General features: G+C 41.1%; 5 protein-coding genes and 2 long non-coding RNA genes across 8 annotated transcripts; 3 read left to right on the top strand and 4 right to left on the bottom strand.

Moving 5' to 3' along the window:
• Nucleotides 1-212: 212 nt before the first annotated feature.
• On the bottom strand, nt 213-143,853 carry LOC144462748 (uncharacterized). Its single transcript, XR_013490970.1, has 3 exons — nt 143,641-143,853; nt 851-1,014; nt 213-696 (listed from the first exon to the last, which is right to left on the bottom strand). It is a non-coding gene; the product is annotated as an uncharacterized LOC144462748 (long non-coding RNA).
• LOC117259943 (uncharacterized) lies at nt 115,510-118,634 on the top strand. The gene is made up of 2 exons (XM_033631758.2): nt 115,510-115,661; nt 116,289-118,634. The coding sequence occupies exons 1-2, from the start codon at nt 115,629-115,631 to the stop codon at nt 117,525-117,527; spliced, it is 1,272 nt and encodes a 423-aa protein (XP_033487649.2). The 5' UTR covers nt 115,510-115,628; the 3' UTR covers nt 117,528-118,634.
• A 9,765-nt stretch (nt 143,854-153,618) lies between the features above and the next one.
• On the top strand, nt 153,619-160,837 carry LOC117259294 (mRNA decay activator protein ZFP36). 2 transcript variants are annotated; one of them, XM_033630549.2, is made up of 2 exons: nt 153,619-153,804; nt 157,759-160,837. In XM_033630549.2, the coding sequence occupies exons 1-2, from the start codon at nt 153,751-153,753 to the stop codon at nt 158,992-158,994; spliced, it is 1,290 nt and encodes a 429-aa protein (XP_033486440.2). In that variant the 5' UTR covers nt 153,619-153,750; the 3' UTR covers nt 158,995-160,837. The 2 variants fall into 2 exon arrangements, with proteins under 2 accessions (XP_033486440.2, XP_033486439.2); XM_033630548.2 differs by having other exon boundaries at nt 153,620-153,804; nt 157,756-160,837.
• Nucleotides 160,838-169,361: 8,524 nt separating this feature from the next.
• On the bottom strand, nt 169,362-175,491 carry trappc6bl (trafficking protein particle complex subunit 6B, like). Its single transcript, XM_033630525.2, has 7 exons — nt 175,360-175,491; nt 174,982-175,079; nt 174,608-174,675; nt 174,391-174,508; nt 172,756-172,839; nt 172,579-172,672; nt 169,362-171,382 (listed from the first exon to the last, which is right to left on the bottom strand). Exons 2-7 carry the CDS (start codon nt 175,075-175,077, stop codon nt 171,351-171,353), a joined length of 492 nt encoding a protein of 163 aa, XP_033486416.1. The 5' UTR covers nt 175,078-175,079; nt 175,360-175,491; the 3' UTR covers nt 169,362-171,350.
• Nucleotides 175,492-175,760: 269 nt separating this feature from the next.
• On the top strand, nt 175,761-178,161 carry bloc1s3 (biogenesis of lysosomal organelles complex-1, subunit 3). The gene is made up of 5 exons (XM_033631944.2): nt 175,761-175,900; nt 176,011-176,126; nt 176,250-176,439; nt 177,164-177,264; nt 177,728-178,161. The coding sequence occupies exons 2-5, from the start codon at nt 176,013-176,015 to the stop codon at nt 177,911-177,913; spliced, it is 591 nt and encodes a 196-aa protein (XP_033487835.1). The 5' UTR covers nt 175,761-175,900; nt 176,011-176,012; the 3' UTR covers nt 177,914-178,161.
• An 8,507-nt stretch (nt 178,162-186,668) lies between these two features.
• On the bottom strand, nt 186,669-211,746 carry LOC117259415 (uncharacterized). Its single transcript, XR_013490971.1, has 3 exons — nt 211,534-211,746; nt 208,565-211,005; nt 186,669-193,671 (listed from the first exon to the last, which is right to left on the bottom strand). It is a non-coding gene; the product is annotated as an uncharacterized LOC117259415 (long non-coding RNA).
• A 16,263-nt stretch (nt 211,747-228,009) lies between these two features.
• Nucleotides 228,010-254,698, bottom strand: LOC117259074 (HHIP-like protein 2). Its single transcript, XM_033630279.2, has 14 exons — nt 253,434-254,698; nt 243,975-244,239; nt 241,670-241,949; nt 241,425-241,550; nt 241,168-241,311; nt 238,285-238,397; nt 237,639-237,779; nt 237,155-237,229; nt 236,370-236,496; nt 235,877-236,022; nt 235,153-235,234; nt 234,776-234,858; nt 233,473-233,859; nt 228,010-230,600 (listed from the first exon to the last, which is right to left on the bottom strand). The coding sequence occupies exons 1-14, from the start codon at nt 253,722-253,724 to the stop codon at nt 229,858-229,860; spliced, it is 3,003 nt and encodes a 1,000-aa protein (XP_033486170.2). The 5' UTR covers nt 253,725-254,698; the 3' UTR covers nt 228,010-229,857.
• Between the last annotated feature and the right edge of the window lie 7,807 nt (nt 254,699-262,505).

Consider the following 262,505-nt stretch of genomic DNA (forward strand, 5'->3'; position numbering starts at 1 on the left):
TCCGCAATATTCATTGCCTTATAGAAGCTCAGTTTTAGTAAGTTTTCCAACTTTTGCCAAGAGGGAACTTTAGATATTGGTCCCTAGATTATGTTCACCCAGTTTCATGCAGATCAGTCAAACTTTCTAGGAAGAGAGCGATTTGAAGTGTTTTTCAAAAAATTCAAAATCTTGGTTTTGAGAGATTTGTATTGCACTGGCAACACCTGGTGGCAGTGTAGGGCATGACACACAAGGGTGCAACTCTAGCATCAAAACCTATGCATAAAGAAAATGGCTTTTAAATAAACAAAGTCAAGTGTATTAGGACAATCATGGATGCATGGGTTATGATGGAACATTTCAAACCAGGATTTTGAGCCTCGCTGGAGCCATAGAAGCCTGAGTGCAACTATCATGATTGAATAAAAGTGTGACACACAAACACACTCCCAAACATACCTGTCAGCTCAAATCATTCCAATGAAACTGACAAAGACACACAGTTGATGAGGAGTTGAACTACCTATTGGGACCATGAGCAACTTTGATTCTCAGGAGAAAAGTTATTGAATTCTGATGGAGCCAGCCTCCAGTGGCCATGACAGGAATGGCAGATTAAAACTTTTCACATTTCACAAGCCTTTTCTCTTTTTCCAATTTGTGCACATCAACTCCTTTCCTCGTCTCCTCTTCTCGCGTCTTAGTCCCTCCCACCTGAGATGTGAGTGAAAGAGACAAAGAGCAGACAGAAGGAGAAAGGAGTTGAGTCGTCAGTTAAATAAGACATTAGGCACAGCTGCATCTTTGATCCCGCATTTGATCATCTTAAATAACTAACTCAAGTTATGAGTACAAAAGGAACACTTACATTTGTAGAGTCCTGTTATATGTCATGCCTCTGTCATGTATCAGCTACACCTGTGCATCCTGGCTCATAGCTCTTCTGGCAGGCCTTCCCCCTCCTCAAGATGCATTTTGGGAATTGGGACATCCTTCAAAAAGGTGCACTGAAATCACTCTCCAGGTCACAGGCTAGAGGACGAAGAAGGTACAAAATAATAAACAAGAAAAGCCTTCAGGACATTTTGACTTGTCATACTTGGAACAGCACAGGTGTTTCTAATAACATTAAAGATGTCTCCGTTCTATTCCAGTGTCCTTGTGAGATTATAGTGAGCCAGGACCCTGAAACCACAGCAGCTGAATGGAACTCAGCCATCATTATTTACATAACTTCATTATTTACACCTGTGCTTTCCCCACTGTGACATGTCAAAGTGCTTTCCGTGGAAAAAGGGCCTACTGGGGCAAACAGTGGGACATTTGGCCTTTCCTGCACTGTATGCAAGGAGAAAATCCACCGTAAAGAGTGGAGCTGCTGAATCACACAGCAGGTCACTATCTCTTACTTTCATACTGTACAGGTGGATCTAATTGTTCCCCAGTTACTGTTTGCATCATGGTGTGTACGTGTATCAGTGTGAGCGTGGTGTGTGTTGACTAAACAATGTCTGACTGGTGACCTGCTCTTCTCCCAAACCTGCTAAAGTGAATAGACTGCTCCTGCAGGTGCCCTGTTGGCTTCTGCACACACGCACGCACACACACACACACACACACACACACACACACACACACACACACACACAAGAGCATGCGCACACAAGCATACAGATGTACATGTACACACACACCTGTGAAAAATTATGACAAGTGCTGATATGCATGAATGAACAAGGACAAAGGACACACACATGTGTGCCCACCAAAGAGACACACACACACACACACACACACACACACACTCTCTCTCTCTCTCATACACTATACACCTGTGGGAAAATAAAGAGAAGCTCTGAAACGGTTGGTTGCACAAGGTCAAACTCCGCATGTGAGTATGCAAACCACACACGTACACACTCAAACACACAGATACACACGCAAATTAGGCCATACAAATGCATACTGGCACTTGGATTTAGCCACAGGGGGTGGAGAGAGGGGGAGAGAGAGAGAGGGAGAAAACAGGAGCAGACAATAATGAGAGAGAGAAGGGAGTGAGATGAAGAGAAGAAACAAAGGGATAAGAGCGAGAGGGACGTAATTGGATGAACAACAGAACAGGAAAGACAAAAAAGGAGAAAGGTGTGCTACAGTACGAGTCGTGGGGCTGAAAAAAGGATAGACAAAGAGTCTTATCCTCAGTTTGCACAGTCATTAACTTTGTTTATTTACTGCTGACTTTCTACCAGTTACTGTGGTTTCTCCATGCTTCTTCTTTCTTATTACAACACATTGTAATACTTTTTATCCAAGTCATAGGTGAGTTCCGAATCGCATACTTTTTCTTTTTACTTTTCGTAGGTACTGCAGCTGCCCTTAAAAAGCATACTGTTGCATGCACTATGCACACAATTAGGATATACAACTGTGTCATAACATTACGCACTGAACTTTGACCGTCTTGCTTTTATATCCGTTACCATGGAGATAAACAAACGCCGCTTAACGAGTTCGCCAGAGATGGAGATCAACCCATAGAGCTCTATTGTTGTTTTTTTTTACAATGTATTTAGTATAACTTTATACATAACATATTATATCTGTGACAGTGAAATTACATCTGCAGTCCTCTGTTGTTGTTATTTTCTACAGTTATGTCCCATGTAATATTTTTGATTATTTTGTTCACTTAAACAATTCATATTCCTATTATTACTATTCGACTGGTCACCAGTCACTTCAATGCTGTCATCCATCATTGGGACTTCTGACAGCTGTCAATCAGCTATCAAACAGCCGTCATCTGTTTGCAGCTCAGTTGATGTGATGTATCATCCACTGTGCAGAGTGGACGAAAAAGGTGTAGTCGAACATCCTGGTGTTTTTGGCATACTGCATTCGACATTCCATGCCTTGGGACATGTTTGTTTGGGTTTATGTTTCCTCATACAACAGTTCATATGGTATCCAGTGAATTAGCACCCCACAAGTAGCGTCATCATCCTCATCGTTGCGTATTTAATGTAAATGTATGTATATAACACAGAGTTGTGTATAGTTATGTAGGTTAGAGTGATTCCAGAGAGAAGGAGACAGAGGGGTCTACAGTCTGTGTTTGAAGGATATATCCAGGATGTCAAACTGACTCAGCAGCAACAACAGGTTAAAAAGACAAAGATAGTTAGAAGCTAAAGCCGAACTATAGGCTACAGATCACAGTGTAAAAGTGAACCACCACATCACTGCTGATCGCCACAGAAGACAATGAATATAAAGGGAAACTTTGCTGATAGTGATCACAGTGTGTGCAGATATGTGCTGCTCCTCCAGACCGTCGTCGCAGGACGTGTAGGGATCTCTGGGGAAAGTCAAACAACGTTCATCTGCGCACACTGCGATGACACAGAGCTGGTTGAATATGAGCAAAGTTTCCCTGCTTCCCTTCACTGGTTCCTGTACAGCAGGGTCGGTCTTTGTTTCACTGTTATAATCATTAAAAAGCAAAAGCAGCATGTGTATACATTCAGTAGGCTATATCTTCAGTAGCTAACTAGCTAACCCTACACTTTTCAGGGTTTGATTTTGGTTTTGGAACAGGGAAGAAACGTATATCTTTTTCCAACCTCTCCAGGTAACGAGTATCATTAATACACGACGTGCCCCAGACACAACATTTAGCTCCAAATCCACAAAACCAGCCTGAAAATAAAGAAAATCTGAAATGATTGCATTAGAGTCAATGGAGCTGTGTTGTTGTCGGACCCTGGTCTGAGCCGGCCCGATTCTACGTCATGATTGGCCAGTCTGTGTCTGGGGACAGAGTGAAAGGTCAATTGTGGTGCATTCCTTTTTGTAGGTTTACATACGAACAGTCCATGACAAAAGCCTGAATAGATGTGTTTAACTTAACTCACAGACAGAAATAAAAGTTGTTATACAAGAATGTTATCATGTTTTTGCTTTGTTTTGTTTCGACTCATGCCTAATTGTTCAAACTTTTACTTTGGTCATTTGGGAAAAAGCTAAAAAAGAAAGTGAAGAGGAGAAAAGTGAGAAAGAGTCATTATGATGGAGTGGCAGGAGTTCAGGGAACACTGGTTTTATGGGTTTCTTTTATGCCCGACTCATTTAGCAGAGCCAAATTACAGCAGGAGATGCCAAACAGAAAGAGTAATGCACACATACAGTATATGCACATGCAATACATAGATACACATATGCAGACTGTTTGATCTCCACACACACTTTCCCATTTCTCTCCTTATGTGCCTTGCAGATATTTGTATTTCCCACTGTGGTTCATTCAAACAAAGAATCTGGGTGAGCCACTTTCCTCCGTCAGTGTGTGCAGTATGTGTTTGAAGGCTGCAGTGGTTTGTTAGTTAGGTTGCTCAACAGAGAATAATGGTTGGCAAGAACAAGAGGCAGAGGAGAGGAGGGGATAGGAAGTGGAAAGGCGATGAGAGACCTTAATAATTCAGCCTCTGGCATAAATTGCTGAAACTGAAAGTATTGCTAATTACTTTTGAGATAAACTTGCAGTGAACTTTCTAGTGTTATCAAATGTTTGCTGTGGAAGAGGAGGTGTAGTATGTCAAATGCAAATATTTGCAAACTTTATTTATGGGAGGAAAGGTTTTTGATGATCGAGGTGAATAAATATCTGTAAGTATAAAACAATCTTGATTTCCAAAAAAAACTGTTCATTTATATGAGCCAAACATCATAATTGGGATCAGTATGAGTTCAATTTCGTGGTCTTTTTTTTCCCCGTGGTTCGTGAGTTTGAAATTTAATGAATCATAGCAGATTTTTTTTTTTTATTGTCCTTGGAGCTAATACTCATTTAATATCACATTAGAGTTGAACTGCAAAAATGGTTTTAAACAGCCTGAGTCAGTTCAGGTTTTCTTGATTTGAAAGTTCTTTCATACTAAACTAAATATCAAATGTCACGTCCTCTCTGAAATGTTTCTGATGAAATTATAAGGCTGATAATCAACACATGCTCACTCCGACCTCGTCACATATCGACGTTTGGTCAGGGACTTTCCACGTCCACATACAACGTGCATGGTACTCTGGGTGCACTCCTGACGTTCTAGGATGCCATGTCAAGGTCTGCCTGTTACATGCATTGTCTTCCATTAAAATACACTTCAGTTTTTACAGGAAATTTACCGTTTACATAAAGTCTATTTCAAAATAAACACACTACATCAGTCCAACACCGTGATTTGACATGTTTGTCTTTCAACAACTAATGCATGTGCTTGGGTTTAGGCAACAAAAGCACATGGTTAGGTTTAGGAAAAAAGAACAGGGTTTGGCTTTAGAATCTTACAGCTGGCGAATACTGAATGTTTGTTGGATCCATCCACCACCCCTATCGCATACCCTACTTGGACTTTGACTGCCTTATCTTTCGTTCTTGTACCGCCATGTTTCCCCCTGACACTGCCATGCGCTGTTAAACTATAACGGCAACCTGCTGCATATCATGCCAACATTACAGGATGGCTTTTTTGTCAGTGTCTGATGCCGCAAGTCACTGCCCAAGCATTGGATTTCGACGACTTTGGACTGAGACCGGATTTGAACAACTAATGCACATGTTTACGTTTAGCCGACACACACACGTGGTTAGGTTTAGGAAAAAAGAACAGGGTTTGGTTTCTTAATCCTACTGGATGCGAATGCTGCTCTGCTGGGTGAAAATCAGTCTTTGTTGGACCCATTCACCACTCTTACCTTGCGCCCTACTTGGACTTTCACTGCCTTATCTTTCGTTCTTTTCCTGCTGTGTTTCCCCCTGATGCCACTGGCTACCATTAAACTATATTGGCGACAGCAGCCTATCATGCTGAGGAGATTGTTTTTGTCAGCGTCTGACGCTGGAAGTCACTACACATGCACTTGATTTCGGAGTGAGACTGGGTTACAATAATGACATACGGTTGTAATGTTACAAATCCACAAAGATCAAAATTTTAAGTGCATTGCTTGCTGCTTGCAACAGACCAGCTGCATCAAAAGTTTTTTTTAAAGATATGCTATGCAGGTTTTTCTTAAAAAACAATATAGACCCATATCACTGTAAAATATTTGACTGTACATTCACAGTAAATTACTTGCTAGTAGTTGTCATTTTTACAGTAAATTTGTTGTGAAATGACAGCTGTATACTGTAATCTCACAGTAGGTATGTCTCATATACTGTGATTTAGCAGTATGCTCTTGTAAAATTAATATATTTAACTGTATCCTCACTGTTAAAGCCCATTACATTACTGTGATATGACAGTACGTTCCTGTAAATTACAGAATTTAACTGTAACTTCACAGTTTATGTACATTTGATTACTGTGATTTAGCAATATGCTCCTGCAGAATTACTGTATTTCACTGTAATCTCACGGTTAAACTTCATATATTACTGTGATTAAGCAGTATGCTTCTGTAAAATCATCATATTTACCTGCGTGATTTTCACAATAAATTTCTGAGTTTGGTGAGATATCACAGTAAAAGCCTGTAAGGTAATAATCAGGCAAATTTATTGTGAAATATTACAGTCCCATATCCCTGAAAATATGGGATGGGAATTTTTGCCCTCTGCCTGCATTTTCTTATTTTCTTCTCATTTTCTGTGCTTGGGATGTTTATGGGTGTGTACCCCCACACTGCTCAGGTGAGGTCGGAGCTTTATAAAAAAGCTATCAGGTGCTAAACCATAAGCAGACCCTGTCATGGACTCTGCTGGAGCTTCCTGTTCCTTGTAACACCCTCCTCCTGGTGCACCTCATTTACACACCCCTCTGCTTATTCTCCAGTCAGCACCTGCCAGCTTTTCCCAACAGTACACCATCCACACCTATTGGCACTCCCCCTGTATTGACCGTCAGCCTATCAGTGACATGCCTGCCCAGTCTGCCACACACCTTGCCAGTCTGCTTGTTTACCTTTCAGTACATATACCAGTCTCCCTGTTGTTTGTATTGCCTTTCTGGATTTTTTTACCTGATTTCAACCTTCGTCTGATGCCTCTGTACCTCTGCTTGATAATCCTGATTTTTTGTTTTGACTCTCGGAACGGTCTTGGAAAGCCTCAGTTTTTGTCTTACTCATGCCTCTGCCCTGTGATTCTCTGTGTGGGTCTTCTCTGGTTTATGAAAGACCCAGCACTGAAAAAAGTGCAATATAGCGAGGGGGAAACGCCAAATAGGAGTGAATCTGGGGCTGGCTTTTACTTTCACGTTCGCAAGTGAGCGTGTTTACACAGAGACTAACAATCCTGCATGATGTAAGCTGTCAAAGATGCATTCACTTTATGAATTCATAACATAAAGTTAAGGGTGAGGGTTTTTTTCCATCATTTAGCTGTTCAGTAAAGTGCAGTACTTCAGTGATAATGCTGCAGTAGTGGCAGAGTAAATACTCTATGTTTAGCAAACTTAAACCTTCCAATAAGGTTTGACTGAAAGCAAGCGTTACCCTGGAAACATGGGTGTTCATCTCGCCTTCCCTCATCAGTCTGACATTAGAGGAATTTATCGTCATACATCTATCTGTGTGAAGTGTTCCTTATTAGAGTGGAGTATCACACTGTGATATGTAGGTACAACATATCAAAGACAGCAGCAGTATCTTTTATACATTTGGTGTTCATGCTTTAGGTTTTAGTTTAGAGATGCTGTAAATTGTGAGACATAATCCTGTCTGTGGCTGTGACTAAATTACATAAAATGGACCTGAACAGGCAAGATGAGTGTAAATTATTCATAAACTGAATAATTATTTCATAACAGCTAGATGTATTTTAATTACAGTGTAATATAAAAAATATAGTCATACAGTATTGTAGGAATTTATACATAGAAAATATGAATACTTTATGGTTTCATTTTTGTCCGATTCAAATGGAAGCATAGAGTCCATCTTTTCACACTGTACTAACATTAACAACACTCCTACCAAATCTCTTACCATTAGTCATGATTTTCAAGGTGTCTCACGTCGACCCTGACTTGACTGTATGAGTCAGTATGTGTAAATGTGTAAGAGCCTTTCTCATTGTCCAATCACTCCAAGGGCTTAACGTTCCAGTGTGTAGGATTTAGGGGCATCTAATGGTGGAAATAATGTTCAGAACTATGTTTTCATGAATGTATAATCACCTGAAATTAAGAATGGTGTTTCCGTTACCTTAGAATGAGCAATATATAGCTACATATAGAGCGGTTCCTCATCCACAGTGTCTGCCATTTTGTTGTACAATAGCCCAGACTGGTTTCATGTCTACCGCTCAGAATACTGCAACCTCACTGCTAGATGCCACTTAATCCTACACACTAGACACATTCATACATTCATACACTGCTAGTCAAGGCTAAAACTTGCTACTCAGCCAAAACTCACACTTTTGGGTTCACTATTTTGCCCAAGAGTACTTCCACATGTGGGCCGGAAGAGCCAGGGATCGAAATTCCGATCCTCTGATCAGTGGATGACCCGCTCTCCTGAGCCACAGCCGCCCCACACACTACCCTCGGACTGACGTAAGACTCTGCACTGCTGCAACACTCACTTGAATTCCCTCCCTCAGGGATCAATACAAGTGTTATTTTATATGACAAAGGCTTCTGATTCAAGTACAGTAGGCCCTACAGCTAAAATGGAGTCTTAACGGTGCAGTGGGGTGCAGCGGAGTGAGGGTGATACAATCAGTCCCACTGGCCGAAACAGTCGGTGCAAACAGTGGAGAGCGCCGCAGAGAGGCAGGAATTCTGAATCAGTGGAGGTTGTCACCTAAAATTACAGTTATTTTAGAGTTTAGGGTTCATGTCAGCTCACTGAATCGTTGATTTCCGCTGAATTGACTCAGACTTTCACAACTAAAGGACTGTGAAGGAAGAAAGGAGGGGATTATTGACTAACAGGCGGAGGATACAAGTGTGATGACAGTAATACTGTGCAAAGAATGACACAGCAAAGAATGGAGCAAAAATGAGTTTTGAGGTTCTATATGACAACCGCTTGTCAGTGTTGTTTGTTCATGTTTTTGTACGCTGTGAATTATTTTCGTTATTGATCCATTCATTTCACAAAAATCAATGAAATATACATTTTTTTGTGTGTGTGCACCAAACAAATTTACTGTGGGGAGTCATGTGGAAAACTAAAAGCCCACACGTGCCTATTATATTTGACATGTTTTTACGGTTGCGGTGTATGATCTTTTTCTTAGCAGCTTTCAGATCACTGGATTGATAAGCGTGACAATATGCATCAACATTTCTGACATTTCTGAAGTTTTCCACGTACACTGACCTTTCCTCACCGCCATAACAACCAACACAGCTTGACAATTTTCTTCAAATCTGCCATCTTTAAGACAGAGATAGATGTACTCGGCTGAAATTCTGACACGATATCTTACGTGCATTAGTGACGTCAGTTACAAAGGTTTAATACGCTGAGGCAATGAGGAGCACTCAGATTTCAAGTGGGAGAAACACCCACATCAATCCTTAAATGAAGACGGTACTGAGCGATGTCACTGCGACGCAGCAGCAACACAACTGATTAAATCATCTTGCTTTTATACCTCCTTAAATGTCTATTTATGTCACATTAAATGCCTCTCTTATGGTGATGTGCTGTGATCTTTACATCTGTCAAGTGTTATTTACAGACTTGTTTACCACAAATAAAAACAATAAATAACTTAAAATACTAACCAACTTACACCCACACCTCATACCCACACCTCATTTTATATTACAATGCATTTGTGTTCGAGCTATAGATCTCTTTTTTCAGTCCTGTGAGGCAGACAAAGGAAAAGAAGGCAGACAGGAGGTAAGAGGAGAGGATGGGAGGAATGAATGAAGGACAAAACAGTACTAGAAAAAGCCAAGTACAGTGGAGGACAGACAGTGAGATGACAGACGTAGAGAGAGAAAGGGAAAAATAAAGGAAAAGTGAGGAAGACAGAAAGGATCAAAAGACAAAGAGAAAGACAACAAGAGCAAGAGGGACACTGGGGGTGGGCATGGGGAATAGATAGCCAGGGGCCTGGAGAGAGAGAGAGAGAGAGAGAGAGAGAGAGAGAGAGAGAGAGAGAGAGAGAGATAGATAGATAGAGAGAGAGAGAGAGAGAGAGAGAGAGAGAGGAGAGACAGTTGGCAACATTTTGACACAACAAAGGCCAGAAGCGCACTACTGCTGAACAAAAACGAGCTGCCGCCAAAGGGGTGGCTGGGTGAGAGGGAGAGGGAGAGAACAGAGAGAGAGCGAGGAGATGGAGGCATATTGATGTGTATGTGTGAGACACCAGAGAGACTGTGTTTTGGGAATGTGTTGGCAGGGCGGCACACTTTCCAGAGGACAGGCAGAACATAACTGTAAGCAAAACTAAGATCCAAGTTCACCGAAAGGGCAAGAAGAGAGGAGGAAACAACACGGACACAATGTGACAGTATTTTCAGACATCTTAATAAAATGTATACTGTATGTACAAGATGTGTTTTGCTTACAGCATTATTCTGTCAAAATGCTGAAAAGACATGCTTTTAAAATATTAGCTCACTAAATTTTTACACGGATATAATTAAAATGCTAAACCTACATTATTTGTTTTGAGGGCAGAGCAACTTGTTAACAACACAACATCAAGATAATATCACCTTATAAATTATGTGGTGAATGTGATAGTGTAGAATTTCTGGGACACATTTAGCAGAAAAAGAGCAACATCAGCATTTACTTGGAGCCATTTTTTTTCTATATGACAAAATAAGTGAAATATTTCACCCTCATTTTAGCTCTGTTCTGGTCACTTTCTATGAAGACCACATCTATAATGCATTATAAGGGCATTCATAGTGATTTATAATGCATTTATAATGCTCTATGAGTACACTTGTACACACACAATGCTTAGTGATGCACTATATGACAGGTCGTAAATCATTATGATGAATTTTAAGTGTCAAGTGTCTTATGGATGCTCTGGACTAGTTATAACCCAGAGGTTGACTGACTAGGGGCTCGGGGGAGGAGACTTTCGTGAGACTTTCAATCCTGCAAAACCTAATCCTTGCCCTCATGACAGATTGTCTTTGGATGTGGGAGGGTTTCAGACTTGAGTCTGGGGCCTTAAAACCAGAACAAAGAGCTGAAATATGCTAAAATGCTGCGGAGTAGAATTCTCTGTATGTGCATTTGTCTGTTTGTCAGCAGGGATACTGAAAATATTTTTTTTACTTTAGTTAAACTCATAATATACACAACAATTGAATTTGCCCTCGGGGATTAATAAAGTACATAAAATTTTAAAAAAACCCAAAACATATTCACACTCCCAACTCGTCACATGTTCAATGGACTTCTGACATCCACATATGATGCGCTAGGTATCCTGGGTGCGTCTGTTGTTGATGTTCTGGTGTAACTGGTGGACTTTAGTGATGTCTGCGTTGTGTAGATATAAAGAGGCCCAGACCGTGGATATCTTTGGAGGCGATCTCCGTTTATTCCTGAGAACAGGTGATAAAAGCAAAATCCTCCATCACACACAACCATACAAACTCCAGCCCCTACACGAATCAAGCGACACAACAGTATGTTAGCATAAAATGAACTTATAATCATAGTTTAACAGCGCTAACACATGGAAATCACCACAAGAGCAATGCCGCTTACCTCTCCCAGGGAGCACAACAGCAAAAGAGGAGCGGTAAGGCTGGAGACACCCCTTTATAGGTGGGGTACCCCCAAAGGTGAACGCAGGGGTACAGAAACTGGTTATCAAATATTACACAAATTGTGTAGGGGGGCATGTCAGGTAACATCTGCAACAAATTTTGTGGAATTATAATACTTATTACAAATGTTGTTACACACATTACTGCTGTATAAATGACCCTGTTACACTGGGACACCGTGTCAGTTTACACCTGTTACATGCAAAAACTATAAACTTACAAGGTCAACAACTCCTACGTTTATTTCCTTGTGCAACAAACACATATTTGCATGCAGCGGCCCTGGCTACCAAAATTCAGAACTGAAAAGTTCATTCTCTTCTCAGGATGCCAACACTCCACTACATCTTCACACAGCAAATGTGCTGCTATATTAATGTTCTGACAGTCTGTTGCACCTGTGACATTTTGAGATAGAGCACTTGGCCTTGAGTGCCCCTCCAGTTCTCTGTGGGATCTTCACTATAAGTGACCCTATTCATATTATACAGTCATTTATTTTCATCGCTAGTACAGAAAGTTTGATCAGTGCAGCTTTGATGAGGCTGCCTTTAAAACACCTGCATTATGCTCCACCAGCTGTTTCAGATACTTTCCCTGAGAATTTCCCTTTCATTTTCCCAACACTAAGAAAATAAAAACAGTCTTCATCCTATTTATGCTGAGAGGGAAGGCATTTTTAATATAAAGATAGGGTGACCATATTTTGATTTCCAAAAAAGAGGACACTCGGCGCGGCCACGACATAGCCTACTTAAATGATACTCGCAGTTTACTCAAAGATGCCTTATAATTTTAATGTATTTAAAGTTTATATGTATAGATAGAAAATTCAGTTATATTACAAAATAATATCTCTCAAAGACAGAAATTCAGATAGGCCCCAATAGATAGGGGACACATACACACACTAGAGTGTGGCTACCCGATCCGAGCCCGACGGTTCCCGATGGTAGGCCGGGTTCGGTCAAAAATGTAAAAATTGTATTCGGCCTCAGGTCGGATTCGGTCAGCTTTCAGTGAAAATGTAGTGTAAAAATAAATAAAATCCTATTGTCTGTCCTGTTTATTGCTTGGGCACTGTTATTTACATGACAACACCTGAACATAACACACACACACACATTGGCTGTTTGTTTCTACCTCTCCCCTCTCTGGAAGTCTCGGACCTCCCGCCGCCCGCCTCCGCCTTGATTAAACGCTGAAAATAAAATAAAAGAGTGAGACAGGTGTCTCCTATTTTATCTTATTTTGTTTTATTTCTCCCTCTCCTCTCGCTGGAAGCATCGGACCTCCCACCTCCCGCTCCCGTCTCAAACACAGAGGTCTCCCTCTCCACAGCTGAGCACCCACGGCGCACGCCCAGCCTACATACCCTGCAACCACTGTGTGACACAAACTCAGTGCTTTAGTCATTAAATAATGTCGGGCTCGGTTCAGGTTCAGACAGAGATATGCAGCCCGTGCCGCACTCTAACACATTATCATTAATTTATAAAAAAAAAAACCAGACACCCCGGACAGGACGTGAAAAGTGGACATGTCTGGGCAAAAGAGGACGTTTGGTCAGCCTAATAAAGACAAATATCACATGCTAACACTGCTAGCACACTATGGATAAATATTCTAAATACCTACTATAGTGTATGAAAGCAAAGAGTTGTCAACCAAGTCAACATTTCCTGGCAGCCTTATGCTCCTGTTGTTAATGTACACAATTTTTCAGCTGCATTTTTGGTTACTCAGTTAACAACAGTCAGTTTGCGGCAACAAACTCTACTTTAGCTGGTTTATGTGAGCAACAAATTTGATATCCAAAAGATTTAACAGCCAAGTATGACAATAGGAATTGGAAATACTGTGGTGAATTTGATCCCATCACATACACCCTTTGCCGCAAGAAAAGTAAAGCATTTGGAGATTCATTGAGAGCAAAGCACTTTGGAGAATACATATATCAATATTTTCATTGGCTCGGGGTGTGCTGCTCTTTGTAAGTTATTATTTGGTACTAATATAGTTAATGTTTTAGCAGTAAAGGAGTGAATGCTGCCCTAGAATTGTGACAGTGGTGTGACTGTGACTAAGCCGTAGAGACAGTCACTAATCAATTCACTAACTGATAAATGTTTGTGCTGCATAAATTAAATCATGATGACTGTCAATTAGTGTGGAGATATGGACTGGTCCGTGGTTAGGGTTAATTTAGTGGAGGGAGAGCTCAGGGGGATTTTTTTCCCCAGGCACAGCAATTACACATGGCAGCCCTGCAGGGTAATGTCATAAATTGATGATCTTACTACTCCATCATTTATCAAGATCGATTTCGTATCCAGCTTGTTGCACAGATGCAAAACTAATGGCGCAAACTGCTCATCCAAAGACCGTATATGAGGACGTCCCTGTAGGATGAATGACAATACACAGTGTGTGTGTATACATGCAACTTGTTCCAGAGAGCCGTGGCTTGGTGGAAATACATAAAAGTCTCTTTTAGTGAGCGTGGCTACTGATGGGCCTGGCAGAAAACACTGCATCAAAGCTGCATGACTGTCTGTTTTGTTTAGGCCTATATGGTTGTCTTCTTTTGTCTGTTTGTCTGCTTAGACAACTGACTGCGTGGGGAAAAGAGTTTAAATATTGATGCATCAGGAGATTTAAAATATAATGAAGAACCCATGCCAGAGCCTCCAGTTTAATCGCAGCACACTGAAATTGAGCGAAATACCTTGTGTAAGCAGTACATGCCTACACTGTGGTTAAATAAAGAGTCCCTTTTTAAGGTAGTCAGGCCCTGGCAATAATAAGATGTTTATCTGAAGCACTGACATGCTTTCTTTATAATTGATAGATCATGGCATGATGCAGGGAACGCGCAACTCTAACATTTCAGAATTCAATGTGGCTGTTTCTCCAGGACTTTTCCCTGAAATCTCCTAACTGCCGACATCGCTATCTCTGACATTTTATTGACAGTATAATATGTCTTACTGCTCTTACAGAGTTGGAAAATCGCTTCTTTTAAAGATCAAATGACTTGTTTTTGAAAAATAGTCACATTACACCAACAAAATATCATTTTTTTACTTCCTCTGTAGCACCGTTATCTCCTCTGCCCTCTTGCTCTCCTCTCTTTCCATATACCTTCTCCCCTCTCCGGTTTGTCTATAATCTTTGTTGATATTCATCAGATGAAATGAGGTGGAAAGACAACACTCCATTAATATCCTGTGCTCTTCTGAACATCTGCAGTGACATGTCGAAACATTAGCAGTGACGGATGAGCACGCTGATTTGCAGCAAGGCTGACGAACATCTTAACTTCCTCCTCAGTATTCTCCACTAAACACCAACCACTTTGCAGACAAACAGAAAAACAGCCGGCAAACACCCAAACAAGAAATATATACAAACAGATTGTTCATTACCAACACTGAGAGGATTGTGGAGAATATGTGTGTGCATCGCGTTCACTCTCAGGTGTGTGTGATCCCAATCACAACATAGGGACGAACCATAAAGAGACAAATACACGGAGTGAGAGAGCAGAGGAAAACTTACTGAGGTAAATTTGTTGTCAGCTCCATCAAATTAAAAATTTGATAGTTTGTCACTTGAGGGAACCTTGTTATCTTCCAAGCTGAGTGTAAAATAGGTGTTTGGTGTGATGAATCCCCAAGCAGGAACATCTAATTATCTGTCCAGTGACTTCATCAGCAAAACAAAAAATGTTTGACTGGGAGGTTGATTTTGATGGAGCATCCCTGTTGTCATCATCAGTGATGAGGAATAAAGAACTGCTGTCTCTGGTGAATACCGCAGCAGAAACACTGAGGCTCCAATCCAAGTGAAAACAGAGGCTTCTCTTTTTATTATTTATATTTAATAATTACATCTAAAAATGGAAAACCTTCTTAATGAGAGTGTGGCGTCTCGTGCAGAGTAATAAGAAAAAATGGTGATGAATGGGACAGCAAGCTCTTTCTACCAAGTTGTCAAACATGGCAGCTTGGTCAGTGGCTTGTAACTATGACGCTATAGGTACCCCATGGTGTCAGATTTGGATGTGTCAGGTAAAGGTCACCTACCTGGACTAGGACCCAAGTCCCGGCCAGTGAGCCGTACAGGTTCAGGTCCACGTTTTATTATGGTCAACAGTCCCAAGTCGTTCCCATGCTATTACTGCTGTTCCTGGGTCTGTTTATCAGTATGTGCAACACCCAAGTGAATCTGAGTATACCTGTTATCAGCTCTAATCAGGAGAGAAATGAATGAGCACTGTGTGTGTAACTCGTGTGATGAAGAGGCTGACATAGGATCAGATTACAAGGGTGAAAGTAAGGTGAAAAAATGTTGAGCAGCAGCATCCAAGATTGGAGGCAGAGTGGTGGAAAGATGGATAGTAAGCACGACAATATTCACGACTTGGAGTAACTTTTTTTTTTTTAAAAAAAAACACCTCTTCTTTTACAGACTAAAGGAATATGAATAAACGAGGACTGGATACATAGTCAGAACTTTATGACATCTTCAAAGGTAGGGAGTCACTGCTTCTCTTTCCGCTCTCCTCTGTTTGCCATGCAGCCAGTAAAGTTCGAACATAAAGTTTGAACATTTTTATTTTTATGTGCAATCTAAGCCACTTAGAACTATCGTAAACTGGTCGCACGAGGGCAGGTACAGCTCGAAACAACAACAAAAATAATGGCATTGTTTTAGTGCCAATTACAATAAGGTTTATTTGTAAAATAGACCGCAGAGTCTCTTCCAGCTTTCTCTGACCTCAGATATGCACCAGGGTGGGTCTGCTATATCTTAGGCACTAACAAATAAGGTTATATAAAAACGTGTGTATTTTTTAATTATCAGGTCCAGTCGGATCTCAAAATGAATTTCCAGGGCAATTTGGTTCAGGGTCCATAATTTCAGATCCATGAAGACGTCTAGTGTCAGTTTCTGCTTGTTACATGCTACAGTGTCTTTTCAAAATAAACTTATGTGTTTACAGTAAAACATTTCAGCAAATACTTAAGGTTTAGGCAACCAAACTACTAAGTTAGATTTACAAAAAACATAGTTTGGGTTAAAATAAGTAGTTAAATAGTAAAAACTAAATGCTAACTTTTGGTTTCACAGGGTAAATGAACAGCTGTATCCTGGGTAAAAGTGCTGTGTTCGTTTGATCCGTCCCCCACCTGACCACCTCCCTATGTGGACTTTCTTGCTATTTATACTGTCTCAGTTACTCTGAGCATCTAATATTGCAGCCGTTGTTAGTTTACATTGGAGTTAACTAAATGCTTGTTGTGTCTCATGCTGATGCTTAGGTATGCCTTGTGTGTCGGGATACGATGCCAAAGGCCACTGACCAAGCTGCCGTATTTGATGCCCTGGGAGTGAGAACAGAAGAAACACAAGTGGGGACTTTGAATTAGAGCTTAGATTGGGCCCAAAAAATCCAGCCCGACCCCACCTGAGCCCGTGCATGCTCTGTCCGAGCCCGGCCCGTCCCTTTAACCCATGGGTCGGGTCAGGTCCGGGTTCGGGCAGAGAATCTAAGCTCTACTTTGAATGTCATATTCATCTTATATTAATATCTATATCAATTTTCATATTAACTTTTGTTTTTTGGTCAAGCGAGCAGCGTAACTCTAAAAGGAGAGCAATGAGGTCAGTTGGTTGATTGACGGCCATGCCCCCTTTAGAGGATGAATCCTAATTTAATTTGGTGATCATCCGACTATTCTTTTAGCACCACCATGAGGTCACCATTGTAGGTAAATGATGGGTGATACCTGACTGTTACTCTAAATCTGAAAACACACCGGTGCCACTGTGGCACGGCATGTCATGTGACGCCCTTCAAGTGCCACCCCAAGCATACACTGGACGCATCGCACTGCAGCTCGTCAACAGACAACCACGCAAAGTTATTACTACTTTTACTGAAAGATCTGTACTTCCTCTACCTATGCATTAGCTTAAAATCATGTGTGAACATCTTTAGCCATTGTCTTTATAATGACGGGACTGTGGGTCATTTAGCTCAGGATATTTCTCAGCAATGAGTCTCTCCTCATCCATTCTTTGTCACACACGAGACTCAGCAACAGAGTTCTCCTTATACATCAATGGTGCGGAGAGGAGTCAAGTGGGGGGAAAATGCATTTAATTTTGGGGGTGATGAGACAGGAAATAGGACTGTGGTGTTAAGTGCCGCGAGGTGGCATGTCCAGGAGCGGCGACATATGTCTTGCCATCGCTGGTGTGGGGTTGTACATTGAAAAAAATAGGGCCATATTTTTTGATGTGCTGCATTTGCTGCCGGTGTGTTTTGGCCTTAATATCAATCAGTAATTCAAACTTTTAGTTTTTCAATCACATACTGTCTACCAGATGGATTGGCACAAATTTTCTCAGGAACACAGTGGTCCTCACAAGTTACTTCACACACCCTAAACATGTAGCTGTTGATGTCTTTCTGTTGATGTTGAGGTTTACATTGGACCATGTTGATTTTTTGCAAATCAAAGAGAAATTCCTCTCTAGAATAGCAGGGAGTATTCATCTAGGTTTCTTTTTTACAGTAGGACCTTAGAGGAAAAAAAACAACAAAAAAATAAAAACAACAATCATCAGGAGTCCCACGAAGCGGGATTAATGAGTTAGTGGGCAAACTTTGGGTTTAACCCCAGCATTGACAACCTCCTGATTCTATTTCTTTTTTAAGCAGATATGTTGCCATGGTAACTGCACTGATTATAATCATATTTAAATACATAAAAAGCCTTCCTTAATCTCACCAATCGTCAACTTGGGAAAAATGGCATCGCCCACCACTCCTTGATTCTAGTGCATAAATAGTAAGACAGGGGGATGTGTGTTTTTTTTTTTAAATCTTATATACTGTAGTTTCTATGAAAAGTATTCCTCTGTGAGTCTTAACATTGGAACAGCAGTGTTTATGCACCACCTTCAATTTTCCTCCAGGAATCCTCCGAGCCTTGGCAACAGAAGCACGGTTTCCTTTTGCATCTTTTTTTTTTGGCGCTATGCAGCATATTGATCATCAAAGATTGTTCCAGATTTTGTGTCTTAGTCATGTTGAACATCCCAGCAGCACATGTTTGCATAACCTCACAATTATTCATGGCCTAGTTTATTGAAATCGTTGTATATTACTTGCATATTTCACAGCATATTTTGTAACAATTTCTGTTCATATATTAGTTTTTCTGTTGCAGTGACATTATTTTTTCTTGTATCAAAACATGCACAGATATCCTCCAAATGACAACATCTTGTCATTGTGCGAGCAAATGTGACCTTCATATTAATCACCTCAGTAACAATTAGTGATAGAATATACTATGAATCTGTTGATGGAGGAACTGCATATCAAATGAACAGCAAGGGTTTTACTTAATTAAAAGAGTACTCCACCAATTTAATATGGAACTCATACAACATTGTGAGACTCATGATGGAAGGCAAAAAAAATATTGAAATCAATGCAGCAGAACCAGAGATATATCCTCATTTTTATTCCACACATTCTTCTTCCTTGTCAAAACCTGGCACCTACATTACCTACAATGCATCTCAGCTGCCGATTTGGTCAAAGAATCAGGGGTGTCACGGTAGTATCTGCACTAGTGGAGGTGAAGAAGTGAAGAGCAATCACTAAAAAGTGGGTCTGATGAAATTGTAGGTGAATGGGGTGGAGGTGGGAGGCAGCAATCTGACACTGAAATGACAGCGGACAGCAATTAGATGATTGGCTCACAGAGGTCGTTGCAAAGTCTGATTGGTTTAACTGAAAGAGTGAATGCCCTCAGTCAGCCGATTGAGGTCAAAACAGAAAAGAAAGAGAGACAGATGGAGAAACAGCGTTTCCCTTTAAAGGTGTAGTGAGGATTTAGCTGCATCCAGCTGTGAGCGATGAACTGAAATGTCTCCTGCGTGCCAAGCGTGTGGGAGAGCTACGGTGGCTGTCGCGAAACCATGAAAAACACAACTGGATCTATCTGGAGCCAGTGTTTGGCCTGTCCATCCTGGGCTACTGTAGAACAATATGGCGGACTCTGTAGAAGAGGCTCCTTCTAAAGCCCAGTTCAGACCAAATATTTGTGATGAGATGAGTTGAGCCATTCTGCAACGTTCTAAAAACCTGCGGGTTCACGCCAATGCAGCTAGATGTGATGGTGTATCATCTCTATGCAACAACTCTCAGCTCTTCCGTTTTGATTCCCAGCTTTTCAGGCTTATTTTGTCGCTGAATATAATTTGTAGCTTCTTAAAATATGAATGAGGATAGTGACAGTGAGAGTGACCCACTGTCTGACACTGGCACACCTTGAGGACGAAAATGTAGCACCTGTCGCAGCAAGCAAACACGCCGTCTGCTGTCATTTTGATTTGATCAGCGGACTTTACTAGAAGCCGACTGGATGTTGAAACAGGTGACAAGCTTTACACTCTAAAACCAAACGCCAGCACTTTGACCAGCTGAGTTGCAGGCGACACCATCAGCAGTCTTGAGTCGAGCTCAGACCAGCCGGTTCTTACCACTGCAACTTTGCAACAGTCTAAAACAGTTTCATTTTGTCACTAATCTTTGGTCTGAACTGGGCTTAAGGTGACGAAAACAACAATTCTCATTTTCAGGCCATTTAATCTAATGAAAGCTATGAATGTCATATACCATTTCTGCCAATAGATGCCCCTAATCCTACACACTAACACACTGGACCTTTAATATTTTGAAATAAGAACTACAGTGCTCTCCATTCATCACACTAAATGTCAGCACTAATTCGAATTCACCAGTGGGACTGAGTCAGTATCACAACATCATGCCGCCCTATTTCCCAAACCTCAAAACTTGGTTGGTTTAACCGCTGTGCACTTACAGAGCTCATAGCCCCCAGTGTGTATGTTAGCATGTCATTCTGTGGTTGCTCTGTCAACATGTATCTGAATGTACAACTGAGGAGGTGGGAGACAGAATCAGGGCAACAGGTTGCCTTCTGCAACTGCACATTAGTTTCCAGTGCCACCATTCCTACAAATAAATTACCTTGCTTCACCTAATTAAATGCACAAAAAATACCTTTGTGTGGCCAGAGCTTCACTCCCACACACAAAATAATAGCCTAATGAACACCTAATTAGCACCCAACCCAAACAACTGCCATCCATTGTTTCCCCTAACGAGATGTCAGACTTTACAGCGTTATGAAATGTAGCCAACTCATTCAAAATGTAATTATTCCACTTTTTTTTCTCTTTTCTTGCCAGACAGAAACCTTTCAAGTCAATTCAAAGCATCTTTCAGATTCTACTGTGTAGTGTGAAATACTGTTGCATTTGTTCCCCGGCTACAGAAACAAAAGTCTCATATGAAAACACAGGGTCGTCAAGTGCATGTCAACATTTGCATTATATTTCATCTCTGTAAATGGACTGTGTTTATTATATGCCAGTGTATGGTTTAGCTTGTGGAGAATTAAATTGTACCTTTGTCTTTGTTTTCCATACACTATAAGATTTCATGGTATAAAAGCTTTCTGCATCGCCTCTCTGTCTTGCCAATAACAGTTTTTCCAACAGTTCTGACTGAAGAATTCAATTGTTTTCACTCTGTAGTCAGGACAGCTGCTCTCGAGCTGTGGTTAGAGGTTGAAAACTCATCTCAGAGCTAAAGCACGTCCCGTCTCCCCACTGAATCATAACCCTGCTTCTACAATGATTTTATCTCAACAAAAAATATCCCCTCTACCTCACTTTTGAGCCAATTTTGTAGCGTAGGCTATTTCATAGTGCTTCACTTTTCACACTATCATTTGAGGGTCACAGGAGTAATATCTGGGCACTGTGACTCGTGTAATCTACTCTCTTTGTTTTATCTTATTTTTTATTTTGTGTGTGTGTGTGTGTGAGTGAGAGAAAGACATTTCAACTAATTACAAATTAAAATATATTTTTCTATTGCCCTCCCTGTAAGTTGTTGTAAACAGCAGCATCAGAAACCTTTCAAACTGTCCGATGTAAAAAAAAATGTTTTTCTTTATACTGTTACTGCATCTGTTAATACATCTTTTATTTATATATATAAAAAAAGAATATACAACTGAATCTTGGTTGCTCTTCTCAATTTTTTTAATACTAAGATTTTAATATTTGTTATTAGTAACTGCTTATCCTGGTACAGAGTTGTGGAGAGGTTGGATTCTATCCAAACTGACATTGGGCGAGAGGCAGGGCATCAGAAATCAGAAATACATTATCGATCCCTTAGGGGAAACTGTGATTCGTTACTGTTGCTCTGATGTAAAGAATAGAGAATTATGAGAAGTCAGAGTAAGAGTATGAAATAAAAGTATGTAAATATAAAGCAATAAATAAATAAAATAAAATGGAAATGAAAATGTACATTAAATTAAAAAAAAAAATAGAATGTGCAGTCTTCAAAACTGGTATTTAAGCTATGGAAATATTAAAAATAAATACATATTGTCACTGTGCTGAGGCTGTAAGTTAGATAGTAATAAATTTAACTACCACATATATATATATATATATATATACATATATATATATATATATATATATATATATATATATACATATATATATATACATATATATATATATATATATATATATATATATATATATATATATATATATATATATATATATATATATATATATATAGTACAGGCCAAAAGTTTGGACACACCTTCTCATTCAATGCGTTTTCTTTATTTTCATGACTATTTACATTGTAGATTCTCACTGAAGGCATCAAAACTATGAATGAACACATGTGGAGTTATGTACTTAACAAAAAAAGGTGAAATAACTGAAAACATGTTTTATATTCTAGTTTCTTCAAAATAGCCACCCTTTGCTCTGATTACTGCTTTGCACACTCTTGGCATTCTCTCCATGAGCTTCAAGAGGTAGTCACCTGAAATGGTTTTCCAACAGTCTTGAAGGAGTTCCCAGAGGTGTTTAGCACTTGTTGGCCCCTTTGCCTTCACTCTGCGGTCCAGCTCACCCCAAACCATCTCGATTGGGTTCAGGTCCGGTGACTGTGGAGGCCAGGTCATCTGCCGCAGCACTCCATCACTCTCCTTCTTGGTCAAATAGCCCTTACACAGCCTGGAGGTGTGTTTGGGGTCATTGTCCTGTGTAAATGATCGTCCAACTAAATGCAAACCGGATGGGATGGCATGTCGCTGCAGGATGCTGTGGTAGCCATGCTGGTTCAGTGTGCCTTCAATTTTGAATAAATCCCCAACAGTGTCACCAGCAAAACACCCCCACACCATCACACCTCCTCCTCCATGCTTCACAGTGGGAACCAGGCATGTGGAATCCATCCGTTCACCTTTTCTGCGTCTCACAAAGACACGACGGTTGGAACCAAAGATCTCAAATTTGGACTCATCAGACCAAAGCACAGATTTCCACTGGTCTAATGTCCATTCCTTGTGTTTCTTGGCCCAAACAAATCTCTTCTGCTTGTTGCCTCTCCTTAGCAGTGGTTTCCTAGCAGCTATTTGACCATGAAGGCCTGATTCGCGCAGTCTCCTCTTAACAGTTGTTCTAGAGATGGGTCTGCTGCTAGAACTCTGTGTGGCATTCATCTGGTCTCTGATCTGAGCTGCTGTTAACTTGCCATTTCTGAGGCTGGTGACTCGGATGAACTTATCCTCAGAAGCAGAGGTGACTCTTGGTCTTCCTTTCCTGGGTCGGTCCTCATGTGTGCCAGTTTTGTTGTAGCGCTTGATGGTTTTTGCGACTCCACTTGGGGACACATTTAAAGTTTTTGCAATTTTCTGGACTGACTGACCTTCATTTCTTAAAGTAATGATGGCCACTCGTTTTTCTTTAGTTAGCTGATTGGTTCTTGCCATAATATGAATTTTAACAGTTGTCCAATAGGGCTGTTGGCTGTGTATTAACCTGACTTCTGCACAACACAACTGATGGTCCCAACCCCATTGATAAAGCAAGAAATTCCACTAATTAACCCTGATAAGGCACACCTGTGAAGTGGAAACCATTTCAGGTGACTACCTCTTGAAGCTCATGGAGAGAATGCCAAGAGTGTGCAAAGCAGTAATCAGAGCAAAGGGTGGCTATTTTGAAGAAACTAGAATATAAAACATGTTTTCAGTTATTTCACCTTTTTTTGTTAAGTACATAACTCCACATGTGTTCATTCATAGTTTTGATGCCTTCAGTGAGAATCTACAATGTAAATAGTCATGAAAATAAAGAAAACGCATTGAATGAGAAGGTGTGTCCAAACTTTTGGCCTGTACTGTATATCAACAGAATAAACAAGAATAGAATAAAAGTAAACATAAGAAATATGTACAGTTATGTGCATGATAATGTCACCCTCGAGAGACTGGCACACAGACACAGACAACCATTCAAGCATTCATGCTCACATTCACCAGTTAACCTAACCTACATGTCTTTGGAGTGTGGGAGGAAGCCGGACAACCTGGGAAAAACACAGGCTGACACAAGGAGAACATGCAAACTCCACACAGAGCCCCAGCCAGCCTGCAGATTGAACTCCAAATGCTCTTACTGTGAGGCGACAGCGCTAACCACTGCACCACAAAAAAACCTTGTAGATGCTTCAAACAAGTCACATTTATTTGTCATACTGTGAAAATCTTTGGTGCTTAGCTCCAGAAAGCAACTAACTAATGAAAAGAAAAAACAGTATAATATTAAATACCACAGAATAAAATAGAATAAGCAAAAATATTTTACAAAGAAGTGGGTTTCAGAGAAGTTAAACTATGTAACCAACACACAGTTTCACACAGTTTCTTTCCCACAGCCATCAGCACGCTAAATGAAACAAAAATCAAATAATGTTTACTACTGCCATTCTGCCATCCACTAAACACTTTGCTGCACTTTAAATACTTTTATATTCATTTATTGCATTTTTATCCTCACTGAATGTCCTGCGTCTTGTATTTTCATGTTCTTTGTTGGAATGCATCACTTGAGTGTCACAGCTAATTTCATTGTATTCCTATGCAATGACAATAAAGATTTTCTAGATTTCTAGATTTCATATGCAATATATGGTGGGTGAATCAGAATTATGAGTATAATTACGAGTTCTAAATAAGTTATAAATGATTGTAGTGAATTATAAATGGTTAAAGTCAGTGGTTCAGGACCTGGATGGCCTGTGGCCATGGCTTATAATGTATGCATCTTATACATTCTGAGCAGAAGGAATTAACTAATGCATACAAACATGAGCAATGAGTATGAATAAATATTCATGAATATGAATCAGCATTTTTTTTTTTAAATTTATGGACCAATATCAGCTTTTATGGTCTTACTAGAAAAAAAAGTTCTCTTACTGCTGCAGAGAGTCACTTGGTGCCATGGCCACTTAAATCTAGTCTACATTTTGTCTTTAAAAAGGACACCATCAGTTGTTTCCATCTGCAGGCTATTGCAATCACAATATCCAGGAGCTGTAATGTGTTTCAGTGCTGTTTGTTGCACAAAACCATCACCCAGCGTTCAGATAAGAAGCAAAGCCAAACTTTTTTGCTTTCTCAGCACATACTGGTAAAGGCAGGCAGATTTACAAGCATAAAGGACACTAACACAGACACTTACCTCTATAGATTGACCAGTGGCCCTCTATAACAGAATATTCCTGAATATATTTTTTCATACCTATGTGCAGTCTTAATGGTGTAAAAATAAAAATGAGTTCATGAGATTTTACTGACTATTTTTAAGAAATGGATCCATTTGGCACTGATACTCTGCATCTCCCTACTGTATGTGCCAAATTATAGCCTGCAGTCCTTGGCAAAGTTTCTATTGTGTGTTCCCAACCTAAAATCTATAGACAATGGGTCTTTGCCGTCAGGGCTCCTGGCTTCAGAACAAACTTCCTGAAAGCTGACAAAGTCATTTTTATCTTATGAATTATTCTTTTAAAGTTATCTCATAGATATTCTTTGTTAGCCATGATCTTTGTCTCCTTGGTGACCTTCATGGACCCTCAGTAGCGACGTTTCATGTTTCTTACATAGTTTTCCACTGCTTGTATCACAAAGCAGTTACGTAGACTTTACAGGCCGACAGGATATCCCTCTCAAGCCAGCATCAAACCCAAAAAATTTAACTGGGAAAAGATGGAACAAGTAATAGGAAAGGTGGGAATTATCAACGATCAGTGAACAATCAGTTAGTACAGAACAACCAACACATTCTCACTCCGACCTCATCACATATCGATGATTGGTCGTGGACCTTCCACATCCAGACACAACATGAAAGGTACCCTGGGTGCATTGGTTGTTGACGTTGTGAGATGCCGTGTCAAGTTCTGCCTGTTACATGCATTGACTTTTAAAATACACTTCCATTTTCACAGGAAATTTAGCATTTACATACAGTCTCTTTCAAAATAAACGCACTATGTCAGTACAACAAATTGATTTTTTTTTTTTTCAACAACTAACACATGAGGTTGGGTTTAGGCACAAATGTACGTGGTTAGTTTTAGGGAAAAGAACAGGCTTTGGCTTTATAATCTTACGGGATGTGAACGCTGCTCTCCCGGGCTGTTAGACCCATCCACCACCCCTACCACCTAACCGAATTGGACTTTTACTGCCTTAAAACGTTTATATATATATAACAAACGTAAATGTACATGTACATAGCAAATTAGCTCCCTGACGTTACATACTGAACGTAAAGTTATATAGGTAAGTTCACTTGGTTTCACACAGGACATGAATACTGGTCTCCCGGGGAAAAGTCCTGTGTTGTTTGACCCATCCAGCACCAAATGTCCCTCCTTACATAGACTTTCAGTCATTATACTACTTCCTTATTTACTCCCATCATCGCATTGGTCACATGATCACAACCTTCCATTGTGGGATAAATTACTTTCTCGTGATTATGTGGGTTATATACAAATTGTGGCGCATCCCTTTTTTCCATTTCCCTTTTGTAGGTAAACATACAAACAGTGCATGAGAGCAGCCTGCAAGAGCAAAACAATGCCTGTATGAGAGATGATGCTACAGAACAGCAGTGTCAGTATCCAGGATGGCAACACAGCACAAGTGTAAAAGAGGATAAGACCTGGGTCAGCACCTATTGTGCTTTGCGCTGTAAGGGCATTGCTCTCATCGACTGCCAGGTGGAGGACTGTGTGATGATGAGATTCTTCCAGCAGCTTATGCAGAGACAGGCTGGGACTGTTGCTGCTGCATCTACTGCCAGGGAGAGGCCCTGCACCTTTGTGAAGCAGCGTTTTAAGATTTCAAACAATGAAATGCACTACTGGACCTGCTGTTTAAGCTTACACATGTGGAGGGGGTGCTGTATGTATGGTAAGGAAGTCCCACCAGTGCTGGCTGGCTGCCACACTGGTTAAATCAGTCTGTACTCATTTCCATAACCCTGCCACCTGTGCTTAGTTATGTTTGTGCTGCTGCATTAAAGATGATTTATACCATCCAAGCTCTGTGTCAAAGGTAATTTATTCGTATACGTTTTCTGTGGACCAAACTGGACTTCCCATCTGATCATAAATTTAACGCTGCCACAGAACTAATTTAGCATCACAACAGCTTGCTTTGGAGGACAGTCTGAAGACACGTCCTTGCCTGTGGGCAGCAGACCAGTAAAAACCAGAGAAAAAGAAACCAAACTGGTTTTACTGCATTATTATATTTTTGGGCTGGCTAGTCACCATATTTGCTCTGGCTTATCATATTCAATATTTGACAGGGCAGTGAATTGTGAGAAAACAGCTGCTCAATTAAGCACGCAGATTCTTTAATCAGTGGTTGCTATGGTTTCCCTAGCGGTCTGTAGTCCATAGTCCATATGTTCTGCATTAGCACCATGTGTTATCTGGATTATACGCCAATGTGTATTTGGGCGTTTGAGTGTACGGACATTCCTACGTCCCCCCCCGCGTCTGCACGTGCTCGTGTGTGCCAAGCTACATGTGTGGCTCTTTATGTTATTAATCCAGAGGTTGCGAGTTTGTCCCTCAAGGGAGGAACTTGAAATGCAGGATGCCTCCTCTTGCCCACATGTCTGTCTAAATAAGAATGCTGTGTGGATGACTGTTTATCAAATGCCAGTTGTACCATCCAGCACTGCACAACGCTTCGAAGGACAACCACATTCAAAAGCTGTACATATCAATAATATTAACACACACAGACAGAGTGGAATGTGCGGACATTTCGTTCTGTATGTTTTTTATAATCTTGACCTTGAAACCTGGGACACACAGTAACGGGCCTATAATGAAACAAACTGAAACAGTTTCCTGTACATTTATAGCTATTCCAGCTCAGGGAATGTATTCTTGAAAGAACACAGCCCACGTATCTTAGCTGCCTTCAAACTGTAGAAGAAGTTGAAAATATTAGTGTAAAACTTCAGAGAGAGTAAGATTACTGTGGTGTGCAGTAAGAGGTGTGACATTTTCCTTCAGACATGAAAGACAACTGGGGAAGTTAATAGACGATACTCCTATGTCACTTATTTTAATCTGTAATGTCCAGTGATCACAGTAATGCTGTATTTCAACCTAACCGCAAGAATGAATGCTGGCATTATACATTTCTGCAAACCCAGGGTATGTATTTGTTTATTATCATGTAACAGATATGTTGAAACTTTCAATAAAGCTGTCATTAACATGGTTTAGGTACAAATAACACTTTGTTCTGGTTTGGTTTTGGCTTAAAATACCTGGTTTTGGTGGCACAGTTGTGGCTGGAAATGCAATTACCCACTTAAAAAACATCTAGGTCCAGATGCATAAATTCTGTGTAGATTCCAGAGTAAAACTATGTGTACACACAAAGGCAGAAATATGTATATGCATCAGGGATGCATGATTATATCAGCATGTCATTGGTTTCAGCAAATATTAGCTTTAAAATGAAATATCGGAATTGGCTAACAAGTTGATAATATCGGTACGTCATCGATCGGCCAAGTACCACAATCGGTCAACATGCTTTTTCTTAATTTGCACAATGACTGAATATAACATACATTAAAAAGTATTGTATTTCATGTCTCCATCTGCTGGTGGGCCATCACAATAAGAGTATGCATGTATAATATGATATTAATTTGACTACAGAAGAGACTTGATGATCACTAAAATTATTTAGGGAAAAAGTGGATATATCGATATTGGTATTGATTACACAGCGGCATATCGGATATCGGCAACAAATCAAATGTCATGCATCTGTAATATCATTTTTTTCATCAGATTAATAAAGCCTTGTGTTCGTCTGATTCTGTTTTAAAACCTCATCTATTATTATGGTGCTAGGCGCACGGGCTCTAACACAAGCACAAGCACAAGCACAAGCACGAGCCTCATTTCCACTCCCAGAGTTTATCATGAATTGTTGTAGAAATGCCCTGAAACATCCATCTATTTTTATCTGCTTATCAGGAGCCAGGCCAAGCAAAGCGCCCCAGACATCCCTCTCCCCAGCGACGCTTTCCAGCTCCTCCTGGGGGACCCCAAGGCGTTCCCAGGCCAGATGAGGTATGTAATCCCTCCAGCGTGTTCTGGGTCAGCCCCGGGGCCTCCTACCAGTGGGACGTGCCCAGAACACCTCTAATGGGAGGCGCCCAGGTGGCATCCTGATCACATGCCTGAACCACCTCAACTGACCCCTTTGGACGTGAAGGAGCAGCGGCTCTACTCCAAGCTCGCTCTAGATGTCTGAGCTCCTCACCCTATCTCTAGGGCTGAGCCCAGCCACCCTTCTGAGGAAACTAATTTTGGCTGCTTGTATCCGGGATCTCATTCTTTCAGTCACTACCCAGAGCTCATGACCATAGGTGAGGGCTGGGATGTAGATGGACCAGTAAACTGAAAGCTTCGCCTTCCAGCTCACCTCCTTCACCACGATGGTCAGGTACAGTGCCTACATCACTGCAGAAGCTGCACCAAACCGCTGATCCATCTCACACTCCATTCTACCCTCACTTTTGAAGAAGACCTTGAGATACTTGAACTCCCTTGCTTGAGGCAGTAATTCTTTCCAACCTGGAGGGGCCAATCCACCGGTTCCTGGCAGAGAACCATTGCTTCAGATTTGAAGGTGCTGACTCTCATTCCAACCACTTCACACTTGGCTGCAAACCGCCCCAGAACCATCTGTTTGCATGTTGAAACTTGTGCTTCTCCAGCACTCATCAGGCCTGTCAATAGGAAATACATCAAAAAAGGTGCAATTGAATCAACAGTGTCACGTCAGCAAAGTTCTCCAACAGTGCCAGAGCAGCTGTCATTATCCACCAATTCATTACCTTACCACTGATCATAAGTCATTACCTTTCTGCAAGCCATTGCATTAAAATCTTAATCATCATTATTAATGAACGTCAGAAGGATGATCAATGATTCAGATAGAGCTCATGTTGAAACTGACTTTGTAAAGCGCTCCACGAGATAACATTAAACGATCATTAACAAGGAGATGAATGTAAAAATAATGATGCAATTAAACACCCATAAATAATTTAAAATTAACTTTACAAATTGATATTTGATGAATGCTGACATTTTATACAATGTGGTGCAGCCTGCAAAAAATGACACAATCAGTGAAACAACTCTAAAACCAATGTTATCTGTCTGTCAATTTATATTTAATGTCTTCTTTATCGTCTCACCTGCAGCTATCTCAGCTAAAACCGTGTGTACACCTGGTCTGAAGGATGCGTACATTCCTGCTATTTAAATACCTGTTGATGTGTGGGGAAAGGGTTTTTGTGTGTATGCATCTTTAATACATCTGGCCTCTAGTTTTGGTTTTGCAATAACTGTTGGAAACGTGGTGATGGCTCTCTCAAAACAATCAGTTTTGTTGTTTGCTGGTCTCATACATTGGTCTGCAGCTTGGCAAACATCTCACCTATGTATCACTGCATTCACCATCCCCTCCAGCTCCCAGTGAGAGAATCTGCTCATATGCATGAAATCAAAACTAGGTTTGCAGAGGCGCTCAATGCCAACATTTTCTTCTGGCAATTGAGCTGTGTGTTCAGACAGCTGACAACAATAAAGTTTATGGCACTGATCCAGTTCAGCTGAGGTATTTACAACTCGATGGTAAATACCTGGTAAATAGTGTTCGTCACGGTCACTGATATTCCCCAACAAAAACATAACAAGGATTGGCTGACTACATCATTTGTTGCACACTGAGAGGACACACTTGTTACATCCTCTGAATTTGGCCAAAAGGTTTTATTTTCCTGCTACAGCTGAAAGAGCACTTGGAGTGAGACAGCCTTGTCAAGCCTTTATGAGGCATTCATTCTTTAAATGTGGACTCCAAAGGATGAAGCCCCTTGAATTAGGATGCAGAAATGGACTCTGGGGTTGCCTGGCACAGTAATAGAATAACCTTGTGTGAACAATCATTCTATTATGATAATGCATGTCACAGAGCACATAACAAGGACTGGCATCACCATTAATGTCAACAGTTTAATGTGGCTGTTAAGTTGTGGCATGGGACGGGGCAGCAAAAGGCCAACGCCTTGTCACATAAGTGTTCATAACAGACACAGAAAAAGAAACACAATGGTGTATGTTTGAACTGCAGACTGGGGTTTCCTCCAGCTAGTGTGTAAGCCAAGGGCCAGACAAGAGAGAGGAAGAGAGGCACACAACATGTCACGCTTGGCATCTGCAGGGAAAGAAACAAAAAGGGTGAATAAATCCTCAGGGATGTGGCTCACTCTCCTCTGGTGCCTATGTTTCTTTGAACTGTGCTGCGCCGATGACTGTATCACTTTCCAGTGACAGGTGCAGGTTGGAGCTGTCCATGGTCCTGATGTCTGCACTGAGAATAGAAGCAGCCCTGTGCTCACATACAATACAGTAATCTGCGACTGCAGGATTATTTACATGGCCCAAGGACAAGAAAATGTGTGGTATGACACACTGAATCCAAAAAAAGATATTGTTATAACAATGTAAAACTTAATTGAGCAACCTGTTGGACTTCTTTTCATACTCACTTCAGCCACAAGGTGAGAGTGTTGGTTGACCCAAAGGAATGTGCCTCTAGAGCTGACCTAGTTCTTCTCCTCACTCCCAACTCATCAAATACTGATGCTTGGTCAGTGTCACATGTCAAACTATGATGTGCTAGGTACCCCTCTAGCATCAGTTTTGGATGCTCAGGGGCGGTGTATCAATTTATGTGTATTACATGCATAGTGTCTTTTCAAAATAAACCCTAGTTTTAACAGAAAGTATGCAGTTATGTATAGAGAAAAAACAACATGGTTTGGTTAAAATAAGTATGTTTGTTACAAACGTAATGTAATGTCACATGACATACTTTAGAAGTGTCCTATGTACGCAAAGTAGCACATTACATTGGTATTATGCTTTAATTTCCCCTGGGATTAATAAAGTATCCATCCATCCATCCATCCATCTATTAAAATAACTTGATTGACTTAAAGTTTCACATGGGACATAAACAGTTGTCCTCCAAGTGAAAGTCCAGAGTTTGTTTGACCCACAGTTGCAAAGTTTTTTCAAACTTGCCGATGTGTCTATCTATCCCTCCATCCATCCATCCATCTATCTGTCTCTCTATCCAACTGTCTGTCCATTCATCCAACTATCGATCGGTCTGTCCATCCATCCATCTGTCCGCCTATCTATCCATTCCTCCAACCATCAGTTGGTCCATCCATCCATCCATCCATCCATCCATCCATCCAACCTCTGTCTGTCTGTCTGTCTGTCTGTCTGTCCATTTGTCCATCTATCCATCTATCTATCTATCCAACCATCCATCTATCCATCTATCCAACTGTCTCTCCATTCAGCCAAACATCTATCGGTCTGTCCGTCCATCCATCCATTAAAATAACTTGACTGACTTAAAGTTTCACATGGGACATGAACAGTTGTCCTCCAAGTGAAAGTCCAGAGTTTGTTTGACCCATCCAGCTTCCTTCTTTCCTACCCTATCTCTCTCTTTTTACTACCACACACAATTGCTAAGTTTGTCAAACGTGCCGATGTGTCAGTACCTGATGTCGCGGGCCACTGAGCAGTGAGGTTAAACTCTTAAACATTTGCACTGTAATAGGTATGGCACATGTAATATCACTAAAATTACAAATTAAGAAGCCAAAATATTCATCTGCCTTCACGTACCTCCACAAAATCTGAGAGAATACTTCAAGTAAGAAAGGATAATAAAGCAAACTAGAGGGAGATTTTTAGACTGTTTTTTTTCTTTCCTACACTAGCTTAAACAAAGCACCGGGGAAGAGTTGTCAAAACATTTTGTGCTCTCAGTTTGATGACAACACAAATGTCACTTAAAAAAACACATGTAGAGCAGATATCAGGCTGCTGGAAGGAAAATAATTTTCCCGGTTTCAAAACTTTTTGTCAGCATTAGGTGTTCAGCTTGAGGTGAGGCTCAAAATGTGTTAAAACCATACACTTTTCAAATACGTTTTGCCTTTGGAAGACTAAAGTTGTACTTTGCAGCCTCAGTTTCTGCAGAGAGTGACATGGGGAGAAGGATGATTTAACTTAGAGGCAGCTGTAGGTCTATTATTTGTGGAGCAGGAAGAGGCAAAGCTTATTTTATGCTGGGTCTCTATATATTTTGAGTTTTATAAATATTAATGACTAGGGATTTGTCATAAAGTCGATGTGGACTGTGATGGATTTAATCCAACCATCAAAATGACTACAAACAATGCCAAAGCGTATAATTTACTGGATCTTTTTCTTGCTCTTTTTAATTCAGCTGACTATATCATTTCCAGATAGAAAGTATGAAAGCCCAGCCGCCAGAAGAAAATGTTGGCATTGCATGTTTCTGCAAACCATGACTATATTACATTTGCATGTTTCATATGTATATCACATATATATCATGGCTGCGAGCCATCTGGTCCCTGTATGACCAAAGTGATAGTTGCATCTGCATACTCGGCATAAAGTCAGGGTTGCCCCTTGTCAGTGATCCTGTTTGTGTTATTCATGGACAGGATCTTGAGGTGCAGCCAGGGGGGAGAAGGGGTCCGGTTTGGGGACCTCAGAATTGCATCTCTGCATTTTGCAGTTGATGTGGTTCTGTTGGCTTCATCACACTGTGACCACCAGCATGCACTGGAGCGGTTTGCAGCTGAGTGTGAAGCGGTCGGGATGAGTCAGCACCTCCAAATCTGAGGCCATGGTTCTCTGCTGCAGACCAGTGGATTGCCCCCTCCTGGTTGGGAGAGAGTTACTGTGTCAAGCGAGGGAGTTCAAGTATCTAGGGGTCTTGTTCACAAGTGAGGGTAGAATTGAGTGTGAGATGGATCAGTGTCTTAATGTGGTGTCTCAAATAATGCAGGCACTGCGCTGTGCCATTGTGGTGAAGAGGGAGCTGACTGAGAAGGTGAAGCATTCGATTTTCTGCTCCATCTACGTCCCAACCCTCACCTATTGTTATGAGCTTTGGGTAGTGACCGAAAGAATGAGATCGCGGATACAAGCAGCCGTAATGAGTTTCCCCCGTGGGGTGGCTGGGCTCAGCCTTAGAGATAGAGTAAGGAACTCGGACATCCGGGGGGAGCTCTGAGTAGAGCCGCTGCTCCTTCGCGTTGAAAGGGGTCAGTTGGGGTGGTTCGGGCATCTGACCAGGATGCCACCTGGGCGCCTCCCATTAGAGGTGTTCCGGGCACGTCCCACTGGTAGGAGGCCCAGAATACACTGGAGGGATTACATATCTCATCTGGCCTAGGAACGCCTTGGGGTCCCCCAGGAGGAGCTGGAAAGCGTCGCTGGGGAGAGGGACGTCTGGGGCGCTTTGCTTGGCCTGCTGCCCCTGTGACCCAGCCCCGGATAAGCAGATGAAAATGGATGGATGAATATATCATATCAGCGTTTCTAAAGTTACTTGATATATGAGCTGACGTTGCTGCATTAAGCTGAATTAGGAGGTGGAGGGGATGGTGGACAGTGTGTTACCTAGGCGAGATGCCTGCCAAGCTGCAGACCAATGTTTGAGACCAACAAAAAAAAGGTTGCAATTTAGCAAGCCATTGCTGTTTTCCCAGATGCTTTCTAGGCACCTGTCACTGTTTTTCCAGCTGCTTTTTTTTTAGCCCAACAAGTGGTTATCTTTTTATCAAGACATTCTTCCTTTTCTCCTAAGATAGTGAAATCGATGCTTTTCCAGTTGGGATGGTGGCCTGAAAAGTAGATGCTTTTTACCAAGACATGGCTGCTCTTCCAGCTGGGATAGAGCCACCCAAAAGGGTATTTTAAGCCAAAACATTATCTTTTCCTAATCACAACCAAGTGGTATTTGTGCCTGAAATGTAATATATCCATGATTTGCAGAAGCATTCAGTGCCATCATTTTTTTCCTGGCACTTGGGTTAAGTATGAAGATATGACTAAGTTTCACACAAAACTGTTGCTCAGTAAACATGGGGGTTATTTAAACCAGTATGAATATTACTTACATAAAAATGAGGCTTCCGATAACATATCAATGATGAATCATTCATTTGATCTAGCGCCAAGAGACAGCGCATCAGGGAGACAGAGAGTTATGACACTCCTTACAGCACCCTAAGATTATGGCACCCAACATACTGACACAATACCACTTTATCCTGTTAAAACAGTACTCACAATTTGGATAGATTTTTTATTAAAAACCCTTGTTTGGATCTGAGGACCCTTACAGACTAAAGGAACATGAATAATTTAAAGGGTAATCAAGAAATGGACACATATTCTGACTTGTTGACTGCTTCAGAGGAAAGGAGTCACTGCCTTTTTTGTTTTTTCATCTCTCTTGTTTACTTGGCAGAAAAATCTGAGTGCATTATTCTTCAGTGCTTATGGTTTTAGTTAAAAGAATAGAACGACTGAATTATAGAGAACCTTCAAACCTTCATATTTTTATGCATGAACTAAACAGCTACCTAACATAAGCTCAAGTGGTTCTATACATCCAAAGAACTTCTATAAAAATAAAATGCTTGGCAACCAGGCCAGGTGTCTAAATGAGACAGGTGTTAATTTGTGAATGGCCCCACTGGGCTAGTAAAAGGGACTGGGCATTAAATTGGGACTAGGCTTTTAATTGGCATTTTATAGTGTTTCAGTTCACATATACATCAGTTAAGGTTTGGGTCTTTACAAGCTTTAGAAACAAAGCATATAAATCACCATACAGTCTGTGGAAAGGGCAATGCTCAGCTGAAATGAGCTGATAATGCACTCTATTTCAGCTTGTTGATGCAACACACAACCAGCCTTGATGATGAATTTCTGCGCTCAGTTACACAGACATTTGGCTGGATCCAGTGGGGATTGCTTTTGTTGATTTTGCTGCTGTGCATAAGATCACTGTTGTTTAGACTGTTTGGAGTGTCAGAACAAAATGAGAAAAGCAGAATTGCCTTTAATAGTATTTGAAAGCTGTTGCTGTTTTATGGCCGCATTATGGTTCCATCACGCAGTGTTTTGGGGGAAGCTGATATGGATTCTAAAAAGACGGCAGTCTGCTTGTTTCACTCTGCCATTTGCTGCAGGGACCATTGCCAGGATTTAAAACCACAGTCACGACTTACTGTATAACCTGACAGCAGCCACAGAGCGCCCAGGGGAGAGGCTGAACGAGCCCAATGAAGATAAATAGCAAACCGAAGCTTAAGTAGCTTCAGTTAAAGGCAAATACTACAAATTTCTGTTCAAAAATTAATTCATCTGGCCCAAGGCAAAATAGTTTGTCATAATGAATAATACCACCTATAGCAAGAAATAAGAAAGAACATTATCCTGTCAGGCCACACTGATGCACTGTACAGCTCAACTGAGAAGTAATTTGAAAAAGTCTCATTTGAGTGTGAAAGCTCTTATCCAATTCTCAGTCTTGTAATAAGTTCGGTAATAGAGGAGACCCAGGTTGCACATTTTAATAGCATCAGAGAATAGAGTCCTGGTCCTGTGGTTTCTTTGAAAAGGAGTTGTCTATACTCATTTATACTGGGTCACAGGATGGATTTGAAGTGAAAAGCAACATGACTCAAAAGTTGCCACTTCACTTTTAAGAAAAATGTACCGACAACCAAATTTAATACAGGTCAAAATCAGCAATAATTCTTGACATACACTATAATGACTGAGCTGAATGATATTTCCCTGTGGCATGGCTCTGACACGAACCAACATGCTCTGAACACATTCAGAAAACTCACAAAATAATCCTTCCATGGACTTTATTCTTCGGTGGGGGGAACAAAAACCAAAAAAGTAAGTCTTCCTCTTTTTTATTATTCCACGAATAGCATTTAAACCGTCGAATTTAAAATCCCACAACAGGACAATAACACTCATTATCATCACCCTCAGGCACCACTCTCTTTGGGCACAAAGTTTATTTGCTTAAAGTGTATTTTGGGATGTAAAAGCAGTTCCTTACTATTTATATCTTCACTATGAAATATAATGATGTATTAAATAATAACAGAGTCGTACAACTCTGTCTCACGGCATTTTAATCTGCTGTGCAGTGTTTTTGCATCCAACAAGCCTCCTGGATCTGTTACTCCAACTGGACCATGGATCACATTTCAGTGTTCTCTTGTAGCTTAGTGATAGAATAGGTCGATTTCCACAGATTTCCAAAACAACTTATGTGACTGTTCTAACGGTCACAGTTTCAAACATGTCCTTAATGTCATGAAACGGACACAGTGCTGCTCCACAACTACCTGATGATGTTAAGGCAACAAAACTATGTGGTTAGGTTCAGGCAAATCCAACACATTCTCACTCCAACCTTGTCACATATCAACATTTGGTCATGGACTTTCCATATCCAGATATGACATGCAAGGTACCCAGAGCACGTTGGTTGTTGACGTTCTGGGACGCCACGTGAAGTTCTGCCTGTTACATGCATTGTCTTCTTTCGAAATAGACTTCTGTTTTCACAGGAAATTTACCCTTTACATACAGTGTCTTTCTTTCAAAATAAACGCACTACTGTACATCGACACAACACCTGTTTTTTTTTCTTCAGCAACTAACGCACGTTGTTTGGTTTAGGAAAAAAGAACAGGGTTTAGCTTTATAATGTTATGGGACACGAACACCACTCTCCCAGGTGAAAGTTGTGTTTGTTAGTCCTGCCCGCCCTAGTCAGACTTTCGGCGCCTTAACTTTCGTTCTTGTCCCTCCACGTTTCCCTCTGACGCTGCCTGCTACTGTTAAACCTTCATGGCGACAGGCCACGTATTAGCCTGACGTTAAGGGACAGCTTTTTGCATTGGTGTCTGACGCTTGAAGTCACTGCCCAAACACTGGATTTCAATGACTTCAGTGTGAGACCAGGTTGGAAAATCATCATGGTTTGATATTAAATAACTACTTTTGTCACAAACATAACATGACATATGTCCTGTGACATACATGACATATCACATATGTCAGTAGCATAGCATGCTACGCATACTAGCACACTAGACTATGTCAGCAGATGTCAGCACTGACTTCTGGGTGCCAACACCAGTCTCCTGGTTGAAAGTCCTTTGTTTGTTTGACTAGCCCTTTTGGGGCATCTTTGATATTTGCACAACATCACTTGGACTTTGTTGCTTGTTACACTACATTGGATCACTTCCTCCTCAGCTATTGTAATAATTACTATCTGCCACTATGGAGGGCTGCGGGGATGATGTATTTTTTGCAGCCAGACATAGAAGTTAGTGTCACTCTGATTCCCTCATCAAAAAGTCAATGGGATTTGTTTAAATTTTTATGATACTTATACTATACTACACATTAATACAACGCATTTTCTTCAACAAGATAATCACCACAAATAAATACCACATTCATGTTTCTTGAAGCATAAATGCAATCATCACAAATAAAAAGCTAATTTTAGGCTATAAACAAACTACGCTATGGCTGCATGACCCAACATTGCCACCACAAGACTGTAAAGCCGTGTCTGGGGTGATGACATCTTTTATCCTCTTGTTAGCAACTGCCTTTTAAAGACACCAAAAAACTCACAAGTTAAGTATTTCCTGTGTCGTAGATCAAAATATTATTTCAGGCATCTAACCAACAACCCATTAAAAAAACCCAATGACTTCAAGATGAGGGAACTGGGAGTGCTTAAATGCTCATTCATTTACAGGTTCTAGGACTCATTCCTGTCCCACTGTATAGGGCGCCATCTTACAATAAATGTTAGTACGGGTTGTAATAAGCTGTTTGCACAATCGACCCATGTGGTCCTTTTTTGGTGAGAGTGGCCTATCATATTTCATTGTCTCACCTGTACCTTAAACAACATACCCCCACCAATGCAGCCCCCTGTGTTAGTGGCTGTTTTCAGCCTAAGCATCCATCACCCAGAGGCTCTGACGGTAGGAACAGAACCTTTTGTTTATGTGTTTGTGAGTGAGAATTTTGGCCCAGACACCACCTGTGCACCCAATGTCATATTTTAAATATCTTGTCAAAACTGTAGTTGTTTATCACAGGCCACATCTTTTCTAGACTGGCACTATAATTTACATGTTTGGGCAGCAAGTTAACTTTATTAAAGTTATTCAAAGTTGTGATTAAATGTAGCTTAAATAGCCTTTAGCTTATTATTCAAAATTTCATAGAATTTGAAAACAAATAGTGATGTTTTTCCTGCTGTTCCAGCAAGGTAAGTGTTTTTGTTCAGCACAGAATTAAAAAAAACTTCAGACATGTAAATAGGTATATTTATTCAGGGATGGGCGATCAGTATACATAATATTATCACACTAGGCTGCTGTGGCTCCATTAAATAAGGATTTCACTGTTGGAAAGATTATCTTTTCATAAAAGGCTGTCTGTGCAGTAAAATACACAAATACTTTTGAAATTGGTGCTACACAACCAGAGAAAATAGCGTTTGCTCAAGAGGTAGAAAACCTACAACTGCAAGAATGTACAGTCTATGACTGCACCCCACTGGACAAATAAATGCCCCCGTTGGTGGGTGACGGAATGCAGTTTGGCTGCTTTCACACAGGTAAGAACAGAGGAAGATATACTTTATTAATCCTCGAGGGGAAATTAGATTTTTTTTCACTCGGTTGTAGGGCTGTCAACGAATATTCTAAATTCGAATTTAAATTCGAATTTGAAAAAAATGGACCTTTGAATGTGAAAATTGATATTCGATTGTGGAGAAAAAAAAAACACCACCGCAGCTGTCCTCTTTGCGAGTGGGAGGTGGGAGCGGCCACGGAGCTGCGCGGTGCGGCGTAGCTGGTGTGGATGACACAGTCGGTTAACATGGGCTCCGAAAGGAAACTGGCTTCCCTTCTCGGCGCTTCGAGGCTATTCACAGCGCTTTCACGGGTGGTGTGGCCTGACGGGTCAGAGAGGGGGGCGTGGTCGTTTATAACGTAATGTTATAGATAATTGTTTTATGTGTTTTAATGTGTAGGTATGTAAATGTTTTCAAAGACGTTTATGTGGAAATAAAAATACCTACAAGTAGTTATGTTTCCTTGTATTAATACATACAGAAGTATATTTCCTTGTATTAGTTTGCCCTCTTGTGGACATAATGCGAAAAAAAAAAAATTCGAATGGTTCGAACCTATGAGTTATTTTTAGAACAAATATTCGAATGTCATTTTTGAGCAATTTTGACAGCCCTACTCGGTTGTCATATGCACACAGACCCGAAATAAACACACATACACAAACAGGACCTATACAGTACATGCATTGCATAGAGGGATCTAAGAGTGAGGGGGCAGCCCATGGACAGGCGCCCCGAGTTTTGGGGGTTCAGTGCCTTGCTCAGGGGCACGTTGGTGGTGCCCAGGAGGTGAGCTGGCAGCTCTCCACCAGTCCATGCTCCATACTTGGTCCATACAGGGACTTGAATTGGCAACCCTCCAGTTCCCAAGACAAGTCCCTGTGGACTAAGCTACAGCTGCCCCCAATTTGGTGACCGGCTGGTAACACACAGATAGCTTCAATGGTAAGCTAAGTTTTTTTTTCCCGGAGACATTTGTAAAAATGTGTAAATAGGCAACACAGTAGCAGAATCTTGGTTTGTACTTGTTCAACACTTTACAGTTTCAGCTCAGTTTTTTTAGCCTCCATTTTTACAGCACAGGAAAAAGTATAGTGCCCACTTCCAAATTTTCAGATTACAACCAAACAGTTCACTAAAATACACTGCTCAAAAAAATAAAGTGAACACATAATCATCACAATGTAACTCAAAGTCAGTCAAACTCCTGGGATATCAACCTGTCCAGTTAGGAAGCAATACTGATGGTGAATCAGTTTCACCTGCTGTTGTGCAAATTGGACAGACAACAGGTGGAAAGGAGAGGCAATTACCAAGACAACCCCTATTTAGGGATGATTTTGCAGGTGGTGGGCCACAGACCATTTCCCTCTCTGGTTGTTTCTTGGCTAGTTTTGCATTTTTCCAGTGCCCTCACCACTAGTGGTATCATGAGGCGGTATCTGCAGCCCACAGAAGTTGCTCAGGTAGTGCAGCTACTCCAGGATGGCACATCCATACGTGCAGTGGCCAGAAGGTTTGCTGTGTCTCCCTGCACAGTGTCAAGAGCATGGAGGAGATACCAGGAGACAGGCCAGTACGCCAGGAAAGGTAAAGGGGGCTGTAGGAGGGCATCAACCCAGCAGCAGGACCGCTATCTGCTTCTCCAAAATGACCTCCAGCAGGCTACTGGTGTGCATGTTTCTGACCACACTGTCAGAAACAGACTCCATGAGAGTGGCATGCGGGCCCGACGTCCCCATTTTTTTGAGCAGTGTATTTTCTGAAGACATTCTAGTAACAGTGCCAGAATCTTGGTTCATATTTGTTCAGCACTGCCTAGTTTTACAGTTTGAGCTCAGTTTTTTAGTCTCCATTTTTACAGCACAGGAAACAGCATAGAGCTCACTTCCTGTTCTCAAATTCTCATATTACAACCAAACAGTGCACTAAAATATTATCTGAAGATATTTAACAGTGACAGTCACAAAATCTCTAAATCTTTATATTTTTCATGAGCACTGCCTATTTTTACCATTTGATCTGAGTTTGGTATGAGTTTGAGTGCAAGAGAGAGAAAGTAGTGACCTTCTCTCTTTCGTCTCGCTTCTATACTCCTTGTGTCCATGGTGGCAGTCACATAAAAATGCAGAACTACAATCTGTAGTTCAAACAACAGCCGTAGGGCCAGTGAAAAAGACCCGAATGACGTGGATTTGAGCTGGCATCACACAATCAGCTCATCACCGAGCTGTAGGAAGTGTTCTGTCTTTGTTGCAGCGTGTCTTTGTTTGCACATGGCAGTGTGACATGTGGTGCAGCGAAAGATGCTTTTCTCTGGTAAATCGGGTTGACAGGTGAAAACCTTCCGGGGGGGGGGGGGGGCTCATAAATTATAGAGTTGATGCAGTTTAATTGTATGTCTTTGGATTTATTGATGTAGACATCAATAATTCAAAGGTGTGTGCGTGTGTGATGAAGATTTGTGTTGTAGGGTGGAAATATGGACAAAGATGAGGATAGCATGAGGACTGGCTTGATTGAGATTTATTAATGCATGTGTTACTGTAGAGGGGATTCCGGAGAGCAGGGAAGATGCAGACTATGAGAGAAGAAGTGGGAGGGAGAGAGACAAACAATTAAAGAGTGAAAGTGCTTGTAATCACAGTGTCAGGGTCCAGTTAGACGACTTGGGTACACTCATAAAGAATTCATAGTTGCTGGTGATGCATGTAATTTCTAAATAATGACCTAAAAGACAAAAAAAGGGAGGAAAGAGAGAAGAGACTGCACGCTTAAAGGGAGAGGCCTCATTTAGAGAGAGACAAGAGGGAGTGTAGTGTGTCAGCGGACTGTGCAGCGTGTCCAAGGTCAGGGGGAGAATGAGCTGCCTGAAGGGAGCTTGCAGAAGGAGCACAGAGCAGGGCAAAGAGGGAGACAAGAACCAGAACAAGAAAGAGAGAAGGTGGCAGGAGGACTTCTGAGGGGGATACGGGATAGAAATGAGAAGGAGATGACAGAGAAAAGGGGGAGACAAAAAGAGGAAGAGGAGAGGAATAAAAAGGGAGGGAAGAAGAACGGACTGCGGGGAACTGTCAGGAGCACCGAGACAAGAGAGGGTGGGGATGATGAAGGAACGGAGCAGGAAAGGAAAAACAAGTAAAGACAAATATGAAATTAAACAGAGGAAAATAGCACAGGACGCTGGAGTGGAAAGGAAAAGAAAGGTTGAGAAAAGTGGAGGAAATGCATGAATTACAGCAGGCATAATGGAGAGAAGGAGGAGAGAAAGATGAGGAGAAATGCACGGTGAAATCTCAAATTGCTTCACGCTCCCATGTTCTTTTCCTACATTTGAAAGTCGGGGTGGAGAACCTGAGAGTGAAAGGAAAGAAATGCAGTGGAGGGTAAAAAGTCAGAGCGAACGCAGTGAAAGGAGTGGAGGAGTTCTTACGGCACATCCTGTATTACATAAACAAACGGACGCGTGTTGCTGGAGATGCTCCCACACAAACACATGTACTTTCTTTCTTTGTCATTCTTTTTCATTTTTTATTTTTTTGTCTTTTCCCCTGTGCTTTCATTAACTCAACCCTCTCCGTTTCTCTCTCAGATTGCCTGGCTCTCCCCTCTGCTTTATCTTCTCTTTTATTCTCTGTTGGATTTTCTCCCGAAACAAGCACTTTCTCTTCTAAATGGGGCTTCTCTTTGGCTCTCTCTGTCCCTCTATTCTCAACGTGGCTTTTGTCCTGATGCACAGATCCATTCATTTTATGTCTATGAAAAACCCACACCAGGACAGTCGTCAAAGCAGATTACTCATGTACAGCACATTCTGTGGATAGCTATTTTTTTTTTCTTCTGTGTCTTGTAGTGCCAACCACCCACAGATAGGGTGAGGTACAAGCATAACTACCACCAATGAAATTCATACAAGCATATAAATGGAGAGGAAACAATTCAAACACTTGGAGATTTGTTAATTATTTATTTCAGCTTTATTTAACCCAGCAAGTGAATAATTTCTACTTTCAAAGAAACCTTGGCAGTGACTGTCTTATCATGTTAAAGGGAAATGCCACAGATGTAACCACTGTGGCCATGTTGTTGCAGACGGAGATGTGTTGTTAATTAACAGGTTCAAACTGTTAAAACGTAACAAGACAAAGGGCTGTACCAGCAGCTCTGAGAGGCTGTTCTCAGGCACAGCAGTGCTTTATGCTAAACCTATTAAGCAATCAGTCAACCATTCATTTGTCACATACCTGGTACAACCCCAGTAAGATTCCTTTTTGGTCTCTCTTTACATTGTAGGATGCTGCTTCATAAATGCCCATATTTCTGGATGGTTCTGATGATCCAGGGGTCATTGTTGGCATCGACGGCGGTGTCCTGGAACGTGCACCAGACTCTGATTGGTTCCATCTCTTGCATCACTGGGGGATGCACTGTAGTCCATCCAGACATCTCGACCCCATCAAGACAGCTACATGGCTGCTCCTACAGAATACGGGCAGCACTGCCTCTGCAAGGCATATAGCCAAGGGTGCAGGAGGTGGGTGCTGAGGGTGCTGGAGCACCCCCTATTGACAAGGGATGGAACAACACAGACTGTAGACAGTTGAATATGTTATTATAACTCATTGTAACAGGTGACTGTCGGACCCAAAAGCAGCACAAATGACAGGCAGGACAGTTTATAATGAAATTAAAGCAACACCATGATTAATATAAAGTAAGCAGACTGGTGAAACATCTGAGAGAGTCACTGTCCGGGTTTAAAGCTTTCTGAGAAGCAGGTTCAGTCCAGGGCTCTTGGCGTGAAACACAAAGCCTAGAACAGGTGAGTAACTGGTGCCGGACGCACACACACAGCAAACAGTTTGATTGTGTGCAACAGTACCATGAGGGAGTAGGCTGAAGGCAATGTCAGATGAGCAGGGAATCCGAAACCAGGAGTACAAACAAGGCAAGCCAACACACCTGTGCGAAGCCAACCTTAGACAGGGTGGGTCTGGCAAATGTCGAGGAAGAGTTGATTCCACGATGCACACACAAAGGCAGAATAAGCAGCCATACGGCGAAACAACCCACAGCACAGGAAACCAGAGTCAGAAAAACAGATAATCTCACTACGGAGAGCTGAGTGACAGCAGGCTGAGTGGTTTACCGGGGAGCAGATGAAGCAGGAGAGGGGGGCGCAGGTGAGGTCGACAACAAGGAAGCAGTCCGGGGATAAGTGCTGGAAAGTCTAGCATATGGAATGGCAAAGAACAATCTGGCAACAAGAGTCAGTGAAGCAGGGGTCTGTATAGTAGCAGGGGGTAATGATTCACAGGTCAGCGGCATTAGCTTGATGGGGTGGGTGTGGTGGTTCGGCAGGAGAGGGACTGTTTGGACAGATGATAGACTGGCAGGTAGGTGTGGTAGAGAGGTGGGGTGAGTGGAAAACAATTAAGTGAGCTGAGAAGATGGCATCTATGGTAGGTCAAAAGTGCACACTGTGACACTCATGGGCTATCTGAGCATTTGTTTTACATTTATAGCAGTGTATTATAAGGTTACTGCTGGACAATAAATCAAGAAAAGACGTTTAAAATGAGCAAATGTAAGTAATTCCTCCAATCTGACATGACAGCGTCATCCCGCCAGGTCAAAGTGCGAGGGTTGGTGTCGGCTCATGGTGCAGCTAACATAAAATTGGGGGAGAGATTTGTGGTACTGGGATCTACTCAATAACACGGACAGGTTGAACAGGCTGAGAAAGACCAGACAATTTCCAGGACATCTTTGGAGCAGCTTTTAAGGTCCTTAAAATACCTTAGACATGAGGGACTTCCACTGCAGGGACACATCCATCGGGATGGAGTTTTATAGCAGCGAATGATGGAGAGGCAAACGAGCTGACCTAACATTATGAGCTACCCAGGGAATGTGAACAGACGTGAAGTGAACAAACATCTGGATGTTTGACACCATTCAAAGGGACAAATCTTTTCTGAGGCAAGTGAGCGCACATTCTATGGCAAACTGAACCACAGATGTGAGTTCATCTGAGCAGATGTCTTGTAGCTTCTGAACCACATCAGCAGAATAACTGTTCAAATTATGTGTTCATGTAATATTTTTACCTTAATATGTAGCAGATAAGTTGAAACTTTATGTTTCAACAATGCTGTGTTTAACGTGATTATATTAAGGCACAAAAACCACTTGGTTATTGCTAAGAAAAAAATCATATTTTGGCTTAAAATACCCACTTTGGGTGGCACAATTATGGCTGGAAATGCCATCAATGTCTTGTTAAAAAACATCCAGTTTTTGTGGCACGATCATTGCTGGAAATACTGACAATGTCTTGCTAAAAAAGAACCAGTTTTGGTGTTTGTTGGTCTCGAACAGTGATCTGTAGCTGGCAGCCATCTCACCAAAGTGCATGCACATACATGGTCATGCATACACATTTAGACTGCGCAGCACCCCTCAGTGATAATGAGTTTTACGGGCAGTGATTCACACCAAAAATGTCAGGATCTCATATAGATAAGAGTCACCTGGCTGAAAGGAACTGTCCAGGATCAAACCAAGTTTCAGTGAAACAAAGAATATTCCTGATGTCCTGTTGGAAACTGATGCAGCACGGAGGGCATCCAGTTTATCATCTTACGCCTGTACAATGGCCAGCAGGATGCTAGATTGGCTGCTATCTTCTCCATGTTTTCCTTGATGTTTACTGGTTTACATTTCAAAACTTCCATCGGGCTAGCTAGCAGAAGTCAGCAGGAGGAGAGTTTACACACTAGTGAGATGGTTTCCACATCATCATCATCAGTGACTTGCAGGCGCACGCTGCCACCATCCAACATCAACAACAAAAAGCAACACTTGTAAAATAGACATAACAGCATAAATTTAGTAGAGCTGACAAAGAGGTGACTGGAAACGTCCATACCTATGTTGAAGTTTCCCACAACGACATTGTTGCTGATTATAAGCTAGTAAAGTGTTTGTCCATCTTAGTTTAGCATGTTAGCATGTTAACATTTACTGATTCGCATTAAACACAGAGTACAGCTGAGGCTGACTGGAATTCATCCCATGTGAGCAGTACTTTGGTCATAACTAAGTATTAGCTCTTGACTGGATGATGGTGCAAGATGAAAATTATTAATTATTATAATTGTTGAAAATTTGACTGAGAACCATAAAGTCCAACCAAAGTGCTGTTTAATTTGGCATCAAAAACAACTTTTAATGTGGATAAAGCAGGAGAGTTTGTAAATCAGTCAGCAAATCTATAAATTAATGTACGTGATTATTTCAGTTTCCATTGTCCACAGCTTCTTTATACTAAGTGAAAAGCTTCTTCCTCAACTCATTAAATTCCTGCAGCAGGGTGGGTGGGTGGCGGGGATTTACCAGGGCTCATTAATCCTATACGTCACAGCTTCTTTTGCTATATCTTTTTTAAACTGGTATGGTTCATGATTTATTTTTAAATGCATTACAAGGCAAACACTGTTGCATTACATTTTGAAATATGATGCAACCATTTACAACATGAAATACTGTAGGACTATGACGGATTAATGCGATAATACAAACAGTGTCACCAAAAAAAAAAAAAAGAATGTTATTATTTATTTCCACACATTGTAGTAATTGATTGTTGAAAAAACACAGAGGCATCTCTTCATTTGTTGCGCTGTTGTCATCATGTGTAACCGTTATGAAATTAGCTGTTTCAGAGCGATGAGCCCAGCGATGTGACTGGCTGAGAGCACATTTATTAATCACCACACCCACTGATCTATACTCCTTTACAGCCACTGCTTCATCTGAAGACGCTCACACAGTCAAAGCATCAAGATCTACCACTTTGCATTTATAGTTACACTTGTGTGATTAAAACAGGGCCCGTAAACTCTGAGCACTGTGCCTGAAGGGCTGAGACTGCATGTCGTCCCCCCTTGGGCTCCATGGAAAAAGGGCAGCAGCACACACACTGGGACCGTGACACACATTGATCAGCATTGTCGACAAAAATACAATAGGCTGCTCCGATCTCCTGACAGCATTTTCTTTTTTATTTGTAGTGTGTGTATAATTACAAGCATATATCTGGGTGGTCGGTCAAACTTTGTGGATGAGTTTTGCAAGGGTGAAAGTTGCAAGAAAGAAATGGGAAACCATTAGCCAATGTTCACTGGTTACGTAAGAGCTGAGGCGAACTGAAACCACAGATATATCAAGGTAAGCAACTGTTTTAACCATCAACATCCCTGAGGGATATTCAGGATGATGCAGCAAGATGTTGTTGCTGGAAATGATAGAGAAAGTTTGCTTCCATGCAGCAGTATACATCTTCATTTTGGCCAGAAATGTGCATTTAAAAAGGAAGTTTTTTTGTGTGTGTGTGTGTGTGTGTGTGTGTGTGTAAGCTATTACTAGATGACTTGATAGGTGTAATGGCTCTGCCGGTGCATCAGAATGATTGAAATGGAAATAGATGGAAGCTGTCAGAGGGGTTGAAAGTCACAGATCTGGATAAATCATTGCTGTCGTGGGAAAACCATGCAACTTCATAATCTAACCTTTACTTTAACCCTTTTAAAAAGGAATTTATTTGATGAGCAAGTTCCATAATCAGGGCCTTAAAAGAAAGCCACCACAGGCTGCATAAATATCCATAAAAGCATTTCCAGATTTGTTAAATAAAACTTTTAAGACCTACTTTTACAGCTGTAATTTATGTAGAAGTGTGTAAGTTGTGTGTGTGTTGTTTGGATCAGCATGCTGCAACATAATTCATCATTTCCAGTCAGTCTCTTGTCCCTCTCTGTCTCCCTCAAACACACACACATTTAGAGTCATATGCCTGACATACTGTAGACAGACAGTTTATTAATGCACTCACACGCAGCTCCATGTCCTCGGCTGACTTCTGGTAATTCTGCAGCCAGCAGCACATCGCACAGCTGTATATAACCGGGTGGGATTAGGAGGAATACATTATCAAAAGTGATGAAAACTGGTTTCAGTCATGACCAATAAAATCATTTTTAAAAGCAGCACATTCTGCTGATGAAAAATAGGTGTATGGAGTGGATCTGCCACAAAGGTTTCTCCCGGGAGGAAACTGATGTTGTTTGCGTGGGAAGTGCAGACTCACCATGACTGAGCAGGCAGCACCTTAATTTATATTATAGTGTTGGAGGAGTTTTCACACTCGGTTGAGGTGTTGCTCCAGTCTGACATTCCGCATGTCATGATACACAAGTCTATATGGTTAAGGCCTAATGCTTTAAACAAAGTGCTTGTCAGATCATCTAGCAGAGACTACCAAACGATTCAGTCCAACATTCCCACTTCACATGGCAGTTAGCCAGGTAAGCTTATAGCTGAATTTAAGGCAGGGTTTAAACTTTCATTTTTCACACAGACACCCCGGCTACTTTTTGTGTGCACTCCACAACCTTGTGCAACAGCATGAATGCCCTGGAGGAGTGTCTGTCTGAAAGTGTGGGCTATTATCCCCATTTATTTGATTCGTTGTGTCAAGACAAAAGACACACAGACAGCACAGAGCATTTGGACGGAGATCAGGCAGGCACAGTAATGCAGCCAGGAGGAAGTTATGATACTGTAGCAGAACAAGTAGAAACACTTTTGCCTATAGAACTCATGGATGGATTATTGAATGGGCCTACCAGCCACAGGCCGAGGGGCCCCTTCACCTGCAAAATGTCACTCAAATTACCACATATTGACAGGAAAAGACATAAAAAGACAACTAAGAGATGCTAAGGAGCTGCAAAGAGGCGCAACATAACTACACAAATGGGCAAAACAACCAAAAAGAGACAAAATGACTACAAAGAGACACAAAATGACCCAAAAAGCCACAGAATGACTATGAAGAGACACAAAATGACTAGAAACACAAATGGACCAAAAAAGAAGCAAAATCACCACTGAGCCTGTGTGTGTGTGTGTGTGTGTGTGTGTGTGTGTGTTTCCAGTCCTATGTAGGAGAGGTGGTGGGGCCTTCTACATGTCTGTGCCCAGGGGCACAGTGTCTCATAATCCGCCCACAACAAACATGAGCGGATGGCTCATCGCATTCCTAGTTTGTTTGAAGCATACGAACCTTTTACACTGAGAAATCACTCCCTTTATAAATATCTGCTATACCAAAAATGTTATTCTCAATCAAGTGCCCACCTGTCATGATACCAGTATTTTCAATGTTGATACAATACTATTAAAGAAGATACCAAGCAATAAATAAATGAATAAAAATATATTAAAAGCACACAAACAGAAAGTCACTGAACACATGCCTTCAGTCACATGGTACCTCAATGTCGTTTCATCGGTGTTGGCTTGGATTGAAAATCTGATTGTAGATTTTATTTATTTATCTATTTATAGCTTCAGTACTTTCGATACTATCATCAACAAAACAACAGCAAAAAGTATTGAAATAGTAGTTGTTTCGACAACCTTAGGGCCTGTGTCCACGTGGTGCTTTTCTTTAGCAGAAAAGCGGTGGCAGGGCGCTGGGGAGCGCTTCATCCCAGTGCTTCCTAAAAAAGAGCTGGCAGTGCTTTTTTAAAATGATGTGCTGTGTGTGGGTTTTGTTTCCATGACAACAATATCTTAACACTAACATTAGCCAGGTAACTAACGTGACGCTACATTAATAGAGGGCTGACTACACAGTCAACTTCAAGCTTACAAAGCACCAGCTGATCTGCTGATAAAACATGAGCTTTACTGTCTTTGTTGTGACAGTAGACAGTAGCCTGGTCAAAGAAGCGGCAGTGACGTCACCAGCACCTTTCTGAAAAGTTCAGAGATTTTGAACATAAAGTGCTCAGAGTGGCCGCACAAGAAGGCAGAGCACCCTGGAGAAAAGATGGTGGGCACAGTGCTTTTTCTTTAGGCGCCTGCATGTGGCCGTAGAAGCTCTCTCCTCATTGGACACAATTGAAAGAAGACACTGTCGCTGAGAAAAAAAATGCTATGAGGACACTGACCCTTACGATAATGGAGGTAGTATGTTGATATCATTGATATCATTAACCATACCAATACTGATAGTAGTCCTACCTATCTGATACTGGCACTAAGCTAAATGTGTCCAGAAATGTTCGCAAGTCTTTATGTTACAATAAACAACTACATTAAACTACTTTTGGCAAAACGAAGATTGTGAGGAGGGGTTTAAGAAGCTGAAGGGACATTTTAATAACGTGTTTCTTTGCCAAATAGAATAGAATAGAATAAATTCTATTGATTGAAGCAAACCGAAACTACTTTTTTCTGTGAGGAGAAATCTACAGAAGATGAATATCTGATTTTGAATTATTTTGAGTGGCCCATTTTTGTGTGTGGAAATACTTTCAATTATTATAAGTAGTATAGGGCTTGGTTATGTCTTGGAAACAACTAGTATGAGGAGTACTAGAAGGGGAACAGTGAAACAGTTGATATCTCTGTATGAAGAAACAAAAGCAGCAACACTGTCAGCCACAAGATAACGCCTGAAGACGGATGTGTATGTGCATAATGTATTCCAGCATGTGGTTTTTTAGACATTTCTAGCATCTGAAATCATCTAAACCAGTGGTCAACTTGTGCTTCCCACATGAAGACCTGTATCCTCACGCACATGGGGCCTGTCCCAAATCACCCCCTACACCCTCTCCCTATCCACTTTCACTCCATTTCTGCGTTCGCACGGAGGGTCTGCCTCATTGGGTGCCCTCCCAAACCAACGAGCAAGGAGTGGAAGTGGCGAGTCTGCATCAATGCCAACTTACTGATCATGTGCAACACTATACTGGGTTTGTCATGAAGACGCTCAGCACAGTACAGATCCACGCGATGACCTTTACAATCCTAAACTGCTCCAGCTAAGATAGACCTTTAATATTGTCATACAAACATGCACATCTTAAAGGTTACGTTGTATATAGAATAAAATATACCCTACTTTAGTCGCATTCATGATTGTATAGTGTTGTATATTGTAGAGCTACAGGAACTGCAAGCAAGCAACTTATAAACATTAGAGTGAAAAATAACAAGATTTTTACAGAAAAAAAATAAATAAATAAATGCTAGGAGTAAGTTTTATTTCTATATATTTCTTAATTTGTATTTATCTATTTATTTATCTATCAATTAATGGATTTATCAAGTTGTTTGTTTCTTTAAATGAAAAATAGATGATATATAAACATGCAGGTAAACAACAATTAAAATGTAAGGGGTAAAAATACATATGGAGAACGTAAAATAGGGTGAATGTTTATTTTTCTCCATGGTTACGAAACGTTACAAGATAGGGACGTTTGTCCCACAGCTTGCTGCTGTATTTATACCCTACACCTGAATAATGGGCTTCAATCAGCTGTGTAGGTGACTACCTAACTACAAACAGAATTACTCTCCGTGACAGAGTGGGAGTGGGTAGGGTCTGGTTTGGGAAAGGCCCACGCTCTCACACTTTTTGACGGAAAGTCAGAATGTCAGACGGCTATCAGCACGGTCGATGGTGCCGTCAGCCTGTTACCGCTGAGATGAATGATCAGCCGGGTTTAAAATTACCTGTTGTGATGCTGGAGGTTAAACAGAAGAGCAGCGTAGCGTTAACTTAACACAGGTCTGATGAGCGCTGACAGCAGATGTGAGGGCCAGTAGATACCATGATGCTGGGATTTTATTTGAAGCTGTCTGCAGAAGCACATCAACATTATTTGACAAAACAGAAGTGATGGGTGATTCCACCTTTGTGACCCTGATAATGTACCTCCAGAAAAACCCTTCTCCTTCTCCCCAACATACACTGACACACAGATTGAAAAGGCTTCCATATCACTTATAATACCTGTTTTCAACAGCTATAAATTGAAAGCTCTTAAAGGCTTTGATCCTAAATGGCTACATCTTGAAATAAACACCCCCCTCACAGATTATTATCCATTTCAGACATGTAACATTACACAGACGGATGGTTAAATATCACGACAATAAGCAGCCCAGCCCTCGTGTGAGTTCCACACCACAACTGGCAATTTGTTCTGATTCCAGTGGTGATTTCCAGTCGAGCATTTTTGTTCTGTCACTTAACAGACTGTTTCATCCTGAGCCATGAGAGACTCGTGAGTCACATGTGGCATGAACAGGAGACCCCCCGCAGTATTTGAACCCCCCATGTAGTGAGGCATCCTGACAAGATCTGAAGCTAATCGCAAGCGAGATGGTTGCTTTTGTGTTTGAGCAAACACATCGCACAGCCCAGTGGTAGAAACCAAAATGTTATTCATGCAATGAATCCTGCCAGTGAAACTAGAGGGAGAACTACACACAGTAACACAGCTACCTGCAAATACTAAAATGATGCTGAGATTAGATTGGCTGCCATTTTATAAATGACTGTCTGTTCATGTGCATGGAGCAACAAGATTTTTAAGGGCTTGTGAAACACCACGTAAATGAAGTCATTCAAAAGTAATGCAAAGCAAAAAAAATTAACCCAAGGTGACCCAAGGGCATTTTTTGTATGTGTGCATACAAGATACAAAAATGAAGACCTTGTATATCTACAAGTACGTACCTGCATAAGGTTTGATTTTGTTAAAGCAATAGTTAGACATTTTGGGAATGAGCTTAATTTCTTTTCGAGAGTTAGATAACAAGATCACATCTGGTCACATCTGTCTGGCTTAGCTTCGCACAAAGACTAGAAACAAGAGGAAATATCTAGCATGCTCTGTCCAAAAGTAACAAAATTGATATAAAAAACTAAAGTTTACAGTGGTAAGGCGAGTTATGTTTCAGAATGTTTCTTGCCTGGGAGCAGTGACCTCCTCTACATCTCTACATTAGTTTTGATGAAAATAACAGGACTCTGGGAAGTGTATTTGCATTTCCTCTGATAGCAAGGGCTTGACCCACCCTACTCTCCTCCTGACTGGCTAGACTCATTGCCTTCGTTGGTTGGTTGGTTGGTTGGCATTCTTGGAACCCATCAGCTGTATTGGCGTCTGACTTCCGGCAGACGGCGATACAGCCTCTGGGGGCAGACCCCCGATTTTTTGGCATTCCGGTTTGATTTGGGCGGAGGAGGCGAATTTCCGTTTCCAACTTCCGTTTATATATAAGTAAATATGCTGAACCATTGCGATGGATTCAGAGTTTGCAGTGACGCCAATTATGTTCCGCCTTGTTAGTTCACCGCACGGACCGTTTAACCTGGCAACAACTGCAGCCGGCTCAAACATGATTGGTCAATATCACGCGGACTACAAACAGCTTACAACCGGAAACCAGGGCTCTTCTTCCGGAGGCAAGGTCTCCGGGGTTTGCCTACAGACTCTACATTCACTGAATGTAGTGTCTGTAGAGACTAGTTGGTTGGTTGGTTGGTTGGTTGGTTAGGGTTAGGCAAGTGGAGTGAAACTGGTTAGATTAGGTTAGAGTAAGCCAATCAGAGGCAGAGTAAGGCAGAGTTAGATGGGTTATGCCTTCACTATCCTAGAAAACACAAATTTGTCACAAGGAAACCAAGTGTAGAACCAGAAAGTGACATTACTGTTACTCTAAAAATGTAATTTATTGCTCATTACTTGTTACTCTTTTCAAAAGTAATAACATTACTTTACTTATCAGTCCCTGCCAACAGTAATTCATTACACAACTCGTTATATTACTTTTCTGTTACACACACACACACACACACACACACACAGTTTTAGGTGTATATATATTTTAGCAACAGTGTGTCTTACTGCCGCTTTTACGTTACATCCACTTGCAAATACTTGATATTGGACACATTAACATACATATTACACAGCAATCATCATTACATATCTGTATAAGACAAATCTACAAAAGGAAATAGGAAATTATTAGTTTAACTTGATAGTTTTTTAATGGTAAATTACAGTTTTTTAAATAGTTTATGTAGAATAAGTTTATAATTTGTTATAGACTGACACTATTTTACAAAACCAGAAAACCATGATGGAGATGGGTTTGCCTTATTTAGGGCATGTATGGAAAATAGCACCATTTTTCCACCCCATGGGCCCCAGTGCAACCGCACTGCCTGCACTGTCTATATTTACACCCCTGAGTGTAGCTAAGGCTAGATAGCTTTTTTTTTTTTTACCAGGGGGGTTTTTTGTTGCCTGTGACCGGTATTTTCCCAAATCTCTACCCGAAAGATGAAGAGTCACTCATGGAGCAACATTTCATCTACAACATATCCAACCAAAAGCTTCATCACTTCTTTGTAGCCTGCAGCTGTCCATGATTGAAATCCAGTTTTGGTTGTTTAGCCAGTGTAGTGCTACAGTCGACCTCTGCGGGCGAGGAGTGCTCACCTTTGGTGGGATGTATTTCCTGGAGCACGTTGTTGTGCTATCTGTCGTAGTAGCCTAGGTGTTTCAGACCGGATGTTTGAGGACGTGTTTTTTGCAGTTTAAGGAGTTTTAGTTCGACCAACTGCAGCAACAGTGTTCTTGTCATCTTTCCTCTCGAGTAAATCAAAGTGACGGGAATATTTCCAGCTGCTAAGGTAAGTGTTTTCAATTAGCTTGCTGCTTGACGTACCTACGCAGAACAATGATTACTGAAATGAGTCCACTGATGTGACTGTTGTCTTTCAAGTCAGTAGCAATGTGGTAACAAAAGTAATGCCGTAGCGAGTTGTTTGGTTTTGGAGTAACTGTAATATTACTGAAATTTTATTGGTGATTAGTTACACCACTTGTTACTGGTAAGAGGTATATTATTACTGTAACATGCATTTCTTGCCCAACACAGGTTTTTATAAATAAAACAAAGATGATACATGTTAACTACTGAGCTTTAGAAGCTGGTAAGTGGATTTTGTTTCCTCAGACATTGCCGGGCTTGTCGATTATTGTCCTGATACTATGCTAAGCTCACCTGCTGCCGGTTGCAGCTTCATATTGACATGAGAGTGCTCTTGATCTTCTCATCTAACACACAGCAAGAAAGCGAATAAGCATATTTCCCAAAATGTTAACCTATCCCTTCAATTGATTCAGTGCACAAAAACGTCTGCTTCTGTAAAATGTGATCAGCAGAGGGGAAAGTAATTGTTTGTCAGATTTGTTTAGCTGCTCCATTCCCCTTAATAAAGTTTAACAGACTGCATATTGCCAGCAGACTCTTCAAACAATACAAATTTGATTCATGTCATTGCATCCCGCACATCTTCTAGCCGTTGTCTGATTTTATTGCATCACGGCTCAACCAGCTGCAGCTGGACACAGCCCGCGGCGCAGCATTACATGTCACACTGTGTTAAAGAACTGACAAAGTGTCCAAGTGTCAGCTTCAGTTGTTGCCACTTGGGAGCTTTGGTGTTACAGCGTGGCATTATGGACTGGTAATGTCCTGCGGAGGCTTTATACTTTACAACATCCTGTGAAGACTTGTTTTATCATTTTAAAGTCTGTAAATGTAGCTTAGATTTATAAGCAACTTTTCAAAGTATGAGTGTGGATTCCTAAAAAACCTTGTTGTGGGAGGGAAAGATGAGAGATGGCAGAGGGGGAAAGAATTGGAGCGAGAAAGAGAGTGGGAGTGGCAGAGAGATGAGCAGGAAGAGACAGGGAGTAAGAGATCAGATAAAACAGACAGTGGAGAATTGAAGTTAATTTGTTTCTTTGATGACAGCAGGACACCCAGAATCTGACTTAAAACATTACTGAATCTGATATCTTTTCTATCTCTGCCCTCACAATACAGATCTGTTCTTGTCTCTGTCGGCATCCATTTATCTCCCAATCTGTCTCCTTGTCTGCTAAAGTCTTTTCCCCCCAAAATTCTTCATCCTCTTTCCCTCACGTCCCACGCAGATAGTTGTCTCATCCCCAACCCTTTTTCTATCTCTGACGTGCTTTTTCCTTCTTCCATTTCTTTGCTTTTAACACACTTCCCCGCCTCTCCTCGTCTCTGTATCCATCTCTTTTATGTCCCCTTTTATTTTCAGCTTCTCCAGTCCTTGCTCAGTCCTCTCATTCCTCTCATCCCCCTCCCATCCATCTTTTGTCCCCCTGTGTACCTTTTTCCCTTCTGCCTCTCTGTACTTCTCTCCCCTCCTTTCCTCCCATGCTCCCCCTTTCCTACCCTCTCCTTCCCCTCTTCCCTGCCTGCTGCCTCTCCTTCCTTTTTTTCCATCTCTGAAATGTCTTACTGTCATCTAGTGTTTAAAAAATGAACCACAGCAACGCTGTCTTTGATCAGTGACAAGCCTCTTCCTCCTCTTCTCACTTCTCCGTAACACAAAACAATTAACATCCACAACAACAGGAAATATTCCTTCGTTATGACAATGACAAGTTTTTTTATATGTTTTTATATGAAAATAATTTACATTCTGCACAGCATGTCCAAAAAGCTTGATGACTTATTTACTTGCTCAACACCTCCTAACCCCAATGGTACACAGGTTTTACTCTAGTTATCTCCAGTTTGAAAATAAATACTGATGACTCTCATTAAGCTCTGTCTGACTGTTACTCTGTAAAATAAAAGGATCTCCACAGGTCAGAGGCTGTTACGTTTAAATTCCTGGATCAAATTTAGGAAAATCAGCAATGACATATTGTTGTTACTGTATAACACTAGTTTGTCAACTATGTTGGCGCAGTCCCGTCTTGACGTGGGTTTTCGACACAGTAACACCCAGCAGAAAGCTTCCAGCAGATGTAAATGTGCGATTACTTCCTGGTAGAAAAACACTGTCATGCAGATGTGTTTCACATTTAGCAAACAGTCATGGATGCAAAGTTTGAGTTAGAGTTGAGTATGGATGTTTTAGTATAAACAGATAATTCTGGAGCCAGGTATCTACCATCTGATGAAAATAAGCCTCTGGGGGCAAGGGCCAATATTTTGGGAGTTCCAGGGTAGCCAGCAGATAAATAAAAGCAGTAAATTGAGCATAGCGTTAGTTCAGGCAGGACACAATAAGCTCAGCTCACATCCCAGCTACATCAGCTGATCTCATGCATCCAATTGGCAGATCTCATTCAGGGCGCCCTATTTAAACTGCTCTGGCCTGCCTACTGTTGCTGCTTCCTCTGCAAGCTGCTTTGCAACCCACCTCCACCCCAGCTCCTCCTTTTCATGCTGTATCTGACTTATCAGTGTCATTTCTGTTTGCCACTGATGCTGCTCTGTTCTGTTCCTAGGGGGGTCTTTGCTGCTGCTCTGCCTGCCTTAGGCTTTCCATGTATGCGCAAGGAAGGGCAGGGAGGTTTGCTCTCTCTGCCTCAGGCTGTCCTCGTATGCACATGGAAGGGCAGATAGGTTTGCTCTCTCTGCCTCGGGCTTTCCTTCATTTGCTCATGACCAGGCAGAGAGGTGCGTTCTCTCTGCCTTCAGCTTTCCATGTACGAGTGTGAAAGAAGCGCTCTGCGTAGGCCAGAGGAAAGGCAGAGAGGCCCCAGAGGAGAGCCATACTGCCAAATACAGTACTGCAAATGGAAATTAAGTTTTCTTTGACTTAAGTGTTTCTGACTGAAATAAAAGTTGTTGCCAGGTGATGGCCGATGGGTTCTGAGATCGCATTTCAGCCAATGCATTTCATCTCTTTTGCTCTCCACATGGACAGTTCATCTGCATGCAACCAAAGCACACACAAGCGTAATACGACTTGACGTCCAAACAGACTTCAACCATTCACCAGAACACTTCAGATACCAAAATCTTGTCCCCTTCCCCCAAATTCTGTATACATATGCAGATATCTGTTTATGGAAATTACTGTATGTAATGGAAACCTGTAGAATCAATTTTTAGAGCTATTTTTTTGTGATTGTCATTTTCCAAAACATTATCACACCACTTTTTGACAGACGGCTGTTGGCTCTATACTTCAGTAATGAAACAGATGAATTCATGTGAGTATCCCCAGCTACCAGCAGTGATAAACCTAACTCAGACTACACAAGGTTAACTCTTTGCAGTGAGAAATGACCTATGCGTGTCCCAGCAGGCATCGGATTATACCAGACAAGTATGGTAATCAGCAATGCCTGCAATTTAAACAAGCAAAACTTAATGTACAATCACCAGATAATCATCAGCTGCACAGGATCTGCACACCTGTTCTTTTTCTTTCTCTCTAAAGGGGTGAAATTGGGCGTAACTACGTGATGCATTCTCCAGCCATAGCTCACAACCATCCACTTTGTTATCTGCCTCGGGCATCCTATGATGACGGAGATGAGAATGGTATGTGTACACTGAGTGCTGGCCAATTCAAACTGCCAGCAACTGTACATTTTGTGATACACCGCCTCTGTTTTGGTTGGAGGGTGTTGCTCAATATTCTGAAAAAGTTTCCCAATATCTTAGTGATGGGGAAAAACACTTGTGGAAACAACATGGACATAAAGTTCTGGGTGAATGGTGTCAGATTTTGACAAAATGTTTTCGGAAATGTTTGGCTTGCCTGGTCTTGTCTGAATGTCACAACTATAACCAGAGATTTTCTTCAACTTAAAGTGATTTGGCATCTCTCATTGAAAACAGATTGTTATAAAGCAAAAATTATTGTAAAACTGTAGTGCTTTGATAGTTTGAAACAACCATGCCAGTGATTACAGTTATTATTTTAATGAATACAAATACAAATACAAGGCGTTTCGTCTTCATACGCCTACTCCACAGGCTGCCCTAGCAACAGTCTGCTGAAACGACGTTCTGTGAGTTATAAGACAGATCTCATTGTGTGAACAGCAGGCCCAGCTGTCTTACTGTCAGGTATGTGAAGGTTAATGCCACTTTTGTTGGTTGAACTATTCATTTAAGTGAGTGATTATTGCATACATTAGCCGAAGTTTTAGCTCACTAATTTTCTCCAGTGGCTGATGAGTGACTTGAAAACTAAGATTACAAATAAACAAATATGAGGAATGTCAGCGTTAAGGATCACGTAGGAGGAAAGTGTTAGGAAAAGAAATATAGTAATAGCTAATGAAGTAGAAGGACTTTTTGCTTGAGAAATCAGTGCACATTCAGTGGAGGATGACAGAATATATAGAGTAATCTGACTCGAGCAGGAAGATTATTCCACCACAGGATTTGGGACTGGGTGTGGTGATGACCAGCCTGGTGCAGCAAAATTGGAGCCAAGCAGCAAGTCGTGACGGAAAGCAGAGCATGGACTCGTGTGTCTAACCATGGCCCGGAGGTATGGAGCTGCAGATCCCTTCACAGCCATGTGTGCCAACACCAGGGATTTTGAAGACGTATGAGCAGCCACAGGGAGCCAGAGGAGGGAGTGTAGGGCAGAGCTAACATGAAGGAGGGGTTCGGGGACGAAACAGGCTGCGGTGTTTGGGATGAGTTGTGGGTGCTCAAGAAAGTGTTTCATGAGTCAGACTACAAGGAAATTGAAGTAAGGATACTGTGAGCCCTGCAGAGTGCCTGCAGAGGATTCATCTGGCTTGATAGATGTTGTAGAGTGCAACCTGCAGGATCAGGTGGTAGATGTAATAGAATGACTTTTAACCCTTATCCTACCAAGATATTTATCATACAAGAATTACCAACTGGGGTTTCTGTAGGCCCCAAGAATAAACAACTGTGACAAACAACCATGCTTCTCAAAATTATTTATGTAATCTAAAAAACAAAAATTTATATATAGACCTATGAATGTTGTTTTACCTTACGAATAGCAGTATTAAGGGTTGTCCCAGCTAACTCAATAAATAGTTGTATCTATTAAAACTGCACTGGTAGAATTGGGTGCTTCTGACTGGGGTACCTCAGGCCCCAATACATTGGTACTTTTAAAACGCAGAAATTAAAACCAGAATAGAAAACAAGACGTGTACTCTGCAGAGTGCAGGTCTTTGTCAGGGCTGATTGCGGCCACTGTAGGAAATTTTTGTAATTCCCGTAGACTCCCATGTGTTTCAACAGTGTGCCAGAAGCTAATAAAAATATGCGCATCCTCAATTTTTGATGGAGCCCTAGCACATTGCACAGAGCAGATTGAGTTCTCCTGCATATGTTGTAATTATGAGAATGGAGGTACTTTTAATAAGTAAAACAAGGCCACAAATATTTGATCCATGTCATTCAAAACAACATTCAGTATTAAATTTGTCTGTGGACTACAGCACAACAAAGTAGGAAATAATAAACACGATTAAAACAGACAAAAAAAACAAACAAAAAAAAAATGACTGAACTACACAGTCTACTTTCTTTTTTCTTACTTATGGTAGAAGCACAAATATCAAGAAAAATGACCAATTCAACAAAATCTGCAAGTCTACAAAATCAGGCAGGCTGAATAGTCAGTTTCCTAAACAATCTTGTTGCTGTCAACCCAGTCTCACTCCAAAGTCATTAAATTCCAGCGCTTGGGCAGTGACTTGCGGTGACAGACAGATAGCCTTTAATGTTGGCATGATACACAGTCGCTCGCCATTATATTTTAATGGCTCATGGCGGCATCGGGGGGCAATGTGGCAGAACAAGAATGAAAGATAAGGCGGCAAAACTCCGAGTGGGGCAGGCTGGAGGGGTGGTGGATGGGTCCAACAACCACCAACTTTCACCCAGGAGAGCATTGTTCGCATCCCCCGTACTGCGTTCATTTTGAAAGAGACTGTAAAAGGTAAATTTCCTGTGACAATGGAAGAGCATTTTGAAAGAAGACAATGCATGAAAATATGCAGAACTTGACACGGCGTCCCAGAACGTCAACAACCAACACACCCAGGGTACCTTGCACGTTGTATGTACATGTGGAAAGTCGATGACCAAATGTCGATATGTGATGAGGTTGGAGTGAGAATGTGTTGCTGGGGTATGACACCCTGCAGAGGATGGAACAAAAAGGAGTTGCAGCCATGGCAGCCAGGATGTGGTACAGCTGCAGCTGATGGTATTGTCCCTCTTGGCTCCCTTACAGTCAAGACAGCAGTGAAGGTGACAAAAACAGTTGACATGTTCATCTCATACTGAACCTAACTTTAGTGGATCATAACATATAGGGTATATGCAGATGCTCTGGTGCAAAATGACCAAACTTTTCTATGCATGTCAGTTTTTGAGCCACGACAAAGGCCAAAATGTGGCCTGCAAAAGATGGTGGGGCTTATTGTTTTTAGCCAAGGAGAAACTTGTGGCCCCTACCGCTCCATTAAGAAGAGTGATGAGTTAATTAAAAAAGGGTTTCTTGAGCGGACAGTCATAATGTGTAAACAAAATATTAGGCTGATTGGTCCAGTAGTTTGTGAGATAAGATGCGGACAGATAGATACACACACTCACATGACCAGTCACACAATTCCCTCCAGGTTTACAACTAGCAGAAATAATGATATAAAGTTATTAGGAACAAACTCACTGATGAAGTCATGAAAAATCAGACTCATATAATTAAGCACCTGTGATACATGACAACCTATACTATGGGGGTCTGTGGGTACTCCTGTCAGTAGGATGAGGAATGACACTAAAATTCTAGGCAGTCAGAGCAGAAATGTGGTTTGATCCATAAACATAATAATCTATCTTCTATATTATTTCCATACAGCTCAAAGTGAGGTGAAGACAAACATGCATATCAACATAAAACAAGCCTTTAAGCAGAGCAGCTGTTACCTTCCAAACTCAGTAATGACTTCAGTGCAGGTTAGTTACACCAGCCAACAAATGAGTTTCAAATTGTTCACTTTTACAACACAGCCAGACATTGTCTAAACCTCTTTGTTTGTTCTGTCTTTATTAAATAACAACAAATAAATGACATTTCAAAGCATTTCCACAGTTTCCTCTACGGGTTCACAGTTTAATGTAATTTGCTTCACCAAGTTTGTGTCTTTGGGCTGAAGCTGCAGTTTTGACTGTACAGTCATTGCCAGTTTTTGGTCAAAAGACACAGTATGAATTATTATTTAATTCAGTTTATTCGGTGCTCCATCTGCAAGTGCGCTGGCTCAGCCGTTGAATTGACCTCCTTCATTAGCATATAATAGGGGTGAGCCATGCAGTTGCTGCATTGTACCAGAGGGAGAAGCACTGTTGGCTCTAAAATTATATTTTATTATATATACAGTGAAACATCAAGAGGGATGGATGATTTTAGAGGGTTGGTTTTTTTTAACTGGTCATCATTATGCATAAAATCCAGAAAACTAAAAGCATTTGAGCACATGGTGCGTGCCACTGGATGTCTGGTTTGATGTTGGTGGGATCCAGCCATTTCAGAGAGCGATGCCTTTTCAGTTTGTGCAGGCTGATCGTGCATACAAATTTAGGCTTACAGTGCAGGAGCTCAGAAAGGTGTGAAAAACTATAGGCTATGTAGCCATTTTACACAATGCATTAGGTATCACAGGTTACATAAAGGCTGCCAATGTTTTGTATTGTTGGTACTGTCAACAAATTTCATAAAAAGGCCAATTATGTGTTAGCCCATTTGTTTCTACTGAAATATATATATATATATCATTACAAAATGTCATTGAAAATGGGTCAAGGAATACACACTTTCATTTAAAAAGCAGGCCTAATAATTTCAGAAAACTGTTGGGCGCTGCAGTTCACATTTATTTAGCTGACCCTTTTTCCCAAGTGTCACACAAGAAGTGTATTCAACCATGTAGGTACAACCCAAAACTGCAAGAATCATGCAAGTACATCAACTTCAAGTTTCTTTCTGGCAAATGTCTCTCAAACATGAGTAGACAGTGCATGTGTTGGGGACGATTCTTAGCTGCAGATTCAGAGCTGCTTCACAGCAGCAGGATGGTGTATATGGGATGACAAAAAAAAATAAACTATGGTGCCCATGTTTATTGAAGTTAAGGAACATTTCAGCCAGTTCATCAGTGTGGCTCACTGGGGTGTTTCAACTAGGGGTGTAACAGTACACATGAGTCATGGTTTAGTTCATACCAAACGAGTTTAGGAATCATGGTTCAGGGCGAGTTCAGTACAGAGGAAATGAATAAAACATAAACTATTCAAACACTTATGTATTACACTGAGCAAACACTTTCCCAAAAGGAAACACGTCACAGCAGAGTTTAAAACTGAAAAGCGTCCCTTATAGACCCTTTTACTGTTAGTAAACAGTATGACATTTTTGGGTGGGTGGGGCTTAGCTGGTGGCAAAACAGTTCTCCACAGACATTAGCCAGCGCTAGCTAGCAAGTTCTGTTGGCTTATTTTAGACAATGGAGGAAGATGATGTGAGTGGTGCATCCAGAAATATAGAGTAGGAGGACCTCCCCAATTTCTGATTAGGTGGACATGATAACCCTTAATACACATGTTATTCATCTACAACTGTAAATAAAACTTGTGCATTAGGAGGATTGTTATAATTAGTTCCTGGTTATAATTCAAGATTCAAAACACAACATTTATCACTCTGGTGATCGGCACATCTGGGTGGTGCTTTCAGATATGCATGTTGGATGGGTTTCAATTCACATCCCCAACAACAGCGGAGCAACACTGACACCATCCTTGTTTTACACACAACTCTCTCCATTGTTGTTGTAGATGACCGGGAACCTGCAAGCAGATCTTCTAGCTCCAGTATTTCATCTGGCTCACCATAATGTGATTAAATCGCACGCCATTTAGCCTGTTGTGCTAACCTCAGCATAGTTTGTCAATGGCTAAAATGCCATGAACGCTAAAATGCCATGCCCCCATGCCATGATGGTTTGGTATGAATACACAAACTGGTACAGTCCTCGTTTAAATTGGTTTTGAGCATCAGTGTAGCAGCATAAAGGCACAGAGGAGTAAGCTATGTCAGGATTATGGTACACAGGCAATGTCTTTTACGGGGATTACTTCACTGTCTTTGTCGTTGTCATGAGATTTGGTGACAATAAGTAAAGAATGATTTATACTTTAAAACTGAATCGCACTTTACCTTTCTTAGATGAGAAGTTTTATGGTTTCAAGGTGTCGTTATGTTCTTCACAACCTTGCAACAACACAGAGCTGACATTGTATAATAGCCTTTGAAATTCCTTCCTCCTATCACCAATGTCCTGCAATAATACAAATCTTGATCTCACAGTTGAAGTATGAGGTGCACTGCTGGGACAATCCGCGGCAATGATTGCCTTCCTGTCTGTAGATTGTTTGGTGGATTGAGGGAACAAGTGAGTATTTTACACCATGGTGTGCTATTGTCTACGCTAACACTTTTTATTCCTCTGCATTAGCATCGGATATTTGATCTAATGTCTGTTTTCATTCTATTTCATTCAGTGTTTCAACAAGTTCTGAACACACACACATAATCTTTATCAGTGTCTTTCCCCTAACACACACACAATCTTTCATACTCAAACATCTGCAGCCATGCACATACTACATAAACCAGCTCATTTGAGCTGGCAGCATACTATTCCAGCACCCTACTGTTTTGTCAACGTGAGAACCTGAAATAGAGATACCTTGCTTTCCATGGAGATACACCCATGGACACAGCAGCCCACACATGCACCGTCACTGACATGAGGATGCTCGCACAAACACACAGACAAAAACAAACTTAAAACATAAACCTCTCAGAGCGGTAGTGAGCAGACACACATTTGCGCACACATAAGGATGAATTGTGTGCTGTCGGATTTACTCACACGTGGGAGCAGAACTACGGATACTCAACACAAACACAAAGCTCTGAGCTTGGATGAGATAAACATACATTGATATTCAGGCTGGTAAAGCTGAAGATAACTGTGGAAAATGGATCAGTTCCCTACATAGAATTACACGTAAGCAGAGTGGATAATGACGTGGGGCACAGATTTTGCGTGAGAATCTTAAGTAAAACACTGTATTGAGCTGGCTTACAGAGCCTCTCCAGTGGTGGCTCTGTGTGGCCCCTGATACAATTGCTAGGCCCCCCGACATAAATAGTTGGAGGCCGACTGTACTGTCTTTAAGAGGCTGTAACGTGCCAGGCTAAGCTAGCCCAAGCTTGTGAAACCTGATAACCCAAGGCCTCCACTGGTACCAAACATGTTGGCATAGCTTCTCCACAAGGGGGCTGAATAACACTCCAAAGGTAGATTAAGGGGTTCACCCAATACCCAATCTCACATCCACGCTTCCCTCACTTGTGTCTCGTTCTTGCGTCTTCACTCCACCCTGGTAAGACACGGGGGAGAGATGCAAGGATGAGATGCAAGAAGAGAGGAGACAAGGAAATATGCCTTTAGAGAAGTTAGACCTCTTTTCCTTTGAAGCGCTATATGAAGCGACCTCTGTTCGTTCGTCCGTTCTGTCCTGATGACCGCAGCAGCTGATTACAGCTGGATCGGTTATCAGTAGGCTTTACAGGCTTTATTAACAGCTATAGAAGCTTTTAATGGAGTTTGTGTCTGCACACACAATGTTATATATAAGGATACAGATACAGTTATCAATGTCAGAGCAGCAGTGTTTTTTTCTCTGTTCAACAAACACCTGCACATGAATAGGCCTAACAACCTGCATTTTGTACTGTGCACTGAGTCCTGCTCAGAGGTACAGAATGCGTTTATATGATTTAGGTCTATTCATTATTTGCATCTGTATCTATTGATTTTCTGATTATGAGTTCATTACTAAATAACCCAGAGTATGATTATGGTGTCTCTTGAACACTGGAAATGGTTTACTAGGGCAAATGTTTCAGGGAAAATTGCAGTTCTGTAGCTCATCAACCCGGCGCTCAGGTATGATCAGCCTCACGTGTGACTGAATGGAAATGATGATGTGAAAGTGTATCTTGCTGACAGACAGATTCCCTCTGCATTTAACGGTATCAATAATAAAAGTTGATGAGGGATGTAACAGATTGTGAAGCAAAACTTCTTTCTCATAAATGAAGAAAGTAGTCTGTGCTCCTTTTCTTGTTCAGATTTTTAAGTAGAGGGTGAATTAGAAAACTTGGGAGTGATACACTTGAGTTTAATCTCTCTCTGGTATGAAACTCCAGTCATGTTGGGATGTATCAAATCGGTCATAGCAGCTGCAGCCCTGCGCTGTCCAATCAGTAACTAATATCCAATCGGGGGGGGGGGGGGGGGGGGGGCGTCAGTCGGGAAAAGACTCCCGCAGAGGCTACACTCATGTATCCTTGCTTCCCTCTCCTCTGAAAGCCTCCTCTCTCCTTGACTCCTCTGACTGCACGCAATGAATGAAGACGTCCGACAAGATGGTGAGTCACAATCAATTTACGGGTCAAGTTTTCGAGGATAGAAGAGTCGAGGAGGGATACTGAGATGAACCCTTAATTATGGTGAGGAAATGACTAACATGGCCATTTTCAAAGAGGTCTCTTAAACTCTCGCCTCAAGATACCTGAATGAAAATGGGTTCTATGGGTACCCACAAGCCTTCCCTAAACTTGAGAAGGCTTGTTTTGCTCCTTACAATCAGAATTCTTCAAAGCTTGGTATGCCATCTCAAGATTTTCAGTGGCCCCATGTAGGCACCCTATAAAAATTTCTGAGGGTGCCACCGATCAACTCCACTGACAGCTACACCATCATGCTCTGCATCTTATATTTGCTTGTTAGTGACCTCCCTTTGAGCTGTCCTCCCAGCCTTTGGACAATTTGAACCACTTTGATGTCATAACCCAGACTAATGAAGCCACTTTCAACCTGCATTTGACCCATTTATATGAGAAGACTGTGGGTACATGCTTAATTGTTGCCGCTCAAACAAGAGTGTGCAGCTACAGCTCTATACGCTTCATTTCCAAACAAAAGCCCTTTACAAGACCTAACATAATTATATTTGCTGATCAGAGGTGTCAACTTTCAGTTCATTAAAAGTAATTGCTGCAGTGTTTACCCTGAAGATAAAACATGACAAACAGTGCTGATGAACTGGTTTAATTTTATAGTTTCCTTTCTTTATTTGCTCTCTTTATGGAGAGTTAATGCTAAAACCAACAATTTACATAATCTCTAAATGTCTCTGAACCTGAGAATAAGAAGATAATTCATGTTTGGCAGGCCTAGAACTAGCTTTCCTTTAACTGTACATTAATCTCACAGTTATTATACGACACGTTCATACTAAAGTCAAGCGGTGTAAGCCCTAGGGGAAGGGTCGCAAAATAAATTCAGGTTGTGTGTTGAGCGGTTCAGATTGACCGCAAACATGGATTGAAGTTATCAGTCACACATCAAAGGTGACGCCCTGGGGGATCAGAATTCCATTTCTGGAAATGTTCTCAATCTGTGACAGCAAACAGCAAGCCGCAATGCAGCATCAAGTGTTGGAGCCAGAAAATAAACATGAAAAAAAAATGAAAGTAAAATGACACCTAGGAGTTAACGGCCACCTGTGTAGCTACAGATTCACAATTCTGAGTTTCCATACGGCTTTGAAGAACATTCTCGGAAGATATTATGTGATGATGGTGTTTTGTGCTTATGCTGGTGTATTGTGAGCCACCAGTTGCACTCTTTCAACGTGCAGGGGAAGTACATTTATGGCCCATTCTCCCTCAGGCCTCCCACACACCCAGCATAGATCAGTAAAAGGCCTGAAGGAATAATTTCAAGGGTTGATGCTGGCATCATTTCAGTAGGGAGAGAGGATAGAGATGTGAGGCTGGTGCTGGTACAAAGTGTTGAGGTTGAGGGTGGATAGCAGTAAACAACGCCCTAGACAGTTTCCTGGAGCAGCAGTTGGAATTGCTGCTGCGCAGACTGACACCCATGCAAAATGCAAATGATTGGCAAGGACTTGCCCTTACAGAAAATCCCTGCATGTTTTTCGGTATTGTGGGTTTTAGTTTGAAGGTGCCGTAGGATGCTTTTCCTGTAATGGCCACAAGGAGTTGGCTTGAAAAACATCTACTGTAAGTGCATCAGTCAAATGGGAAACCCCTGCTTCCCACTGAGAATAGCAAAACAAAATTCCTGACCAGGTTGAGGTCTTAATATCTAATCTCACCTCTTGTTTTGTGTAGCTCTGTAGTGATTATGTAAAGTCTTACTGCACAGGAGAAAATATTAATTTTGTGTAAGTGGTAGTCTTAATAGGTCTCTCAATTCTACCCCACTCCTCCTCATTGAAATAATTATGATTTTCTACCTCCAAACAATTGCTACAGTGGCAGCAAGCGACAAACTTCCCTTAAAACATACAAATTCAACCTTGATATCACACATGGTGCGTCTCTCTTTTCATAAAATGCCTTTGCTTAAATGATAATACATTTTATTTACAGAATGCTTTTCATGGTACTTAAAGACACTTTGTAATAGTTAAAAATACACACAACATCATTCACACATTAAAAGCCGTTTTGAGGAGCAATTTAAATCGGGAGAGGTCGGTGCCGTCTCGAATGTGTTTGGGGAGGGAGTTCTAGAGGGCGGGGGCGGCTATGGAGAAGGCTCTATTGCCCCAGTTCCGGTGCTTGGTGGGGTCGGGAGGTCAGCATCAGAGGAGCGGAGGCTGCGCAAAGGAGTGTGGCGGCGGAGCAGGTCAGTGAAGTAGGAGGGGGCCTGGTTATGAAGGGCTTTGTAAGTGAGGAGAAGGACTTTGAATTGGATACGTTGTGGGACAGGGAGCCATGGGTGATGTGATCGCAGGAGCGGGAATGGGTGAGCAGACGGGCAGCAGAGTCCTGGATGTGTTGGAGTTTATTTAGGAGTTTGGATGGTGTACCGTAAATAATGCTGTTGCAGTAGCTAATTCTGGATGTGATGAAGGTATAGATGAGTTTCAGTAGCAGAGGGGGAGAGCGATGGGCAGAGATGAGGTATGTCTTTTAGGTGGAAGACAGCAGTGCTGGTGATTTGATTGACATTAATGCACAGTATTCTAAGAGACATAGAAAACAGTTTGGCAATCTATTAGGATGCAAGCTTATCCTCAAATAGCATTATACCCCAGTATTATAATATCGTTTACTCTCCTTTGTCAGTGCAAACACACTCTTTTGTTGTACAGTAAACTGCCTCTTTTGTGAGCACCAACTGTAACACACAGATGTAGAGGCTGAGGCTAATTGGGTACAAGTGTGTCACGTTGATCAGTTGAACTACTCCAAGCTCCCGACCCTCAATCCCTGCCCTCTATTCCACAGTTCCCCGCTGTGCAGCCGAATCAGTAAAGCATCTGGCTTCTACTGATGAATTCATTTATTTATGACTGGGTGGACTACTACATAAGTCCAAATTCTCCTGCGATGTCTTTTGCTGAATGGACCGACTCATTTAGCCTGGGATGCATCTGGAACAAAGAGTCGGCTAAACAACGCGATAAACATGCCTCGACGAACAAAGTGATCGTTGGCAGAGCAAATGTGTTCTGTTATTGTCAAAAGTGCGTTGGGTAGTTAAAATCAGAGAGCTGAGATACTTTGAGCTAACTCACACTTTGATCACATCACATGGATGAGGCTTGTGATTATTTTCCAGTATTTTCCTTGGGACCAAATGTTAGATTTGGGTTGCAATGAAGTGGAACTCGTTGATGATGTTTATGTGTTTGTGTTACATCGAAGTCCGGGTTGGGAATTTCACAGCAGTCAGAGCTCCATAAAATCGTTACAGGAAGTTAATAATGATCATATTTAAACAAAACAGAAGAGAAGGTCCAAAGCGCTAGGATATTTCATGCTGTCATAGCTTTTTCCTCTAAATAATACATAATGTGCTTCAGGCTATCAGTGGTATAGCCTAAAACATGAGTATAAGGATCAATTCTGCTCAAGTTGAAATTTCCACGCTGCCTTTTATTGCAGTATTTTCTAAGTTCTTTCATATTTTATTGTGCAGGGAGTTATTACGGTAAATATGACTTTCAGAATCCACCCACCACTGAGTCCTGTGAGACTATCAGGAGCATCTTGTTCATTCATCAGGTTGACACCCATGCTGTGTAGTCATGTATGTGTATGCGTGTGTTGTGAAACCAGTTCACAACCTTTGACACCAGTCATTCTTTCCCATTTTCCCACCTACACGCGCACGTACTCGCCCTCTGCTGCCTGGCTGTCTGATAAAAAAACAGCTGGGATTTTTCCAGTGGGCTCCTGAGTGTTTACAGAGGACACTTGTGAAATTGCGTAATGGTTCAAATGTGAATGTGTGGTGAGAAGGTTATGTAAGTGCATCTCTCACATCTGATTCATGCGTTCTCAGATCTGCATGAGTGTGTTTGTGTGTTTGTTCGAGAAGGGGTGGTACTCTGAAAACGCTGGAGTCGAGACACCTTTCTCTGCCCCTCAGCGTATAAACACACACCACCAACATTCAAAGTCTTGGAGAGACACTAGCAAGGCCAAGCGAGTGGGTAGAATATAAGATTGAAAAGTGCACACTGCACACCCACAGAGACACATGCACATAAACACCTGCAGAACTGCCTGAACAATTTCAGTTTCACTAAGAAGGTCAGAAAGCAGACGTGCGTGTTGTGGCAATGATTCAGTTCCCCAGTGTGGGGAAACACATTTGCCTTTTTAAACCTGTATGTGGAGGGAGCTAATTGCAAATCCAAACATGAGCTCTAAGGCTGCCCTCATGTCCAGTCCTGTTAGTTCAGGCAGTTATTTGCTTTTCCACATTTTTCGCCATCTAAATTCTAAATCTAAATCTAAATTGCTACTTATCTCAATGGGGAAATAATAAAGAGGAGTCAGAATCACTACCCACACGTTAACCTTAATTGAGTACCAAATTGAAAGCTAAGGTAAAAGAGATGGTACTCTGGGTGGTGATTAGCTTGAATCGTGAATCCTGTGACCAGTGTGCCCTGCTGGATTTTTCCTTTTTTTTTTTTTTAGCTTTAAAGCTGCTAATTTCATTTTCTGGGAGCGCATCTATGTTCCCTCAGATCAGTGCCTCTGCCAGTGAGGTAATATTATTACCCCTGTAATAACTCGGGCACCCCTAACCCCTATCACAGTTATAGAAGAGCTGGCTCTGATGCTGAGAGAGCATGATGCTGAGGGACATAGGGCCTTATTTGGGATGAAAAAAGTTAATGTGGGAACATATGGCTAAGGGAACATATAGGGCCTGATTTGAAATGTAAAGAGTTCATGAGGGAACATAGGAGTAAGGGAACAAAAGGCCTAATTTGGGATGGAAAAGGTTTTTAAGTGAACATAGGGCTTAGAAAACATTGGGCCTTATTTGGGACTGGAAACCGGTTGATGAGGGAACATAGGGCCTAATTTAGGATGGAAAAAAGTTCATGAAAGGACATATGGTGCCTTATTTGGGATGGTAAAATGGTTCATGAGGGAACATAGGGCTGAGGGAACGTAGAGCCTAACTTGGGATGGAAACAATTCATGAGGAAACACAGGGCCTTATTTGGGATAGGAAAACGGTTCATGAGGGAACATGTGGGTGTGGAAACATAGGGCCTAATTTAGGGACTGAAGAAGTTTGAGGGAACACAGGGCTAAGGAAACATAGGGTCTTTTGGGGATGAAAAAAGGTCAAGAAGGTTCATATGGCAGAGGGAACATATAGGGCCTAATTTGGAAAGGAAAAGAGTTCACGGGGGAACATAGAAGTAAGGGAACATAGGGCATAATATGGGATGGGAAAACAGTTCATGAGGGAAGAAAGGGCTGAGGGAACATAGGACCTAATTTAGGGGGAAAAGGGTCACAAGGGAACATATGGCAGAGGGAACATAGGTCCTTATTTGGGATGGAAAAAGGGTCATGAGGGAACATAGGGCCTAAATTGAGATGGAGCAAATTCATGAGGGAACATAGGGCCTACTTTAGAATGGAAAATAGTTCCTAAGGGAACATAAGGCTGAGGGAACATACAGTCAGGTCCATAATTATTTGGACAATGATACAGTTGTCATCATTTTGGCTCTGTACACCACCACAATGGGTTTTAAATGAAACAATGAATACCTGCTTAAAGTGTAGACTCTCAGCTTTCATTTAAGGCTTTTTTCAAAAATGTAGTATGAACCGTGTAGGAATGACAACCATTTCTTCACACAGTCCCCCAACTTTAAGGACTCATAAGTATTTAGACAAACTAACATAATCATCAATTAAACAGTCAGTTTTAATACTTGGTTGCAAATCCTTTACAGTCAATGACTGCCTGAAGTGTTGGACACATAGACATCACCAGATGCTGGGTTTCTTCCCTGGTGATGCTCTGCCAGCCCTTTACTGCAGCCGTCTGCACTTCCTGCTTGTGTTTTGGGTGTTTTGCCCTCAGTTTTGGCTTCAGCAAGAGAAACGCATGTTCAATTGGATTCAGGTCAGATGATATGACTTGGCCATTGCAGAACATTCCACTTCTTTGCCTTAAAAATGTCTTTGGTTGCTTTTGCAGTATGCTTCAGGTCAATGTCCATCTGCACTGTGAAGCATCGTCCAATGAGTTTTGAAGCATTTAGTTGAACCTGAGCAGATAATGTAGCCCCAAACACTTCAGCTTTCATCCTGCTGCTCTTGTAAGCAAGACAAGACTTCACTAGAATAAATACAGAGGGTTTATCACAAGATGTAAACCATTGGTTAGCCTTGAAAATGGAAGGCCATATTAGAGTTTGTCAAAAACCATCTAAAAAGCCTGTACAGTTGTGGAACAGCATACTATGGACAGATAAAACAAAGATCAACTACCAGAATGATGGGAAGACAAGAGAAGGAAGAAGGGAAGGAACTGCTCATGATCCAAAGCACACCACCTCATCAGTGAAGCATGGTGGAGGTACTGTTATGTCATGGCCATGTATGGCTGCCAGTGGAACTGGTTCTCTTGTATTTATTGATGATGTGACTGCTGACAAGAGCAGCAGGATGAAAGCTGAAGTGTTTGGGGCTACATTATCTGCTCAGATTCAACCAAATGCTTCAAAACTCATTAGACGATGCTTCACAGTGCAGTTGGACAATGACCTGAAGCATACTGCAAAAGCAACCAAAGACATTTTTAAGGCAAAGAAGTGGAATGTTCTGCAATGGCCAAGTCATATCATCTGACCTGAATCCAACTGAGCATGCGTTTCTCTTGCTGAAGCCAAAACTGAGGGCAAAACACCCAAAACACAAGCAGGAAGTGCAGACGGCTACAGTAAAGGGCTGGCAGAACATCACCAGGGAAGAAGCCCAGCATCTGATGATGCCTATGTGTCCAACACTTCAGGCAGTCATTGACTGCAAAGGATTTGCAACCAAGTATTAAAACTGACTGTTTAATTGATGATTATGTTAGTTTGTCCAAATACTTATGAGCCCTTAAAGTCGGGGGACTGTGTGAAGAAATGGTTGTCATTCCTACACGGTTCATACTACATTTTTGAAAAAAGCCTTAAATGAAAGCTGAGAGTCTGCACTTTAAGCAGGTATTCATTGTTTCATTTAAAACCCATTGTGGTGGTGTACAGAGCCAAAATGACGACAACTGTATCATTGTCCAAATAATTATGGACCTGACTGTATGGCCTTATTTGTGATGGAAAAATAGATAATGAGGGAACACAAGGCTGAGTGAACATAAGGCCTACTTTAGGATTCAAAACAGTTCATAAGGGAACATAGGGCTGAGGGAACATAGGTCCTTATTTTTAATGGAAAAGAGTTCATTTGTAATTTAGGATTGGAAAGGGTCATGAGGGAACATATGGCAGAGGGAACATGGGTCCTTATTTGGGATGGAAAAAAGGGTCATGAGGGAACATATAGGTTAAGGGAACATAGGGCCTTATTTGGAATAGGAAAAAAACTCTGTCAGGGATCTAAGAATGAGAGAATATAGGGCCTTAATTGAAATGTAAAAAGCTCATGTGGGAACAAAGGCTGGACAGTGATTGATTTGCCCACTGAATTTAGAGAGGCATTGTTTCCTGATGCTGATTGATATTATATGGGAGTGAATGAGATTATGCCATACAGCCAGAGTGATTCTAAAATATCATACAGTAATCATACTCTTTGCTTAAATGTTTGGACGGACCAGCAGTTAAGGCAGTAGATTAACCTTTTTTTTTGAATGTTTACTTCATTATCATGCATTATCGTGTGTGTGTTTTTACTTCCACTGACCTGAACACCACAACCAGTTTACAGTAAACTGTTGTGGGTTCGCAATGTGTATGTATTCCTGGATACTGGCAAATATCAGGGGGTGTCAGCATTACTGTACAACATGTCCTGTAAAAGCCTTTGATCGGGTGTGTGTGTGAACCGATACCCTGCGGCTGAACAAGGCTCTGTCACAGAGGAAATAATGGGACTTGATTTCCCAAAATGGCCCTGAGTAATAATGATACCTTTGTCCACTGACTACCGTCTCAAGCAGACAATAGAGCAGGACATAATTACATGTATAAACCGTGTAATGAGGACATAGTTTGGTTCACTGAGTTAAGTACAAAGGACTAAAGCTCATTAACATGTATTAGATGTCTTAAAGAACTAGTTTATTCAGCTTCGTAGACAAAAACGAACGTTATAAAAGATGTGTGGTCCAGTCTTGTTGTCATGTGAATGTCCTCAAGATGTTACAAGTCATCTGGATCTATGCACTGACATCTGAAGGGCGAATATTTAAATAGTGAAAATCTTGGCACTTTTTTATTAGATATGTTTCATTTGCCTTTAAACGTGGGTCTGTTGCAAATTATTCTCAGAAACATGTTGACGCCGGTGGGATGCATGCCCAAAATCACACACATAACATTAAACAGAGTTAATTTCAGGACAAAAACAAAAACAGCCCTCTAAACAAGTATTTTATTTACTTATTCAAGTTTTTTTTCATATTCAGCAGCAGGGAACATGCAGTTCAGTCTGGTTGTACACGGTCCTCTTGACAGTTCAGGAAAATCAGAGCCTAAACAAACATCACTCCAGACAAAGTGACCCTCACCTGCAACTCAAACACACACCATGATCCAAAGTGCACGTTTACTCCAGCTAGTTTATAGTAAAACCTTCAGTTTCTTTTAATGTTATCAAGTTAGGGTGTTCACAGAGACAATAAGCATTATTTTAAAAAAGGAAATTTTCACTCACTTCATTTTTAAGTACTGTGTTTGTGTTTATGTGGTGTGACCTACATGAGCAATCTACAATCAAGTGTGACTCACTGTACAGAATGTACAATCCTCCAGTAAACCTGACTCCAAAACTGACTCTGAGTCTGTTCTACTGGCTTTAAACAGCAGGTGGCAGCACCACATTAGCAAAACAGACATTAATAGAAAGGATGAAAGCCACAGAGTGTAAAGCACAAACATGCCTTTCCAAAACTTGAAAGCTATTCATGTGGGTTAAGTGTGAAAGCTCTTAATGTCCCAAATTACTGGCAACAGCAAGACAAACACTTGAAACCAACTAGCATATGTCAGGAAATGTGTGGCTTTTGATTAATGGGTATTTTTTCCAGTATGTGCTTATATTTTCCAGACCGATCTCTGGTCTTTCCATGTTGTATAAAGCAGCAATATCTGTGATTATGATTAAAGGGAGCAGATTTGTCTTGTTGTACAGATACAGGTATTTCCAACATTATGAAAGAACAAACAAAGCTGATCTATATTTGTCATGTACAGGTGATATATGAAGTGTAAACACAAATGGAACAATATGATTAAACAGTTCAGCAGATTCAGCCATGACAGGGGTAAACTGTCCTTTCAAAATGGTTACAGATCTGGTGGAAAGCAGACAGACGAAATGAGCAGCAGACACATAGGAAAACATTCTTGTATGGCAAAAATGTCAGAAGTTTCTGTACTTCTGCTTTAGAGATCCACCCTCCCGGCAATGTGTTATTTCTCCATGCCATATTTACCGCATTTAGTGAGATTGTTTTTGTTCTTTATTTCTGCTTTGGTGCACATGACCAGGCCTTCCTCTTACACAGGTTTTGTACATTGCACAGTCAAATCTGTTGTGGCTGAGGGGTCATCATAGGTCAAGCAGTGACATAAAGTGAACTCTACTCACTCTAAACTTTTTAATAAATACATCAGTTAAAATTCAATGCACACCATCTTTTTAATTTTCCATTAATTCAGTTTGCGTGAAGCCTGGCAGCTCATTGTGTACGTTGGCCTTATTGAAAGTTCACAGTCCCGGTGACATTTTCAGTCTATTAATATCAAGGCGTGCCTGCCTCAAAAAGGTCAATACCCACTTCTGTTGACAGCTTTTGCCACACTGACATGTTTTTAAATATTTTGTCACATGCTGCTGTGACAGTAAGAAGAAGTCTGGCTGTTGTCTTCTCTGAACGCAGGCAGAAACAACTCCTCACAGTGTGCTGTGTGTTTTCAGCCGGTCACAATATGCTGTATAGAAAAGATGCCAGAAAAAGCTTATGGGTTTAGTTACAACTGACTGTCTGCTGGCTTCAAAACACCAGCAGAAATCTGTTTTCATTGCATAAAAAAATGTTCTGGGTAGAGCCGAGTCTCTAGTTTTGCTTTTAAGGCAGAGCGGCGCCTCAGACAGAGAGGAAATGGAAAGGCTTTAAGAAGAGGAAGTGAGGCCCCTTGGTACGTAGGAGAGGAAGGTTCCAGTGGGGGGAAAGAATGCTATTCAAATCATATCAAAAGCCTGCTTGGTACATTATGTACTGTACATAATCACACTTCGCCTCACACGCCCTCCCTTCTCATTCTCTCTGTACCAATGAGCAAAGATGTAGTTACTCCTGTTGAGCACCTTATTGCTGCACTTTTGGCCCTGGTAGTGCTGCTGCAGTGACTTTACAGGGGATCACTAACATCCAGGTGTTGGAGCTGACCATGCAGACATTTGTGCTTCACGCAGTTGATGGGTGGATGCTGCTTTCTAAGGTGTTTTAAAGACCATCAAAGACTATTAACTTATTTCACCTTACTTAAACCATTTCTGAATGATACTTAGACTATGAAGGAAAGTGTCTTTGCCTTAGGGGTTCACATTAGTCAAGGATGAATAAAACTGGCTGCCTGCTTTAATATTTAAGGAAAAGTTGAACATTTTTGGCAAATGTGCTTGTTTCCTTTCTTGCTGAGAGTGTGATGAAAAGACTGATGCCACTCTCATTTCCAAAAGTGGTATCAATCTTCTTATCTAACTCTGAGCAAGAAGCAAATAGACCATTTCAAACCTGACAATGTAAACACTCTAAATGGGTCCTTTTGTACTTCCTGTTGGAATGTTTTGCGGTGTATGTGAATGACATCAGCTAACAGGAAATAAAGAGGCACCAAAGCTTTTGCCCTAGCAAAAGCATAGCAATTAAACAGTCTATAATTTCCCAGAATGCCTAACCTTTCTTTAAAGGTCTGCTCTGGCAGTCAGGCATTAGTCTTTAGGTTTGACTACAGCCAGCAGCCGCAAATCCATTATTCTTCCACAGTTGTAACCATGCCTGAGGGGTCCACCACCTCATGCTGTTTACATCACACCATTAGACTGTCATCATGATGCAACCAGGATTCATCACACTAGACAAACCTTTTTTACAGTGCTGCTTTTTCACCCTCGTTTGTTTAACATGGACAGGGGAAATACTGTGTTGTGGTTTCCTGCTTTGGCTCGAGTGCAAATGTTTTGCTGCAATGTCTTGTGGTCCAACAGCTCTTCACACCTAGCAATGCTCAAACGTGCCCTCCCACGACAACCACCATCACACCTTTTTTCCATTCTGTCAGATCACACTTTGGCTTGCTTTGGCACACAGTTTACATCTAGAGTTTAAGTGGAGATGGTTAATGGAAAGTAAGAGCCCACTTCTTCCGAGGGGTCAAGGTCTTTTTTTTTTTCTTTCTTTTTTTTTTTTCCTGGTCCAGCGTGTATGAACGGTGGAAAACCACCTACAACTCCCTGACACGACTCTAGAGTCACACGTGGCTGCTCCAGTCAAACCACAGAATCAGTATGGCTGATATAATGTCTGAGTGAGGGTTGTTTGGGGGTTTACCCTGGGTACATGAGCATAAACCTAGACAACAATGACAACTGACCCTATGCAAAGCCCTAGTTTCTATTGTGAAGCAGAAAATTGCATTTTTTAACAATATCAGTGAGATATATTCCAAAAGAAAACCACCTCTGAAATATCAGAACGAAATAAGATATGCATCTAAGAGGTACACTCACAATTAAATTAGTTGGAGGAATATGTGAATAGAAGGCATTAAAACTAAGGGAAAAGCCCACCAGTTTCAATGCAAGCGTCAAAGACCCCCAACTTGACAACTGACATTAAGGACAAACACATACAGAAACTACAATGTTCTTAAAAATTATGACTTCCTGTAGCTTTCCTTATCTAATATATGTTTTAGCCCAGTGCTGGCAAAACTAAATTGTCCCACTTTTCTTTTTGTTTTAAGTGCAAACAACCTCAAAAAGTTATACAACTAAAGTTAAAACACAAGTAGGCTAACTTATAATTAAAATTCAACAGTCTTTGTATGCTAATGTGCTGAGCTAGCTGATGTTAGTGTCTTACCTTGGAGCAAACAAAGGAGGTTTTGTTGAAACAGAAAGTACACCGAGGTGTCTAATCAGATTTTGTTCAGTGTCGGGCAGCTTATAATTGAAATTTTTTTCTCCTGAATTTTATTCATAGCACTTCATCACTTATTATGTGTTTGCTGATGTTCTGCTGACCAGATTGAGAACCTGTCATCACCTCATCTATTCTCTCTGGAACAGTTTATCGCCATTATGTCATGTATCATCGGCTCTATTGCCATGGCGAAAATAATATTTGGTAGAAAAAAGACAGAAAGACAGAAAGAAAAAAACACCAGTTATTGATTATCCACAAAACACTGAAATATCCAAGATTTCTCAATATCGCATTCCTCTTTAAACAGCGGGAGATTTGTGGGAGGAAGCTCCACCGAAAGAATGAAAAACAGATGTGCCTGGGGTGTGTTTGCTGCAGGTTAAAAAACAATAAATCATGAGCTAAAACAAGGCAAAAAAAAAGTATTTCAGCAGTTAAGGATAGAAGACGTAACGAGTGCTGTCATTCACACAATGATTTCCTGTACAGGCACTGCTTCAGCCAGTCATTACGCATGCAACGAAACATGTGCAGCCAACAGATGGTTGTGAATATGAGACAGATTATTCAGAGTGAAACATTCGAGTCACACTGTGCCTGCACGCTTAAAATTCTCACTACATATATGACTGTAAGCTTTCAGTGTACCACGTGTAAGAAGAGCTAACAGACATCAAAGTCTTCAAAACACTTTACGCATGATTTTTTTAATGTCTAAAATAAGTTTTTCAGTCATTCTGTCCAATGGTCTCCTGATGTATGGTCTTAGAGAGGACTGCTTGAATTTTGGCAAACTGAAATTCATTCAGGCCTTTTAGTGTTTTATATGCAAATATGTTTACTTTCTCTTAATTATGTCTTTGCTTGTTTTTGCAGGGTGCAAAATTTGGGATCAGGGTCAAAAATCATCACATTTGTCATTTTGTGTTGCCATACCTATGTCAGATTTTGTGTCAAAGCAGCAATGGCCGACCAATAAATGGCTTACCAGCAAGCAAGCTTCATTTAGAGTCAGTAACTTTACACTTTAAGTTACTTTGATATATTTAAAATAAGCAGATATTATGTGCATTTTGTGCAGAATAAATATAACAAATAAAATGTGGCTACAGTATAACCTTACAGAAATGTATTCATGGGTACCTTTCTCTGCTGTGAACAAACACTAAGAGACTTTCATTTAAGGGACCCAGGCTTGTCGGAGTACACTTGACCTATAAGTCTAGTTTGTTTGTTTAATGTGAACACAGCGTACTGCACGTGAGCATGGATCATCGTACCAAAACGCGAAAGTGGACTGCCATCTAACACACGTAGTAGTCGACGAGTGGAGCTGTAAAGGTATCTTTAAATGCTATTGATCTTCTCTGGAATCTGCATATGCTAGAAACACACATTGATCTCATCCTCTAAACTGCACAGTCACTGATGATACAGTAGGAAGGCAGGCGAGAGGGTAGTCTCTTACACAGACGCCGTTGACGTCAGCACGCTGGCTGACTCTGTCATCTGCGGACATTCCCATAGGAAAGTTGAAACAGAACTAGCGCTGGCTCCCAGCGGCAGTGATGTGATTGGATCCAAATCCGTGTACTTCCGTACTTCCGCGACCAACGGCTGATTAGCTTTGCCTTACACCCGCCTAGACCGGAATTGCTGTTCCCCGAATATTTGTCCACAGTACCAACAGAAAAAGAAGTGTTCAGTGCATCGCAAGAAGAGATTAAAATGGATATGATTTCATTTGATTCAGCTATATTGCAGAGCTGCAACATCTCTGTTACATGTAACACACGTGCCGTACCTATGGCAACACTGTCACGTGGTCTGGATATCCACCGCCCATTTTTATTACAAAACAAAAGACGAATGTCCCCAGACTCCCATTCCGAAGTAAGGGAGGCTGGTCACGCGAGACTAGCGACAGGGTCGTTCTTGACATTGTCTTCAAAACCCTAACCCGCAATTTCACTGATTTGTAGCATCCTTTTGTTTGTGTGCAATGACAATAAAGGCTTTCTATTATATTCTGTCCTAAAATATTAACAATAGTAGGCATAATGCGAAGGTTGACTCCATTATATGGGCTTGGAATTTATTTATTTTTATTTATTTATTTACTTTATTTAACAGGGATAATGCACAGCTACTTAGCAGCCCCAAAGTTAGCTTTAAGTTAATTTTCATCTGTAGTCCCGAATCAGGACACAGTGAATAATTTCTCTGCTTAAAGACACCCTTTTATAAAAAAAAAAAAACACCACGGCTTCCGCAACAATAGCGAGACAACACAACATCAAGTCATTGCAACAATAACAACAGCAACGACAATACAACTATAACACTAAGATGTAACAAGATTTCATTACGTAAGATCATGTGTTTGAGTTCATGTGTGACGGGTACATGATTGAGTTGATTATAGCCACGATTTCATCTTAACTTTAAAACCAACAAACCTGTTGCACCATCTTATCTCACTTGGTGCAGAGTTCAAATAATTTGTAGCGCTAACTCGACTAGCATCAGCAAGGAATCTTACTGTTAGCGCTCTTATCTACACTAGCAACAACATCATTAAATGTTACATAGATGATGACTCAGGTATGGCACCAAGGTTACAATTCGCTGTGGAAGCAATTGGGCCAACAGGCCGTCGAGGAAGGGCACACTGGGTTAAATTCTTCTGTGTGACCCTGACTGGCCGATGCTGTAAATGCGTGCTCGTGTGTATAGGAGTATTACTCAAAGAGTCCAGTAGAGGGCGGAGCCTATGTGAGATAGAATAACTATACTAGTGTGAAAGCTGAGCTCCGGGGGTGGGCGGGGGGTCAATCATAGTCGGGCATGGCACTAATCAATCATATCTAAAGACACTAGCATAATTTTTCACTCTGTTTGTCAATTACACACAGGTCCGAACACACACAAGCACAAACTGGACCTATACATGCATTAAGTGGAGAGATGTCAGAGTGGGCTGCCCATGACAGGTGCTCCGAGCGGTTGGGGGGTTTGGTGCCTTGCTCAGGGACACCTCGGCAGTGCCCAGGAGGTGAACTGGCACCTCTCCAGCTACCAGTCCACGCTCCCCTGTGTTTAATGTGCCCCTAGATGAGTAGGGGAAAAAACTCGGTTGCACTTTGGCTACTTGAACACCAAGCCAGAAGCATTTACCCCACCATTATAAATTACCAACAGTGATCACAACAGCAACCACAGCTCTGAGGATGTAACTAAGTGCCAGAGAGTTTAACGGATTGATCATGACTTAAGAACTCACCTCAATCTCTTGGTGCTCAAAAAGTGCACCAGGAGCTTGATTTTTTAAAACCAATGTCATAAACTAAACCTCTGATTTTAGATTTTTGTTATATTTCTCTTGACACAGTAGTGTATATGATTATACGTGGGTTCCAAAGAGTTTGAACACCATCTTGGTCGACTCTCAGACTAATTGTCGTGAATTGAGGTGATTCAGACACCGTCAGACATCTGTCAGACTTTTGGGATCATAAAGCACTTCGACAAGGATGGAATAAAACAATAAACCTGTGAACTTCACCCGTTCATGAGTCTGTGCATGCACACAACACACACACACACACACACACACACACACACATACACACAGAACCAGGACAGACACTCTGACGTCAGCTTAAATTTACTGCACATACTCACCCGGTGTAATAAAACACATCTATACACTCACAACAGCAGATGTATTATACACATAAAACCAAGAGGTACTCTCTGGAGATAAACACACACATATACACAATCAAGTGCACTATAATTTAGTTAAGTGGCTAAATAAATTATACAAGCACGACAACTTATGCACACTCAGAGCAACATATATGATGAATCAGCTGACATAGTAAAACACACAACCACGTGAAACCACATGGCCACATACGCAGCCAGACTTAAAAAGTAAGTCTGACTGTGTCAGCTGGGGAAACATGTTAAAAGGCTAATTTCTCTTTCTATATTTAGTCCCCAGGGCCACGCAGCACCTTCTACTCTTAATCATGACATGCTTAAAATAGCAGCATCTAATTTAGGGCCTGAACTTTGTAGAAAAAGGGAAAGAAAAGGTGAGGTAAGTGTGTGTCCCTATTACCTTTTGGAAGCCGCCCCTTCCTTGAACAAAAGATTTTTGTATCTGTAACTGTAATTAGTTCAACTTTTTGTGAAGTCATTGTTGTTTTAATTTGATTGGGTCGGAAAATTGATCCCACTTGTCCAAATAAAAAAAAAAAAAAACGTCATTATCTTTAATCTTCTTTGTGTTCCCCACATATTGTTGACACGTCATGATTGATATCATTCCTGTCCCGCATTGGGACTATTGGTTATCTGTCACTGGGAAGTAGCCAGAAGTGCTACGTGCTTGATTGTTCTTCCACCCAAAGATAAGTGCAGCGCCAGTTTCCGGTGATTCACATTTTGGCCAGACTCCATTTTTTAAACAAATCATTAACCTCAATGTGTCAGAATGCTAACAGGGATATGACATAGCCTTTGATACTTTATTTGTCCTCTGGAGGATATTTTTCTTGGACTGTGGAAAAGATAGTTTTACTGGAAACACTTAACCACATAAAGATGTAAAATAAATGCAGCATCATGCAAAAAAGAGCTGACTTTTGCTTCATATATCAACATGTTAAGTAAAGCCCAGTCCTCAACGTAATGGAACCACAGAAAATCCACACCTGACAGATGATACTTTTGTTATTGCTATTAAATTTTTCAGTTTCACTGCCAGTAAATTCCTTCCACACTCAAAGGTTACTCAGGTTCTGATTGGCCGGGAGTCTCTCCCTTTGACAGAGCAGGCACACACCCTGTTTTACTATTGTTAAATCAACACACACACACACACACACACACACACAACTGCAATAGTAATGTCATTGTCCCTTTCTCCCAGTCAGCCCTGTAGATGAAATCCCATGTGAGTCTTTGTGTGCATTTTCCTTACAGTTTCCCCCAACACATAACACACTCACACACTCACACACACAGCGTGACCCTGACCAGCGGCTAAAAATGAACATAACCGAGAGGAAGTTAACCTTTAACAGAGCTTCCAATACAACAGTTCTGCAATTTGATTTTAAGACGGGGCTTTGTAGAAACAGTACAAACACACATCAACGGTCACACGCACTTTGATGAAGTTATTTATATAAACACTTAGAAAATAAATGACACGAGGAAGCTCCTACTTGACAAAATGCAGTTGTTGTTTCCTGGACGCAGCTCTGACAGGCCAAAGTCTGCTTGCTGTATGTGACGGCTGAGGAGCACGTGGCTCAACTTTTGGAGCAGTGAAAGAAATTTAATACGAAGGAGGTTTTCTATTATTGGCCAACACTCCCTGATACTTATGACATTCTGTCCTTTTTGTCACAAACATGACAACACACTGTTGGAACATCATCAAGCTTCATACAGTTATAAACAGCATTTGGTCTTATCATTGCATTACAACACAGATTATCACTGTTCCTTCATAAATATGTTTTAATATAGCCAGTACTGGTAGTTATGCCAATAATTAAGTAAAAGCAACAGTATATATTGATTTTATCTAGTCATAGCACAACACAATATGATATGAAACAAAGCTAAACCTGAATATATTAGAGGTGTTCAGTTGTTTTTCCTTTACCTCAATGTGATTTGGGTTCAAACAAGTACTTTAGGGTCAAAGGAGCTTCTTCGTCATACTGACAATTACAAAGCCCTGATTAAAAGGTTAGGTTACTATTGAACCAACACTGATGAAGGGATACTGTCTCCTGTGTTTTGCTGAGCCATCCATCCACCAGGAGCCTGGAGACTTTAATACTTTATCATAATGTCACCTGACTTTCTCCTTTACCTTCCAAGTACTTATTCCAGTCACTAGAGGGCTTTGTCACTTAAAAGTAAAAACTGTTTTTCTCTGTTCTACGAACGAATCTTAAAAGGATACTTCATTGGTTTTCAGCTGCTTTTGTTTCATAACAGTGCTAAAATTCTACGATGGCAAACTTCCCTCCATCTTACCAGCACCCAGAGCTCGTCATCCAGCGGATTTTCATTGGCTCTGGGGCTCTTGCTTGAGCTACAGGTTGTAGTTTTGCGTTTTCCTATGTCAGCCAACACCGACAGAAAAAAGGTGATAGAGGGGGCAACGGTGGCTTAGTGGATAGAGCAGGTGCTCCATGTATAAAGGCTCTGTCCTTGCTGCAGCAGCCCGGGTTCAATTTGCATCATTCCCTCTCTCTCGCCCTGTACCCTAACTGTCCTATCCAGTAAAGACAAAAAATAATCTTAGTCAGAGCAAACTCTGAACTTACAGTACTGTAAAATTAGGTAGTTCTGATCAAATATAAACCAAGATTCTGTTTCCCCATTGCCCTTTTCTCACCTAAAACGTCTTCAAAAAACATGTTTTGGTGCACTGTTTGGCTGTAATGCCAGAATCTAGGAAGTGGGCGCAATACGGTTTCCTTATTGTGATCATAGAGGCTGAAAAACTGAAATGAAATGGCAATATTAAAGCAGTACTTATCAATTCTCAAACAAAATTCCGTTACTGCTTATCTCTCACCTAAAATGTTTTCAGAAACATATTTTAACCTTCTGTTGAACTGCTCTGATGAAGGTCAAGTAGACCGAAAGCTTAACAAATAAAGTGAAACATTGCATAGATGCGGAGATCTTTTTTTTTTTTTTTTTACCATTTTCAACCTTCCGTTTAACTGTAATTCATTTGTTACCAGCTGGCCGCCATATTGTTTCCTTTGTCGAAATGGACGAACACACATTTTGTGTGTTATGTCCTGGTAGTTGTAGGTTTTCTACCTTCTGAGCAAAAGTGAAGGCCACAGCCCTTTTCCTCTGTTTCTTCTGGTCATGGAGCACCACTTTCACAGGTATTTTTATCTTCCTACTGTATACACAGCCCAGTTTTATTGAAAGACCATTGTTCCAGCAGTGAAATACTTCTTTAAACGCCATTTTTTTTATGGTGTACCAACTAACCTGAATCATCATTTTCCCTGACCAAATCAGTAGCTTTTAAAAGTGGTGCCCCCCAGTGGTGACTGTCAGTGTCAATGCTAGCTCAGCTGAGATACACAGAATGTTACTTCATTTAAAACTTATAAAAGAGCCTAAAAGCCACAAAAACATTTATAAATGTTGCAAACAGATGGTTGCTGAGGTATTAACCTTACAAACAATGCTTGTATAGTCTAGTTTTGTACTGAAATGAACAGTTTGGACTAGTAGCACACTGAATGTAGCTCTCAACTAAATCTAAATCAGAATCAGCGCTGACTGTCAGGCGGGGGAATAGTGTTGTGTCGGTCGCGAACGTGTCCTTCAAAAGAACAAATCTTTTAAGTGAACGTACTGAACTGCATCACTTCCAGAACTGATTCGTTCCTTTCTCAGTTCAGTTGAGCTCTCAGCAGCGAGCGTACAGGCCGGGACTGGAACTGCCGATTCAGTCCATGTGAATGATGAATCACTCGCGAGGCAGAGACAGCCAGGCTGCAGGGAGGGAGGGACTGCCTCTCAAGGATACACTTTCATGGGGACCGCTTCCTCCAAGCTAACAGCTAATGTAGCCAGGAGTCAAGTCACATAAACATATACACACACCTCCACGTTGTTTTAACAGATTTAGTTTCCAGATGTTCAAACTTAAAACGTTAGGCTGACAGCAGTAATGAGAAGAGTGAAAAAAAAAAACCTCATTCTAAACAGTGTTCATTTACAATAGCCTATTATATATAGGACAGGACACTTAAAATATCATGATTTATGAACAAGTTTATTTTTACAAACGTGTTTGTCAAAGCAACACAGTGCTCCTGTCCGTCTCCACTCCTGGAACTGAAACATGAATCGTTCAGCCGTGTATCAGTTCAGTGAGTCGGAGTCGCAAGGCTCCTCCCGCCAAGCATCGAACGATTCGGTGAACAAATCTTTTGAACGAATCTCTTTAGTGAACTGATTCTAGTGATTCAGTAACATCTAAAGAACTGCCTCGCCCAACACTACGGGGGAATCAGGAAAATGATTAATGATTACATTTACACTTCTTGAAAATAAATGACCGAATATTACCAAAGCCTATAGGAACATCAGATGACATCACTGGCTGACAGTAATAACGTCAATTACATGGTTTGATAAGTGTGTAAGAGTCAGGTGTGGAATGAGACCATTCACTGTTTCCGACATGGAAAAACTGTCTTCGTGCCCAGTTTACATCAGATCACACAGGATCATTGTGACTTAACATTACTGTTAATCTGTGGTGCTCCATTTAATAAAAGCTGCCCTGTCAGCTTTTCCATCTCTGTCCAGTCATGTGGGTCAGGTGATGTCACCAGTGTTGTTGAAATCTTAGCGCAGTGATTCATCACACATGCATGTACACAAACAACCCATCGACTACTTTGTTTCCGGCTGTGACCCATTAAGGTGTTTTGATTCTGAGCCAAGTGAGTGTGCCTCTTTTCTGCCCTTCTTCCAGATGGTCTCACCGACACACACCTTCAGTAAGGGTGTGTGTGTGTGTTAAAGAACGCCAGCCTGTCAGTTGAAGCATCAGCTCTGCTGCACTGGCTGTTGAGACGTGTGTATGACGTGCAGAGCAGCCCTCAGGGGTAAACCTACAGCTCTCAGAGGATCTTATCTTCTCCTTTTCTGTTTCAGGTGGATGTAGCTTTGCCTCTATGAAACTACGGAAAAGACTCAGTAGATTTTTTTCTGATCAAAAACTCTTGTCAAACATCCGTTTAGTTCTGTCTAAGCCAGCCTGTGAAATACAGTTTCTTTAAAGAGGGATGGGACAAATTTTGAACTACCTGAGTTACTGCTGTTTCTTCGCCACAGGCAAAACTGAATAACAGCCTTGGAAATGGCTTTTTAAAGGCAGCTAATCATACTTACAAAAACAAGTTTGAGGTGTATGGTATTCCCTTAAATCTGTTAGGTAGAGTGCTGCGTACACATGGGAGGATAAGTGTTCTTCTTTAGAGTTGAGTGTTTGGCTCAAGAGCTGAATATTTACTGTTTGGAGTGCTTCTCAACAAAGATCTCCTCTGATCCCAGCAATAAATACTATTATTATTCAACTTACTGTGAGTCATTTTTACAAACAAATCAGTGGAATTATTTCTAAGAAAAGATAGGAGTCTTACACCTTTTGTATTGAGGTAAAAAACATAATACGAGGTTGTATCTGCTGTCTCTGCTCAGTTGATATTTGTGCATTCACTCCATAAGAAAACAGCAGCTCTTTTCTCTCTCGTACACATTTTCCCTCATATTTCACATTAAGGTCAGTATTTCTTTGACCCCATGTTTCCATTGTGAGGTCAAGATCAAATAAAGGACAGGTAGCAACACTGTCCAAGGCACAGGATGCTACAAATGATTTACTATTGTCTCTATAATCTGTTATCTAAAACACGTTCAACCCATCCATGTCTGTGTATGACTGACTACTTATAGTTTAAAGCAAGACTATTTTACTAACAACAATCACTGTGGCCACAAGTGAGGTTAATGATCAATGGAAAAACGCAGTGTGACAGTAGCACACGTATACAAGAGTCATAAAGTCAAACTGGCTAGTGGCTACCGAAAGTTAGCTAACTGCACATAACAGGTGACGCAGGCTGTTGCAGCAGTTTTCAATTGTAAACACAGAAAAGGACTCGTTGCATTTGTGTTAATGAAAGACATCGTTATACTGAACATTTCATACATTACACGTTATTACTACACATATATACTGCCACTTCGCAGCCACTTATCTAGGTGGTGTTCCCTTGAAAGACTGGGACTTTCGATTCACAGACTGTACATGAGGTTAGATATCGATAGGCTGGATGGACGGCAAACACTGACTGTACTTGGTGTTTAACTAAAATGTGTTTTCACCTCAGAATGTTTTTGTTCCTCACCAAAGATTTTGCTGCAGGAGGGATGGTGACTGTAGAACTATGACACTGAGTGGTAATGACAAGCATACTGTAATTTCATGACAGGTATATACAGTAACTGGTGCACTATACGTGAGAAGCTGTGCATGCTCATGTGACGCCGACTCAAATCAAGAGATTGTGGTCGTGAGTCACTGTCGTTAGTCGTTTGATGTACCTATCCTCATCATGTGAGCCTGTGTCACTGCGGTTCGACACTGCAGAACAGGCACACCGGCTCTCAGCAGCATCACAAACAAGGGGGGTAAAATGAACTGTGAAGTGGTGGGAAACAAAGTGTATTATCAGGGCTGGAAACTTCTCTGTAATTTCCTGGTTTCTTGTACAGACTTCAAACTGAAATAAAGTGGCTAACAATATACATCTATTCTAAGATGGCACGCCGCTGTTTTGACATGAGAAAAGGAGCAGGAAATCTCAGCTCATGATGTCATAATCACGGTTGACGAGCAGCCGCTGCCTTGTCTGACCTGCATGACATTTACCAGTCATCACACAACAAGCAGGCCACACAGATTTCCGGTTTCGATTCAAACAGGTAACAGCAAAACGCATTTAGTTTTATAGTTTGAGATATGTTATTTCCATGACCTAGAAAGGTTAAATCAGTATTTGTTAACATGAGCTACTGTCTCTCAAACCTAAAACCAGCTGTCTCTCAAACTTGTGACGTCATCAAGTAATGAAGTGTGGCGCTGCTCCATAGACAATGAATGGGAGCGTGATTTTGTGGGCTCACAGAGTGTTTGTTTCCTTGTTTTTAATACCAAAATAAGCTTTATTCTATTGTAGTGTTCTCAGTCCTGAAATAGAACATGTTCCCATATACTCAGAACATGCTCCCCAAGTGGTCTCTTTGTCATCCAGAACATCTTTCCCAATGCATTGTCTATGGAGCAGCAGTTTTAGTACCCTAGTTTTTAAATTTGGGCAAGAGTTGTTCATGTTTACAGGTATAATTGGACTGTCTTAGGCCATAGGAATTACATGTATGAATTTTCAAATTTCCACTTCAAGCACATTTGTTTTAAAAGTAGATACTGAACTCAACACTTACTGCTTTAGTGTCTTCATTTTTTGCTCTTAGAGAATATTGTTCTGGCTTTGGAGGGGAAAATTAATCCACAAATACTGCAATTTGTTTGTCTTCACGTTGCAAATAAACCTACTTCATGGAAAACTTTGTTACCACTTATTACATCATCATACACAAAACTCAATTTATGTTTTCATTAGAAAATATGACTACAAAAAACCCCCCAAAAACCTAGAATAAATGTCTTGGGGTTGTAGATTCACCGAAACAGTCAAGTTGCAGTTACACTTTACAGTCATTTCTGTGAAAACGTGGATGTGTCACATACGTACATCTCCCCCCTCAGCAGCACAGAGGATCTTTACAATCAGCACAGTTTCAAGATTAGTGTCACCATTTCAGTATCTGATCACATGTCTACGCATCCGTTCTTGACGTTGAATAATGGCCAGGAAAGTGTTGTTTCAGAACATTATGATGTCACAGTGAGGTTGACCTTTGACTTTTTGGATATATAATATCATCACTCCATCATTTTATCCTATTATTTGTGTGAAGTTTTGTCACAATTAGTGTATGAATTCTTGAGTTATAGCCACAAACATGTTTTCTGAGCTCAGTGACCTTTGACCACCAACTTCTACTCAGCAGACTGGACGTTTGTGCCAAATTTAAAGAAATTCCCTCGCGTTTTTCAGATATCATCTTCAGGATACCACGATATGGTGCAGTGGTTAGTAGGGCTGAGCGGTATGACCTAAAATTCATATCACGGTATAAATCGAATCCCTTCACGGTAACGGTATATATCGTGGTATAAATTTAAGTGTAAAAGTTATAATAGAAGTGTTTCTGAATGGGTTTTGTAGTCCCTTAGCAAAGCTAAATTGATAAAAAAACAACAACAACAACAACAAAAGCAAAGATATAATGTATTTTTTAGAGCATTTATTGTGCAGAATGCAGATCTCAAAACTCAAAATTAAAACCCAGTACTCTATGGTGCAAAATGTCCCCTGGGATCTATATCAAAAGGTAATTTCCTTCTTTTAGCAAAATCCTAAATGACTGAGTTGTGTTTTTTCCACCTGGACCTTTATGCTCTGCCATTTCTCCTCTAATCATCACGCTGTAACCTGTGACAGGCTGTTATGATACCACAACTATCACACATTCACATATGGAGTTTTTTGTGGAGCCCCTAGCGTCACATAGGTTTACATTACCAAAGGTTTATGACAAACTCTCTTGCTGAAACCCAACTCCCATGTGCGCACGGCGAGAGAGGAGAGGGAGAGACGCTGTGCTGCTGCCAGAGGAGACACTGAATGGGTTCGCTCTAAACGCTAAGTCGCTAAAAGAGTCTGAGAAGTCCGGGGCTGTTCATAAGACATTAATTCACTCACTCACAAGTTCTCCAGCAACACATGTTGCACGTGCTACGCTAAATCACAGACGTGAACCAGCTCCTCTTGCTCCGCTGTCTCTGTGCTCGCAGCCATTTTCACACTGAGGCAGGTGCGATGATGTCATCGACGATAGGACGGTAGAGCGCAAATCTCTACCGTGGGCCAAATGTATATCATTTCTACCGTCTACCGCATATACCGTGCAGCCCTAGTGGCTAGCATTCTCGCCTCCCAGCAAAAGGGTTCCTGGTTCGAACCAAGGGTGGGGGGTTCAAACCCTGGGGTGTGGGAGCCACCAGGTACTCCAGCTTCCTCCCACAGTCCAAAGACATGCAGATTAAGTGGGGACTCTAAATTGCCTGTAGGTGTGAATGTGAGTGTGAATGGTTGTCTGTCTCTATGCGTCAGCCCTGTGATAGTCTGGTGATTTGTCAAGGGTGTACCCCGCCTCTCACCCAATGTCAGCTGGGATAGGCTCCAGCCCTCCCACGACCCCTAACAGGATAAGCGGTTACGGAGAAAATAAATGAATCACCTTCACAAGAATGAGACTGACGGAAGATCACAGTGACTTCGACCTCTGACCACCAAAATCTAATCAGTTCATTGATGAGTTCAAGTGTTCGTGTACATTTGTGCCAAATTTTAGGAAATTTTGTCAAGGTATTCTTGAGATATTGCGTTCATGAGAACGGGACGGACAACCTGAAAACCTATCAGAATCAGAATCAGCTTTATTGGCCAAGTACGTGTGTACATACAAGGAGTTTGACTTTGGTAGACCTGTCGCACCAGCGATAGGTTTCAGAATCAGATTCTGATTCTGAAACCTATCGCTGGGGCAGAAGCATAAAAAAAGCATAATACTTTATATTACTACATACTATACTACTATAATACAGTGTAGTACAGAACAGTATGGTTTAGTAGCTTAGTAAAGTACTCAATGGTACAGTACACTGCATTTTAGGCAAATAACCAGTTTAACCACTATGTTAAATCCTAAACACAGGAGTATCATGGTTAATTTAATGAAAATAGGAGGCCATGTTTATTAGTTAGAAATATGTCAGCAAACTGACTACTGTATCTACATGATCATCAATACCCTCTAGCATATTTGTAACAACTTAACATAAGGTAAGGTTAACTTTGCCGTCATATTATAGGCCTACATTATAACTGTGGTGCAGGCATGGCCATTCAAGCTTAGGGGGAAGTCAGGTCACATAAACCCTTTACTGTAAGGAAACAGTCTTGCATTCTACGTTTAATGTTTTCAACACAGTTAGAGATGGTTTCAGTTTCATACTGAAACATTTTCTCTGCTTTAGAAAGAACATGGGGTTATATTGGGTAAGCAAGCCAACTCAGTCACGCCGTCCCACTCGCCCACATCATCACTTTACTCCTGTGAATCATGCTGTTCTAGGATTTGTGTGCTCATGACATCATAAGAAAGCTTTGATTCCCATCATCGCAGTTTTGGGAGCGACCTTGTGATCACAATACTTCTTTATTTCCAGATCACAGATACGTGTAATACTGTGGGATGAGTAGTGAGCGTCCTGCCTAATCCTCATATTATGAAACTGTTTCCATTTGACAAAAGAATCTTTCCATTTGACTCTGATGTATTATTTACATTGCCAAACACACTGGCGTCCATCCAAGATGATGATATTTACAGTGAGTGGAAACAATGCCAGCTGCAATAAAGAAAATAACAACGTATATAGACTGATCTGCTTCCAGTTGGCAGCCTGATGAGCCAAAACACTGATGCGATGTATTGATGTTGTATGTTGTTGAGTGTAAATCAATCTATGATCTGGAGGCACACATAATGCACACTCTGTGGAAACTATTTTCCTCCTTGGGGACAATAAAATCTATCTATCCATCTGTTGACTGTTGGATGTCGCAGTGTTTTTCCCTTTGTAAGAGCTGACCAGCTGTAAAAGGAGAACAGAGTGGAAACAAACACTGAAACAAACTCTCAAGGACAAGAATTGGCGGTGATGATAAAAACTTGGGAGAGGGAATAAACTCTAACTTGTCCAACAGATTCCCTGTCTCTTTTTGTTAAAGTCTCTTTTACTTTTTAGTTGGACTCCACAACATTAATTTGAAAGCCATATAGTGACCTGTAATTTACAGATTGAGAATTTCCCATATACAATCTGCAATCAGCTCATAAGTATAATGTATTGTTTAAGATTAATTAATTGTTACTTTAGTTAGTTTACCTTTAAACTGTTTACTGCAGAACCAGTACTTTTACTCTGACACCGTACACATGCCACGTCTTCAACTGCCTGGCAAAGAGGTCGGGCGCTGGGTGGTACAGTTGTGCCTTTTTGTGTGCCAGCTTTCAAGAGCACGGTGGCAGGTTGCATCCGAGGTTGCTAGGCAACCTTAACAAGCACCGTATCATGGCCTATTAACCTGAAATACTGAGTGCAGAGCTGGTCTTCTTCCGGGTGCTGTTCATAAGTGTGGCGGCCTATCTTCCGTGGAACAAATGTAAAGCTCTGGCAGCCCATGATCAACTTTTCCATTTTAACCACAGACTGATTTTTACCGAGGAAGGAAAAGATAACGGTCAGCTGTGATTGGTTGTTCCTCGTCACTTGACATGCGGTGCGTGCTCCTGCGTTCCAAAAGTTGAACCTATCTCAGGGTGCAGCTGTCATGCCCTGAAAAAAGGCGCACTGCTATGGCATCGCTCTGCCATTTGAGCATGCCTGCTACGTGTCTACATTGCAAAAACACACAAAACACTGAATTTGAGGGTGCTAAAAACACGGCATGTGTAATCTGTACTTTTACTTTTGTAGGATTTTGAATGAAGAATTTTTACTTATAACATAGTGTTTTTACACTGATGTATTGGTACTTTTACTCTGAATAGCTCCACTGCTGCTGTGCATTTGATACTAAATATTGTTGGAGTGCCGAAATCAATTTCTGTAAGCTGACAAATGGCTGTTCCTCAACAGTAAAACAAACAGAACAATGACACTCATCAATAAGGAAGTAGTTCCTCATAAGCACTTATCTGCACAGCCACACCTGTACCTGGTGCATTTGAATGATCTTTTGACTCCGCAAAATCAGATAAGTTCAAGTTTGGCCTGACACTGACAGTTCTGTGAAATAGAGCATTCCTTTAAGCCTGTCAAGCACCGGCATGAAGGGTCCCAGCTGCTGTCCTCACACTGTGCACTCAGCTCTGAAACCAGCATAGCACACATTCCTCACTGACTCACCAAACTTGTGTGTGTGTGTGTGTGTGTGTGTGTGTGTGTGTGTGTGTTCATCTCTCTACCTCTTTTAGTCTAGACCTCTTCACTCACTCACTCACACAGCACAGGCCTGTGTGTGTGTGTGTGTTGTGTGCCATATAAACAAGTCAATGACTCAGTCCATTATATAATGCGGACTGCCCAACCACGACTTTGACTGCCAGTCAAAACACTCAGTCCACCCTGTTGCTGTCTGTTCACAACAAGAGCCAGCTTATCAAGAGCTGAAGTTCACACTGAGTCAGGAATCATGTCTTTTTTAAGTTTTGTATACATCTAAACGCAGCATATAATCATGGTTTGCTTCATTGTTATAACACACAAGCCACCATGGAGATAAAAGGATTATTTTCTCACTGTACCCACATACACAAACACGCATACACACACACACCAGTGCCAGGATCATTTCCTGCCACAAACTGAGAACAGGTTTCACCTGCTTATGTCATGAGACCTCGCCTTTCTCAAACTTAAGCAATGCCACGCCACACCCTAGAACATGTCCCCAGGCTTCTCTCACACTCACACAAACACGCGCGCGCTCACACACACACGTTAACACATTTGTGCATCATGTAATGTAGCAGGTTGGTTTTATTTGTCAGGTGATGCTTCACTCTCTGCCGTTTTCTGTACCACCCATAATTTCTTCAGCCAACAACTTATCATATTCTACTAATTTGTTTGAACTCTGTGTGTAGTTCATTCGTCGACCGCCCTGGGTAACTATCTTTCAACACTTCAGTGATCAGCAGTACCTTAGCTCTTTTCCTGTCACTGTAAAAATGATGAATTGCAGGTTGTCTTTTGTATTACCCTGCGTCTGTGTGAGTGAGAGAGATTAGCAGCTTTTTGTGTAAATGACGGCATGTGTGTAGGTGTTGAAGTCCCAGCATTTTGACCCAGTTAGCATCACAAAGAAGGTGTTGGCACTTTTAAGGCCTTGATGAAAGACTGAAGACAGCCCACAGAGCAGGAAGGTCCCAGGGTTATTAATAAAAACATGATTGCTGGGCCGGGTCGTTGCTGGGCTGCATTTTACCCATCTTTCCTCAACTAATGCATTTTGCTTGCACAGTTATGAGAGCTCCATAACTAAGCCACAAGACCAGACATAGAAGTCAGCACTTGTCATAAACAGTGAAGCTCTTCAGAAGGAAAAAGCTGATGCCTCAGCGTTTGTATTTACAGTGTGCACATTAGAAACACTGGATGTGAGAAATCTGTAACTTTCCACAGGACCAAACAGCAGTGATAAGATGACACAGCAGCTCGTACATTTGTAATGTTGAAACAATGATGTTAAACTTCACTGTCATTGTCACTGTCACCTGAGAGGTGTGGCCTGACAAACCTGATTAACATTTTTTGTTTTTGCAATATGCAAACTGTCTATTGATTGAAATAACTAGTGCATTCAATGACAAAGACATGGAGAAAGTCCGTTTGCTTTGAATCATATATTTTGATGACGGCTTACAAAAACCTTCTGCCCGACAGTTTCATCCTTCCTGATACTGGCGCTAAAAAAACAAACTAGCATTAGCTCAGCGCTGACAGTTAATGACTGGTATTGTTTTCATAAGAAGGCGCCACTTGAATAACACCAGCATGGACAATATGTTGGGCTCTAAAGAACAATAATGGGTTTTATAATTACTGTTCGGCTAGCCTGCAACAATTGTTAGTGTTAGTGAGCCACATTTAAGCCCTGTGAAGCCAAATAAATACCACAAGACATTACTTCATTTATCTGTGGGCTATATTTACTCATTATTTGCAGGCATTTCCATGTATTAAAGCAACGGCTGCTGATATATTATCCTGTGTGCGATATCTTTTCTGTAAGTGGACTGTGTTTGATGTAAATTTGAGTTTATAGAAATGTAGTCGACGTTGATGCACAGTGATGACTCCTAAATGTGTGTTTTCCTCCATTTTGTTTTGCAAAGAGGATATGGAATGTGACATATGAACATGATCTTGTGTTTTTACCATCTATGTGAGGAGACACGCACACACATACACACATACACCCTTTCCCATTACATCTTTACACCTTCCTACTGTTTCACACACTTTACAAGAGAGCCTTTCAAATGTGAGGCATGAGTAGCCACTATCTGTGTGTGGGAGAGATTGTGTGTGAGTTACAGCTCTGAGTCTGTGTGTGTGTGTGTGTGTGTGTGTGTCAATAGTAGTGTAGTGGGAAATACAAAGTGTATGTGAGAGAGAGGAAGAAAGCTGAAGGACTGGACAGAGGAGGTTCAGTGTCTCTCCGTATTCTCTTTTCAACGTAGCTCAATGTTAGTGAGTTATTTATTTAGACCTCTGAATCACATTTTATTTTGTCATAATACAAATATGTAAAAGTGTAAATGTGTATTAAAGTGAGCCAATTTAACCAAGTGGTTTTATTAAGCAGGCTGAACAGTGGCATCAAAGGAAGCCCAAAAAAGCAGCATGTAAAGAAATGACTGCTGCGGAACAGTGTTGCAGTGGACAGTCAAATTTGAGGTTGGAATATTTACATATCTATATTCTACATATATTAATAATATTAGCCCATATATCATAACACTGATATTGTTATAGTAGTCTATTCATATACAGGCTTGTAACTGAGGAGCGTGTGGCCATGCACACTGAGTCTGCTTCCATTTTGGGTATAACAGATTGCAGAGGAGACGCAGATGCCACTAAAAATTTAGTATAATAATTTTTTGAATGATTATTAATCTAAACATGCTTTGGTCTGTCAGCGTTCAAAGAAAATTTTTAAATAAATTAGAGCCTGAAACCAGTCCCATGGAGCCAGGCAGCTGCCAGCTGTGACAGAGAGTGTTCATGTGGTGGCAACACTTTTTTAAATGATTAATATGGAGCTGCAAAAACTTAAATGAAAGTCAGAATATGGTCTGATAAAAAATCTCCAACTCAGCCAGATTTACTATGCTGCACCGCAAGCCCACGCTGACTCAATCTCGTATACACAACCTGAGACATGATGTGAGATTCGATCGTGGCATCCACTCATGTCCACATTGATAAATGTCGAGCTTTGCATGTAAATGACCATACCCCTGTTTCCATGGTACAATTGTTTCATAAATGACAGCCACTGAGTCTAACATTTTTGCTTCATATTTTTGGCTGGTCAGTCCTTCAGCGATTCTCTCCTAAGTCGGCCCATTCTTCACCGCGCCCGTCATCTGACGGTTAATGGCCTCTTCGTTTGTGAGGACAAGGAGGGCACGCAATTCCTTGTCTCCCCAGTTGCTCATCTTTACAGGGTCTGTCAGATTTGCGTTTCCCTCTTGCTAGTAGCTGCTCGCTAATTCCTGCTATCAGCTGTTTCCTGTTTATCCACCACCAGTGGGACATCAACAGCTCCTCCCACAAGTCATCAACAGCCCCTCCCGTGGCGGAAGGGCGCCTCGGTCTGTTTAAACCAAAAAGGTTCTGCCAATATTACTACCGTACGAGGCGGAAAATCGGGCACCTCAGATCAACTCGCCAATCTGGCTCTGTGTGTCTAAACGCTCGTAGCTTTCCGGCAAATCGGCCCAACATTTGCCAAAAGTCTGGCAGTGTAAAAGGGGCTACAGTCAAGTCCATTCTCTCTCCATAAACTCAAGTGGATTTTCACTCATATAAAAATATAAACCATCTTTGGCACTAAATTTGTACTCTGATTACTGAGCTGACTCAGTGGGCTGGTTGAAGGTGGGGAATGATATGCTTGGTTTTGTTTTGTACTGATTGTACTGTACTGACTGTGGAATGACTCAGTAGAAATCAGGAATCAGTAAAATGAATTGGAATAATGATAATAAAAATATATAAACCAACCAAGTTATTCACCCTTAATATCTTCGACAAAGACTTTCGGGGCTTAGAAACTTTAAAATTTATCATAGATGACAGATGAGTTTAAAACTAAGCCACAGTACTGTTACCTGTTAACTATCAAGACTGCAAGACTGAGCTCAGTCAACACAGTTTAGAGAGAAGGAAAAAAAGAAGAAAATGACAAAAAGAAAATCAAAATGGGTGAACAACAGCTGTGCAGCATGTGTGAGCTCTGAAATAGAAACACAGAGGGGCCCCGAATGGACAAAAATGCAAACTCTCTGTGTCAGTTTGTGCGTATGATTACAATTGTTGCCAAGACACATCTGTGAAACTCCCTCATTCTGATCTCTCCCTCATTTTGTGTGCGTGTGTGTGCGTGTATGTGTGTGTGTGTGTGTGTGTGTGTGTTGTTCCTGCAGAGCAGCCAGGAACATACTTTTCCTTTTAAAGAAACAGTCAGAGTTTGAGAGGAAGTGCAGGGTAGAATACTTCCATGGCATACAGATATAAAGGTAAGGCCAATATGAGGGTATAAGGGTTACAGTGGTGTTATCAGCCGAGTCTGGCGTGCAGACAAGCGAGCAGGGGTGGGGGGGTGGAGGGGATAAGAGAAGATAATGGCAGGACATCAAAGGGGCAGACTGCAGGATGACGTAGAGTGTGATGATAGCTGGACTCCAAATATTCATACCGCTGCTAATAAAACAATACAACCGGAATCCTGAGGTCGCACTGAATCATTTTGCTTACATAACCTTACTCTAGGTATGTAGGTTACATTTATTATAGCCTCTGTGTCACCACTGAAACCTAGGAAAACAAACAATTTGTTGTGTCCTGGTTCCCTGTATCATGCTTAGTCTGCTGCTGGGTGAAATATTAAGAGTCCTGCTACACTTTTAAAGTGCGTGGAGAGGAACACAACCCTAGGAAAGTCCACCTTAACTCAGCTTTTTTTTTAGTGTACCTTTTAAATGAGCTCTGAAAGTCGTGAGTCTTCAACCTCAAGCCATCTGTAACACTGTATCTGTGCTATCTTAAAGTTCACCACTCTAAAACCAGAGCAACAGGGCAAACCTAAAACAAGGGCCATATTTTTCCTCAACCCCGCAGCAGCAAGCGTCCTCTTCTGACAGGGTTAAAGGATGATGAATGAAGGTCATATACCCTGAAACCAGTAAAGTGGAACACCCGGTTACTGATCATTCATCAGGTTGGATTCAGTGAGGCTTTTTTTTTTGCCATTACGTTTTGATCAAACCAACAATAACTGATCACAGTAAGGGCTGAAAAAAAGAGAAAAGATGAGGAAATTCAGTATGTAAAAATAAAGAAGAAACACACAGCAGAAAAACATTTTTTTTTTATGACAGTCATATATTCTCCTGGCAGCACTTAAAGAGCAATTTTATGAGCGCTTGAGTCGACTCGTCTCTTGGATGGGAAGGAAAGACAGGTATTTCTGTGGATTTTTTTATTTATTCATCTATTTTATTGGTTTTGGACTCATGTCTCCATCTCTTCTGCTAAATTCATCAATAATAATTACCAATAAATGCATTTTTTTTAAGTAAAGATCATTAAAATACGGATGATAATTGCTGTAGATGGTTTTCAATGATGAATTTCTAATTGAAGCTAATTGTATATATAAAGGAGGGGGGCAAAATGATTTGAATAAACTCATGTTTCTGGATTTTTTTGAAACTAAAGTTTTACTCGAAGTTGTCAGAAAGCATTTAAAAATACTCAGCTCTTTTTCCCCAGCTCTCTTTGTCTCCTTCATCTCACAGGCAACAAAAATCTTAATCCCATGGGGCTTTTTATGCTGCATAGAATATCAAATTTAAGCATTTATGAGGCAATTCCATAAAAATAGGTTTCTAAAACTTAACAAGCTCCCTCCATAATGTGACTATCATGACACTACTGATGTATAATTTTAATATTCTCTTGGTTTTTAAGGGATGTTTTTCACCTATCATCAAATTTAAAGGCAGTTTATAAAGTGTAGGGGCAGTTTTGCCCCCGAGCCCGCGCTCATTTTCTGGCAATTGCTTCAGTCTGCAGTTCAGAACATTTTGTTTCATTTGTTTCATTTTCCGACTGTGGCTTCCCGTCTATCCCTCCCCCCTCATTCTTCTGCCTCTCTTCAACCTGGCCCTGTTTCCGTGTGAGAAGGAAGAGCGCTGCCGCTCTGGAAAAGTGGGAAAGGAAATGGAGGAGGGGGAGAAGAGAGTTTTGAGAAATAGTAGAACTTCAGAGAAATTGTAAAAGAGTCTCAGCGGAAGGTGACACACATGCTGGAGTAAATAGTTGAAGAATAGAGAAAGTAAAAGAGTAAAAGGAACGTTAGGCGTCAACATGCACAGCTGTGTCCATTCTACTCTGGTCTATAACATTATTGCTCAATGCTGAAGATTTTGAGATAAGAAGGATGCAAGGTTGGGGTTTTGAAATCTCTCCCAATAGACACAAGGTCAATGATTTCCTGTTACTGGGAGAATGTCTTTCCTGGCACCGCACAGACAAAGACAGTGTCCAGCCGCATCTACTACCCTCTTCTGTCGCTGGACAGAGGCAATGTGAGAGAGAAAGCAATTTTCCATTCAGCCGCAATCAATGCTTCTTCCTGGTACTTTAGTTCCTCGTAGCTCTTCATAAAGTCAGTTCTGCTTACTCTGTCAACACGGCCTCGAGCAAAGTTTAATGTGTGACTTTTTATTGGACTGCAATCCGTATCGTTGTTATTACACTATATGTGAAACTCTCAGTGTCAGTGGCCTCTTTCTCTACATTTTTTTCCTCTCTCTGTCCCCGGTGGATACGATTTTCTCTGCCTCTCTCTTTCTCAGCACTGAAACCTGGCCGTGTCCTTCCAGCTTTGGCAAAAGAACACCGTGATTAAATAGTCCCAAAAATAAACCCCCAAAAACATCTGCTGAGTTCTTGTAGCTTTACGTGGTGCTCACTGGACACAGGATGAAACCTGGACGAACGCCACGCAGCCGGCCTGCTTTATTTGTGGTGCAATTTGCCACGGGGGCCAGCGCAGCAGGAAAACACCTCCCCACTTAGTGAGTCATAATGTAGCAACGGACGCAGATATCTTCTAACACACTGTGGTGACCTTGAACTAAACCTGCGGCACACACATGTCAGTCAAATACACACACAGGGGTGGGTCACCAGCTTGCTGATAAAGCGTTAACTATACCAACATCCTGAGGTTTTAAAGGAGAGCTCAGTATTTGAAACATACTCAGGCTCGATGATGGCTTTTATTACTATGTTTTATGAACGTATGCAGCAGAGATGGAAACAGCTCGATTAACTCTGTAGTATCCTCATGATTGAGAAGCAACTCCTTTTAAAAATCAGGAACAGACCTCAAAGCACAAGCAAATTTGGAAGACATATCCTCCTGAGACCTGAACCTCTGTTTGGTATGCATTTCCAATTTCTCCTAGCTCTTTGGGATCAGTAGGATCTACTAGGTAACGTGGAAATCCAGATGCCCCACCCCTAGCAAATTCGAATTTGCATTGCACTGGAATCTGGCCCCAACGAGCAGAGCCCACTGAATCGCCTATCGGACCAATCAGATCAGTCTATCTGACAGAGGCGGGCTCTGGGCGGGCGTAACATGATGACGACAGCGCTGCGCTGTGAGAGTCGAAAAGTAAACAGCCAAAATGGCAGCTGCCGAAGGACGCGTCCATTCAGTTTAGCTTTGGAAGAAACGCTAAGCCAACTACACTTATCTTTGTCCTTGAGAGAGGAACAGAAGACTGCCCTAGAAGCCTTCGCTTCCAGGAAGGACGTTTTTGCCGTTTTAGGGCCAGACTCAAAATCTTTCTAGATTAGTAAAAAAGATAGTAAAAATCTAAACATTGTCAATAATAATAAAGTCCCAGTGTCCTCAAATGAGATGAAAAAGTCCCAATTTCCTCAAACAAGACTAGGGATGGGTATCATTAAGATATCGATACTACTACTTTTATTGATACTCCTTATCAATTCAGTACTCTTATCAGTTCTTTCGGTTCCTTCTGCCCTCTGTCCACTGTCCTGCTTCCTCTCTGCTGATGTGATTCATTGTGTGCAGGCAACATTAGTGCTGGTAGAGAGAGGAGGAGCTGTTTGTCTCAGCCAGCAGCTAAGGTTAAAAGTATCTGCCCAATTTTAAGTGTCAAACTAAGTTAGTCTACATACAGACGTCACATCAGAGCTATGGTCTTTGATAATTTCGCCCTGGGGCTAATTTAGTACCTGGTTTCGGAACCCGTCCATAAACAAGACTACATCCCAATGTCCTCAAAGGATGACATGACAATAAAGTCGCAATATCTTCAAACACATACTTTCCAATTAACAGCATCTTAACTTGTTACTGTTGCTAAAATGTGTTCAAATTTGTTGGCGTATCTAACTGCAAACTTTATTAATCATAAATAAACAAGTTTCAACAATTAAATGTGATCACGTTTTCTACCTTGTCCACTTTTGTGTCGAGATCAGCTGCAGACTGATTTGGCAGAGACGGCTGCCCTCTTGTTTTTACATGGATTAGTGTATTGTGGCCTTACTACCACTACAAGGCACAAAAAAGTGTCCACGAATGAGGACAACAGGTCTAAAGCCCCTTTTACACTGCCAGATGTTCGGCGAATGTTGGGCCGTTTTGCTGGCAAGCGGCGAGTGTTTAGACACACAGAGCCGGATTGGCGAGTTGATCCGAGGTGCCCAATTTTCCACCTCGTAGTGTAGACATATTGGCGGAACCCTTTTAGTTTAAACAGACTGAGGTGGACTTCGCAACGGGAGGGGCTGTTGAAGACTTGTGGGAGGAGCTGTTGATGACGCCGCATGTGCGAGCCACTGGCGGTGGATAAACAGGAAACAGCTGATAGGAGGAATTAGCGAGCAGCTAGTAGCAAGAGGGAAATGCAAACCTGACAGACACTGTAGAGATGAGCAACTGGGGAGACAAGGAATCGCGCGCCCTCCTTGCCCTCGGAAATGAAGAGGCCATCAACCGTCAGATGACGGGGACGATGAAGGACGGGCCAACTTACAAGAGAATCGCCGAACGACCGACCAGCCGCGCTGAGCTACACGTTTTGTTACTTGCTCAGGCCCCCCATTGCCCCGAAAAAGGCGCGTTCTATATAAACAAAAGTAGGCAGGTGGCATTTTGCTGCACTCCCTGATTTTGTTTTTATACTGCCAATGCTGAAAAAAGACTGATTGGGCTTTCCTGCAAATTTGCACAATTGCTATCTAAAAAGGGCTGAAGTTAAGCAGAATGAAGTACCTAAAATGTGATGTCCTCATATGAGGACACAGGGTCTCAGGAGGACATACACGTATGCACCTTCTTTGTAAGGAGCATTTCTCCCTAAACAAATGTTTTACTACAATTTAATCACAGAGCTCACAGTAACAGCACACAATATAGTACATGTTGTGCAGACACAGAAAAACACCATTTTTACTGCTTCAATTACGACTTGCAGTGTGACAGTTGTTGCAAAACTAGTTGCATCTTGCAACATGAGACAGTTAATGTTCTCTTGCACAAGAAGTTGAATCTCATCTCCTTTTTTTTGTCTTTCTAACTTTCTGTTTTGCTCTCTCTCTCTGACTTGACAGATAAAGTAAGCAACTAAAGCCAGGACTTATTGCCACATGTCTGCTGCATCCACAAGACCGGACCTGTAAAGCCGAACTAAGACTGATTTTCGTTTACTTCCTGCAGCAGCTTTATGACTGACCACAAGGTGAAATGTCTGGATGTATTTGTCTTCAGATCAGAAGATCAAATCATTTGTTTTGTGCCAGAGTCCTTTGCAGTGAGTGTGAAGGATTGTGGCATAAAGCTGATGTGAGATTTTTTTTTTTCTCAATGTGCCTGTTTGTTCCTGAGGGAGGAAAAACTTCACACTGAGAAATTTGTTTGGGATGTGGATGAGAAATGTATAACTTGGTGGAGAAAACACCCTTTCGGAATAGAAACACACACACACTCTCACACACACACACACACACACACACACACACACACACAAATGCACACACCAGTCCAGATTTCACTCTGCTACAAGACTCCACCACTTCTGACTCCCCTGAGGCGAAAAAACAACTCGCTGGAAAACACAAGCATTAATTGTGACATTATCCTCTAAATTGCCGTTACAGCTGTCACGGTGAAAACTCAGCGCATCATTTGAATTATTGCTATTTCTATGTGAACATCTGTCTTTTGACAGCGTTTGGCCCACAGCAGAAATTCCTCCAAAACCACACCACACTTCTGTAATGATAGAGGAAGCAGGATGGATATTTCCTCATTACTGATGAGCTTTGCAAACAAAATACACACTGCATGCATAAACATTTAATACTCTGATACAGTCACAATGCATTTGTACATTCTGTACAATGTAGTTGTTCAAGCAAAGGAATTACAACACTGTCGAATGCTTTCTTCAAATTGAATTTCATTAAAAAATATAACATTTCACACCCAAATTGGCTTTTGGTCAGAGGTTTATCTGTACACGTTCAGCCCCGACTTTGTGGACAGTGTGTGGGTGTATGTGTGTGTTTGTCTTGCACTCTGGTCACTGTTGTTTTATGATTACTTTTGAGTGTTTAGCTGCATCACGCCTGTTCCCGCCTGTAGACGAAACCCCGCAGGAACAAGTCTAACCAGTCCAGTGTCACGCTGGTGTTTGTCACAGGCTACAACTTTGTGCCGTGAACATCTTTAACCCCCTCGGTTCACTCTGACATCCTCAGAGCGGATGTTCTCAGTGTGGAAAAATCTAAACCAAAACTAAAAGTGACCTCTGACAGAAGGTGAGCTGGAGTTCATGCTTTTGCTTTTGTCATTTTTAAAAATCCATCTGTGATGTGTTATTCATATGGAGGTCGTAACAGCCCTGGCTGACTACCTGACTGGGTTCTCTCAGTGAAACGAGGTAAAACTACCAGAACCGTCTGGAAGCTGGGAGAAAACAAACACAACCTGAGACAAAAATAAGAATCACATGCTGCTTTTCTTATCACACTCAGTGTTACTCTATTAATCATGCCACTGCTGGTTTCATGTTCCTTATATTGCAACTGATTTTCAAAATAACATCACAATTATATAATTAATAGGAGTCAACCCTGAGGAAACACAATAAGAGAAGAACAAAACAGAAACTCGTAAAACGTGCAAAGTAGGAGAGAAGATACCAGGAAATTGGTTTCGCCTAATGTTTGATTTGAGGAAATAAGGGTCAGTATGAAGCTCGAGAAAGGAAAATACCAGGCGAGCATTGTCAAATGACTGTATCGCGTTTTCTTTGTAGCCTCTAATTGCTGACACATACACAAAAAAAAAATTCTGAGTAGTCATCATCTATTTTGACCCACCAGATTACTGGTAATGGCGCTCGTGATTTACTCTGCGTATTGACTTATGTAAACACTGAGAATTGTTACAACATGTGGGGGTTTCACAGAGTCTCCGCCAGCCTGCTATAGCTCACTGCCACAGAGAGACGAGTGTGTGGCTTTAATAGTATATAGGTTTTGTCTTAAATCAGTTTGTAGTGAAGCTGCAGCACCTCCACAGGTTGTTTACTCTGTGACTTCAGCGACAAATCCTGTCTTTACAGGATGCTCCTTTGATTGAGGACTAATTCTGTTCAGTCAAATGACCCTCATAGTAACATATGTGTTTGCACATTGACTGCATTGTGGTGCAGTGTGTGCTCAGTGCATGATTTCCAAAGTCCAGTCCCCTTTCAAATGCTGCTCCACAGAAATGCCCTTATCTGTAACATGACATACAGTACAGGCCAAAAGTTTGGACACACCTTCTCATTCAATGCGTTTTCTTTATTTTCATGACTATTTACATTGTAGATTCTCACTGAAGGCATCAAAACTATCAATGAACACATGTGGAGTTATGTACTTAACAAAAAAAGGTGAAATAACTGAAAACATGTTTTATATTCTAGTTTCTTCAAAATAGCCACCCTTTGCTCTGATTACTGCTTTGCACACTCTTGGCATTCTCTCCATGAGCTTCAAGAGGTAGTCACCTGAAATGGTTTTCCAACAGTTTTGAAGGAGTTCCCAGAGGTGTTTAGCACTTGTTGGCCCCTTTGCCTTCACTCTGCGGTCCAGCTCACCCCAAACCATCTCGATTGGGTTCAGGTCCGGTGACTGTGGAGGCCAGGTCATCTGCCGCAGCACTCCATCACTCTCCTTCTTGGTCAAATAGCCCTTACACAGCCTGGAGGTGTGTTTGGGGTCATTGTCCTGTTGAAAAATAAATGATCGTCCAACTAAACGCAAACTGGATGGGATGGCATGTCGCTGCAGGATGCTGTGGTAGCCATGCTGGTTCAGTGTGCCTTCAATTTTGAATAAATCCCCAACAGTGTCACCAGCAAAACACCCCCACACCATCACACCTCCTCCTCCATGCTTCACAGTGGGAACCAGGCATGTGGAATCCATCCGTTCACCTTTTCTGCGTCTCACAAAGACACGGCGGTTGGAACCAAAGATCTCAAATTTGGACTCATCAGACCAAAGCACAGATTTCCACTGGTCTAATGTCCATTCCTTGTGTTTCTTGGCCCAAACAAATCTCTTCTGCTTGTTGCCTCTCCTTAGCAGTGGTTTCCTAGCAGCTATTTGACCATGAAGGCCTGATTAGCGCAGTCTCCTCTTAACAGTTGTTCTAGAGATGGGTCTGCTGCTAGAACTCTGTGTGGCATTCATCTGGTCTCTGATCTGAGCTGCTGTTAACTTGCGATTTCTGAGGCTGGTGACTCGGATGAACTTATCCTCAGAAGCAGAGGTGACTCTTGGTCTTCCTTTCCTGGGTCGGTCCTCATGTGTGCCAGTTTCGTTGTAGCGCTTGATGGTTTTTGCGACTCCACTTGGGGACACATTTAAAGTTTTTGCAATTTTCCGGACTGACTGACCTTCATTTCTTAAAGTAATGATGGCCACTCGTTTTTCTTTAGTTGGCTGATTGGTTCTTGCCATAATATGAATTTTAACAGTTGTCCAATAGGGCTGTCAGCTGTGTATTAACCTGACTTCTGCACAACACAACTGATGGTCCCAACCCCATTGATAAAGCAAGAAATTCCACTAATTAACCCTGATAAGGCACACCTGTGAAGTGGAAACCATTTCAGGTGACTACCTCTTGAAGCTCATGGAGAGAATGCCAAGAGTGTGCAAAGCAGTAATCAGAGCAAAGGGTGGCTATTTTGAAGAAACTAGAATATAAAACATGTTTTCAGTTATTTCACCTTTTTTTGTTAAGTACATAACTCCACATGTGTTCATTCATAGTTTTGATGCCTTCAGTGAGAATCTACAATGTAAATAGTCATGAAAATAAAGAAAACGCATTGAATGAGAAGGTGTGTCCAAACTTTTGGCCTGTACTGTATATACGATAAAGATGGAGACACTGCGTACCTGTCTCTCCAAATATGCTGAATGTATTTGGAAAAGCAGGTACTTTCCCGTGGCCATAATGTCAACACACGGCCTCCCCACCAACTTAAACCACTGACTCACTTTCTCTCCTCCCTCCTCGTGCTCCCATCCCTTCTTTTCCCTCCATCTGTACTCCCGATGAATCACCTGATAAATTCAGAGGCATGAGCAGCTCGGTCTCGTTGCATTTCTGTGGCAGTCGTGTTAGCTCCACAAACCTGCTCCTCAGCTGTTGCTAAGTAACTATTGAACCCGCGCCCGCTCATGTGTGCAATGTTTGGCATGTCACCATAGCAATGCTGCGGAGGGCAGGGTTAAATATTTGCAAAGTATCACCTATTAGAGGCGCAGGCTGGTCAAACCATATCTGTCAGGGGGCTTTGGGTAGGAGGGAGAAAGGAAATGAAAAAAAAAAAAAAAGTAAGGCTATAGAAACTAAAAAGAAAAGACTGGAGAGATTGAGGGCATGATGCTGTCATATATTCTGAAGCCAGCAAATAAAAAATAAAATAAATAATAAATAAAAGGTGGAAAAAATGATTTCAGATCATTATATCTTTATTACACTCTTCACCGCCATCATCACTGTGATCGGCATCAATTTTGTTTCAGCTAACACAAACCTCAGCAGCCGTCTGGGAATCTGCTTTGAATGCTGATCTCACCTGGCTGTCACCATGAGCCATATGATCATGACTGGGCACTTTAAAGCCATGGTGAGTCACACTTCGAAAAAGTCCCCTTCTGTTTCCCTCCTACTGGCACAGAATAGCACTGGCTGTCTCTTTAGAAAGGAATCCTTGAGGGATAAAAATATATCAGTGCAGTTAATACAGTTCCTCCTCAGCGGTATTATAAAAGTCGTATAATTATAATGGCAACTATTCAGCTATGGGAGGAGTTGTTTCGAATAGCAGCACCACAACACAGTTCAACCTGCCTTTTATTTATCCATTATATTGCATAATATGATGAATTCTAAATGCATATATTATGAAAACACAGCAGCCGGATTAGTGCTAACGTTTGTGATATCATCAGAACCAGTAGTGGAATGTAGCACACTTAGTTAGGTACTATACAATTTTGAGGAACTTGTACTTTGCTTGAGTATTTTCATTTCATGTAACTACAGACTCTGCTACAATAGAGGGAAATATTGTACTTTCTATTCCACTACATTTATTTGCCAGCTAGAGTTACAGGTGACTTTACTGGTTAGGATTTTATATACGAAACATCTCATCAGGCTACACACCAAATCACTGTGATGTCACACTACTATTTGCATTTTACACAACTGGCAATTGTTTTGTATCGCAGAGATGTGTGAAATCGGTAAACCTGCCTATTTCAATTGTCATTTTCAGCCGTAACTATAATGTTTAAAGATGTCTAGTTAAACACAGTGGTTCGACCTATCAGACCTTCCTGCTTTTCTTATTTAACATACTGTGCTGCTTTGCTAGCATCTTTGAAACCAAATTTACTGGCGCAGAAGCCCTGGAAAAAGTAGAGCGGGTTGTCCACTAATTGGAAGATCACCACTTCGATCCCCTGCTCCTCCGGTCTGGGATTCAGTATCTTGCTCAAGGATACTTTAACTCCCAATGGCTGTTCCATCAGCATGTGGTAGCAGGTGGCACCATTTATGGTAGCCTCAGCCACCAGTGTGTGAATGGGTGAATGTGACTGGTAGTGTAAAAAGTGCTTTGAGTGGTCGGATGACTAGAAAGGCGCTATATAAGTGCAGGTCCATTTATCATTTACTGCTGTAGATGGGGGCGGCAGCAAAACCAAAAAATATTAGCCACCGGAAAAACCCATCTAAAAAAAATCAATATCAGTTTAAGTGTACGCTTTACTGACAATATTTTCACCGTTTTATCTTATACACTATAACTGATAGAGGCTGCAGTACGAAGTAAAATTACTGCCTTTGTCAATGGAGTCTGGTGGCCTTGAGATAAAAGCTTAAGCTCCTAGTTGGAAATGGCTGCCCGAAATCAGGGTAAAGCAGTGAAAATATTCTACAAATTGTGTTACGCAAAAACTGATTTTTTTTAGGTGGCTAAAAACTAACCAGTTGAGGCATGGTTTGCTCAGCACCATTTCATTTTATGTTTGTGACACGGGGGTAATCTACCCAGAAGCTATTGTAAACGGGAACTGCCCATTGGTTCGACATCCCATTGTTCCGACCATATTAAACTCATTGTTCCGAAGTCCGAAATCATCATGATGCCCTGTGGTTAAGGTCTGGTTAGGTTTAGGCACAAAAACCACTTGGTTAGGGTTAGGAAAAGATCATGGTGTGGGTTAAAATGAAAAAGAAAGTGACAAACACATAAACCGTGAGCCTGCTCCGCCTCAAGCCGGTCGCGGCGCACCATACGCCCACTGCAAGCCGTTCAGCACCGCGGACAGTCGGACTAATGGGATGTCGAACCAATGGGCTGTCGAACCAATGACATGGACCCTTGTAAACAAACATCGTTATTTGGTCTAGTAAACATCTACAACCGTTGTAAAACATCTGTAACAATAAGGGGCCAGTCATCTGCATAACAAAATCTTTTACTATCGCTACTTTAAGTTCAAGTTGCTGATTATATTTCTACACTTCTACTTGATTGAGATTTGGACTGCAGTCTACTTGTAAAATTTACACTATTGTTAAACTACATTTACTCAAAAAGAGATTGTAATTTCAATTTGCTTTAAGCACTGGTGAGGCAATTTTATACTTAACACTTACCGGGCAAAGGAGAAGAAGTACTGCCTTTCTATATGTTTCAACCACTGATTTAGTCTCCTGATAGAGTTACATGTAAAAGCAGATTCTACACAGTAGATAAGGGTCAGCAGGCCTATGCTAGTTAATGATCCATCTGTGTACACAGCTTAGTAATGTTACACACTCACCATGACACCATGCAAGCACAATAAAGGGACAATGGGTATATTCTATGTACCTGTTCTGTCTGAGGCTTCTCCTATTCTTTGTTGTTTATGGTTTTACAGTTACTGTTAAGATAAGAGTAGAAAATTCCTTTATGCTAGTTTACAGCAGAACAAGGACTTTCATCGTTTCTTAGATAATAAAAGTGTTCTTCCTGTAAGGTGTCATACTGCAGACAATGAAGGAAGCATCCATGTCATATTTTCAGAGGGTGTCATAGCAAAACAAGTGTGTCAGTTTTATGTAATGGAACCACAAGATTGTCATATTAAGGTTCATGTGATGAAATTAAGCATAGTGTGTGCTTGCTCTTAAGGGTTCGATACTGTCCCTAAAATATTTACATGACAAAATACTTAAAATTCATATTGAAAAAATATATGTTTAAGATTTTTAACACCTGAGCTTGTTAACCATTACGCAGGTTCCAACTCGTGCGTTTTTTTACTTTTTTTTTAATTTGTTTGGTTTTTATGGATTAGTCACAGTTTTCCAACCTGCCCCCATTTCTCATATTACACATTTTCCCACAATCCACTCATACTTTACACTCTGTTCTGCAACATGTCTGACGCAGCGCTGCGCGATCAAGTCCTAACATGTTAGGGGCTGCATGTACGCTGGCATGTCACTTAAGAAAAACCCCAGTGGAAAACCTGGCATTGAGCACTTGCTCACTTAGTCACCAAGGGAAGAAAAAAAAAAAACAACAACCTAGAGGCCATCGTCAGCAGGAATGCTCCTTTAAGCTTGTGTTTGTGCGAGCATGTGAGTGTGTGAGTGCCCCTCCCTGCTGGAGTGACTTTCCATGCAGCTGAGGCAAGAGACAGAACAGAAACAAGCAGAGCGAGGTAACCACAACACACAAACACACACACCAATACAGAAACACACACTACAAACACGCGCGTCCCCAATTTACTGGCATTCTTGTGAGGAAAAAAAACATCTGAAAAAGTACAGGAACAATTAGAAAGATGGGAAGAATTTTTCCACACCCTTCACACAGCCTCATAATATACTTTCCAAAGTATGTAATGCTGTTGGATTTATAGTTAGGCAGGTTATTTATATGAAGCTGCGGTTATTAATAGCTGAACATGAGAGGCCTGCTTGGCCTCAGTCGGCTTGTCAGTCTGTCCATCTGTCTGCGTTAAAGGGCTGTGAATTGTGATGATGGTGGGTGTAATTCTTTCCGGAAGCTTCTTGGTTTCTATTAAGGAAATCGCCACAATCAAGCATCCCTACGGTGCCATTTAAAGACCAAATGCTACATTATATCACAGTAACTTTAAAAACCATTAAACTGAGAATCTGATGCATATACTGACATGTGGGGGAAGTAAAACACAGTGAGAACAGAGCAGGAACAACATAGACGAGATCTAGTGGTAAACTGTAGTGAAACTACAGTTGTGTCACACCTCACGGTTTCTTAAATTGGGAAGTTACTGAGTGTGTCGGCAATATTTAATTAGGTGCTTCACTTAAATTTAATGTTCTCATTTTTCACGTGTGTACTTCCATTTTGTCCAGAGGAGTCATTTGATATACATATCATATCTTTCAGAATATGTTACTCCTAATATTTATTTATTATTATGATTATTATTATTATTATTTCAAAGTGAAGGACTACTTATTGTGGTATTGTTGCTAGACTTGGGTGGTATTACGGTATTAAAATATACCAGGGTATTTAGAAAACCTGACAATTTGATTTTCAATACCATCGAAAAAAAATGCAGATGTTTATCCTTCTATCAAAATCATATCAAAGCAGGTGGTGGCACAGCACACAAATACTGTCACATACCATACACCCCGGTATCTGAATACTTTTAAAACTTCTGTCAGCTAAACATTTGCAATGAAGTCCCTCTGGTGTCATGGTTTCACCAATATAGCAATCTTGAATCGTCTTGAGTTGTTGACCTTAACGTCGCAATGTAGACATATAACATTTTGTTTAACTTGAAATCATTATCTAATATGACTCATGAGCTCTTTTGTGTGCACAATCCTTGTGTATTTTGTGTTTTGCCCTCAGGCTGAGTCTGGTGGATTTTCTGGTGGCACCCTTTTGTTTACCGCCACCACACAAAACCCCTTAGCAATTAATATTGCAGTGACTTTTCTACACTTGCACAACATTCTATTAGGACGTTTGCACCGTCATTGCCAGGAATATATGTGACTCATTATGAGGTGACACATGCAGCAGCAGCACAGAAAATGTGTACTCTCCCAATTAGCTGATATCAGCACATCAGTCGCATAGAAAGAAACGGAAGCTGATAGATACGCTGACAGACATCAGATCGTGTCAATATTTATTGGAGTTTCACCAGGTCAGAAGTCTTGTGTCTTTTAATTTCTCTGCTTTACTCTCGCCCACATATCTGGCTGCGAGAAATCAAGACAATAATATCAGTCTTGTGATTTCATTAATAGATTATCAATACACACAGCAATGCAGATTCGATCACAGTCAGCGACACAAGCTATTCTAAGTCAATCTCTAAACTACAAGACAAGAGCATGTGACACATTTCTAGACTTGAAAGTCAGGTGACACAGCGTGAATACAGCCCTTGTAGTGTGTGAGTCAAGGAAATAACCTGAAGCAAGTGTGTGTACAGTTGTAGTACCCTACAAAATAACACAGGATCACATAACACACGCTCACACACACACACACACTGTTACTGTAATACGTTCTTGTGGGGGGGAAACAGCTGCCACGCTCCTCTGAATTCCTATGAGAAGGAAAACAAAAAAGACTGCTGCAGCGCTCACTATAGAAACCAGAAAAAAAGCCACTAACAGTAATCTTCTGGTAAAAACATCCTCAGTTTTGTTTGTGAAGTTTATTTGACAAGATGAAGAAGAATTTCCACTGTGGGCCATGAAGTTAAGAGTGCGACGAGGGCGTGAATCTTCCATAAAAACAGCTCAAAAAATGTGCTTGGTTTGCTTAGATAAAAATCTAAATATTAAAATGATACTATAGAGTGCTTAAAAGAACAGTGTTGAGCATAGCACAAAATAAAAATGTCATTTCTGATGTACAAATCGCAAATACGAGTCCAGTGTTCAGTTTATTTTTGCCCGCTTCTATCTTGTTTACAGCCCAAAAGTTTCTGCCTTTTGCTAATCAATACTGCTACTGGCTGTGCTGTTGACTCTTTCAGTGCTTTGGTGGAATACTGGAGTCCTGTTGTAATCACAACAGAAACCGAAGGAAATGAGGGGAAATATAGCCGCACTTATTCTGGGAAATAATAAGGTTCAGTGATATATTCTCTCCTCTCTGTGGGTGAAAACGCTCAGAAACTTTATACGATTAGGGACAAGATGATTTATTACACTTCCTGAAAATCCACCATTAGTCACAGTGATGTATGTGCTGTAAATGTATGCCTGTGTGTATGTGCTTGTTTTGCATGCCGACGTGGGATGAAAATATGAAAATGATCAGTGTACAGGTCTGAACACACTTGTTTACCACTTCACATCTGGCATCTTCAGAGCCTGAAGACTTTCAGAGCTGGGATGATTTATCAGTCTGCAGGAACCTCTGAATGAACATGTACAGAATAGGAATAAACACAACAAGTGTGAGCTACAGGCCAACATGGAGGGCATGTTTGAGAGCTATGTCAATAAGCCACTTTGCTTTCACATGCCTACGAAACTGAAGCATTTCACACAGCTAGCTAAAAATACACAGTTTTTTTCTCTCTCTCTCTCTCTCTTTTTTTGTTGTTGTTTTACTCCCCTCCCTTCTCTGAGCTCACCATGAAACTTGAGGCGGAGGGAGGGTCATCCGGGAACATACCAAGTGGAAACCCCACCCAAAGCCTGAGGGAGGAGTCTCTAGGCAGATATAAGCCCAGCAAACAGAGCACAGATCTAACTTGACTTAAAGCTGGACACAGGTAACCAACAGTCAACCCTGGATCAGAGCTGAATCTTCTTCTTTTTTGGCCAAAGGGATACAGCATGTCCGAAATGCTTGACGACATCTTCGCAAAGGTGAGTCAAAGTTTTGGAATTTTGTTTTGGAAAAAAAAAAAAGGCTTCATGAAGTTGGAGTGGGTCAGCTCTGTAACTCCTCTCCACAAAGTGTTTGCTTATTTGTTTAATCCTGCTGGTTTTATTCCTCTGTGAATCAGTGATTTGACGGTGAATTCCTTCTGAAACGAGTTTAGTCACAGAGGATTTCTCCAGTTTAAAGAGATAATGAGATAAGGGAGACAGTCAGCGCTGGGTTGTTTGTTTCTTCACTTCCAATCTGCCACTGCGCGGAATATTCATGAGAAACAGAAAAGAGTCAAAAACTGCAACTATTTGCATTTAATTTGTATTTTGTGACTGCATGTAAATGGAAGATAAAGGTTTAGTACTGAACAGTTGGGGTGTTTTTGTTTGTTTATAATTGCCTTCTTAATGACTTTGTTTTGGCGTTTGTGTCTCATTTCTGTCTTTAAGAAATAAAAGATTGTAAATATGACACTGCTCCAGAATAACTTGTACTTTGCTGATTAAAAGACTAACTTGAAACAGATTTGTTGTAGAAAGTAGGTCTAAAGAGGAAATGGATGATGAATATATAACATACATCAAAGTCTGTATAGTAACTTTGTCAACTCTCTGTAACAGAACTTCATGAACCTGGCCCTGGATGAAGCTTTGCTCACGAAACAGTCTCAACTGAAAGGCCCAGGGCAGAGTCGGCTGAACCGGTCAACCTCCTTCTTCTCCCCCCCCTCCCCTCCTGCCTCCTCGAGCCACAGCTTGAGCACTGAGCATGTTAACATTAACGACAATGGCAGCCCTTTCTGGTCATCCAATATCTGGAGCCAGGCCCCTGTCTCCAAACCAAAACAGCCTCCCTTCAGGCCCGACCGCTCCATGAGCCTGACCGAGTCCAGCATCAGCCTGCTCTCCTCCTTCGGACAGCTGAAGAACCTGGATGCTTTCCCCCCTGCTACTACTGTGGCTCCACCGCCTGGCTTTCCTCCCTCATCCACCCTCCCAGCCCAGGTTCCACCAGTGGTGGCTCCTAATCGTTACAAGACGGAGCTGTGCCGTGGCTTCCAAGAGACTGGCAGCTGCAAATATGGCAGTAAGTGCCAGTTTGCCCATGGAGAGGCAGAGCTGCGTGGACTGTTCCGCCACCCTAAATACAAGACTGAGCCCTGCAGAACCTTCTACAACTTTGGCTACTGCCCCTACGGCTCACGCTGCCACTTCATCCATGAGGACAAAGTCAGCGGAGCTCCGTTACCACCTGCCAAATTCCAGAATCAGCAGCAACCAACCCCCGGTGGTCAGAATCCACGCCACCAGCTGCGCCAAAGTGTCAGCTTTGCTGGGTTCCTAGGCTCCTCACGCAGCTCACCCCCTCCTCCATCATTCTCTTCCTCCTTCAACGATCCCAACCTGGGGTTTAGCCGTGCTCCGTCCGTTTCCCCACCTCCCGCTGATCTCCTCTCCCCAGTGTTTGGGGACTCCCTACAGCGGGAGTCAGCAGCATTCCAGTTTGGCAACCTTCAGACCCGCGCCAGCACCGGAGACATCCACAACATTCCTCTCATCCTGGAGCCAAAAGCCTCACGCTGTGTGTGTGGCCATGGAAATAACTTTAACAGCAACAACAGCAGAGTCTTTGCCAGCATGGAGGACGGGCACCACCAAGACGACAGCATGCTGTTTCCTGGTCCTGGAGGCCATGGAGGATTCACGAAGCCTGCTGTGCTCCAGCGTTTTTCTTCCGAGGACTCCCTGGAGGACAGCTACAGCAGCAGCAGCGGAGGTTCCAGTGGAACCGAGTCTCCAACATTCGACTCGACCACCAAGAGGCTCACTGTGTTTGAACGCCTGTCTCTGTCCGACTAAACGGATTCAAAGGGAAGGAGCAGAAGAGAACTGACACTTTGTTAACTGCGTTTGTTTATCTGGACTTTCTTCAGAACCAGAACTGATCAGGACAAGTCAACTTTTGACACAATAACACTTAATGTTCTTAATTTATGTTTGTAAAGTGGAACTCATCTTGGAAAATCTACACATACTGAGATGATTTTAGTACCCAAATGTTATCAGACTCTATTTTTATACTTAAAAACATTGTGTAGCCTATTAGACTTTGTATGTGGTCTTCCATAAAAATTAACCCTGCAGGTCTTGATAGTACCAGTAAATAGTCTGGTTTGTACTTAACATAAATCTATAGTGATCAAAATGGCTTATCTTTAGTGATAATCATGAATTCCTGCGCCTTAAAGATTATCCCTGCCTTATAGGCTATTTACTCTCGGTGCCACAAACAGTATGTTTGATTCAGTAGCCTTAATCAGTGAGACCTGACATGTGTCATTGATGCCATTTTATCTGTGATATGCACTTTACAGCTAATCCAAATGGGAGAAACTCTCAAGTCTCCCAGTAGCATTCAACCAAAGCTTCATACTTCACTCTGCTCTGTGTGTGTGTAAGTGTGTATGTGTGTGCCTGTACTTGTGCGTGTGGGTGTACATGTGTAACCGTTATTTTCCTGAGACCTGGGGTGCAAGCATGTGTAAGTTGCAGAATGCTGAAAGATCAAAGTGTGATAATGTAAAAATGTATGTCAGTTCAGATGTGAGTATCTGTACGCCGACGCATATTTAATTATGTAAAACCGTCTGTTATCTCTGCTCGTGTGAAAACTGCACCCCATCTTTTTATTGTCCCGTTTGTTTGACAGCCTGGTTCAGGGACTTTAACACCACAGTATTCCTTTTGGTTATTGGTTGCCTTGTGTCGTTTAACTTAAACTAATATATTTATTATGATATTTATTTGTGTTTAAAGAAAAAAAATGTATTTTGTACTTTATTTATGGAGAAATATTTTAACGTCTGTGAAATACCAATGTGAGAAAAAGCAGTACAAAAGAGAATCTTATATTTTTAATTGCCTGAAAAGGGACAAAATAAATTGCTGAATAAAGAAATGAATGTATGCTGTTGTCTTTGACTTCTTTGTGTTATTCTTAGAAAGATACAGGCCACTTACATAACTTACTGATTACACATGAATTATAACTTGCATTCTCACATGCACAAATACTCACCCATTGTATCTATTAGAGATTTTAGGGAAATTTAAGGGTAATAATCAGGGTACAGTTTGAGGTATTCTTTACCTCGAATGTGGGATGTCATTAATTCTAACATAAAATTTAACTGATATGTCGATATAGTCAATAATATTGGCCCTATGTTGTAAACAGTAAATGGTTGCAAGCAAGGGAATCATTTTCACCCTCTCCTGTGGTGCCCCCAAGGTGGGGCCAGGGGGAGCCATGATCCCCCTTACACATTTCCTGCCCCCCACCCTCTGTGACATATAGACAGGGGCAGACATTACTGCCCTTAAAAGAAAGCTCATATTTTAAGCAAGTGCAAAGGTAGTAGTATTTTATGAAACTAGACAACCTAAGACATATATTGGCGCCAACCATGGCAGCATAGCTTTCTGAATAAGGGGCTAAATAATGCTCCAAAGTCAGGCTAAATGTTGGTGACAGAAAAACTGTCAGGTGTCTTGACCTCTGACCTCAAGATATCTGAATGAATATGGGTTCTGTGGTTACCTCCCTTAATTTGAGAAGGTTCATTTCCAGTAAATATTTTGTTCCTCAGTGAACTCCTTCAAATCAAAGCTGCATATTTGTCTTTTTAAGAAAAAGGACAATGAGTTCATTTGAAGAACAATGAACCACCTAACACATGTATAGATACATAACACAAAAAAACAGTATTGTTGTGGAATCCAAAATGTTAACAGTGCCGTTATGAGCGGATGATTAGTGATATTAACGGCAGCACAGTGTTGCAGTGGTTAGCATTGTCGCCTCACAGCAAAAGGGTTCCTAGAGCAAACCCAGGGTGGGGGAGCCCTTCTGTGCAGAGTTTGCATGTTCTCCCCGTGTCAGCGTGGGTTTTCTCCAGGTACTCCAGCTTCCTCCCACAGTCCAAAGACATGCAGGTTAACTGGTGACTCTAAATTGCCCGTAGGTGTGAATATGAGCGTGAATGGTTGTCTGTCTCTATGTGTCAGCCCTGGCAACCTGTCCAGGGTGTACCCCACGTCTCGCCCAATGTCAATGATATTAACTGTCAAATAAGTAATGACATAGTTCAACTTGCTTATATACTTTAACAGAATAACTGAATTACTGAAATTCAGTTATGACTGTTGGTGTTGGTTCACCACTTCAGGATCTTCAATGCCCCCATCTGGCCTCACCAATTAAAGATTTCTGGGGTCGCCACTGGACCTATCAAGGAACTTTTCTTCAGCCACTTTTTAATTAGTGGCTAAGGATCAGTTATTTTAAGCCTCATACTTAAAGTCCATAAGGCCCAGTTTCACTTTTGAGGGTTCAAAATATTTCTGCCATTTTATATACACACACACACACACACACACACACACACACAAGACTTGATTTTATTATACCTTTTCAGTTCTATACAGGTTCATACACAGAGAAAGAGAAACAATAGCTGATTGTGTGTGGAACGCTGAACCTTTTCTCTATCTGTTTTGTGGCATACAGTGTCTTTGTTGTGTATACAGTTCAGATGACAGCATTCAGATCACCTCACGGTGGCACGTACACATTATCACACAGCTTTTCAATCCAAGCTAAAAGCTGCGATGCTTTGAAAACAAGCCATTGTGCCCTTTGCAATGAGACTTGAAATTGGTACAACAAAATACCTTTAGATCTCTACAAATGGAGTCAGAAATACACAAATAGATGCTGTACAACATTCAAATAAGGTCCCACAGTACACATTGAAAATATCCGGTCCAAAACAACAACAGGTCAGGAGCAGTTACCAGAGCTGGGAGTTCACATGTAAGTCTATGGTTAAAAAAATCAAAAAACATTATGAGAATTCTTCCATCATGACCTTTCTGATCAAAATATGTGGGTTAGCAAGATGGAATAGGGTCACGGAGGAGATCAGTCCCCACAAGACAAAATTAAGAAACTTTTTGGCAGAATCAGGTCATGCATTACAAGTTTGGGCTAAATGTCAGAGACACCAAAAGCAAGCCAGTTCTGGATAAAATATACACCTGGAGCTCTGGTAGCAGGAGGAAAGAACTCTGGGCCCTCACTTAAAGAAGTACTTCACTGCTGGAAATATAGTCTTTTCATAAAACTAGGCTGTCCATGCAGAAGAGAGACATAAATACTTTTGAAATTGGTGCTATATGACTGGAGAAAACAGAAGAAAAGGGATGTGGCATTTGCTTTTGCTCAAGAGGTAGAAAACCTACAACTACCAAAATGCACAACACTGCACCAGACCAACAAACACTCTTTTTGGGGGGTGACGTAATGTGAGCTTGGATGCTTTTCAACAGGGAAATATATGACGGCCAGTTGGTAACAAACAATGTCGAATTGCAGTTAAATAGTAAGCTAAAATGTGCTTCTGGTTTTGGTGTTGATGCAGTAGCAAAACAAAATCTTGGTCCATATTGATCAGTGGTGCTTAGTTTACAATTTCATCCAAGTATTTTCAGCCTTTTTTTTACAATACAGGAAACAGTATCTTCTTATTCACAAATTCTCATATAACAGCAGAACAGTGCACTAAAATATGTTTCTGAAGACATTTTGGGAGAGAAATAGGCAATACACTGGAAGAATCTAGGTTTGTATTTGATCAGTGTTGCCTAGTTGTAGTGTTGGATCTAAGTTTGGTCTGAGTTTGAGAGAGAAAGAGGGGAAAGGGGGTGGGTGGGTGGGCTCTCTCTTGATCCGCTTCTATACACGTGGTGGTGGGCATACAAAAATGTGGAAGAATAATATGTAGTTTGAGCAACAACCCTAGAGCAAGATTTGAGCTGACACAGCGGGGAGATCTAGGCACTGGTGAAATGGAGGGAATTTACCAAAAATTCATTTACACATCACACCCACATTGTTATTATACAAAGCTGGTTAAAACTGGCACAGTATCCCTTCAATGTCATGACTTTTTTTCCCCTCAAACTCACAGTCTAGGGAAAAAAACAAAACAAAAAAAAAATGCATTTCACAGGTGCTTCCCAGCTGAAAATAGCCCACCTGGCCACAGACCCATGACTTGACTTTAGTTATAGACACACACTCCTCGTCCAACTCATCCGGCTGTGCCTGGGTAAAACAATGCGGAAGGCTGAGGGGAAAATCCCAAAATCTAAAGTTGACATATGAACAATGACTCACAGATAATCGGTGCTTAAAGAGCTTCCACAGAACATTGGCTACATTTGATTTTCAATATTTTAGAATTTACTTGAAACGTGTTTTCATTTAATTTCAATGTCATTTCTGACATTTTATGTAGAAATCCATTTAACCAGTTAAGACGCACATAAACGCTCTCTTCACTGGAAATTTCCAACTGCCATCATCTCCAGCTTTCTGCCAATTTGATTGATCACCTCTACTTCCTGAGCTGAATTACCCGTGTTCAGAGCCAAAAATTGACATGGGATTGTGTAAGGCATATTAACAAGTTAAGCAGACGTCCATGAAAAAAACCACTGTTGCAATTTCCACTTTACACTCCCAATGCGATCTTGTGTTAAGCAACCCGCCACCACTGACACCTCCCTGCACATACTGTCCAAGCACTGGATTCTGTGCAGCAAGAAAACACAATAATGGCTGACAGGCCCTTTAGAAAATTTGTCAAACTATGACTCATCTCTGCTGTACACAATCACTATTCTGCTGTTTTGTGGAGTGGAGAATCTTGATTGTGATTTTAAGCAAATTATAACTTGTCTGGATGTTGCAGTTTGTTGAGATAACTATGACCCTGAAAGTGTCTTTGCAAGTTCTTTTGAATCAGATCAAGAATTTTAGAGTCTAAGAAACAGACATGATGAGTTTTCATTGACTTCTGCAATTCTATTCTGTAACATTTGGTTTGGTGTTGTGTCTGGTTTTATACCTCTGCAGTTTGGTTTAATTCAAATAAACTCCAGCATTGTTCCCTGTCAGGTCTGTTTCATTTGGGCTGGTTTCAACACCATCATTGGCCTTCATCCACATCCACACAAACTCCGGTGCGGTTTGTTTGTGGTGAAACAATTTGGTGGCCCAACCACAGGATTGTGTGACAGTGGATGTGTGACACTTGCATGAATTGAAAAGATAAAACAAGCAAATTTCCACAATTTGTATGCTGTCAAATCTCCCAACATGATCCAAGATCATTTGGTAACCACGGTAATGTGTAAGCATATCAAGATGTGTGTGCAGGGATTTTCCACAACATTCAGGGAGTCACAAAAGGTTTAATTAAAGGTATGTTGTGCTGTTGTCTTACTTTATGAAAATAAATTATTTTAAAAGAAAAAGTGAATAAAACATAAGTAGTGATCTTTTTTTTTCAATTCACAGAAACCATTTCACCTTTCATAATTTTTGGATCAATTATTTTTAAAGCAAGTACACATACATTAATATCCCCACCCCATCTCTCTTTATACTGTGCCATGTGTCTCTGTCCTCTTTCTGTACATGTCCATTATTGTTTATGACAGATAGATGATATCCAGTTGTAGTCTCAATTCATGACATTATGTATTCATGCACTTTGTTTTGCTTCTGACCACCAGACAGCATTGAAAAAGCTAGGGGCACAGCGGAGGGTAACAGTCAGAAAAAGATGAGTTTCAGTAGTCGGTTTGTTTGTAATAACTCAGTATGGAAACAAATGTGAAAGTACTTTAACCCAAAGAGCCCAACCACAACCTTAAGGGTACTTTCGCCCACTTGTCTATCACATGTTGTTTGTCTATACTAAGTGGCCTACAATACAGTTGCACACATGTCCTGCAATCACAATTTCTATCTCAAAGTAGTCTTTTGGCATAAGTAAGATACGATACAGATGCCATTCCTGTGTCACATCTAGCCTTTAACAAGCTGTGTGTAGCCCAAACAGAAAAATAGCTGCTAAGCTAAATGCTAAACATAGCATTTCTTAGCACGTGTGCCACTCATATTTTGAGTCAGCGGTACATGACATACAGTAAATGGAAAGGCTATACAAGGGTGTCAACCTCATTTTAGTTCAGGGGCCACATGCGGCCCAATTTGATGTCACATGTGCCAGACCAGTAAAACCACAGCATAATAACTGTATAAATAACAACCCCTTCAAATTTTCCCCTTGATTTTAGTGTAAAGAGGTCAATTTTGAAATTGTTCATCCATTTACGAAACAAATGATGAACAGCCTGTGATACCCAAAGAGAAATTATGTGCAAATTCAACAGTATGTCTCAGTTTTTCCACATTCAGTCAGTCTACTTCTCACTTTCACTACATGTGACTTTTTTTTTTATAACTTTCCATTAAAGTGGAAGCTGTTGAAGAAGCAGGTTAAGTCATCTGCTGCCTTATAAACCATTTACAATTTGAAGTTTTGTCAGGACCTCTGCAGCAGGATCCCACCCATATTGTTGTAAGACAGTGGTCTGATACAGATTGTTTTGTACTGAAGCTGCTGGTTGACGATATTCTGCATAATGTTCAGTATCTTTAAATATGACACAGAATGTGTTCATTGTTATTTCAGAGAGCTGTACTCTGGTCGGGGTGGAAAACCCATAAGGAAGTATTTTATGCTAAGTATCTGCTCAATGTTTAAATTTCTCAATTTCAATTTCTCTTTCACAAATGCATCAACATTAGGTGATGCATTGTCATCTACTGGGCCAGATTGGACTCTTTGGCGGGCTGGTTCTGGGCCCCCCACTGTATGTTTGACACCTCTGGGCTATAGAGATACAGCTTGGATTTTAGACACTCACTGAAGCTCAGCTGTAGCCACTACTGTGTATTGTGACTTGTCCCCCTTTGGACCAACAACAGGATGTGTTGTTATGGTGATGGACAATGACCACTGAGTGTAAACAGCGAGAAACAAAGACGGCATCAGTGTGTGTTTGTGTGTTCACAAATATTAACTTAAAGTTCACCAAACTGCACAGCTGTTGCGTGACTAAACCACTTTGGCAAACTATGTGAAAATCCTCAACAGATTTTTTCCACAGCACCAAATGGAGCTGAAATAAAACTCTTGGCATTGCACTTCTTTTCTCAAAGTTTTTTTTATCTGTTGTTCATCTCTGTTTCATATCACCTCGGCTCCCTGCTCCAACCACTGCAACAGGTCATTCCCTTAACACAGGCCTAACATTACCACCACCTCCTGTGGAACTGTTAATAATCAACCACAAAGCTGCTGCTGTCAAAACTCTCTTTACCCAAGTCACCTGATCCTGTGCACTGTGCACACAACACACACACACACACACACACACACACACACACACACACACACACCTTAGAGATAAAGTTCAAACCTGGGTGGAGATCTATTAAAGCAATTACATATTATGTAGTCTAAAGGTGAGAAAGAGACTGAGAGATAATCTTATCCAAAAAAGGTTAAGCAACAGTTACACAAGGACAAAACAGGCATTTGTGCACGTCAGCTAACAAAGAACAGCAGAGGGTTTGTTCTGGAGGGATGGATGAAAGCAGTGTAGAGGTAGGACGGGGATGAGTTGACATTGTTAGACTTCAGTTGGCTGTGAACTGAGCTGGAAGGAAACAAGAATGGAATCATGAGGAAGGGACAAGAGAACAAGAGGGAGTGCAATAAATTAAGTAAAGGTAAACTTTACTATCCCAGCATTGTGGGAAAACAAATTTAAGGTGGTTAAGAGCGTGACTTTGCTCTTATCAACATGTAAAAAGACAAGTTTCTGTCTGCAGTCTGCTTCCAGCTTTGCTTCTGGTCAGGCCAGTTCTGTCGGAACTTTTCAACTTGAAGCAATCAGCAACCAAGATTGGATAAAACATGTAGGAACAACACGCACAGTCACATCCCTACCTGCAGTATGTGTGAAGGTGCATGCTGCCGTGTTTTCAAGCACGTCACGTTACAGTCTTGGATTTTTTTTTTTTTTTTTGCACCTCCTCAAAACCTCCCCCTCCCTCTCTTTCTGTCACAGCCTGCGGATTAAGCATTGTGGTTGAGTAATCTTCCAGCTGCAAAACTTCGTCAACCATTCAGAGTGTGACGGAGTGTGTTATGTAACTTCTCCTTTGCTAACTGGGTTATTGGCAAGCACTACCTTTTTTTTTTTCTTGGAAAAGATAAAAACCCTAAAGAGGTCAGTGTACCTTAAAATACTTAGAAACTTGAACTTTGTCCCAGTACTTCCCCCTAAACCCCCCTCTATATCTGGTAGTTTCCTGCCGTTTTGAATGGCCTCGAAAAAGACTGGTATGCAGCCGCTTACTGAACGAGACACAGGCCTCGATCAAACAGACGCTGGCAGAAATGTGGCAGCGCTGAATCTTGAGAGACAAGCAACAAGGTCTGAAAGGTCAGACACTCGTATTCTTTTACTTGTGTTGTTAAACAGCAGTTCACGTCCGCTTTAATGCTCCAGTACTGCCCTCCACTGTTCAAGGAGTTACTGGTTTCCCATGATGCTTAGCGCAGTGGTGATGACCAACAACCACAGAGTAAAGCTTTCTTGAGTCACCTGTGAGTCACATTCACGTGCAATCAGAAGGGGGAGGGTCAAGGCGTGAAAAGAGGAAGTGGGACACAGCGTTGATGTCTGTAGCTAAGGATGCAAATTACTTTTGAACAAGAGAAAAGTAAGGATTTGGGAAAGTCACTTTCAGAAGAATATTTTCCTCTATTTTCTAATTAACTGTGTAATTTTGGAAGCTATTATAATTTCTTCTGATTAGTCTTAAAGCAAAAACTAAATGAGACTTTAATTTCACTAACTGTCACAGGCTCTTACAGCTGTTGTTGGTAACTTTTATTTAAAATATAAATAGATATATATTTGCTGAAGCTATATTCACACAGCACTACATGAGACAGATAATCAGTGAAAAAAAAATTCATATTCCTCTGCCTACACTATTGCCTTATAGGGCTTCTAATGATCTCACCACAGATGAACGAAAGCACTAACGCAGCTGTCAATGATGTCAATCACTGCTCATGAACTTCGGTCAGACTGTCTGGCAGCACTGGTCAAATATGAATCAAGATTCTGTTGCTGCATTGCAGTAACAGAATCTCGCCTCTTTTCAGAAACATAATTTAGTGTACACGGAAAAGAGAGCTCTGTATATTCAAACGTAGATCAAAATCTTGTGTCGGATGCTCGTGGAGATCGGGAAACAACAGGACCGACTTGAAAGCAATCCAAGCACTCCGAAAAATAGAAAAACGTGCAAGAACTATTGAAAAGTCTTTATTGTAGAGGCTAGGTCCACCTTTATAGTGGCAGGAACCAATCAGAGACCATCACATGACCCATATGATGGCATGACAGGTAAAACAACTAGACAATAATGAAAAAATAACAAGTGACATGAGATAACATACCCAGAAGAAATAATTTAAATACATACACACAAGAGATGCAAATCTCTTGTGTGTATGATATATTGTCAATCCGTGGGTGGATTTGTCAGTTATATTTGTATTTAATAACCTTTATTTATATAACACTTTTCAAAAAACAAGGCAACAGAGCAGACAATATTAGGCTAGAGTAATTTTTACATTACAAATGTGACCACATTCTAAAGTAGCCTATAATCTTTTAATTGTTTAGTCTATATGAAAAGCGAAAAAGCACGAACGGCTGGACCTAATTTAAATCTAAATACAATAACTTAATGTTTGGCATGGGTTGGGTGTGGGTAGAAGATAATTACATTGGGTGGGTGGCGGGTGGATGATTGATGAGTGCACGAGGATTCAAGTGTGTTCAAACGCCATCCACGCATCTCTAATACACACCTATCTAAACCCACAGCCTGTGAGAAAAATGGCGTAGCTTGTGGAGAGTAACGACAAATAAAAAAAAAAAAACACGTGAAGTCTATATCTTCATTGAGACCAGGATACTTAAAAGCATCCAGCTGATGGATCCAAAAAGCTTACTGTTGATTAAGTGTCAGTATTCTGTCATCCCCCGACCAAAGGTTCAATGTGTTGAGTGCCCACTATGCATAATAGGGAATCATTATATATATTTTAGTGTACTGTTTAGCTGTAAAAGGAGAAAGTTGGTCACCAGTTGGTCACCATTTTACAGCTAAACAGTGCACTACAATAGGTTTCTGAAAACACTTGGGGCGAGAAATAGGCAATGCAGCAACAGAATCTTGATTCGTATTTGATCAACGCTGCCTAGTTTTACAGTTTGACCACAGCTCAGGAGCAGTGATTTACACGATTGACAGCTGAGTTAAAAGCCCCTTTTACACTGCCAGATTTTCCGTGGATGTTGGGCCGTTTTGCCAGCCAGCTGCGAGCGTTTAGACACACAGAGGTGGAATGGCAAGTTGATCTGAGGCACCCAATTTTCCACCTCGAAGGGTAGACATATTGGTGGAACCCTTTTAGTTTAAACAGGCCGAGGCGACCTTCCGCCACGGGAGGGGCTGTTGATGACTTGTGGGAGGAGCTGTTGATGACGCCACATGTGCGAGCCACTGGCGGTGGATAAACAGGAAACAGCTGATAGCAGGAATTAGCAAACAGCTAGTAGCAAGAGGGAAACGCAATTCTGACAGACACTGTAAAGATGAGCAACTGGGGAGACAAGGAATTGCGCGCCCTCCTTGCCCTCGCAAAGAGGCCATTAACTGTCAGATGACAGTGAAGGACGACTTACGAGAGAATCGCCACCTGACTAGCAGAGGCTTCCCTCCCACGTCACTGTTTACGTCACACGCTGAGCTACACGTTTTGTTACTTGTTCACGCCCCCCATTGCGCCGAAAAAGGCGCATTCTGTATAAACAAAAGTAGGTAGGCGGACTGCCGCACTCCCCGATTTTGTTTTTATACTGCCAATGCTGAAAAAAAGACTGATTGGGCTTTCCTGCAAATTTGCACAATTCCCATCTAAAAAGGGCTATAGACTCCTTGGATCTGACTGGTTGCTTTCGGTCTGCCGTGGTAGATTCTGGCAGATTACAATTCAATTTCATTTATAAAGTCCAGTATCACAAATGTGCCTCAGAGGGCTTTACATACAACATCCCTCTGTCCTTTGGACCCTCAGATAAGGAAAAACTCCTCAAAAAAACCTTTAATAGGGAAAAAAATGGTAGAAACCTCATGAAGAGCAACTGAGGAGGGATCCCTCTTCCAGGACGGACAGTTGGCAATAGATGTCATGTGAACAGAACAGATCCACAAAATAAATTTACAGTAATCCATATGACAAAATGATACACAAAGAGAGACAGAGAGAATGTCATAGGTAGGGACATGATTTATTTTCTGTCTCGTACTTCTTTAACAATATAGTGACAGTTTCAGTAAATATGGCACAAAGTTATTTTCACAAAAGTTACCAACTGTGGCTTAAAGCAGAGCTCCCGCTTTGTCACCCTTTTCTTATTATAATTAGCTATCCCCAGTTGCACACTTTTGAACACCAGGTGCCGACCACAATTCAAAGTGTAAATGACTGATGATTCATTTACTTTATCCAGACATCTCATTTTATTCAAGGAAGCTATTAAAAGAATGTATTTATCTCATCATGTTTTTTCAATACAGACCACTATATCAGTAACAAATACTGAGTATGACTCGACCATGCTGAGTATCAGCTAACTGATATGACGGATGACTCAGCTTATCTTTCTCTGTATGTTAAGTACACAGCAAATAAATCAGCAGAATGCAACTTTAATGTTTGAATTGCTTTTTAGAGACAAATAAGAACGTAGTATAGTTCATGACAGGCTGATGTGTTAAACACTGTAGACATAATACACGGTCCACAGCCTGCTGTGCATATACTGGAGATTAATTGCTATCCATCCACCAAAACAAACATCCCTCCTACTGCTAACCTACATATTTGCCTACGTATTTAGCTAGAAGGGAAGGAGGAGAGGACCCAGAGAAATTAAGGAGAAATAGCAGCGTCAGTAAGTCAGTCTTGGCAGGGAAGAAAGAGGAAATATCTGAGTAGTGACATCACAGCAGCAGAGTGGAAGTGCTATCCTTTTATAGCCATGTTCGCTCCCTCTGCCACATTCCTCAGCTACAGAACTCAATCAGCTCCTCCTCCTGCCCTCTTTTCCGCCAACTTCACTCCTGCGCCAGCCCCAAGTGCTGTGACGCAAACGCAGGGAGCAAGGGGAGGAGACGGAGGAGGAGGGGGAGGAAGAAGTGAGGGGAGAGGAGTTGCTAAACTCTGTGAGGGAGACGGCAGAAAAATTCCCTAAACTCCCCCTCCGAGCCCTCCTAACCACTTCTCTTTTCCTTTCACTCCACTCTTCCTCTCTCCACTTTTACTTTCACTGGCTGGTGTGATTTGGCACCGGCAGTAGACCTGGAGGAGTTCTTGATAAAGTGCTGTATTTCCGATTCACAGGAACACCTTTCATTAAACTTCTAATGTGTCTTGAAAACCCCCGATACACCAGAAAGGCTTGTGAGGAGCTTGCCGCATTTTAAGGATTTTTTTTTTGTTCAAAAAACGTACACTTGAGGTCAACAGAACACTGCATCTGAAAGTAACAAGACATGACAAACATTTGTACACATGCACAAGAATAGCTATTACACATTATAATCTAATTAATGCAATCTTCCTATTTTATAAAACGAGAAGTGAATCCAGATGAGTCTGAACAAACTGTTCTGAAAAGCAGAAACAGCACCTACTGCCTGTTGCGCAAATATGAAAAAACAAAAATATGTATAACTTGGCTGGCAGCCTTTTGTAGAGCTATGATCATAGCAGAGTTTCAACTGAATTATGAGGACATTAATGGTGCACTTATACACTTCATTTACACAAATCAATTCAACAGTCAGCTTTACAAGTGTTCCTGTAGATGCTCTTACACTCTCCAGGGCATGTATACTTAAATTTTAGAGGCAGGAAATAATCGTTCCCCCCACCAAACCAGTTTATTTTTATAAGTCGTGAATAATAATGACAAAAATAGCAGGAAATAAAGCCAAAACTAGTTGTATTTTATATTAATTACATCATAAACGTGAGCAGCTTGTTTCTGATCACCTTTACATGAGGGTTTTTTTTTTTTTGTGTAAATGCTGGTTAAACTTCGCAAGAGCTGCTATATATTTTAAGCACAAAAGCCTTTCCTGCTACCAACCGTCAACCTGAGAGCAGATGACTTTCGTTTGTAGTCTTTGGCTTCATTTGTCTTGTTTCTTTGTTTGTTTTCCTGTCAAACATAAGTCCATCTTGTGCTTTGAATACATTTTGCGAACCCAAATCTTGATAAACTCAATGAAGTACATGATTAAGATCCATTTAACTTTAGCTCTACTTCACATTTCTCTCCCAGCCATGTGTGTCATCCCTGTGATGCTTCACCTTCCACCGCAGGGGTAAAAAAAAAACAAAAAAAAACCACACAACCCCTGATTCGAGAGCCATTTCTAGGCCCACATTACAACACACATGTGAGGAAGTACCAATTTATCAAATTTAGAGTTAGATCTCATTGCCAGAACTGTCAGACTTTTATAAACTCGTACAGTCTGATCAGTTGCATCAAGCTGTTGGGCAGGAGAAGAAAGTCCCTTTAGACAGTTTCACATCTGTTTGTGTTATTAAAGTACATCTTTCACAACTGGCTGGCCCATACATGTTCGATGCACGCTTCCTGTTCATGCTCACACTCAGTACATGCTTCTTCTTTTAGACTTCACGCTTCCTGTTTTGTGTCCTTTTCTTAATATGGTGTGAAACAAATTAGTACTGCGTCAGTATGTTTATTAACAGATGTGTCACCTGAAAATAAAAACAGCTCTTTGTGTTGAAGGCTAAATGGTTGAGAAGAGACCAAGTTTGAACCGTTTTTAAACTGTAAATAGATTCACATATAAGGCTGCATTTTTAATTAATATGGTTGACTCTAGTTAGTGTAGTGTGTTTTTCACCTGGAAGCATTAGTTGAATTTACATTATGTATGCCTTATTTATGCCTCAGAATTCAGGTTTAGGCTGTAGAAATCAATACTTCTTTTTTTATATGAGCAACATCAAACGTATGTTATATAAAAAGGGTTACTCATGGTGACAAAACCACAGAGAATTGCTCTACGGAGCATTTTAGCATTTCATTATTATGCTTTTGTGGTCCACATTTCACAGCTTTGGCTCACTCTCACAGACTTCATCACTGTTTTTAGACACAGCTGTTTTCAGCAAAAAGATGAACCCACTATCTGTTACCGACTTAGCACCAAATGGCACGCTGACAAAGCAAGTAAATAGATGAAAAAGGAGCACTGAGCAGCTAAAGATCCAGCTATTCTTCTCAGGAGTTGGTGGCGACATGACCAGAGTTAGCAGGAGAGGCCAAAGCATGCTGGTGTTGCCAAGTATCTGTTGGATGTGTAAATAAGCAGCTGTTTGCAAACACATTCGCCATATCAACTTTGTAAGGTGATAATATGTGACATTACTGTTAACATCATGTTTCTGCTGCCACCAAGAGGCCAAAGAATCATTACTATCGGTAGTGTTGGGTGGTTCATCCAGTATACCAGTTGTAAGTTCCCATATGATATGAATTTTTTATATATTGCCATACAGGTGCATAGCTGAGATACATGCTGCAACTTATCAATAGGCAGCAGAATACTTAGCTCAACACTAGAAGCGCAATGGTCATAGAAAGAGACCAAGAGACCGGAGAGGCACCAATAGAAGAAACTAACTGTGTCTTTACTTTGGAAGCTTTCTTGGTTTTAAGAAACACTTCAGAGATGACACAGTGAACCTTCCTGGCAACGTTAGTCTGCAGCTGCACTTATCCAAACACCATGGTTACTTCCTTGTTCAGAGACTACGGAGAAACAACGGAACAGAAAATTCCTCCAGTTTCTCTGAAGTCTGCAGTGTGGTAACATGTTGCCTTACTCATAAGTTATGTAACAACAAACGCATCTTGACAGAAAAACTACAGTCTGTAGGCTTAGCTAATCGAGTGAAGTCAAAATAGCGTTTTGCAGGTGAGGAAACTCAGGCAGTTGTTGTAAATTGCCCTCTGCCATCTAGTAGCTGTTTTTGTCCAAAGTTTGTTCAGTTGAGTAGCGAAAAAAACATTATTTATTCTTCTTAAACTCTTAAAAATACCCCGATTTAAGTTATGCTGAACAGCCAGGCTTAGCTCCCTCAGTGGCAAATATGGCATAGTGGAATCAGCCTTGTCGTACTCCGAGGGCATCAGAAAATGCTGCTTGGGCAGTGGCCCTTGACATTAGACATGGACACACAATGCACCCTTTAGCATCTGTATGAGAAGCATTGGCTTGCAACCAACTTCAATGTAAACCCATGTGCATCATTATCAGATGTTTAGGGCAATAGATGTAGTTTAGAGCACCCAAAATTCCACATAGGGCAGGTGGGAGGGGAATAGTATGGATCCAACAAGCACAGGACTTTAACCCTGGAGACCATTGTTTGTGTCCCGTGTGAAACTCAAAGTCAGTGTTGAGTTTTTTTGTCATGTCAATTGTTAGTCATGCGAGTCCACTCTCTTGAGTAATGTCTCATTTGACTGACATCGACTGACAACCATGATCTCTTTCTAACCCTAACCAAGTCGTTTTGTTGCCTAAACCTAACCGACAGCCCCCCCTGCGTCATGATACAATGCAAAAGGCCTCCCCCAGCTTTATTATATGACAAGTCGGGATGAGATCACATTACTAGGTTTGGGGATGAATTCAGCTCATTGCACAATTTAAAATTTTCCACCAGCACAAAGAGATAAAATGGCATCTGTAAGCTTGACGGACTCTGGCTAATTGCACAAATCCTCACAAAGCAAATCATTTTTGTTTTATTTATCGGATCATTACTGAAATCACTGAAAAATAGGCCTAATTTACGCCAACATTAGCGCTGTATACAAACATTGTACATCATCAGAGGACATTAAAATTGATTTGTTGCTTTGAGTTAGTCTTCCTTATTCTTCTACTCCATTTAGATATTCACAATAATTGTCTCGGCTCTAAATTACCGTCTCTACAGCAGACAATATCCCCATTTTCTGCTGCAAGACAATATTTTCTCTGGGTCACAACTTTCAAGACATTGTAATTTATATCCTGCACCTCAGAAACACCAAAGCCTCAATGCTGAGGGAGCAGTATTAAAGCTCAGCTGCTTCTTGTCAGTGGATGTGTTATTTTAGGTCCAGCGTTTTAGTTTTAAGCTAAAATCAGCAGTGGGCTTGTGGCCGCCGAGTCAATTCATGACACAGCACACACATCTTAGCCCTGAGGACAATAGGCTTCTCTGTGAGGAAGCGCTCACACACATTTGCACATATATACACACACTGCTATGTTTATACAGGTGGGCAGAAAATGAAGTGGTTAGCGAGGTGTGTGTGTTTGTGTGCCTGTGTGTGCGGTGAGTTCGGTTATTGAAAGGAAAGGAATGGATATGCCTATGTGTGTTTAGTCTTGGCTTCCCTCCCAGGAATACATACCACAGTGACACTGGCAGTGCAGAGACCAGCAAAATTCCTTCTTATGAAAATAAGCATCACGGAAACGTAGAGGAGAAGAGAGGAAATGAGAGGAGGAAAGGAGAGGAGAGGAGGAGGAGGGCAGTAGCAAGACAAAATAAGGCATAACAGACACAATACCATTAACAACTATGCAATATAATGCACGCAATGAGTATCTGTTCTTACCAGCTTTCCCTGAGCTTTCAACCACATTTCATGGTCTTTATCAGCAAATGGGACTGGCTCACGTATCTTCATGAGACCTAAGTGTGGAAAGTCAGTCACATGATAACAAGTGGTTGTATATAGCAGGAGATCGTAAGAATCTTCCCTTTCCAACCACTGATTTGCAGATAAAGACCATGATATGTCACTGCAAGCTCTGAAAAATGGGTAAGTACACTATGAGTTGGGGCTATTTGTCACACATACTGGTCTCAAGGTCAAGAATCAACTTCCAGGGGCACCCAGGAGCTCACCTGGTAGAGCAGGCACCCTTTGCTGCATATCATCTCCCCTCTCTCTTCCCCTTTAACACTATAACTGTCCTATCAAATAAAAGGCAAAAGGCCCCAAAACATATCTTTCAAAAAAAAGGAATCAACTTCCATTTTACACTACAAAAAACATGTTTTTTATTCTATCACAATAAAGTTAAACTAAACCATACAGAGTTCAATCAACACCTCTCCGTTTCAACCACAGGCTGTATAAAATAGATGAGTGGAGCCACTGCGATGCTATGTGGAGGATTGCTTTGAAACCTGGAGTCTGACATTTTGGCCGTCACCAACTTGGTTTCTTGAAGCCAGAAGTGACCATATTTAGTCGAGAAGGTGGTGCTGTGGAGGAGTGAGGTGGATCTGACCAAGAACCTGAAGACACCACCAAGGCAACGACTTGTCAATCATAAGGTAGCCTAGCCCTAAAGCATCCCCTACTGTATTGTCTATTTTACTCTGAGACCATAATTTACCAGATGAACATCAAGCTGTATTGAAGAGGTCTAGAAACGAGCGATTGAGAGCATAAAGTCATTGAAAAAATAGTGAGACATAGGGTCATTTTCTCTTAGACTTGTATACAACCTGACTTCTTTTTGCAACAAGTGGAGTCTCATTAAAAAATTATGCAGGTTTAAGGCACTTCCACACAGGCTTCACTCTTCAGATTTGGAAATGACCCCTTGTTTTCAAGAACCACTACCTTCGCATAATTTGGTTTCAAGTGCTGTGTCTTGGACTGAAAGAGATGTGTCCTCCTTCTGTGTAAAGTCCCAGTGAAACAGTAATTAGAGCATCTTTAGCTTCTGTACTTTGACATTTTTCTCAGTAAAACTAAATATTTAATCATTGTACACTTAAAAGAGGGATGTAAATCAAATCCTTTGTACTTTGGACCACTAAAAGTGGGCGGGCTTAGAATTTAGCTAAGCTACAGTGGACTGCTGGCTCCACACACATTTCCCTGAGCGTTAGATCAGATTTAGGATGAGGGGGAGATGAATTATCTAATGACTGAATTAGATGAATCAATGAACGAATTAGACCTCAGCCACATTGTTTTGAATTAAAAACAAAGGTTTGATTGTTGAAGATTGGGCATGTCATAGCAGTGAGGCCCCGCCAGTTAACTCCAACAGAGTAGTAGTATCCGTATGGGAGAGAGGAAGCACATCGTATGCTCTATATAACATTAGTTGTTAAAGCAGTCCACTGTAAAATGCCTTGTGCATAATCTGGAGCTGTCACAAACATCACTTTCCTCAAGTGAATAAGTTCCAGCCCATGGCCCACAACCACGGTAATTTTGGGAAAGGAAAACAAAACAGCATAGCATGCTGTTGCTAGCTGTCTAACTAGAGGCTAAAAGTTGCAGACTGATTGACTGATGGGTAGATGCTGCGATATTATTGGTTAAAATTGGTTGGTACTGTTGAAGCTTACATACACAATCATAATATTTTGTTTTCCAGAGACTGATATATGAATATGAAGAAACTGATTGTTTTTTTCATGTATATTGTGTAATAGGTGCACAAAATACTCAGGGCTGTGATCTAAAAGGGTTTATGCTCCCTCTCATCCACCTCCTGTTTCTCAACGGGATTTCTCAAACAGTAACACTATCAACCTAAGAAAGCAGTGGCCAAGAAATGATTGTTACACAGAAACAGCCGTCAACCATATATGGTTCTGGTGCAATCAAGGTCATATTGGGAAGTTACAAATGGGAGGGTACATACATGCATGCAACCACAGAGACGGGCTGAGTTTTTGGGAAGTGACTTGTTGTGTGAGGTAGTTTAGCAACACTGACGGCTGTAAAAAGAGGAAGCAGACATTCTGATGACGCTGGGCAGACTGTTTGGATAGCAGCCTAACGAAGTGCTAATGGGCAGTGGTTAACAATGGGAAAAACTGATTGGGGATTTTCATGATGGTTGTTCCCTGAGGCTCCGCTCTCCTATTTGTTCCCAGGATAATGTAGCCTAGTCTCTGGGTATGCCTTTACCACAGCTTTACTCACATGTACCATTCACCATGACATAATGTTTACACTTGAACACTCCTTAGAAGACAGACAGCCACCTGGAGACATTTCCAAACAACAAAAACTGAATGTGGATACATAGTAATTTCTATCACCTTCAGACTTTACTTGAAGTAAATGAATGAACATGTTTACCATCTTCATGCAACTTGGTGGAAGGGTGTAGAATTGGCCAAGGAAGAAACCATAACATTTTGAAGTAGTTCCAACTCACAGGGAAGATACACAAATTATTTTTCACTTTTTTCAACATTATGAGATATGGCATTTGGCTTTGGCGAAATGTTAAAATGGACCTACACTTGTATAGGGACCTTTCTTGTCTTCCAACCAGCATGACCTCACCTTAATCCATTTAGACACATTCACACACTGGTGGCCCAGGCTAGCGTACAAGGTGCCATATGCTACTTAGCTTAAACACACTTGTACAACAGCTATTGGGGGCAATTCAGGGTTCAGTATCTTGACAAAGGATACTTTGGCATGCAGACTGGAGGAGCCGGGGATAGAACCGCCAATCCTCTCATTAGTAGATGACCCACTCTACCTCCTGAGGCCCAGCCACCCCAAAAGTCTGCACTTTACGAGTGCCCATCCAGTTCTTTAAGTCTTTATAATGTTAGATGCTTCATTGCCGAGCGGTCTAATGAGAAAGACCTAGCCAGTTCTGGATTCCTTAGACAGTGACAATGGTTGATATGTTTATCTGGTCATTTCCATGGGGCAGCATCTTATTAAACTCTTTACTGAAAAAGGATATGAAGCACAGTAATAGAATCAAGATAATTCCATACAGTATAAAAGACAACAAACCTCCAATATCACAAGGTAAACAGTTCAACACACAACTTCAACAGTCTATATCAAATGGAAATGCTAGAGAGAATCAGGCCTGGAAATAACTGAGGTCTAATACCACGAGAAGAGAGACAGAAAATAAACCGACAATATGGAATTGTGGTTAATTGTCGCATTATGCCTGATAAAAATCCAAGATACTAAATAAACTTATGGCGCATATATATATATATATATATATATATATATATATATATAAACATATATACATATATATATATACACACATACACATACACATACATATATATATATATATATATATATCCCTTTAAGGTGTAATCCATTACAAGTGTCTTTAAGATAATAAAGGTATCATGAGCAAAGGATACGAACATATGTGACCAATAACCAAAGAAACTATTTGCCTCTTCTCTCCAGGTCAAACTTCGGCCATGAAATTTTATACTTCACAGCAACCACATGTCAGTGGTGCACCTGGAAATTTGGGCAAAACAAAAAAAGGACTTTCATAAGGAATCTAACATCATAAAACAATTGTCAGTGGCACCGACCCGATTCACAGACAGCTAGCAGACGTGCAGGCCGGTACAAAACATGGAAACTACTGGGGGAAGTTGTCACAGGAAACAGTGTGGCACAGACACTTCCCATCACACGCATAAACACGTGTACTATAATGACACCAACACACACACACACACACACACACACACACACACACGCACATGCAGATACGGTTATAGCTTATATCCTGACAAGTAACAGTGACAAAAGACAAGAAAGTGGAGGAAAAATACACTGAAACGCACAAATGAGCACGTACACACACAACAAACTGCTTTTATAAGAAGTTTCCTGGATACCAGAACACATAAATAAAAGGAAGTGGAACAGGTCATTTGATATGAGGCTCCAGAACCATCAATATCCCTCTGATCAAACACACTGATCAATATTATGAGCTGTTGCCTGGATACAGTTGGATGAGCGCGGGGTGAGAATATACAGACGGGGAATCATCCTTTTGGCACACAGTCAGTGGCATGGAGACACACGTACACACTGACGCTCACACATTGGATACTATTCTAGCTTTAGTATTTGACATGGGTGACATTTTTCTGTTTTTAGGAGTTTTGGTACAAACATACACTCCACGGCCAGTATGTATGAAGAATATCTTGTCCCAGAGTGTAAACACATAGCTCTCATAGGGTAAAATGAAAGTAGAAAGAAGTCACATCTGAATTGAATAGAGATTGTAATGCTATGGGAGAAAAACTTTCCTAGGAGTTATAAATATAGATTCCAATGGACAATGAATTGCCATCTGCTGCCCCACTTAGAAAGAGATTGAAACAGTGTTATAGTCAAGAACACCGGATAGTGCCGGCACCCCATGTACAGAGGCATTGCCCCGCTGCAGCGGCCGTGGGTTCGAATCCGGTTCGCGGCCCTTTGCTGCATGTCGGTCCCTATTCTCTCTCTCTGTCTGTCTGTCTCCCCATTTCACTCTCTGTCCTGTCATTAAAGGCAAAAAGCCCACAAAAATAATCTTAAAAAAAACAAGACCACCTAAACTGAGACTAAGGGCCTGTCCCAATACCCCCCCTTAGCCCTACCCCTACATTTGTGCGTTCCCGTGAGGGGTAGGGGTGTCCCAATTCCTTTTTGCGTGTAGGGGTAGGGGGCATAACGAGGGGTAGTGGGTATGAAACTAGCCTTTCGGAGTGAGGGATTTCAGATGCTGACTTGCCAGCGAGGGGTAGACGTCGCCATGGCTACCACCGAACAAGAGACAGGGAAAAAATTCATACATAGCTAATGTTATCGTCGTCAGGTTGCTTGTTAGCTAGCTAGCTAGCTAAATTGTCGGATTTTTCACATTACGATAACACGGCAGCTAGTATAACTATGCTGCCTGATAATGTTAGCTAGTTAGCTAGCTAGCTGGCTAGCAGAAGTCCCCTGTCGTCTGTCGTTCATCAAACGAAGCATGATGAATACAGCAAACACGATAGGTAGGATGAGCTCAACCAGAAACTCCATTGTAGATGCTGGCTGGAAATGTAGATGGCTTGCAGCTTCCTGTTTAAAATAGTTACGTATGCGTGAACGTAACCGACGCGGTGACGTAGCGAGTGGTGTCCCAATTCCTAGGGAAAGATTTCAACCCCTACCCCTTGTTGCTTCATTTCAAGGGCCAAGGGGTAGTGGGCAATGGCTCGGGGCAGGGCCAAGGGTTAAGGGGTAGTGGACAAGGGGGGTTTTGGGATGGGGCCTAAGTCATGACCACCATCACAGTGTATCAAGACTGAGACAAGACCAAGGCCAGACCAGTGGGAGTCCAACACTGCATGACAACTCCTCAAATTGATCTGACAGATCCACATTTCTGCAAATACACCCACAGAAAACAAATAAAGATTCCCCTTTATTCACCTCTTTTATCGCCATACTGTATATAAGTTGGTATGTATAAATGTACCATGAGGAATGTCTTCATAAAATAGTCAAAAGGCATCGCAGAGGGGAATTTTATGTGTGGAAATTTTCCTTTGTTTTCGTCTGCTCATAGAAAACACAAAGGAGTTGAAATCAATGTAACCATTGTTATTCAACAGTCCTTTTTTTGCACAGGCAATTTAATGATATCCCCGCAGTTATGGCCATTCTTGAAATAAAAACAAGAGTCTTCTTTGTTTGAGACAGAGACAAGACCAGGTAAAAATGCGGTCGAGTCCGAGACGAGAGCGAGACCTTCAGAAAGTGGTCCAAGACCATACACACTTTAAAGTACCGTCTTACAAGTACCTTCCTTTACAATGCTGTAATATGAACACACATCAGCAACAGTAAATTATTATTTCGTATGATTTGTCCATTTACTGCTAAGATCCTTTTACAGATGCAGGAAGGGAGTTTAAAGAACCATTGTTTGGCCTGCACAGGGGACCTCATTATCTGCGCACAAATATCTCTCTGCAGCAGTAACATCCAGTATGTGTCACACCACCGCCAAAAGGAAATATTTCTGCTCATGTTTTTCCTTTACACACTTGATTCTGTTTACTTTGAGTAAAAATATGTTTTTGTGAGTTTATAAGAAAAAAAAAGTTGCCTTCTGGGATTCAGGCCACATCCCTGAAGGACAGGTTTACAGACTGTGAGCCACCCACAGACACGTCTGTCATTCCATGTAATCTCGACCTTATCACGGTTGCATCTCACCAAAAATTACCAGAGGATTTGCCTGAGATCTTACTGGATTAAAGATTCCCGTTCTCAGTCTTCACGAAAACTACAAATTCCATGATGTCATGAGTTTCTCTCATTTCCAACAGCTCTCACACAACACCAATAAAGTGACGGCAAAATATCTCGGGGGATTTTGCACATTAAAAAAATGTCTGACACTGCACAGTGCAGATATGGTATTCTGTCAGTGTTCCCCTTTAAGCAGCTTCAATAAATAAATGTGTGGCAACACAGCTCCCGATGACGTGTGTTCTGCATTTGGCTGCTCTTCAGTATCCAAACACCTGACATCACTGTGCACTGTCTTTTTTTACGTTAGTGATCTCGCTCCTCTCCAAGCCTGAGGCAACTACGAAAAAATGCCTTCCTGAGAATTAACTTAATTTGTCTAATTACTTCCAAGTACTTTTGACATCTCAGTTAAGTGAAGCCTCTTTTCTAACTTGCTTTCCTAAAATGTGCTGCGAGAACACCAGGACAGGCTGTTCAAATGTCTTTTTTTTTTTTTTTGTCTTTCACATATATTTCAAGGTAGAATATTTGAAATGCGTACAGCCCACTCACTCTGTCACTCTCTGTCTCTTTCACATGTGGGCACACACACATCTACTTCTATTGTTCGGCCTTCTACTTCTATTGCAACACCTTTTGCTGCTCTCCCTAGTTTTCCTGCTGTCCTCTCCCCTCTTCATCCTCCCAATCTCTCACGTAACATGTTCCTGCATTCATTTAAAACATCAAGACTCTATTATCCCTCTAAATTGAAATGAATTTCTCATGAATCGCAGCTTCTCCTTAGATCTGATCACAGACAGACAAACTAGAGCTTGAGATAAATTATATTTCTGTGGAAATCTCTGATCACATTCCTTGTGTTTAGTTTTCTTTCTCCCGTTTCCTGAATGAACAAGCGTACATATTTAAGGCTTAGCTGTTCCCTCTGATCACACATGAGGCAAACATAAAGTGATAAACCATATCAGTGTTATTGCAACAAAGATTTGGCTGTTTGTTTTGTTTTGGGTTCAGGAGGATCTCCAGGAACTGTTGCTTAACACACACACACACACACACACACACACACACACACACAGCGTTACATGGCTCATTTCCAGGTACTAGGGTTGTGTAAGTTCCCTTGCCTTACCAGTCTCTGTGTTCACTCAGCAGCTCTGGCTTGCCAGCTGGCCTCTGTCACTATATATTTGTGTTTCATAAAACGCACTTGTTTCATATGTATAGTTGTATGCACAGACATGAAACAAAAAATGCACACAGTCGAAGGTAAATTATGCAGATTGTGTTTCTCACTTCTTTACACAGAAACTGAATTAGACAAATTAATCAAATCCACTCAGAGAAGGCCACAAAACTATCTGGAAATGGTGCAACAGCTCCCCTCGCTGGTGAATCAGCGGAATTGTAAATCGTTGGCTACATACAGTATATGTTTGTCATGAAATCCACTCTAATGCACATAATCACAATTAAAATATGAAACGTTTAAGCCAGCAACGTTTCTGTGTGGCAATTACATCTTGTGTGATATCTAGCAAATTTGATGTGTTACTGTATTTCCTTTTAACAACCTGCCACAACCTGATGGTTGACATTGACACACATTGACTTATGTCCTTTAAAAATAGCCTAAACAAATCTCAAAGTGGAGATGAAGCACTTAACAACAAAAATCAAAGAGTGCTGTGTGTACAGCAGAGATGGAAATGGTTTTAAACATCCAGTGTGTAGGATTTAGCAGCATCTAATGGCAGAAACTGTATAATAATAATTATAGCTACACTCACTGGCCACTTTATTAGGTACACCTGTTCAACTGCTCATTAACTCAAATAGCTAATTAGCCAATCACATGGCAGGAACTCAATGCATTTAGGCATGTAGACATGGTCAAGATGACCTGCTGAAGTTCAAACCCAGCATCAGAATGAGGAGGAAAAGTGATTTAAGTGACTTTGAACGTGGCATGGTTGTTGAGTATTTCAGAAACTGCTGATCTACTGGGATTTTCACACACAACCATCTCTAGGGTTTACAGAGGATGGTCTGAACAAGAGAAAATATCCAGTGAGCAGCAGTTCTCTGGGTGAAAATGGTGGTGGTGTAATGGTGTGGGGGATATTTTCTTGGCACACTTTGGGCCCCTTAGTACCAATTGAGCATGGTTTAAACACCACAGCCTACCTGAGTATTGTTGCTGACCGTGTCCATCCCTTTATGACCACAGTGTACCCATCTTCTGATGGCTACTTCCAGCAGGATAACGCACCATGTCACAAAGCTCAAATCATCTCAAACTGGTTTCTTGAACATGACAATGAGTTCACTGTACTCCAATGGCCTCTACAGTCACCAGATCTCAATCCAATAGAGCACCTTTGGGATGTGGTGGAACAGGAGATTCACATCATGGATGTGCAGCTGACAAATCTGCATAAATTTTACTCGAGCAAATGTGTGTGGGTGGACAGGATGATATATAAAATACATAATATAGGCTACAAAATGAATTGCATTAAATGTCAAACCAAGGACACCTGTAAATGAACCAACATCAGGCCATGGAGCTCTTACTGTATGTCCAAATTGACAATTATGTTGCTTGCCTGAACACACTGCGAAACGCGCACGCAATGCTACCGTGCGCAGAAGGCTAGTTGATGTCGTCAGTTACATCCATAAAGCCATGTGCTGTTGCACTCACCTGTCTGAATCTGAACAGCATCCTTGTGTGTCGCGAAGTCCTCCTCAGTCTGCTCCAGCATTAGGTCCAACTTCTTTTCTTGATCTTTGCAAGACAGGCTCTAAAACAGTCCACTCAGCCTCTGTGTCCCACTGCCGTCCTCAAAGTTTCCGAACAGTTTGAGCTGAGAGACGCGCTGCAGTTACATCATTGATTGTTGTCACAAACAGCAGAAGGCCCTCACACAGCTCACTGAGGGTAAAAGTTCACAAGCAAAGTTGCAAATGTTGAAATCAAGCTGGAGGATCCACCAGAAGCACGCACCTGTTGGTCGTGTAGGTGTGTCTGGTAGCACTTGGCGTCACTTAGCGTGCTCGCTGGTTGGCGCATTAAGTCAGAGGTTAATTAGGCCCAAACAGGCGCCACCTTATTTATTTATTCATTAATATTTTTATTTAATTATGCCAAGGTACAAGATACAATAAAGCAAACTGTAACCTATAATGTGATCCATAATTACAATGCATGACTTTGCATTATTGTATAGTTCACAAGAGGTACTGAAAATAAAATTACTGATTTTAGAGTTAGCCAATGCCAGAAAGTAGGCCTACAACCACCTACACACACAAATATTTTATTTATTTATTTATTTTTTTACAGTAACTTACCATAGTAAATGTAATTTATTACCTCCACCCCTGTACCTACAGAGTCAGCATTGCCTCTGACACAGGCTCATTAGAGCACAGTAGCAGCCATTTTATGATTATTATACATCAAAAGCAATCCTGTGACGTATCTGGGTCAATATGTTCAAGCGATAGTTATAATGCTGATTGTAATTACACTTTGAATCCAGCAGAGGGCAGCAGAATGAAGCAAATAGTACCAAGATCCCAGTGTGATCATACAGGATGTAAAGACTCTGTTGCTCTTCTGTCTCACCCAGGGGTCAGCAACCTTTACCATCAAAAGAGCCATTTTGGGCCAAAAATAAGAAAAAACAAAATCTCTGTGGAGCCGCAAAACATAGATGAGGATTTAATTGAAGGTAAAACAGCCCATCGTGTCTACAATAGCTTATACTGATAGTCTAAATGAGCATTACATTTATGTTTTACCACAAGGTGGCTACTCTGCAGGGCACTATTTATGATTATTTGGTACTTTAACTTTGCAGAGCTGGCAATTAATGCAAATAGATCCGTTCATGCACTGCTAAATTCTCTATTTTATTCTGAGACTTTTGCTTTTTTGAATTTGGCATCCATAGCTAACCAGCTAGGAAGACTCATGACTTGCTTTCGAGGTTCAGCAAAATTTCATGGAAAAGTTGTCAGACAGTAGATGTATTGTGCACAGTTTAGTTGCTGGAAAGCTAAAACATTTTTTATAGAGGCCTCACATTGAATTTTTTACACTGACATATAAAAATCAAAATGTTAAAAAAAGAACATTATTCATTTCCATTACTCATTTTCTTGCCAAAGCCACAGGGAGCCACAGGAGAGGGGTTACAGAGCCACATGCGGCTCCTACACCTGGTCTCACCTAAAACTGATTTCACTAATGTTGTCAATCGGTGTTTCAATTCTTCCCAAAGATGTTGAAAGGACATGAGGTCATGACTCTGTACAGCGCAGTGAAGGCCTTTCCCAAACTCTTGCCCCAAAGTTGGAAGCACACTATTGCCTAAAAAATCAAGACACAGCAACTTAATTTCTGAAGCACCTTTCAACAATAAGGAAATACAAAGTGCTTTACATGAGACACAAACGCATTAAGACAAGATATGAAAGATACATAAGGCAACTATAAAGGGGCAATATAAAAACACATAAATGATTTAAAAAGAATAGAATAAAACGGAATATACGAGTAACTAAAACAGAAAGAAACAGATATTATATGAGCTATCACTGTATGTTGTATCATTAAGAGGATATTTTCCCAAAGCAAAAGTACAGAAATATGGGACTTTATCCAGACATTTCTGGCCGAATCGTGTCCCCCAGCTCGTCTGTCGTAGGGTAGATTTCAGGTGTACACACAAATACAGCTGATCCTTTTTTTGCCACTTTCCTGTTAACAGATTTCTTAACCCTCCCTCCATCACTATCTCACACACTGAGTCATTGTCTCCCTTCCCATGGCTACACCTTCTGCAGACATTTGTCACTGTTATCTTGTTTTCAAACCTCCTACGTCCTCCTCTCTTGCTCTCCTTCACTCCGGCTTTCTAATTGAATCCACAGGAGTGAATTCCAGTGGGCAGGGAAGGGAGGAGGTGATGTCAGAGGTCAAAGGTTGGGTTATGACCTCTGGCCTGTGAGTAGAACCCTACCGTGCGGTGTGTCTGTGTGTGTGTGTGTGCGCGTATGAGTGTGTGCATTAAACAGAAACAGGAGAGTCATAGTTGTTATGTATTTATGCATAACTAAACATTCCAGCACAGTCACTCTGGTTATCATGTCTATTCATGAGGTGGCTGCGATGCCTCTATGTTCATGGTTTGCTATAACGTGCTATACGTCTTTTTAAAGATCTATATCGTCTGTGTTTTCCTTTCCAGACAAAAATCAATTTTTAAAACCTTAAAACAGATTTCAGGAAGAAACTGTATTTGTTTCTGTCAAAAACAAAAAGTGAATCCAATTTTTCGGAGCACAGTGTCTCAAAATAGATCTAAGAGCAGGGGAAAAGTTGCTGCTATGATGTCACATAATACTTACAGTTACACCAACTGTAATTTGCTAAAACGTCACTGTCTGCAAAACTCTCTTCCCAAATCCCAAGCCCTCTCTGCGAATCTCGAACCCTCTCTGTAAGCACAAACACACACAAATGCACACACAGGCGAATGGGGCAGGGGGGTACATTGTGAAAGAAGGAAGGTGGTGAGGAGGGAGGGAGAGGGGGAGGGGGTGAAGAAAGGGGAGAAAAAGAGGAGCAGATGTTCATCAGGTCTACAGACCCCTCCTCCCCTCTCCTTAATATTTCAATGGCAATAGTAGCCTCTTATCTGAAGAAGCCTGCGGGGCTGTGGAGGAATGACTTCACTTAATCATGAGAGTTTCAATAGGCTGAGTGTGCAAGTATGGAAGCGTACGTGCGTCGGCCTCTGTCACACACACACACACACACACACACACACACACACACACCAAACGGTGTTGTAACACAATCGCTTCACTGTGTAAATGTCTGCAGACTTACACACACACAAACCTTTGGATATACTTCCTGTTCTTTCTGTTCATGGAAATACACTGAAATGTATTTGCACCCTGTAGTCAGTCGTTTCCACGGCGCAGTGTCACCTCTGTAAATCTCCTCTAATGTCAAACAGATGTTGAATCAACAAATGTTTTCCTAATGACTTAGTTGATTATTTCACTGCGGGAAGATTATGTGACAAAGCAAGGAAATGCGTCCCATGACACATCTTGACGCATCTGGTTGATCGATCCAAAATCTGTAGATAATAAACCTTGTTGCAGATCCAGTCTTAACGAAAGCATCTCTTCCCCCTGATTCCTTCCTAATGCCTTCCTCTCATCTCCACTGTTTCTTCTAAATAGCCCCCCAATCCTGTGCCCTTCATCCCTCTCCTCACCCCCATCTCCTTTCTCCTAACAAGCCCTTCTATCCCACCCATTCACTGCCCTCTGTTATTTCCACTGTGTGTGTGTGTGTGTGTGTACGGGGGTAGACTCGCAGAGGGCGGGCCATTAGTTTGTTAGTTGGTTCTGCAGCTCATTGAGCTCATTGTGCTCCAAAGGCCCTCTAGCCCAGCTGGACTCAACAAGAAGCAAGAACTCTCTTTCAATCCCCTCTCCTCCTTTCTCCTCCCTTCTCCCCTCCCCCTTTTCTCCAGAAACCCCCCCTCTCCCCCTCTCCCCTCCCAGTAATCCCCAACTCACCCAAAAGGGATTTGTTTATAGAAGAAAACTCCACTAGCCGATCAAATAGCTTGTTTATAGATAACACTTGTTTACTTAACCAAATTACCAGAAGGGCCAGCTTACCTCAAGGCACTCGTGTTGTTGACATCTTGCTAATGGCTTGTTGTTCACAGTGGTGGTCTTTAACTCTGGGTAAAAAAAACAAACACGCAGAGCGCCAACCTCTTAAGACAATGAATTAATTAGGACAGTGTCTCGTGTGTTTCGTTAGCACCCAAAGGTCAGTCGCAATATAATTAGGCCTTGTTCACACTTAGTATTAAATGCACTTTGGGTGAAAACAGGCAGCTTTTAATATGGGAGTCAACAGCCAGAATGCAAACTGGGATCCTGGAAATGTATCCACATATGTGGAGTGTCATGGTGGCCTGGTGGTTAAGATAGGGTTCACAGTTACATTAACAGTCAAGGACCTTTGCTGCATGTCATTCATCAGCCTGGGACGTCAGACACTTGGGCAGCACCAGCAATGTAGTTTAAATAACGTTAGGATGCTTTCACACCTGCCCTGTTTGGTTCAGTTCAGTCGAACTCAAGATCATTTGGCCCCTAAGTGCAGTTCGTTTGGCCAGGTGTGAACACAGCTATTGCACTCAGGTGTGCACCAAAACAACCAGACCCAGACCTTCTTTAAGAGGTGGTCTTGGTCCAGTTACAAATGAACTCTGGTGTGGTTCATTTGTGGTGAGAACATGTTCCAACCTCGATCTGAACCAACTGCAGTCACATTGGGTTAAACACACATGAGCATGTTACAGTCCTGGAGGATTATTAATGTGCACCTCCTCCTGTACTGCCTTAATATGCACATTCAGCACAACTAATGCATCAAAACATTGTTTTCTAGTTGGAGCTGCGCCTCGTTTTCAAACTGTATGGTTTGACTAAAATGAACAATGACAGCAATATAGTCCACGATGACCAGCGCTAAAATCAGCCTGCGTAGTTGTCCCTCCATTGTGACATTAGAAAGTGTCACATTTATCTTGCAAGTGTACTCTTCTTCAACGTTTTGTTTACTTCCTGGATTTTTCCCGCATGGAAATTCTGACCAATCAAGAGCAGCTTTCTCACACAAGACATTTTATCTGGTCCGCTTGTAAATGCTGCTGTGAGAACACAAACCAACTCTAGGCAATTATGCAACTTTCTCACAAAATTAGTCCCTGATTCAGACCAAAGCATGAGAGCACCCTTAAAGTCTGCTCTGGATTTTGACCCAGACTTAAACTCAAGGGAGTTGTGTTCGAAAACAACAAACAACATCGGTTGCAGTGTTTGTGCCACTCAAAGCCAGATGTTTTGTAGCAACACACCGCTGCCTTTTCAGTTGCTTTTGTGCCACACAGTTTTTTCGGCAAGATTCACAACCTCACCATAACCAAGTCGTATTGTTGCCTAAACCTAACCACCAACCCCTTTTTACAGCTTCTGCATCAAAGTACAAAGCAAATACTGCCCCCGGTGTCATATTAGAAATGCTGGGGCTTCTGCACAAGTGGCAAATATGACAAGTCGGGATGAGATCACGTTGCATTCCTTCCCTGTCTCCAATCATTTCTTGTCAACTCTCTAACAACCACCTTTGAAGGCAAAAATACTTTAAAAATTGATCCGCAGTGCAGTTGGGGATGCAAAATGCAATAAACAGCTGTTTTCCAATGATAATGATAAAATGTAATGAGGATGTCAACTCTCAAATGTCACTCAAGATGCATTCGAGGTGAGACCTATACTCAATCTTAATTAGATCTCGATATGATGTATCCGATACCCTGTCTCAACTTTGCATTATGCAACTGAGACACTAGTTCCGGAGGAAGACACTAGAAATTAATAGAAAGGTAGCTTTGTTTTGATTTTGATAGAAACAGCAGAGAGTGACTGGACAGAAAAGAAAAGGAGGGATGATTGGAAGATACAACTCTGCGATGTCATGTTCACAGGACACCAAGATACCTCTTAGTCCGCTTTAACCTCAGATACGTGAGGAACGACACTGAAACAGCTTCATACACAAATCAGGCAAGTCACAACACAGCTGGCTAAGACAACCTTCAGGCTGTAAGAGTGGTCCTGTATACCATTACATCATCACAATACTGGGGGGATGAGGGTTGGGGGGTGTTGAGACCCTCTGTCAAACACACACAAGCATGCATACACACACAAACACACACACTTAATGGTGACCACTTGGCTGGACCAAAACAAAGCTTTTCGGCAGGCTTTGTTCTCAGCTGAGCTCATCTTTCTGAAGGGACTCAGAGCTGTGTGCTGCTTTCAAGAACTTTTTCTCATAATGGGAGCCCAGCATTTCAAAACTTTTATTTATGTACACCTTTCTGACCATTTTTCTTTCAGGAAGCTCTTGTGAGGACTGTTCACGCTTTCAGCCAACTAACCTTTGAGACTATTTCCCCTTCTTGTTTTTAGAAATATTGTCATCTTTAATTTAAGCTACTTAGTATTTTTATTCCAACCATATGTGCTTACACTCTTAGTTTAAGCAGCAGTGCCCAGGTGGGAATCAAAGCACTGTATCACTGAAGTGTACAGAACAAACCCAAAGCTGTTTCTTTCCCCGAACTGTTTGCCAACTTGTCAGGCTACTGGGCATGCTGTTGCAATCCTCTTTACAATCCCAGAGGTGTGACAACTTCACTCCTGGCAGACCTGTGTGTGTGTGTGTGGGTGTGTGTGCTTTTGGAATTCTGTCTCTGTGGGGACCAAATGTCTCACCAGTGATGGCTGGAGGATTTAGGGTTTTAAGTTGGGTTGCGATTAGTCTGAGGTTTGAGTTCAGGGAAATTACATATTAATTTGACATTTTTGTTGCAAAGCTCGAGGAACAAGTCTGTGTTTGTACGTGTGAGCAGTACTGTTGGATATTATCCCGGCTCTGCTCTGCAGTGGAATTTTTCACACATCTACCTTTACCTTTGAAATCTAAGACTTCCCTCCTCCTTGTCTTGTCTCATAGGACTAGGTTGTCTCCATACCATGTGTTCAGTCCTCCTGTTTAGTGCATGTGGTCCTTTTTTTTTGTCCTCACAGTAGCCTTTCTTTCTAGTGTTTGTCTGCTTTCTGTTTCTTGTGGCTCCCTTTGTTTTATAACCTTCCTTCAGTTTAACTATTACCAGTGGCACCTCCTCTGTCCCCTCTGATATAAACTATATGGCTTCACATAAACTTTAAGAGTCACTATCTGGCTTAAAATTATTTGAAAAAAAGCTATGAGTTATGCTTCAACTCAAGAAGGAGTCTTATGATCATCTTCCATCGGCCAGCAGACATTATCATAAGGTATCAGGATTATGGCTAAACAATTCCATAGCACATTGCCGTAAGTAGTCAAGCCATATTGCCTTGAATTTGTTAAGAAAACTTTGTTTTTCTCACATGCCTCCACAGAAAACAGCAATTGATTTATTCAACTCAGTGTCTTCATTTAAAACACCCCTCAAAACATACTTTTACATCTGTTGCGTGTCTAGTTTCTATCCTTCTTGTAGCAATTTTATTATTTATTTATTTTCATCACACACTGATGTATCTGGTCTATCTTATCTTGATGGTGTTTACTATTATATTTGTCTCATAAAGCACTTTGTAACTGTGTTTTGAAAAGTGCTATAGAAATTTAGTTTATTATTATTGATTGATTGGAGACCACGTTTAACAACAGCAACACTAAATGCTAAAAAACCCTTAGTGCTAGAGTTTCACTCTCAGTTCAGTTTTAAATAGCATGATTTTAGCAAATTTGCATGTGTTTTGGAAGTACTGAATGTACGACTGCATAAATGAGACTGCATGAGCTGTGTGAGAGTTTGTAAACTGATGTTTTGACAGCCTTTAGTTTAGCTGTTGTTAAACACTGTCCCCAGTCAATCAATAAATCTGTATATTCACTATTTTCTGTGGAGGCATGAGAGAAAACCCAACTTTTATTCAGGAATTTAAGGTAAAATGACTAATTGATATACAATGGTCAGTGTTAGGAAGGTTACTTACAGATTACAAGTTACCCTGCTTAAAATATGGTAAGTAATGTAACTATTTCATTACTTCATTAAAGCAAAATAACTTATTACATTTGATTTCTTTTCTTGTGAATATTTTAAAGTGGGCAATAAAGCTGAAAAATGCTATGACAAAAGCGTGACATGCAGCAACAAAATCAATGTATAATGTACATATAAACTCTTTACCGAAAAAAAAAAAATATAGTCGAATGTATGCCCTCTGTAATCGCCAACATTTCAATTAGCAACTGTAATTACATATTTTATCTCAGTAACTGTAACTGATCACAGTTACATTTATTTTGTAATTTAATTACTGTAACTAGTTACTTCCCAACACTGAAAATGGTCATAGCAAAGATGTTATCAGACAAGGCAACATTTCAGGTGTGTCAGTGAGTAGCCGACCTGCACTTCTCAGCAAAGTGCATAACAGAGGAAACATTGGCTGCGACCTGGTGACATGTATAGATTGATTTCATGTCAACAGTTTTTATTTTCCCCCACCTTACATTTATATTATAGTATACAGATAGGCTGTATTTGACAAAGATCATACACCTGTGTTTAGCCATGTTACTTACTGTAAAACTTCAATTAGTAGCCCGGGTTATTATTTGGTTAAATCACTGAACTCAACAGGCTCATATCTGGGACAGGCCTTTACTTCATTTTACACAAAACTGTTACTCAGCAAAGTTAGGACATATGATCAAGTTGTTTCTTTGAACTAGTCTTAATATTACTTGTATAAAGAAATAGCTTTGAATAACATATCCATTACAAATCACTATCACTACAAATGACTTTTTATCCTCTTAACACAATACTCACAACTTTTTTATGAAAACCCCTTTTGATTCTTTTGATCGGTGGACCCTTACAGACTAAAGCAATATGAACATTTCACTGGGTAATCGAGGAACAGACACATATTCTGACTCTATGACAGCTTCAGAGGTAGGGAGTCACCACTTGTTTTTTCGTCATGCTGGTAAATCCGAATGAATTACGGTCTTCTCTGGTGCTCATGGTGTCGATAAAATTAACTGAACGATTGACTTGTGGAGAATCGAACCAAGCTAACGATGTGTAGCATATCCATGTTGACAAAAGTTTGAATATTTATATTCGTATGCACGATCTAAACAACGTTAGCTCAAGCGTGTAGCCGATAACCTGATTTTATACATCCAAAGAACTGCTTGGCAACCAGACCAGGTCTCATTTAAAAAACAGTGCATCGGATCCAAACTAGAAATGTACGTACAGACAAAAGCCAAAAATGGCGTGCGCCAATATAATATTAAACAATTTCTGCAATCAGGCTTCCACCTCACCATCTGCGTCGCCAATTTCCTGTCTCTGAAATGTTTGTAAGCGTGGGTCAAAGTTTCTACCATCAAGTCTGCTTTTAGAGATCACAACTTTTGCGTTGTGGGAAATGGCGCACACTACTTTCAGGCCTCGTTTTGTGCGTACGCAATGTTTATAAATGAGACCCTTGGTGTCTAATTTAGATAGGCCTTTATTTGCCAAAATGTGTAGCTGCACTAGGCTAGTAAAAGGGACTGGGCTTTAAATTGAAGTTTTATGGTACCTGTTAACATGTATTCTTTATTTGCTCAAGCTGAGACTACAGTATTTCAAACATAATGGTATATAAGCTGACTTGAGCATGTGCAATCTATATTTCAAGGTCATATAAGTATTAGCCAATAAATTGATGTGCATTTTGTCACTTGAATCATGAAGCTAATTTTACAGCTGCAAAAAGTTTGATTCACACAATGAAACCATGCTGCTTTTTGTATTTTAGGAATTAAAAACAGGTCATATAAAAGTATTTCTCATGGATCTGTGTACCCTGATGCAGTGGGTGTGTGTGTGTGTGTGTGTGTGTGTGTGTGTGTGTGTGTGTGCTGTGTCTGGTGAAAACAACTTTGGGCTGACTGACAGAGCCGTGGGAGTGGCTAACAGCAGTATCAGGTTTTAAATCCACACGTGGTCGAGGTCTTGGGCTTGTTTAGCACCGCGTACACAGCGAGAAACTCCTACCCATGCCAGCGAGTTGCCTCACGTTTATCACTGCGGGGGCAGACGGGATCGGACCAAACTTTTGAGAGCTCAGCAACATGCCATCTTTCCCCATGTACGAGTTTGCGGACCTGGAGGAGATGATGTGCAAGGTAAAGGCGCAGAGAAAGTTGAGCGGAGCAGAAGTTGGCTAACAGCAGGTCACGGGGGGGTAACGTTAGCTAGCTAGCTACACGGCTAACTTTACGCTGTTTGCTGTGTTCGTCTTTTCAAGTGTTGTTTAGCGGACTGTTGTTGACTTGAATTCACAGTTTGATTAACTTTTAAGTCGTGTCTTTATGTAGCTGTTGGTTGTTACGTTACCTGAAAGTTAGCTTGAAGTTAAGGCTAACTTGTCACAAAGTGGGAGCAGTTGTTGAAGTTGGTGTCATCGTAACAACGTAACTGACTTTCAATTAACGTTAGCTAGCACGTTAATTGTAGATAATGTAAGCTAACGTCAGTATTAACATGTATTTAAAGGGTTTAGAGGCAACACGGTGAAACAAACTTGAACTTTTTATACTTACAGTCACAAAAAGTCGCCAGTTAAAGTTGTCAAGCTGGGTTGGTAGCATGTAGAGATATTTAATTGACTGGATGCCAGTAAGTAAGCAACACTACTCTCAGAAATACGAAGGTTTTCCTGTACTTGCTGCGTAGCAACATCCTATACCTAAAGGATGCTAGTGTGTGTAGGATGCCAGGTTAAACCTTTGTGGTCTTGTAAGTGTGCATTTAAAAAGGCAGGCAAGATTGTTGATGGATTATCACACTGTTTATGTGAGAAATGTGGTCGACTGTCACCCTCCAAGATCATCCAACAACTTTGAAAGCAGTGTAAGGTGTTTATTTATTTATTATTCAACAAGAGGATGCATTTGAACATAGTTTGAATACAGAGTATGGGACTGATGTGTTGCACAGAGAGTTTATAGGTATTGCAGATTCTCAACTCTTGTCCCTAGTGGGGCTTTTGCATGTAGACCTGAGAGGCACAATATTACACATAAACCACAATCCACACACACTACAATACACATGCCACCGTACATATACCACAATACAACCATCACAATTAATCCTATGCTACACCTACTATGGGCATACCACTGTAGGCATATGACAATACATATATTAAAGTGCACATACTACAATACACTAAAATCATTTTGAGTTAAGCATGTTGTTGTGGCCAAACTATCAATAACAAACCTATAATCAGTTATTTAAATGAGCATAACTGGCTTTAATCTACTACTTTATAGTTCGAATACTACTTCAGAATGCATTTTTATCTATGTCTGAATATTAATGTGTACTCTAACTTTCTGTCTTGTAGCTGTGTATATAAGACAAAATGTCCCTGCAAGGCCCTGTAAGGAATTTTGTATTAGACAGTTAAAGGTTAGACAGGAAAGTTAAAGGAATACTTAAACCACAAAAATGAGCATTTGTATATCAATTACTCATGCAGTGTTACCTTCATAAAGAAAACTGTTTTTCTTGCATGCTACCACCGAAAAAAGTGATCACATTGATTTATTAGAGACCATGTTTAACAACAGCAACACTACATCAAAACATCCATGTATACACTCACACACAGCTCGTGCAGTATTATACAAGTTTCATTTATGCAGTTGTTTGCTCAGTACTTCATGCATACTTTCATTCTCTAGACTGAAAGTGAAACTTATCTGTGCTCTTTCCAAAGCCAGACTCCAATTCTAAAGTTTGTAAATGTGGTTTTGATAGTTTTGCTGTTGTTAAACGTGGTCCAGTCAGTCGGTACATCAACCTGTGAGACAAACAGGTTTTTTTCATGATTTTAAGGTAACACAGCATGAGTAATTGATTTACAAATGGTCATTTGTGGATAAAGTATTCCTTCAAGATTGACAGATCAAAATTCAAACATAAGAGTGTGAGTCCATTGGACATACTGCTGACTGAAGTACCACGCAGCTAACTTTGTAGTGTCTGTATTGCGTATTGTATTGTATTGTATTGAATTGAACACTGGAAAATCCATTAATCAGTATGTTTACGTGACACTTGAAAAAAAAACGAATTATTGCCTTAATCCGACTATAACTGGACAACTGAAATGCATGTAAATGCGTTACTCCGACTAATATCAGAGTTCTCCAACGATTAAGACACCCAGATAATGTGATTGGAATTTGATTTTCTTTGGCATGTATATGCCGTAATCGGAGTTAAACTAGACAATGCATGTGCGCATGCTCCACACCCCCCGCGCTGGCGTATGACCCCGGGACTAGGGGTGTAACGGTACACAAAAATCGCGGTTCGGTACGTACCTCGGTACATAAGTCACGGTTTGGTTTTTTTCAGTACAGTAATGAAAAAAATAGACAGCTATTAAATATCTTTTACTTATTGGTAACCTTATTAAAACGTACCACCACAGCAGTTAACTCTTTTTACACAATTTTTGAATGAAACAAATATATATAAAATCCTGCTTTTTCACATTGTTTGAATGAAAATAGAAATATAAAAGTGAAAAATAAAATTCTGCTGTTTTTTTAACACATTTTTTGAATGAAAAATATAAATATAAATTTCTGCTTAAACAATTTTACTCAAATAAAATAAAAAGTATAGTGCAGCTGGTCAGCTTTAAAGCCTGCTCAGATTCAGTTTTACTAGGAACTTACTTAGCTTTCCCACTTTGTTAAAGTGCAGTAAACAAAACATGCTTCAATATCTAAAGTGCAGCTTAAACAACACTCCAATGGCGTTGGTTATTTAGCACGATCAGAATGGTCAGGGAAACGCTCTTTCTTTTTAAACGACGACGGTATCGTAGTTTGCACCAGATTGCTCTTTCTAGTCGTGCCAGTTAACATTCAAACTCGGGTAGTGTCGCTTTAGATGCGTTAGCATGTTAGAAGTACATACCCGACCGCTGTTCTGCAGTGTCGGCACACTGCTTTTGTTTCATCCACTTGTTTATTTCCATCTTCGTATTTTACCCTGAAACCAAAGTGTTCCCGAACGGAGGGCTTAAGGTTTGTGGGTGGGTCTTCATGTTTGTCAGGCTCACTTGCCATGTTGTCAAAATGCGAGAATGCGCTGCACAAAGTGAAGGCGGAGATTTACAGTTGGACTCGGTCCGTCACTCAATTATGTCCGTCGGGGAACTAGATATTTTAAATGGTTCGGCTCGCAAAAACGGAATTAAAATAAAACAATATAAAATAAAATAATGTCCTGCGCCCAATAATTCAGTACAGGGTCGTGCCGAACCGAAAGTCGTGTACCAAACGGTTCGACACAAATACACGTACCGTTACAGCCCTACCCGGAACAGACAAGACATGCTATTGTTGTAGCCCTCCAACAGCATACGGCGTTCTTGTCTGCCTCTCGAAATCACCATGACCACGAGGGATAGCGTGCACCTTATCTACACAATCAGTAACGCTTACATTATGTACGAGATGAACAAAGCTGTACGATTATCCATCTTGCTATTGTTCGAAAATGCCGGTCTGCCGCCTGACTCCAGTTGTTTATTATTAAGTGACGTAGTAGGTCAACCGGAAAGGGGGCCGTATTAACCCGCTGAAACGACGCATATCGCCACCTAGTGTTGAGGAGGAGGACACGTTCCCGTCAGTAATTCGATTTTCTCAGTTGCTTGTAAACTGGGACAAGGACAGAAGTCCGATTAGACGCCAAAATCGAATTTTGAGCATAGCTCGATTAAGCTGTGCATGTAAACGTACTGAATGTAATGCATCTGTAAACATGTTGGCTACTGAAGTAAATCTGAGGGGGAAAAATGTGTTTTACCTTTGCCACGTGTAACTGCTGTAGTGTTCAGTGAGGAAAAAATGAAAACAATTACACCCTTGTAACAGCTGATCACTTGCACAAATGTTCCTTCACTGTTCTATTTAAGGGAAATGTTAACACATGCTAATATAAAGAAAGTTAGAGTCATTAAAGGACGAAGAAAAATACCGCAGGGATTTTATAAACACATCACTTGATATGCTAATGTTGTCTTGTGTCTGTTGTTCTTACAGCAGCTACTGAATCTGGACCTGAGGGAGCAGAGCCGACTGCTACCACCCCAGAGTCTGGCAATGAGAACAACAGGTTGCATTGGTCAGACACGTAGCAACATGTCGTTTTCACTGTCATCCCTCTCCTGCCTCCCCACGGATCCTTCAGATGGTGCATTACTGACCTCCAGCCAATGGGGGCAGCAGTCAGAAAGCCCTCTGCCCTCCCAGCTTGCTAATTCCACCCAGTGGGGGAAGTCGGGCTTCCTCTCCCAGCGCTCCATCAGCATGGTGGAGACCAGCAGCACCACAGCAGTGAGTCTTGGCTGGCCCGGGACTGACGTAGCGCTCTCCCAAAATGACATCAGCCCCACCGCACTGAACACTAGCTCATCCTCATCGTCCTCTTCCTCATCACGCTATAAGACTGAACTGTGTCGATCTTTCACCGAGAGTGGCTTGTGCAAGTATGGTGGGAAGTGCCAGTTTGCCCACGGGACAGACGAGCTGCGGGATCTTAATAGACATCCGAAATACAAAACGGAGCCGTGCCGTACGTTTCACACCATCGGTTTCTGCCCCTATGGGATACGCTGCCACTTTGTCCACAACAACGAGGAAGAAAAGAAACACGCCACTCGTTCCTCCACGTCCTCTTCCTCCTCCGCAAGCATTCCCCAGCAGCCATCTTCCTCCTTCCGCTCGCACAGACCTCCCCTCGTCAGACAGAGCTTCAGTTTTGCAGGGTTCCCCTCTGCGCCCCAGCAAGCCCTTCAGCCTGCCCCTAATGCTCACCCTCGGCCTGCCACAGCCTCTTTCACACGTGCTCCATCGGCCTCTCCTCCCTCCTGCGCTGACATTACTGACCTCCTTTCTCATGCCTTCCTGGAGGTGGACTCTGCCTTCGAGGCCTCCCCTGCCCACCAGTACCAGCCCATCATGGGCCAGGCCACTGCAGGAGATCCCAGGTCTCCATTCCTTCCCTCCCCAGACTCCGGCTGTTCTCCATGTGGGCTGTCTCCGAATGCCTCCCCTTCCCTGCGGCTGAGTCCCAGTACTATTGGGGTGTTTTCAGGGCCACTTGGTGCCCGATCCCTGTCCTACACCTCTCTGTGCGACCAGGACCAGGATGGAAGCAGCTCTGCGAGCTCCCTCAGTGGCTCCGAATCCTGTGGCGGCATTAGCGACGTCAACGGCAGACGCCTGGCCGTATTCAGCCAGTTCTCTGTTCCTGAGGATTCTACAGGGTTCTGCCTTTAGGCCGCAGTGTGCTGCGAACACAAACATACATATTTGCATACACTCAGACACAAACATGCAGACCCAGCGTACTCTGACACACATTATATTCCGTACACACATATCCATGCTCAAGCACACACAATGCTCACACACAAGAACCCTATAAATGCACGCACCCCCTCACACACACACACACACACACACACACACACACACACACACACAGCACCTGGACTGACACCTCAGATGTTCCTTGCACCTGCGTGGCATCAAAGGAAACAAAGACTGACTCGAACGCACAGAGAGATCCGCCTTTTAGATTCATGTGGTTGAAATGTCACAGTCATATGTGTAAGGGAAGCGGCAGTGATGCTGAAACTGAAACGTGTGGCGCCACCAAAACAGAGTACATATCAAGACAGGAGTGAAATAGTGCCAGAAGTGGTCGATGCTTCACCAAAATAGTGTTTAAAAAATCGAATTGCGACAAAGATAGTGTGATCACAGTGTGATTGGCCACAGTGCCGCCTGTTGTTGTGTCCAACCACATTATTTCTGTTACACCTGAGTGATCTGAAGAACGTGATGAAGCCAAAGACATCTTTTGTAACTCAAAGGTTTTGATTATGGTGGCACAAACACACAATGTAGGAACTTGTTTTCCACTAATTGTACACAGTATTGTGCTTATAAGCTGGTGAAAGTATTTTTTTCCTCATAACTCTACAGTCTGAGGTAAATTATGACCTCAAACCTGAATGTTAAGTTTTTTTTAAAACAACTAAAGTGCCTGTTGCATTATTTGGCAGGTCATGTGTTAAAACAAGATTTGCTGGTTTGTTGGGAGAGATGTTTGGAGGGGTGTGAGTCTTTTTATTTAGTCAAGTAAGGTTGTGTGAGTTCAGGTCCCTCTTAAGTGTTCTTGAGTCTCACATGCATTATTGACAAACTGCCACCAGTTAAATGCCAAGCGACCAAATTTAACCTGCCCAATGGGAGGAGCGAGGGGGACTCGGTTTGAGATCAGTGAAAAAAGCCAAGTGGGTTCAATCATACTTAATCAAATCTCATGTTCATGACATATAACTAACTGTATGACTTGCCCACTGCAAAAAAAGAGGACATGGGAATTTTAGGGGCTTTGATAGGTGAAGTGTGCCAGCATAAATAGAAGGTATAAGAGAAACTCCATCAATGTTAAGACAAAAAAAACCCTGAGTTAAAGCAGGTCGTGTTTCATGCAAGTCCTGTTTTACCTCTGGTGTTCTTCCCAATCAATTGTGGTGCTAATATATGTATTTTAGATTATCTTAAACACAAACATTCCCAATAGTGGGATTCATTTCCTCCCTTGTCCACTGGCAGCACTGGTGATACATTTTCAAAATGAGTATTTATGTTTTTGTGGCTCGCCCCGCCAAATTCCATCTCTCCCGCAGTAATAATTCTTCCTGTTTCGCCTTTGTACTGTTACGAATGTGTAGTGTTCCTGGGCATGTGAACCGTGTGCCCAGGTCTGTTGCCTTACTGAGCTAGATCCAGCATTCTGTAGGGTTAGGGTATGTCTGCTTAGTGTTATAGAAATGTTACTCGGCAGTTATGTGTGTTTATGAAGTAGTTGGTTAGAGGAACAGACGCTGCGCTGTTACTGGTCTATTTAAAATTGCCTTTTCATCAACATGTTTGAGGCCTGTTTAGTGTTAAAGGTGATAATCTTTAGTACATTTCTTTAATTTATTTTAACGTATTTATAGAGAACTTTGAGTTGGTAATGCTTGTATCAAGTTTAATATATTTGGTTTCTTTTTGTTTTTTGCTGTTTTTGTACTTGAAATAAAGTGTTTTTGTTTTTGATTTTTTACCTCTCGGAGTTTCACTTAATCATTCGCAGGTAGAATTCATACAGGCTCAGAAACCTTGTGCTGAGATGCTGATGCAACAGTGTAGAAATTACAATGCTCGTGTTTCCTTCACCTTCCATCCTATTTTGTAGAACGCTGGCTGTATGGCAACAGTGTTCACACATTTGTGACGTTTTAGATGCAAGGTGCAGAGAGGAAGGAAGGAAGCGGGCAGGAAACCAGCAAACTGACATTTATGATTTTCATTGTAGATCACATTTCCCCAGTGGGCCTGTACTGTTGAGGTTAACTAAATATAGAGACAATGTCAGAAGTAAGAAGTAAAAGAATTTGCTTAACTCTGAAGTCGCTGTCTCGGATTAGACTGAGAGAAAAGACAGTAATGATTTCCTGGACAGCAACACAGAAACTGGACGACAAGGACAGTTAATTTATGTAGAGGGTTTTTAGTTTTGCTTTTTTATCGGGGGAAGTGGCTGCTTTGGAATCCACCCGCCACAGTGGCAGGTGGGCAAAAAAGTTAATTTCCAACTTGGTCCTTAAAGGAACTCTTGATCCTTTAGTTTATCAGCTTAAAGGATAAAAAGAAAAATTGGCACACAGGTGTCACTTGACAGGTGCACTCGGATAAAATAATTAAAGATATACAATGCAATATTTTCCCATAAAGCTGTCTTCTTATTTAATGTGTCCAGGACATTTATAGGTATGTACCCCCACAGCACGCAGGTGAGGTTGGGGCTTCATAAAAAGGTAACGACTAGGTGCCAGACCGTAACAGCAGGCATCAAAGAGACAAACAAAAATAGCGAGGAGAAACACCAAACAAGGTTAAATCTGAGGTCGGGTTTCACAGCAAGCGTGTTTAGGAACAGTTATCACCAGTCCTCCATCGTACACCTTGTGTGCATATTTGACAACAGACACACACAGAAAAACACACATTAGCATGCGTAATCAGAGTGAAACCCAGCACATCCTTCACGTTTCCAGGTGTTATTGTGCAAGGTAGCAGGAAATTAGTCACAAAGATACTCTGCGGTGCATCATCAGCTTAAAGAGAGTGCTTGCATAACAGTGTTGCTGACTGATCCAGAAGTGATTCTCATAAATGCATTAGTTATTGTAAGCTGTCTTCTGAAATCACCTCAGTCAACTATAATGAGGTCTTGGTTCATATTTTATGGTTAAAAAGCCAATTTAAGGAAGGCTGATCATTAGGTATTACTGCTAGTGTTATTAGTTACAAGTCATTTCTGCCTCAACCAGTGTGCTGTAATATAGCAGGACAATGGTGTGTATGTGTGTGTGTGTGTGTGTGAAGTCATGCCATTGAGATTTCATGTGGAGATAAAAAGTCTTTTGTTTGGGGCTTAATCTGGACAATCCTGGGCTCCCACCCACGTCCCTTCTCCCTCACCGCCTCCACCACTTCCCAGTGTGCCTTTCTCACTTTGTTTCTCTCCTTTACTTCAAATACATCCTCTCGCCTCTCCACGTTTTACACCCTGCATGGCAGCTGGGAAGCATCCTGTTATGACAGTGTGGTGAGTAACACAAGTTGGTAGAGGCAGGAGGAGGAAAACCCACTACTTAAATGGTCCTTATTAAGTGAAACTATATTTCAAGTATCAGCACACACAAAAGCAGGGTTATAGATGCATATGCATGGTTGACCCTCCAGGAATCTCTTTTTCATGCACACACAAGAGCTATTATCTTGTCACTGTTAACATGAGATGGGCTGGCTGTCTGGGAGTGATTAGTGGCGGTGAAGGGGTTAAAGGCATGTGTGTGCTCGCATGGTTTCTGTGTGTGTGTGTGTGCTGTATTGTGTCTGATGGACATTCTCCCACACTCCTGCCCTGTGGGACGTAGTTAAGGCAGGCAGATGGCTGTATTCAGGTCCACCACGGGTCAACATATGGCCCCGGGAGACAAAGTTTGTGTCGGTGAGACAGAGGATCTCACTCTTACTATGCATGAGTGGAGGAAGTTGAATGAGGAGGAAGGGGGAAGAAAGGTAATAGCTTAAAAAAAAGCTGATGAAAAAGAAGTTGTGAGATAAAGAAGTGATGGGACAGTTTGAGAGGATGAAAGCGAGCGGCATCCTGTGAGATCATGCGGGCTGTAAATAAAAGACACTTGGTCATCTGCAGATTTGTTTGCATGCTCTGAGGACAATGAGACCAGCCTTTTGAGACAGAGATACTTAAAGGGTAACTCTGCTATTTTTCAACCTGGACCCTAGTTTCCCATGTTTTTATGTTAAGTGACAAATGGGAACAGCTTTTGAAACTGGTCCAGCTGCAAAACAGAATGCAGTGTAACCACTCAGAGCTGTTCTCATCATCATTTTACGCCCACTAAAAGTTCTTGTTTTGCCACTGACAGGCTCAGATTTTAATTCTTAGTGTCTGAAAACATAATAAAAGGGATCCCCACAGAGACAAACCTTTTTGTTAAAGAGTAAGATCCTTTTTGTTTAACCATAAACAGCCCCATTATCAGTACTGCCAAGCCACCAAACCCCCTTTAAATAAACACTAATTTTATTTAAATAAAACATCATACAAAGTCAAAGTTGACAAGAAACAAAAATACCTCATAAAAACTACTTAATCTGTTTAATGATTACTGTGCTACTTCCAGTTAACCCAGCCAACTATTAGCTACGGCATATTTAAGTTATATCAAAGATACTGTACCCCACTACAAGCTGCACCAATTTTATTCACATTTACTTTAATTTCCACAAATAAGAAACAATAAATTGTGAAGACAATAAAGCCTTCACAAAAAAGCATTTTAAGTCTTGTGTGTGATTTATCCTGGCTTCATATGAGCAGAGGAAATCTCCGCTCGTCACTAGACTAATTTATACAATGCAAAATGCCAAAGGCTGGCACTAATAACGTTAGCATCTTATATTTGTTTGGAAAATGTGTTTAGTGTAAGAGTTGTTTTGTCAGTAAACCTTGTGAGCTGTAATAGAGCCGAATTTTGTAACGTTACCTTTGTTAAGTGTTGCTGTTGTCCCTGGCTTTATATGAGAAGAGGGAAAGTCTGCTAGTTGCTAGGCTAATTTATACAATGTAAAATGCCATAGGCTTGTGCTAAAAACATTAGCATGTTGTGTTTGTAGGGAATATGTGTCCAGATAAAGACAAGTGTTTGTCTGTGAATGCTGGAAGTCAAAGTGAAGCTGATTTGTGTACTTGTGTTTGAAATTGTCACTATTAAGCCATGTTTAATGTGTGTTAAATGTGAGTTTGAATCAACTAAACTTTACAGCACTTCACAGAAACCCCACTGCCAACTAGTGTTTCGGAGGTGTAACTGCAGAGTGACACATGCTGCATAGGGTCTGCCGCACAAGTATAAATCCCATTTAGGACTGCCACTAGTCTACAAAAGGGGTGGGTAAGTGGCGAAACCCATGTGACACAGATACAGGAAATGAATTTAAAGTGGGCCACCATGGTTTATCTCTGGTTATATCAGAGAAATTATATCAGACTAGGGCTGGCACAATATCAGATTTTTACTAAACAATTATTTTGGCCGAAAGCATTCACAATAACAATATTATCGCAATATCTATATTTGAATTTGAATTTATTGAAACAATAGCCACTTGAGATGTAGCATCAGATTTTTAAGGGGATCCTCAAACACAAATACATAACAAAAACACACAGATAAAACTGCATTACATAACAAACATACAATCAAAATATGTGACCAAAATAAGAGACAAAGCAAGAATATGAAGAAATGGAAATAATTTAAGAGGTGCTGGATTATTTACACAATATAATTACATGTGTATTATCAACATTATGACACTATTTCATTTATTAAATATCAGTTATTGTCAAAACTGGGTCTATCGCGACACCATGAACTTGGATATGTGGATGTTGTACGACCACACATTATGATCTATGTCCTATTTAAAGCCTTTGGAAACACAGCTTGAAATAGTAAAAATGCATATATTATATCAAAGTCGAGTGTCTCATTAATCATCCACAAAAGTCTGAGTGAAAATAACCATTAATAACTATTAGAAAACCTGGTTTAAAAACAGTTTAGACCACTTGCCAGGACAGAGTGGGCGTGGCAGATAACGCTCTGATTGAGAGCTCCCTCGTTTTGATTGACATCTCCCTGGCTCAGCAATGGCTGCCACAAATCTAATCCAGCCGTACATGTTTGAGGACGTAGAGAAGCCAGCGGGGTTGTTTACCGTTTGCTGAGCCAAGAGGCTGCATGTGGGCTGCATGAAATGTTAAAGCATTTTCCACTTAAGTTATTACATATATTTGAGTTATCTACAAGTTTACTGTACTGTTTGTCATCTACTCACTTTCAAATGTCCGCCACGGACACAGTGTCACGGATAAACAATAGAAGAGCCGCGTAAAATAGAGAGTTGTCGTGCCGCTCTCGTTGCCGGTGGAGTCGCTGTAATTGATTAACAGGGGGGCGAGCTGCTACGGGACTCACGCTGCAGACATGCCCGGTTGAGCCCGGCCGTTAGCTGAGATGAATGACAACGGGAGGCTAGCGCTTTGCCTTTCTTCACTGAGATACGTTTTCATTGAAAACATAAATCTGCTCCGTTTTTCTGATAATAGCCTTTTTCATTCAAACACATCCAGTCTTAATAGATTAAATATGTCCTTACTCTGACACACACACCGACCGTCAAAGCAGGAGAGACCGGTGCTGGCCGGCCGTCTCTCTGGCGTTGTGTAGATGTATTTGCCCGCCTCGAATAATGTTCCCCTCCGGCTAAAATTGTGTTGTTTCCCGCAGCATCACCTCCGCCATTGGGGATATGTTTATGCATAGCAAAGCTAACTGCTTGGGGTTGGGGTTAGGGGTGAGGAAGGGTGCACATTACGTCCCCTCTCTGCGAGCCGACACTGGCACCGGGCCCGGGGGGCAAGCCCGGCCGCTCACAAGCCGCCTCTTCCTGCAGCTCCACGAGCTGCAAAGACTCGGATTGTCTGGGCTCTGGAGCCGGTCAACCTGATTCGAGTGCTGCTGGGAGCCCGCCGGAGGCAGAGCCTCCGCTGGGTCGCAGCTGAGCGGTTCAGCCAGTTTACGATCTGTATTTTCTAAACATCAGACTAGAAAGAGGAGTTGGCTCAGACTCAAAGAGGCAGATTTAGCTGGAGCAGAAAGGTTTTGTTGCGCTGCCACTGGGAGGCGGGATGAGACAACTGACTGATGATTTATGATTGGTTTGGAATTTATTGCGTAATAAATCTCAGAGATAACCATGGCCAAATCAAACCCAATTTCAAGAATGTACAAAAACTTAAAAGACAGATATTTCAAATTTTGATGGAAACAGATTTCTAATTGTTTTACATGTTTAATATTATGTACATAAGACCCTAAATTACATAGTTAGAAGGCTATTGTGGATTTGGGTTTCCAGAGGCTTTAACTTACAGACACTGTTTTGGACCCCAGATCAGTATTTGATGTTAATTTAATGGCCACTACTAAATTATCAGGGCTCAAAAATGACTTTAAATTGCATTTGGTGATTTCAGTTTCTGAAACTGCAGTGAGCTCTCAGGAGACTTCCCACAGATCAATAGTCTCCGTCAGCTTCTCACACTACAAAAGGCTTCAGTCACTCTATGTGGACAGTGTTACAGAATTTTAGCAAGTCATCAATTTGAGAGAATGAATGCTGGTTTTACTCACACACCCCCAACACCTCCTTTCTTTCTTCTTAGACCCTGAACATCCCCCTCCTCCTCCTCCTCCTCCTCCTCCTCCTCCTTTGCTCTCCTCCCTCCATTCACTGTTCCTCCTTTGTGAGTATACTGGCGATATTGTGATGCAGGGTAGGGCAGGAGGAAGGGGAGCAATGACACGCAGAGCGGCACACAACTGTTGCTGAACTCCTGCCATCATCCCTCACAGTTTGTAGGACATTTGGGTACAAGATATGTCTCACACTGTTCCCCTCCTCACTATCACACCTTCATCATCTTCCTTCATCATCATCCTGTCCTACACTGCTCCCACTCTGCCCCCCCCCCCCCCCCCCCCCCCCACCCCCCATAAACTCCTCTTTTCTACCTTTCATTCCCCACAGCCTCCTGTAGAGGCTCTTCATTCTCTCCATCTCATTTTCCTCTCACCCGCTCTCTCAATCTCACCCTCTCTTCCTCCACCCACTTTCTACAATCCAGCCCCCCTCCCTCCCTCCCTCCCTCCCTCCCAGGCTTTCTCTCTAATCCCTCTCTCTGTTTTTTTTACTTCTCCCAAGAGAGGATTTGGGCAAAGTGTTTAATGGATTGCAACAAATGGGCAAAAGAGTGGGCCATAGTCAGGTGCTGCACATTTATGCAGACGCCTAGCTCAGTTTTCCTGACTGTTTTCTTCTCTCACAACATTCCTACAGTTGAATAGACGCTCCGAAAACCACACATCTTGCTGTCACCTACAATGCACTATGCAGATCAGCAGGGGTAGAGTGGCTGTCTACTTATAACCAGGGATCTTATTTAACTTTTCTCGAATGCTTAAGCTCATTCTAGAACTCTTGTCTTGAGGGCCTCCATACTGAAGTAAGGACATAGCCAGGTTTGAGAGCCAAGTTTTAGACAAAGGAGTTAAGGCTATATTAAAGGAGTGTAGTATTGCACTTCTATGAAGTTGGGGGACTGGCAAGAGATATATTTTTAAAAAAAGAATGATCAAAACTGATTCAGCCGAAGCAGAGGTATCTTGACTTCTAATCCCTAGCATGGATCAAGCTCCAACAACACTGGATCCTTCACTTCCCATTATGCAGCCAACAGCAACTCTTGTATTATCCTTCATTCTTCCCTAACTCAGTACCTTCAGTTTGAGAAAAAAAGTCTGTGGTGTCAGAATCCAAGCAAAAATAACCCCGATGACATCATGAGGGTTATTTACTTGGACTATAAAATGCTCCCTTGAGAGCCACAAAAGGCATTTTACAACTGTTTACAAAGGCTGATTGGAAATTGAGTGCCTTTGTGAGGTGCAGTCCAAGTCAGAGTCTGTCTCTCCTTCCACTATTTCATGGCAGCTATTTATGCTTTATGGTGGGGTTTGTGAACGAACGTAGCTGAGCTGGGTCGCTATAGTTTCAGTGTTGTGACAATTGATGTGGTAACACTGTTTTTGCAGCAGTGAAAACTTTTTACAAATGACAAAATGTTGCTATGCTATGCTAATTAAAAAGGATGTCTGGATATAGTGCATATTTGTCTTCTGACTTCATTGTCCATTTATGTGCATGACAAGTTGTCTACATAGTGAGCACAATTTCACCCTTCACTTTGACTGCCCTGTTACATATAAATTCCACTCTGATGTCGTCATTCGTGACAATAGAGTGATGCAGGAGTGAGTCTGAAATCAGGACATAAGTTAAAAATGTAGCACCTCCGGTTCACTCATCTTTAAGTCAATGGATTTTTGGTTAGATTCTTGAAATAAGATTTTTACGTTTAGTTCTACGACATAAAATAAATTGGTAAATCTCCCACTTGTGAACTCTGGAGCTTTGAGGTGTCATCAAAAAGGCGATCACTAACAAGTGGCTAAATGCAGCTACAGAACATCATCACGCTGAACATAGCTCTACATCTCGTTGTAGTGGCGGTGTTAAGTCATATGACCATAGTGTAGTTCATTTATAGACTCAGATTAGCATTTTGCTTCTGGCCATTGCATTTACGCTTCAAAAACTGTAAAAGTCAGGGGCGCCCAGTAGCTCAGTGGGTAGAGCTGGCTCCTATGTACAAAGGCAATGTCCTTGCCGCAGCGTCCACGGGCTTGATTCCAGCCTATGGCCCTTTGCTGCATGTCACCCCCTTTCTCTACTCCTTTCACGCTAGCCCCAAAATGGTCTTCAAAAAAAAAAAAAAAATGTAGAAGTGGTGGTCATTTGTGAAAATTATTTTGCTGAACAAAATGTAAATATCTTAACTTTTGTTTTCCACAGAGCTCATTTTCTGCAATAATCCAGAACTGAATGGAAAAATCACGTTGGCTTTTTGATGAGGAAACCAGGGTGACATTAACTTTTTTTTTTAAGATTATTTTTATGGGCTTTTTGCCTTTATTGACAGGACAGAGAGTGAAATGGGGAGACAGAGAGAGAGAGAGTGGGGACTGACATGCAGCAAAGGGCCGCGAGCCGGATTCGAACCAGCGGCCACTGCAGCGAGGCGATGCCTCTGTACATGGGGTGCTGGCACTATCCACTACGCTACCGACGCCCTGACATTAACTTTAATAATTTGCTTCCCTGCACCAGTCTATGGCCATTACGTCTAATATCCGATGAAAACTTGATGCTAAGGTGTCTCTCTGTGTATGAGGAAATACAACTTCCATGTTGTGACTACTATAAACAGAAACTACTGTAAGAGCAAATATGGAAAGCAGCATCCACACGGTGGTTTTTCAAGCCCGAGCCTCAGTGACACACAAACTGGAAACACACTGAATTGATTAAGTTACATGTAAACACCTTTATTGTGTAAAACTATTACACTGATGGCAGTGAAATACTGGAACACTGTCAGGGATATTTTACTTAAACAGAGACAGTAATGAAAACAGAGTGAGCACCATAATCCTTCAGAGAGAGCTATAACGTCAACATGGTGGTATACCAAAATGTAACTTTAATGAAAATCCAAGTGTAAATAAAACATTGTGACAAATCTGATGATGGATTAGAGAGAACCTGGGTCTTAAAACACTAACTCAGATTGATCATGGTTGTCTTAAAACTGAAGTTACAGTTTAGCCCGTGCAGTAAGCTCACATACAGTAGAACCTCTTAATGCCGAGCTCATGATATGGATCAACAACATGAAAGAAATATTAATAACTTAAGCAGGGATGATGGGAAATGGAACTGCTGTTGCTAAAGCACACAGTGAAATATGTTGTTATGCAGACAGGTAATAAAAAAGATAAAAGGAAATGCACTGTGTGATACAAAGGGTGAACAGTTTTTGACTTCTCATTATTTTTTAAGCGAGTGTGAAAAACAATTTTCAACTATGGGGTCTCTTTTCTCCCAGACAAATACTGGGGGCGTATTGGAAAGATGAACTACAGATTTTTAAGAACAAGGCTGAACAGGCAAGGAGAGCCTGGACAGACTTTGCCAAACTGTAAAGCAACAGACATGGAAATAAAGACAGCTCTCTGTCTCCATCTAGTGGCAAAAACAGGCAACAGTATCTACTGGAGAGGTGATTTTCTTTATCACCGTGTCAGCGAGTTGTCCTTTCATGTTCTAAAGGCTTTGTTTTGTCACATTATTATTCCACTTAGAGAAAATGTTAAGTTGAGAAAGTAAAATACTCAAAGGAAACAACACAAACTTAACAGTTTTATAGTTTTAAGCTGTTTTGGGTTTAATGTTTGAGGAGACTTTTATACAAAGCAAAGAGTCATTTCACAAATGTAACAAGAAATTCATGTGAATTGGTTTCAAAGCCACACGACATGGTAAAAACACATTTGCAGCTCACTATACTCTAGAGAAATGTAATTACTACATATCAGTGCTGTGCAGAAGGACAAAAAATGTACATTTTGGTACAAAAATACAATAATCCGTAAACTAATGTGATATCCCTACAGAGGAACAGAGAGAGGCGCAGACAGTGTTACCATATCTATAATGGAACATACTGAAAATAAAATGCCTGTACCCATGACTCATTCTAGATTTGCATTTTGCCTTTAAATGAACTGAAATTTGAATGACCACCAGCATGCATGAAACACCCAGCTCCTAAAGGCAGTCTGCTACAAGGCAGAGCAAAGCACCAGGAGCTAGTTACAGATTCAGAGTGTCTGCAGAGAAACAAGTACTGAATAATGAATCTAATGAGGCAGGTGTAATGATGTTCAAAGGCTCACTGGCTGTTATTTGGATGGATGCTCAAAGCGATGGTATGGCGGTTGATGTTTTATCCTAAATTGATTTTTATTTTCAATTATGTCTCGGTGAGTATTTCTGGGTCAGTCCACATTGCAAGATATGACAAAGAACATTAAATTACCATGTGATTTACTATACATTCACATTATTGTTTTCACATCACGGACAGTCAATATTTCTTTTCAAAGCTCGGCCAGGTGGGCTCAGGCAAGGCCAGTGAAAACTAAAGCTGAAAATATCATATATTATTTCCTTTGTATATGAAACAAACATGAAAATAAAAATGCAAAAGGAATAAAACAAATCTTCTGTATCAGAATACCACAAGTGAGAGGTACGCCTGCTAACCCTTTTTGCTCTTTCATGGGTACCTGGTTGTCAGCCGAACCTGGCAAGTCCTGTTTGACCCAGTTGTGGAAATCACAGTGGTGTTTGATTCCCTCTGTGGATAGACAGGAACTACTATCCTCTCTTTAGGATTAGCCCAAACCCACAGGGCCCTGTTCATCAGCTCCAGGGTAGCAGAGAGGATAAGGTCATAACTTCTGGATCACCACTTGGAACTTACCTGGTGAGACAAAATTAAGAAGAGGTAAACTATCTGTTTTAGGGGTTGACAGATAATCGACCTGGCTGATTATCGGGGCCGATATTATGAATTTTTGGGGTTATTGGCACCTGTGATTTTTTTCAGTTTTATTTTCCTTAGCGGTGCTGTTTTGCCCCTGGCATGCTTCTCACTGCCTGCACGTACCACTCTAGGCCCTTATAAGCAAACTCAAGACCTACCTTTTTAGCCTGACTTTTAATTAAGCTCTCCTTTATTTTATTTTATTTTATTATCATTTTTATTATCTGTTTTTATTTAGCTAGCATATTCATTTACTGTTCAGTGTTTTACTTACTATTTCACGTACTTTAAACCTCAGGGAGCGCTTTTATATTTTTCTATTCATTTGTTTACTTGTCAAAGTCTTTTTTTCAAAGTGCTGCTGGCAGCTCCCTGTACTGTTTCATTGGAAAAGTTCTCAGAATGAATATATGCTTAATTGCATTTGAATGTAATGCTTTGTCAGTGTTTCTTTTTTTTTTAAATTCTGTGTCAGCTATGATTTTCACAGCGGTTGTAAATATCGGCTATCGGTATCTCTATTTCATAATAATTGGTGTCGGCATCGGCTCTGAAAAAACCATATCGTCGATCCCTAATCTGTTTGGACCTTGACAGTATACTATGCAGGACAGTCGGTTACAGTTTGTAAACAAGCTTGCCGACAAAGATGAAAGTAAAAGCCAACCCTAGATTAACTCTCGTTTGGCATTTCACCTCACTATATTTGCGTTCTTTTGGCACTGTGTCTCTTGGATGCCTGCTATTTATGGTCTGGCACCTGGTTGCTTACTTTTTATAAAGCCCTGACCTCATCTGCGTGCTGTCAGGGTAGATGCCCATAAACATCCCAAGCACAGTCAATAAGAAGCAGGAAAATACACCATCACACACTTATGTTGGGTCATACGTGATAATTGAGAAGGATTACTTCTGCATGACTCTACATTGTTTTTCTAAGAGAACCCTGCATAGTATATCTTTAAAAGATATATCCAAAATGTAGCACCCTACTTAATGATACTTAATGAATCTCACAAACATGTCCTGACCTAACTGATCACACAACCTAACAGTTTCTTAACAGCATGTTATGTTACCACAACCTTTCCCACAGTAAAGAAAAACATGAATGATATTCTGATAGTACTCACAGGATGGCATAACAGAGACCTCAGCTGTCACCACGCTGTCCATACCAAGGTTAGACAGAGCTCCCCTCACAATGCCACATGAAAAAGCAAGGTACTGAAAGGAAACACATAAAAATACAAATTAACATGAGACGTATGGAGGTGGATTTTATTATTTCAGAGAAACAGTATACTCACCTTAGGAGCCTGATCCAAGTATTGTTTTCCACTGGAGAGCTGAGTGAGCAGAGAAAATTTGTTGTCCTGCAGAACATAGGTGCCCTATAGCAGAAAATAAAGGCAGGTATAGTAAGAAACCTTGTAACAAACAACACATTTTAAAGGATAACTTTTGTGTTTTTCAACCTGGACCATATTTCCCTGTGTAAATTGGACACAGAGACTGATGTGAACAACAATTTTTGAAATTGGTCCAGTATTGAGCGAGTGGTAGCTGCGGGACGGGCTGCAATGGAAGCTCACGGGCAATTGAACACTGTCACTGTATGTCCATTAAAAGTGGTTATCTTCATCACAGACGGCTCAGATTGTTTTTATAAGTGGTTGAGGTGTCTCTTTACCTTTCACTTGATCAGGTCTGTTTGTTATTGCCTTGTTAAGCAGAAGTCTTATTCTGAAATATCATGAGATGTCACTTGTTGCAGGAAAACAACAGTGGAAATGTGTGTGAGATCTGTAGAGTATAGTAATCAGAGTGGTTTGCAAAGCAAGTAGTTTAGTGTTGTCTAAAAGATATTCAATGTCATGGATTATCCTGATTTCAATCATGTGGATGAGGCTTTTGAATTTGAATTCTGCCTGTTTTTATGTGAGCCAGAGTATACGCATGAAGAGCGGACAAGGAGAGAGGGAGGAGAAAAGGCAGCAGAGGGTGAACCAGCAGCAAAGCCATGAAGCTGGAAGGCGGATGGTGTTCCTGTGGGTCCTGTGACCCTATGTCCACAGAGGAAAAATTCCTATTTTGTTAAGAGTGGTTCAAGTTTACCCACTCCTGATCTGTGCCAACAAAATGAGGAGCTATACTCTAACCAGCTGTCATTGACCATCTTTGTTGGATATGGACACACTGAAGTTTTGGCTAGTTGGGCTACAAATGAATCCTAACACTCCTGTCCATACACTGCACATGCACACCTGGCGATGATATTGAAAATCTCTTACACTAAATACATTTTCTATAAAATATGCTGGTTATTATACTCTCTCCAAATCTTACATAGGTTTCCTATGTTGTCTGACTGCAACAGTTGACATCTCGTGATATTTCAGTACCAGACTTCCACTTAACAAGGCAATAACGAATGGACTGAATCAAGAGAACGGTGAAGAGACACCTCCACCACTTAAAGCAACAATCTGAGCTCTCTGTGAAAAAAAAAACAAAACACTTTTAATTAACACACAGTGATGGCACTCAATTGCCCTGTGTGCTTCCATTGCAGCCCGTCCCGCGGCTGCTGGCAGCTGCCTGCTCGCTCAATACTGGACCAATTTAAGAAACTGTGGTTCACATCAGTCTCTTTAACCAGTTTACACTATGAAAAGGGTCCAGGTTGAAAAATGCTTAAGTTATCCTTTAACTGACACTGAATATGATTTTGTATATATTATTTTCTTCATTTACCAGCAAAGCTTCCTATAATTTAAAGGAGGTTATGTAAGATATGACCATAGTTGAGTTGTATTGAAGATTTAGATATTCTAAGCTCTTCTTTGCCAACATGATCTGTGTAATCACAAACTAAGTCACATTTTCACAAAAGAGACAGAAATTCCTGACAGTGAAAACACTAATCTAAACTTTTATTTTACCTGATGGTTTGTTCTAAGGTTGTCAACCTGCCTCCGGAACACCTTCGTCCAGAAGTCTTTACAGATGAATTTCATTACATCCAGTTCATCCTTGAAGCTGGGAGAGTCCCTGGTCAACCTAGATGGACCAAACATAAACACAAGCACTTAATAAAAGTGAGGATGCATGTTGCACAGCATTTACTGTTGCACATACAGTATGTGAGTGTTCGTCTACCTCTCAATGAGTCCTTGTCCCACCCTGAAGCCCATGCTTTCAAGGACAGACACACAAACAGCTCTGTCCTGGAGAGAAGAAAGGTCAAGCTGTTTATTGGCTCAGTGGACAATAAATTATTGTGTGTGTTAATGTGGTTTGTCCTGACAAAACTGCAATGTTATCATGTGATGGTTAGCTGAATTGTGAAGCCTGAGAGTGGGAGAGTGATTATCTGGTTGGTATCTACAAATATGCGCTAATTAGCCAGCACAATTAATACCAAATAGTGATAGTATTTTGAAAGGTGCTCCCAGACCACAGTGTAACTCAAGTCTAAGATTATTCTTCACATTAAGTGTCAGTTGACTGATTCCTGCCTTTATTGAACACACCTTGTTATCCATCTCTCCTTTACCGGACTGCTGCTCCTTGTAAATATGTGACACAATCTCCATGTGGAGAAAGTCGAACAGAGACTCGTCTGCCATATCTGCCAAATACACAAAAGTGATTATAAACCCCAACATAACGCTTGAATAAAACAGTTTCACTTACCACTACCGCTAAATTTGAAAACCCTTAACGTCGTTAGCATTAGCTTGACAGTTAGCGCTAGATAGCAAACAAGTGTTGTTCACAGGCAAAATTGCCCAGGCCTAATCTTTCCTATGTCGGCATATGAGACAACACAAAGCAATGCATGTGTGTATAACATAGCTTGCAATTAATCTGATTGAATTCAACAGCGTGGACTGTTAAATGTACCGTACCTGTAGGTTGCTAGCATAGATTTTAAGCTACGAGTAAACATAAGCCTGCTTCCTGGGTTGCGCTCGAAATATTCACCAGGGTACTCCTCGGGGTTCACTCTGGCGGAGTTAGTGGGAATTAACTCCTTAAATGAACGTTAATCACACGATCCAACAACAAAGAACATTCAAAAAACTATATTTACAGTAATACAATATATTACTTTCAAGAAAAGGGTGTTAGAAAATTCGTTAGAGAGTAGGAAATTCACGTTGAATTTAGGCATACGCCGATACAATTACAAACAGACTCTCTGACACGGAGCTGACATGTCTTCCAATTGCGGTATGAAACGTCACTTGTCATGTGACATGATACTGCAGCTCCGATTGGGTGTTGGAGAACAAGCCATTTCCTTATTGCTCATGTGATTTGTGTTTTCAACAACACAGGAAAGGTTTGACAGTTTCGGGTTTTTTGGACTCTGTATTTAAACATTTAACTTTTACATTGTATTTTAGACTCTCTCTGAGACAACGTGTATTGAGCAAAGTGAAGCCGGTATGTCTGGAATACTGTAGCATATAACTTCCCGTTTTATTAGTAAGCTACAGTAACTGTAGGTTGTTACAGTGTAGCTAATGTAGCTGTGTGTGTTTGTGTGTGTGCAGCCATGTCCAGCAGCTACCAGATTGTGGTGCAGGGCGAGGCCTCTGAGACAGACTCTGATGATGAAGTCTACATCACCTCCATGCCACCTCCTCAAACTGCCACAGTCGGAGCCAAGGTTGTGTTGCATGCTCTGTGTGTGTTTCAGAGATAAAAGTGTGTTCAGCAGCATTGACCAATACGTCACCTCTCCTGTCATTAACCTGCAGTCTGCTTTGTCTGTGATCTTGGGTGCTGTCAGGTTCCTGGGGAGGCGTCTGAAACAGACAGTGAGGGTGAGGAGGAGGAGCAGGCGGACCGAGCATCCTCACTGAGCCAGGAGAGCACTCAGATACTCAGGAGAGACCTGCCTCCTCTTATTGTAGTTAGAGACCATCCTGATATACAGTCCATCGTGGAAGACAGGCCAAGTCCCACACACAGGCCACAAGGTGAGGAAAACCATATAACAGTGGTTCCCAAACTGGTGGGTTGCGGCACAGTCCGTAAAAAACACTATTTATTTTTAAGTACAGTGAATTTCTGGCACAGAGCTTTTAATTTGAAATGCTGTTTCCTGCTGTAGAGTGAGTCAGAAATGGACAGTAGACTAGCTTGACAACATGTCCAAACCCAAGTATGATGCTGAATGTATGTAACTGTGTGGACCTTGAACCACTGCCAAACGAGAAATCTGGACCCTGGGGCTGGGCCAGTTGGGAACCACTGCCATATAACATAATAAGTATAATAGATATTCCAGTGATCATTATGTGACAGAATACTTGTTACTTAGAGATCCGTTTACTGGCTTCTCATGATCTGCATCAGTGAGTGGATCATCAGCTCCAGTGATGCATTTGAAATTTGTTTGATAGCTCTGATAAAGCTGGTAGTTTGACCTTTGAGTTAAGAGTATCTTGCCACAAAGCCCTCCACGGTTAAACTATCCTTATTATTACTACATGGGTAGCCTTACTTAAGATCATATATTGTGGAGTGTTTGTTGTTGCAATGATAACTGATTACTTTTGACCAGTGTATTTCAGTGTTTGGCTTTTTTCCCCGTCACATTTCATCAGTGTTTAGTCACTGATGGCTTTAATCAGATGGAGAAGTGAACGATGAAATTTAAGTTTAGCTCTCAGTTATTTCAGTGTGTCGTTCTGTTTGCAGGTGAGACCCTTTTACAACAGAAGCTGCAGGAATCCAACAGCCGGCTGTTTACTGATGTTGCACAGACACTACGGCATGTTTATGGCAGTGCCACTCGAGAAGTAAGTAGATGTGTTTGACTCTGGAGTGGACATTTATCATTACATTTATAAATTAGGTATATAACATCTTGCTAAATGCCCCTTATACTACATAATTACAACAGAGGCCACTGTACTTATTCTCCAGTGTTGTAGAACAGGAAAAGAATATTTGGGAACTAAACATATTGCTATGCAGAGGAGAAGTAATCAGAATAATGCTGCATAGAGGGCCTGATGCAAACCTGTTGTAATTCAAACATCTAGGATGGCTGTGACGGAGTAAGCTTATGATATAATGTCAGAGGCATGACGTTAGAATAGATAGAAATCATATTGCTATTTTACATGCCAGTACATGTAAAGTGGCAACACTTGTATCATTAACAACAATCTTATGACAAGCATCTTGTCACAGCTGATTGGTTGTGGTTGAAATGTCTTCATTTTAAAAGTTTTTTGACTCTGACTGCTTTTCTTAAAGGTGCAAAGTGCAACAGCTCAGCTGAATACGTCGCAGAGCGCCATCATCAACGCCTCCCACAGCATCCGATTAATCCTGGACGACCTCAAGGCTGTGTCCGAGAAGATCGACATCATCACCAGCTGTCAAATACTGCCTGATATTAACATCAGTAATCCAAATAATTGTACTGCTCCTGCACCTTGAAGAAACAAATCAATATTTATGTGTAAAATATCATCATGGGAATATTTTCCATGAATATCAGAGAGTAGGAGAAAAAGCATATTAGCTTTACTTCAGTGTTTACGAACAGCACCCATGCATATGAACAAATATGTATACTGAACAGTCACACACTATTTATCTGTCAGGTATCTCTGTCCTTGTGCCTGGAGCTCTGGGAATATTTCTGTAAGGAGTAGAAGTTAAGGAAATAAAAGCATGTCCTGTCATCTCATGCTTGCAGCTCTCTTCTTTCACTTTGGTCTTTTTATGAGGCATATCCTTTTATGTCTTTGCTCTTTTTGGATCCTCTGTGATAGGTCAAGGAGGCCAAAGTGTGTAATGTAACACCCCCACTATCCAATGGCTGCTGCCCTAATGGATGAAAGCAAAGGTGGAGATAACTGGAATAATTTTGAGGAATTTTCTCATTTTTTGGTTATAAATTTATTTTCAAAAACAGTAGCATCAAAGAGCAGAAAACGAATACATACCTTTAACTGCACTTACAACAACATGCTGGTCACCTCAACTCATGGAAAAGGACTTTGGGGTCTAAACACAGTTACAAACACGCTCATATATGTCAGTCGTATCTTCACCAACAATGTAAGATAATGCTACTGATTCAATCGGCCTGCTTAACTACTAAAACACTCTCCTGTGTTCAAAGCATCCTGTCCTTTCCCTCCGGTTGTCCTTCCATCCACCCATCAATTCGGTGATGTCCCATATCCAACAATCAACAGCTTCACTGTAAATCCACCCGTACAGACTGTGTTTAGTCATGTCAGACAGGTGTGTAAAGATACACAAACACCACGACCAGGAGGTTAAGAACTGTGCCCACGATACCCGCGATGCCGAGCATGTGTTCAGGGTCCACTTTACATCTGGCTGCTTGAGGGAGCACACGGACAGGCTCGACCACCTGAAAGAGACAGAGAGAGATGTGTGGTGTGTGGACACAATTGAAATGCATCCAAGGCAGGAGTTACTGACATATTTCTACCACCTGATGGCGCCATTGATAAAGATATGACAACACTCACAGAACACAATGTAAGACTTGCTGGTTCTCTTTGGTGTCTATAGTCCAGAAAATCTGCCATCTGCAATTTATGTGTAATAAACACATTATGGCTAATGCAGTGGTGGTAGAAGTACTCTGATCTTTTACTTACTGGTGAGTAAAATACCACAGTGTATTATCTGCCATAGGGTCCAAAGACTTAGGGATGTTGTATGCTGTAAAGCCCTCTGAGGAAAATTGTGCTTTTGGATATTGGGCTGCATAAATAAAACTGAATTGAAAATTTAATTGAATTATTAGAATCAGAATTCAGTTAATTGCCAGGTAGGTTTTCACACACAAGAGGGTTGCTTTTGTGTACTGGTGCTTCACATAAATATTGTAAAGGAAAATGAAATACAAGCCAGTATTACAAAAATCAAGGGAGATTTAAAGAGAACAGAAGAAAAATATAATCAAAACCAAAACCGAAAGACCAGAAAAGTGGACACACTCTGTTACGAATGATTGCCATGCATTTAAGATTATAAAATGCAAAATTATTAACATCAAAATACACTAAAGAAAGTCCTCTGTATGCAGAATGGCACATTTTGCTAGATTATAATGACTGATGCATGAATGTGTACATCACTACATCACTAATGTTGCAGCTGGTGAAGGTGGAGCTACTTCAACATCTTAATAATCCTAATAAGTAATCATTATATTATTGATAATAGGCAGTATTATGAATCTGAATCTACAAGGTAACTCAAGATATCAAATACATTTAGAGAAATGAAATATTTCCCTCTGAACTGTAGTAAAGTACACGTATTAAGTAGCAGAAAATGGAAATGCTGAAGCACAAGTGCCTTAAAATTGTACAGTATAACATTACTTGAGTAAATCTACTTTCCACTACTGGTCTTACCTCTCTGCTGTTTCTCGCTCCTCTGTTATTCCTCAGTTCCTTTGGCGTGGGTCGCTCCATTTCTCACCCTTCAAACTCGAAGCAAAAACTACTTCAACTTTAATCCTGTTCAGTCCCAAAACAAACAGAAACCAATATTCACTGGCAGGACTTTGTGCACCATCAGCAGCTCTCTGAGTTTAAAGTCTTCTTTATCCTCCTCTCCCAGAGCTCCAGAGACCCACAGGTCTGTAAGAAACGAGAGAATAAAGGGATGCTGTTTTGTTTGGCTGTGCGGCTAATGGCACAGTCTGTCACAAAAGGCCAAGAAGCTGCTCTGTGTTAGGTTGCGTTGGCTCGTAGCTGCCTGTGTCTGGCTTTCTGTGTCTCCAGTGTATTGCAAAGGGAGTGAAGAGGCCTCAAATACTTTGTGTTGACGTCACCGGTGTCCTCTTATTTGTGTGTGTGTGTGTGTGTGTGTGTGTGTGTGTGTTCTAATTATTGCTGTGTCTTTAAGTGTGATGGATAAGATTTGCCATGCTGTATCTGAGGATGTGTGTGTGGAAACTGAAAGCTATTTAAGGAGATAAAGACAGTAGAGACGTTTGACTGTAACTACCAGCTACTGTTTCCTGTAGGGAGTTAGTTTACCTTTTACATAGCTTAAAATTATTCAGATGAACAGACACACAGTGCAGCAGTGAATCACATCACATCCATCATGCTTAAAGAAGACAGAAGAGTGGTTGCCATTGGTGAGCCTTGATAATAGAGATCCATTGAGGCTTCATTACAGGTGAACCTGGGGGCAGAGCAGAGGTGAGGTGTTAGTTAGGGTTGTGGTGAAGCTCCCTCAGACCATTCATCATCAAATACCACTAGTTTAGACAATGGAATTTATAATTTGACTTGATTAGCTTGTAAAGTAGTGAGAAAATCAGCTTCAGACTCAAACCTGCTGGAGATAATCTCTTATTCTATCCATTATAAATTAAAAAAAGGATTAAATCAAAAGTCCCTCTCATTATTTGAAAGTACAAAGGTTAGATTCATATCCTCTGCATGTGCTTTAATGGACATCTACCAAATGATGACAAATCTCTGCAGATATCGGGGGACAACCACCAGTGCTGCAATAAATCATACCTTCACAAGTGTTGTTTTGTTTCATTTAAACTGTTTAGGCAGGTGTTGATTCAACTGTATGATCATTTTAGAATTTTTGATGCCGTTGAATCGCACCAGCTGTCCCACACACACACACACTCACACTGGTGCTGGGAGAGGATGAACTCCAACAGTAAGACTCACACACAATGAAAAGTTAAAGTCTTTATTTGCCAGAACAGAACACCACACACACATGACAGTCTGAAAAATATCAGAGAAACAATCATATCAAGAAACAATGCTGAAAAGCTCACAAAACTGGCAAAGAGAGAAGGCCAGACAGAGTAAGAACACAAGGAGAGCAGGGTGAATACATACAGGTGGAGCAAATCAGGGCGGGGAGATGATCACTAAGGCCGGAAAACACACACACAAGAAGTAAACAAGACACGACACATTCGGTGAGGAGATCAAAATTAACACAGAAAAAAAACCTAATGAATGAAGCAAAGAACATTAGAGAAAACCCCAAACAAAATCTGCTTGATACACTTAAAGTGGAGAGAAAACAAAAGACAGATAAACTAATTTCAGCGACTAAAAGATGACGCTAAATAGAAATAAACTGGACTCAGCACTTGGCTACGACACAATTAGCTTACGATAAATAACACAAATAACAGCTAAATGATGCAAAACACGTCAACAACATCACAAACTGCATCCTTCAAAATGATCACAATGTTGATTTCACATCTCTCTAAAACAGCGGTCATATGTATCTCTATACTCTACGTAACAGTTTCTTGCCTATCAGCTTGTGCTCACTGGAATAATAACTGTATGTATGTTCGGGGATCACCCTGGTCTTGGTCCGTTTTCCCTCCCTGGAATATTGGTAGCAAACCTCAGAGGGAGTGAAAGAAGCGATGAATCAGTTGATCAGGGACTCTGGTTTACATGAGTATAATGAGACCCCGGGGACATGTGAATGTGTGATCTTCATTTAAGGGACCAGCTAAAAAAAAAAGAAAGAAATCTCACACCCTTACATATCTATTATCTCTCTTATTATCTCTCTTTCCAGTGTGTGTGTGCGTGTGTGTGTCCGTCAGTCCCAGCTGTCCTGACTGAGCTCCATGTTTGAGGGTTTCATGAGTGATACGTAATTTGGAATGAGGGCAAGCACTTAAAAACAGTCAGGACCCAAACATTACATCATCATATGTCATCGGTGATAAAGAAAGACAATGCCGTCCTAATGATAGTGATGATAATCATGACGATGATGATGATTGTCACATTCTCATATCCTCCCTATAGCTGGGAATCATCATTTTTGTTTTCTTGTAAAGACAGTTATAGAGTGATACAATGCATCCCCTTGGTATATGCTGATTTGGTGATGACATCGCCCTACTGACCTGGCATCCTGGTGTCCCCTTGCTGTAGCATTGTTGTAGCATTTCATTGATCTCTAGTTGTGATAGTGGTTGGCGGTTGCGGATTTTGGAACACTGTGCTACCAGATGTGTCTTAGTTAGCCTTGATTGTGGGTTTCCAAGTATCCATAGCTTCCACATTTTCTGCATATAGCCCCTCTCTCTGAGATTGCTGGTGTAGTAGCATTTCATCAATTCTGTGTTCTCCACTCTTGTCCATGTATGATTGTTCCAGTTAACCATTTGCCAGCAGATTGCCCTGGTACCCTAGCAACTGATGTGGACCTTATTGATCCGGGCGACGCCCAAGGCGGTATGACTCTATCTGTATTGTAATCACTCATATCCGAGGGTAGCAGGTGTAGCATTAAGAGTCTTGCCTAAGGACCCTTACTGGATGATGTTCGTCCCTGCCGAGATTCGAACCCCGACCTCAGTAGCACTAACCAATGTACGATCAAGCTAATTGTTTTTGCTGACTTGCGTTGTCAACAAATATGCAAAAGAAGACATTCCTGCAGAGTGAAACGATGCAAAGCAACAGAATAAAGTTTAGTTTAGTTTATTTGCACAATAATAAGAAAATACAAGACACATATATACATATATATTTACGGTATTTTATATACATAAATACATATACAAAGGATGTAATTTCAGTGCTGGAAAGGAGGGAAGTCTAAATAGCTTATTCAAAGTCTTCCAATATTCAAATAACAGGGGAGGAAAATGCTCAAACCCTTACATTACTCATCAAAACAAAGCAAAATAAGCAACAACCAAACAAAAAAGGAACACATAGCACATAAATACCTATATACATTGATATCTGTGTTATTTTCTACATACAAACTTCTTCCCAAAAGAACATATTCAGATGTAAACCCATTCTGATCAGAAACTGTTATTTAACTGTAAGTGATTACAGTTGCATTTACTCTGTCATTTAATTAGATGTAACTCCCTCAACACTGTAAATACTAATATACAAATAAATATTTCAATAGCATTCAATAACAAGATAGTTCAGTCTTTATGTCGTCTTTGACAATGACATTAAGGATCTTTTTGTTTGATATTTGTGATAAAAACAATCAACAATAATGTACTTTATTTTGTTTTCATATTATAAGGTCAGAGATACAATTTGGAGTAAAGCCTGAATAAGTAAAATGAGTTATAAGTTATGAGTTTCCTGAATCCTCCCAGTGGGAATGTGATTCAGTTTGATAGTGAAATGTAAATGACTGTGATCTTTGTGGACACACTGGAGCTTGTGCCTAAACACAGACCAGGTGCATCTGCAGGAGATTGTAAACAAATAACTCTGTGACTCAGTGGGTATTTTCCTTCAAGGCTGGGTGAACTTCTGAGGGACTTGTTACACTCAACAGGCAAGTAGGACATTATATTACTGTTTACATAAAACATCTTTCCTTGTTCCAGTGACAGTGGCTTGAGGCTCAGAGCCAGGGATGCGGTTCATGCTTGAGCTGGCAAACTAACTAAAGACTAAAATAGGAACACGGCAAACAACGGACCAGCGCGCTGCAAGAGATCATAAATGTTTGTGGTACAGAGAGTGCAGAGGGTACGGGAGAACAGGAAAAGAAAGAGACACTAGATTATTAAATCATCCTAGATTATACATTTGAGCTGCAGTCAGATCCATGCTGGAGAATAGACCGGTGAGTCTTTTATAAATGCATTCGTGTGTGTGTGCGTGTGCATGTGTGTGCACAGAGGGCAGCCACCCACATTAGCCAGGTCAGTGGCTGTCTCATGGGGCGCCTGAGGACACGCTGTTAGTTTATCTGGCTGGCTGAACAAGGCTGCACACAACAGCACAGGTCTGCCAGAGCAGCTATATGACTTTAAAGGAACTCTGCTCTGTGGGTAATGACCTTGTTTTCAAACTGATAGCGCATTCAAGACAACACGAAATTAGGATGCATCCCACTGACAAGCTGGAAGAATAAACAAGAGTAAAAATCCTCAGAGGAGCTAAAGAGAACAACAGCACCGAGCACTCAAGTTGAATTCAGAGAAAAAGTAAAAATGTGAATACACAAGTAGACTAAAAAAGAAAACAGAATTTGGAGAAGTTGGGCCACTCAGCTTTATTATTGTGTCAGCTAAAAGGATTTACTTTTGTACTTTCAGGCTCCTTGATATATTTTAAGGCAGGAGTCATCGGAGCAGAAGGATGAAGTCCCCAGTGATACAAACACAAAGTCGAGTTTTGTTGGGTTAGAAATCCAGTTTTCCAGAACACATCCCCAGATGGGCAGAATTACAACTAACGATCAAAACAGGCACAAGAGCTGTAAATGTCAGGCATGTTTGACTTCTATCCTGCACTCCCTGAGCATCTAAAAGCATTTCAGCCTTTCCCAACCTTTTAGCCAGTGGTGGACAAAGTACACAACTCCATTACTTGAGTCAAAGTGTAGATACTCCTGATCAAATATTACTCTAATAGAGAAAGTTGTTCAGACAAACTTTTACTTGAGTTAAAGTGCTGGTTTTTGTTGTGTTTGTTAGACCCACCCACCCACTCTACCCAGACTTTCACCGCCTCAACTTTCATTCTTGTCCCACTGCGTTTCCCCCTGACGCCGCCAAGTGCCATTAAAGTATAGCGGTGACAAACCACATATCATGCTGATGTTAAAGACAGCTTTTTCGTTAGTATATGACGCCGCAGATCACTGCCCAAGCACTGGATTGAGACGACTTTGGAGTGAGACTGGTTGGCTTGTATTCAAAATAAACTTTAATTTTCACAGTAATTATACAGTTTCTGCTCATTACATACCCTGGAAATCCAGAGTTCTCGTGAGAGCATAACTTGAATTTGCTCAGCGAGTCACTCTGGCAATCAGTAATGATGCTCATTACCCATGCCATTGGAGCCGAGCTGCACCAATCACATCGGTGTATCTGATATAGGCGGGCCAGAGGCGAGCTAAACAGATGACGACAGCGCTGCAACGACGAAGTCCGGAATCAGTCAGTAAACATTGCAAGATGGCTACGGATGAACCCCAGTTGTTTTAAACGGCTTTGGCCGCTACAATGAACGAGTTAGACTTGGCTGTTTCTCTAAAAGAGGAACAGAAGGAATCTTTCCTTTGCAAGAAGGACGTTTTTGCTGTTTTGCCGACCGGATAAGGCAAGAGTCTAATCTACCAGTTAGCTCCGCTGGTAGCTAAGCATACGTCACCCCATGTATTGTTCTGATTGGTCGTAGTGTTATCCAATTGCGTGCAGTGATATTTTCAAATGCACGTTTGGTGCCGCCCCTCAGGTTGGGCCATTTTCATTACTCATAGCCAGACCCTAAATCTTTCTAGATTTGGGTCTGGATTTCCATGCTGCTCATTACATGCATTTGCTTTTCAAAATAAACGTATGACTTATGTTTATCTCTTTAGGTTTAGACAACAAAAGCACATGGTTAGGTTTAGACATAAACATCGTGGTTTAACTTAAAATAGGTCCAGTTCTTACTAACGTGATGCCACTACATGTGACATGTAACTATGGTGGTATGCTACACATACTAGAACACACACCTTTTGGTTCCAAACAGGGAATGAACAGTGGGCTTGAGGGTGAAAGTCCAGTGTCTGTTTGACCCATCCACCTTCCCTGCTGCCTGCCCTAAATGGACTTTTTAGCTTTTCCTAATACGGTAGTTGCCTGTGGCACCAGAAATAGCCACTGCCCAGTGCATATCATACCACTGCAAAAGGTGTCTCTGTGTGTTGGTGTCTGACGCCAACATCCACTTACAAAGCGGTGGTAGTTAACAAGCTGGGAGTGAGAACGGGCTGGATTCATACCCAGGTCCAATACGACAAGTTGAGAATCCATTAGGCAATAACGAAGTTTGTTCATGGTAAAAAGAGCAAACATTTGAAACAAAATGAATCTGTTGTTGTACAGTAAAATTTTAAGCATGGACTATGAATATGCCCATGGGTGCTCTGGTGGTTAGGACTTGTCATCTTCAGTCGGCAATGGCCCTTATAACCACCACCAAGTTCAAACGGAGCCATTCAAAGCCTGCAGCAAGCACTTTGAACCTGACTGACAGGTGTGGGAGGAATAGTTTACTGAAACACAGCTTGTGGCCTATCACATCTTAGAAAACAAAATTCAGCTGCTCACTTCAAAGCTATGTCTTAAAGTAACAAGTAACAGGAGTAACAGGTTTAAGATTTTGCTATTTATATTAAAGAACAACAAAACTCTCTGAAAGTGTTTTTTTTTTTATTGGCATTACTGTAACTCTACATTATACATATATATAAACAATACATGAAAGCACACCAGATCTCACAGCATTTGTTCAAAGTTAATTCTCAAGGATCATAACAAACTGTTTCTCATCAGAAATCGACATGTTCATACATACTCTAGAGGACGCAGCTTCCTTATTAAAATAAAATACCTATCTCTTGCTGATAGAGGCGAATGTTATCTCCCATTTCAAAGCTACAGTTTGCTTTATTAGTGCTGTAGCAGCTACTGTCCTGGAATGTTAGTCAGTAAATCAACACGTCACACAAAACTTTGGTCGAAGGATAATTTCTCAGGCTTTCTGTTACACCTGGCAGTTCCCTGGACCTGCCTGCTCATGGAATAATTTGCATTCAAAAGTACCTCTTCTCAGCCTTGTGCGGCAGATAACGCAGAAAACATTGTATTAGTGGAATCTGTTTGTACAAAACAAGGCAGTAACAATTCAGCCTTCACAGGCAAATAAGTGTTTTTCTTTTTTTCAGACTTCATTTTGGTCAAAATCTGAGATGACTCAATTTTCTTCAGCTTTGTTGCACTGAAATAACATTAACATATCTTAGGGATCCTCTTGTCCACATTATCTCCTCTTGTCTAGTCTCAGACAGTCTGTGTACAATATGCCCTCTCAGGCTAAAAATCAATTCAGCTCATGCATCATGAAAAAACATGAGAATCTTTGCTTTGGCTGAACATAACACAGTCACTGGCTGGCTCAGACTCAGAGGAAGAACATTTTTTGAATCCAGACTCAGAATGAGCATTTGCCTGTCTTTGAACATTGCTTTCTTGTTTTCAGTGTTTTGTGTTAACACTCTGTGCCTGGGGCAGTGGTTTGGAGTCCCAGGTGTACCTCGATGCACCTGTTTTTCCTCTGGCATTGAGTACTATTTCCATAACATGATGTGTGTGCACATGTTCGCCTGTTTACCGTGTAAAAATGATAAAATACAGTAAACAGACATCAAAGAAATGTAAAAAACGATGTAAAAATGTGTGTATTTTGAAGCGTGAGGGAGACTTTTGAGTTGCATTGTTAAAAAAATGTCCATGCTGTGTGTATGTGTGTGTGTACTTTGAGGAGGTGGCTGAATGTCTGTTGGGAGAGCAGATGGTCAGGACTCGCCCTCTAGGCTCTCCCCTGTCGTTGGCCTGTTTGGCAGTGAGTGTGTCATGTTAAAACAGATCTCAACTGAAAACATGGACTGCATGCAAAACACACAATAACATGTATCCCAGGTACTGTAGCCACGAAGTGAGATCCACTTATCAAAAGCTGCTCTGGACAGATCAGTCAGTGCTTATCACTGCGGACATGATGGCGGTTCCTCCCTGACCAAGACTACAGAAAACTATAATAAAGACTATAAATCTGCAGTGATTTTTATTTCATGTTTTTGCAATTGCTATTTATTAAATATGTTGAAGGCTCAATGAAGTCCCTTTTACGAGCCTGGTGTGGCTACACATTTTGACAAATAAAGGCCTGTCTCAATTAGAAGCCTGGTCTGGTTGCCAAGCATTTTTTTATAGAAGTTCTTCGGATGTATAAAACTAGGTTGTTGGCTACCTCAAATTGTGTCCATTCCTCGATTACCCTGTAAGTTATTTATATTTCTTTAGTCCGTAAAGGTCCTTAGATCAAAAGAATCAAAAGGGTATTTCATAAAAATTAATTGAAGTTCTGAGAGTTGTTTTAACAGGATAAAGCAACACATTCTCACTCCGACCTCGTCACATATTAACGTTTTGGTCATGTCAACCACAAACACACATGGTTGGGTTAGGCAACAAAAGCACGTGGTTGGGTTCAGGAAAAAAGAATAGGGTTTGGCTTTAGAGTCTTATGGGACGTGAACACAGCTCTTGGGTGAAAGCTGGTGTTTGCTGGACCCATCCACCACCCCTCATGTTTGCCCCAATTGGACTTTTGCCACCTTAACTTTTATCCTTGCCTGCTGCATTTTCCCCTGATGCCGCTGACCAGCCGAGTATCACGCCAATGTTAAAGGGTGCCTTTTGTCATTGGTTTCTGACACCGAAAGCCCAAGCGCCGGATTTCGACGACTTCGGAGTGATACTGGGCTGATATGCAAGGTGCCATAATCCTCGAGTGCCATTAACTCACTCACTCTCTGATGCGCTGTCTGTCGGAGCTAGATCAAATGAATGATTCATAACTGATATATCATCTGAAGCCTAATCTTTAAACAAGTAAGATTCATACTGGTTTAAATCAACAATATGATTGTATTACTCGGTCTTTGCTGAGCAACAGTTTTGTGTGAAAGGAATTAAAGGCCTGTCCCATATTTAGGCCTGTTGATTTCAGTGAAGTTAAAAACATTTGATATTGGCATAAAATATATGTCTTAGTTGCTTCTGTGTAGAAAATAGAGAGAGATGGTTTTACCGCTGTCCTTTGAAAACCCATTTTGCTAAATTCAGTCTCACTTTCGAGTGAGGCACCATATATTACCAGTGAGTCAGTGGTCCTGCACATAGTTCTCTAGCATCAGTTTTGGACACTCAGGGACAGCGTGTTAACTTCCATCTTCACAGGAATTGTACAGTAGCTTGTTAAACACATACAGTGTCTTTGCAAAATTAACTAATGCAGTTAAATTGATTTAGCAATTGGTTAATAAATCATTTACACTGGGTTCAAACGGATCTATAAAGCATTAGTGAATAAATTATTAACCACTAATTAAGACATTACTTACAATTAATGATTTATAAAAGTGTGCCTTATCACAAAGCGGATAAACACCAGCCAAAGCGCAACCCACGAGTTGTTCTTTTTAATGGCTTTAAACTAATATAACATTAAAGTAAAGCATTAGCGAAGTATTTATCAACATTAATATAGCTGTTAGCCACAACTTATAAACCCTTTATGAAGGGGCCTTTATTGGAAATTGGTATTTTAAAACCTCTGCCAGTATCTTAGTAAACCTGAGTTAAACAGTTGCTTGTTCGGTTTGTTTGTTTGCCAACATCAAGTGACCCTTTTAGAAGTGGCACGAAGTGAACCAAAAATATCCCCAGTAGCCTACTTTTAGTTATTTCAAAGTCTATTTGAATGCGTTTCTGCACAGCTGTGGCTTCGACTATCACAGTCTGACAGCAGATGTCTGGCAAACCAAAGGTGGCTCACACTGTGCTTTGGTGCACTCTTAAAATGGATTTAGCTCAACAAACTCCACTGTACAGTTATTAGATGTGACAGGAAGTAAATGTGCAAGTCACATCGATCTCAGCGTGCTAACGGTCGAATCTCCTGATGTGTGCTGAAAGATGGTGTAAAATTAAATTCATGAGGATGCAAGTAGGAAGTGTGTGTGTAGGAGGGCTGTCTTTCTATCTTTGTGAGGACCGGTTTGAGATTTAGATATTGAGGGCTTTTGGGAGACATAAGGGTTAGCCTATTTAATGCTAAATAAGAGTAATGATTTATTAAAATTTGGGTTTTATTTTAATAGTTGAACTACTCTGAACTATTGGTTGAGATTTAAGAATGTGGAAATGCTCAAAATAAGTCAAGGGAGCAGGAAACAGTAGTGTCCACATGATCATATATCTTGTGTGATGCCACTATGTCCCCTAATCTTATCAGTGACTTTGGTTAGTACAATGTCAACATAATCATGAGAAGCCTAAGATGTGATGAGCCTTAGTTTTGCTTTAAGATTTCCAGAAATAGGTAAATGTTACATAAAATTTGGGGAGTAAGCATGTTGTGTTAAACTCCGTTTCCACCAAACACGTACCTTTGGAACCAAAAGTAACCCTTCAGACATGGTACCTAGACTCTAGTGTTTCCACTGCAAACAGTACTTTTAAATGTGAACTTTAAGGTGTGTTGATTGATTGAAGTTAACAATCCACCTTAAAAGTTGCCGGCAGTTGGCCCACTGGATTAAGTTATTTTTTTCTCCAACTCCAGCTGCTGCGAGAGGCAGCAAAACATCCTTTAATTTATAGTTACAGTCTACTAATAAAACTCTCCACAGTATGAACAGTGGTTACATGAGCCTCAAAACCAGCCACAACTCAGTCCTGAGCAGAGTGACCGTCCTCTATTGACCAATCAACAGACTGCAGTGTTCACAGCTCCACCTTTTAGTACCAGATCTGTGTGCTAGGTACCCCAACAGAGGGGGGACCGAAAATGGGGACGGCACAGAACAGTTCCATTGGTACCATCCACAACTTTTCACAATGGGAACGGAAAAAAGCAAACCGAACTGAAGTGAACCATATGGTACTGCTTGGTGAAAACGGGGCTATAGGGTTAGGGTTAAAGGCTAATACAATTTGTCAACAATGGTCCTCAACTAAAGAAGTACAGATGTTTGTGAGATGGTGAGAAAGACATTTTTCTTAAGCATTGCAAGTAACTAAAATGTACCTTTGTAATTTGTCCTGGTTGCTGTTTTGGAACTAAACAAAGCAACTAATCATTCATAGTAAAACTTATCGTTCCTGCAGGCAAATTGCGGTCATTTGTTCATCCAGCATTCTGTAGTCATGGCCATGGAAATACTTATCTGTACTATTCTACACTTTATAAAAATAGACTGTGGCCAACAGAACCAAAGTTATTTGTTGACTTTCATACCAAACATTTTCCACTGTAGTGACTGTGACTTTTGGATTCAAACAAAACCCTCAATAATAAACTGTTGCTAACGCTAAGAGCATACATACACTATGGAAGAAGGAATCTTATATGCAATGGTTATCAAAATCTCAGTACCTCTCACAATTCACAGTTCTCACAAGCCAACATGTCAAAGTGAGCAGTCAGAGTTGGTCGTGAGGGCCTCCTCTTTTTGTCTTCACCCCCAAACGTCTGACTGACAGTGTATGAAATGGAGTCCGTGCATGTGCATATATATAAAAGTATTGTGCTATGTGAAACAACAGCAGAAGCTCATGTGGGTCCTCTCAGTACTATGTCTTCTCCGGCGTCAGCTTGTTGGTGGAGAAGAGAATGACGAGGATCATGTGTAGATTCAGGCCAGTCCTCTCTGCTCGCGTGTCAGCTGCATTTAGGTTTGCTCCTCCATTACAGGCCCAGTGCTTGAACCTAAAATCATATCCATAGTGACATGCAGCTCTAGTGGAAACGCTGTAACCCAGTCCTGGAGAGTTTTTTGTGCCTTTATGAGTTTCAAGACAGATGGAGAGGCCTTGTGCAGAGGTTTTATGTCCTCTTTTTTCAGGCACTCCACACTGCAACAGGCCGATGTCTGAATTTGTGTGACATTGTCTCAGTTCCATGCTTTGCCCTCGCTGATGCTGCTCCTCGCCGGCCTTACAGATCCAATCACAGAAACATGACACCAAAAAATAGAGTATTATCCCGTGGTACCAACCCTCCACAGAGAGAGCTCTGAAGGTGCGCAGAGCTGCAACAGCATTCAGCTCCATGTCTGGGTGTTTACAACATCAACAAGCATGTAGAACAAACAGAATAACTGTATGAAATGGCAGTCTTTACATCAGGTATTTAAGTCAAGGTGTGTTAAAGATTATAATAAGTAAACATGTCATCATGCAGATATGTGAAGGAGCACAGCATCTACAATAACACCAACTGTAAGACACAAATTTATACAAAAGAAAGGTAAAGTCTTAAAGTATATTTCTATTATAAATTAGTCTGTGAACAAATCTCCTGTTGGATGTCACTTGCCTTTTAATTCCCCCCTCACCCTCCATTCAACATATTATGATTAGAGTATCACCATATTATTAGGCACAGCAACCTGCTTAGAATATCATATAATCTCCAACTTGGCTAGGATGTGCTTAGGTACATTATATACAGGTGTGGCTGAACACTATGCTCTAAGGTACAGGTGCTGTTAGGTGTGACAGGATTATCTCATGGCAGATATTGTGTATGAGCACATATATCAGACGGAGGTGTATATATAGACGAAGACGAGCAGTAGGAGGTTGAGTACGATGCCGATGACTCCCAGCACAGCCAGGAATCTCTCCTCTGGTGTGCTTAGGTGTGGACACATTAGGTCCATGTAAAACCCGTTGAGTCACTCTATTAACTACAGAAACTGGTATTTAGCAATAGGTGTGAGTGGATAAATGTTCTATTCAAGTAGATTTTAAGGGTGCTCAGCAGTAGATAGGCCTGCGGGTTAGTATTTCTCTTGGCAATTTTGGTCCCTTTAAATAGATTCAGCAGTGTATGGCATATCTCGCTAACTTCTTATTTGGTCAAGCTCACTCAAAGTTGCCTTGTTTGTCAAACCATTTCAATAAATTTAACTGGCAGTGATGATATTTTAACTCTCACAAATGAGCTTGATTGTTCAAAGACACTTTTACATGTTATGGGACAAAGATGCAACACACTTAAGCAGTCACAGAAGTGCTATGTCCCACTCATATGAATGCAGAAACATGTGACCACTGGCAAACTGGACACACTGTCATGTCAATAGTCATTTGATGTGGATCTGTCTTGAAAAGCTGACTCCACCTGCAGCTCTGTCCCTGTGACCGTTAGCAGTCTAGAGAAAAGCTGTCTTATTGGATAGGCAGTGATGCAGGTGTGGATAAATATGGCTACTATCCAGGTGAACACACTGCCAATGATCCTCACATCATACTGCTCACTCTGAACAACCGAACCCTTTCAATATTTAAAGAAGAGGGTGGCAGTGCGAAGAAAAGTTGGGGACAGTGCCAACGTCTCTTGTTCAAGTCTTGCAGAAAACCTTAGGTGACAGAAGTGTAGATGTAGACAAATATGACCACCAAGAGATTGAGGATGGTTCCGATGATGCCCAACACGGCTAAAATTCGCTCCTCTCGGTCGTTCGTGGCGTCTTCCTCTCTAGCGTGAGCGCTGCAGACATAGCGGCTGCCGGGGACCATGGTTACCATCACAGAACCCCACCCCCACAGGGCACGACGCCTGGATATGGAGACAGTGATGGGGGCGGAGGTGAAGAAGGGGAGGTTGAAAATAAAGAGAGGAGAGAGGCGAATGGAAAAAAAAGGAGGCAGAAGAGAAGGAAAGTTAATTATTTCTGACACAGAGTCGCTGAAAATGGTCCGTCTCTTTCCCAGACACATCATGCACACATCTCTTTAGTCACAAACTTTCCCGGCATGCATTTGGGCATTGAATATTAATAAATGAAACGTTAAAAGTCAGTGGAGAATGAAATGAGATTTTGACTTTGTTCGCTGTCTGACCCATATCTGCATCAATTGTAGAACTGTGTCTTCCATTTTCCTCAGTATTTTTGTTCTCTTGTTTTCTTTTCATCCTTTCACGTCTCCTACCGCTTGTTATGACCTTTTCCCACTACCTGTTCCTCTTCCTTCCTTCATCGTTTTCTCACCTCTTTCGCTTCCCATTGACTGCAAGAATCTCCAACTCAACAAGACAACATCCAACACAGTGACAACACTCTGTAGTGTTAGCAAGGAATTGCTCGTTATGTGTGATGGCGTTCTTCACATTCCTTCCTCAGCAACCTGTCTCCTAGAAATAAGGTCTGTATGTTACTAAACTGATTTCCTAATTACCTGATGTGGCAACGTAATTGCTGCCTGGATTATGTCCAGAGACAATGTTTCTCTCAGATAATGACACACTACTTTCATGTACCCTGTAGGCTTTGGAAGGAAGTGGCTGGGCATACAAAGGGCAGGACCATGACACCAGAACTTTGGGTTTGTGTCCTGTCTACTGTCTGAAAAGTATATGACAAAGAGTTTGTCAACTGACAGTTCGGGAAGGACCCAAATGCAGCAGCCTGCAGCAGGCAGGTTTAAGGTTTAAGGTTTAACAAAAAGCAAGCTTTAATATAGCTCATTAAAAACATCCAGAACAGGCAGATAACAGAAAGTCCAAACGACAGAAGAACTAAAACTAAACTGAAAACCAAGTGGGAAAATATGATGAACTCGGGTAAAAAATCCAAACAGAACACAACACCTGGCAGGAAACAGAGCAGGGGACAACACCAAGAACACAGGAATGAACGCAGGGGAACTGACAAGAAACAAAGGGAAACACACAGGTATATATATACACAGAAAACTAATCACAAGAACGAGACAGAGCTGGAGGAGGAAGACATGGGCAAAAGGAGGGAAATGGGGATTGGCTAGCAACAAGTTTGTGGAGGGGAACACTAGGGTGGAGCAGACAAGACTAATACAGAACAGGTGTGAAGGGAAGACTCTGGGAACAGGGAAGGACTAATGAGACAGGTGTGACAGAAAACAGGCGAGAAAACACACAAAGACAGGAAGTAAAACCGGACACGACACATGAGGAGAGAATCTACAAAATAAAACAGGAAATAGATTAGACATGAATGAATAACAAAACAAGGAAGAGCACAAACAGAAAACCCTGAAACAAAGTCCACAAGATAACATGATATAAACAAAAACCCTGGATCATGAAACACTTTCACTAAGGTTAGGGGAACATCATGATTTGGGTTAGATGTTGATTAAAAAAGTAATAAAATAATCTGTAGTCAATACGTGTGGATAATTTATGTAAGATTACCTATTTTGTCCAAAAACAACTGAAATTCCTTCATTCAAACCTTTATTTAAGACTCTGGAAATCAACTGAGGGAGAACCTCATTTTCAGTGATGCCGAGCATGAACAAAGACATTAAAATAATTAACAAGCAAACAAAGAACAATCATGTATATCAATTAAAACAAAAATGAGATCATACAAAACAATGAACAACACTAGCAATAAATGGGCTCTAAAAGTAGAAATACAGGGTGATAAACATGCAACAATATCATTTCTTCATTCATTCATTCACTCATTCATCTTCTAACCGCTTCATCGTCTTGAGGGTCGCGGGGGGGCTGGAGCCTATCCCAGCTGGCATTGGGCGAGAGGCAGGGTACACCCTGGACAGGTTGCCAGACTATCGCAAGGCTGACACATGGAGACAAACAACCATTCACGCTCACATTCACACCTACGGACAATTATCAATTAACCTAGTCCCCAATCTGCATGTCTTTGGACTGTGGGAGGAAGCCGGAGAGCCCGGAGAGAACCCACGCTGACACGGGCAGAACATGCAAACTCTGCACAGAAGGGCTCCCACGCCCGGGACCGAACCGGCAACCCTCTTACTGTGAGGCGACAGTGCGAAACCACCACACCACCGTGCCGCCCCCCAGTATCATTTATGTAAATTGAAAACAATGTTGGCCCGAACACTGAGCCCTGTGGGACACCTTTATTAATATTTAAAAATTCTGAATGAACATCACCCATCTTTACGCATTGCAGTCTATTGGAGAGGTAGTTTTCAAACCACAGGCAGCTGACAGAATCAAAACCAATATGGGACAATGTCTTTATAAGTAACAAATGGTCAACTGTGTCGAATGCCTTAGACAAGTCTATAAACAGAGCAGCACAAGACAATTTGCTATCCAAGGCTAGTGTAATGTCATTTAGAACCAGCGATGTTATATTTTATCTGTGGCTATATGTGCTATCCGCATTTTTGCCGGATTCATCAATTATCAGCATTTACTCATTATTTTAATAGAAAATGTCATTTGTTCTGCATTACGTTTCCTAAAAAATATTGCTGTTTCAAATTAGTTTCACATAAATGTAATTTTTTAATAGACAGGGCTGTCCTCTTCAAATATATTTCCCACCATCCTAAATTTAAACTACAGAACTGACTAAAATTAAAGTTTTTAACAATAGATATCATGTAAACACCAATACACTTAAGCTGGTAAAAGCATAGACTGCAAAAATAGTAAACGTAGCTACCATGACATCACCCATTGGTTTGTGGACTCCAGTTTTTGAGCTACATTTCAGCCATTGCCATCTTGGTTTTTGGAGCCAGAAGGGACCATAGAGGCTGGCACTGTAGAGGAGTGAGGCGTGGATCTGACTGAGAAGCCATGAAGCCGCTACTGGCAGACAGTCTGTCACTTAAAGAGGCCCGCCTTTAATTTTGTGTAACTTAAAGCCATAATAAAATTCACATGGGTGACTTATATAAATATTAATCCCCTGCACAGTTGTCATAAAGGGGGACATTTCCTATAAAAACCAAAATCATTTTTATGCACCAGGCTATAAATGCCTCCAGTGACCTTTCAAAAAACTGCACTGGCTTCATTTTTCAGCCCCAGAGGTTGCCCTTGGTCAACAGTCATTGAAGACCTTGGTCTCCCTGTCCTCTGACACTAAGCGCTGATGTGCAATCAATGGTGTCCGTTAATAATGAATGAGGTTAGATGCCGATGAGGGAATTATCTACACTCCTCTAAGACAGTTTGGGAGCGCAGAGAAAAAGAGAGGTTAGGATGAGGACAGTGTGAGTGCGTATTTCTCTCTCTCTCTCTCTCTCTGTGCTAAAATGAGAATGACTCCAGGGCTTTACACAGGATGTGAGACCGCTACACTGAACTGGTCACAATTAGGTCCACCAGTCAGTTGCCTCGCTGATTTTGTAAATAATTCACATCCCTTCAATAAAAGCATAGAAAAATATAGATAATTGTAAATACACTTTCTTAAATTATGTATTATTGTGGTTACAATCTCAACCTCTCCCTGGATAACTCATTGTTGTGCAAATACTGGAGATGTAAACACAAACAAAAAAGATGAATTCTCAAAAGTGTGACTCCTTGTGCCTCTTTTATGTTTGCTTTACTCTGCTCTCCACTTGTTGTTCTATCTTTTCTTTTTGTTGGTGTGCTGGGCAAACACTTCAGCATCCAGCAGCTGTTCTGGCAGCCCAGGGGTTTGTGTGTGTGTGTGTGTGTGTGTGTGTGTGTGTGTGTGTGTGTGTGTGTGTGTGTGTGATTGTGCGTGTGTGTGGGTGGGGGTAGGGGGTTAGTGTAAGGACAGGGACATAACACTATCTTTTGATGCAGCTTAGCCATTCAACAGTGTAACGTGATTATTTCCAACCCAATTAGAGGGAATGCATGGCACACCTCAAAACTCGGGCCATAAAGAAGAGAAAAAAAGAAGAAATGAGAAGATGACAAAAACAAAGAGTAAAGAAAAGTACAATAGAGAAAAGAGAATATATGTAAACATCCATATTTATTTATTTACCTGCCCAAGTGTTATAAATGTGTTGCTGCTGTAATGAAGGTGGGATTAATGTGGCATTAAGGTATACTATGCAGGATTTTTCTAAAAAAAAAAAAAAAAGTGCTATGTTCGGGATGTTTGTGGGTACAGACTCTTTATAAAAAGCTACAGCCAGGTGCCAGATTGTAAGCTGCACATACTGAAGATGAAATTACAAAAATCGCAGATACAGTGCTGGCGATACTGTTTACAAACTGACAATTTCTGCATAGCTCACCTTCTAAAGTCTAGGGTGTAGGATTTGGTGGCATCTAGTGGTGAGGTTGGAGATTGCAAGCAACTGAAACGTCTCCCACGTGCCAAGCGTGTATGAAAACTATGGTTGCTGACATGAAAACGCAAATGAGCAGAGCTTGAAAATAAATGAAGGCATCAAGGAATCACATTGTGCCTAATGGACGTCATAGCACAATGGCACAACAGAGGTGGACCTGTTGAAACTATTTTGTGACTATTTTGCATTTTTTGTGTCATTTACCTGTCATGCCCCTGGTGTATATAGATCTTAAAGGGCAAGGTCTTTCAAATGGAAACTCTCACTTAGCCACTACAGCGCTGATTAGCTTTTTTCCTTCAACAACAAATGCAGGTGGTTACGTTTAGCCAACAAACGCACATTTGCAATCACACAGGAAACAAACACTGGCCTCATTGGTGAAAGTCGATGGCCTTTCATTAACTTTCGTTGTTGTCCTGCTGCATTTCCCCGTGACGCAGTCGGGTGCCATTGAACAATTACAATGACTGGCCGCCTATCATGCCGACGTGACAGGACAGCTTTTTCACTGGTGTCTAATGCCAGATGTCACTGACCAAGTGCCAGTTTTCGACGACTTTGGAGTCACACCAGGTTGCCAGGTGATGGGGGGAGAATGTTTTTAGAAAGGCTTTGGGGATGGCATTTTGACACAAAAACATACATACTTCGACTAAAATTAGAATTTTCAGATTTGAAATCATCAGAAACACAACTGAAAAGCTACAGAATGATATAAAAACTTTATATCATTGTATCCGTGTCACCCTTTATGTCTTTTTTCAAAGGTCTTGACTTTACCAAACGGACAATGCAGCCCAGAAAATAAGCTGCCACCGAATACAGTGTGTGCAGGGCAGCAGGGTGTTACACAAAAAGTTTCCCAAGGTTTTGTATTTGTCAGATATCAGACTTTGGGCTTTGAAGCAGTGTACCATGTCCTTCTGATTTTTTTTATGTCTTTCGCTATATCACAAGTTTGTGATACATGATAGTATGTTGTATGCTTGTGCCTACATTGATCTGCAAATGTTTCACATCCTCCTTGAACTTCTCAGGGCACTGAAATTTGACAGTGATCTTAGAGCATACTTGTTTGAGTGTGCATGCACCTTAGTTTTTTCTTACTGTATCTGCATGTTTGTCAAATTATGTGACTTCCTTTGGGCATTTATAGCATTTAAGCATGATTTATCATGTACTATATGTTTACACATGCAGTGTTATGCCAAAGAGTTGCAGCATTCTCCAGTCACAAGCTCACACATTAGACAGTGCTACTCTCAACATACAGTTACTCCAAGAACACAAGCTTCTCTTTCACCCTCTTTCCCTCCCTCCCTTCAAGAACACACATCTTAATGAACCGCAGCAGCTCAAGCATTTAGTCATTCAAATTAATATTTAACACATTTATTCTATTTCAGCCACTCAAACCTCCAGTGTCCCACCACAGAACAGCAGGAGGAATCAGATGTGATTGTCTTGTCACCGTGAAGGTTTTTACCAATCCCAGTTGGTGGCATTGTTGTTAAATGAAGTCTCGTTAGATCCAGTTTTACCATTTCAGTCTGAGGGGTTAGTTAAAAAGTTCTCCGTGCGTTATCAGGATAAATAAAGCAGCTATCTTCGACTTCCCTGATGTGTTTTTCCCCATGTGTATAAGGCATTGTTTTAGGAAAACATGTAATTAAAGCTCCACATGCCGAATGCTTCTCTGAGTTTGTTTTGAACCAGACTATGAGGACACTGTGTCGTGCAGTAGAAATACAGAGTCGCACTGGGGAATTCACCAACGGCTTCCCCGCAGAATGTGCAATGCAAGGCAGTCTGCCCCGTGAAACTCATGCATAATATTCATCATAATTGGTGCAGATAGCTGCTCTGCTTATTTCGCTGTCAAATTAATTTGTATAGGGTGCAATATGAATTCCCTACGGATGGTCCATCTGCAGTGCAGTGTGCGTTACTCTCGGAGTCTTAGAGGTCACATTCACTAGCAGGGTAATCTCATGGAAGTATCTGGAATGGAAATAAGAGCTTGTGAGATGCATATTTTAAATTACAACAGGGAGAAAAAAGACTGACTTACTGGAAGAAGTCACTATGAGTAAAAAAATATCTTTAAAAGTTTAGTTTTAGAAAGTTTTATTTTGGTAAATGTGAGAGGTTGTGTTTGTTCCTGAAATAGACCACTAATCTGTGCAGACGTAACAGGAGGTTTAATGTTCTTGATTTTGCCCTTCATTACACACGTAGCACTTCCTCTGATGCTGTGTAATACACTCAGCAAGCTTCATAGACTAAATTTTTAATTTTAAGGTTGTATTAGTAAGGTTTTTAGAGGGCAATGCAACCTCTAGGAGTAAGTCTACCTCAGGGCAAGAGAGTCTGTTGAGGGTGAGGTTTGATTTTATCTGACGTGGGCTCGTCACTAGGGGTTTGAATTACATTATCTCAGGAGGAAAATGACTTGTTTTCCAGTTTCATTTCAAATATTGGACAAAATTACAATCTTTCACAAATAATGTGGGGATTGGTTAAATCACAAGATTGAAGATCTGTGGAGGGACTGATAGAAATCTTTCTGCCTGTAGCCATGATAAGACATTTTACGCAACTTAATTACTGCCGCAGTTTAATGTGCAGTTTCCACGAGCCTCCATGATTTTGAATTTTGATCAATAGATAGAAAGATAGATGAGCTCAAATATATAATAAGACAGATAGAGGTCGAGCTGAGAGATAGAAAGTTAATCACTCTAGGGAGAAACAGACAGACACAGACAACCAAGTAATAGGCAGCTAGACAAATGTGCAGACTTAATTAGAGGTAGACCTGCTCAAATGCGTCACTGTTACAGATGCAGTTGTAAGGGTAAAGAGGTAAATAAGAAGCTGAGAACAGAAAGGACATTGGATAAGGAATGAGGCTGGCAGATGGAAGATAAGATGAAGAAGGAGGATTTAAAAGATTGGTGTGAGGTGTGTGTGTGTGTGTGTGTGTGTGTGTGTGTGTGTGTGTGTGTGTGTGCTCCAATGGTCTGATCTATACAAACTGAATCAATACAAAGGATACTGAACTGTTTGATGAAGTCACTGACTCGTAAAAAAGACAATAGCAATTGTTTTTAGTTGTCATGACAACATATCAGTGGGGCTGTAAAGTGTGTCACACTCACTAATTTGAGAGCTCTGTTCTGCCCCATTTTCCTTACTAAATAGAAAAACACAACCACACACCTTCTGAATCCAAGTTTTTCTCTTTCACTGAACTAAGACTATCTTTGGATTAATTGCCATCATCACCCATCATAAGACACACTTCATTCAAACTCAACAGAAACAAAATAAAACTCACCAAAACCATCTTTTGACTTGTTGTTCATCTAGTTAGTTAGTCCGCTGTTCCAACAATCACCAACTCTGGTTTGGTCAAAATAAATCCTTAATTCACTGAGTTACATGTACAAAAAATTGCTGGCACCACACACTCTCTTATCCCCACAGTCTTAGCTGTCTGCTGAGTAGTTGCTATCACTCATCCTTTGGCAGCAGCTACAGTTTTCAGTTTACATGTTTCAACAAACATGCAATTTATGGCAACAAAGGAAAAGGAAATAATATTTACAACACATTCTCACTTCGACCTCGGCACATAGACGTTTGGTCATGGCCTTTCCATGTCAAAATACGACATGCAAGGTAACCTGGGTGCGTTGGTTGTTGACATTCTGGGACGGCATGTCAGGTTCTGCCTGTTACATGCATTGTCTTCTTTCAAAATACACTTCCATTTTCACAGGAAATTTAATGTTTACATACAGTCTCTTTCAAAATAAATGCACTACATTAGTACAACACCACAAATTGACTTTTTTTTTCTTTCAGCAACTAACGCACATGGTTGGGTTTAGGAAAAAAGAACAGGGTTTTGCTGTCTAATCTTATGGTATGCAAATACCGCTCTCCCAGGTGAAAGTCAGGGTTCGTTGGACCCATCCATCACCCCTCCCGCCCATTCTCATTCTATGATCTGATCTTTGTCTGAAACATTGGTAAAAGGTAGACTAGACTGACCTCCACATCCTGTAAATACACACACACAGGTGGGTGTACTACTAGGTAGATGGGTAGGTTACTAAGGAGGAAGTGGGTATACTCTCATATATATTCCAATGGATTTTTGATTGATAGGTGGGTAAACAGTTTAAAAGAGAATTGCTTATACCCTGTATACCTGTGTATACCCTCCACTGTGCCACTGCACACACGCACTTTCCAGACAAAATTGTCAGCCCTTTACACTCTGTTCCTATCTTCTACCTAACATTGCATCCTGTCTAATCAACTTCTGTTGAGGAAACACATTTTAAGTACAGTAAAAGCAAACTACGATGTTGGGTGATATTGAGAAGACATGATTGCAGCATCTATCTTACAATTGGAATTGTTTTTATTTTCTTCCTTGGTTCCAGCACACCGCACTTCACAACAGCATAAGTCCTGCCTGTAGCACAGACTGGCTAATCGTTCGTCCCCCCGAGGATCATTGGATCGATTGTTTTTTCAGTTGAGAAACCTGTTTCGTGTCAGGATGCCAGACGAATCAGTCAACTCGGAATTGGTGATGCAAATGGATTAAAAGGTCTGGACTCAGGCGACACACACACACACACACACACACACACACACACAAACATGCATTCACACAAATTTAAATACTATCATATTTACATTTATCATGCACATATATACAGCGTAAACACTTCAAATACACTTGTGTGAACTTAGTTTCACCACTACTTCAGTGTGAGCAGAGAAGATCCAGTGCTGCATGACCTCAAAGTTTTACTAGTACTGATTGGCACTGACTCCAATGCTGTTAATAAGCCACTGAAAGTGCATTAAGAGTTTTGTCTACTTCACCGTCTTATATTCACATTGGCTACTAATGTTTTCAGGGTAGCACCAAGCAATGCACGTCTCCAAAGTTGTATTTAATTCATGGGTGCATGAAGGTAATGATAGTAAAATGATTTTACATGAGAAAAGACTGAGTCACATTGGATCAACTCACGAGTCATAATCAGGGCAGGGTTGATGGTAGTTTTGATGACAGCAAATTAAACTTTGTTTCCCACAATCACCAGCACATCACCTGTGCCACATGGCTGGCAGCTGTTAGCCGCCACTGAGCCAGCAGAAAAGAACGAGTGAATGAATGTTTAATTGCTCAACCTTTTCCCAACGTGTCCTTTTAGTAATGTGTCCTGTAATTGTCCAAGATTTGCACCATTTGAACATCTCCACTAATTTGACTCTGTCACTTGTGTGTTCATATAAAAACAGTAATCGGGTTTTTAAAACTGAGAAAGAACTGGTTTGTGGTTATCACAAGCATACATGCCATCTACAAGTACCTACTGTCTTATTTAACAGCAGTTATATCTATATGTTTGTCTTAAATATTAAAGGTATTTATTGTTTAACTTATTCTGACTGGCTGACAGGCAACAAAACCTGAAGCTAAAATGAAATCCAAGAGCATGCATAAATACAAATAAGGTAAACTAGTACAAGAAACACAAGCATAAAACACAGTACACTGGGAGTGACGCCGGAAACAGGGAACAAAAACAGACGACCTGACACTGAAACAGGGAAAACACACAGCCTAAATACACAAGGAAAGGACGGCGTTAACGAGGGACAGGTGACAGCAAGGCTGAGGGACAGGTGAAACCAATCAGAGCGGGACAGACAATCACAAAGGTGGGAAATGACACAAAGGAAGAAAGTAAAACAAGACAGGACACATGACAAGACTAGTCTATTTTGACAGTTCGAGACACTGTAGCCCAAATGTCCAGTATGGGAGAATGACTGGTTTGCCGTAACCACCACTACATGAAAGTGTTTTAGTATAATTCATGTTTCATTTATCCAGTTATAGGCTCAGTACCTCCAAACACATGCATTTTTGCTAAAACCTATTTAAAACTGACCTGAACGTGAAACTTATCTATGCTCTCTTCAAAGTCAGATTCCAATACTAAGGTTTTAGCGAAAATACATGTGTCTGGGAAGTACTGAGTGTACAACTGTATAAATGAGTCTTTTATTATTCTGCACAGGTTGTGTGAGAGTTTGTAAACAGATAATGGTGTTGTTAGGTCCCTAAGCAATCAATAAATCAATATATTCATTGTTTTCCATGGAGATGTGAAAAAACAAAGTTTCTTTCACGAATCCAAGGTAACATGGCATGACTAACTGATTTACAAATGAGTATTCCTTTAAAGCCCCTGGTGTCTGGGGCTTGAGCCTATCCCAGTGAGGTACCTCCCGAACTAGGGCTGACACATAGAGACAGAAAACCATTCACACCCATGAGAATTTAGAGTCACCAATCGACCTAACCTGCACGTCTTTGGACTGTGGGAGGAAGACGGAGTACCTGGAGGAAACCCACGCTGACACGGATAACATGCAAACTCCACACAGAAGGGCTCCCCACCCTGGATTCAAACCAGAAACCATCCATTATTATAACCTTGAAATCAACATCTCATGATGAGGAAATCTGACCTTTGAAACCCTGAACCCTCCAAGGTATTTGACTTTTGGTAAGCAAGGTAAAATACTAGCAATGTCAAATGCAATATAAACAAATGGAGTTCTATGTGGTGCAGTCTACCTTGTCTATCAGCTCTACATCCAGTAGTGATCAGCAAAAGGAGGAATTGCAGGTATTGAGTTGAGTCATTGACTGGTAGTGTGATTCATTCCACCGAAAGTCTTAATCAATAATCTTACAGCTTTTGTGTTTGCTACAATACAGACACTGTTCTGATCAATGACACACAGCTTGTTTGGGCTACAGCTGAGCTGCAAAGACCAGCTGTTTGTTGCCAAAAGATATATGAGACAGCTGAAATGAAACCTGCATGTTACAATGTAAATGCTTTACATACATTCACGAAGTCTCTCTCTCTCTCTCCCTCTCTTTCTCTCTCTCACACACACATCCATCCCCCCCCCCCCCCCCAACACACACACACACACACACACACACACACACACACACACACACACAAACTGAGCTGATGCACAGAGTGATGGTGTGGGAACCAGATCCGTATGACACTAGAGCATTCCACGGCCTCATTACGAGCTTGGCTGGCCAGCACTGCCAGAATATGAAGCCAGCGGCCATGAAGCGACTGTCACTTCTCCTCAGCCACGGCCCCGCTTCCTCCGCATTTGTGCATGTGTGCTGTTATGGTGTGTGCTTGTGTGTGACGGAGAATTACAGGGGGCAAGAGAAGATGAGTGTACTTACTGTAAGATAGTGTGACTCCATATATGAGCTGTATTCATGACAGCACGAGAAGAGTGATAGTGCTTCGGTGTGACGGAGAAAGCATGACTGTTTGTGTCTGTTTGCTGAGCTGTAGCTCGCTAATTGTAAAAATAAATGCTTTCAATAAGATAATCAGAGTAATGCAAGTTAAATCTTAGACACTAAATACTTTTTAAAATATGTGCTCAATAAACTAGATCGATCCAGCTTTGAGATGTTCTCAGCTTTGAGATGTTCTCAGCTGTAAAACTTTGGCAAAACAACAACATAGTCATGTCGCTGGCCTGCAGAATGTGATGCATTTGCTGCTATGATATCAAGTACATTTCTCACACTACCACAAGCACAGAGCACATTTTGCTTGACACTAGTATCACAACAAGTATTAGCCTTCCTCCCTGTCGTCCAGAGGCAGTAATGAGTGTACTAACAAGACAGGACACCAATACATCATCTCATCTCTGATTCCTGCCTCAGAAATCACTTCTCATGAAATCATTTTCTAGTTTCTGATGCTGGGAGAACAGGCCAGCCATTAGGAATTATGGCCAGGGTGACAAAGTCCTCATTTATGCCCAGTCCACCACCACCAAGCTCCAATACCAACATGAGCAATTTCAAATAAGGTTTTAACCATTAGCCTAGCGACAGAGATTCTTTTTTTCAACTATTTCCAACCATCCAGGCCACGCTCTGTTTCACATGCATATATTCAATATGATTTCAAACCACCAAGGTCAACTGAGTTATTTAAAAGCACATTGAAAATGTTTCTTTCAAACACAACTCTGATAGTTATATCTCATTTTACCTTAGAACAAAACAAAGAGGGATAAATTGCCTTCCAGTAAATGACGGTATAAAAGTAGCATCAAAAGCTGATTAAAGAAATGACTGCAAAGCATTGAAGGACAAGATCAAATCATCATCGGTAGAGGATACACATTTACTCTTTAGCTATCACAATATCCAAATCCAGTGTTTATAACCAGTATTTTTTGCAATTCCAAGACTGTTTAGGGACTCTAGTATGCAGAAATATTAAAATATGCCATTTTAAGAAAGAAGAAAAAAAAAAGGCACAGTTTTATATCTATAGTGATGCTGGTATCAAGTGAAACTACACAACCAAAGGCATTCATTGACACCAACCATGTAATGATATCTTGTTGGGAAATGGCTAAATAATGCTTCAAATTAGGCTAAATTTTGACGATAGAAAACTGACATTTCCAACTTTAGCCTAACTTTGGAGCAATGGTGCCGTCAAAACCATACCACACTATTATAATATATATATATCATAATAATAATACTATATGTAGTTATCATGTAAATACATATAACTTACTGTCCGTGATATACGTCAGTCAGTAAACTGCTGCTACTCTATCCCATTTAAGGGTCAACCATAGACCTTTTGCATGGCCCCCTCTGGGCCTTTGCTGGGGTCATTTGCACTGTTTGAGACCCCCTGACAGTGGACGGGAGAAAGTTAGTGATCCACAAATATTTAAGGAGCTGTATGTGACATTCAGACTATTAATACAGCTACAAATCACTATTTACTTTATAGTGATATAGTGGAGAAATGGCATCCTGATCAGAGAATGAATAACTCTACTTCTGTGTGTGCTGTAATCTGAGCTTCTCTGTTCTTTGTTATGGTAGACCGTCCAGCAGCACTTGCATGTTAGTGCATCGGACTCCCTGTGAGTATGTTCCAGCTAATCTCTGCCACTCTGAACATCAGTCATACAGCAGTAATCACTGATATCAGGACGGAGTCGTTGCATCCACCCTTCAGTATCCCTCAGGTAAGAATGTTAGCTCTGTCAGCACTGTTGATAGCACTTTCATGCTGCCAGCTCAGCCACCTCCAGAATGGTAGACATGCTCTGAATGTCGGGTACAGCTCCTTTAATTAGCCATAGGTTAACAAGCTATATACAGCAACATGTTTTCCGGTATTTAAATCCCCAAAGGTAGCTGGTATTACACATATCATATAATTAAATGTTGGGGCATGGCTACAAAAAGTTAATTCATGAGAATTTATCAAGAGCTGTGCCTGTACATGGGAACAGACACTGAGAGATACTACAGCACATTCTCATCCCAGGTCTTCAAATACCAATGTTTTCTCACGCCCATCAGAGTGTGAAATCAATGCCATAGGCACCCTTTGGCGTCTTTATGAGATGCACCCAATAATAGTACTGTTAAGGTTTGGAAAAACATCATGTTTTGGGTTAAAATAAGTATGTAACGTGATATTTAAGTACGTGATGGATGGGTGTAAGTTACATGACATGACATTGAAATAGCATTGACTTTTGGTTTCACGCACACACACATGACAGAGGTCTCCTGGGTGAAAGTCCATGTTTGTTTGAGCTATCCAACACCCCTCCCTCCAACTCTACACAGACATTCAGACTCTTTATACTTCATCAGTTTGTAGTGTCAAATATTGCCACAAATGGGTTTACATTGGAGTTAGCTGAAAGCCTGGTGCTTCTCATAGAGACGCCAAACAGTGCCTGCAGTGTTGGTATCACGCTGAGGGGCGTCACGAAGTGTCCATATGTTTCAACCTGGGAGTGAGAACAGGCTACATATCACTATAAGAAATGAGTGTTTATGTTGATGAAACATCCGCTGCCATTAAACCTGTTTGGTTAAACATGTCGTGGTTTATGGAGTTGGTTCAGTTTCCATTCAGGTGCCAGACTGGATGTCATGTGACCCACTGGGCACTGTATCATGTGTAAATCAGTGGATGGAAACACAACGTGAGCCACTGGACCTACATATCATCTGCTCTCTGATCACATGACCTGCATCTTATAACTGATTTATATTTGTACTTCTGAACTCTGAGTTCTCTAATTGACCTTTCACCTTTGACCTTGGCCAACCTCCTGAGGGAATGTGATGCTCATTGGTGGATACACAGTGTACTGTACATGCACTCACACATATGCACAGACCCTGACACACATGGCAGCCACGATGGCGTACCACACATTTAGAAATGTGTACTCACCACACATTGCACCAGGGGGGCAGCCAAAAACTCCTGTCTTTCTTCTCTTTATCCGAGCATGTTGTCAGTTTTTTCTTCTCCTCCGTCCTGCTGGTTTCTTTCACCTCCCTTCTCTCCTCCTCCTCCTCCCCCTCCCTGTCCCCCCTCTCACCACTGCTGTTCAGGTCCAGCTCTGTCGCTGGTGGGGGGAATCCAGGCGACACACACACACGCACACACACACACAAACACACAGGCAAACACACGCTCACACAGCTCCAGGCGATGCTTTGAAAATGTACTCAGACACAGCTGGGCTCACACTCACACCTCTATACCCACACCCACACAAGCATACGCACAAACACAGCTGAGCTCCTCGACAGTCCTTATGCCCCCATGCAGCCACACACACACATGAACACGCAGCTGGTCTGTCCGCAACTGGATAGAGACTGTGGCGTTATGTCTTCCCGTGTTACTGTCGGGATGTTTTGAGGAATCTGTGATTCAGGTCGGTGTGAAGGATGTCTCTATCGTAATGTCTTGGTGACATTAAGTTGGAGAGTAGCCTTCATGTAGTCATGGAGACAAAATCAAAGTATACATCCCCCTTCAAATTAAAGGATCCTGCGTGTTTACGCACATCAAAGTATCTCCACACTTATATTTCCTCAAGCCATGACAGCAATCCTCCACTGGCCAAATCTCTGTAATGAGGCCATTTTTTTCAAGATAGCTGGAGCAGTTCCAATCAGTCCAGGACAAAATAAAAATAGACAACATTCATGAGTGCTTCACCAGTGTTTGGCTCCTCTCATCTGGCATTGATGCACCCCAGGAGTACCTGTCAAAGCAGGTATAACATGTCAGTCCAAAATATGAATCTGTATTCATGAGCCAGGGCTGGTCCTTGATCTCATAGAAAAGAAGAAATTGTTCCAGTCCAGCTGAGGTGTCAGTGAACTCTCAGATGTTCACTTCCGTCTTCCTTGTCGTCTCACACAAGAATAAGGTCCTGCTCTTCTCTCTGTAGTTACTCCACTCTCCCCAAGAACTTGCACAGCTGGCCAGAAAAACAAAAAACCAAAGAACCTCCAGGAAGCCAACTGTCTGCTAATTTATACGTCTTGTCTTAATTTGTAGCAACATTTGAACTTAACCCCACTCGGCTGTCATCTGACATACTTAACAGCTTGTCTATTCCAGTTTAAAAATCCCTCAGAATAAAAAAGCAGCTGTGTTTCTTCCTTCTGTTTCCCCCTCTGTGGTACAAGCAGCGAGCTCTTTCCAGAGTGGCCTGTCAGCATCAATATTTAACAGGAACCTCTTGCTGTGTTGCTGTCACAGTTAAAGTTTCCACGTCCCCGACGTTGTGCGTTGGATGACATGTTCCTCTGGTCTGCAGTGTGTTCCTTTTTAGCTCTCGGCTTGGATGTGAAATTTTGCTCTTATCTTGCCATGTTCACTGTCCCTATATGTTTTTGTGCTCTTTTTTAAACCCTCTACTCTCCATTGTTTCTTTCGTTCTTAATGGTCAATCTTCTGGAAGCTCGTCCTGCCATATGCAGACCTCAGTAATGTTCCCTCCCTGTAGCAAGACACAGTCACTGAGGACTTTCTCCCCTGGAGCTGCTCACATAGTTTTTCATTAAGTCTGCCCTTCTGTCCTTTGCCGTTTATTGTTCACTGTCCACCCTGCAGCAAAACCTTCATTCAACCTTCCCTTAACCCTCGTCAGTCATATCAAACCTCCCACTTTCTAAACTCACCCTCTTCTCGCCTTCCTCTCCCTCCAGCAGGCTGATTCACTTGGCCTATATCTCACTCACTTGCCTGCCAGTGTGGCTGATTCTTTCTCATCTTGTCCTTCTTCTGTCTAATGACTGCTCAATTCTGGTCAAGTCCTCTGTTTTTTCCTCCCCCTATATCTCCCTCATTGTTCCTCCATCTCCCTCCACCTCTCCTCTTGCATGCAGAATACACAGTATTCTAGCTGCTGTGCTCTGACTCATACTGCTCTCTCCTCCCTTTTCCTTCCAGAGGCTTGCAACTGTTCCTCAGTTTTCTCTTTCTTTTTTTTTTTTTTTGACTTCTCTCTCTAACAACACGTCAGGATCCGTTCAGCTTTTCTCTTTGTCCCGGGCACTGAAATGACACCTCTGCATCCTGTTAAGACAGATGGGAGGACAGCCTGTGGACAGACAGTCAAGCATAGAGACGAACATGAAAGTGAGTGACACACTTTCCGCAACAGAGGCAGGAGTCTACCTTTAAATGCTTGAGTGTATCTCCCTGTGTTCCCACACCTGCTGATAGTCTCTGAGTTTGATTACACGTGGTTTCCTCTCTCCTCCCTGTGCAGGAGAAGTGTCTTTTCACTTGCTGAGGTCAGAGATGCAAGTTTTTCCCCCTCTCTTTCCCCTTCTCTGCTGCTCCCTCAGGTACACGTTTGTCACAATCTGGAAAAGAAATACATTTTAAAGCTAGGGATAAATGTTGCCTGAATACACACACAGCCGCAGCAGAGAGATTCTCTGAGAGGGACACAGAGGGACGGCAAAAGAAGGATATGTGGAGATGAATAGAAAAAAAAGAGATGCCCTCAGGATCTGTAGAAGTGACAGCAGAGGAGATATGGAGGGAGAGGGAGGAGGAGGATGAAGAAGATAGGGGGTGGTGTGGAGAAAAGCTTGTGTGTGGGTGGAATGGAGAGATGATTGTAAGATGGATATGGAGTGAAGCGAGAGGAGGAGCTTGGAAGATGGAGGACAGGATGGGGGGAGAAAAATGGACATGTGCATCTATTTATGGATGGATGGAGGGATGGATGGATGCTTTGACAGGTTGAGTGCTCTTCTATGACATCCAGGAAATATTTGATGCAGCTGTCATGGAAGAAAAGGGCCTCTCCAAGTCTCTAATTAGCCAAAACTCTTCGTCAAAATTCTGCGTTTCAGTATTAGATTTCCAGCTATCTGATATGTTACCTGTGTGGAAATCCTGTCGTGCTCTCTCTGACAATGCTCCTCTACCTCTCTCATCGATTCTCTCCATCCCTCTGTCTGCTCCTGCAGTCTCAGTCTGTGCTATCACTAAAATGCAGCATCCCTCTTCCCTCCTCCTCCTCCTCCTCTCCCTGTCTGTTTCCCTCATTTCCCTTCCTCTCTCCCTCCACCCCCCTCCGCTCTCTATATTTGTCCTTCTCCGCCTCTGCCTCTGTTTCCCACTTTCTCCTTCCATCTCCTCTCCTCCTCCTCCTCCTCCTCCTTCATCACCCCACCCTCTGTCTCTGCTCCCCCATATTTCATCACCACCTCCCCACCTCACTCGCACTCGCTCTCCCTTCTTGCTTTTTTCACCCCTACCTCGCTAAGAGAAGCTTCGAGAACAGAGTGGCCGGGCTCTGGCAGAGGAAAGCTCTCAGGACATGTGAACACCATTCATAACCATGCCACATGAATAATACACACACAATACATTCATATTTTCTCTTATGCATGCATATGTGGAAAATACACACACATACACACACACTCTCAGTTTTCCTCATCTGTACATCTGGCTGACAAACCAACTACATGCTGCTGAAAAACATACAGCAAGGTTTTTTATTATGCATGCATACCTGAGCAAGAGTCACAGAACACACACACACACACACACACACACACACACCGACGGCATTGATAATAAAGGCAGTTTTTCTTCAGTGTGACACAACAGCTGCAAATCAATGAAAGATTGAACAGAGAATATAGGCTGTGCATGTTCATCTGCACACATGCACTCTGCACACACTGACACGGTGCACATGCAGGGTAAAGAGCGGCCTCATTTGAAATGGAAATTCTGTTTGACATGCAACCGAATCATTGAACAAATAAATGGCATATCAAACCCACTGCGTGACTAACAGAAAGAGTGTGTTTCACTGTGTGTGTTTGTCTACTGTACGCGCAGATGCGTCTCTTGCCCCATATTAAACATTTGTGCGTACATTTGTAAACTACGACAGGTACGTATATCACACAGTTGTGTGCGTGCGTGTGTGTGCGTTTAAGTGTGTGTGTGTATGTATGTGTGTGTGTGTGTGTGTGTGTGTAGCCGGTTAGAGCTGTCCTTTTGGCCTCTAGCATCACCCAGTGCCACCATCTGTCCTGCCAGCCAGATGGGAAGGATGTGTTTGTGTGTGTGTGTGTGTGTGTGTGTGTGTGTGCAGAGGGGGGTTGGGAGAGGGAAAGTGTGAGAGTGTGTAGTACAAAACATTTGTTTGAAAGGGACTGACTAAAGATCATCATAAGTTATCACTATTGTTTTGTAGAAATTGTATCACTGTAATTCTTTTGAATTTTACATTTGAATGTCTTCTGTATAAAGACTCGTCCAGGTCACAGGATAAACCTCAGTGCTGAGTGAGTGGTAATTACTAACCAGCCCAATCAAGCTATCTTTGACATACTGCTTCTGGATGTATTTAAATGCAATATCAAGTAAATATATATATATATATATATATATATATATATATATATATATATATATATATCTTTATTTTTAAGATGTTGTTTTGTATTTCTATTCGCCTTTTGGCTCCCACATGTCATATGCCTGGTATCCTTACTAAAGATGTTTTTGTTGTCTTTATTATCTCTGACAGGTGTAAGCCTGGAAGGTATTACACGTTTGTTTGTCTATGTGTGAGTATGTGTCTGTGTGTGTGTATATCTGTCTGTCCGCAGCTAATCTTGCAAACTACTGGACCAATCAGCCTAATATTTTCTGTGCACATGTATGCTCAAGGACATCTTGTGGTTGCAGTGACTCACAATTGTTGAAAAACCTGTTTTACTGAGTGTTGTATATATACCATCATGAACTGCTGACTCCTCAATCATTTTAACCGGTCAGTTGGGGCCACAAGTTTTTAAGAAATTGGCTCGGCTAAAACCAACAAGCCTTAAAATGTGTTGCAGGCCATATTTTGGCATTCGTCGTAGCTCAAAAACTGACATCCATAGAAAAGTTTGATTTAATGGTGTCACACATGTTTATACTTGCACTGTTGATGACTTTACGCTGCGGCTCATCTCTTAACTGGAGCACGTAACTCCCATTCTGGCCTCCCTCCACTGGCTGCCTGTGCACTTTAGAGTTCATTTTAAGATTCTTTTATTTGTTTTTAAATCTTTAAATGGTCTTGCCCCACCTTACCTCTCTGAGCTGCTCCATCCCTATGCTCCTGCTCTGCGCCTCAGGTCAGCTGATCAGCTGCTCCTGGAGGTACCGAGGTCCAAGCAGAAGCTCAGAGGGGGATAGAGCTTTTTCTGTTGCTGCTCTCAAATTTTGGAGCAATCTACCTTTGCGCATCAGTCAAGCCCCCTCACTGTCCATTTTTAAAACTCGTCTTAAAACCCATTTTTATTCCTTGGCTTTCAACTCAGCATGGGACTCTGCTCTTCTTTTAGTGTTTTTATTGTTTTGCTTTATTTTATTGTTTTTAATTGTTTGTTTTATGTCTTATGTTTTTATGTATATGTACAGCACTTTGTTTCGGCTGTTGTTTTTAAAGTGCTCTATAAATAAAGTTGAGTTGAGTTATGATGATGATTTTATATCTGATTTTTGTTCTGATTTTATCTAGTTATTTTATTAACTTATTATTTTATATTACTAAATGTTTGACTTTATGATCTATGGATACATTGCTGCTGTTTTTTTATTGTTTGTTTTTTAACTGTGTCCTGTAAGGCGTCCTTGAGTGCTTTGAAAGGCACCTATAAATAAAACGCAGGAAAGTTTGGTCGTATTTTGAGGTGGAGCATCTGCAGATAAATTCCATACCCACTGTGTTATTATGATCCAATAAAGTCAGGCACAAAGTCACTACATACACAGCCTTTGCTATCTTGGCTGTCATCTGAACTATAAGGGAGCCAAAAGGGGCAATTTCAGCTGCTGCAGCTCTTTGCAGTCTGTTCCGTCCACCACTCAGCCTCATACCACACTGGTTGCATGGAACGTTTTGTCTGCTCGATTTTGTAGACTTGCAGATTCTGTTGATTTGGTCATTATTTCCTGATATTTGTATTTCTACCCTAAGTAAGTAAGTTTGGTTCAAAAGTTTCTTTTTTTGTCGGATTTAGTTGTGCTGTAGCCTACAGACGAAGTTAAATAGGCTACATGGATCAAAGATTTGTGGCTGTGTGGCAGGAGAAACCAATCTGCTTTGTGCCATGCACTGCAGGCTCCATCAAAATTAGATGAGGTGTGTATTTTTATTAGCTTCTGGGATGCTTCTTAAATGCGCTGCGGCATGTCTGCTGGAATGACAAGAATTGTCTAGGGTGGACAAATCAGCTCGGATGGCCGCCTGGCGGAGAGCTGCACCCCCCAGAGTGCACTTCTCTAATTTCTTGATTTATTTCCTCCTCTTTCTTTTTGTCTGTCTTTTCTGTCTACAGTCTGGCAGCCCAGATAACCCCAAACTGGCATATCAATAGAGACCTGTCACAGAAACCCTTGAGGTCAGCTCAGCAAACTGTAGAGTCACCCAAAAACACCATTAGTATCTCATGTTTTGTGCATCGTTAAATATGCAATATGAAGCTTACTTTAGATGCTAACAGGATATTGACACTCCCAAGTGTTTGCTCCTTACATGCAAGTGAACTTGGCAGCCAAGACGGAGAAACTGGAAGTGAGCCATATCTCTACATGGCAACTGACCCAGTCTTTACTGCATGCGCAAGAAAGTGTCTTTAACTCTCCCAGAGGTTTTCATGTTCCACTTTCTAGTCTCGACTAGGTGAGGCTGACTCCTGTCAGAAGATGTTTCTGGGTTTATAAGTCTGATACATATCTTAAATCATATATGATCATCGTCCTATTTCATCAAAAGCCCACATACAGTGTAGGGCTAACAAGCATGAATTAGTAACCACTGGTTTAAAGCCCTATAAGCGTCCAGTTGAATATGCACGCATTAGCTGACTGGCTCATGAGTCACATTGTAAGAGGTGAATCGGCGTATCACTTTCTTATATATAGAGTGAAAAGTTTCAACATTTGTACAGCTCTGTCAGGAGCATTTACTACATGCATTGCTGTCCATCTGACTGTGACAAAGTTGGCAGTGAAGACATAAACAGGAAGTGGGCCATATCTCCGCAATGCTTTCTCCAGTCATTCAAACATGCTCAACGGTTAGACAAGTCCTCATTTCGTTTTGCCGTTGGAATTGTTGCCTGCAGCAACAGAGTACTTTTTTTATGCAAAACCCTGTGAAGAGAGAAGAGTGACAGAGCAGTGCTGTAGCAGTGGTAGCACCTTTTCATAGCCCACTGTTGTGTCTGTGTATGTATGTTGACTGTCAGGAAGATTAGTCCTCACAAACAAACTGTCATAGCAATGCCCACTCAATCTCAATCTCAGGTCCCCTACAATGAAAGTGTCTCTCTGGTCTCTGTTGCAATATTCATCCATTTGCGGGCTGAATGCCAAATGCATTTTTTTTTTTTTTTGCCAAATACGTCACATCAAGTCAACATGGCCGGACTTAAAAGGCTCCTCTAAATGCCACAGAGGAACACATCTTCATTTGCTGCTCAAATTCTGCTTGACTGCTGATTCCACTATGCTTTTTCTAATCCCGCCTGTTCATTATCCGCCATGGGCCTGACTGACTCATCAGGAGAGTGCGTTTAAACTCTTGTCTTTCTAAGAGTCTTCATGTGTATCCAAGATCTGCTTGAATAGGCTACAGTGAACATTAATTCAGCCAATCAATTGTCAACATATTCTTATATGTCACCTTTACACATGCGCTACAAACCTTAAATTACCTAGACGTTACCCAGAGAAGCTGCGTGTGAGAACGCAAATGTCCAAATCCATTGGAGCGGACATTAAACAGACTTAACCCTGCCAGATCTCTGGTACAAAGTCCGTGTAATGTCCAACTGAGCCCATGTGTGAGAAGAGCAGGTAATAGTCTGGAGAATTCATCACGAGCAAGTGGGCATGTTGATGACATTTCTATCACGCAGCATGCCCAAAACTGGAAGAAAACAAACATGCAACAGTGAAGATGACTGGTCATTTACACGAACATGGCAGTGAAAATGTCCAGCTGGAGGGATGAGGTAATTCAGGAACTTCTGTCAGTAAGGACAAAAGCTGAAATTGTCAGACAAATTTAAGGAACAGCACAAACCTACTGGACTGCAGCATAGTCCATGTCATGTCCTCCCCCCTGCACGCTCTACCCTGGTGCTACCCCTCACCCAAACCAAGCAGATTATTTCCAGTAGGTATAACGCCTCTGAAGGAGACAATTGCCTGTTGATTGCTACATGTGTGAAAGAGAAACTCCAGACCTGATTCTCTGGACATTGTGTGGAGTTCATATGATATCTAGTGTTGAAGTAACTCTCCTTCAACACTAAACATACAGTAACTTACTTGGGTTAACAGGTACAAGTTGTTAACACATCACTGACTTAACATCACCTTTTAAGTTAATATGGTGACCTTGTTTGCCAGCAGTTGCATTTACACATTCAGCAAATACTGAGTTACATTATCATTCATTTTATGTTGTATTCTGGACACCTAGCAAATATAAATCTAATATTTACACTCTTTAAGCTCTTCTTTTGGTCTCTCTCATAGAGACTGTGCAGAAATTGTCCACTGCTTCAAATTTCTGGGCATCCACATCACCAACAAACTTTCTTGGTCCAATCACACCACTGCTGCAGTTAAAAAGGCGCAGCAGCGTCTGCATTTCCTGAGGCTCCTTAAGAAAAGCAACCTGTGTGAGAAGCTGCCTTCAAAAATCATCGGCTGCCCTCTCCTCTCACTTGAAGACATTGCTAACTCCCGATACCTCTCCAGAGCAAAAGGGATCACTGAAGACAGCTCTCACCCCGGCCATCACCTCTTTGACCTTCTGCCCTGAGGGAGGAGGTACAGGTCAATCAGGTCGCGCACCAACAGACTTTTAAACAGTTTTTTTCTTAAACAAAAATAATCACTCAGTAATTCTGTAACCCATCCCACAATCCTCAACACATGCAATATTTATTTATTACTTATTTATACATTTTATACATCGGGTCTGTGCAATGTCATGCATCAATGCAATTTCATATATATTTTATTTTATCTCGTGTTAGTTGCTGTATGAGTGGGGGTATGTATGTATGAATTGACATGATGTATGTAATGTCTTAAATGTCACTGTGAGGGCACTTGAAATTTCACTGTATCACTGTATATGGTGACAATAAAGGCATCTTCTCTTAACAACTCCTGAGGGAAATATCTCATTCTTTAGCAGGTAGCTGCTCCACTATGTTCCCTAGCATGTCTGTAATTCTGTCAGGTAGTGTAGTGTGCATCCAGTGTGTTTTTCTTCACAGAAAGCAGCTTCCTGCTGCAACTGAAAGCACCAATATGAGAATGGCAGGTGTGGAAGTAACGCATTACATTTACTCATCGCAATAAAGTTGTCTTTTTTGAATTGTACTTGTACTCCTGTGAGTATTTTTTAAATAGGTAATAATTTTGTTTATCACAAGTATTGTACTTTGCTACATTTTAAGTCACATCCCAAAAGTCACATGAAAAAGTCCCAGTGAACTGAATGAAAATGGAATAAAAGGTTTTTAGCAGAGAAGAAGCTGCTGGTGTGACTGCAGCTGCTGGAAGGCAGAGCTCTAGACAGATATGAAAACACTGCATTGCTCCACACTCACAGAAAGCAGTTCAGACAGGTAACATATTGATAACTGGAATTCACTTCAAAGATGAGAACATCAGTAAGCGCTGCATTGCCTAGCAACATTGCATTGTGCTTGTGTGTGCTACACAGTGTTTAAGAATTGCAATTTCTCCTGCGTATGTGTGTCTGTGCTGCAGCTGCTGTGCACTCTATGTTGTTATACATCTGTGTTGTCCACCTTGGTGGTGTTTTATTCTTATTTCTATTTTATTTTTTTTTTCTTATTCTTTATTCTTATTCTTATGTCACATAATGCTTGTTGCTCCAATGTTGGTGTGCATAGCAACTTTTGATTAATTGTCAGTCATTTTTGTCTGGTTTTAATTGCCTAACCTTAAATGTATACTCTGCAGGACTGTCAGTTACTGTTTCTAAACACACTCACCAGCAAAAATTAAAGTAAATTCCAACCCCAGATTCACTTTCATTTAATGTATTTGCATTTCTTTAGGTGCTCTGCTTCTTGCTCACAGTCTAACGCCTGGTCACAACATTTTTATAAACCCTGACGTCACCTGAGCTCTGTGGGGTACACGCTCATAAACATGTTGAACATCAAAAATTGAAAATACCAGCTTAGTCTCTGCAGAATAAGACACCACCACGCACTTCCAGAGGGTCAAACGTGATGACTGAGAGGGATTACTTCAGGAAAATCCAGCATAGTTCTGTATATCTTTAATCCAAGTTATTTACCATAACCTTATTCATTCATTAATCCAAACCATACTGCAGCTGCTATTTAAAAAATAGGGATTTTTTTTAGGGATTTACTTAACAAACATCTTTTATTGAGTTAAGGCTCACACTAAACCAGCAGTGAGTGGGTAGATCACCAATGAAAGCAGTACGGAACATAATGCCTTTCACAAATGTCCCTAATTACACTGGAATGGCACAACACCACCATGACCACAGTGACCCAAACCTCCTGACTATTATCATCTATCTAACCAGCTCCAATCATCCAATCCATCAACCTTGAACTCTGAGGAGCAATTTAAGGGTTAGAAAATGACCAGCAAAAGAAAAGCAGGTGAACTGGCAAGTCAGTGGTTACATGGCAGTTTCTGAACTCTCATGATTGATATCAAAATGACCATTAAAATAAAGCAAGTGATGCCAACTGTGATGTCAGCTGTAGGAAGGCTGCAGGAAGCCTTTATAGCCAAGGGTCCAGGTGCGACTAATCATCTGACGACCCTCCCAAGACATTTTGACTTGTCATAGAGGCCATTTACACGTTGCCGGCTATTTTCATAAACGGACATTTCACCGTCTCCGTTTTCAAAAAATTCTTCGTTTACACTTACCCGTGTATATATACACAAGAGCATGCCAAACCTGTAGGTGGCAGTGTAACGAGAAGCTCAAGCCTTCCATGTATCCATTGTCACCATAGCAACATAGGTCGCACTTTTTACACAGGCACAAGTTCCGGCGCATACTGTGACGTCAGCTGCCTATAACTCCGTCTATCTCCGTTTATCTCAGTTTACATGCAAACGCACAACCGGAGTTTTCCAAAATCTCCACTCTGGCCAGAGTTTTTAGAAAGACTCGTTTTCAGAGGAGAAATCTCCGTTAAACGAAGGGCACAAACGAAGGAAGATGTCTCCGTTTATCAAAATCACCGTGTACGTGTAAACAGCCTCATAGTAGGAAAAGCACAGGTGAAACTGATAAAATTAACGATAGCTCTAGTTCCTACTATGACAAGTCAAAATGTCTGCTGTGAAATAGATCTACTTCTGGCAATAGGGTTTCAAACTGGTAGCCTACTGACTTTGACAACAGATGTAATGCCAAAAACAGTGATGCAGTGACTATTAAAAGTAAATATATATATATATATTTTACATTTTTGTATGTAAGTAGCAATGTTGTAAAGTAGGCAGTTGTTAAAGTCTACAGATGACATGATACACTGATGTCACGAGGATGTTTGAGCCAGATTTTACGCCACGTTTATTTGCATAAATGTTTCCACATGTCAGGCGGCGATAAGAAACCTCATGCATAAATGTATGCACTGTACATATTGGATAAGGTACGGCCGAGCAGAATTGACGCAGTGGTTAATCCTTCTAAATACTTTAGAGATGTGGCAACTTTGGAGTCTATTTTATGTGATGTGAATTTTCTGCCTTAGTTGGAGAGAAACAGACTGATAGGCAGAATAAACGAAGCAGGCGGGTAGATAATGAGGAAAATACTGACACATGCATATCTGGCAGCAGACAGATGCACACACAGAGGCAGGGAAAGGAGCAGGAACCTACATCTTTTTGCTCATTCCAAAGTTTGCTGCGTCATTACCCCGATAAGACCTCAGCTGCTCTCTTCTCTTTCATGTGTCTTCCATATTTTCCTTCCCTCTCCCCTTTCTCATTTCACAGAAAAAAGCCAGGGTACAGAGTACTACTTTAAAGACCAGAGTAACACAAGAAGAGGAGAGATGGAGAGAGCGATTAAGACAGAAATAAAGAGACAGTGTGAGAGAAGGGAGAGCTAAATTAGGAACAAAAGACAAGACACTGGGGGGAAGTATCTGTGCGTGTGTGTGTGTGTGTGTGTGTGTGTGTGTGTGTGCTCATGCATGTGCATGCTTGCATGTTTTTGTGTATGTGTGCATCTTAACCAAACCCTTGTGAAACCGCAGGCTACTTAATTCAGTTTTTCCGGTTCAGTCTCCCCCTCTTGTTTTCTTCTTACTTCCATCTTGCTTTGTTTTAAGATTTTGTGGGATGTAATTACTTATAGAAACAGATAATGCAACCTATTAGCTTTACAAATAGTAAAAAATATTTATATAATTGTAAAAATTAACAGTTTCTTATGAGATAATCAAACACATATAACACTTTCTGTTGCATTCATAGCCTAGCATGTAGGTGAAAGCTTTTTTACCTCACAGTGATATATTAAAATATCCTTTCTATTCCTGCAGCAGAAGTGTTTGATCAGTAAGACATCCCATCCATTCCTTTTGACCCAGATCCTGTTCACTGATATTCATCATCTTAATCACACACCCTGGCCGATCCATTAGCTATAATTAATGTCTGCTAGATTTGTTAGTCTGCTGGTAAAGATTATCGTCACTCTTATACCAAGTATTATTAATGGCCTCCTCTCTACCATTGCACTCTTTTTATATATCAGTGTATGTCTCTTTATTTGTCTTCGTAATATACAATACTGCATACTCACATACATGCAAACACTTACAGTAAAAAGCTCATTTGTAGGAGATCTGTGTATATAATGGAAGGATCGTCATCAAAACAGGAAAAACGTGATGTATATGTGCATGTCCAAAAATGTAAAAATGCATGTGCACATTTGCATTACTGTTTACTGTGTTTTTGTTTTGTTTTTTTCTACCATAAATCTGGGTCAACAACAGGACACTAGACTGTAAAAACGCAGCTATAATAAACTGCACGGTGTCATAGCTCCCCCTTGTGTTAATGTTTGAGACTGCAGGGATTTCTGTAATTACTGTACGTGTATTGAGATTGTTTGCATCTATACAATATATTTCACTATATTTGCTTATTTTGGCCTCTGAGGTTTATCTCTGGGCAACATAGGAGACACACTGATCTGTGGGTGACCAAAACAAAGACTTAACATAATTAACTTGTGTTTTAATCCCCTCACATCCCTGTTGAAATTAGCAGTGTTGCAAAGAAAACCCCCAAAAGCTGATGACTGAAAGTCTATCAAACCTTTCCACCATTTTAAGAAACAAAATGAATGTGATGTGTTTCTTGAGACCACTTTGCGCTGGTCACTGTATCCCCAGGCTGCTCCTGGTTGGAGGAAGCCTGCCCTTCTAGCAGTAACGCACCCTTGAGCAAGGCCTGATCCTCTGCTCGAATGAAGCTGCTCAGGTGTGTGTGCATGTGTGGATATAACTCTCTTTGCATGTGAGGCTCCATCTGATGTTGGAAAGTGTTTCCAGTGTGTCGCCATACTTGGTTTAACAACACAAATCCTGAAACAGGGTCTCCCCTGAGGCCTTAGTTAACACAGTATAGAACATTGTGAACAGCTGTGGCCAGCTCACCTAAAGCACACTGAATTTGAATTTGGCCAGTGATCATTCATAGAGTGACTGACTAAAGCATGGTATTGGAACAATCAGTGAAAATACTGTAAGGGTGTAATTGGGATTTCTACTATGGGGATTTTGTTTATTTCTTAACAATACATTGTTGTTGATACTTTTGTTTTGGTTAATTAGGGTCCGGGCAGCTAAGCTGCCAGGACACTATTGTAATCCTAGGTATTCTTCTTCTTCTTCTTCTTTCTTCTTTCTTCTTCTGAGGAAATCATTCTTCCCATGGGTGAAAACTCACCAAACTTTGCACAAAGGTCGAGTCTCATGCCAGATATCCTCAGCTGTAAACTCAAGCCAATAGTCCTGATGGTGGCGCTACAGCAAGCGTCTAAAGTTCAAAAATTTGAAAATTCATAACAAATCAAGCATATGTGCTACAACTTCACAACTTTCATCAAACTGTAGCCTCAATACTGAAGAAACTTTTGTACATTTAAACCTATTAAAAAATATGAAATTCATCACTCTGTTTTTTTTTTCAAAAACTGTAAAACTTCTTAAACCTATCTCCTCCCACAATTTTTGCTCAATTGACACCAAACTTGCTACAGAGCAAAAACTATGTTTCTCAGATTTTTGATTTATCAAAAATTGAGCCTACAGTGCATCAAAATGTTTGACTGTAAACGGTACTGTAAACATATACATGCAAATTCTTGCTAAATAAATCTTCAATGTTCATGAAAAAAATGACAAAATTCTAGAGTCATGGTAGATGATGTGTGGCAAATTTCAGAATTTTATCTCAAAAACTGAATTTTTGACAGCATTTTGAATTTTGCTCTAATGTGAACAATTGGAGTCAATGTAAAAATGGCATTTTTAAACATCAGTTTTTCACTTATGGAGCAAATCAATCATTGTTACAAACAAATTACCAACATCTCCATGCTGTCTAGATGCAATATGTGTATTTCCAGATTTTTGTTGCGATAACTGAATTTTTTACAGTGGTTTGAAATCTGCTTTTCCATGCATGGACGGCTGCTAAACCTGCACGTCTAGCTTAGTCAGTTTGTGAAGCTACACATGAATTGTCACTGATTAATTAGCTCAGTGAGATAGAAATTGATTCTTAGTCTCAGAGATTGTGAGTTCAAGCCTCAGCTGATGCAAAAGGCAGATTGTGTTGTTAAATTCCTAAATGTCTTCCAATTCTTCTGCTTGTTGCTCAGAATTGCCTAAAAATGTCCGGACCCGACCCATCGCTACGCAGCAGCTATAATTATTAATATATTTACACTGATAGACAAATTGACCCGTGTTACTGTACTTGTTTTTTAGCTGGTAGTGTTTGGTAGTAAAGTCATGATGTTGCAGTACAGTAGGTGGTGACATGCACCTTTTAAGCTTGTAGTCCGCCACTAAATAAGGATCACTTTGGTCTGTAAAGTTTATTTTATGTTCTCATAACCTGAGTTCAGTTGTGTTTAATTGACCTCCTCTATGGGCCCAGAACTTTTGTATATTTTGTAGTTAATCACGGGTTTACAATTCCATAACTTTGCATTTCAAAACAGTTTTGAAGTCCATATTAACAAGGTAAAGCAATTCTTATCAGTGTTTTTGCAAGTAGCCCTCTGAGACTCATATACTGTAGACCTATTTTTGTCTCTTTTTTGGGGGGGGAGTGGATGTGTCTACAAAGGGGAGACTCATGGGTGCCCACAGAGCCCATTTTCATTCAGATATCTTGAGGTCAGAGGTCAAGGGACCTCTTTGAAAATAGCCATGCCTTTTTTCCTCACCAAAATTAAGCCCAACTTTGGAGCATTATCTAGCCCCCTTCCTGAGAAGCTAGCATAACACTGGTATCACTGGATACCTTAGGTCTTCTAGTTTCATATGATACCAGTGTCATTACTCTAGCTTGAAAACTCCACTGTCAATAGCCTCTTTTGCGGCAGCAAAAATAGCAGAAAAATAGCATTAAAAAATGAACATATCATGTTCTGGCATTAACCACATGAGATTAATATGTTGTTTTTTCCCCTTCTCCCTCTGTGACATCTTATAGCTGCCAGCTTGGTCCGTCACAGAGCCATACATTTGATAGGACAATCTGTTGACATCATGATAAGCTTCCTTCATCAATACCTGAGATATTGGTAACTCTACTACAAGTTTATATGCAACCTACAAGAAGAACAGTAATGTGTTGTTTTAGAGGGATGCCACTTTCTACATCACTCACAGACCAGATGACAGCAAAGCAGATAAAGTGGAGAGGACAGATAGCAATGCAGGCAAGTTAAGAAAAGGTGAATACATTAATTAATCTGTTACACTGCTGATTTACTGTGTGATGACGATGCGCTGTCTAGTGACAGTTTAGTTTATTGGTGGTTAATACTCAAACATGCACGTTAGTTTGTTAGGCGATGGACTTAGTTGTGTTAAAAGATGATTAAAGTTAAAAAAAAAAGTCAATTGTGCAAACTGATGAAAACATAAAAAAACCTTACTTGTCTCACCTCATATGAAGGGTCTTACGCACTGTTCTTTTAACAGGTTTCACTGGTGATAAAACTTGATACATGACTGCCTCCCTCTGGGCGAGAAGCAGCAAAACTTGAGCAAAATATACTTTCATTTCTTTCTACAGTGTGCTGTTGAAAAGATGAAGCCTAGAGTGTGTTGAAAGAATTTTCTTTTATAATGCAAAACCAATTTTAACTTTGTTCATATTTGATATTGCCTAAACTTTTCCTCTTTGTAATTTTAAATCACTGGAAACATTGAGAGCTAAAGTACACTGCTATCATCTGTCCCTGTTCATTTGCTCCACTGCCTCCTTACCTGCCTGACCGCCTGGAGACTCTTCAGCTCTAAAATAAGACTTCAGTCACATCAGGTCAAATGTGCTGCAAGTTAGACTTCACAGCAGGACTTCCTGCTAACAAGCACTCCACACATACTGTACATATAACAGCATGCATGCACACACATAAAAAAGACAGGGATAGTAACAGACTGTACGCAGACAGACACACACGGGAGGTTCACACACACATGTGCCCTCCATTCATTCATGCCATCCTCTCTGACTGAGCAATGTGTTGTACCTTATAGTTTACTGGTGTGTAATGAGCTGTGAAGCATACAGTACACAGGACACAACAGACATGTTTGTTCGACAGCCAGTCTGATAAACAAGTTTATGCTTTTTGACCAAATGTGTTGTTTATTAGCAACACTCAGAGACAGCACATCACATATTTGTCTTGTTTTTCTTTGTTATATATTAAAAACAGCAACTCTTAAAAGATGTGCGCAGCTACACTACAATTGTCAGTCTTTGTGAACAGTTGGAAAACCAGATTTTATTTTGTGCACAATGAAGAGTTTAATCACCTTTTTTTTTTCTCTTTGGGGCTAATTTATTCTTTCATTTGTCCAAGCAGCATGTCTCTGTCTATTCAACCATCTGCTCATACGTTAATTTAATGCTCGTTTTAATTTGTTTAAATGATCTCTATGCCACAAACTTCCTTATGGCTACGACAGTATTGTGCTATACCACCCACTGATTGTTTTTTTTACCGCAAATAGGCCCTCACTAACAAAGACAATGCCAGTAGAGTTATGGATTGCAATTAGTTTATTACGTATAATAGATGATGGGAAGGAGGGCTGAGGGATGGAGGGATGAGGGTCGAGGGAAGTAGGGAAGAGGATTGAGGGATGAGCGTGGAATGGATGATGGTCGAAGGGATGGAGGGATGAGGGGATGTAATGACAGGGAAGAAAGGTGGGGGGAATGATGAGAAATGAGGGTCGCAGACAGGTGGAGGGTGGAATCTGATGGCGGCCCAGTGACAGCTAAAGGGGGGAGGGTCGGTGCAACAGAACCAGGGAAGTTAAGACGAAGTGGGGGAGTCTACTATGGATAGAGCCCCTTGGTGATTCCTGTATTCTGTGGAGAGACAGAGTGTAAAGGGAGAGATAACAGCAAAAGGAAAAACAAAGACAAGGGGTGTCTTGGGGGAGGGATGTGAAAACAGTGTCAGAGGAGAGGGAAATGGATAAGGTGTGCTTCAATACTTTGTGTGGAAATGGATGAGACTGAGGCGTGGTCTTTGTTCCCGAACTTCATTATAAGTCTTAATTTGTCAATCAAACACTGTTCAGCCTGTTTATTTAGCTTCATGATAATGTAACTGACTTCCATGGGAAAATATTACACAAAAATGCAGGGTGGAGAAAACAATTAGGGGGAGAAACCTGAAACTACACAGTAATAAATAGTTGTTTTATCAAACATTACCAGCTACTTTGCTGTCTTCTCCCTCACTGAACTGTGATTCCTTCACAGTGTGATCTGTTTTAGTCTGTTTTCTTTTGTCTTAACCTCAAAAGCATTGTACATAATGTGGTGAGGGGCAATAGTGGAAAAAGTCAGAGGAGGACCAGTAATGCCACCTGGGGGAATTACACCCTGTGAAATACTTTTCCCAGAACCCTTAAATTGAGTGTAAAATTAGGGATAGGGCATAGACTTGTTATTGAAACATGGACAGAGACATGATGTCAAAATACACTAAATGTTATTGGGAAAATAAAATACTGTTTTTATTACAATTAGCTAAAAAGAGTTGATACAAAATCTTAAATCACAAGTGAGAAAAAATATCCAGCCTAAATAAAGCTAAACTAAACAAAACTAGGGAAGTGAGCACTGGTAGAGAGGCAGACTACACTGGGGAGTACACAGGGATGCAGCACAGCAATACTCACGCAAAAACAAGCAATCTACTCTGGTGTCTCAGTGCTTTTTACTCATTGAGTGAAGGGACCTTACCATAGTTGCCTAGCCAACAAGACCACACTCTGCTTCACTGAAAGAAAAGAGCTCATACAAAAAAAATTACAAACAACCCTGTTGGCTGAATGATAACAGCAAAATAATTACAACTCAAGCAAATCAATCATAAGGCAAATAAAAAAGCATTAAATAAGATAAGGGCAACATGAAAAACACAGAATCACAGACAGCAACAAAAGGCAAGCAACTGAGTACACAGGGTTAAAAGCGTTGACTTGTCTAAGGGAAATTTAACCAGTGAAGAGGACAGGAGTCAAAGGTGTGAGCCCAGCCACCAAAGGCCATATATAATCTGGCACTGATTAGGGGTGTGGTTGGGGGAGGAAGCAGGCCTGGGGCTGCATTCACAAACACAAAATGCTTACCCTGAAACATTGCATTAAAGGAGCACCCACCACAATAGGAAGGCAGGACCGCTCAACTCTCCCCTCCTCAATTTTGTTTCACATAGTAAAATGTTGTTGAATACTTTAAATGCTTAGCAGGTATCTTCTGTGTGTGTTACACAGGCAGAATATTTGCATCAGGATCAAATCTTTCTTATTTGCATGGCTAACACATGTTGACTGATGAGTGGCAATGTGTCAATGCTGTCAGTAGTGAATTGTTGAATTGTTGTTGTTTGCATTTGCAAATGGATGTGAATCACTGTGAGCCATAGTTCATCAGCACTTTAGGATACACTGGCAGAGAATAATAGAGAATAACAAGGAGCAACAAGGAGGTCATTTTGCAGAAACACTTTATTATCATCACAGGCACGCTGTGCCCTCAAACCTTCCAATATAAAAGTGGAAATATTTTCATTACATTCATCAAACAGAATGTCCAGCATTTCCTTATTAAAACTCTTTAGTTTTGTTTTAAATCTTGAAACTACATTCAAAATGGTATCAAAATACAAATTATAAAAAGCTCCTTTAGAAAAAAGACCTGCTGAAATTACACGGTACAAAAATACAAATATATTCTTGGAACATAATCGACTGATTTAACATAGTCGTCTGTTTGCCTCATGGATGTCGAGAAAGTATGTAAACAGAACACACAGCCAGAAAAGACTCAACTTCCAAGACTCACTCAGACTGAGTGAGAGCACCTTTCATCCTCTATGCTTCACTGGTCTGCATAAAAACAAACAAAGCAAAACAAACAAACAAACAAACAAACAAAAGGCATTTTAAGGTGATGTACACTGGCACTGTTTTGCATTTAACAGATGGAAAATGACAACAAAACATCAACATGTAAAACTGGAAAAAATGAAGTTCATTTAAGTTTTAAAAAACAGACATTTACAACATTAATGCCTAAAAACGAACAGCCCAGTCGCCGGAGGAAAGTGTTGGCATTTTACGTTTCTGCAAACCACTGATGCATTTGTATGTGTGCCCCATGTGGGTAGTAAACAATCCCAGCAAGCAATAGTCGTGATTTAAACGTATTGGCTATATTTAGCTCTGATTTAGTCAAGCTACATGTAACCCAAATCTAGCCGATTTAATTTTGAAATTGATTAAATGTAATTTTTGCCATTGCAGATGGTGTGCGGTATGATATTCAGTCACGTATGGAGAGTCAACAGTAATTAAAATATGTTTATCTCCATTTTTTGGACATGGTCTCTACATAGCCGTATAATTGATGACGTCTACACTTTGGCTATGGTTAGACGTCTACCAAATTTTCACTGACAGCCCAAATTCAGCCGTGATTTAGCCTAGATGTCAGGTCTTCATGTAGACGGCTATTAGACGTTTTTTAAACCAAAAAATGCTTGCTGGGATAATGGCCCCATGACATTTGCCCAAATGGGTGGGTTTACTCAAGTGGGCCCCAGATAAGATGCCCATTTTGGACCCATTCCCACTTTGTATACAGGTAGCCCCAGTATGACTCATGTGGGGCCCACATGGGCAAACCCACCCATGTGGGCTATCTGCATGGGGCCAATGTGAAATCCAATATATAGGCCCCATTTTTCAGCCCATGTAACACCCATCTACAAATGCTGGCTGTGTTTCATGAATCATATCAATATTTCTAAAGTTACATAGTGCTTATGACATTAATATGAGCTGACTTCACTGTGAGGTGAAGGAGATGGTGGATGGCCTGACATCTAGGTGGAGACAGAGTTCAACAAACATCAAAACCAGTAGTTTTTTTAGCGAGACATTGCAGCATTTCCAGCCGTGACTATGCCAACAAAAACGGGTATTTTAAGCCAAAACATGATCTTTCTTAAACCATAACCGAGTGGTTCTTGTGCCAAAATATAACCACATTAACCACAGTGTTGTAGTAACGTAAAGCTTCAACATATCTACTACATAATCACAAACAAATGTTTCATACCTGTGGTTCGCAGAAACATACAATGACAACATTTACTCTGGCTAATGGGTTCAAATGAGCAGTCTGTAATAACGTCCTCCACCTTCCTAAAATACTGTCTTCTCTTTCTCATCCTGTCACTTCCTGTATGTGACACACACCATACATCACCCTGTCTACTTTCCTTCCTATATTCCTATATATTTTTTCTTCTTCTTAATTTTAACCCCTGTGTGCTAACCACAGATCACCCCAACGTCTTCCCCATGCGAGCAGTTGTGTTTCCCGACCCTGGATCTCTTGCACTCCAGCAGCGAACTCTCCCCACCCTCACACTCCACATCATCCAACAGGATCCTTACGTTGCGGTCTGCCTCCCCCAGCGCAGCCCTCTTCATCACCGCCAACGCTGTCGTGAAGCCGAGCTGTCGACACACTACAGTACCTGCTTTGCTGGTGAAAAGGTCATCGCACACTGTCCCCCACTCACCACGGATAAAGATCTCCACTCTACCCCGATCTGATAAACCATCGGCGCTTACCAGTCGCACCGAGCCCACCCGCAGCCTTCTTCCTCTTCCTCTCTTGTGACCTCTTCCTCGAGTCCTCTTGAATATTTGGTTACCCTCTCCAGCTCGTTCCAGCTTCTCTCCGAGCCACAGCCTCTCCTCCTGTGATTTAAGCAGAGTTGTGTTGATTGGTGGTCTCTGGGGCTTGTAGACTGATGCAGTGGGTTTCTGGCTCCAATATGGGGACCGTGGCGTAGTCAATGCTTCAGGATGTTGAGGGTATCGCGCAGAGGTCAGAGCCATCTGGTGTCGTTTCAGCGATGTTGTGGTTGGCTGTGGTGAGGTTAAAGGTTCAGGGGTGGTAAGAGGGATGTACTGAAGGGGTCTCCCATGTCTCCTGGTTGGAGGTGTGGTGATGATTGGGGTTTGAGCAATCCTAGAGAGGGCAGCAGTCATGGTTGTGCGATAACCTGATGGAGAGACAGAATTACCCTCTTTATTTGAATATTTGAAGTTGAAGAATGTGTTAAAGTTTTTTTCCCTTTATAGTAACAGTTTGACATTTTGGGAAATGTGCTTTTTTCACTTTCCTGCAGAGACCTGCTGCCTTCAAATGGGCTAATTTTTACTGTGTTTACAAGAAGAGTCAATATGAACACCCTCCTCTTGTGGTATTGACAGCCTCCTAAGTGGAAATTTTCTGAAAGCTTCGACTTGTGATGTGTTTGCTGAGGCCATGGAAATCAATTTTTGGGGGGATGTTAAGTTAATTTATTGTAATTTAAGTAATATAGAGTTTAGCTTTGTAATTTTACATGTCTGAGGAAATTGCTGATATTCCCAATGGCCTCATCTTTTTTCTCGATCATTGTACCTTTGAATTTCCTGTGCATTTCCTGCATTCTGCTCACTATCTTGCTAAATTGATAGCCTCGGTGGCTTCTAAATGCTGTTGCCTCACAGCACTGTTCTCACTACTTCATCACATAATCGCCAAGCATATGGTGTAAAGATGTCCCCTGCAGTAACTATGATCTCCCAAGTTCCATTTGAAGGAAGCATTAGATGAGAAGATAGATATAAAGCAACTTCCGGCAGCTGATTATCTTAGCTTAGTATAAATACTAGTGACGGGGGAAAAGCTAGCATGACTCTGTTCAAAGGTAACAAAATCCATCTACTAGATCACAATTTGAGATGTTATTCATTTTGGTTTAGAAAAATTAAAACCAACGTGTGAAAGTGTTGATAGAACCCAGTCTCACTCCGAAGTCGTCGAAATCCAGTGCTTTTGCAGTGACTTGCGGCATCCGAGACCAATGGAAAAAGCTGTCCTTTAACATCGGCATGATAAGCGGCGGGTTGCTGTTATAGTTTAACAGCACGTGGCGGCATCAGAGGGACATGCGGTGGGACAAGGATGAAAGTTAAGGCAGCGAAAGTCCAACTGGGGCGAGTGGGAGTGTTGGTGGATGGGTCCAACAAACAGACACTTTCACCCGAGAGAACAATGATGGCGTCCTGTAAGATTCTAAAGCCAAACCCTGTTCTTTTTTCCTGAATCTAACCATGTGTGTTTGTTGCCCAAACTCATCTATGAGTGTTTATTATTGCAGTGGGAAAAAAAGACTGTATGTAAACGTCAAATTTCCTGTGAAAATGGAAGTGTATCTTGAAAGAAGACAATGCATGTAACAGGCAGAACTTAACACAGTGTCCCAGAACGTCAACAACCAACGGCCCCACCTTGCCTTGTTACCTTGCACGTCTTAAGTGAACATGGAAAGTCCATGACCAAACGTTAATATGTGACGAGGTCGGAGTGAGAATGTGTTGGTCGATAACATCACGGTATCCAGCAAAGAAATTGTTATTTTTGCACTTTGATTTTGGTACAAATGAGATATAAGATGATCATTTGTGAGCTTTAGAGGTGCTGGTAGCTGCAATTTGATTCCTTTGGACAAAGCTAGGTTAGGCTAATTCAAGCTTCATATTTACCACACAGAAACAATCTTTTTTATCTAAATCTTGGCAAGGAAGCGAATAAGCATATCTCCCAAAATGTCAGACATATCTTCTATTATCGGTCATTCGAGAGCTTATCCTTGAAGACAGGCAAAGGGAAGACATAAACACAGACACACAAAGACGAATGTCCAAACTCAAGCTGATGCAGAAACATTTATTTAAAAATAAATTACGCCAAAGTACCCGATTTAAATTAGTGCAACACATAAATAAGCACAATTTATCCTGCTTTAGATTCTTGTACCAGCCAAAAATCATGCGAGCAGGTATTCAAGTTGCCACTTTAGCTAACTTAGCTAGCCTACCTGAGTTCGACACAGACTTGTGTGAGAGGCCCTCTACATCCGCAAAGGCAGACTTGTCCTTAATTTGCTTTCAGTCAGTAAGCAGAACATAAGCAGAGGTTGAGACACTGGAACACTACTGTACTTTATGTTTAGTTTCTAACCACTTATTGCTATTATCAGCATTTAATGAGATAAAAACTACAGTTATTCCCTTCTTTTTTCTACTTTTCCAGTGCAAACTGCAAAGACTGGTAAGAAGTATAAGTAAAAGAACAAAATGCAGTTGGGTACATATTAATTTAAAGTCTCAGAAGTGGTAAATATAGGTAAGCAATAAAAAAAGAAATTAAGAGTGCAGTATTTTTTATGGATTGAAAAACATCTTTTTAAATAAAAACATAGAATTACTTAAAATAAATATCTTAATGCCTCATAAATCAACTCAGCCTACTGGTTGTTTTACTGTGATTTATTTATCTCCTCGCTTTCCATCACCTTTATGATCATCTTTTTCTATTTTTACCATGCATCAAAATACCTGAGCATACCTTAAACCTACAGCTGCAGAATTAATTAATTGTTTTTTTTAATTTCTACATGATTATTTACAAAGCTGAGTGATTAGAAAGCATGTAGCTGACATTTGTAGCAACTAAGATCCCTGTGACAATTCCACACAACTGTATTTTTTTGTTTAATTTAATTTAATTTAATTTAATTAAGTTAAATTTAAAAGTGGTGCAATTTTATTAAACAGGCAAGTTATATTATCATAAGAGGAATGTAAAATGAAGAGAGTGTAGCTATTTTCGCTATTAGCATGTTGAAATGTAAAGCAAAAATAAAGTGCAGAAGAAGAAACCACCTGGTTTGACGCTGGTGGCTTTTCCCCGCACCAGATTGTTCTCTGGTCTACTGGTGGGTTTAATGTTAGTCGTAACAGTTGGCTCAGTGTAAATAGCATTCCTAGATTTTGGGTAATCAGTGGAGCTGCCTTCGTAAGCAGGTGCACCACTAGGCCTACCAGTGGGTGTGGTTGGGGCAGGGGTTGTTGCCATGGCCATCACGGTTGTTGGTACTGTTGTTGGTTTTATTGTTGTTGCTGCAGTTGTTTTTATTGTTGTTGGTTTTGCAGTTGGTGTTGTTGGTGGTGGTTTTCTCGTTGTTGCCTTTCTTGTTGTCTGTAATGTTGTGGGTCTTATTGTTGCTGCTGCGGTTGTTGTTGTTGTTGTTTTTGCTGGTGATGGTGGTGGTGGTGCGGGTTTTCTTATTGTTTTTCTTGTTGGCATTGGTGGTTTAATAATTATTATGGGTGTTTTTCGTCTGGGTGGTGTTTTTGTTGTTGTTGTAGTTTTTCTTGTGGTTGTCGTGGGCACAGGTGTGGTCGTTGGTTTCTTGTTGATTACAAACTCTGCAAACAAGAAAAACATTTGTACAATGTCAAAAAAATAAATAAATAAATCATCAACATTAACAACAACAAAAACAATCCAAAACTTGAAAACTAACAACATACTGCACATTGACAAGATAATAAAAACAATAGACAATATAATCTTGTGAGCATTTGACAGAAAAATATGTGATTAAGTAAAGCGTATATATCAACCTGGTCTCACTCCAAAGTCATCGAAATCTGGCGATCTTGACGATGAAAAAAACCCCATGCTTTAACGCTGGCATGATACGTAGCCGGTCATCATTATAGTTTAATGTTGCTTAGCAGTGCCGGGGGGAAACATGACTGGACAAGAACGAAAGTCAAGGTGACGAAAGTCTGAGTAGGGCAGCTGGGAGGGGTGGTGGATGGTCCAACTACCAATCGGAAGAACAATGTTCATGTCCCGTAAGGTTCAAGCCAAACCCTGTTCTTTTTGTCCTAAACCCAGCCAAATACTTTTGTTGCCTAAACAAACAATGTGTGTTAGTCGTTAAAGGAAAAAAATGTTAATCTGCGGTGTTGCACCGACGTAGTGCGTTCATTTTCAAAGAGACTGCATGTAAACAGGAAACATCCTGTGACAACGGAAGGGTATCGTGAAAGAAGACAATGCATGTAACAGGCAGAACATGACGCGGTGTCCAAGAACGTCAAGAACCAATGCACCCAGGGTACCTTTCATGTCGTATCTGGACATGGAAAGTCCATGACCAAATCTCGGTATGTGATGAGGTTGGAGTGAGAATGTGGTGCATAGATGGCAAAGAGTCTAATATTTCTATAAAAAACAACAGCAAAAGAAAAAACGGTAAGAAACCAAAAGTGGAACAGAAGTTAACCTGAAAGTGTTGTAAGAGAAAGGAACACTATTTTAAGATTTCCGTACCTTCTTTGGGGTAGAAGTGAATCAGTTTTCCCTTTATCTTCACAGGTGAAGGCTTGACGTTGCATTTTCCTGGTGCCGCTCGTCTGTATGGAAAGCTCACTCATTATCACCATGGAACAGAACAAGACTGGCTGATAGGGGAGTTCTGAACACGAGTAATCATTTGTCTACTTGACTGATAAGTATATAATATCTAGGTCAGTGCAGGTCTACAAATAGCAAATATCCCCATTACCTGGGAACATCCTAGCACCTTAACCTAACAGTCCAATCAGACTCATAGTTGGCTTATAATTTCCTCTTTGGTGAAGTTTACACAGCCTCTTGACAACACCTGAAAAACTTCTAGGATGCAATGTGTTGTAATGGTGAGGTACCTGGAAGGGTCCACTATCTTATAGATGACTCCTGCTCTGGCCATGGCACTTGGGGCTCCCGTGGCCAAAAAATATAGCTCACCTAGAAAGATGGACAGAGGAAACGGGGAGAGAGTGGAGCAAACAGAGATAGGTGGAGAGTAGAAGACAATGGGAAAAGATTCGACAAGAAAGAAAGAGAGGGAGGTGAGAAGACAGAGGACAGCAGGGATAAAGGAAGGAGGGAGGGGGATGTTCACAGTGAGAATGGATGGGAGAAAGAGCCAGAAAGTAGAGGAGAGAGAGAAGATAGGAAAATGTGTTTTGGTAAAAATGGGGGAAGGTCTAACAGGGATTTGGACTTGGCTTGAACTTTTCAACTTTCAGCTGCCTCCCGTGAGGCACTTTCAGAGGGAGGGAAGAGATTATTCAAGACTAGCAGCATGTGTGCTACACAGTAAATCAGCAGTCCCTTTAATTCAAACCAGATTTAAAGTCCAACCCTCCACTGCGTCCGTTTGGTTGTAATTTAATTTTATCAAAGATTACACAAGTTACAAAAATTACATCTTAATGAAACAAACCCTGTAACCACATCACTCAACTTTAAGCAAAAATACACTATCCCACACACCAATTGCTTTTTACTTTGCTTGTTGTTAGATTCTTTCTTCCTTGAATCAATGAATATCTCAATAAGCGATGTGATGCTTGGTGAATGGACGAGATGTACAGTGGTGCTTACCCGCTTCATCTTCAGCGAAAGAGATGATGTGTTTATAGTAACTGTTGATGAGTTTGGGGAACCTGCAGGTCCGGTCTCTTCCCATGCAGATCTCATTGTACTCCCATTTACCGGAAGTGACATTCTCCTTCAGAGACATCAGACGCCTGAACAGCAACAAGCAGCTCATGAGCACAAATATACATCATCCATCTTTCCCCACAACGTAAATACTTTCATATACATGCATTTTTACTGTGAATATGAAACCCAGTCTGTACACAGTATCTCAGTGTGAGTGCAGCTTATTGCCCTGAGAAAATGTGTTTCTCTGGACACACTGCTTTGCTGTTGCAGTGGCTTCACTAAAAAACTGTAGAAAAGGTTTGGCTAGAAGTCCACAATCAAAGGATAAAGATAGAGCTATATATCCTTTAAAGATGTGGCAATGGGCATGGATTTGTCTGAAGGAGATGCCTGAAGTTTAATTTTCAAATTACAATGAGACACTAACCCACTCATGAAATCCCCAAAGATGTAGAGCCCATTCAGGTTGGGCATCTGACAGCCTCTGTATATGTATCCTCCTGTCACTGACTTGCCCAGCTTGTGAGGGTAGGCGAAGATAGGCAAGATGTCATCTAGATATAGAGACAGAACAACACATCAGTTTATGCTGTTTGTCTCCATAACAAGAAGACAATACTGTAGCAACATACTGCACACTGAAGATGAAGATTGAGAAATGTCCATCATAATAGAGGCATGTAAAAAGTAACTTGAGTCTATAAACTTTAAGCTGGAGTGTGGAACCTTTGTCTCCTCCTTCTGGCAGTCAGAATAATGACATAAATGCTGTTGTATAAAATGTGTACCAGCAGGTGGCCTTTTCACTCTGGCTGGTTGGCGTAAATCGTATCATCTGAAGTGGGCGCAAAGTTGGTACAGACCTAAAACTCTGGTATACTGCGAAATACAGAGCACTTTCCCTTGCAGTGATAGCCTTAATCAGCATTGTGTGAACTTGTTTGGCAATGGCTTGAACGTGACATTCATTTATATGCAAAAGTCCCACACTCTAGTTTTAAATCAAATTAAAGTTTATCCCTCGAATAAATGTCTTAGGTTTGCTAAGTATACATTAGCTTATAGTGAGGAAAAAAACAGTACAGTGACAATGACAGCACATATATATTCATACATATATATTGTAATCCTTCTCAGTATAGTGTCAATTGTAAACAGTAAAAAGTGAAAGTATAAAGGAGTGAATGACAGCAGCCCAGACAGACAGCTCACCTAGCGAGGAGTTCTGACAGAGTTTGCGATCGTAGCAGCTGAAGCCTTCTTTGGCCCTCCATCCGTAGTTTCCTCCTTTAAACATGTATTGACAAAGTTAGTGCAGGGAACGTGAACGGATTGCTTCATCATGCAGAAAATATACTTTGACAGAACGTTTGGTGTCATGAACCATCGTTTGGCTACCTAGAAGTTTATTTCATGCCCCTTAACCAGATCCCATTCGCCTTAACTGTTAGGGGGGAGATTGAGATTAAACTACGACGTCTGACTCACTGTCTGTGTGGTCTTTGAGAGAACAGTTTTATATGATATGATAATAAGTAGATAATGACAGCCATTTCATGGAAGAATGAACCATTTTGCTTGGAGCTGTGAAGAGAATCTTGAATACTGTCAGTGTGACACTGTCAGAGGTATCCATGCTCAAAAAGTAAAATCTTTCTATACAATGAAATGTTGCTCCAAACTAAAATCACCATACCTTTAACAATCAAGTCCACCTCTTCAAATTTGTTCTGGCCTACATCACCGCAAAACATCCTGCCTGCGCCTTGACCTGTGATGGGGTCACCGCGGTCAATGGAGCAACGCCACATGTTGCGAACTCCATAGGCGTAGATCTCTGCAAAGAGAAAGAGAAGTTTGTCAATTCGAATAATAAATATTTGCAAATCATGGCAGTTCTACACAGTGTACCAACTTTCTTGGAATTGGGGTTGTAAATATTTTGGGGTTGTAAATATTTTGTTAGCAAGTTGTGTTGTTAAGTAACCAAAATTCAACGTCTTCTACCGTCTCATTCCAATGTTATCTTGACATAAAATAATGACATTTAGTTGTACGTTACAGAAAACAAAACAAAACCAACCAGAACGTTATAATGTTAACATCCATACAATGTGAAATTCTAACATTGTTACACATTTAAAATATCGTCAACCCAATTTCAGTTACGACTAGAATTGTAACATCTGTTCAGCATTAGAGTCCAACGAATTTCTGATGACATTTACGTCAGGTGGCAGCTAGGAAAAGTGACAAGATACAGTGACATAATTCAGTTACATTCAGATATTCAGATTCAGATATTATCCAGATATACAGTAGAAAAACTTAAAGGGATTTACCAGGTAGTGATTCCTTCTCCCCCAAGAATGGGTTGTCTGAGGGGATGCTGTACGGGGGGCCATCATCATTGTTCTCGACGTCAACGCGAAGCACCTTGCCGAGGAGTGTCGACCTATCCAACACAGAGTAGAGGAGAAAGTGAGAGAGTCTTCAAGACTGAGGTGACTGAGTGGCTGAGTGACTGTTGTTTTACGATGGAAACAAAAAGACCTTGATCTGAATCTTTTATTTTTCTTTTCAACTTATGTTCCACCTTTAACCTTACACTCTGCCATCATCCTCTGTTTCTACTTGTTGCAAAAGAAATCTCCACATCCTCTCATGGATAGATAATGCAAACTGGAGACAGCAGTTTATTCCTATGAAAGTTGCTCGCTCAGAAGTGCATTAAGCCAAAAAAGGATGATATCCGTGGTATGAAATTGTCCAGATCTTTCGCAATGTGGGGCCTGTAGAACAAGCACACAACAGACTCTCATAAATTTAGTTGGCTAAGCAGCTAACTTTGATTAAGCCCTCCGCTAACTTGAATGGGGATAAAAATTCGGTAATAGTGCTTCTCATCCAGGCTTACTTTTTTAGACCGAAGGGATCCAAAAAAATATCCTGATCAGATCCTGATAGTGAAACGAGTCATTTCACGAGGGTTGTGACACTCAACAGCCATCTCTTTCACAGTGTAAGTCTATGGGAAAGAGTCTTTGGACCTCATGGCATCACGTGACTGACACAGACTTTGTAATTTCACTTTTCGCCAAATTTATTTCAAAGCCTGGTGCTGTTCCTGAGGGCTTGTTTCCTTTGCATTGAAATTATTTTCCTTTTCCTTTTTTTCTCCCTGTCTGTTTTCTCTTTGCCATCTTCAGTCTTCCTCATATCCATGTCTTCTTTTCCATCCAATGTCCTATCTTTGGTTACGGTCATTCACCTTCCCTTTTTTCCATCTATCTGAGCTAAATCTCCACATTTGTCCTTCCCTTCTGTCCTTACTGTCCCTTTATCTATCTTGTTCCAGTCTTAAGTCCTGCCCTTCTCCACTATCATTCACTCTGCATGTCTCTCCTCCCTGGTTGCTCACTCCATATACCACCCATCCCTCCTTCCACTCTTCCTCCCCTCCACATACCAGTGTGTGGCAGTCCGCAATGTCTAGTGTCAATATTAGACTTGGCGGGCCCTCATTCCCAGAACAGCTAATACAGCCTGTCAACAAAATCCCTCAGACACAGCCAAATGGCTACACTATAACCGTCTGGAGTAAAGGTGTCAGCATCTCAGAACAACTTGGATAAATGTTTCATAAACTATGTCGTCAACCTGCTGCTGATAAAATGTTTTCATCAGAGGGTTTCCCCTGCCACAGCTCTGCTCAGATTTTGCTGGTTCTTAGGGCAAACACCATTAATATTCAAGCTTAGCTTTAGCCTCTCTGTGAACTTAAAATATTCTCTTTTGGCATGAAGCTGCGATATTATTTTAACTGTTTAAAGTATTTGTCTTATTCACACATCACAGTGTAACTACAAGGCATGATATTCTCGGAGTATTATGAAATGTGTCTACTGCAAATAAGCAGTAATATTTGCACTGTACCTTTATGTCCGTTGGCTGTAATTAACATTTCAGCTACTGAGAGTTGATCAAGTGAAAATAAAGCACGACAATTAGCTGAGTGAAGGGCAAACCTTTGTCACAGTGGGAAACAAACACACATGTGCACATACTGTATGTAAACATACGAAGACAAACACATATTGCCTGAAGGTACAGCTACCCTATTGAATGATTCATTAAATATACTGTAAAGGTCATGTGGTTTGAGAGTAATGAACGACCCATAATGCCCTGCAGTCCCTTTAATAAAAGCTCCTTTTATAAACTCTCTCCCACCTCTCCTTGACTTTTAAACTACAACTCCCATTAGTATCCATGCACTGCCACCACATACTAATGTGGTTCATTATATTTATTTTTCATTGCAGAGACATGTAATATAAAGGGGCACAGTCCACCACCGTTACTTAAATTTGCAGGGTATTAATAGAAGCTCTGTCTCTGCTAATCAGTGGACAGTTCATCCACACTGCTCCTGCACAAATCTTTGGTGACGTGCCTCCATTTATCCCTGTTAATGCAATTACACAGCCCCCTCTAAAAGTGTTCAGCATTTCTAATTTCAAAGTAACTGAGATCTTTTTAGGGAACTCTAGAGAATGTACAGTTAAATACTGCAATCCTATTTTTTAGGTGCTCTGCAGGCTCTAGCATGTATCATGGATACATTATTATGATACTTTGTGTGCACAAATGACTTCGACTTAATAGTTTGCACTATATGAGATCCTCAGTTTAGAGGAACTTTTATAAGTGGAAGATAACCCGTCTTGAAAAAACAATCATTCATAGCTGCCACTTTGTCTTCTCCATAATTTCGATCCTTTTTATGTGACTTAATTTAACTGGAATTTAATTAACAGGAATTCTTTTTGGCAGAACTGGCTGCCTCTAACCAGACTCTGGTATTTTTTAATGTACTATTATGCAGCTAACATCGTCACGTTGTCTGGCAATATTTCACATGATGAGCACCTTTATCATTTAAACGTTTTACAGCCTCCTGGAGCAAACAAGATGATGTGTTTATCTTACTTAAAATTACACATAAGGCTGACGCATTGCAAGGAGGATGATTATCCGAACAATTACAGGTCAAACTTTTCCTGGGCTTACGTCACAGATGTGCAGCTCATTTTCAGGTCGGCTGTTGCAGCATGAAAACATATTTTTGTTATAACAACAGTGATGTGAGGTGTTAGGGAATACTAAAGTCAGCATAACCACAACCCTCCCTCAAGTGCCTGCATGTTGTAAATTATACTTACTTGTTCTGTGAGTTGCCAAACTTTCCAAATGGGTCCCCACCTCGGCCACCATCACCAGTGAAGATGTACAGGTACCCGTCAGGGCCAAACAGAAGCTGTCCTCCATTGTGATTGGACGCCGGCTCTACCACCTCAAGGATGGTCCTAAACCAAGAAGTACAAGTACCAGAACTTAAATGTCTATCAACACAAATCTAAATAATCTCTGTCTCTTTGTCTCCACTTGTGTTTCTCTGACTCTGAACTTCTCTGCTCACCTCTCAGAGGAGTGGTCTAGTTGGTTGTCATCATGTGGCAGCAGTGTGAACTCGCTGATACGTATCCTCTCCTCCTTCTTGACAGATATAGAGTAGTACACGTATGCTTTTCTGACCATGGTGATCCTATGCACAGAAAAAAAAGCTATAGTCATATTTCACACATAGGCACAGTGACCTTTATCACTGGGAATTATGAAAAACATTATTGTTAATGTCTCAGCATAACCTGGGAAAGTATGAACCTTGGGTGCAGGGCTATGCAGAGAAATCCCCTTTCGTCTCCAGCCCACCGTGATGTGAGGACAGCATGGGTCAGGTTGAGGAAAGGACGGTCGATCCTGGAGCCGTTAGCCAGATACACCCACACAAAACCCAGCTGCTCCGCCACGAAGAATCGATGAGTTCCATCATTAGCATGGATCATGGCCACAGGGTTACGGAGCCCATTGGCGACCTCCTGCAAGCACAGCTCCAGACATCCTGTGGGATCCTCACTTACCAAGCCCAGGTTAGCATTCAGCTCTGGGAAGAGAAATCAGGATGCAGAGGATGAGAACGGAAGCCAGGAGTAAAAAAAATGAGGACTTGTATCTAAGTGTAAGTGTGTCCCAGACATGATAAGTAGGCTACAGCTTCCTTTTTACAGGTTTCTTAAAGGTTCTGTACACAACATTCAGAGCATTTATATAGCAGCAAACAACTTTTTGCTTTGCAAAAATATTGTGGAGTAATGGTGTCCTGAGCAGAGAATGATGTCACTCTACCTGTGTGTGTGTTGTAATCCAAGCTTTTTTGTGTCATGTGAGTCCCTGTGTGTGTACTCCACTGTCACTTACCAGTGCACTACATTCATAAAGAAGTTACCGCTAATAATGGCATGGGCAAAAGCACAACATAGATCCTCCAATCCCCAGTTAACACTGTTAACTCTTTCAGCACTGTTGCTCTTGTTAGCACTGTTAGCTGCTAGCTGCAAGGTCAGCCACCTCCATGTTGAGTACCCTGTTTGAACAGTGCTCTGAATGTTGCATACAGCTCCTTTAGCTTTGGTATTAAAAATCTATCTAAAGCTAATACAGCATACTACAGTCAGAATCTGGACCAAACAGGACAGTCAGTTCCTTTCTGTACCTTAGACTTCACTAATATACACCCTTACTATGGCATATAACACATGAGTGGGCTAGCTAGCACCATCACCTTATCAGCTATCATAACACAATAAATATTGTCATGTGCTGTATACTGTATAGACATTATCTGCCCAGGCCTTCCATCCTTCCATCCATTTTCATCCACTTATCCTTGGCTGGGTCATGGGGTCAGCAGGTTGAGCAAGGTATTCCAGGCACCTCTCTCCGTAGCAACGTTTTCCAGCTCCTAGGGGATACTGAGGCATCCCAGGCCAGATCAGATATATATAATCCCTCTAGTGTGTTCTGGGTCTATCCCAAGGCCCCCCCCCCCCATTAAAGAGTTTTTTGGGGGAGTTTTTCCTTATCTGCTGTGAGGGTCCAAAGGACAGAGGGATGTTGTATGCTGTAAAGCCCTTTGAGGCAAATTGTGATTTGTGATATTGGGCTCTATAAATAAAATGGACTTGACTTGACTTGACTACCAGTTAGACATGCCCAGAAAACCTCTAACAGGATGCGTCCAGGAGGCATCCTGATCAGATGCTCCAACCACCTCAACTGGCCCCTTTCAGTGTGAAGGAGCAGTGACTCTACTCTAGGCTCCCTTTGGATGTCTGAGCTCCTCACCCTATCGCTAAGACTGAGCCCAGCCACCATTCGGAGGAAACTTATTTTGGCTGTTTGTATCCACAATCTCATTCTTTTAGTAACTACTCAGAGGTCATGACCGTAGGTGAGGGTCCGAACATAGACCAGTGAGAGCTTTCCCTTCCAATTAAGCTCCCGTTTCACCACGACAGTCCAGCGCAACGCCTGCATTGCTTATGATGCCACACCAAACCACCTGTCCATCTCATGTTTCGTTATACCCTCACTCATGAATAAGACCCAGAACTCCTTCGCTTGGGGCAGTAACTCATTCCAACTAACCCAGAGGGGGCAAACTTCCATTTTCTGGCAGAGAATCATGGCCTCAGACATGGAGGGGCTGACTCACATCTCTACTGTGTCACACTCAGCTGCAAACTATCCAGGCCGCCACAATCAAATCTCTGGGAACTTTCTAACCATGCTTCTGCTCTTGGACATAATTTATGTTTTTCAAATCACGCATTTACCATGCATGCAGCCAACCTAATGTGCAGATTAGCTAGGAGTGGCATTATCTTCTCATAAATCATAATTAGATTGTCTCGTTAGAGCAAGCTCAGGTTTTTACCAATGGTAATTTAGACATTTTTTTCAGCTTACGGCAGCCTGTTTATTCATGTTGGCTGTTTACATAAGTAGAAGTAATGATTTAAGTCCAAGTTTTTTCCCCTCACAATCAGATCAGACAGGGGTTAACTGGTGTGTACAGTATGTGCCTGCTGCTAAACATTAACATCTGTCTCACATGTATACTCCATACCGGTATTTGTCAATACATTAGGATAGCAGTACTGGTTGTCCCTCAGCTCCAGGAAGTCGCAGAACCTTTTGCGATCTTCTTCTATTGTTGCAGTCAGGTTTGCAAACTGCTGCGGGCTCCCAACGTCTTCCAAGAGAAGGCTTAGCGTGTAGCGACACTGATGCCAGTAGTCGTAGCAGTAATCACGGCACAGCCCAGGTAGCACCCTCATGGGTGTGTTAGCATCCTCAGCATCATACAGGTGGGCGGAGTATGGAGAACACTCCTGAGAAAGGAGTAGGAGGAAAGAAATATGATTAAGATGGATATTTCTGTCACCATCTATGTAGGTCTTCACCAGTGTTTATAGTTATTAACCTTCCTTTAAGATGATGTGTTTATCCCAGAGGTAAAGTCAAGGACATGTATAGATCACATAAATGCAGGATTTGTGCACGTATTCCACCGCAGCTCCTCACCGCCTGACTATGACTGGTCAGGCCAGCTGGGTTACAGGCCGTCTGAGCACAGCTTGGTATAAATGGATCCCAGGAAGGTCCAGTCAGTTATTATGTCACAACCACACTGTCCACACCCAAAATGGCAAGCTGCAGGCACAGGGAGGCACGACACTCAAACCAAAATGTGGTCGACTGGTGCTCTTTCACTCAGTGCCAGATCAGCTTAACCAATCATCACCAGGAAACGGAGCCCAAAACACAAACAGCATAAGAATGTCTGTAAAACGTTTAGTGGAACACAAATATAAACAACAAACCGACTAGACGGTCAGCTGATCCAAGGACTCTGATTAAGAGATGCATCTGTCATGTTGTGTGTGTGAGATGAGTTCACTTCCCCAAAGAACATTTTTGGGATTGAGGCAAAAGAGTTTAAATAATTTAGCATACATCAGAACAACTTAGGCTGACTCTTATTATCAGCCTGCGTAGCACTTGTGCACCTTGAAAGCAAATGTGCTCTTGTCTCTTATTTCCTTCGGGCAGATAAATGCGTGTAGAGTTTCTGTTGTTTCCTTTCAGAGCTTGATGCTTAGCTTAACCAGTAATTTTTCTGTACATAGTGGATTTAATCTCAGGCTTCAGTCTTTAAGATAATCACCATGAACGAAACTTGTGTTTCTTCTTCTGTGTCTCTAATTGCAACCACATGTTAGCAATGTGCTGTAACTATAACAAAGCTTTAATTTCAATTGAGAAATCTGGTAAACATATCCAAACAAAGTCAAAGACAGAACGTGCACACATGCACATACACCCAAGAAACTAATTTCTACACCTACAGAAGTAAACTCTGTTTATAACACTGTGTGTGTGTTTGTGGTTGTACCTGAATCTGCTGCTTATAAATAATTTCCACTTTTACTACTTTGTGTGTGTCAAACTGAAAAATCCCCATTAACTATGACACATTATTAATTATGAATATAATAGAGAAACAGCAAAGGAAGAAAGTTATGTGTCTGTTGGTCTGAGTGTGTATTTGCCTCCAAGTTTGTTATACATGAGTGTGTGTTATTTCTCCATTTGACATTATTCATTTGTTTCATTGGTCCTACATTAATTCAGTTTTAAAGCGTCTCTGTTGGATTTCCTCACCTGTGCACGTGCAGTTCCTTGTTGCAAAATATGTCTGTGTACACACAACTTTCACTGTGCAATCATTTATAATGACCCCATACTGAATGTTGTAGCATAGAAATCATATCCGCATGATAATAGACAGTATAACAGTAACATCATAGTATATAATCTTCCCACATCCCAATGATACAATGTTGAGGCTTGCTTGTTTCCAGCTAATTTTATTGGTGCTCCTCGAAATGATTTATTTTATTTTTTTAAATTTATTTTTATTTATTTATTTTGTTTTTATTTTGTTTAATTTATTCGTATTCTAGTTTATTTTATTTTTTTCTCTATTTTATTTTATTCTATATTTATTTATTTATTTTTGATGTGGCATTGTCCAGTCCCTTTGAGTTAAGTATTTTTTTGTCTATGGCTTTGTTTGATCAACTTCAGCTGCTGTTTCACCTCAGCTGAACCCTTGAAATGAACCAAAGCTAAAAATAATCAATAATAAATAAATCATTATTTGCAGAGAGACAGCGAGAGGGAAGAAAACTGTAACAGAGAATCTTTGTTAAATGACATGAAAGTACATTACTGGGCAGAGATCAGAGCCCTCCTGGGGAACAGCTTTGCAGGGCAAAAAAAAAGCTGTGGTCAGTCTGAGCTGCTGGTTCTGTTCCTGAAAACAGTTTCTGGAGTAAACTGGGATTTGGAGCAGAGGGAGGCTATATTGACTGAAGTCAGAGTGCTTCCTATAGTTTAATTTCTTTATCATACAGTTGGGTGCTCTGTGGAGAAGAAGCAAGAGACATGCACATGTTTCACATATGGTTGTCTGATTGTGCTTTTAGTCTGGAAAATGGGAGACATATAAAAATAAAAGTCGTAACTGGTTTAGAGTGTCGTTAACTTGTTTAACCCACTGCAACTGAAAAAAAAAATCATCATCATTGTTCTGAGACAGTCTAAGTTTGGCTCGGACTATCATAGGGTAGGATAAATGCATGTAAGTACAAACAGCTGTTCCCTAACAATGCAGCCACTTCAAACTACCATAATTTGGTGTTTACAGTTCAGAATAAACTTCAATTCAGACTTGAGCAGGACACAACCTTCCTGACTCCCCATACTGCACTGAAACGTCCACATGGTGGTGTTTTATTATACTTGAGAGTGAGAAGAGTCATGGCGAACAGATGGCTGGTAAACGTGTGAACCTGGAGCTAAAATGGACACCCAGGGCGAGAGAGAGGAGTAAAAGAAAAAGTGAGATGAAGAGAAGACAGAGAGGTAACCGTGCCTCACGTTTTTTTTAACCTGGGACTGATCCAGCTCGAGTAAATCATAGCTGGAGCCAGGATGCTGAGTTCCAGTAGCTGTGATTGTGGTCAGCAAGGAAAAAGAAACTGTCAGATGCTGCCTGTCAGTGTGTTTGAAATTTGTTGTGGTACAGTATGGTGCGTTTAACTGATGTTTGGAAACTTGAGCTTTCTGCTGCTGTCTGAGAAAGCAACCCGAAGTCTAAAATATGCAGAAACACTGCGAGGGTATTAAAAATGCAACATGGGAAACACTTAATTCAGCGTTGTGTTGCTCTGTTAAGTGCTCGCTAAATGTTTTCAAGTGGCCGCAGGTGGGTTTGTTTTCTTTTAATTATTAAATGTATTTTTTTAAGACCGTTATAGCACATTACTCCTACGCAGCTGCAATAAACAAATAAACTTTTCAACTTGTAATTTGAATTTTGAATTTCTTCACAGGATAGCCCCTTGAGATGTAGCATCTCATTTTCAAGAGGGTCCTCAAACACAAATACAAAACAAAAACACACAGACAAAACTGCATTACATAACAGACATACACTTCAAATACACAGATACAGACATCTCGCTCACCATCTCGCACCCACACCCCCTGCCCTCAGCTACAAGACAATTAAAATTGGATACTGTGACCTTGGATAGTTACATAGCAGTTTACAGTATAACATTTTAAAGACATGAACAAGTTGTTTTGTGAATTTAATGAAGTCCTGAGGCAGCGGAAAGAGGCAACAGATCTCAAGAAGATGGAGCTTTGTACTGGAATGACCTTCGTCCAACTTCTACGAGGATATGTGGAATTACATGGAGTCAAAAACGGTTTCAAATACGAGGGACAACTGAAATGAACACATTTGAAAATGAATTTAATCCAGTGAAATTGCTGTCTAGGTTTAGGCTGCAGCCAATTCAGTGATTCACACGTGAGTTCGATATAGACACCTAAAAACAGATAGTACAGAGAATTTCGAACATCCGTCTGCCTGTCTTTCTGAAGTTATTGTTCTCGCTTTTTGTCTTTTCGACATGTTTTTCTGTTTCATCTATGCCTTGCTCCATCTTTATCCTTTTCATTGCCTGTATCCCTCTCTGACTGTCTCCTTCTCTCTGCCCCGCTCTTGCAGGAACTTGATATATCCTGTACCCCTGGCCAGAGGAGGAAATGGTTGTTTATTTAGTCAGTTAAGCTAAGAGATGATGACAATCTCCTTCTTGTCTCCCTGACACGCACACACACTCATTCACTCATTTCCCATTCTGTCTCTCTCTCCACCTGTCTGTCTGTCTCTGTCTCTTCATTGGCTCATTTACATCAGTGCCAGGAAGCTCCCGCAGTGCAGCCAGAACAGAGGGCCTCAAAGCGGTGGGTTTACCCAGGATAAGTGCTTTGGCAGTCGGGTAATTTGACCACCTTCAGGCCATCTTTCACCCCAAACCCTCTACGTGGGAGCTGACGACCGCAGAGTGGGTCTGAGTGGGGTTTCAAAGGAGGATTATTTTGAGAATCTTAACAAACAGTTTATGAAAATATAAATATACATAACTCCAACAAAGAGCAGTGGCACAACCCAGTGCCATTAGTCCACTTTATCTGACCAATCCTTAAGTTGAAAGGCTGAAATCCCAAAAAATGGAAAGAGTTTGTGACCAAAATGCACTTGTTTACTTTAAAGATAAGTCCACTCATTTAAGAAATGAACAAATTGTACGCCTGCAAAGTAGCAGTTTAGGAGCTTGTTAACTAAAAGTAGGCTCTCGATGCCATGTTAAAAAAAGAAACCCCTCTCTAGGCTTCACATACTTACAGACTGAACTATCTAACTCAAACTAGACTAACGGTTGTAAGTCGTACGTGCCCTGCAGCGCTGTCATTACACACAGTCTCTACTGCTTGGAAAGTACACAGAGGGCTATAATTACCACAATGATAGAAACCTATATTTTAGAAGTCAGAGGATTTGTCACGTCCCCAACATAGTGCATGATGTATTAAACTGCCAGGAAGCCTTGCAGTATGTTTTCCATTATATTGATGTTGATATCAGAGATGACAGTGTTATTCACGTGACAGCCCATAGCGGCAAATAAAGATGTATATCTGAGGGATATGGGCCAGGGAAAATTTGCGCTCTACCATTAAACTTGCACTCACCATCTGCACAACGTTAGTGTCTGAGCTGCGAAGTCAGCACCTAATTATGCAATCAGTTTGTGGGACTGGCTTCAAGGCTCACTCTGCCAGCGAAGGAGAGGTAGGAGTTCAGAGCTGGGGTCTGTCTAAGATTAGAAAGCTCGGAAAAGAAACAAAAATGTAGTGCTGCTAAAATAGAAGTACTCATTAGATTAAATCACATTCCCAGACCTTAACAAAGACCGAAATCCCACTTTGAGGCAGTTGACGTATTTGTGATTATATTGCACTGCTGATACAATGACAGTAACATTTAACTTAAGTTTTTGTTAGGCTAAGGCAGTATGAGTCATTGGTTTTAAAGGGAAGCCTGTACATATAGGAAGAAATGTAAAGAGGATTCATTATATTAAGTGCTAGTTTTTGGCCAAGAAACTGCTACTTTCAAAATTAATACAGAGTGGATTCTTTACTGTGATGGCTGTGCCCACAGCCACACAAAAGGTTGAATGATTCCAAAGACTCACCCACACTATTACCACATCTTCAGTTACCTTTAATTTTCAGTCACTTAAACTACACCAGTTTGTTACGTTTAAAATTCGTTAACACTTTGACAACACACTGCTTTCTAGAGAAAGCACGCACATTTATGGTGCGTTCTAGGCAACCCGTAACTCGTGTTTTTACAACCTTCTACCCGTGAAAGTGCACTGGAATGGCAGTCAAACCCGTAACTTACCACCCGTGAATTCGTACCAGATCGATGTACTCCCAGTTACGCTCTCTGCCGTCACACAGCCCTCTAAACAGCAATGGCAGCCCCCATGGATGTGGTGCTGATATAGATTATGATAGCAAGGTAACGCTAAATCTGCTAATGTTAACGCACTGGCAGCCGCTCTAACAGCTAGTTTCCAGCGTAAAAATAAATCAATACGAAATACGTTTCCAAACACACAATGTAAAATAAAAAGTATAATAGCATCTGTGAACTTATACTCCTCCTCCGTTTCACTCAAATGAGCAAGGAACCGGCATCTCTGGCAATAGAAGTGATCGTAAACAAACATAAACCCTGCACGGTCCGCCATGGGGTCCATGTCATTGGTCCGACATCCCATTAGTCCGACGGTCCGTGATGCTGAACGGCTCCTGGCAGGCATATTTCTACCTTGATGGTGCGCCGCGACCAGCTCTGGGTCAGCTGGGAAAGGCTTGAGGCGAAGCAGGCTCACGGCTTATGTGTTTGCCACTTTCTTTTTCATTTTAACCCACACCATGATCTTTTCCTAACCCTCTCCAGGTGTTTTTTGTGCCTAAACCTAACCAGACCTTAACCACAGGGCATCATGATGATTTCGGAACAATGGGACTTCGGAACAATGAGTTTAATATGGTCGGAACAATGGGATGTCGGACCAATGGGCAGTTCCCCCGCCATGTTGGTTTGACAGTTTGGCGTGACTGGAACGTTATGAAGTCGTGAGTCGTGACTTGAAGTGGTGACTTACGGGCTCAGAAACTTGCCTGGAATGCAGCATTAGCTTACGCTGTTTTGTCATTTTACTGTTTTCTTTTGTAGTTTTAGTTACCTGAAGTCACTTCCGGGTTGGAGTTTGGCAAAAGATGAGCCTGCTTTTATGCAGAAGGCCATCCCACGGACTGCACTAAGAGCTGTGACATCATGGCGGAGATTAGGGGTTTCTTTGTGTTAGTCTTAGTTATTGTTTGTGTAAGTTACCCCCCTTTGTGTTTAATTTGGTCTGATCCGCCACTATTTATGTTGCCCTATTGTCTCATTCTGTTTGTTGAGTTAACGTACTTTTATTAGCCTTATTTTTCAGTAGTTGTATAATGTTGACCTCCTTTAAGGGCCCTATAACTCAAATTTTGTTACCTTAAGTCATTAGCTTTGTAAAATGTATTTTTTGAGAAAATAAACCCCCTTTTTTTAACTTTAAACCTGTGTTTTTGTGCTTTAACTAGTGATGGGCAAATGAAGCTGGGTGAAAATGGGTTCATTACTCGAAGCTTCAGTTACAGTGACCTCTCCTGGCAAATTTCAAGGCTGCAGTCAAATTAGGCAAGCTAGTTGGTGGACTGACTGATGAATGTGTGTATTGTGTTACTGAGGAGACAGTGCTGGGAAAATATGGCATAGGTTGGGTGCCCTCGTGTAACTATGACAGGGGGTGATTATGTGGAATGGGGAACACTAAGATTTTTATTGAGGTACATCATTTTTTCAACAGTTTTTGGATTGAGCCGGTGTCTTTTTCCCCGCGAATAAGTCAGGTGATTCATTCAGGCAATGAAGCAGTTGCTGCTTCGGACGTCATATGTCACGTGATTTATTTTTTTCGCACCAAGGCAAGCTTTGAAGCAGTGGTTCTATGGAATTGTAGTTCAGGGTTTGAAGTATGTAACAAAGCTTAAGTGTCACTTGCTTTAACTGCTTGGTCCACGACACTTGCACAGAATGTGTTATTCACTCATCATTGAGATTTCTATAGAATTAAGGTTAACTTTTAACCACAACTTTTGGTAGAGTAGAGAGACTTCAGCCAATACACTTGACAACTAGGGTCAAAAACATTCTTCCAAATCTTCTAATGATAGTTAAACTTTAAAAGTGTATTGAGAGGTTACCAAAAAGTAAAGTACTGTAAATGTGTTGTTAAGTTGTGCTGCGATCTTTTCTCGTACAGTCATTCTCCTTCAGGGTTTGCATGTCAGCTTACTCATGCCTGTGTCTGTTTCTCGTGAGAGGAAATACTAAAAGTTTTTTGGGAATCTGGAAGGGATAAAGCATAGCTTACTCATTGGTGATTTTCCTCATATGTTGCACACATGATAAAATGTAAGTCAGTGAGTTCTTTCAAGTCACAATTACGTCTGTGCCATAAAAAAAACTTTCAAAGTTCTGCCTCAAAGGATTTCCTCTGGATTTAGTTGAAATGTTCCAATCAAATGGGCAGCTTATGTTCTTTCTTTCCAACAAAGCTGAAAAGTTTATTGCACTGTATTATCTGGCTTGTTTAGGTTCACACAAAACACATGACCGCTAGTTAAGACTGCGGTTCAGCTCTCCGAGCATGAGTAAGCGCTGTCTAACAGATGTCAGGCTCAGCACGTAACCATTAAACCACATGTCCTGTTGGTTACTGTACTTTGTTGAGATTGCGTTTCACCAACCACACCGCAGTTACCTTTGGAGCAAGACAGAGACTTTTGTTTCCAGAGGGGCTTTGTGTGGTTATTTGGTGCCTGCTGAAATTCAATTAAAATATTATTTTTATTTATTTAACCTTTATCTAACCAGGAAGTCCCATTGAGATTGAAAATCTCTTCTACAGCCAGAGACCTGGCTGAGGTAGCAGCCAGTCAGAACACATTTAAAATAGGGCTGCCACGATTAGTTGACTAATCAATGACTAATCTACTATTAAAATAATCGGTGACTATTTTAGTAATCGGTTTGAGTCATTTTTCATAGGAAAGTACTATAACAGTACCCCAAAATACTCTTATTGCAGCTTCTTATGTTCAAATATTGGCAGCTTTACACACTCTCCCATGACGGTGAACTAAAACCCTTCGGCGTGAGTACAAAACAAGACATTAGATGACATAATTTGGGGGTTTGGGAGAGACAGACCAACATTTTTCAACATTTTAACACATTTTTCGATAAAATGATTAGTCGATGATTCGAAGAAATAATCGACAGATTAGTCAACAATGAAAATAATCGTTAGTTGCAGCCCTAATTTAAAATGTAACAAATACAACATATAATACAAAAATCCACAATAAAACAACTATTCAAACATAGTGGCCTCTCAGGAAAAACAAGTGCATGTCTCTGTCACCACATTCTTTATGATGCCCTTAAATTCATTGATGGCCATAAGTGTTTCTAATTTTAGATCTTTTTGAAGATTGTTCAATGTCCAAGATGCAGAGTAGGAAAATGCAGGTTTCCCCAGATCTGTTAAAACGCGGGGTACATTAAAAAGCAACCACCTGGAGGAGCGTAGCTGGTAACCACCAGAGCTGACACACAGAAGGGAGCAGAGGAAGGCCGGAATTATTACCTGACTACACAAACAGGAGGAATAAATGCTCTTGAGTTTAAATAAACTGCTCAAAATGTGCACGCTGTTGGGCCTGCAAACATTTGCAGTGAGCCAAATTTACACATGAAATGAGAGACATATTTAAGCTCACAAAGTCTGGGACTGTATAGTCAATACAAAACATAGTTGAAAATACGCATGTGGATGACACAGTGAAATGTATGTCTCATATTTCTTTACTTAAGCAAGAGGCAGGTGTTTGTTTCCAGTGCAATGGCATCCCTTCAGATTGTCACAGAGATTCAGATGCAGATATCCAGATGACCAGAGTGATTAGATGTTCCACTTACCTGGCAGAGGATGTTGCGTATGTACTTGGAACAGGTCATAAAACCTGAATGGTCAAAGTTGCTCATGATTCTGTAAAACCTGGCTGATATCTCCTGATCTTTATCCAGATCACAGCATCCAAACTTGGTGTACTCCTTGCAGAAGAGTAGTGGCATCCTGGGCTCATATGGAGGCTTGTAGTCCAAACACTGGGGGTGACAGCACCCTCTCCAGGCCTGGAGGAGCAACAGGACGAGGAGAAGCAGGTGAGGAAGGAAGCCATGCTGCAAATTGCCAGTCTGTGGGGTCATGGTGGAAAGAGTTTCAGTTCAGGACAGTTTGGCTCTTGACCCAGTAATGAAGTAAATCAAAGCAGCTTTGATGTTATGCCTCTAATGCATACAATGTGCGAGAAGAAGAAGGCTTGTTGTGAAACAATACACATGTTACACCTCCATGGACATCTGTCAAGCACGGGTGTGAGACTCAGAGTTTGCTTTTCTGAAGGACTTTGGAGTATTGGATGTCCTCATTTGATGTCTTGGTCTCTGCAGTTTTAGGCAACCATGTGTGTGTATAGAGGTTTGAATGTGTATCTAACACCCAGCTTCACACCTGCCTGCAAGGTGGCAAGAGTGCTCTCAGAACCAGGGCATTGTGCTCACAGCCTTCGTGATGTCTGTAAATAATGTAAAGTAAGGTCAAACTGATCCAAGTCCAGTGAGTTCTGTTGATGATGGGGAGATCTGCAGTGCAGCTGTAGAGAGATTCAGAAACACCTGTGGATCACAACACTAATTCTTGAATGAAATAAGGAGTCCAAATCTTCCAGTCATCACATGACAGTTTCTCGAAAATATGTTCTTCTCTAGATGCTGAGCAATCCTCCAAAAATCAAAAAAGTAGTCCCATTGCTAAGAGGTAATCCAGCAGGGACCAAAATTTAAAGCTGCACCTTCAGCCGAGGTTTCTGCAAAATATTTACTTCCAGCTTGATGTCACTTGGAGAGTCTCGCTGTGTTTGTTCTGGACATGTGCTCACTTGCTGCAGCAGACATGAGCCATACATACAGACAGCAGAGAGAGTGGGAGAGAGAGGTCCTTTCATTCAGACACAGAGCCACGCTGCAGAGCTCAGATCCCTCCCTCCTCACTTCTTTCCTCCACCTTCTCCTCTCCTCCTCCTTCTTTTCATTTGCTGCTTTACCCGCCTACAAAGACACATGCATTCCTTCCCATAGCATGTGGTCTATATTGCCCAGGAGTTGCAACTTTCCACCTCTCCGCCCTCCGGGCTCTCCCCCCGTCAGCATTCTCAGACCTCCTCTCTGTCTCTACCGCTTCCAGACAGACTCACTCACACTGCTGTGTGTGTGTGTGTGTGTCTGTTTCTCTGTGTTTGTGTGGTCAGATGAATCAGGACGTGCGCTGGAAGTAGAGAGCAATGGATTCTCCAGGCAGAAATCCAAAGCTGATGTTAAAGAGCGGAGACGGGCAACATTTGTATCTGATTTCACTGCTTCAAGTATCTGTAGCTGCATTACACTGATGTGCTGTTTCCCATTGTTGTGCTCTTTATCAGGCTGAATTTGGATATTGTAATGTTTTTCATGACATATGAAATTGTCAATATGTTTTACACTGGATCACATCTGAATTAGGTTTTTTGGCAACTAGGTTTTCATATACGAGAGATAAACCTTTGTATTTTAGTGCATTGTAAGTTAAGAATCTTAAATATAATGTAGAGTTGTCCAATAAAAACATGTAAAGTATGTTTAAAAGAAGAGACGAGAATGGCGTGTGCAAAATTTCACAGTATAGAGAATATAAGAATATGTGCAATGAAGATTTGCGAGACACATGTTTGCTTCTTCTCGTCTTCTCTGCCTGGAATTTGTGAAAAAAATCAGTAATTGTAGGTTTTCTGCAGAAAAAAATGATATAAAACCTGAATGGAAATCAAATCTTTCTTTCATAGCCTCTTAAAAAGCAGATATTCGACTGTTATTATTCAACAGTTCTCAAAAAGGTTAATGAAATGTTGCTTTCTATTGACTAAAGGATGAGCAGTGTAGCGTGTAGCGTGTTTGTGTGTATAGACATACCGCTACCATCTGTGTCTCATTATAGCCCAGCCACCTTTCAGATCAGAAAGTGACTCCCCATCTGGCTGCCTGTCAGACACTTCATCACTCCGCACTCTCAGATAGAAACATAATCTACAGCCAGACGTTCCCTAGATTAAACAGATCGATGGGCGCTTTATAAGGTTATGTAACTTAACGGATTGTCGCAGCTCTGATAGATTGACACGACAAACTATTATGAAGTGCGTAGCAGTATGCATCCCTCTACATGTAACAAATAGTGACTTTTTTTTAAACTATCATCACAAACCTCACTAGAGAGGAAGTTTTGATGGTTTAACACACAAATGACAACCTCAATACGCAAGTCTAAAGTGGCTATAGCACCAACAGAAACCCCACAGCAAACAGATATGTAACCATGAAGTTAATCTCATATAATCAAGACATGATCTTCCTGAATTCAAATATCAATATTAATGTGGAAGAAACTTGCTTGTCCTGTTGGGGGTTGCAGGGGGCTGGAGCCTATCCCAGCTGACAGTGGACAAGATGCAGGGTACACCCTGGACAGGTCACCAGACTATCACAGGGCTGACACATAGAGACAGACAACTATTCTCGTCACATTCACACCTACGGACAATTTAGAGTCACCAATTAACCTGCATGTCTTTGGACTGTGGGAGGAAGCTGGAGTACCCGGAGAAAACCCACGCTGACACAAGGAGAACATGCAAACTCCACCCTGGAGTTCGAACCCCCCACCCTGGGTTTAAACCAGTAACCCTCTTGCTTTTAGGCAACAATGCTAACCACTGCGCCACCATGCCACAATGAAATAAATTTGATGAGCCTCAGCTGCTCTCGCTTTACAATTTAATTACAACTTAAATCTGATATCAGAGAAGCCTTTGACGCAGCACGTGCATCAACAGAGACTCACCGAAACCTTACAGTATCAATCATTTCAGCCTTACATTGTCTGTCCACATCATTCAGATCCTCATATCATCACATTACTAGACAAGAGTTGAGACAAAGTGTGAGCGTTACTCGGGAGATTCAACAAGGTTGACATCTTCCAGACAGGCAGGAGCCTCTCAACATAAAACGTGCTAAAAGTAAAGGGGCAATGATGCTTCTCAGGTCATCTACATGTCCATGCACAAGTATTTCGAGACACTATATCTTAATAAAAATGTGTTGAATTTACCTCAACATGATTGAGCTATCTCTACCATTTGGTTTAGGCATGTTATGCTAAAAAAATCCACTAGATGTCGCTGTTTCAGTTCGCCTCCTACAGGAAATTAGTAACTATGAACAGATACGAGGGCTTTGTGCGGTGGGATTTTGAAAGCTAGTCATGTTTCTTCAACGTGTTATAGTTTCAGAGGTGTTACTGAACAGATTCATGTAAAATTTTACAAAATTAAAAGTCTGAGACACCCAATCAAGCATTTCTTTAAGGTCAACAATTCCTTCAGAAGTAGGTAATATCAATACTGAACCACTAGCTTTGTCGTGACCCAGTGAGACAAGTATTTAAATCTTTATGGTGCTTTCCACGGCTGTTAACATCCGAAACTGAAAGTCTACAAAGTCACGAAGCCATGAGGTGATCACATCTGCTGAGACATGATCAGACTTGTGCCACGTAATGGCTGAAAAACATTTTCTTCAGTGTTTATGCCTGTAAAATGTGCTAATCTTTAGAATGACTGAGTCAGTGAGTCAGTCTTTACTGGAAAAGACATACACACACACACACACGCACAAACATGAGCGCACACAGACATTGTGCTATCAAGGCAACTAAATACACTGAGTCTCAGACTGTGTGTCTGTATCTTTGTTTTATTCTCTTAAACACACATACTGCGAGTGAGCAGTTGTTGCTTCAGATCTTGAGATCATTCTCTGCAATGGGTTCACCCAAGGACAGTGAGATACACACACACACACACTCACACACACACACACACACACACACACACACACACACATACACACATTCACCCACAATCACTTTCATAATCATGGTTTATACTGTATGATCGAGTTGCATTCTGTCATAACAACTCTCAGTTAATAATAACATTAATTCTGTCGTAACTGATACACGATTTTCTTAGACCTCTACACCTTTTCACTGATGTGGAAAACTTGTACTTCAGGCCAGTCTTCACTTAGATGAATAAAACAATAACTTGATGAGCTTCAGTTGTCCTTAAGCCAGGTTCAGACTACATGATATGTTCAACCGTGCTGACAGTCACTATGTCAGATTATGGAGTCATTAAATCTTGCTGTGTCTTGGCTGATAGACGAAACAGACATGGTTATCTTTAACGACATGTATGATGTTACTGAATTATTCTTGTCCTATTATTATTATTAGTAGTAGTAGTGGTAGTAGTCACTGTGGTTGTTCGTGTTCAAGCCGTACTGTTTTTGTAGTTATGTAAAAAGTGCCCCCAGATGGCAGGAGCTACATTTGAAGTCCCTGAATTCTCCACAACTTCTTGCAGATGTTTCATATTTTTCAAAATTAGGAGGCATTCGATAAATGATATAGGAATATTAATTTCAAACAGATAATGGAAGCGTTATGTTTGAAATGACGATGTGATGCATTAATTTCAGGTCCCCTGGAAAGCCGCTCAGCCTTGCAGCATTGCAGCGAAAAAAATCCCCTGCAACCCAAAAAGCATTTTCCCATAGACCACCATTGTAAAAGAAACATAAAACTGTTGACAGGATACCTCAAACTGCAAACAAGGTCAATCATGAATCTCTCTATTCTAAATTTTTGAGCCATGGTGTTTTTTTTATTTGTGAAACTTTCCTCACGCCGAGAAGAGCAATTTAAAAATCTGTAACATCATCACAATGTAAAGTCCATGAGCTGATCAGAACTCACAAGTGGGGCCACAGGGAGAAACAATAATGTGCATATTCAGTGGGCTGCATCCGGTGGAAGTAAAGCTGGAAGCTAGAAGACTTTTTTGGCTTATGCGTAAGGTGTGCAATGCCATTGGAATGAATAGTCGCCATCTTGGTGTCCGGTACCTAGTTATTAATAAAATCTATGGGACAAGATTACAAAAAAAATGGAAAAATACAGAGGGAATTAGAAATAATGATAAAAAGAAAATATCAAAAAGGCTGAGTTGTTGGCGCACAGTTGTCCATGGCAGCAGATTGATCAGTGTTCCTGTTGGTCAAAATGAAGCACTGATGGGAAGAATTGGAAGACAAAACCAAAAAAAAAAAATCACACATGCCAGTCTTTCTGTCGGGACATCATGAGGTGTCCCAGACATGGTGTCTAATGTTGTCTCCTATGACACACTACAAGGGCTAAAAGATCGATCATCACGTGTGACACTCAGTCATTCACGATCCAAGCCGAAACCATAGGATGGCCAGGTCAGGCTATGACTGGGCAGACATCATGTCGTCTGAACCCAGCAATACTTGATATATAACAAGAGTGAATAATTAAAAATTCTATGTGTTTCATCTCCAAGACCCCCTCTGTCATTTCTCAACCAAGCTAAAGACCTCCACACCATTTGTTCCTGTGATATTTCAGTAAGTTAATGAGGTGTGCCCAATCATGTACAGATTTTAAGGTGGCTGCCTCCTTGTTGCATTTCATCTCACATGGCACACCTATCCACCACCCCACCCTGTTTAGTTAAAGAACATATACTTTTTTTGCTTTGGCGTGAATTGTTTGCTGCAGAATTGTCCAATATGAATGTAGTTCCTCGATGGAAGCTGTATTTCCACAACGCTGTTGAATTTTGCTGCACGAACAGATAATAAATAGACTGTGATAGTAACTATGATTTGAAATTGTGTGTTTACCTACAAATCTGTCCCCCTCTACTCCCACTGCAGTGACTGCTGGTGCACAGACTTTAGTCTCCTCACAGCTGATCTGACTGGTGACAGCGACCTGTTAAGGTGAAAATAAAGCGCCAGTTTGCCAAGAAAAACTGAGACTTAGAGAGCCAAGTTTTACATCATTATTTTCCTCTACCCTTTTCACACCATATATAGACATATTTGTGCCTGAGCACTACAGCTATTCAGTAAAATCACTGTGGTGGTGGTGGTGTGTGTGTGTGTGTGTGTATAAGACACACAAGAAAAGAGACAAAAACATCAGATCTCTTGTAACAGAACTTTCATCCTCCAAAAATAATAATCCATCCATCCCCTAACCGCTTCATCCCCTTGGGGGTCGGGGGGGGGGGGCTGGAGCATTGGGCACTGACACTGGGCAAGAGACAGGGTACACCCTGGACAGGTTGCCAGACTATCGCAGGGCTGACACATAGAGACAGACAACCATTCACGATCAGTTAACCTAATCCCCAATCTGCATGTCTTTGGACTGTGGGAGGAAGCCGGAGTGCTCGGAAAGAACCCATGCTGACATGGGGAGAACATGCAAACTCCGCACAGAAGGGCTCCCACACCCGGGATCGAACCGACAACCCTCTTGCTGTGAGGCGACAGTGCTAACCACCACACCACCGTGCCGCCCTCAACATGATTATATATTATGTAAAATAATTTTAACATGTTTACTGCATTCCACTTTAGCAATTTAACACAGTCTTCCTTCATAACATAATTCATTTCTCTAACTGCTTATCTTTTGGCTTCAACATCTACAAAAGCATTTCAGCAAAATTTGTGGAAGACAGAGCTGTAAATTATGATCTATGTCTTATTTTCTGCTGAAACGCTTGAAAGTAACATCTTATTTATCTCACAAGATAAGTCTGTTGGGTCAGGCAGCCCTGCTCTCAGGACTGGGGAGTTCAAATAATTTTATTACAACATTCTGGCTCATGAAACAGCCTTATCTATCATTGTCTTTGTTTATCATTCATTAATCCCTTCCTCCTCTCCTGGTCTGGCCCCTGTGCTAGATTAAATGTTCTGCCAAAGAGGCCAGTGATGGTTGTTTTTGTCACAATGCAGCCAAGATTTTTTTTTCATTTGCCTTCCAGCAGATCAAGTTACTTGGCTTTTCTTAAATATTTGTTCTTTTACAACCTTGAAAATAGCCCAGCACATAGCTTAACTTTATTGGCAAGACATATCTTGAGTGTTTTCCAGTGATGACCTGTTATAGTGGGAAGACAAATGATGACGTGCAATCCTCTCCTCTCCTCAAGGTCAACAACGACAAGATCTTTTTTTTTTTGGAAAAATGTTTCTTGGTGTCTCTTTCCATCTCTCAGGCTGGTGAAAGGAAAAAAATTGTAAAGTCTAATCATTTTGAGTTCTTAACTGATGCAATGAATAAATACAAAGTCAGAAGTATGTAAGTAATTAAAAAGTGATTTTTTTTAAATCGCTCCTGTGCTCTAATTATGAGCACACATTGAGACATCTGTGCCTGGCAGGACTACAGATGGAGTGTCTGGGATAGCCTGAAGTGCTAACATCCAAAACATGGACGCGCGCCCGCACACACACATACACACAAACTTTTGCTTATGCAATGTCTTATGAAGCTCACAGGTGGGGAAAAAAATCACACACACGCAAAGGAATAGTCAGACCATTAACCACTGTATCCATTCTGACAATGGATAGAGAAAAATAATGGATAACTATGGAGGAGAGATAGAGCGAGACACACTTCAGAAATTGGAGAGAAAGAGAAAGAAGGAAAGAAAGAAAGAAAGAAAGAAAGACCTGTGGCTCTGTCTCTGATACTCACTGTCACAAGTCTATCAGAGTACAATTAATGAATTCCATTTGTCATCTCCTGGAACTGGGACAATGTGTAACAACTTTCAATCAGGAGGAGAGACTTGTTCTAAGAGAAAAGAATATTAATTTGCATGTGCACATAAGTATGAGAAATGTGCAAAGTCTTTGGTGATTAGACCTCATCATGATATCATCTATTCCACAGAGGTGGTAAAGATGTAGTGGATTAGGGAACCCCTCTATGGAGTCTAAATGCTGGTGCTGGTGATGAGATGATTTGAAGAGGGAGCTGAGGATCTGGATGTGTAGAGGAGTGGGCTTTTAATGACCTCATCCTGGGCTCTGGGTAAGGTGGCTGAAGGTGAATGGGGTGGAGGACGGCGCGACGATTCCACCTAAAATGAAAGCTGACAGGAGCAGAGAGGAGAACAGATTTAAAGTTTGGCAGCAGCAACATGAATGGCTGAAGGAGATCATAGCAAAGTTTGATTGGATATCCAGAAGAAGGAGCGGCCAAAGTCAGCTGATTGGAGTCAGCGGTGGGAGCGGGATAGAGAGAGAAATGTGAATGAATGTAGCATAAAGAAAGTTCCTGATTGAACTTACACTGAGCTTCATTAAACTTATATCCAGAGGCATTTTGAAGACAGTGCATTAACAGTACATTAAGATAAAATGATCATTTTGAGGTTTTGAGGTGTAATTTTCATGTCTAATTAAAACAATTTCATACTAGTGTAAAGGAATGACACCATTGTCACTTCATTGCCATCGTCTGTACAATGGAGCTGCAGTCATCATTGGACAAGAGCAGGAAAGGATGTGATCATTATATGTCAGAAGAAGCTGAATCAAGATGAAGCCACATTATTAATTAACTTGAGTCAGTGTCAGAGTGAAGTCTGGTCACTTCACATTCACTGGTAGATATCAAAACCAACCACTCTGCATTCATCATTTCATTCATACAAATTAGTATATGAAGAAAGAATATAGGAGTGTTTCCTGAATCATGTGACAGCTATTAGGAGTAATTATTCAACACTGTGTCTTCTACAGTTGCACTGGCCTTCCTCATCATTAAGTAAATTACAAGGACGTCCAGTACGAGTGGATTCATTCCAGAGTTGAATCCACTCAAATGAAAGATTGTCTTTCAAATCACCATTTTGAAATGACCTTTTGAGCGGTACACTTGTGTAATATGGCTGCAGTCGCTGTTTGAAGATTGAAATCCGCATCATTTCAATGCAT

This window comes from Epinephelus lanceolatus, chromosome 4 (assembly GCF_041903045.1).
Source record: "Epinephelus lanceolatus isolate andai-2023 chromosome 4, ASM4190304v1, whole genome shotgun sequence".
Taxonomy (NCBI): Eukaryota; Metazoa; Chordata; class Actinopteri; order Perciformes; family Serranidae; genus Epinephelus; species Epinephelus lanceolatus.

Coding starts and splice junctions, on each gene's coding strand:
- trappc6bl (XM_033630525.2), bottom strand. CDS start 175,077: ATGGCAGACGAGTCTCTGTTCGACTTTCTCCACATGGAGATTGTGTCA. Junction 172,840..174,390: donor ACCTTAGAACAAACCATCAG/GTAAAATAAAAG, acceptor TTTCTGCTATAG/GGCACCTATGTTCTGCAGGA. Junction 171,383..172,578: donor GGTCTCTGTTATGCCATCCT/GTGAGTACTATC, acceptor TTGTCTCACCAG/GTAAGTTCCAAGTGGTGATC.
- LOC117259943 (XM_033631758.2), top strand. CDS start 115,629: ATGTCCGAAATGCTTGACGACATCTTCGCAAAG. Junction 115,662..116,288: donor TTGACGACATCTTCGCAAAG/GTGAGTCAAAGT, acceptor TCTCTGTAACAG/AACTTCATGAACCTGGCCCT.
- bloc1s3 (XM_033631944.2), top strand. CDS start 176,013: ATGTCCAGCAGCTACCAGATTGTGGTGCAGGGCGAGGCCTCTGAGACA. Junction 176,440..177,163: donor TCCCACACACAGGCCACAAG/GTGAGGAAAACC, acceptor TTCTGTTTGCAG/GTGAGACCCTTTTACAACAG. Junction 177,265..177,727: donor ATGGCAGTGCCACTCGAGAA/GTAAGTAGATGT, acceptor CTTTTCTTAAAG/GTGCAAAGTGCAACAGCTCA.
- LOC117259294 (XM_033630548.2), top strand. CDS start 153,751: ATGCCATCTTTCCCCATGTACGAGTTTGCGGACCTGGAGGAGATGATG. Junction 153,805..157,755: donor TGGAGGAGATGATGTGCAAG/GTAAAGGCGCAG, acceptor TTGTTCTTACAG/CAGCTACTGAATCTGGACCT.
- LOC117259074 (XM_033630279.2), bottom strand. CDS start 253,724: ATGACCCCACAGACTGGCAATTTGCAGCATGGCTTCCTTCCTCACCTG. Junction 237,780..238,284: donor GGAGAAGGAATCACTACCTG/GTAAATCCCTTT, acceptor TTCTCTTTGCAG/AGATCTACGCCTATGGAGTT. Junction 230,601..233,472: donor TGCCCCAACCACACCCACTG/GTAGGCCTAGTG, acceptor TCTCTCCATCAG/GTTATCGCACAACCATGACT.